Source organism: Watersipora subatra, chromosome 3 (genome assembly GCF_963576615.1).
Source record: "Watersipora subatra chromosome 3, tzWatSuba1.1, whole genome shotgun sequence".
Lineage (NCBI taxonomy): Eukaryota > Metazoa > Bryozoa > Gymnolaemata > Cheilostomatida > Watersiporidae > Watersipora > Watersipora subatra.
The window spans coordinates 21408655-21697012 of record NC_088710.1 but is presented as its reverse complement, the minus strand read 5'-3'; the positions used below and the strand labels follow the sequence as shown (position 1 = coordinate 21697012).

The window sequence follows — 288358 nt, the reverse complement described above, 5'->3', positions numbered from 1 at the left end:
CTATGTGTACTCTCCTATATGTATCCCCATGAGCACCTCCTGTAAAACCCCCTATTAGTAGAACAGGAGGCCATCAAAAAGCTGTCAAAAAAGTGATTTATTCCTTTTGAAGGTGGGCTACGTGATAAGAGTGGTAACTAGATCTAAATTTTGAGCTGATTTCAAATATCTGGTTTCTACACTTGTCAGATTGTTCATTTTTGAGCAATCTTATTAATTTATTATTTTAATTAAATAAATGGCTGTAGCTTTTTATGTGCTTCTACCCACAATGTGATAAGGAAAATGGCATATAAATACTAAATAATTAGCAATAACCTAAGTTAGAATCAATTCTGATAACACTAAAATATTTATTATTCATATATTAGAATAATATTATAATTGTGTTATATAATATTATGATAATATTATGTGTTCTCAGTTTGGTTGGTTGATATTGGGGCAGCGTTAAAGTTCGTGATTGTTATTCCGCAACTCCTATATCATTACAGATCTGCAAAACAAAATGAAAAGTAATTTAAAGACTTAGACCATGTGTATATAATATTTTAGTATACATATATTCATCATTAATGCTTATTATGTTGAACCGTATACTTTATTATGCAAGTGAAATTGCAATTAGTCAGTCTTTCATACGGTATGACACATACATATTCTAATCAAATATGAAGCACACCTCTGGCTACAATACTACTCGAATACTAACCTTCTAATTCACAGTCATCTGAGTCTTCTGCATCACTACTTTCATATCCATCCTCTTTATTTCTATTGCTACAGCAGCTGTCTGTACATTTGAGATCTGTATTGTTGTACTGACAGCGATGAGCCTGGCACCCAGTTTTGTATCGACAAAACATGTTATGAGCACATCAGGAGGTGCTGGTTGATGTGTCATCCATCTAGCTTTAAGCTCTCCACCTTCCATAAACCATCCTTGTTGCTGGGGGATGGGGCATTGATGATGATTTGCTTGGCTCTTCTCCATATCGCGGCCTGATAGGCAGCCCTAAATATATGGAGATTTAACTCATCTAGTGTGGGTGGTAGGTTTGATTGTGATGTGCGAAACGGTCAGCAGAAGATCTTATACAGTGCTTCATTGATGAAATTTGTCTCTTCACCCTATAATCTGCATATGAATGTCTCAATAGATTTTCTTATTGCACCATCAACTTCAAAATCTGTTCCTAATGATTTCAGTGTGTTACAGAATTGTTCTTTAGCAGCTTGAAGAAAGTTATCTTCCCTTTGGAATAGAATGCGTTTACACTGCCGCATCCACTTAGAGCATAGAGCCTGAACAGTGCTTTCCATCATTGGGGTGTGAGGATGGTAGACAGACAGCTTATGGTTACATATCTCAACTTCTCCTTACCACAGCAGTAAATGAGTTTCTGTGATGGCAGCTCATCCACTAGAGCTAGACAGATATATGCGTACCCCTAGTATTGATAAATCAAAAGTACAAAATTTGGCCGCTACGCTGATCAAAACTGACTGTTGACTGTGTAGTCAAGGCGAAGGACTACTGAGAGGGGAGTGAGAGGCAAAGACGGAGACTCGGTAGAGGTGAGTGGACGCATTTGCTGGCAGTGGCAATGGAGGATATAATAATATTACTGAGATGCTTGGTAATGAAGTTTCCATTAATTTCGAACACTGATTGACACTCGAGCCGCAGCGTCTAATCACATTTCGGCATTAGGCCAATTATGAAGTGGTCGGCTTGGATGACACTGATTTCAACAGGGCTGGACACTCTGTGACAGGTACTTGAGCCTGCAACATGCGTGGCTAACTATAATACTCTACAGCACTCCATACACGCCTAGCAAAGCTCAATGAGACCGGTCAGTATAATTAGAATAAATAGACGAGCGTGAAAGAGCTAGCCTTCATCCTATTGGTCGGTTGTCAGAGGGAAAGTGTGAAGAGGTAATATTAAATGGTAAGAAGGTAGTAAGCGATTTAGTTTAAGGAAAGCATGTCTAGACGAATGATTACACAGCTGAAGGAGCAATCACAACTTCAATACTAACTACGCTTCAATCACTTTTGGGATTGTAAAACAAATCAGACGAAGTCTACTTTTCCAGAAGGTGCGAGATGAAGACCGGTCAACAGATCTCGGTGACTTTCTTACTGCTGACTTGGTTGAGTTACGGACTCGCTAGAAGCAGCAGATACTCGCAGAAAACTTGTGAGGAGATTACGATTCCTATGTGCAAAGGAATTGGCTATAATATGACATATATGCCTAACCAGTTTCACCACGACAGCCAAGAGGAGGCGGGTCTGGAGGTACATCAGTTCTGGCCTCTCGTAGAGATTCAGTGCTCACCAGACCTCCAATTCTTTCTCTGCAGTATTTACACTCCGATATGCGTAGAGAACTATGATGGACCGCTACCCGCTTGCCGAAGCGTCTGCGAACGGGCCAAAGCTGGCTGCGCCCCCCTCATGGGACAGTATGGTTTTGCATGGCCCGAACGAATGAGTTGTGAACGGTTTCCGGAATACGGAGACACAAAAAATCTGTGTATGGACTTCAATACGTCTTCAGTAACTACCACAACAGCTGTGGCCAAACCTACGCACGCCGCTAAACCTGATTGGAAGCCTCCTGAAGACGTTCTAACCATAGATACAGGTATGTTAGCCAATGCTTTAGCGTTCTTAAATTTCAAAAAGATTAGAGATTCGGTGTACCTTGTAAGGGATATTTAAAATTTTTCCCAGAGTACCAGCAAAAAGCTGCAAGGCCAAAAATGGCTAAAGCATTGCATTGCATGATTTAGTTAAGCAGAGAGTGTGTCACACGTCGCTCTCTTATTCCTTCTGTAGTACATTCACTGAATTCAGGCTATTTGACCAGTCATGTTCCAGTTTTACCTAAATTCCAAAGTCCTATTTAGTCATTCCTCATCTGAGAATAAGCAGATGTTTTTGTGTGACCAGCAGTCTTGCAGAGATGGTGGTATCTAACAAGATGGGCCTAGGGTCTCGCAGGCTAGTCTGCAAAAGCAAGGGCAAAAAATAACCAGTAGATTTCATGTGATTATCAGACAAGAATTGATCCTAATCGCTAGCAAAAAATTATTTCCGATATAAACCTGTAAATAACCTTTGTATATTGAGTGTAAGAAAGAGGGCATAACTCTACATAAATAATAACCATATTTGAGTCGCTTGCCAGCAGAACTGGCAGTACGTGCAAACTATATTTTTTATTAAAAAAGAAGAAACTAATGTAATTTTATAAAAGTAAGCAACTTTGGAAAAACCAAATAAAATTAGAAATTTTTTAAAAACATCACACTTTGAAATTGTAATCTGCCTTTTGTGGTAAAATTCTAAAAATGAAATATGGTTGATTTTTACTACTCGGGTTTGAGGGATGACTAGTATCGTGTGACGTTACCTAGACTAGATACGATCAGAGATTAGTGCCAGAACAAACACTAGCTAAATGGAATGTTTTCTCACAAGCACTTAAGCCTAATGACAGCTTGACATACAGATCAGCGTGTTATTGATACAGTTTCACGCGTAACGAGACAAACAATGCGCAACGCTACCCAATATGAGGTACTGCTGATCTGACACCTTACACATCAATATTTCTCAGATTTATTTTTATTAAAAAATATTTATTTATAAATAGCAATTTAGAAATGTGACAGGAATTGTTAAAGAGAGCCGGCAAGGTTTCAAGACAACATCATTGCAACTCTGACACAAGCCTTAAAGTTTATTGGGGGATAAATACACCTTTGAATTTATGATATTTGTTTTAGAGAAAAAATCTAACTTTTTTGTGAAAAAACTAATGAAATAAAAGAGCATTTATTGTTCCTGACCAATAAATTTTATTATGGATTATGGACTGCCACTAAAAGTTTATACATTTTGACATTTCACCACAAAAAGTAAACAAAAATCGTGTAATTTTGAATGCTTAAATGTGACTCCAAAGACTTGCATCAAAACAGATTTTCATGTAATTTGTGCAGAAATTTGAAAAAACAAAAACTCAGATTTGTATGCATTTCTGGGTTGCTATTAAAAGATGAGCAAAAGGAAACTTTAGGCTAATATTTCAAAGAGTACATAACCACTAAAAATATTTTTTTAAATATAACTCAACGTTCAATGTATACAGTACATCGATTAATCCATTGATTTGCTTTGTGACGTGTCATGGTTGAAGATAGTCTTGTAATCACACTCGGCTAAGCCTACATTCAACTGTTACTATACAGGAAGTGCCTGATAAGGATGGTTTACACAAAGCGGCATGTGAACATTGTTGTTATCTTAAAGTGCCTACTAGACAAATCCTATTTGTAAACATCAAATTCTCTGGCAGAGCGCTCCATTACTGATGAGTTGAAACATTTGTTCTTTTTGTTTTCCATTCGTTTTCCACAATTAAGCATTTTTCATCTATTAGTTTCCTTTTTTGACCATTTTCAATCACATTTGTATCGGATCATTAATACATGTTTTTTTAAAGTAAAATAATAAGTCGATCATCAATTCTTTATTTTGGTCGGCTGTCTAGTGTTTAATTCTATTGGTCAATATTATAAACAAACAAATCGCTTACAGTTCTTTATTCTGATTGGCTGCCCATTGTTGAATTCTATTGGTCAATAATAAAAACAAACAAATTGCTCAATAAAAATTATTTTTGTAACTAAATAGCCATTAACAAACAAATTGCTTAATAAAAACTTTTTCTGTACTGTACTTTTATGAATAATATTTAAATTTGTGGGAAATGTCATTAAAGTATTTGATCACTAAAATCATCAAATATATACCAATTTTTAACTTGATTTGCTGGGCTAGAAAGAAACCCTGCAATTTTAACATTAGCCAGAACTCTGGGAAAACGTTTAAATGGGGTAGACAGCAGACGGTTGGAGGCTAATCAAAGTTAAGTTGACACGCCGCCGCTTAGAAGAAATGTGCAGTTGTCATATTAAGGGCCTCAGTCACGTGTATTGCATAATAGAGCTAATAGGGAGCTGAAGTGGACATGTTTCATGTATCGTGTGTACATATTGAGTGCTATTGTTGCATACAAATATTGTAACGTAAGAAAAATCCACATAAGGATAATATTGACTCGTTCGACCAGACATCCTGTCGAGAATGTCGTGAAATTCCAATTTGATCAATTAAGGTCGAATTTCTTGAAACGCCTGAGGTTGTAACGCAACTGTATAGACTAGAGGTGAGGCAAAGATGTTCGGCAAGACAAGACTTCGTGTCTGGGACAAGTCAATTACTAAATACGTTTGACATGCGGCAAAGCTAAGATGATGCGATGTCAATACAAATGTGACATATCCTAAACGCAAATAATCCCCTCCTATGTTTGCCTGAATAAGAGCATTAACATTTTTTCACATCTTCTGGCTATAAAAGAGTCAAAACCTTACAAACTTTTCACGTACATGTTAGAACATCGTGTGATGTATTAGCTTAAAGCTTTACCAGAATGATGATTATGAAAAGTTGTTTTAGATTGGGTCTCGATGAGCGTTTACCGGTTATAATATGACATATTGGATTAAAATATCAAATCCTTCACCTGGAAGTCCTGCTAGGATAGTTCTCCTGGTGATTACGAAGACTTTAAACCACTCAGTAAAAGGGTGTTGAAGATGGCTTAAAGCCTTGACTTAACTATTTCCTTTTACGGTTGCCCAAGTGCTAGATCTCAGATCACTGACCCAGCTAAATATTAGGAAAGTAAGAGCCAATATTAAATTTTAAGTTTGCCAGATAAATGACATAATGCGATTGTTATCGTAACAAATGAAAACTATGTGTTAGCCAGTTTTTATAACAAAAAAGCATAAAGTTTTTCTTTTAGTGTTCTAGAACCTTCCAATTTAAATTTTGATTATGAAAAAATATATAAAAATATTTATCACTTCAGGTGAAAATAAATTTTTTTCTGTTATTAGTCACTCATGATTGCCTGTTAGCATTTTTAGTTCAGCCATTTCTTTTGGCCCATAGACATCGAACTTCACTATCTTTAGTAATAACTATTAAGGAACAATAACAATGTTAAGATCTGCAGTTTAGCAATTAAGTTTACGCTTTGTGCTAAACTTATAAGATTAGGGGCGATACCAATAGCTAAGGATAGGGATGTCCTTGCAATTACAATAACACTATTAACGATACTGAGCATAATAAAAGTGATAACAATACTTCACACAACTACTAATACCCATATGTCTGTGGCCGGAAGTTTCATAACTGATACTCACGATTTATGTTTGTAGATATTCTGACGACTGACTGTCAGTGCTCGTGTGAGAGCCCTCTTCAGATGCTCAATGAAACCTCAAATTATTACAACAAAGCATCGACAGCGGGCATTCAGCACTGCGCCTTAGGCTGCCGAAACAGCTACTTTTCGCCCGAATCGAACAACTTTACCAAATTCTGGATCGGTTCATGGAGCATCCTCTGTTGCATCTCGACTTTATTAACAGTTATCACTTTCATCATCGACAGCAAACGCTTCGTCTACCCTGAGCGACCAATAATCATCCTTTCCGCATGCTATTTCATGGTCGGCGTTGGATATATCATCAGCATCGTAAGCGGAGAACAGATGGTTGGATGTAGTGGGTCGACCGTTCATTATGGTACGACAGGACCTCCGCTTTGCACTATCGTCTTCCTTCTCACCTACTTTTTCGGTATGGCAGCATGCATTTGGTGGGTTATTCTGAGTCTCACTTGGTTCCTTGCTGCCGGACTCAAATGGGGTCAAGAGGCAATCGCCAGCTACTCTCAGTATTTCCACATCGTATCCTGGGTCATCCCTTCCGTACAAAGCATAACTGTTTTAGCTATGTCAGCTGTAGATGGTGATCCAGTGTCGGGAATATGTTTTGTTGGAAATACTAGCAAAACCATGTTGTGGGCTTTTATTTTAATTCCTTTATTTATTTATCTTATTCTCGGCATCTCTTTCTTGCTCGCCGGTTTCATCAGTCTTGTCGGAATACGCAACACTATCAAACAGCAAGGAGAACAAAAAATCAACAAACTTGAAAAACTCATGATAAAAATCGGAATATTCTCGATAATATACACAGTTCCAGCGACAGTCGTAATAGCCTGTCATCTTTACGAACAACATCTAAAGGACGAATGGGAAGAGACAATCGCGTGCCCATGTCGATCTGAAAAGAGGAAACCAGACTATTCGGTTTTCATGCTCAAATATTTTATGTATCATATAGTAGGCATCACTTCAGGATTTTGGATCTGGTCGGGAAAAACGATTACTGCATGGAGACAATGCTGTAGCAAACTTTCACAAAACCAGCATTTCGAGAATGGTGATAAGTACGTTGGCGTTATATATCGACGCACACCTCCCGCCCCGGCTCCGAGTACAAAAAGCCTGTGTCCTAGCTAAGGCTATCTAGTAGTGTAACCTATAGTATCTATTATGTTAATTATTATATTTTTAAACAATTCTGCTCAATACACTGTAAGTGCTACGTTATATTTAACTGAGGCTTTTCAATGTCAAATGTGTTGGTATTAACATGATATTGTCCGCTTTAAAATGTATTATTATATTTGACACCCAAGTGTCAATAGGTGGTCGGGCCTGCCACAATTATAGATATTATATTACGATATGGCAATTGACCAGTAAGAGCAGGTGTCTGTTTATGCTACTAGTCTAAATGGTGGTTCTTACACATTTTCCAGTCATGTTCTAAGAATAAAGCATGAAAACCATAGGCTATTAAAAGTTGCATGTTTACTGTTTCAGAACCAGCCTCTCCATTTCAGACCAAAAAAAAAACAAAAGAAGACAACAAATCTATTTTCTATGGTATCTACCTGATGATGGAATCAAAATTAATTGGAAACCAGGAATGGTGATTTGTTGCTTCATCTATTTTCTCCCGACTCCATCAGAAAGTCACTCAGTTTAAAACACAAACAAACATTGAATTTGCTGCTAGAATGATTAGGTTCATTAGAAAATAAATTAATAACACATTGTGTAGCAGATGAGCTGAAGATGTCCTCCAATTCTCAAGAATCTATTCTAGTTGGTTGGCTAATTGTTGGGAGTCTCTCTCTCGACCACTCCGACGGTTGAGTGGAGGCGGGAGCGACAGATGGTCACTAAAAACAGCTAATTTGTATTTCATTGCTAGACTTTGGAATCATAATGAGTGATGAACAGATTGCGGTGAGCACTTCACACCAACTGCTGTAGTTTGAGAGTGTTAGGCTGGCTTAACCGCCTCACCAGGGTGAGTTAGGAATGTAGTCTAGAGGTGTTGGGCATTCAGCACCACTCCATAAGAGGGTAGGAGGACCTGCCATGACATGTCTTAGAAATAATAACAAAGGAAATGATTTGGAGAGCCCTCGACGAAACAAAAGTAATAGTGCAACGTAGGGCAGCTGGACAGCCTCAATTTGTTTAACACGCTAACGTTACAGCGCTGCGTACTCCCCTCACTGTCCATCTCTCTTGCTTCTATTTGTCTCTCATCACGCGTGCGTCATATCAGCGGAGGTCTGTCATCTAGAAACCGTAGTAAATGGTTTGGTGCTGATCTCTGGTGTGCCGTCCATCGATGACGTTAGCGCGAGGTCTAAAATGCTAGCGTTTGTTTAGAGCTTTTTGCACCACTTGTCTTATTCCCAAATTCTGTTATTAACAGTGCACTTTGTTCATTATCATCATGATAATTGACTTCATGACCACAAACTATAAACATCCTTGACCTTTTAATTCTATTGGACGTATACAGTCACCTGAGTATCCCAAAAAGCAGCTTGCGTCTCATAAAGAAAACACTGGCAGGCATGACTTGCAGAGTTACATTGGCATCATCACCATGTTTTTTCTAAACATTATTACCATAAAACATGAGAAAGTCCAGTCAGTGACTTAACTCTATTGATGTTGGCATATAATTGTATGCTTTTCAGAGAGTAATTTCCCAGAACATCATATCATAGCCTTATGTTTATTAGTCACAACAACCCCAACACCAACATTCTCTGACTGTTCATAAACAAACAGTTTTTGCATAGAATTATTTCATTCCCAGGGGCAATAATTTTGTGAAATAGATGCTGATATTAACACGAAGAGCTGGAGCTTAAACAATTATCTTATACAATATTATTATACATTATCATTTTAGAATATTATGATGGAATATTATTATAGAATTATATTATAGAATATTGTTATGTAATATTGTTATATACAACATTGTTGAGTCGGTAGCACTGCACACAAGCAGGGATATATATGTCAACTGTTTCAATTTGTTGCAATCGCATTTTACCAACTTTCATTTTTAATCATTCCAAGTTGATTGAACTATTCTATTTATCAAACATACTTGGAGTTGAACTGACTTAAGTTATGGTTTCAGCAAACATGAGTGCATCTAGTTGGTTAGATCTAGAGCAGTTCTATTACTAGTCTAAAGTTCTATATATAATATAGAACTAATAATTAATATTAATAATAATAAATAATAATTAATAAATAAATTAATATATAATCTATATATAATAGTTCTATTACTAGTCTAAAGGTTAAAAATAAAACTTCAATTGTCTGTAAATGTTAAGATATTTAAAAAAGTAGATTCATGGCCAAGAAAAGGATTAATGCTAGTAAAATGACAATCTTTACTATAATAAGAACCGTAATTGTCCATCCGTCTGTCCAAAGCCACCGTAACAGCGGTGGCAAAATGGATTGTTTTGCAGGAGACTTGGGGTTGAGCCGTATGTTTTGCAGACTCGTGCATTAACCCCTACACTACTTTGGCCCCCTTACCACATCATCAAATAGTTATGCATATACATTACTCATGACGGTCTCTCCTGGTACGCCGGACTGGCAGGGTACTAGTAAAAATAACAATAAAGATGTTGTTATTGAACCAAAATAGTCTTTAGGACCAGCTTAGCTATATAAAGCTTTTCTATTAGAAAAAGAAAATTCGGAGACACAAGCTACTGAGCATATTTTGAAATAGTTAAACAAAAACTTTCAAAAATACTGTTTGGAATTTACAGTCTAACAAATGTTTTTAAATATTGAAAAACAAATGACCTTTGGCCAGTACAAGTACTGGATTTGACACAAATTCTTTTACTAAACAACACGCAGACTATCTCCTACATTTATTCAAAGAACTATTAAAAACAAATAACATTGCAGACACTAAAGGATACCAATACTTCAAGTGACATGTGTGTGACTACTAACTACTATTTAATCGTAACAGCGTGTAGCAGATTGGTTACTATAATTATCCGTCTGCAACCCTCAATCTCACCAATTTCTTTCCGCAAAATTGCCACATATTTGGCCTCCCTTCCCATCGCTCCAAATCCATTATTGGTTAACTTTATTGACAACTAGTGTTGGCACCCTAGCCGCATTGACATTTGACACCATCTGACACCAAATATGGGAAACATTCTCTCATATAAACCAAACTAGCTAGAAGAACAACAACGTTATCATTCTCGGCTCGTTCAACAGTCAATCGGCGAACATGATTCAAGATTTCTACGCAAACAAATCATTCAGCAGCTCTGATAAGTAATGCCATCTGCAGCTCGCTGACACCGAATTGTTTTTCAACAAACTCATATCCTATCATACGTTTGGTTTACCGAAAATCGTTATCTGCATTCCATTCTATTTTTAAACATTCATAGATTGAATCTTAGGTACAGTTGAAACATCAAACAAACCATGAAACTAACTTTCTCTAGCAATAAAACAGCATTGTGAAATAATCTCATTATTGTTGCAATGTTGAAGCAACTCCAAATTGGTTGTGTCAATAGAGGAACAATATAGCAATCAGATTACGGTTAGGGAATGACAGATTTCTGATTTATTGGTTATTAATACTGATTGATGCTGCAATAAACAGAATGCATGTGTCATTAAGCTGTATGTGTCAGTGTCGAACTGCCGTTCAAAACCAGACAATTGATTTTATGGGTAGCTGGTCTAAAAATAGGCATAAGCTATTTTGTGAAATAACCAGTTTTTATTAATCTAAAGGCTTAGCTATATTAGAAGTAAATTAATGAGTTAACAAAAAGAATTTTCTCTCGCAAAGCATTAAAGGACAATTAAATAAGTTAGACTAAGAGTAGCAAAATACTTTTTTACTAGAAGTTACTTTTTTACCAGAATCGTATATGGTCTATTTTGTCTCACTCTACTCCAAACTGATCTCCCTTTTTATTGAAAACTGATAAAGAAATCAGAAGTTTTTAAAAATCCTGCTTTAGAACTATGCTACCTAATTTACACAGTTATAATCAGTGTCTAATTGCCCTTAATGCAGAGGAGCTAAATGTGTGTTTTTAGATATTTGCTATTTGAAATTATGAAATAGTATTTCCAATCTGCCTGACCATACATTATATTCCTATTTCTCTAAAATAACTACTACACCTTATACCAGACACAAGTACCCTGCTAATTTATATTATAGAACTAAGTTATGGAAAAATAGCTTTTTATTCCAGTACACATAATTTATTTTACAGTACTATTTTTTGTCTCACAGACTAATGCGCTCGGAACGGCATTGACCAGTTTAAATAAAATTAATATCTATCTAGCCTGTTGTCTTCTCTATCAGCCATCAGCCCTCTAAAAGACTATACCTTGTCACCAGGTCAACCTATCTTAAATAAACAGGATGTGGCATTTGACATTTACTGATTTTTCACTTATCAACATGACAGCCTTATCTTCATGAAGGTGTGACATGCCTGCATTGTATGCAAATACTGTCTAAAGCCTATAAATAGTAGAAAGTATTAACTTGGAGTAAATGAAAAAACTATTTTAGGATCTGTAAAAACTTGAAAAAATTTTTATGTATGCGAAAAAAATGAAAAAGTCATTGAATGTGTTAGATTGGCGAGTATCTTCTGCTCTGTAAGGTAGTCAAGTTTTATTTTTTATAGTTTCTGCCAGTATATAAGATAATATAAACAAGTATTGGCTAGCTTAATCAATATTATTTACTTGCAGTTGATTTTGGTCTCCATAAAGGTTGACTTGCAACAAAATTCACATTACAGTTATTTGGTATCATAAGATTCACCAAGTCTTACTCTGTTGTGTTGTCGGTACAAAATATATGGGAATGTGATTGCAAGCACTTGAAAGCTAAAAAACGAACAGTTAATCGCAGCCACACGAGACCGCCGTAGTTTGGATTCGCTTTCCAAAACGGCTCAAATGGGACGTAGTTGTTACGGGATGGTTTCTGTTTACACTTTCATGAGATCTCATTCGTCAAAATACATGTATTTTCACAAATATACTTCACGCATTCAATAAAACCATGTCCATTGTTCTTACGCGTCTGTTTTATCATCATTGTAATGCTGTCACTTTTAGCACTGATATCTTATAACTTACCGTAAAAAATCGTTAAACTTTTTAACCTTACTTCGAAGAAGTACATATCATTGTCTGATAATCATGACGAGCCTGTTGGTTACCTGTGATAATCGAAAAGTGCTGCAAAAATTAATTTCGAAATTTTATGTCGCATGATCAGATTACGACTTGACAATTAGTCCAAGCCGAAACAAAACTGTAAAGTAGCGAGCATCTATATTTGATAAGGGGTCTTCGGTAAAACCCGAAGTGTTTGTCATAAACTAGTGCTACGATAAGTTTTATATTGAGCTTTTTATTGGCCTTTCAATTCACGTGAGAACATCGCGTGTCAAAACAATAACAAAATGTAATGACTACATCAGAGAAATAAACTTATTCCAATCGACGGTGGTTTCGGGATGGCGGCAAATAACTGTTCGTTTTTGAGCTTTTAAGAGCTTGTAATCACATTTCCACGTATTTAGCACCTACAACACAACAGAGTAAGACATGGGGAACCTTTTGATACCAAATAACTGTAATGTGAATTTTGTTGCAAGTCAACCTTTAAGTTTGCTCTAGGGGTGCTCATAAAAAAATACAAAAACATATATAGCCTACCTATCGTAAAATGGGGTAATAATGATTTGTTTTGAGTTGTCCTGTACATGCTGCTGTTAGCCATATGTGACAAATATATTGATTACATTATCATATTGATTAATAAATATCGACATATTGATTACTTTATCATATTGATTATTGAATATTGACATATTGATTACTTTATCATATTGATTATTGAATATTGACATATTGATTACTTTATCATATTGAGTATTGAATGTTGACATACCGACAACTTTATCATATTGTTTATATATATTAATTATTATTTTATCGACAACCTCAAACAAATACAATAAAACGTTTCAGAACAGGCCACATGCAATTGTTGTAAGGCAAGCGTTCAGCTATTGTAGCCTAAAATCATACAAATACTTATAAAGACCTGAGTTGATGGTTTGTACTAATGCGTACATTTATTTACTGTCAATAGACTCCACCTGACTCAGTTATTCTGTGCCATCATGTTGTGCCTCAGCAAACACGAATACTATTGTATTTCTCCTTAAACTGTAAGAGTTACGATATTGGAATCTGAAGAATCCAGGTGTATCGAACAGCGTATCACTTACATGTAAAGAATTTGAAATTACCTTTAAAACACGCTGCAAAGCTTGTAATAACAGTTTTTTGAGTGTAGCTGCCATCTTACTCTCTAGACAATATTAGTTATCACTATGTTTTTATGACACGTATGAAGACACGCTATGGATATTCACGTGATACTGACTGACTCCGGCACCTTGTTGAAAAAAGGTAAGGAATTGCTTGATGTAAGTTAATAACCTTGCGACACAGTGTGCGACGCATGTGTTACCGGCGCAAACACGTGAAACTCGATCAAGAAAAAATGACGGAAGTATTGAAAATGTTTAAAATTGAATAGCTGGCACGGTATTTTAATGCGCATCATTCGCAAGTGCTATTTCCATAACTCGCAAACATGACGGATTTGATAAAGTTTGCGAATTGCAAAACTCGCTTAGCTCGCGAGATTTATGCAGTTTCCATGATGTTGTTAACTTATGGATTGGCTCAAATTTGCGAATTATGCGCGTCATGGAAACATAGTGTATCACTTGCGGGCATAGTACTTAAACTGCATATACGTGTATATGAAAGATATATTATTCAATATATGTATTGCTAGTGAAATGGTTGCGCAGTCATAAATACCGATTTTAATTTTGATTGTAATTTTAGATTTTTAATCATTATTTTTAAAAAAACTACATTTGGAAGTTTCAGAAATAACTGATTACTCGCCACTAATGATGTAGATTTTCTATAAATAGAAATGTCAGCGGAAACCACCCACACCTTATCATAGTATTATAAGATAAATTTAAAAGATGCGTGTCATGCTTAGATAACACTCCTAGTGTCTGGGTTACCCACTGAAAGGCACTGATTATAATAGCAGCTCTGCAAAGCTGTCAGTTGTGTTATATCAACTAAATGACAGGCAAAAATTTCATTTCTACAAACACGATTTATACCCAGACAGTGCAATGGTTTAAACATGTAGTATTAAATACAATTTTATTTTTAAAAAATGTCATATAGATATTTTGAAAGGAGAGTTATTTGTTCAATAATAGCCAGAGCCTGGCTCATGACTGAGGTGCAGCTATTCAAAGTAAAGCTAAACGTATTTAGTTAGTGTCTCAGTAGGAGAACATTGTCATAGTTATCTGGAAATATTAGGTGACCAAAGTCCAAACATGCCAGTCAACCAATGCCTTCCCTGATGGAGGAAAATTAATGACTATGTTCCCAAGTATCTGCTCTTGATGACAATATGATGACAGAATTCTATCTGTGGTCGAATAATCTACCTGCGCCGCTGAGCTGTAGCAAATATTCATCCTCTTCTGTATAGCTCTAACTATCCAGTGGCTAGCATGTCTAGTGACAACTTCTTCCTTCTCTATCATAGTCAAAGGAGAATGTACAAAAAAATTTTAACAACATCTTAGAACCATTTGGTTCATTTTGGCCTTTGAACTCTTCTGGGACTCAGGCATCAATAGTGGCCAGTTCCTGACTAACGATTGAGGTGATAGCTATTCAAACTAAAACTACATGTATGTAATCAGCTGGCACCCGCATTGTTAAACATTGTCATAGCTGTTTAGAAATATTAAGTGATCAAACTCTGTATATATTAGAGCCTGTGTAACTTTGTATTGCAAGACTTTGTTAGTATTTTTATACGTAATTAATTTGTTTAAAAACCCTTTAGTGAAAAGCTTTTATGACAAGACTCCATGATTTAAAAATGCTCAACTTTTGTCAAACTGTGAAGTCATTTGAATTTTTCAAGTGCTACAAAAACTAGTTAAAAAAATTCAGCAGGACCATATTTAATGGGCAACTATCAACCACTGACATTTATGAAAAATTCAAGGAGAAAGCAACTCCAGTAGTATGATACCTGTGTAGTATGATACTGCATACTACCAGTGTTCGCAGTATTATACATGTACTTATCATGGTAAGACATGTGTTGGGTGCTTGCTTACTGCTTTGTATGAGTTGATGACTTAGAATTTGCTTGAATAAAAGAAAGTTTTATTTAAAGGTATTATTAATGGAAGAATATAATTGTTAACCTAAAATCACCGATCTCAAAAGATTACATTAGTTTTATGTCACTTTAGTATAAAAATATTGCTATTTGAGTAGCTTGCAGTATTAAAGAATAGATCACAAGGAAGAGCGTATATTATACCGATGTTAATTGACATTCAACGTACCAATTGAAAAAATGGCGATGTGACACGCTTACTACCTTTAAAAACCATGTCAATATATTTTCGCATGTAGATACTCATTCATTGGGCAAATACCTCTATTTTTAAAATATTCATATAATGGACACTAAGAGAGTTATTTAGTTATGATGCCTAATATTTCTAGACAACTATAACACTGTTCTACTACCGAGACACCAACTAACTAAATACAGCACAAAAGGTTTTACTTTGAATAGCTATCACCTCAACCGTTAGCCAAGGTCTGGCTCCTATTGGTGCTTGAGCTTCCCGAGTGCCTGCATGGTTCTAAAGCCAAAATGAACCAAATGGTTCTACAATATTGTTAAAAGTTTTTTGTATATTTTCCTTGATAGAGAAGGAAGGATTTGTCACTAGACATGCTAACCACTGGATAGTTAGAGCTATACATAAGATGATGAATATTTATTACAGATCAGTGGCGTAGGTAAATTATTGACCGCAAATAGAATTGTCTCATCATATAGCCATCGAGAGCAGATACTTGGGAACATAACCGTTAATCTTTCTCCGTCAGTGTAGGTATTGTTGTTGCCTGCCATGTCTGTTGGCTGCTGAGTCCTTTCTATATTGTTGTTTTGGATTAAGGTTGTCCTACAGAGTGCCAGGTATCTCTGCAACAGAGAAGTTTCATGTCTCATCGTTAGTTTGTCTATTAAAAAGTGTCGATAAGTATACAAGTACAGAGGTGATCATAACTATGGGGATTGCGCGACATTAGCTGGACTACAGCGCACCTATGGCTTCATCATCATTATCTCGTGCTCAGGTTGAGTGAATTTTGCTATAGTTTTTCATTTTCTCATTAATTTGTATTTAACCTGATATATTTACTAATATGCAGTTTATTTTTCTGTATTGTTTCTGTCGATAAAAATAAATAAATAAATAAATAAACACACTCGCACACACTTAGAAACTTTTTTGGTGTTCTTTGTCATTAAACACACTTTCTTAATTACCACAGACCATACATACTATACATATTTGAGAAGGAAGTCTTGTACACACTTTGTCTGACACCGAAAGCAGTCTTAAGAAATGTAATCTACTTTTGGGCACAAATTTTAACCTATCCTATGATTGATAATAAGGGTTGTCCAACTATATATTAAGACACTGCTAATATTCTAAAGGTCAACAATTTACTTTTAAATAGTTCTATGTATCCGTATGTTCAAGAACCATGTTAAATTTGACCAATGTTTTTCGATGAATATGAATTTAGTTTTTTATTGTTTTTTTGTTGCGAAGAGATACAGCTAAACGTATGTTACACCAAAACCAGGCTAAAAAGGCAAATATTAGCTAATAGGTAATAAAATTCATGTGTAGAACACTCTTTGCTTTTCATTGATGTGCATATTGTCGTAGTTAATAAATACTTAATAGTTAATAAATATTTAATTAACTATGAATTGATAACATGTATATTTCACGCAGTCCGACAATTGCTGTCACTACTGTATCTGTTCCCATATCCAGTACGACCGTCACACTATTAATAGCCCATCCTTAACATTTTAATGTATTGAAATTTATTTTAAAACAATATTTTATTTATAATCAATTGCCATGTATAAGTCAAAATTCAAATTTAAAATTTGCTGTTGTTTGTACAGCTATGGTACTCTTTATAACATGAACTCTGGGAAACTCAAGCGAGAAATTTATCTGAAATCAAAATACAGTCAACCCCTCATTTGTTAGAGCTAATACAGACTGAGCTATACCTGGACATTGCAAATTGAATACTTTACTGTATATTAAACAGCCTATATTGTCTCTTACATATACTTTTAGGATACAATATACATATACAGTATACATGTGAGGGTAAAATATGGTTATAACTGTAATAGGGTACTTTCTACTTATGAATTGGCTGTCGGAAGAAAGTACTTTCGTAAGAAGAGGTTCCACTGTACCTAAAATAGGGTACGATATAATATTAATAGCAGTAATAACAACAAACACACATTACAGTGCACCACTGTTTGGAAACTCTTCATCAGTTGCAAGAGCAATTCATTGTTCAAAGTAGTTATTCTTTGGACAGACACAGTTGCATGGGGCAATCATCCGAATCTCAAACGTTGTCTGGACAATTGCAAGTGCGGGGAAGTGAAGTCTGAAGAAGCAGAGTTCAGTGTATAAAGCCTGGTTTCCATATGACAGCGCAAGGGCGCGCAACAAGGCGCACGATGTCGTGCGTAGGCCTGCTGGGATGTGGAAACGTCAACGCACAACGATCGCGCGACGTGCATACGCTGATCGCAAGGATCCAACAGAATGGATCCTTGCGACGGGTGCGCCCAGTGATGTATCTCACAATACACCGCTCGACCTTTTCAACCTATCCCACAATTCAAACGGAGAGCTGTTTTCCAAAGAAATCGGTCCCTCGTACGAAAGAATAAGCCTGGTTTTCCTATGACAGCGCAAGCGCAAGATCGCAACAGAGAGCTGTTTCCGAAGAAATCGGTCTCCCGTACAAAAAAGTAAGGAAATTACCCACCCTATCCAATGCAAGCATGGCGCCTACGCGTGCTATGGGAACGCTGGGTCGCAGCCCAAGAAATGCATTGCGCACGATCATTGGGCCACGCACGATTATTGCGCTATCATATGGAAACCAGGCTTTACAAACATGAGTTATAAATATTTGGTCATAATACGGCACAATATTACTAATCTCATGTAGTGAGCAGTCGGTTAAACACAATGTCCTCACCCATATGTTCCCAAGTATCTGCTCTTGATGACTATATGATGAGACAATTCTATTTGTGGTAAAATAATCTACCTACGCCGCTGATCTGTAGCAAATATCCATCATCTTCTGCATAGCTCTTACTATCCAGTGATTAGTATGTCTAGTGACAAACCCTTCCTTCTTTATCATGGTCAAAGAAAAATGTACAATAAACTTTTAACAACATTTTTCACAATGTCATTCAACTGGATCGACAAAGTGTTAGTATTTGGTATAAAGTGCTGTGGGTTTTTGGGGAAGTAGGAATATAAGGGATGGTCAGGAAGATTGGAGATTTGATCTTAGCGTTTGCTGAAGAACTTGGCATCCACCAAGTTCACTGTTGATGATGCTGAAGAGAACATTTCAGCCAAACAATTTGAGTGACAGAAGATTAACTTGTGTAGCAGGTACACAATAACTCAGTAGTTTCAGGCCAAATTTATATTGTGTTCAAATGGATCATTGCGTTACCATAGCTTTACTCCGAGTTCTGTATTTTCATAACAGGAACTATTATAAATAACAAAAAATATGAATATTTTATGAGTATTCTCAGAAAGAATACTTTAATGATGTGAGAAGAGAACATATTCATTATTTATAGATTACTAGTTGACTGGAATTCTGCAGACATAATAGCTGCTTTTTATTCCCCCTCCCTCCTTCCTCTCTCAGTCAACTCTCTTTCTCACACTCAACTCTGCCGCTAACTTCGGTATCAATTTTATATAATTATGTTCCTAGAAATTAAATACATCTATGAACGACAACAAAAGCATTTTTCTTCTGCTTCACTGGTTATTGTCACCATAAACTTGGCAAATGACATCAAGCTCACATTTAACCTCAAATTAAAAACAACGACTTTAAATTTTTCAAGCGTAACTCACATGAATACGGTGGAACCTCTAACTCACTTGAATGTATGTACAGTGGAACCTCTAACTCACATGAATGTATGTACAGTGGAACCTCTAACTCACATGAATGTATGTACGGTGGAACCTCTAACTCACATGAATGTATGTATGGTGGAACCTCTAACTCACATGAATGTATGTACGGTGGAACCTCTAACTAACATGAATGTATGTACAGTGGAATCTCTAACTCACATGAATGTATGTACGGTGGAACCTTTAACTCACATGAATGTATGTACAGTGGAACCTCTAACTCACATGAATGTATGTATGGTGGAACCTCTAACTCACATGAATGTATGTACAGTGGAATCTCTAACTCACATGAATGTATGTACAGTGGAACCTCTAACTCACATGAATGTATGTACAGTGGAACCTCTAACTCACATGAATTTATGTACAGTAGAACCTCTAACTCACATGAATGTATGTATGGTGGAACCTCTAACTCACATGAATGTATGTATGGTGGAACCTCTAACTCACATGAATGTATGTACAGTAGAACCTCCAACTACAAAATGAATTTGCTTCAGAAAACTTTTCGCCAGTCAAAGATTTTGAAAGCAAAAGCTGATTTTAGCATGTGAATGCTATAATCCATTCCAAGCCTCCACAAAACTCAATATAGCATTTGTATAAATTTAAAACACGTTTAATGGTTAAAGTTTGTGACAAAAATGTGTTAGAACTGTATTACTTCAGAATGAATAGAAAAAGTACAAATAGAAAAAAAAACGAAAAACAATGAATAAAAATTACTAACGGTACCTTTGTTTGTTTGTTTGTTTACATTTGGCATTGGCTGTCTAGACAAGGCTAAGTAAAGATCATAGAGAGAAGGACAGCAGTTGGAAGAGGGGGATGTTGTATTACTATCTTGGTTATGTTTTGCCCAAAATGTAATAGAAAGAACTATGTACATTGGCACAAACTGAACAACTATATCATCATACAGAAAACACAGAACTTGGGTTGCTAGAAACAAAAGTTGTCTTACTTTGTATGTAATACATCATAACTCCAAATTATACCGCAAGCATATACCAAGTACCTGTTGTGTACTGCCTTTTGCTAGCTAATGAAAATTAGAGAGACGTTGTACGTTGTACCAAAGGGAAGTAAATAGTCAAAAACACGAAACTAACAGGCCAAAGTATGAAAGGATGTTCAGCCTTTCGCATCTAAAAATATTTTTCATAAAAGTTGAAGCAAAGTTTCTAAAACAAGTTGTTTTGTAGCTCATAAAATCCATAGGTAGAGGCTCTACGGTACCAGGTCAAAGAGGTCAACAAGTTGAAAGCCATAGACATACTATGTTTACTAGCTTGTGACTTCCCATAAGTTACTATTTTTAAAGAATTTATAATAACCACAATTTGGAATAGTAGCATAATCAAGCACCTGCTTTTACTAGTCATTATCATATAACAATATAGCATATGTGATTGTGGTAGGCCTGCTCACCTATTGACACTTGGGTGTCAAATATAATAACAGACCTCTGCACTTCATGCAGGCCACTTTGTGAAACGATTAAATTTCCTTCTAGTAATCTAGTATGACTCAGCAAAACTTCCATCCTGTTTGAGAATATAAGTCGGCAACCCTGTCTTCACACAACAGAGTACACAGTTTTTTATAACGATATCTTAGTGGTGCCAGCATATTATCACTGTCATGACATAACCTTTGATTTATGAAGGTATTTACAGACATAAATCAGTGGGAGCCTATGAACGGTGTAAATGAGCAAGCTGTGAGTTAAAAGTGTCGATAAACCACGAGTAGGTTTAACAATTCTTTTCATTTTTGCCTAGACAAGTTACTTCTTATAGTTTACTAGAGAATTATTTTTGCATTATGCAGTAATAAGCTTTTTGACCTAAGTATTGCCAATACTGCGTGCTGTTGCAATACTTAAGGCCCGGCCATATGTCACGAATTATTCGTTCAATCTGACCGAATTCACGAATTGCACAGAATTCACAGATTTATTCGGCCAAATATCACAGAATCGTCTGAGCCATGCATGCACACCGAATTCGTCAACGAAACGCTTTTAATTGGCTAACCAATTTTTTTAGCGAGCACGATTCTAGCAGCTTTGACAATTGGTATAGTCCAAGACACGTACGACGACACACAATAAAAGTATCAGCGCGATATGACTTGATACATACAATGCAACTGCATATATGCGCTATTGTTGGTTCTCTCTCGTCGGTTCACCATGGCAAGAGCTTCTCATCGTGTATCCAGTATTTCTTTTAGATGTTTTAGAAGCTATAAATTGTTTCTTTTTCAATAATAATAATTTCTTTCTATGCAGCAAAAGCTCCGTCGCAAAAACAGTCGCTATCTCTAGCGCATACATGCAGTTGCATCGTATGTATAAAGTCATATCGCGGTGATACTTTTATTGTGTGTCGTCGTACGTGTCTTGGACTATACCAATTGTCAAAGCTGCTAGAACCGTGCTCGCTAAAAAAATTAGTTAGCCAATTAAAAGCGTTTCGTTGACGAATTCGGTGTGCATGCACAGCTCAGACGATTCTGTGATATTCCGCCAAATAAATCTGTGAATTCTGTGAAATTCGTGAATTCGGTCAGATTGAACGAATAATTTGTTACGTGTGGCCGGACCTTTAGGCTATTTTTGGCAGTACACAATCCACTTGGTTACACATATTAATATTCTCTGTATGTCATTCTTGACTTCACATAATTTTCATTTGTTGAAAAAGTTGTTACTACAAAATCATTTTAGTACAAACATTTGCTAAAAACTATTTTTTTCTCATCAAGTTTATTTTAATTAAATTAAAAGCCCCCACATTTCTAAGAACTTAGCTAGCAGGAGACTGTTAGGCACTTAATACAGATATTGTCCTAATATGAACCTATCTACTTGTGAATGATTGTCCCCCGCCACAAGTTTGAAGTAAACCCAGCATGCTAAACCGATTTCCTTCTCACCAAAGACTGGTTCACACTACATAACAGTATATCGGCTTTAATCCCACAGTGCATCAGTGATGGTTTGTGAAAACATTATTAATACTTTTACAACACCGTGCATTCACATCGGAGAGTAGTTCAAGATATGGTGTTCTCATTATACAATGCAGTTATGAAAACACTAGTCTTGCAGCAGTTATGTGAAATACTAGTCTTGCAGCAACACTCGAGAAGGGAAATATAGGTCAAGCAATCCACAACAGCCAATCACCATCACCGAAATGGTGCACAAGTTGTCATGGGTGTTTGGTGAAATATTGGTAGAGTTTGACAGCTGCAATGTCTCTCGACATATCTGTGTTGCCTCGGCGATGACATCAGTTCATGGTCCACATAGTTGATGAATAATCGCTGAGAAGACAACTTCTACAAATGGCGATACAGCATGATCCAGCCTTTAGTAAAAATGAAAACGGCTTAGTATGTTGAGGCTAGGGTTAGACATGTCTTGTTTTATTGATCACAAAACCATAACAAACATCTATTCCGTCACAGCAACATACTACATCCACTATCGTATGTTTCAGTTTATGAACTTTCTGTTACTACAATCTACAGTTCACCATCTCGACCCCTCTGTAATACTATTAGATTACTAACTTGTAAAACTTTTTTTTCAACTAACTCAATAATTTCTTTTGTTTGTCCTCTCATTTTTTGACTTTTGGCATGTAATGGAAAACATCATTTGTTGATGACTACCCATGAATGATAAGATAACTCCAACAACAGCAGACACGACTCTGCCAATTTTGATGTTGATGACTACCCATGCCAATAAACACTTAAACAGTTATACACACATGTTTCTATTTTGGATGAAAGAGCACCTTAACAAAACAATTCACTTTGAAACTGTGTTAGATATATCAATACAGTTAGAGGCCAACAGTCTGTGAATTTAATTTCTTAGTATAGGTAATGGGTGTCAGGGTGGCCTAGTGGGTAGCGTCTTTGACTGTCAACCATGGGACAGTCAAAGACACACATTCTGAGTGTTTAGAACCATGATGACAGCTCTAATTGATCATCAAAAACGGTGAGATTATCTATGTTTACTGCTAAGGAGTGTGCAGTTGGACTAGTAATGAATAATAAGATAACTCCAACAACAGCAGACACGACTCTGCCAATTTTTTAATGTAGCATTTAAAGGCAGGCTTCTAAGATATATTTTTGGGTTATCAGTAGTGGTTTGGTTATACAGACATATACACCACACTGATTAACTCTTTCGCTACCCAATTAATATTTTTACCTAGTCAATTAAATATTCCGTGAAACCTAATATTTGACAATGGCGTTTATAAGTTGTCACAAAAAGCTCTATGAAAGAAATTTTGATACCAAGTTATTCGGCATCAAATTTTACATCAGCTGATGCTATAAAATATTTCTGCAAATGTTTTTTGAACTTGAGCATTTTGTCCGTCTTTCCCTTAGTACTGGGACTAGCAACTTTAATGTGTTCTGAGTCGTAGAGGGTTATTACTATTACTATTGCTTACGCATTACTATTATTGTTGTTATTAAAAATAAAATAATCACTAGATCCTAGTTCTAGTTCCTAGAACTATTATGCAATAGTAATCAACAGAATTCAATTGAACCGCAATTGGTGAAGCTTTCGCAGCTGTAATGCTTCTGACACCAGTTGTCATTGCGGAGAAAAAAATGTGATAAGAAATTAGCCAGTTTGCAAAGATATTCTCAGCTTAGCCTGGACTGCAAATGTTTTCTATTGGCTCAGCGTGTGCAGAAAGGTCTTTCATTTTGTTCAAGTACAGATACGATAGGTTAATTAATTAACTACACCATAATCAGAAACGTTTAGTGAGCAGCCTACTAAGGCGATGCGGCTCCTGGCCAGACTACAGCACTACATAACTCATAGTACGCGGTGAGTTGAAAAGTCTAAATGCTGGCAACAGCACAACTTGTATTGTGCTGGTATTTGTTCTATATGGTTTTACGTTACGTGACCTATTTCCTCACTCTATTAAGTTCAAATGCACTTTTTCATTTTATGAATTTGCTTGCTATAATAAAACCATCAATGCTATGAGTTTTTGTACCTAATGAGAATGTAGAAAAAATTGCTACAGGTAAAAGGAACCTTGAAGGTTAACTTGGTTATACAAACACCAGCACTGTGTCATCGCAGGGTAGTACGCAGTAATTTGGAAGCGCAATGGTTGTAACCAAGTCAACTCAATATTTGATTCTGTGATGAGTGTTCACAGAAATGTGCTCTGCATATATGTACCGTGTAATGCAAGAGTTCCTACTGCATTTAGCAATGTGTAATGCGCACTAACAACACTCTTACTGCTTCTAGCACTGTGCAGTAGCTGGTACCACCACTGCAACAATGCTGCTTGCTATGCATTAGAAATAGTTGTACTGCATGTATACTGCGTACTGCACAGTAACAACATTACTCAATGCAATGATATTGCATACTGCGTGTCTGTGACACGCTACTGCTGATGCAACTACATAGACATACAGGTAAAAATTTACGGCAACTGTAATGCATTTTCATCTGAGCTTCAGTGAGTACTTATCAATGCCCTGTTACACTTTTTCGTAGCTGTCGCGATTCTGATAAATATACAGTAAGTATACTAAAAAAATGATATATACTAAAGTAAAATTTACTAAAAAATAACTTTTTTAAAGCAAAATAAGTAAGTACTGGCGAGCTAAAGGTTCAGTGAAACTGCTCAAGGTAATGTTTTTATTATTAGTGCTCCAATGCACTGGCATAACAGACAGGTTAGCCTATAATTGGCAGAGCTAGCAGGTGCTTGCAGGTTCTCAGTGCTAGTTAGTTGTCAAATGCTTTAAGTACAAAAAACTATTGCTATAAAAGAAGAAAGATTCCCAAAATATTGAAATGGTTTTTAAAAATAAGCGTGTGGAACTCTATATGCTCCAGATTTTAATAAACATTTCTGGTGCAGGTGAGACAGTTTTCATACAAGTGAGGCTCAAAAAAGCCGCACGGAACACCATCTAGATGCGAGTACCGTAATAAAGATTATCTAGTTGCTTTAAAGTGGTTTCAACAGTGGTTTAAAAATTAGTTACGACATTATTCATAGATGGCAGTAGTGAGGGACTGGAGAAAGAGGCTTTTTATCTGTTTTAGTCTATGATTTCAAATCCAGTTTGTATATGAATAATAGCTGATACAGTCAACCTCCTTTAAAGACTGGGCTCTATCTAGACGTTGAATATTGAGTGCTGTACTGTATATTAAATAGCCTACATTGTTTAGCGCACATACTCCTAGGCTGCAATATACATATACAGTGTACACGAGAGAGTAAAATATGATTATACTTGCACTGAAGTACAGTATAATATTGATAGCAGTAATAACAACATATGAAGGCTACACTTCAACACTCACTCAGGCGCATGTGTTGCTAATGTCAGATGTTGCAAGAGCCACCTGTTAGTCAGAGTTGTCATTCTTCAGACCGATACAGCCTCGTCGGACAATGTCTGCATCCGTGCATTGCTCAGACAAGTGAAAGTCTGACAAAGTCAAGTCCAAAAAAGTGGGCAGGGGTCGACTGTAATAGTCACATTATTTTGTCCTCTTTGTTGCTTTACCTGAACAAAGGTCTACACTAGTGCTAGGCACAGGCAAAAACACTTGTTGCACTCGCGAGTTTATCTTCTCTCGAGTCTCGGGTGATAGAAATGTTGAGTATTTCGATCTTGCAGGCTCGGATTTTGACTTGTGAGTTTGGGTCCTGGTACACGAATCCGTCGAGTAGAGTGGACCAAAATTTGGTCTATTGCACCACTATGCAGTCTATGAGCACTGTTTAACAACCCGCCTGTTAAAGTTGCGAGCACAAACATCGGTCGATAGAAAATAGTGAAAAATAAGAAATTGAATAGAATTATAATTGCATTGTAAATTTTAAGATACGCCGATGTGTTTCAAAATTTAAGACATGAATCGCATATCAACAAACCCAATACCCAAAAACCTGTTGGCCAAGAAGTACTCGTGCTCAGCATTAGTCTACACTATCACTTCTCTGTTCATCTTGTCGATGACAAGGCACATGCTGCCTATATCTACAGTAAAACAAAAACAGTTCTTGTGAATGATCTTCACCTATGTAGTCGCAAAGAAACGACAAGTTAGCCTGGCAATCTTAGTTTCCTACATCAAATTTTAATGTAAAAAGCTCGTAGTCCTCAACTTGAGGTATTGCTGAGGTCCTGTCAACCACCCGTGTCAAACACTGTAGAATCGAGGCTAATGATAATTTGGTTCTATGTATATAAGCTGTCTAGGCAGTTGTTTGAAGAGTTGCTATTATCAGTGTTCTCTTGCTATCTGTTTGTGTCTATTTGGTGATACCACTTTATTAATCCTGACAGAAAAAGGCCTGAGATGGCTGAGAAACAGTGTCAAACACCAACTGCCAACCACCAACTCGTTCATAAAACGACATCCTAACCCGTTTAGTGAGACGAGATGCAATGGATACATTGGGTGATATGAGTCAATACCTGGGTTAATAAAAGTATAGCGACTCTCCATTGCTCACAACTGGTCGAGTTGAGAGCATTTACCAAGACAATTATTATATTCACAACTCTACGAAGGAAAAATGAATCAGGGTAAATCAAATTGAGATACAAAGACGTAGCCAAGCGTAACATGAAGTTGCAGGAACTAGACGCAACTAGAAGGCAGAAAACAGAGTTGCTTGGAAGGGAATGATGTAGTAAAGTCTAAACCATAAGACAGTCATTGTCGAAATGATCGACTGAGAGAGAGATGATTGGTCAGGACGATTGGAGATGTCATAAATCTATGACCTTAGTTTCAATAATGTAGTATGGTCTAGCGCACCAGCCGCAGGCATTGAAAAACGACATTAGCAGTTTACGGCTTTTTGCAGTTTCGCAGTTGCCTCCTCTTTCCTGCCAAAAACTTGGACGACTTAATTCTATAACAAGGTGGTTTCTCTCTGTCTTGTCAACCAATAACAAGAAGAGACCCAAGAAAAAGAGGAGTCGACCAGGTTAGTAGCCTGTGTTCCATGTATGGAACTGACAGCCTCGCTTCACATGTTACTAGTGGCATGTTTAGCTTAACCTAATGGCCATCAATAGCCATGCTATCAGTGCCATTACTTATGTTACTTAACATAAAAAAAGAATGGCAAGAGTTACATAACAATAAAATTTGGAATTTTGTCTTCCTTAATATGGTCATTTGCTTTTACAGTCTTGAACAATTAAGAAATAGTTTTTTATGTTTAGGAGAAGACAACTTCCTTTAACCAGCTTTTGCTATTTACATGTATGTAGTGTTACAGGAACAGCATTGGATGGGTCACTGCTAGCCTGTGACTTAGTGAAAATCTAAATTTTTTTAATGCAATAAATTTTGTTATAATTTAATTAATTAATTATAATTTTATTTTATTAAATTTTATGCCATTTTGACACATGAAAGCAAAAGATTTTCTAACGTTCAACCACTGATGTCTGCATGTTTACACACTGATGTCGGCATATTTACACATTGTAAAAAGGAAAAAATTCGCACAAAGATACCATATGTTATTGTAAAACCATATTCAGCTGTAAACAGTCATAGCTGTTGGGTTTTCTCTATCTTAACTTTTACTATATAGCTTGTCACCATTCAGAGATACTCAACCACCAACTGTGTTCTTCTGCTTGAGAGAGCAACTGTAGTCTAGCAGTCTGGAACCCCTGACCTGCACATAACAAGTTGGGGTTCAATTCCCACAAAAGGCCACAAGGGGTGTCAGGGTTGACGTCCAAACTTAAATTGCTCTCCGAAACGGGGCATGTCTCTAGATAGTGAGATTCCCTTGTAACTGGACTCAGACATGTCCAGCCAAGATCACCAATGTCAGCCATTGTTTGTGTTCAACATTGCTCTTATAAAAGGTGCATAGCCTCTGCTTGCGGTAAGCTAAGCAGACACCATACTCCATCTTCGAGGACTCGTTCACACCTGCTATATTACATACAGGTGTAAACGCATCTGGCTTTTCTCCATTACGAGTCAGACTAAAGAGAAGGTAAGCATTTGCTAATTTTATACACACAGGAAGTCTGCATATCAAGCGTGCGTGTGACCCTCAGGTTTCAATTGTGCAAGAGATTTCGATTCAACCGTTAACACGTAGTTCCCGTTTTATCTTAAATGCCAAACGCATACTGTTGCAGCTACATTACATTACTCTGTAGATAATATTTACAATTGTTATAACATTAACACGAGTAGAAGATAAGGGCGGGTGAGTGATAGATAAGTGCAGCTAACGTAGACACGCAGCAGATAATCTTGAAGTCATATAACCAAATTAGACTTCGGCTAGCGAGGATGGATACATTTAATAACTCTACGGAGAAGTTTGTCTGCAAGTGTTCAGAGGATTATATGATAAAAGAGGATCTAGAGACAACTCTAAACACTTCATACTACATCATGATGATTATCATGTCTGCTCTCTCTATTATCGGGAGCATAACTCTTGTAGCTATAATACTGGCAGACAGAAAGTCTCTTGTTGCTAGGCAACTGCTTATATATCTGAGTCTGTGTGACTTTCTGGTTGCTCTTTTCAACCTTCTTGGACTTCTTTGGTAAGAAGCTAACTTTTGAGTCTGAACATATGACAATTTCTTTGTAATAATGTACTTTTAGATGCTAGCACATCTCTGAACAGTTACACCGTTAGATGCTTTAAAAGTTATATATCCCAAAATGTACATGTTTTTAGTAACGAAGTTTAGTTGTTTCCTTTTTTGCTTTTCATCTGTGCTTAATGGGTAAAGTTGAAGTTTCCTATTGCTAACAGACATACTGGAACTAATGCTATGATGAATTTATACCAAAGGATAGGAAGGCCATATATGCTACAACACTAAATATTATCAGTAGTATGTAGAGAGCAGATCTACACACGTTTGCACTTAAAGTGAGATTTTGGGTACATTTTAGCCCGAGAACCTCGGAGAATGGTGTTGTCTGATGGAAAGTTTGGGGGGGTAGGTGTGTGAGTGTTGGGAGCTAAGGTTATGAAGTTTGAGAGGAATTGTGGGAAGGATGCGGTGCTGGTCGAGAGGAATTGTGGGAAGGATGACGTGAAGAGGGCGATGGTTTCGGGTTTCGATGCGATGGGTTTGGGGTTCGGGTGTCGACGAGTTGAGCGATCGATCGTCGAATGGTTGGGGTTGGGTTGGCGACCGGTGGGGTGAACGGTGTTATGTCGTTTCGGTTGAATGAACGCTGGATTTGTGGGGGTGAATATCTGGGACATCGAGGGCTGGTTGGTTTTCCGGAGTGGATCTCGCGGATTATCGAGGAGAGCGAGAGATTACCGGATGAGTGAGGGGGTTAATATCTGGGACACCGAGGGGATGATTTTCTGGAGATTGTTATATATTTGAAACATTGAATATATATATGAGAAAGTGTTTATGTACAAAGTTATTTTTTTGAAGATTTGATGTTTTTGTAATGTTGAAGCTCTTGAATGGTTAAGAATCTTAAGGATTTTATTTTCGGGTTTTTTTTTGTATATATGTAAGATTGAAATTTGTTGGAGAAATTAATATGTTGAATGAAAGATCAGTTTTATTACAAAATTATTCACTTTAAAAGATATATTTATATGTATTATTCATTATTTTCCATCATCATTTCGTTTCAATAAAAATAAAATAGTTTATGTTTAACTTGAAATATATGAAAATGTTCAAGTAGATAGGTCACAATAAAGATAATATAGTATAAATGAAACATTGAATATATATAAGAAAATGTTCATGTACAATCTTTAAAACGAAGTTTGTATCGAGTTGTTCATCAATCACTCATCGTCATCGGAAATAGTTATGATAGCAGGATCCTTTTTGCATTGTGCCGAACTCTCGTAAAATCTGCTTGCTTCTTCATGTCCCATGACTACTACATCGTAGTATTCGCGAGTATTGTGAGATGTTACTAGCCCCTTGTATATAATGATACCCGGATAATTCTCTTTCAACGAAAGGGCATATCTCGAAGGCATCGTTATATGTATTATTCATTATTTCCATCATCATTTTGTTTCAATAAAAATAAAATAGTTTATGTTTAACTTGAAATATATGAAAATGTTCAAGTAGATAGGTCGCAATAAAGATAATATAGTATAAATGAAACATTGAATATATATATAAGAAAATGTTCATGTACAATCTTTAAAACGAAGTTTGTATCGAGTTGTTCATCAATCACTCATCGTCATCGGAAATAGTTATGATAGCAGGATCCTTTTTGCATTGTGCCGAACTCTCGTAAAATCTGCTTGCTTCTTCATGTCCCATGACTACTACATCGTAGTATTCGCGAGTATTGTGAGATGTTACTAGCCCCTTGTATATAATGATACCCGGATAATTCTCTTTCAACGAAAGGGCATATCTCGAAGGCATCATTATATGTATTATTCATTATTTCCATCATCATTTTGTTTCAATAAAAATAAAATAGTTTATGTTTAACTTGAAATATATGAAAATGTTCAAGTAGATAGGTCGCAATAAAGATAATATAGTATAAATGAAACATTGAATATATATATAAGAAAATGTTCATGTACAATCTTTAAAACGAAGTTTGTATCGAGATGTTTATCAATCACTCATCGTCATCGGAAATATCTATGATAGCAGAATCCTTTTTGCATTGTGCCGAACTCTCGTAAAATCTGCTTGCTTCTTCATGTCCCATGACTACTACATCGTAGTATTCGCGAGTATTGTGAGATGTTACTAATCCCTTGTATATAATGATACCCGGATAATTTTCCTTCAACGAAAGGGCATATCTCGAAGGCATCGTTAAAGTTCCTTGAACTTCCTCTCCATCAACTTTGGTTGAAAATGCTACAGTTGGTACCACATTCACCTTGCCTTCAGCATCTTTGTATTCACTTGTTCCAACATTGTGATAGTAGAAAATAGATGGTGCTTTGAACTCCTTGAGATGACGAGTCTCGAAAAGTTGTATTTTCTGAAAGAATATCCCAATAGGACATACAGACAGACTATGACAAAATAGGACTTATAGTAAAACTAAAACATTCAGACAAATTAGTTCATTCAGTTGAACTAAGGAAATAAATACATGTAATACTTACTGAAGAAGCAAATTCTTCCATCCTTTTCTGACTATGTTTAGGGATATATCCATTTTGCTGGTGAGATATGGGAATCTACAATAGCATTGATTACAGTCAGACTACAATATACATTCAAACCATCTCATTCAATTAACTCAGAAGAACCAAATTCATCTGTTTTAATCTGAGTAGGGATATAACATACACTTTGCTAAGATATTGGAGTTTGCAATTACAATGAATACAATCAGCCTAGAACACATAGTTACTACTCAGAAGAGAAGATACATTGTAACATTCCTACATAACATCTAGATTGAATTTGTAGTACTTACTGTAAACCGTAATCTTTCGTTGAGATTTTGATAGAACTTTTCACGTAAGAGAAATCGACAAGCTTTTCGATTCCGGTCGCTTATTTCCATTCCATGAGAGCAGTAACCCCATCGCTTCACACATTTATATGCACATTGTAATCGTTCTTGAAATATCCTTTTTCTGTTGTCTCTGGTACTCATTGTGAAGTTATGAACTGAATTGAAAAGGCATATTCGATCGAAGGTTTTATAACAAGTAGAAGTGTTGACGTGGTTCATTAATTTTGTGACCTAATGATATATATAAACAGATTTCGCGAAATTCAATTTCGCGAAATTCACTTTCGCGAAATTCAATTTCGCGAAATTCAATTTCGCGAAAGTTGACTATATAATATATATAATGTGTAATTTTTGCGAAATTCAATTTCGCGAAAGTTGACTATATAATATATAATGTGTAATTTCGCGAAATTCACTTTCGCGAATTCCAATTTCGCGAAAGTTGACTATATAATATATATAATGTGTAATTTCGCGAAATTGAATTTCGCGAAATTCACTTTCGCGAAAACTGACTATATAATGTGTAATTTCGCGAAATTGAATTTCGCGAAATTCACTTTCGCGAAATTCAATTTAGCGAAAGTTGACTATATAATATATATAATGTGTAATTTCGCGAAATCCACTTTCGCGAAATTCAATTTCGCGAAAGTTGACTATATAATATATATAATGTGTAATTTCGCGAAATCCAATTTCGCGAAATTCACTTTCGCGAAATTCAATTTCGCGAAAGTTGACTATATAATATATATAATGTGTAATTTCGCGAAATTCACTTTCGCAAAATTCAATTTCGCGAAAGTTGACTATATAATATATATATAATGTGTAATTTCGCGAAATTCACTTTCGCGAAATTCAATTTCGCGAAAATCTGTTTACTATTTTCGCTTCATTGATTCTGTTGGATACGCCACTATTCTTCAATACTCTGTATAAGAAGCTTGCTCAGTGTAATTTTCCTTTTCATCACTTAGTCCTGCTCCTGATGCCTACTTATATACAGATTGAGATTTTGGGGCAATCGAGCGTTGATACCATAAGGCTTGTATGCTTCAGCTAGAATTCTGTTAGCCGGCTACTCGCGATTAAGTTCGTTGAGTGTCGCTGTGTTCAGGCTGTCGTGTGGACAAGCGCCTTGGCAATCGACCTGAGTGTTTTCCTAGGCTTGCCTATGGAATTCTCCTGTTTGGTTTGGCTTAACCATTCCATAACAGTCTCTTGCCCAGTAAATAGAGGGATGAGCAAAAAAAAAGAAGGCCCAATGGACAGATGGAGGAATTGTACTAAGGTAGGTATAGGTAAGTATTCGTTTTGAAGAGAATATAAAGAAAATGAATATATGTATTGTTTTGAATAAATGTAGTATGTATCATTTATTCTCTCAAAGATTGATGAATGATAACAGGGTTCTCTTTACCAAAAGTATTTTGTCATGATTTTATCGAAAGATTGTGTATTATATATCACTTCACAGTCTTTTCCATATTTTGAAGATATCAGTTAGAATGTGATGCTAGCAAGTCTACTAGTTTAATTTAATTAAAGGATCCATGGGTGCTTTACCGCTTCATGGAATAATTCTCAATATACTGATTACTCATGATGATCTCTCACAGTGCAATCAGGAGTGTTAATAAAGTACTGAGAATAAGTATATGTACAATTATTATAAAGTGTAGTAAGAGATCATCAGGTGTGTTAATAAAGTACAGAGAATAAGTATGTGTACAATTATTATAAAGTGTAGTAAGAGATCATCAGGAGTGTTAATAAAGTACTGAGAATAAGTATGTGTACAATTATTATAAAGTGCTGTAAGAGATCATCAAGAGTGTTAATAAAGTACAGAGAATAAGTATATGTACAATTATTATAAAGTGCTGTAAGAGATCATCAAGAGTGTTAATAAAGTACAGAGAATAAGCATATGTACAATTATTATAAAGTACTGTAAGAGATCATCAGGAGTGTTAATAAAGTACAGAGAATAAGTATGTGTACAATTATTATAAAGTGTAGTAAGAGATCATCAGGAGTGTTAATAAAGTACTGAGAATAAGTATGTGTACAATTATTATAAAGTACTGTAAGAGATCATCAAGAGTGTTAATAAAGTACTGAGAATAAGTATATGTACAATTATTATAAAGTGTAGTAAGAGATGATCAGGAGTGTTAATAAAGTACTGAGAATAAGTATATGTACAATTATTATAAAGTGTAGTAAGAGATCATCAGGTGTGTTAATAAAGTACAGAGAATAAGTATGTGTACAATTATTATAAAGTGTAGTAAGAGATCATCAGGAGTGTTAATAAAGTACTGAGAATAAGTATGTGTACAATTATTATAAAGTACTGTAAGAGATCATCAAGAGTGTTAATAAAGTACTGAGAATAAGTATATGTACAATTATTATAAAGTGTAGTAAGAGATGATCAGGAGTGTTAATAAAGTACTGAGAATAAGTATATGTACAATTATTATAAAGTGTAGTAAGAGATCATCAGGTGTGTTAATAAAGTACAGAGAATAAGTATGTGTACAATTATTATAAAGTGTAGTAAGAGATCATCAGGAGTGTTAATAAAGTACTGAGAATAAGTATGTGTACAATTATTATAAAGTGCTGTAAGAGATCATCAAGAGTGTTAATAAAGTACAGAGAATAAGTATATGTACAATTATTATAAAGTGCTGTAAGAGATCATCAAGAGTGTTAATAAAGTACTGAGAATAAGTATATGTACAATTATTATAAAGTGCTGTAAGAGATCATCAAGAGTGTTAATAAAGTACTGAGAATAAGTATATGTACAATTATTATAAAGTGCTGTAAGAGATCATCAGGTGTGGTAAAAAAGTACAGAGAATAAGTATGTGTACAATTATTATAAAGTGTAGTAAAAGACCATCAAGAGTGTTAATAAAATACAGAGAATAAGTATGTGTACAATTATTATAAAGTGTAGTAAGAGATCATCAAGAGTGTTAATAAAGTACAGAGAATAAGTATGTGTACAATTATTCTAAAGTGCTGTAAAAGATCATCAGGAGTGTTAATAAAGTACTGAGAATAAGTATGTGTACAATTATTATAAAGTGCTGTAAGAGAACATCAGGAGTATTAATAAAGTACAGAGAATAAGTATATGTACAATTATTATAAAGTGCTGTAAGAGATCATCAAGAGTGTTAATAAAGTACAGAGAATAAGTATATGTACAATTATTATAAAGTGCTGTCAGAGATCATCAGGAGTGTTAATAAAGTACAGAGAATAAGTATATGTACAATTATTATAAAGTGTAGTAAGAGATCATCAGGAGTGTTATTAAAGTACAGATAATAAGTATATGTACAATTATTATAAAGTGCTGTAAGAGTTCATCAAGAGTGTTAATAAAGTACAGATATTAAGTATATGTACAATTATTATAAAGTGCTGTAAGAGATCATCAAGAGTGTTAATAAAGTACAGAGAATAAGTATATGTACAATTATTATAAAGTGCTGTAAGAGATCAACAGGTGTGTTAACAAAGTACAGATAATAAGTATATGTACAATTATTATAAAGTGCTGTAAGAGTTCATCAAGAGTGTTAATAAAGTACAGATATTAAGTATATGTACAATTATTATAAATTGCTGTAAGAGATCATTAGGGGTGTTAATAAAGTACAGAGAATAAGTATATGTACAATTATTATAAAGTGCTGTAAGAGATCATCAGGTGTGTTAACAAAGTACAGATAATAAGTATGTGTACAATTATTATATAGTGTAGTAAGAGATCATCAAGAGTGTTAATAAAGTACAGAGAATAAGTATGTGTACAATTATTCTAAAGTGCTGTAAGAGATCATCAGGAGTGTTAATAAAGTACAGATATTAAGTATATGTACAATTATTATAAAGTGCTGTAAGAGATCATTAGGGGTGTTAATAAAGTACAGAGAATAAGTATATGTACAATTATTATAAAGTGCTGTAAGAGATCATCAAGAGTGTTAATAAAGTACTGAGAATAAGTATATGTACAATTATTATAAAGTGCTGTAAGAGATCATCAGGAGTGTTAATAAAGTACTGAGAATAAGTATATGTACAATTATTATAAAGTGCTGTAAGAGATCATCAGGGGTGTTAATAAAGTACTGAGAATAAGTATATGTACAATTATTATAAAGTGCTGTAAGAGATCATCAGGAGTGTTAATAAAGTACAGAGAATAAGTATATGTACAATTATTATAAAGTACTGTAAGAGATCATCAAGAGTGTTAATAAAGTACTGAGAATAAGTATATGTACAATTATTATAAAGTGCTGTAAGAGATCATCAGGGGTGTTAATAAAGTACTGAGAATAAGTATATGTACAATTATTATAAAGTGCTGTAAGAGATCATCAGGAGTGTTAATAAAGTACAGAGAATAAGTATATGTACAATTATTATAAAGTACTGTAAGAGATCATCAAGAGTGTTAATAAAGTACTGAGAATAAGTATATGTACAATTATTATAAAGTGCTGTAAGAGATCATCAGGAGTGTTAATAAAGTACTGAGAATAAGTATATGTACAATTATTATAAAGTGTATTAAGAGATCATCAGGAGTGTTAATAAAGTACTGAGAATAAGTATGTGTACAATTATTATAAAGTACTGTAAGAGATCATCAAGAGTGTTAATAAAGTACTGAGAATAAGTATATGTACAATTATTATAAAGTGCTGTAAGAGATCATCAGGGGTGTTAATAAAGTACTGAGAATAAGTATATGTACAATTATTATAAAGTGCTGTAAGAGATCATCAGGAGTGTTAATAAAGTACAGAGAATAAGTATATGTACAATTATTATAAAGTACTGTAAGAGATCATCAAGAGTGTTAATAAAGTACTGAGAATAAGTATATGTACAATTATTATAAAGTGCTGTAAGAGATCATCAGGAGTGTTAATAAAGTACTGAGAATAAGTATATGTACAATTATTATAAAGTGTATTAAGAGATCATCAGGAGTGTTAATAAAGTACTGAGAATAAGTATGTGTACAATTATTATAAAGTGCTGTAAGAGATCATCAAGAGTGTTAATAAAGTACAGAGAATAAGTATATGTACAATTATTATAAAGTGCTGTAAGAGATCATTAGGAGTGTTAATAAAGTACTGAGAATAAGTATGTGTACAATTATTATAAAGTGCTGTAAGAGATCATCAAGAGTGTTAATAAAGTACTGAGAATAAGTATATGTACAATTATTATAAAGTACTGTAAGAGATCATTAGGAGTGTTAATAAAGTACTGAGAATAAGTATGTGTACAATTATTATAAAGTGCTGTAAGAGATCATCAAGAGTGTTAATAAAGTACAGAGAATAAGTATATGTACAATTATTATAAAGTGCTGTAAGAGATCATCAAGAGTGTTAATAAAGTACAGAGAATAAGTATATGTACAATTATTATAAAGTGCTGTAAGAGATCATCAAGAGTGTTAATAAAGTACAGAGAATAAGTATATGTACAATTATTATAAAGTGTTGTAAGAGATCATCAGGTGTGTTAACAAAGTACAGATAATAAGTATATGTACAATTATTATAAAGTGCTGTAAGAGATCATTAGGGGTGTTAATAAAGTACTGAGAATAAGTATATGTACAATTATTATAAAGTGCTGTAAGAGATCATCAAGAGTGTTAATAAAGTACAGAGAATAAGTATATGTACAATTATTATAAAGTGCTGTAAGAGATCATTAGGGGTGTTAATAAAGTACTGAGAATAAGTATATGTACAATTATTATAAAGTGCTGTAAGAGATCATCAAGAGTGTTAATAAAGTACAGAGAATAAGTATATGTACAATTATTATAAAGTGCTGTAAGAGATCATTAGGGGTGTTAATAAAGTACTGAGAATAAGTATATGTACAATTATTATAAAGTGCTGTAAGAGATCATCAAGAGTGTTAATAAAGTACAGAGAATAAGTATATGTACAATTATTATAAAGTGCTGTCAGAGATCATCAGGAGTGTTAATAAAGTACAGAGAATAAGTATATGTACAATTATTATAAAGTGCTGTAAGAGTTCATCAAGAGTGTTAATAAAGTACAGAGAATAAGTATATGTACAATTATTATAAAGTGCTGTCAGAGATCATCAGGAGTGTTAATAAAGTACAGAGAATAAGTATATGTACAATTATTATAAAGTGTAGTAAGAGATCATCAAGAGAGTTAATAAAGTACAGAGAATAAGTATGTGTACAATTATTCTAAATTGCTGTAAGAGATCATCAGGAGTGTTAATAAAGTACTGAGAATAAGTATGTGTACAATTATTATAAAGTGCTGTAAGAGATCATCAAGAGTGTTAATAAAGTACAGAGAATAAGTATGTGTACAATTATTCTAAATTGCTGTAAGAGATCATCAGGAGTGTTAATAAAGTACAGAGAATAAGTATGTGTACAATTATTATAAAGTGCTGTAAGAGATCATCAGGAGTGTTAATAAAGTACTGAGAATAAGTATATGTACAATTATTATAAAGTGTATTAAGAGATCATCAGGAGTGTTAATAAAGTACTGAGAATAAGTATATGTACAATTATTATAAAGTGCTGTAAGAGATCATCAGGAGTGTTAATAAAGTACAGATAATAAGTATATGTACAATTATTATAAAGTGCTGTAAGAGATCATCAGGAGTGTTAATAAAGTACTGAGAATAAGTATATGTACAATTATTATAAAGTGCTGTAAGAGATCATCAGGAGTGTTAATAAAGTACTGAGAATAAGTATATGTACAATTATTATAAAGTGCTGTAAGAGATCATCAGGAGTGTTAATAAAGTACAGAGAATAAGTATATGTACAATTATTATAAAGTGCTGTAAGAGATCATCAGGAGTGTTAATAAAGTACTGAGAATAAGTGTATGTACAATTATTATAAAGTGCTGTAAGAGATCATCAAGAGTGTTAATTCAATGTTTCAAATATATAACAATCTCCAGAAAATCAACCCCTCGGTGTCCCAGATATTAACCCCCTCACTCATCCGGTAATCTCTCGCTCTCCTCGATAATCCGCGAGATCCACTCCGGAAAACCAACCAGCCCTCGATGTCCCAGATATTCACCCCCACAAATCCAGCGTTCATTCAACCGAAACGACATAACACCGTTCACCCCACCGGTCGCCAACCCAACCCCAACCATTCGACGATCGATCGCTCGCTCAACTCGTCGACACCCGAACCCCAAACCCATCGCATCGAAACCCGAAACCATCGCCCTCTTCACGTCATCCTTCCCACAATTCCTCTCGACCAGCACCGCATCCTTCCCACAATTCCTCTCAAACTTCATAACCTTAGCTCCCAACACTCACACACCTACCCCCCCAAACTTTCCATCAGACAACACCATTCTCCGAGGTTCTCGGGCTAAAATGTACCCAAAATCTCACTTTAAGTGCAAACGTGTGTAGATCTGCTCTCTACATACTACTATTATCAACTTATGTGCTTCACTATTGCTGTTTAGTAGCAAGGAAAACTGATGAATGAAGTGTGTTTCAAGCTACTGATAAAAAAATCCTTCAAGGTCACATCAGATCAGTCGAAAGGTCCTTATGGCACATTTGAAAAGAACCTAAATGTCACAGCTCCAAAACTATTTTATATAAACCAAATTGCTTGCAGTCTGCCTAAGCAGTAACAGATTAGTAAAAGTGCCTCTACAGCTCATCACTTAGACTTATGTGTGGTTAGTTGAGTTTTTTACAATGAGTGTGAACTCTATGCCCTCTGCCACCATCAGGATTCATCAAGTCAAAGTCAAGTCAAATCAATTAATCGCATTCGCCTCATAATGGGGCATTAAAGCAATATCTTTATTAAGTAACATGAGTAGACTACTCTTAGTTTGGGTTTTTTTTCTTTTTTTTCTATTGTGATTTTTAAATTTGGTTGGGGCAATGTTGTTATTAGGGTTGAGGGTAGGAGTTAGGTGGGGGCAAAAACTTTCAATAAATATTGAAAGTTCTTGGTGGGGTGTGTGAAAAAAATCACATTAAATGTGCGAGTGGTATGAAGGTCTTTTTTTCCCTCCATTATACTACATCAATTCAAACATGCATTAGCCTAATACTGCTAGCAATAACACATACAAGAAAGTAAAAAGTGGAATCAGCGGACCAGCTGCCATCACGACCTCAAAAGAGCGTACGTAATCAATGAGAACAGGCAGGTATAGAGCGTTGTATGTCATCACCATATTGCAACATGCATTGTTAAAGTTTAGTAAATGAATTCTTATACTCTCTAAGCATGTGTGCTACTATTTGTACATTCATTAGCTCATTCATACAGTTTTTGATTATTACATGCTGACATTCATAAGCTCAAGGAGTGCTGTTATCTATTGGGTGCCTAAGGCAATACAAGCACAACAATTTAAAAAGAAAATGTTACAGTACTATGTGTATCTAATCTATATAAATAAATCTGAAAGTTTATCGTCAGTCATCGTCGTTCGATCTGTCTAGCTATAGTGATTAGGATCTAACAATTGACAAATACGTGTCGCAGAAGATTTGATCTCGGAACCTCTCGGTGGCCAGGCAATAATCTAACAAATTAAGCTACAGTACATAGGATGCAATGGATTCATTGGGTGATGTGAGTCGTTATCCAGGTGAAAATATGCTTAGCACTTTGCGTTACTTTGCACTAAAGCTTGCTTTTATGGCTCTTATGAGTAAGTTTAACAATACAGATACTAGCTTGCTCAAATTAGCCATTGGCAATGTGCCAGACTGATAGCAGGTAACTACATTACCTGCCATTGTTTATAAGCTGTTTTAACACCCGTGCAACGCCTGGCATTTGGCTAGTTATTTATATAACTATTACTTGTGTTTCACATATTTACGTCTATTTTCTAATTATTTATGAATGCACCTAGTTTAATTTATATATATACATATATATATATATATATATATATATATATATATATATATATATTAGTAAATTCCACTTTGGTTTTTAGCCGATTTCATCCAACCTTCACACGCTCCTTGCCTTCCACCAGCCTCTTAACACCCAACTGCAAGCTATCCGATAGAAAACAAATCTCGTGCATCACCAGGCGTACTGCTAGCCATATATAAATGCTATGAGATCAGATCAAAAGTTTACTAGTTTCTCGTAAACTCTCTTTAATGCAGTTAAAACCCCAAACTACTTGCTTTCGGATGTCAGACAACCTACAAGCTGATACCTCTAATGATATACAACTTGATATGATTGTTTGCACAGGTACAGCTGGCGCTGTAAATTACAAGTGGCAAGTCTCTTTGAAATTAAAATGTTTTGCAACTGAACATACTAAAATTGAAGTTGTCTGTTCACAATCCCAGTTCACGCAAAAGCGCAATGTATAGATTTATAGTTAAGAGATTGTTATTAGGTTTTGTTATTTTCTGTAGGTGTTCTCGAAAACTTCCAATTTTCATAATGAAGGAGTTATCAAATGCACGTCTCCATAAGATGACATAAATGAGTTGAGACAGGTTTTGTGTAGAACTCAGGCAGTATGTTTCCACTAGGTTATACACTGCAATTCACATCCAACTTGAAACATGCTGTAAGTGTAACAGTTAGGGTGAAGTTTTTCATGCGTGTCATTTATCCACATCAACTAACGAGTGTGGACATTGAAACTGGTTCTCCGCTATAATCAGAGTTAGTAAGTTGAGGATGTGAAACGTGGAGCTTGTCTCATCCATTTTTTTATTTTCAAACTACCAAATTGCAAGAAGGAACAACGTCTTGCAATCTATAATCCAAAACTAGTTACTCATATTCTGTGGTCTTTGAAGAGTAGTGATAGCTAATAACTAGAAGAGGAAGAGTTACAGCCGCAACAAAAGTCATACATATAGGTTGTCGCTGCCGTCAAATTCTTTTTCCAAAGTTAGCTGCAGTTCATTGCCAAACATACTTGTGGCTGAAATGGGCACAATTTGTTTCTTCAATATTTCTATGAGGAGGCATGTTGTGTCATCCTGACATGTTTGTTCACCGCAGGTACTACACAGACAAACAGTCGGATCTCTTTTGCTCCATACAGAGTGGTTTTAGCATCAGCAGCGCCATTGCAAGCTTTCTCTGGACTTTCTGTATAGCGCTTAACATTTACCTGACTGTCGTACACCAGAACAAGTGAGATTTTGGCTTTCTAGATATTCTTGTGCAACGTGTAGCAGAAATAGTGGGTGTTGAGCCTTATCTGTCTATTTACCTATCTAGTTATCTGTTGGTTTATTTGTATATATATTTCTTTATGTTTCTTCCAATCTATTTGTCTATCTATTTATCTGTTTTTATCATTTAACATCTATTTTTATAATAATCTATCTAGTTATCTATTTATTTCTCAATTTATCTATTCATCTATCTATTTCTATCTATTTATTTGTGTAGTTGTTTATCTATCTTTTTATTGATTTACCTAACCCCATGTATCTAGAGAAAAAGAGATTTAGCAGACAACTTTCAAGTTTTAAGTATCACTTCTATTTGGAGGAATTTTTGTCAAAGACTAGCCATTGTACCAAAAATGGACTTATAATGCAGTTTATTTTTATCTTCAATTTATTTTGTTTGCAAGATCGTAGAAACTTCGTAATGTCAAAAGTTTATAACTAGATAAGATGCATTATGTTCCTTAGCTCAGGATGTGTTACAGCTGAGTTGGTAATACTAAGTTAAACCACTGTAATAAATGAAAAGTTTTATTTCAAAATATTACTCATTTAGTTAACTGGCTAAACCTACTTGCCATGCCTACTATCTAAGTTGGTTTGTTCGATTTACTATCTAGAAACTTTTGTCAATTCTACTAGTAAAGTCTACTAGTAGAGTCTATTAGTAAAGTCTACTAACGAAGCCTGCCATCTGACTCCACTAGCCATACTTGGCATCTAAGTTGGTTTGTGTAAACTACATTCAAATGTATTAGTCTAATCTATTAGCCAAGCCTATTAGCTGAATCTACTAGATAAATCTACTAGATAAATCTACCAGATAAATCTAATAGATTTATCTAATAGATAAATCTATTAGTTGAGTCTACTAACTCAACCTATTAACCAAATATATAAGCCAAATGCTCTAAGCAAGTCCACAATTCAAATCTATTGGCAAAATCTATTCCTCTAGTTTGATCAGTTACTTGAATCTTCTATATCAGCTACTTGATGTTGTTCTTATCCTGAAAGTTATATAAGTAGGTCAGCACGTTAAGGCTTTCATCTAAACTAAGTTTAACATTTCAGAATAATTCAAAAGAAGTTAAAATACCTCCCTCACATCATCTGCTGGGGAATTCCGGCTATCATAGCTATAGCTTCAGCTTGTTCAGATGTTCTTGGCTATGACCCCTGTGTCGAGGTACAAAGTTTTCTTTTATTATAGAAAGGAATTCTGGGTGTTAGCTTGTTTGTATATTGATTATTCTTAAACACTTTTGTAGCATTTATTATTGATCTAAATAAACATCGATAATGAACCTAGTTGTAACTACTAGAATAGCCATAGAGTTATCCTACCAAATGCAATGAGATGGTGCTGGCATAAGTGAACTGAGCTTGATTATGGACCTTTGAAGGTATAGTTTATTGTCATCATTGAGCTACCAAATAGCCTTAGAATTATCTCCAGCAGTAGTTCTATATTTATACCATCTAAACTCATTGTATTCATAGACTTAAGTAATACTGATCATTTAGCCATAATTTCATTTTACTCACATCATTATAGTCATAGAGTGTTTTAGCAACAGTTTTATGGTGCTCTATAGAGCTACCCTAAATAATTTCCTATTAACTTTGACCTTGGCTATGTCACCTTTATTGCATCGCAGGAGTGCCATCAGTGTCTGCAGGTGTTCAAAGTATATTTATCTACTGTCACGTGTACCAATACTGGCCATAGAGCTACCAATATAGCTCACAGAACTATCAATAACGAGTTTTAATCTAGTAATACTTATCATAGAGCTATCAATACTGTTAGCAAAGTGCAGTTTACTAACAGAGGTAATTCTAGTCAATGCTGACTTTTAGGTAGTGTCGACCTGTTGGATAAACACTTGTAAACTTGGAAATGTTTACTGGAAAGTTCTTTGCTGGCAGATGTTTACAGGAAAGTTTTGGGAGATTCTGGTGTACATTGGAGTTGCTGTGCTTTATGGGCTTGTCAAATGCCATATTAGCAGGCATGTATGTATCTAAAACATAACTCATGACTCCTCTCTTATCTTTATTTATTTAAATGTTAATTTATTATATAATTATTTATTTAATTATTTAGCTGTTTAGGTTTGGCTAAATACACATACCTATTTTATCTTTTGACCATTTGATGAAAAAAGTTATATAAAGATTTGTATTAAAAAGCCTAAGTTCTTACAACGAAAGGTGCTGGAGCAGTTGTAGGGCAGGAAGAAAGACGTTAATGAGCTGTAGTTGTGGGCTTGCCATAAATTTGTCACAACAGTTTTAAAGGTCACTTATAGAGTTACTCAATGTTACACAAAGTAACCCATAGAGTTATTGAAAACTGGGTGCAAGGAATCATTTAAGAATATTAGTATAGAAAAAATCCGCCGATGGGAAATAGGCTTCATCAAGGTGCATGTGAAAATGTTTGATTATCGTCCATATTTACCTACAAAAACTTGGAATATATTTATACACAAGCAGACAATTATTTTTCAATAGTGAATAAATAATTTTATTTCCAGTAACGAGTTCTTTGAGTTAAGCAATTAAGCAATGTTTCTCATAATCACCATGAACTCGCACGTCTATTAGCATAGAAGCAAGTTGAGGTAAATGTCCAGGAAATAGACAGAACATTATAAGGTTATTTTTGTATAATATTATCTCAACTTAATAAAACACACGTTATTCACCAACTAAAACTTTAACGTGGTTATTAAGGTTTGTATTTTATATACTAAAACACACTAATTGTGAAACGCGAAAGTTTTACAGTCATAGAATTGTAAAATATGTAGTATTACATCCTGAAGTTATGTTAGATTTGCATATCGTTTAGTTTTTGTGTTCACAAACCTTTTGATCGCAGCACAATCATGATCAGCTCAGCTACAAAACACAATAACGCAATCATTCAATTTACATGAGTTGTCTTCCCAATGTATTCATAACTCCTGCAGTAATATCATAATTCGATTTGGTCTGATAATTCATGCTTATAATAGTCATTTACCAGGAATTTGTGTTTATTAATTTTTGTTTCAGCTAAAGCGTATCAAGTCTCACAGCAAAACACCCGCATCTTCACAAATGAAATCCTTAGCCTATTCATCCACCAATAAAAAACTAATATTTGTCCCTCTTGTCTTTATCATCGCAAGAATTTGGGGAACGCTAAGATTTTTTTTTAACTTTGGGCATTCTCGAGAGATTCAGATGATAGCAGCAGTTCTGGCACCAGCACAGGTAAGGGCTTATTAACCGGTAAGAACATATAAACCGTGCAACATAATGTAAGTGAACTAGGAGTTATGGAGGTTGTGTTACTTTAATAGTTGTCTTATCCTGACTCAGCAATTAGTTAAACTGCAGTAGATATCTGTGTCTATATTCATCTCTCTAGGTTTGACTAGACTTACTGTCATTGTTTATATTGTCATATCATTCTTATAGACACCACAATATTGGTCTGATACCAAAATACACTGATAAGGCAATAACAGCAAGTTTCCATTCCTTTGTTCCAAAGCTCTGACATCCATTTTTGCTGGAGTTGTTTTTTGTTGACAAATTTTCTGACCAAATTAAGTTGTGTTCACTATTTGCAGGGCCTAGGGGACAGCGCTCAGGGCTTCCTCAATTCTGTTATCTTTATATTCACAACCCCCAGTGTCAGGAACAAGCTAGGCTTCCAGAAGTGTAAAAATCTGTGTAGTTTTTCTAAATCTAAAAGCACTTTTGATCTGGTAAGAGTGCGTGTTAATGCTTTTGTGGAAATCCTTGAAATATCTTTGCTATTAATTTGAATCTGTATTGAAACAGTTCAAACAGATGTTATAACCAGATGTCAATGTATGCGCATTAGTTGTAGAGACACAAAATTTCTATAAACAAAACCTCCATTAAATGGAGGTTTTTAAACGGTAAATTTTATTTATCACCATTATAAAGACAGTAAAAATTCACTTATAAAAACGCAATTGCATCTATTGTTTACGGATCACTCTCTTGTACGGATGAAGTTATTCTCAGAAAATCACTGAGAGCAAAATATGCTGCTGTAGCTAAGTATATGAATCCATCCGTTTTTAGATGCTCTGCATAATCTTGTAATAACCAGATCATGTTTACTTTTGTATGTCTATCTAGACGTCTGATGAAAAGCAAACATCAACAGCACCTCATACATCTACAGAATCATAAAGCAAAAGGATTGCTCTATTGATAAGACAGCCATAAAAGTATGAACGAAACTTTCATGAACAGTTTCAGATCTAAACTACCATGTTGTTGGACTGTATTTTTATAATCTTCTGCCGAAACATAGTATATTCATGTTTTTTGTATACTAGTCTGTCCTGTTTATTACTGTGTATTAGTCTATCATATTTACTACTGTATACTAGTCTATCATATTTACTACTGTATACTAATCTATCATACTTACTACTGTGCACTAGTCTATCATATTTACTACTGTTTATCATGTTTACAACTGTGTACTAGTCTATCATCTTTACTACTGCATACTAGTCTATCATATTTGCTACTGTGTACTAATCTACCATATTTATTACTGTATACTAGTCTATCATACTTACTACTGTGTACTAGTCTATCATATTTACTATTGTGTACTAGTCTATCATATTTACTACTGTGTACTAGTCTATCATATTTACCACTGTGTACTAGTTTATCATGTTTACAACTGTGTACTAGTCTATTATCTTTACCACTGCATACCAGTCTATCATATTTGCTGCTGTGTACTAGTCTATCATATTTACTACTGTGTACTAGTCTATCATATTTACCACTGCATACTAGTCTATCATATTTGCTACCATGCTCTAGTCCATCCTGTTTGCTGTGACTTACCTTATTCGAGGTGTTACACAATAAACATTAAAATGTTACTGTATTGCTCTGCAACACAATCATTTAAGCATCATTCTATTTTCAACCTAATTTGATCTTACCTCGTACTGTAGTAAACAATAATTCATGCAGCACTTTTGACAATTCCATAAACAATTTTATTACGAATAAGTTTTTTTTTATTACCTTGTGCTAGTTACATTTTATACAAACCGACATCAAACATACTTGAATAATTATTAGCTAGTTGATGTTGACTTTCATACCTACAAGGTGAGTTTTTGATCTCAATTTGTAAACGAAGTTTACGAAATCTGAAACTGCTTGATCAAAGAGATCACCATAGGCCATATTTATCATATTCATTTGGGTAACTACTTGTACTATAGTGTTGTACATCACTCTAATACGAGTCTAGAATAACACGCTAAGTTGAGTGCTGTTTTAAGCTCTAATCAGAGTGTGCTGTCTCATTCTGATAAAAGCGTTATATTTTTTTCTAATTAAAGTGTGATATCTCACTCTGATACGAATGTTATACTTCACTCTAATCAACAAATGCTATCTCGATCTGATAAGAGTGTTATATATCGATCTAATGAATATTTTGGGCAATAAACTAATCAAATTGTTACATCGCATTTCTGTCATATTAAAGTAAACAATCTAGTCAAAGGGTTGTATCGCCTTTAGATTTTAAAATGCACTCTAATCCACAAAAAGAGCTCTCTGATCAGTGTTGTATCTCACTACAATCAGAGTATTGTACCTCAATCTGATTAGAGTGAAATACAACATTCTGATTGGATTGAGGTACAAACCTCTTGTTGGACTGAGGTACAACACTCTGATTAGAGTGTTGTACAGTACCCTCATTAGTGTGAGGTACAACACTCTAATTAAAGCCGAGAAAAGCGCTGGATTAGAGTGTTATTCTAGACTCGTATTAAAGTGATGTACATTACTATAGTAAAAATAGTTATCCAAATGAATAGGATGAATATGGCCTATAGTGATCTCCCATCAAGCCATTACAGACCTGCATTACAAAACTATGATTAGAGGGATGTACAACTCTCTAATTACTGTAAGATGTTACACTGTAATACAAGTGCAGGATAGTCCTCTATGTATTGCACTTCCCAATAGATCTGAGATCCAATGGATTATCAGTTGTTAGTTGTATGTGAATAGTATGTTTATTTGATATATATGCATATACCGATATATCGTGAATCTAAAATGAAATTAAATGAAGAGTAAATAATAATAAAAGAGGCGATAGCAAATTTAATAGCAAGTGAAAGTAGCATAGAAGATGTATAAAAACTCGCCATAAAATGTAGCAGATAAAACATTACTAACAAATTATGATCTGATATGAATGAGTATGTGATATAACGCAGAAACAGATATAAAGCAGAAATGCGCATATACTTGAAAAAGGCAGCTGAAAACAAAGCATTAACTATATAAATAATAACAAATAAAAAAGACACTCTGTATAATAATGATATTAAAGTAAAAAGTATTACCTTGTTACATCCTCTCAGGAAATGCAATAAGAATTGTCCTGGTTGTGATATAACGTGATAAATATTCTTGATCGTGCTTTCTGATGACTTAGTTTACTTCAGGAATGTTGACAAATATGATAAGTGTAAAACACAAGTTACCAGCTTGAGGTGCACAAGATAAATGCTTCAGGTTGTCCAAAAAATAGAAAAGTGTTGCTGCCAATTGCTAATGAATCATACTTCCGATTAAAAACCAAATACACAAATGTTGAAATAGTATTGAAAAACGCATAAAATGAGGACAAGGCTTGGTGAAATCACAACTCTGTGGTTAAAATTGACTTGTTTGCTGTCTCTTGAGGACAGCTGATAGACTAGGACAGTGAGTAAAGATGTACACATTACTACGTGTATAGTAAATAAGTTGCTGAATCTAACACTCTAACCAGAATGTCTTACAACGCTAATTTGAGCATCGTTCTATGCTTAGATTAGCGCAATTATAGTGAGTCCTTTTGCATCCGTGGTGTATTCTTAAACATGTGACATGACTTCTCTATCGATTTCTACTGTTGATAGGGCATTCTAATAGACTACTTCAGTACATTAAGTGTGTTTGACAATTATTGCTAATAGGGTGCTATTGGCATCATCTGTTGGCACTCCTCTTACTGATAAGGTGGTCGATCACCCTTATCAATTGCTATTGTTGGAAATTGTGTAGAGAAAATAACTCCAATTTTATAGACACATGTAGAACAGATGCTCAATGCATGCCTCCTAACAATGACAAATATATTCCATAAGTAATCTTGATGGAAACTTAAAAGCATGAGATGATATGGTCCTAAGAAAAATATTGAATACCTTTTATCTATTGTTGTAACTTTACCAAGACAAATGCGTGTATAATCAGCCTCATATAGGTAATGCCAAGCTATTAAAACTTGGGCTGTTATAAATTACAAAAAAACAGGCAAGTGACAAGTCATAAACATTAAATCTCTTTGAGTGTTGATTCCTTTTAGTAAATGTTTACTATTTTGTTATTTCACTATAATCGTGAGGTTTTATCAAAACTTTGAAGCTTTCTATCAGCCAATGATTGAAGCATTGGCTTTTATAGGCATTCATGTAACCTTGCTGGTCTACGGTATAACATTGCATAAGGAATTATCTTATCTTTCTAATGATGGTAGAAGTGAAAGAAAAGGCTACTTTCAGATTTGTACTTTGGAGCTATTAATGTATATTTGCTTAGTGCTGCCAACATGTAAACCAGTTTGTTTACCTAAATTTGTTAGAAAAGCCTGTAATAAACAGGTTTCCAATTTCCGTATAGTTGCATTTGAACTTTCTTTGATAAAACACGTAAATATTTACATAACAATTTTAAATTCAACCAAGATTCCATACTTTAAATTTCAATTAATGTAAGTATCAGATTTTATCACTTCTCAAATAAAAATCTCTTAAAAAACACAAAATGCATAAAAAAGCTGTCTCAAAAGTAAATGAGAATTAATTGATGGGATATTTCTTTTCATGGTTACAATGGTTAGACTAGATTGTTTATCTGACCATTTGACAGTGAATAATATGTTGACATTTTCAAAGAAGCGCAACATATTACAATAAGCAGTAGTTTAATTGCATGTGGATTAGACTAATAGCAAAATCTCTTCTACTATTATGTGGTCTCGGCAGTTTGAAGACTAATTCCTACCTAAGTCATTATAAAATAAAACTGAATGAAAGCTGATAGCAAGTAAAGACAACTTTACTTATTTATAAAAATGTGTCCACCAGATGTGACATCTAACTTTAACTTTTTGGCAGTCACAACGCATTTAACAGCTAATGATACCTTTGGTTTCATTGTGGTGAGATGGTAGACCAATAAGACCTCAAAGACAGCAAGCACTTAATTGTAGATAATTTTTTGTTGATAATTGGGTCGACAGCTTACTTTTTGTTGCATGAGTAATAGCAACAAGTGCGCTGAAGCCATAATTACACATAATTCAGCGTAACACTACAGCGCATATTATCAACTGAGGTAAAAATGGGCGATATGCAAACAGCCAAACTTGTAGTAGAAATTGCTCGCTTTTGGCGTTTTGCAAAAGTGAGATCGCAACTCCTTAATAAATAAGCTTTGGTTAGATAGTCATAGAATATCGTTTTACTTCGTGTATTTACGATACAGTGCGGATGGGCTCCCGCATTCTGGGTTTTGATTTCCTGGGGCAGAAGTTATATTTTAGGTTATTTTCTAGTACGCATCGATCGATACTGTGCATAACCTTTGACATCGAGTGATGCCAACGACAAACGTTATTATGGAAAATCTACCTTTATGCGAATAGCAACAGATGATATTCAACCTGCGCCCTATAGTCCCTATTTACTCAAAAGAGGAGCCCTTACGCGAGAGACAAACGAACGTCGGTAAATAACATGAAAAATCACGGTATTATTTACATTTATTCCCGCACGTTTTATTGTAGAATGGAATATTTAAGAAGTTATTTTATGACTACCCTGTAGATGTTTGTCGATAACCGTATGCAAATTTGTAGTCTGAAACTTGCTATGTAAAAAATAAACCGTGTAACTAGTGAATGAAACAGTCATAAACAGCCAAAGTTTCAAGTCGGAAAGCTTAAATTTAGTTTTACACGTTTGTGAGTTTGGGTTTGAATGATGGAAATCAGCTGAAAGAATCGAGAGCAGAAATCTGAACGATTTTGTATTTCTGATTGATTGTATTTTTGTGATTCGAGCTTGATTGGCTAGCTTCAACAGCTTCGAGTAGTTCTGGTCTGTTTTAATAAAATATTTTTAATAGATTTTGATAGTGCTTATTGTTGTACAGTTGTTCAAGATAGTGCTGAAATATAGAACTGGCTCTTTTCACTTGGCTTTCCAAAATTGGAAAGCAACTATAGAAATTTAAAAAATCAACTGAATATAATGATGGTTGCTTTTCACGTCAGTGATCTAGGAGTTCTACTTTGTACAAAACATAATATTTATTTAATGAGATTAGCATAGTTTTTAGTACATCATTAGTCAGTAGCATAAAAATGTCGGAAAAGATTGGATTTTCTGAAGACGTATACATCTTGTTAAATCACAGCATTGTTGAACGGTAGCACATGTGTTGATTGGGGTGTTTTTAGTTTGTGGTAGTTCAGCATCGCAATAAGCTTGAGGATGGCCTCCACCTAGTGTTACCTATTTATAAAATAACTTGGAACCCTTCAACAAAAAAACTGATAAGGAAGTGCGTTGTATGTATGGGTGATCGTAAGTAGAAGCTTAACTGTATCCAAGCCTAAGTAGAGTATTCCTCTGGCATTCTCATCTAATGAAGTGAATAACTGCTAGTATTTCTATAAATCATAAATAACATGTTTTTATAGATTCTTAACCAATGCCAAGGAGGAAACTCAGCTGCTGTGAGTATATCAACAGGAAGGGAGATGCAGCGCATGTGCTAGGCTGCTGTTGTGATTGCGAGGTCATAGATACTGCATGCGATAGGTAAAACTTGCCGATTGATTTACTTAATTCCTGCTTTTCCCAGTCGTCTTCCAATATACATGTATAAGACTTAAGCTCGGATCTTCTATCAGAGACCTGGGAGTTTGAGTGCTCCTTTCCATGTTACTCACTTTTCTGCGACTCACTTGTTTTGACTGTTGTTGGTATTTGAGCAAGCCAGATTTCTTGTGCAGGTGTTATTACACTCAATGCTCCAATGACTACGAGACATACAATTTTTTTTACATGGTAGCACTTACATGGTAGCACTTAAATGGTTGTTTTTACATGGTAGCACATACATTTCGTACATGTATATATCATATATGCAATAAAACAGTTACAACTTTAACTATTGAGGTATACAATAGATATAGGTATAAGAAAATAAAAAGATCAAATACCACTTGATCAGCTCTAACCAGCAATTGTGATACTATCTTCTATCGTGACACATTTGTCAGCGCTTTCAAATCTTACTTAAACCGGTAATTTTGCATTATGGGTTTAACATGTTGGAGCAGGTGTCTTAGATGTCAATCCCAAAAGTCTGACCTCTGCACCCAGATGAACAGTGTCATAGCTGATAGACTAAGGATCCCTTGGTATGGTGGGGCCGGTGCCATACAGGTATTGTTATTTTTTAAAATTAAACTGACATATTTTATTAATGGTCTAATTTCTTTGGCTGTGATTCTTTCAATTCATAATGTGGTTTGTTTTGTTATGATGCACGGAGGCAACAGAGAATTGCAAAGGAATATTAATTAGCATTGTATTCACCTACTGCCACTAGTATTGAACTTGAAGGCTTTTAAACTTGTTCTATTGCATGACTATGTTGGTTCTACAATGCTCTTGCTGCGCTCTCATATCTGGTGTTTGGCAAAGTTCGTTTTACCATTTCGCCGGATCAAATTTGAGAGAACCAAAATGGATACTTGCATTTTAAGTTTTGTAGCCGTGTGCAAAATATTTGTAAGATTTAGCTTTTGGTTGTATCCATACAACAAACATTATCAACAAATGTGTGCAGCAGTGCTAATGTTAACAAATGTGTACAGCAGTGCTAATGTTAACAAATGTGTATAGCAGTGTTAATGTTAACAAATTTGTACAGCAGTGCTCAAGTGTAAAACACTTGGGGTTAGGCTTTTTTGTGATGTAAGGAATCTCTTATCTTTTCAATAGTTAGCGGCATCGAAAAACAATTTTTTGCAATGGCATCCAATCACACGCTTTGTTTATGGTAATTTATGGTTTCTTTCCCATATGAGTTTGCTTGTAAAAGAAATACACAAGTTTCAAGGTATTGTGGTATAAGAGAGACTAGCCCGTGTTGTTATAGATCCAGTTGGATGCATTTGTGCCTATCCTAGTGATACCCACCCTCCTCGTCATCTCTATAACACACTACTATGTTGCCTGGTCAGTATCTCTCTTCACACCCCTCTGCCTCATCTCCTACTACAGACACTGGCGGCGTAACCCTCAGCGAAATCGCACACGCTTCTTCTTTTCTTGGGGCCTCGGTGAGTGTCAGGCGCTGCAAGTGTTTGTAGTGCGACCCATTTCTCCTGAAAAAGGTCAAAAGGTGTTAGAATTTCAACGCAAATCAAATTAATTTGAAATCAAATTCAATAAAGTACATAAAATATATTGTTGTACAAATGCTTTTTTTCGCCAGGTTTTATATGATGTAACAATAAATGCAGGGTTGGTGGTTTTTTGCTCAACTGCTGTTTAGAGTTTGTTAATGAACCATTTAAATTTAATTGTCTGCAAAAGTAAATCCATAGAGTAATTTTTTTCAAATTGATATATTCACAAACACGAGATTGTCCCATTTGTCAAAAACAACAGATATCCCGTAGATCCTAAAACAATTTCCATACTTATATTTCTTATGTAATAAACTATCTGTAATTTTAATTGAAAAATGTGATTGCGAATCAAACCTGTTTTTTTATATCGCTTATAACGTCTGTACTATTCATAAACTGCAATCCTAAGCTTTGTGGGTCCTTAATACCGGGCCAAACCATGGGTATTAACGACAAATTTTTGAAGTGAGCACAACCAGGTGAATTTTAAATATATTTGAAGCAAAGTAATTTTTTTTACTAAGCATTTGGCAGCATTTTATTTTATAAATTATATGCAGAAACATCTATTAACGTGAATTGGCATTCTCCGTGTTGTAACAGCCAGTAACAATTAGACTAGGGTTATTATTCAGTCAGTAGATGAGAGATGAAAACATTTGTCGATAAGCGATTAGTATATTCGTACTAGCCAAATTAGGAATAAAGGATATAGCATTTTTGTTGCGATTCTTTTTAGTGAGCACGTTTACTATGGGCTACGTGTTCTTCTGCACGGCCGTCACATATCGAGAGATCTATCTCGCCGAAGGAATGATTGTACTTGGCCTCTTTCTCATGATGTTATATTCACTCTACCTCACTAAACAAGACCCTGGTTCTATACGACAGGACGGGGCGCATGACTCTTACATGAGGATTCTCACCTACCCTAAAGGAAAGCTCAATCGCCGGGCTCAGGTGCCCTTTCGCCACCCCTCCCACAGTTACCCCTCTCTTAGTCGTGGTGAGCTTTTAAAGCCTTAGTGTAGACTGATGGGATGTGTCTGCCGGTGGTCCACAGTTTACAATCGGTTTGTAGGTTATGATAGTGAGTTTTTAAAAATTTATCTGTTTGTGAAATATGAATAATTTGAGTATGGTGGTAAGTCTGTAAACACAATCATTAAAAATGAACTTAAACGAAAGTTTAGTAGATTCTATCAGTATTTTTCTATCATTTGCGAGTATTTTTCTATTGTTCGCGATTGTTGTTGATGTGTCAAAAGATCTGAGTGCCAGGCCGTTTGAAGATTACAGTCTATAAAACTTGATCGCGATTAAAGCGCTCATAAGAAAAATGCATTCTGAAATGATGTCACTAGTTGTCTGGGTTCCTGTCTCTATCGCTATTGATATTGGCTATTGTGTGCAAGTTGCATCATTGCGCGTCTCTATTTTATAGGTCTCTTTAAAAAGTGCAACTATAGATGTCATAATCGCAATTTCACTTGAACCTGAGCATTTGATCTAGTTTTGTTGATTTAAATCTTGAAACATTCTGGCAGTCAGATCACCTCAAACATCAAAAACAATCGCAAGTGATAAAAATGCTGAGATCTTCCTGATAAAATCTATTAAAATTTTGTGAAAATTCATCTTTAAATGGTTCTGTATTTTTATTGGTGCACTCAAATATATTTCATTTTTACATTGATTGTTAAGGACACATTTTAGTGAGGAGTTAATTTTTGGACCAATCAGGCCATGGCGTGATTGGTGTTACAGATATTATTTTAAAAGTACAGGCTACGCTTTTCTTGCTGACAAAAATTGCTTTAAAGGATCGATTGTCACTCAGTAGTGCTCCTTCATAGTTTACTGTGACTAAGTTCTGATCTAGCGACAGTGTAGTGAGACACCCCCATATGGTAATGCAATGGCATCATAGAAACAGCCGGGTCACTCACATTCTCTCGTGATTCAGTGTTGCTGTTTGGAAGTGAAAGACCCGCGCGATGTGCTATCTTTGTGCTATGGAAACGACCTCAGCGACTAACACCTGCCTGCACATAGGTCTTGCTTTTCTCTTGCTTCATATGCTGAAACTTCTGTTGTTAAAACGCTCTAAAAACCTCGACCAAAAGCATCACACAACCATTGCTCTACTATAGCACCATATGATAACATGATCTGCTTGTCAGTCTAGCATAGCGCTTTGGCACTGGTGCACCCAGGTGTCGTGTAGCGAGACCTGAGTGTATCGTTGCATGAAAACTGGGTGCGTAAAGGCTGGTTCACACTATATCGCCGTATCTCGGCGTTGATGACAAAATACTTGAGTAATCGTCGATGATAATGATGTTCAGACTATTACACACTCATCCGCGTTTGCATCAAGAAATACTCCGTGACAAAGTGTTTTCATTATTTATCTTTTTAAATTTTCTGCGAAGAAACCTCTTTGTTCTAGCGTGTTGGAATCAAAAACTAGTTCCGCAGCGACTGTCATAAACGAATATGAGTAAATCACGCTATCTGCGACCGCAAATTACCATCGCCGAAATGGTTCACTTTTGAAAGACAGTCGTCGATGCTCGGCGAAATATCGGGAAAGTTTGACAGCTGCAAACTGTTCTGACGTGTTCACGATGGCATCGGTTCACATAATCAATTGACACTGAACGCCGAAAGGAAAACGCTGACTAATGGCGATATATGTAGTGTGAACCACACTTTTCCGCATAAGCTGAAACTGAAACCTGTTGTATAAGAAATGGGCTTTTCGTTGTTGTTCTTTGATTCCGAAACACTCCAGGTTTTTTGCAAAGATTTGGCCGCGTTTTGAAAAAGCGTAGTTTGCTATGCAATTATTTTCCATTATTACAGCCAATTCTACGCTGGATCCAGTCAGCCCATGGGAAGAGCATCAGCCGACATTCTTGAATACGTCTTTAAATGAGGCCAGAGACTTTCAAGAACTCGCAAATGGTTCACCATCTTTTGACGCTGGGGATGGTCACCCATTCTTCAACCGTATGTCTTCCATAGCTAATGCATCACAGCCTCATTTCAAGGGTGAGCACATAGCTTGATGTACTCTACTTGCCCTTATTTTCCCCTCTATGTATAAGTGTTGTTACATCTATAGTATGCTATGTATAAGTGTTGTTACATCTATGGTATGCTATGTCTAAGTGTTGTTACATCTATGGTATATAGTATGTCTAAGTGTTGTTTCATCTATGGTATGCTATGTCTAAGTGTTGTTACATCTATGGTATGCTATGTCTAAGTGTTGTTACATCTATAGTATGCTAGGTATGCGTGTTGTTATATCTGTGATTTGTTATATTTAAGTGGTGTTACATCTATGGTATGCTATGTCTAATTGCTGTTACATCTATAGTATGATATGTATAAGTGTTGTTACATCTATGGGATGTTATGTCTAAGTGTTGTTACATCTTTGGTATGCTATGTATAAGTGTTGTTACATCTATAGTATGCTAGGTATGCGTGTTGTTATATCTGTGATTTGTTATGTCTAAGTGTTGTTACATCTATGGTATGCTATGTATAAGTGTTGTTACATCTATGGTATGTTATGTTGTCTAAGTGTTGTTACATCTATAGTATGCTATGTATAAGTGTTGTTACATCTATAGTATGCTAGGTATGTGTGTTGTTATATCTGTGATTTGTTATATTTAATTGGTGTTACATCTATGGTATGCTGTGTCTAATTGCTGTTACATCTATAGTATGATATGTATAAGTGTTGTTACATCTATGGGATGTTATGTCTAAGTGTTGTTACATCTTTGGTATGCTATGTATAAGTGTTGTTACATCTATAGTATGCTAGGTATGCGTGTTGTTATATCTGTGATTTGTTATGTCTAAGTGTTGTTACATATATGGTATGCTATGTATAAGTGTTGTTACATCTATGGTATGTTATGTATAAGTGTTAATACATCTGTGGTATGCTATGTATAAGTGTTAATACATCTGTGGTATACTCTGTCTAATCACTGTTGCATCTGTGGTAGGGCTAGCCTGATACATCTCCCAGTACATGACAATTGTGTTGAGTTACCTCCAGTCTTTTGTGTTCGGTAGGTAAGATATATAACAAATGTCTTTAGACTTGTTATATCATGTATGAGTTAGCTCATGTAAAACACATTGGCGCTTGTTTGTCCACAACTGGTGTCATATGCATCGCAGGTGCCGAGGTTATAGCGAAGCCTGAACCTTCGATATGTGATAAGTGTGCCGTGAAGCTTTCTGCAAGAGCGAGTCACTGCAACGTATGCCACCAGTGTTTCTCTGTCAGAGACCACCATTGCATCTGGTAGGCCGTCTGTCTCAGTAAAGTATAGTTGATAGCATTCATCATTTTACCAGTGAGAGACAATCTCGGTTTAAGACTGCTTCTTGTCACTTCCACCTTGACCATGGTTATCGGCTTATTATAATAAAATTTAGATCAATGAAATTTAAATTTTATTTTAGTTAAATTTAATTTTAATAAAAATGAAATTTAAATTTTATTTTAGTAAAATTATAATGAAATAAATTTCATTGATTTAATTTTTCAATTTAAATCAATGAAATTTTAATTTTTAATTCAAATTTTCAACTCATAAAAAGCTAAACAGTAATCGTTTTTCAAGTATACTGTAAGTAGCCTCTAAAAAGTATAAAAATCAAAACCAATCAACAGCAATAACAATCACATAATCAATCCTTACTATAATAAGAGCCGCAGTAAAGTTTAAGAAAAAAATTTGCTTGGTACAAAATTCGAACTCATGAAGTTTGGCTTAGCAAGCCAGCACTCTTACACCTGGGCTCTTCGTCTGCCTTTCAGCACACTCACGTATGCTTAATTTCTGTGCTATGTCTGCACCTGATGGTCTCCCGCAGCACACCAGATTGCCAGGTAGTTTGTAAGTTGGTACAACTTGCTTTGAAGATTGGCACAACTTTTCTCTCACTGTTTGAAAACCTTCCCATTGTGATTGTCTCTTCTTGGGTGAGTTCATTGTTTCAAAGCATCTTTTTATGATCTAGCTTTTAGATATATCACTTAGATCTATTTTTGATTTTTTGATGCAAAAATGAGCATTTCAACTAATTGCAAATCTACATCATATTTCAGCCATCTTATACCAATGAATGACCTTTCCTATTCTTTACGTCTTCTGACTCTGTCTATGCTCAATGTTTATTTTATCGAGGTCTTTCACGCTTTGTCTCCTCGTTTCTTACGTAACAATTACAAGTTTTTGACTTATTTCAAATTATGTGATATGAACAAACTGTATACAACTTCTAACAATTATTTTAAAAATATTATTTCTAGCTCCTTTTACAATGCTCTACCTAATATCAGTTCTCATAACAGAGAAAGGTATTTTAAACACTGTATGTCTAACCATTTATTTGATTAACTAACTGATGCCTTTTTTTACGTTTTATGTATGGCGTAATTTGGAAAAACCTTTCTGTTTGAAATAAAATTATTGCTAAAAAAGTAACAAAACAAATGAAAAATTGGGATATGTAAATTTTTCATAATTGTATTTTCTCATATCAAATACAACAGTCCTCTGTCAATGACTTATTCACAGTAAAATGTACCATACATGATCCACACGTTGAAAGGCTTGTCATTCATGTCTCTAAGAGAAGCTTATACGTACATGTATGTCTTTTCATAAAAAAGACATTCTTAGCACTATCCAGTGTCTTTGGGACCAAGAGGTTATAAAATTAGTGTTTTTACACAATTTTTTGTGTAAATTAGTGTTTTTACAATTTTCATTAGTATGTGAAATTATGTAAAGGTTTTTACAAACAAATCTTTTGTACAAAACGGTCTCTTCATTAACACTGTTTCCATGCTTTGAATGGGTTTGGAGAATAAATAGATAGATTTTGCCACATAGTACTAGTTCTGTTGGTACATGAAAGCAGAATGAATAGATGGCTGTTACCACATAGTACTAGTTTTAGTTCTGTTTCAGGCTGGATCAATGCATTGGATTACGCAATCACAGAGCATTTATAGTCACTCTAGTCTTGTTCCTAACAGCGGCAGTCTACGCGCTTCACCTCACTCTCACTACAATATGCACTCCTATCATGGTCCTCGACTATTTCTTAATGCCAGTAGACTGTAGATTCGTCTATGCTGACCTCTTGTAAGTATGACATTTAATGTCAGTTATAAAATTGGATATAATATCTTTTGTTACAAAAGAGCTGATTGGTGAAATTTGTACAGCTCGCATCTCATATTTTTTCAATATATCGAGCTTGGCTTGTGATGTTAGATGTGGCTGTCTATATCTAAAATTTGTGTACATAAGGGAAACCCTAAGCAAAGCACTGATTTGATATTATTTATAGCGAGTTGATACGGCGGTACTTAAAATTCAAAAGTAATCGGACATGATTTGATCATGAGCTCATAGTAGTCTACAATTTTTACCTCCAGTCATAAAGTGTTGGTGAAGTGTTTGCTTTTATTTATTAGTAATACAATAACTTGTGGAGTAATAGACAAGTGGACTAAACGAATGGGTTGTAAATAAATTCAGTATGCAGTTTCTTGTGAATGAGTTGCTCGACTTGTCATCTGCGCGAATAGTTGTGTACAATCTTGTCTTTAAACTTGATGTTGATTAGACATATTCTGATCATCTTGAAAGATTTCATCTATTGATTACAAAAACACTCAGCAGGTCATTAAACCTAGGAAGAATAATAAACATCCTTGTTTGCTTGTTTGTGTACTGTTCTTCACGCACAAATGATTTTTTGGCTTCAACCCCCTTCTATGACTAATAATCTTGGCTTGCTTCATGCAAGGTTGGCACTGATACTCGTGATATGCCTATTCAAGACTGCTCGCTCGCAACTTTTGGCCTCTAGTTATGGATGCATGCTGTTTATGGCGGTTTTGATCACAGGTGTCCTTTAGCGGGATATTGCCGAAGCCGAGACCGGGCCGTAGTCTACACACACAAAAGACAACAAAGGTCCACGTAGTTATGAGCAAAAACAAAGGTATCCATCCAAATATCTCACCAATCCGATGAGCAGCACACACAAAAACTAAACCAATCGACAGAGCCACCCATCATGTCAGAATATTCCAAGTTTCAAGTCATGTCTTGCACAACTCACCTTATGGTTTCTCAAAACTTGTCCCAAAGTCCCTTTAATTTGAGACTGTCCAACTGCTGTTTTAGGAATGGTCGCCGCTAGCCTAGTCTAACGTCCTAATTCAACATCTCAGTAATTATCGGGGCATTGCTGAGTGCTCCCGAACTTTTTAATTCCCTCTTTTAGCAATGCCCCGATAGTTAGTGAGATGTTGAATCAGGACGTTAGGTTAGGCTAGCGGCGACCATTTCTAAAACAGCAATTGGACAGTCTCGAATTAATAGGGACTTTGGGACAAGTTTTGAGAAACTATAAGGTTAGTTGTGCAAGACATGACTTGAAACTTGGAATATTTTAAAATGATGGGTGGCTCTGTCGATTCGTTTAGTTTTCATGTGTGCTGCTCATCGGATTGGTGAGATATTTGGGTGGGTAATATTGTTTTTGCTCGTAACTATGTGGACCTTTGCTGCTTTTTTTTTGTGTGTGTAGACTACGGCCCGGCTTCGGCAATATCCCGCTAAAGGACACCTGTGGTTTTGATTATGTCAGCCAGGAATGTACCATTGTTTTGGTAGATCTATATACAGTAATCCAGCACTCTTTCGCAGTTCAACTTCAGTACTTGACAGGATAAAATATACATTAAAAAATAGATGAAAATAACTACAACTAAAGTACATAAATTTCTCTCATTCTTCTCTAGTGAGATCCCTCCGGGAAGGTCATCGTGATAGCAATCATCACGGTTCATTGTTTGGCTGTTACTTTGTGTGAATTGCATCTGTGCTTGTGAGACCCTTAATCATGCATCGTAAACACCCCTGACCCTCAAAATTGTACAATAAACTTACAAAAAGAGAGGACAATGCTTGTGATATTTTATTAGTTATGAGTGTGCTAGTTCCTGTTTTACAGATTTTTCATTTGTGTCATGGGAGGAGGAGTAGCCTGTCTTGACAAACTTGTTTTTGCGAAGCTGTCCCCTGGCAAGCGCGGCGAGCAAAACAACAGCTTGTCACAAGACACATTGCACGTGATGCATCAGCTGCACTGAAAGGGAGTTGTTCTCTTCCATCTATGCGGCTTGGCTGCCATGTTATGTCGGTCGCTCCATTGGTAATCATAACGGATTCCGTGCATAAATTTATGTAGAAAAAAATAAGACCAACACATTTAACCCAAGACCAGTCTTTGCGGTAAACTTTAATAGAACTTAGGAATAAAGTTAATTAAAAATAAAATCAATAAGAACAAATAAAACTGATACAAAAATAGAAATAAAACTGACTGAGCGCACAAATAACGACATGTTTAGTTGCTGTTGTTGCCTAAGCTCTTAAGTTCTACTAAAGTTTACCGCAGAGACTGGTCCCTGGTTAAACGTTCTTATCTTCATTTTTCTACATAAATTTTTGCGCGAAATCCGTTATGATTACCAATGGAGCGACCGACATAACATCGCAGGCAAGCTGCATCGACGGAAGAGAACAACTCCTTTTCAGTGCAGCTGATGCATCAGGTGCAGTGCGTCTTGTGACAAGCTGTTGTTTTGCTCGCCGTGCTTGCCGGGGGACAACTCTGCAAAAACAACGGTTTGTCAAGACAGGCTAGAAGGGGAGGGAAGTGCCCTTCCCGACTAACCACGAAAAATAAGGAATTACTGAAGTATAATTGCTTGAGAATAAAAACCTGTGTAATAATGTTGATTTTCATCTTTGTAAACAAATTTTCATTAACCATATAGGTTTATTGTGTTGCTGGATTAACCATATAGGTTTATTGTGTTGCTGGATTAACCGTATAGGTTTATTGTGTTGCTGGATTAACCATATAGGTTTATTGTGTTGCTGGATTAACCATATAGGTTTATTGTGTTGCTGGATTAACCATATAGGTTTATTGTGTTGCTGGATTAACCATATAGGTTTATTGTGTTGCTGGATTAACCATATAGGTTTATTGTGTTGCTGGATTAACCATTTAGGTTTATTGTGTTGCTGGATTAACCATATAGGTTTATTGTGTTACTGGATTAACCGTATAGGTTTATTGTGTTGCTGGATTAACCGTATAGGTTTATTGTGTTGCTGGATTAACCGTATAGGTTTATTGTGTTGCTGGATTAACCATATAGGTTTATTGTGTTGCTGGATTAACCGTATAGAAATTGTTTTGTTGCTGGATTAACCGTATAGAGATTGTTGTGTTGCTGGATTAACCATATAGGTTTATTGTGTTGCTGGATTAACCATATAGGTTTATTGTGTTGCTGGATTAACCGTATAGAAATTGTTTTGTTGCTGGATTAACCGTATAGAGATTGTTGTGTTGCTGGATTAACCGCGTAGAGATTGTTGTGTTGCTGGATTAACTGTATAGAGATTGTTGTGTTGCTGGATTAATCGTATAGAGGTTGTTGTGTTGCTGGATTAACCACATAGAGATTGTTGTGTTGCTGGATTAACTGTATAGAGATTGTTGTGTTGCTGGATTAATCGTACAGAGGTTGTTGTGTTGCTTGATTAACCGTACAGAGATTGTTTTTGTTGCTAGATTAGCCGTATAGAAATTGTTGTGTTGCGGGATTAACCGTATAGAGATTGTTGTGTTGCTGGATTAACCAGATAGAGATTGTTGTCTTGCTGGATTAACTGTATAGAGATTGTTGTGTTGCTTGATTAACCGTACAGAGATTGTTGTGTTGCTGGATTAATCGTATAGAGGTTGTTGTTTCTGGATTAACCGTATAGAGGATCTCGTGTTGCGGGATTAACCGTATAGAGGATCTCGTGTTGCTGAATTAACCATATACAGATTACACATCTGCGTTAAGCGGGGCATTACTCAACTCAAGTTCAGTGAATTATGAAAGGGTTATGATTGGTGACGCGTTCTATCGAAGAGCTGTACACATATTTATTCCTGTGGCATGATCAAGTAGAATGGTCGTTTGCTACTAGCGAAAGCATGTCTGCGAGATTGCATATTGTCAATGTGGAGGATTTTTCTCACGGTTTTGTTGAGCTTACGAATGATCAGTCCTTGAAACAGTTTTCCAAACCATCTGTAATATTGCTACTACTTGTATTTGTTTGAGCGCTAGACTAACTTTGTAGGCGGCCTTAGTAGGCTAGAGCGCTTGGTCTCTTGGCTCATGTATCAGAGGCAGTCATTTTTTTTGTTAAAAGCACATCTAGTGGAACATCTATGTAAGTTAGAAAAACATTTTTGTTATTTGAAAATGGTTTTTGTACTAGTTAGTTATACTATGAGGTTTTGCAGTCACTAGTAAGTCATTGCAGTTTTATTTATAGATGATTGGTAGTGTAGTTTTCTATTGTCTCAGAATAAAAAATTGCGAGGAAAAACCAAATTTCTCATGATACAAAGTTTAAAAGTTATGATGGTAAATGCCATATATGTTGAATAAAAATAAGTTTTCTGTCCAAATACCTTTTTATTCAGCTTTATTCAGGTATCCAGCTTGTTTTTAATCAACAAAATGTAATGAAAAGAAAGCTACTAAACTCACTGCCTAGAGGAGACAGAGAGCTTTCAGCTTCAAGTCTATTGCTTGAGGCAAAATAATTTGTGTCATCACCCTTGTCAAAGTGTACACTTGAGCACCATTGTATGTCACTCATTTAGTGCTTGTATTTATGCTCATGTATTGTGCTTGCCGGGGGACAACTCTGCAAAAACAACGGTTTGTCAAGACAGGCTAGAAGGGGAGGGAAGTGCCCTTCCCGACTAACCACGAAAAATAAGGAATTACTGAAGTATAATTGCTTGAGAATAAAAACCTGTGTAATAATGTTGATTTTCATCTTTGTAAACAAATTTTCATTAACCATATAGGTTTATTGTGTTGCTGGATTAACCATATAGGTTTATTGTGTTGCTGGATTAACCGTATAGGTTTATTGTGTTGCTGGATTAACCATATAGGTTTATTGTGTTGCTGGATTAACCATATAGGTTTATTGTGTTGCTGGATTAACCATATAGGTTTATTGTGTTGCTGGATTAACCATATAGGTTTATTGTGTTGCTGGATTAACCATATAGGTTTATTGTGTTGCTGGATTAACCATTTAGGTTTATTGTGTTGCTGGATTAACCATATAGGTTTATTGTGTTACTGGATTAACCGTATAGGTTTATTGTGTTGCTGGATTAACCGTATAGGTTTATTGTGTTGCTGGATTAACCGTATAGGTTTATTGTGTTGCTGGATTAACCATATAGGTTTATTGTGTTGCTGGATTAACCGTATAGAAATTGTTTTGTTGCTGGATTAACCGTATAGAGATTGTTGTGTTGCTGGATTAACCATATAGGTTTATTGTGTTGCTGGATTAACCATATAGGTTTATTGTGTTGCTGGATTAACCGTATAGAAATTGTTTTGTTGCTGGATTAACCGTATAGAGATTGTTGTGTTGCTGGATTAACCGCGTAGAGATTGTTGTGTTGCTGGATTAACTGTATAGAGATTGTTGTGTTGCTGGATTAATCGTATAGAGGTTGTTGTGTTGCTGGATTAACCACATAGAGATTGTTGTGTTGCTGGATTAACTGTATAGAGATTGTTGTGTTGCTGGATTAATCGTACAGAGGTTGTTGTGTTGCTTGATTAACCGTACAGAGATTGTTTTTGTTGCTAGATTAGCCGTATAGAAATTGTTGTGTTGCGGGATTAACCGTATAGAGATTGTTGTGTTGCTGGATTAACCAGATAGAGATTGTTGTCTTGCTGGATTAACTGTATAGAGATTGTTGTGTTGCTTGATTAACCGTACAGAGATTGTTGTGTTGCTGGATTAATCGTATAGAGGTTGTTGTTTCTGGATTAACCGTATAGAGGATCTCGTGTTGCGGGATTAACCGTATAGAGGATCTCGTGTTGCTGAATTAACCATATACAGATTACACATCTGCGTTAAGCGGGGCATTACTCAACTCAAGTTCAGTGAATTATGAAAGGGTTATGATTGGTGACGCGTTCTATCGAAGAGCTGTACACATATTTATTCCTGTGGCATGATCAAGTAGAATGGTCGTTTGCTACTAGCGAAAGCATGTCTGCGAGATTGCATATTGTCAATGTGGAGGATTTTTCTCACGGTTTTGTTGAGCTTACGAATGATCAGTCCTTGAAACAGTTTTCCAAACCATCTGTAATATTGCTACTACTTGTATTTGTTTGAGCGCTAGACTAACTTTGTAGGCGGCCTTAGTAGGCTAGAGCGCTTGGTCTCTTGGCTCATGTATCAGAGGCAGTCATTTTTTTTGTTAAAAGCACATCTAGTGGAACATCTATGTAAGTTAGAAAAACATTTTTGTTATTTGAAAATGGTTTTTGTACTAGTTAGTTATACTATGAGGTTTTGCAGTCACTAGTAAGTCATTGCAGTTTTATTTATAGATGATTGGTAGTGTAGTTTTCTATTGTCTCAGAATAAAAAATTGCGAGGAAAAACCAAATTTCTCATGATACAAAGTTTAAAAGTTATGATGGTAAATGCCATATATATTGAATAAAAATAAGTTTTCTGTCCAAATACCTTTTTATTCAGCTTTATTCAGGTATCCAGCTTGTTTTTAATCAACAAAATGTAATGAAAAGAAAGCTACTAAACTCACTGCCTAGAGGAGACAGAGAGCTTTCAGCTTCAAGTCTATTGCTTGAGGCAAAATAATTTGTGTCATCACCCTTGTCAAAGTGTACACTTGAGCACCATTGTATGTCACTCATTTAGTGCTTGTATTTATGCTCATGTATTGTAGGGGTGCCATTGCCTATGTAAGCTGCTGCTACACTGCAGTCTCCATATCTCTTATCTCTTTGCTATTTATTCAACAACTTATTCTCATCAGTCAGAATGCAACCATCCAAGAGTTCAATCAGAGCATTCGAGACGCCTCTAACGACAATCACACAAAAAGATGGTGGAAAACATTTTATTTGGCCAAAAATCCTTACAATCGGGGCCTGCGGCATAATTGGTTGACGTTTCTTAGACGGACTCGTCATGAGCCCTACCGTCCCACACAGAGTGATGAGGATATGCTTGAGTAATTTGCATAATTCCAAATATGGACATTGCTACAGCATCTAGTCAATTTTTAAGTTCTTTGTATTTTAATTGTATTTGCCTGGTTGTACATTATTAAGAAATGTAATCACAGAGAAATGTACGTTTGCTGGTCATTTAATGATCATTTGCTCAGGTTGATGAATGAGCCCTCATAAATAAAGTACTGCGCTACAACTTAGACTTATATTGAATAGGTCATGATTACAGAATTACTGTCACAACTAATAAATATCTGGTTTGAAAGTTTGCGTTTTATTAGGGGAACATAACAAACATGCTAGCCGGCATGCATATCAAGTTATCTCATCTGAAAAGCATGTGCAATGCAAACATTGAAATAATCTATGATGTAGTTCGATGAGTCGAAAGCTCTGAATGAGTGGGAAACAGGTTCATGAGTGTTTGAACTGCTCTATTTACAAGTTTCCAATTGCGATGTGAAGTATTAATTTAATTCGCAAACTTGATCTTGGAATGTTTCTAAAGTCAAGCAGATTAAAGCTATGAATGTTACTAACAAAATTCTTGGAGAAACAGAAAACCAGGTTGTGTGACAGGTAAGTACCCAGCAGTAGTTTGTTCCGGTTTGGTGAAAAATAGCTCAGCAAATATTTGGCTCGTTGGCAACTGACTAGTCTGCCTCAGCTGTGTTAGGAGCATCGAACTATTAACTATACCGCCGCATAATTAGCAACTACGTGTATATAATTAGTACGTATTGTGAATAGGTCTATGGTTACGAGTTATTGCAACCTTTTTCATTTTACATTCTTAATTTTTGATTGGCCGAACGGACATGTGTTGATTGGAAAAACTGGCTAACATGTACGATATTTAGACAAATCGTTACGATATATGAAAGTACCGACTTTCACGAAGGAAGACTAAAAGTCGCGGGAAGACGACAGCGGCAATGGAGTGCAAGCCTTGTAAAGTTGCAGGCTTGTACTCTTTAGTCGATATTCAAAAACTTTGCACGCTCTCTAATCTAAAATTATCGAGTGAGGCAAATGATGAGATACTATATAAAATATTGAAAACTCTTGGTCCTAAGTTAGCGAGCAAGGCAGTTCACAAATGTAAGTAGTGGTCACCAGTATTCATAGAAACTACGTCTTTACTATTATACCTGTTATTTTCTTTTGCATCTTGCCCATCTTTCTTGTAATAAAACTCATAGAGCAGCAATAGAGCAAGTAAAGTTTCATGTGGAAATATTTTTACCGAAACCGGCACACCTAGTGTGCAACATCGCATAGCTTGTATTCAGACCTGCCAACCAAAGAGTGAGGCAATGCGCGAGATTTGGTTTTGGGGCAGTTGATGTATCAATGATAGTATATATAAAGTTGTGGAAATTGGGGCAAAAATCTCACGCATTTTCATTTTTTCTTTGGGGTGATTGCGTGAGTCTCACGCCCAATGCGTGAGAGTTGGCAGGTATGCTTGTATTGCCATTTGGTTCTTAACGTGGCCATCGTAATCCCTGCATTATTGTCATCCAATCGATGAAGATTAAAATTGTAATTGTATAACTTTATCTTTATGGTATTGTTCAATCATTTGTTCACGCTTCAGCAGTGTTATTTCGATTTTCAATTCCGATCAGTTTTGTGCTGTTAAAACTTAGCTTGGTTACCTTGTTTTATAATCATCAGATAGGGTTCAACGTATCGCAATTGTACGTCTTGATAAGCCCTACAGTAGCTATATTTATTTTTCTGATAGTAAAATATTAGGTTTTAAAAAATTTCATGTTATCTCTTCAAACCTAGCTATTGTGATGAAATTTTGATCACTACAAACTTTGAGGAAAAATATGGCATGCGATGGGAGTGAGCTTAAATGCACATGTTGAATATGTGTGTAGTTAATGCTGTAGAACGTATATTATGAATAACGAACAATAGTACATGTGAATAAGGAATACAATACAAGAGCATTAGAAAAACGTGTAACGCATCCTCGAGGATAAAAACAGAACTGCGTGCGCATGCACTAACCGGAAACGGCAAAGCCAATGATTCAATAACGTAACATCTCTCCTTCCCCTAGGGAAGAAACATCATCACTAATTGTAATCCCCTTTTTAGGACAGTTCATAATCTGACAAATATGATGGGACAGTTTTCGCACGCACTGATCGTCTGGTTTGCGTAGGTGTTGATTGTGGTGATTGTAGTATTTCTTGTGCCATGGGGGTGCATGGAATCGAGTCAACGGTGCCTGAAGAGGGCTGCTCGTGTGGACACGTCTCCGCTTCAATATTGACACCTGTCTCCTGACCCATCGGCAAGTGATTGGGTTTTGTCACCTCGCGTTCACTGTTCATTTCATTGGATGTGTCAGCCAAGTACGGAGAGGTTTCTCTTTTGCGTAGCTGATCAACGTGACGCCTTACAATACCTGAGGTGAAAGCATCTAAAATCTCATACATGGAATTTCCCAGAAGATGCATGACTGACCCTTGCAGCCATTGAACGGCTGGTCTCTGAAACGTCTTGTACCACACTAAATCACCCTCCTGAAAGTGACGCTTCTGCGAGAAGTTTGTGAGTGGTGCAGCCTGAATTGATGGCTTCAGAAGATCTAGTCTTGTTCGCAGGCATCTGCCCATCAGTAATTCTGCTGGCGTCTTGCCTGTTACCATGCTAATCGATGTACGATATTTGAGGAGAAACTTATCAACTTTCATGTTTACTGCTTCTGTCGAAGCCTTGTAAGCTTGTTTGAATGTCTTTACAAATCGTTCGGCTTGACCATTACTTTGTGGGTGGTATGGTGCCGTTGTTAAATGTCGTATACCATTGCTCTTCATGAAGTGCATGAACTCCCCTGATGTGAAACTGAGGTCCATTGTCAGTGACCACTGTATAGGGCAACCCATGTGTAGCAAAGACTCTTCGTAGTGTTGCTATGGTGATTGCTGAAGTAGACGTCCGAATGGGAAAAACTTCCGGCCATTTGGAATAGGCATCTACTATAATTAGGAACATTGTATTATCTAGAGGACCGGCATAATCCAAATGTATTCGCTGCCATGGACTATCAGCAGGGGCCCAATGGTGGGGATCTGATGGAGGATTGTGTTTAACCGCATTGCACTGCGGACAAGACCTTGCAATGGCTTCAATGTCCTCATCAATTTGTGGCCACCATACATAATTGCGTGCTGTTGTTTTCATTTTGACCATCCCCAAGTGACTTTGGTGGAGTTCGGTGAGTATTGTGGCTCGCAAACTAGAGGGTATAACAAGGCGTATGCCTCTCATCAAGCAACCCTTTAGCGTCGAGAGCTCTTGTCGACATCTAAAGTATGGATCTATGTTTGCGGCACTCTATGGAGGCCAACCATGTATGGTTGAGTTGTAGACATTGCTCAATGTTTTGTCCTCCTGAGTTTTTATGGATACTGTCTCAAAGGTCACGGGTAGTTGGGCATATTGTTCAATGTGAAATAGTCTTGTTTGTTCACAATGAAGTCTTCTGCATGGCTGCGGAAGCCGTGACATAGCATCAGCATTCGCATGAGTGAGTGATGACTTGTATTCTATGTCGTATGTATACGCTGTTAGAATAGCGGCCCATCTTTGCATTCTCATTGCAGCAATAGGAGGAACACCGGTTTTTGGGCCTAGAATTGTAACCAATGGCTTATGGTCAGTGAGCAAGGTAAATGAGCGGCCATACAAGTAGAGGTGGAATTTTGTTACCCCAAAGATAATTGATAGTGCCTCTCGTTCAATTTGGGCATAGTTTCGCTCACTTGGGCTTAATGTTCGAGAAGCAAATGCTATGGGCTTTTCTTCACCATTTGAAAGTTTGTGCGATAAGACTGCCCCTACCCCGTATGCTGAGGCATCACAGGCCAGTATCAGAGGAGAGTTAACATCGTATGGTGTCAACACGCAGTCTGTAGACAACAGCTGCTTTAACTGAACAAAGGCTTCTTGACATTGTGAAGACCAGTTCCAGTGAGCATTTTTGCGTAACTGTTGATGCAATGGGTGCATGACTGTTGCTAAGTTTGGTAAAAACTTTTGATAGTAGTTCACTAAGCCTATGAAAGATCGAAGCTCACCAATATTTGTAGGTGTTGGAGCCTCTTTGATAGCCTTAACCTTGCTTTCCATAGGGTGCAGGCCGTGTTGATCTATGCGATGTCCTAAATAAATAATTGATGATTGTAGGAGGCAGCACTTTTCTTTATTGACCTTTAGCCCATAATTCTGTAGACGGTCTAAAACGCTATGCAAAGTAGATAGATGTGATTCATAGTTCTGACCAGTAATAAATATGTCGTCTTGATAACATAAGACATTTGGTAGGCTACCCAGTATGTCATCCATTGCTCTCTGGTGGATGGCAGGCGCTGAGGCCACCCCGTATGGGAGTCGGTTGTACTGGAACAGTCCTTTATGTGTAGTGATAGTAACTAAAGGCTTTGAAGCTGCATCTAGTTTGATCTGAGCAAAGGCCTTTGACAAATCTAATTTGGAGAATAACTTTCCGCCACTCATTTTTTCTTGAAGGTCATCTATAGATGGCATAGGATATGAGTCAACAACTAGCTGAGGATTTAGGGTAACTTTAAAGTCTCCACACAGCCTAATGGAACCATTGGGTTTTATGACGGGAACTACAGGTGTTGCCCATTCACTATGTTCTACTGGAGAGATAACGTTTTCATTTAGGAGAGATTCAAGTTCTTGTTCTACTTTTGCCCGCAATGCGAATGGTACAACTCGGTGCTTTTGCCGAATAGGAATAGCACTTGGGCGCGTACGGAGCGTTGCTTCAACCTTTTTCATTTCTCCTAAAGTTTGCTTGAATAAGGACGGGTACTTTGCAACTAGAGTGTCCATCAGTTGTGCCGTTGCCTCGACCCGATTAGCCTTGATCTCTGACCAGTTTAATTTAAAGTGGTTTAACCATTCCCTTCCAAACAATGGGACCTGCTCACCCTCGGATTTATCTAGCACAAACATCCTTGCTTTACTTTCTTGCTTGCTGAAATGCACAGTTGGGTAGATGACTCCTTTCGGCTTAATTGACTGCGTTGCGCCGTATGGTTTCAAAGTAGTAGATGTAGGTTGGAGTTCCGATGAGCCTTTAATCTTTTTGTAGATATGATATGGCATTGTGGACACTCCTGCACCTGTATCAAGTTCCATTTTCACTGGGATACCATTGATGAGTGTATCTAGCATGATTGGTGGGTGGCTGTGCTCCTTAGACAGTGTGTTTATATGAGCTATATCTTCATGCTCCTCTGTAATTGCATCTGACATTACACTGTGTGTGTTTTGTGCTCGTCTATGAGGCTTCTGGAGTTGAGGTCTTTTACTTGGAGTTTTCTGTTCACAAACAGATTGAAGATGGCCTTTCCGACCACATTTAAAACATTCAGCTTGAAGGTGTGGGCATTGCTTTCTTGGATGAAGGGTGCTCCCGCAGGAACGACAAGGCCAAGGTTTGCCACTGGTAGTAGGCGAATGCATGTTAGAGATGTGACAGACTTTAGATTCTGTTGGCTGTCGTTGTGTCATGACTTCGGCATCTTTCCCAGCCTGCTCCATACCTCGAGCAATCTCTATGGCACGTGAAAGATTTAAGTCTGCTACAGTTAACAGTTTGCGGCGAGCATTTTCGCAGTAAATTCCACAGACCAGTCTATCACGTAGTACCCGTTCACGGTACGCACCTTCAAAATTGCAATGCTCAGCAAGTAACTTGAGTTGTGCAACATACTCATGGATGCTTTCACCAGGTAGCTGGTTTCGTTGATGAAAGCAATATGTTTCCGCAATTTCGAGTGGAGGTGGTGAGATATGATTACTTAGCAGCGTGGTTAATTCTTCGAATGACTTAGCTGTTGGTCTATCTGGTGCTGTGAGACCACGTAATAGTTTATATAACTTGGGACCTATGAGGCTCAGAAAAGTTGCCTTTTTCTTGCTATCATCAATGCTATTAGCTTCCGTGTAGAAATCAAAACGCTCTAAATAACATGTGAATGACTCAATTGACTCATCAAATGGTTCCATGCGTCCAATGGAATTTTGAGCTGCCATTGCAAAATTAATGCTTGTTGAGCTTTATGAGAGAATTTCTGTTAAGAAAAAGATGCACAACAACGTGTGTCTTGCGCAAGAAAAAGGCAACAGTTCTAGTACAAAAATACAGGTAACTAATACAGTAAAACGATAGGGGACATTGAGATAATTACGAATTCCATCCTCGTCGCCATTGTTGAATATGTGTGTAGTTAATGCTGTAGAACGTATATTATGAATAACGAACAATAGTACATGTGAATAAGGAATACAATACAAGAGCATTAGAAAAACGTGTAACGCATCCTCGAGGATAAAAACAGAACTGCGTGCGCATGCACTAACCGGAAACGGCAAAGCCAATGATTCAATAACGTAACAGCACACATTTTTTCTGCGACAAGAAAATAATTTTTTTGTAATCTGAAGCATTGTGTAGTCAGAGGCATAATTGTATAGTACACAGCCTTTTTTCTTCGCTGTCATATACAGAGCAGGCTGAGATAGGCAAGTCTAATTTTGGTATTGACATTAATTGCACATGAACTCATTATCATTTCATCAATTTTGTAAAACTCTTTTGCAATCTCTCCTTCAATTAGATACACAGCTTGTAGGCATGCTTTTATTAAAGTACAGTCATGTTTTAGTACAAGAACCTTTTGACTTTTATATCAACCAATTAGTATACTCACATAGTATTTACTCGCTACCCACTTGAAAATCAAGTCTATTACATGATAGAACTGATATGTTATATATAAGTATGCATCTGTAGGTTTAGATACAAGGTTAGTTGTATTGAAGGCTGATGAAATGAGAGCATTTAATAACCTATACTTGTACCTATAGTGATGGACGATGGCTATCTGTCCAAGGAAAGTAATGAGTATGAGGTCGAAGAAATCCTGGATAAAACTTTCTGCACAAGGAGGGTGAGCTTAAGATGTGTAGTCATATGTACAATAATAGCACTTGTTACTAGCTGTCACTTACGACCGGTCTGTAGTTAATAGTCTACAGTAATGACAATACTGTAGAGGATACTATACAACAATACTACTTGTTACTGGCTGTCACTCATAACCAGTCTGCATAGCTATTAGGCTCTTGGTATTCACATGTTTGAGATTAGATTAGCCCATCAATATTTGTTTTAGCTGGTTAGTAATTCTTAATATTTGTGTTGTCATAAATCAGATACACCGGGTTATTGAACAATCAGCGATGCACTGAAGTGGCATATGATAAGTGCCAAAGTAGTAAGGAATTACTGCAAATACACAGTAATCCCTTACTACTCATAAATGTATGTAAATACCTTAGAAAATCCTTCACTACTTCGCATCTTAACGCATACCGTATCAGTACATCACAGGTTTTTCAATAGCGCTAATTCTATCGTTCATGTCTTTACTCAGCATAAGTTTGAACAAATAAGTAGCATATGTTCAAACTAATGCTGTTTGTAGAGATTTGTGAAACAAGCACCGCTTGTTGTTTATCAAAGGCTACGTAATTTAGCATTTTTCATAAGAATCATTTTTGTCACAAGATCTCCTTGCCATTGGAATGATGATAAGCAAACCAGTCCAGCTCGTTGTGTTCAGCTCAAGCAATATGGTGAAACATAATTTAATTATAAGTTATGTTTGTTTTTACACACACTCATCATATTTATATCCACGGTTGAGCTAATGAATATGAAATATTGAGGGTTGTTGCTACTTTCCAGTTTGTAATTTTCATTGTCATTGCTGGTCATCATTAGCGGCAATAATTGGCAGATGCTCTATGTTTCCATTCTTTGCTCTATGTTTCCTTTCTTTGCTCTATGTTTTCATTCTTTGCTCTATGTTCCCATCTTTTGCTCTATGTTCCCATCTTTTGCTCTATGTAATCTCTTTTGTGTTGGAGAGTTCTGCTTACTATTTTCAGCATCTGTCTTTCAATAATCCATCTCACATGTAGACCTAGTATATCATTGTCTTGTCATTAGGTACCAGCTTGTAAAGTCGTTATTCAGTGTCACCGGGATTATCTCTTCAGGCATGTGATGTCTACTTTGTGAAATGGAAGCATTGGCCAGACACATTCAACACTTGGGAACCTCTATGCAACCTTGAAGGGTGTGAGGAAGCGGTGGCAAGGTATGCTAAAAGAGCCGAGGGTGGTTCAAGTACAAGTGTCTCTCCACTGAAAAGGAAACAAAATGATCTAGAGAGTTTATTTTCAAGCGATAGTGAGGATGATTCTGACGATGCCTGCCAGGTATTATAGTACTCTGTCGCATCTGTCATCTGAGTTTCCATCCGTTTGTTTATACTAACACTCTCCGAGCTGTTATGATTTCTCACTGGTTTAATAAATGGTGTTATATGAGTTGATAATGTTGCTCTATGGATGAATTGTATATGAGATCTAGCAAAGTATTAAATTCAAGGTACCAGGTATTGCGCTGCCAAACGATCGCTAGCATAACCTAACCGTTTGTGTTGATGCTCAATTGATAAGGTTTAGATTTCTCTGTTCTAGAACCAACAAAATTTATAATTTATCGCATTAAATTAATTTGAGGTTTCCAGTTCATGATTTTGTCGATCATGTCACAGCATGGTCAGGTTACAGTTCATGATTTTGTTGATCACGTCACAGCATGGTCAGGTTACAGTTCAATATTTTGTTGATCACGTCACAGCATGGTCAGGTTACAGTTCATTATTTTGTTGATCACGTCACAGCATGGTCAGGTTACAGTTCATGATTTTGTTGCGGTGGTCTCCGTATAGTCCGAGCAAAAATCATTCGATTATTTTTACAGATCTTATCGTCTGTTTGCAATGTCATCATCTTAGAGAAATACTAACCATAAATTGAATTTCTCTGGTCCTTGATCAATGCTTGATGAATTTAGTAGACCAGTTTGGTACAAGATTCTGCTTTCAGAAACAGCTCAAGTCGCTCTATTCGAAGCTAAAGAACAGTCAAAGCAAGATAAACCCTGTCACCTTGGTTAAACTCTCCTGTATAGCTGATGAAAAGCTAGAGAGATTAACAAGGAAGATTCTGCAGCCAAAGTTGTCAAAACATGTGTCGGCCTGGGCAACCAAAAAACATACAAAGTTATACAGGTGGGTTTGCACTTATCTATATTTCGACTGGCTAGTATCTGACATGAGCTATACTGGTGTACAGTGATCAGCTGGCTTTACAGTTTAGGAGCTTCAAGTAGCTGTGAATTCCGTGTAGCGGTTCTTTATCTACATTTATGTATTTAACAAAAGGTTTGTGTATTGCTTGTGAGGATTTCCAAAAAGGTGTTATGTATGTAAATTCATTGCATTGAGACATTCCTTCGATTAGCTATCCGTTCATTTCACTGGATCTTATACATCCGTGTAGCCTGATCAGGGCACTGTTATTGCATTTGGCTAAAAGATTCCGGTATGAGAGGGAGCGGAAATCTTTACACTAATGACTCCTTTGCATTTTGATTTATTTCAAAACCAATTTTAGATTCATCTCTTTCTGTCTGTCCTTGAACAATAGTACATTCACTAGCTGCTGACTAGCATTAATTTTTACTGCGCAACACTAATTTAACTGCACTACATTAATTAACACAATTAATTTATTAAACAACATTAATTAATTAACACTGCGCAACATTAATTTTTGTCTGCGCAACACTTGATGTTAGCGTATTGTAGTGTGAAGGTAATTAGCTTTATTTATTGGTCAAAAACAAGTTGGAGCTTTTAATTGCTTAGTAGCGGGTGTAATTAAACTGGCCACCAGCACAGCATGAGGTATGCGTGCTGGTGTGCCAGTTCGTTTTCTGTTCAAAAGTATATTCATAATTTTATGGTACCTGATAAAACAATTAAAACTGTTTCGCTTCGAAAAGCTTTTATAACAGCTTGCGTTTATTGTTCTTTCTGTCGGAAAGCCTTTATAGCAGCTCGCCTTAGTACGTATACAAAAACATTGGTCACGGATGACAGCGTTAACAGGTTCACTCAGAATTTTGTCACAATACATTTAACGTATTAGGTTATCATTTTCCCAAAAACGAATCAGTTCGTTTTCTTTTTACTCCGAATTCACAACGTAATATCAAGGTTTCCAATCTTTTCGGTGTCGAGTGGATGAAAAGAAAAATTATAAACAACCTAAACAGTTTTGCTAGCGAAATTCTTCAACATTAGGCCTCATATTTCTGATAACTGTTTTTTATTAAAGAATGAGTCTGCTTTTTGGTCAAACTGTGAAAATGATGTTTTTTTTTACAGCCAGTTTCACTAAACTAAAAAAAATTAAACATGGCTTTTGTTTATTAAATGCATTCATTCTGTGCAGAATCTTCTGATTCCAAAAAAAATTAGATTAAACCTCTGCGGCAGAAACTCTAGCCTCTACAGCAAAGCTATCATTTTTTGGATTAAAAATAAAGATTTTTTGGCACGAATCAATTTTGTCAGAATATGCAAAAAGATTTGTTGTGAAAGAGTTAAATTGATCACCATTCAAATAGAGCATGGTAATGAAATAGTTTTGCGATTATGTTGATACCGTCCAATTGTATAAAAGTTGTCCGGGTATGTAAAAAGGTGAATTACCAAACTTGAGCTTGGCTACAATAACCAGACATGCTAAAGATAATGTGAAACCCATTTATTTTACTACTTTCATTTGATGTATGATTACAGGGAGCACAAGATGTCTTTGCAGGAGACACTCAAAGCGTGGGAAACTAAATTTAATGCAGTCAATAGCAAATGCCAACCGGTCACCGTAGAGAATGATGTAGATCTTGAAGCACCGCCGGAGAATTTCCAGTAAGAATGTTAACATGCAATTGTTAGAGGTTCTTGCAAGTCCCAGAATGTACTAGAGAAAGGGTAATAGGGGCACTATGATCAGCTGTAACCATGTTTTCATTGGTTGTTCGATGGGTACCCAGAAATAGATGTTTTTATATCACCAAATTTCTTAGCATAAAACACACATTTAGGACTGAATTGTACTTCAGTGTATGATGCTTCAATGTACAAAAGCCATGTACATGTACTGACTTGTTCAAAATGTTAGTTGAATTGGGTTAGTCGGATTTTTGCATTGCAATGATTATTGCGTGTAACAGTCAGGACACAAGAGTATGAAATTTATAATGGTGAGAGCTGATGTTCCAAAAACTATGATGATACGATGGTGACATCGTAAATAAATGGCTGTTTTTTTGGTCTTGAGCCAGCCAATAGATGCCGTCTGACTAGGACTTTAAGTATTTTGTCTCTCAACTACTAAACAATTGCTGTGCTGCATTTACAGGAAAAACCATAGAAAACCCATTAAACTTAACGGACTTGATTTACCTCATTGCGGAGGCATTGATTTAATCTTAAGAGGTGGTATAACTTGAATTTCGGTGTAAATCCTGGTTCCCATATACGCCGCAAAGCACCGGCGACTGCACCACAGGCTATCAGCGGTGAAATGTGAACCTACGCGCCGGGTACCCCCGGTATTAGCCTGCGGTCAGCACAAGAGTTTGGATACCCCCGGGTACCCCCGGTATTAGCCTGCGGTCAGCGCAAGAGTTTGGAGCTGTTCAAGTTTCGCTATGAGCCGCAGGCAAAACATTCTCGAAATGCACTGTACAGGTGAAGGTCAGCATTATCCAAACGGCATGGCGAGCGAACGTTTTCTATGCGGTTATTAGTGATGCAGCTTTATGTGAACAGAAGTCTCCTCTAAGAGACTTGAAGACCGATTTCTTTTAGTTCAGCAACTCTCGTGTGTAAACCGGTAATATTTTCCCTCTAAAACTAGTAGCAAAGTTGGAGTTGCATTCCTTTCAAACAGAGGGTTAGTGGCCAGACAACTTCCCTTACCTGCTAATAAAAATCCACTCCATTGTAATCCTTGTAATCCACTCCATTACAAAACAGCATCATTCAAGTTTTCTTGCCGAATTAGGTTGAAAAAGGTTTTAATGAGATCGGCTAAAATTATATTGAAAACGATGACAGAAATTGATAAGTGATAAAATTTTAGTGATAAAAAGTTGAAATTCAGTAAAATAGCTAAAAATACATAATAATGCTTGACTTAAATGTCAGTGTGTGTGTTTAGAAAGCGTAACTGATTTGAGGTGAATTGAAAGTTTATGTTATAAGTACGTATGTCTTGAAGGTAAGAACTCTATATGATGCATTATAATGTTACATTTTATTGCAGATCATAACCGCTACATACACTAAAGTTACTATAGGTAACTATAGTTACTAAGGTTAAGATATTTTTTTGTTACTAATTTTTATATGTACTGTACTTGAATAAAATTTTAAAGGTTGACTTGCAACAAAATTCACATTACAGTTATTTGATATCAAAAGATTCACCCTGTCTTACTCTGCTGTGTTGTAGGTGCAAAATATGTGCAAATGTGATTACAAGCTCTTAAAAGCTCAAAAACGAACAGTTAATTGCAGCCACCACAAGACCGCCGTAGATTAGAATCTCGTTTCAAAACAGCTCAAATGGGACGTAGTTGTACAAGATGGCTTCTGTTTACACTTTCACGCAACCTCATTCGTCGAAATATTTTGATAAATATACTTCACGCATTCAATAAAACCATTTATACTGTTCTTACGTGCATTGAGATCTTTTTCAGACAAGCAGGTCTGCACAACATGTTGACATGGGCACAGATCAGAATCTTTACACAGTAGTGTTTTGTTGCAGGTTTATATGTGACTATCTGCCAATGCCCGGGCTCTCCTTAAACACTGAAGCTATGCTTGGATGCTCGTGCGAAGTGAAATGCTGCGCAGGTAGCAAGCATTGCTGCCCCCACAACAATGATTCCGTCTTTGCTTACACTTCAGCGAAGAGAGTACGTCTCATGCCAGGTGCAACTGCTTTCCGTTGTTTTAGCAAAATTGTTCAGCTAATTGCTAAATGGCTGTGACTGGAAGTTATTAGAAAAAAGCTCATAGTTTGTTAATCTTCTGACACAGCTCGGTTGACTATGGCTAACACTACCCTAGGACACTTATATTTCGCTAGTATTTAGTTTCGTGAGTAGCACACAGAGTAAAATTTCGCTGCAACTTAATTTCGCAGTTCTGATGAGTGCGAAAATATAGTGATGTGAAAATAAATACAGTGGAACAAACAAATTAGATTCCTCAAGTCCGGTCCTCTAGTAAAAAAAGTTGTTATATTTGCGACTAGTTTGTATTTGTAACCCGCAGGTATAAATGTATGGCAGAAATCGATAATTCAACGTGATCGCTTGCTGCCATTTGTTTCTTGGACTATCAATGACATCTCGGTCCTTTCCGTCGTGACCGATACGGTACCAATATTAGATCTCAAGCATTTATAGCAAGCGATGGCCATGGCACGTTTTGAGTTCACAATATTTCAAATTTAAAAAAAATCAAATACAGTACATGTCTCATAAAAAAGAAAAGAGATAACAACCAACATCACAACCAGAACTGTATAACATGGTTGGACCTGGTGAGGGTTGTTATCGTTTTTGGTTGGCAGTAAAATTCATCACTACAATAAGTATTATTTAATTGTATGACTTCACCTACCAGACTTTCATCCTCATCAGTTACAAATTCGGTGACTAAACTGATATCATCATCTTCTTCGTTTGTCTTGGCTTTTCCAAAAAAACTTGTTATCTTAATTTGCTTTGCCATGCTGCTCATTCGGTGTATTAACGAATTTACTAGAAATTTCCCAATGAGCTCAATCACACACAAAATTATCTGCATTTCTAATATCACGATTTTGTTGTGGATATCAATGAACTACAGGGCCGTATTCCCTTGGACAGCTGGCCGGCTAAGACGCCCCAACTTTTTAGGAATTTCATAGTCCAACGGCTATAGAAAGGTTTTTATCGCTGTAGAATATCACTTTATTCGAAGCCATAGATACAAACATCAACTTTTAGTAGTTCTTAGGCGTCATTATTATCTTCATCAGCGGCAAAATATTCTTGTTAACGACTTTTATAAAGGTTTGCAAAATATCAAGTTTTAGCAAACATCTGCTTGCCCATATCCTACTTAATGAACTTGAAATAAAATCGGCAAAAATGATCTTTGTTAAAACGCTTAAAAAAAAAGATGTCTTCTTTCTGAGCTTTTTAACTGCATACAAGTTTTGCCTGTTTTAATTTTAAAACGTTTTGTCAGTCACATCAGCTAAAACAAAGCAAATCTCAAAAAATAGAAAAATGTTGATACTTGCCAATAAAATTTTTTAAAACTTCACGTGAGAGGCCCGGCTGAGGCCCTACATAAGAGAAACCTGTTGGGAGCTTACAGCACCCCCCCCCCCTTCTCCACACCCCAGATGTTCATAACTAGTCGTCTAACATTAGCCCCCCAACTTGCAACCAGTGAATACAGGCCTGCGTAGAACATAGCTATTTAATTTCGAATTTTCGCTAGTTCGTTATGATAGTTTAGTTTCGCGCATGAATTTTTCGCGTGATGATGACTCCGCGAAAACGCGAAAGTTAGATGCCGCGAATACTTAAGTGTCCTAGGGTATTAAGCCTGGCTCTGAGATCATTTGGGGAGTTGTTCTCCCACCTGTTACTCTTTGTTACCCCTGTATTTCCAATTTACCTAGGATTAAAAAATTTTGGTCGTTGTGTGCGTAACACATTTCAACCTGATTTGGAAGTTTTGAGTCCACCGGACTATTAGTTCTTGAGATATCGCTAAAATACTGAGGGCATGTCTAACTGACTGAGAAATCTAAAATGGCTGCTGACAGGACATTTAAAATTGGTTAAAATTCTTGGTAATAAAAAATAGACGAAGCTAGAAAACTTCTCAGCAACAAGAGCTTTACACTCACACTATTTGTTTTTCTATTCATAACAAATATACACACGCTGTCAGACTCAGTTCTTTGAGTGTGAAAAAAATTTACCATAATTGATTTCTTTTCTTTTTTTCATGGAGCTCTGCATGGGCTTCACTATGATAGTCAGTTAAAAAGGAGTTGTGCTATTCTAAGCGCTTTTGCAGTCGATGGCTAGCTGTTACTACAGTTTAGCATCGGGGGACACACTTGTGTATAGAGGCTTCAAATTGTTGAAGAGTATTATAGGTTGAATTTGTTTCGAGGAGCTTTAACAATGAAGAGTAACAATGTAGATGAAATGTGGAAGTCAATAACTTCAAAATTGTACTGTCACTGTTGACAACCTACTACTTGGTGGATTCTAGACTTTAGAATGAACATTCGCTCATTTTTTTTCAGTGTAGGGATCCTTTTTAGTATTTCAATTTGTAGCTCAATCGTTACGACTTGGTTGTTTGCTTGTGCTTGTAGGGTCAGCGATATACGAGTGTAACAGTAAGTGCTTATGTGATAGCACTTGCTGGAACAGAGTCGTGCAACTTGGCAGTCAAGTCAAGCTGGCTATTTTTAAAACAAGGAATGGTTGTGGTTGGGGGGTCAAGGCTAAACAGCGAATTCTCAAAGGAACCTTTGTTATGGAGTACCTTGGAGAGGTGAGACAAGTCTTTGTGATTTTTCAATCAGTAGCGGGAAATCAGTTATTTAGGATATATCTGTATCTCAACTTAGATATACTGTAAATTCATGTCCATGGATCTGCAGTCTCTCAAATCATTGTTCAAGGAAAGTCGTTTATGTTATAAATAGAAAACTGTGCCATTAATGGTTTCTCCCACATTATACCAATATTTTTCTATTCCGTTTCTCTTGCGTTAAAATTTATAAAAGCTAATAACAAGTCGGAATATATATTGCCTAAGGTGATTGTATATTGCTGGTGCTGGAGGTTTTTGAAGGGCCAACTGTTACTCATTAAGTAGCGCGTGTTTAGACTTGAGAGTGTTGATAGACATTCACTATATACCCTTTTGACAGTAAATAGCAGGTAGGAGTATCCATAGATGAGTAAGTAATTCTTGTCAAAGTCTTAGGTTTGATTCTTGTGGACTTGTTGCTAACAAACTTGGCGTGATCTTTAGCCAAACTATTTAGCCAAAGCTAGACCAAAAAAATCCAATAGGCCAAAGCTATTTAGCCAAATAGCCAAACCTCTACTGGTCATCACCTCACTATACAAATGTCTCAGTAGTCAAACCTATACTTGTCATCACCTCAACATACAAATGCCTCAGTAGTCAAACCTCCACTTGTCATCACCTCAACATACAAATGTCTCAGTAGTCAAACCTATACTTGGCATCACCTCAACATACAAATGTCTCAGTAGTCAAACCTCCACTTGTCATCACCTCAACATACAAATGTCTCAGTAGTCAAACCTCCACTTGTCATCACCTCAACATACAAATGTCTCAGTAGTCAAACCTATACTTGTCATCACCTCAACATACAAATGTCTCAGTAGTCAAACCTCCACTTGTCATCACCTCAACATACAAATGTCTCAGTAGTCAAACCTATACTTGTCATCACCTCAACATACAAATGTCTCAGTAGTCAAACCTCCACTTGTCATCACCTCAACATACAAATGTCTCAGTAGTCAAACCTCCACTTGTCATCACCTCAACATACAAATGTCTCAGTAGTCAAACCTATACTTGTCATCACCTCAACATACAAATGTCTCAGTAGTCAAACCTCCACTTGTTATCACCTCAACATACAAATTTCTCAGTAGTCAAACCTATACTTGTCATCACCTCAATATACAAATGTTTCAGTAGTCAAACTTCTACTTGTCATCACCTCAACATACAAATTTTACTACTTACGTTGCAAAGTTTAGGGAACTATTTGACTATACATCAAGAGTAGTGTAAGTGTCTGCCATAGGATTTTTGATGCTCGTAAGGAAAAGTGAAAAGGTTGAAGGTAAACTACAATAAAATTTTAAATACTTAAAAATCACGCAAAGTACCCTACATAATGAAAATATTCGATGGATTTAATAATTCGCGATTTCGCGAACAGTCTATTCCGCGAATTATTGAATTTCGCGAATAATTAGTTCTATTTTTAAACTCAAGGGAGAATAACTACTGCCTCAAATTAAACGCTAGCCGCTAGGCAGAAGTAGTAAACGTAGCTGAGTTCCAATTTTTTAAATCATTGCCGGGGCTTTGAGTCAACCCCATTGCCAATGCATCACACTTCTTTATAAAATTATTCAATGTTGTCACAAGTTATTCGGCATGGCGTCGTCATCGCAAAATTTTCTTACATTTTTTTTACATTGAAGTCGACTCCATCAACCTCTACTACCGAATTTGATGATGATAATGATTCCGATCTGGACATTATGGTATGTATTTGATTTGCAGTGCAAATACGCTTTTCCATAATTAACCAATTAATTTCCATGATCGACTCGTAGTTGTTAGCTAAATGGAAACTAAACTTGTGGTGTACGCACGTGAAGGGTTAACTCTATTGCTAGCTGCTATAGAGTTAAATCTTAATAGGAAGTAATTGTGTTTATTCGTGAATAAATTAGTCCGCAAATATGCATGAAAAATTTGCGCGAAACTCAACTCCGACTTAACTAACTTGAAATAATTAAAATCCGCTTAAATATCGCCAAGCCTAAGTTAGAGAAGTTATACGTCTTATCTCACTCACCACCTCTACTTCTGAATCTACGCACTTCCATTCCCGTGTATTTATGGTAGAGTAACAGTAAAACTTATCTTTATAGATTACCTGTTTATAATGTATTGTTTGTTATCGCTAATGTCTTATTGTCTGCTGTATCGTAAGGCGCAAATGTCGTATAGAGGAGTATAGAAACCCATAGTAATTATCTGGTGCAGACGCCCCTGATGAAAACATCAAAATTACGGAGTTCCTACCTTCGAGACAGACGTATAACATAAACGTTGAACTTAATTTAAATGAATTTAGCTTACTACACACCTAAAGCTAAGTTTTAGTATGTATTTTACTAAGTTAAATTGCAATTTTGTCTAAAATTTTATCACCAATCTTTTTTCGATTTCGTTTTTACTGTAACTAATAAACATTAACGCCAAACTGAGAGAGAGAGATAGAGAGAGAGAATCGTATCTCTTTCATTACTTCATATCGGCATCTTCAATATTCTGACGTATTCGACACACTGGCTGCCAAATTTGAATTTCAAGAGAATTTTTTGTTGATGTTGTATGGCGAAAAAATGCTGTATGGCGGGGATGAAAAAACGTCGTGGCCCACATTGTAAGACAAAAAACTGTATAACAGTAATCGTAACCCGGGAGTGCACTGTATTTAATTAAAAATATACTGTGTACATGTAAGGGTTTGACAAAAAAGGGTATAAGGGTATCTAAAAAATATTGTGTAAGGAAAAGTTGGAATGAGAACTAAAGCTACACTAACTGCTACGAGCCTACGAACAAAACATTACATATTTATGATTATTACATATTTATGATTTATCTTTTGCTGAGCTTGTCATTTAGAGTAACAAATGTCGCCTTGCCAAACTATTCTTGGCACTAAAAACTACCAAAATAATTTTGTTTGTTTTTATGCAGTTGAATGCTAACATTTTAGATCATAACAAATGAGGAGGCAGAAAAAAGAGGGAAGATTTATGACTCAGAATTGTTTACTTATCTCTTTGACCTTGACTTTGATGGAGATGATTGCCAGTTCACTATCGATGCCCGCAACTATGGAAATATTTCTCATTTTGTCAATCATTCGGTGAGTTTTATTTATGCTAATAGATTTTTCTTTGTGGCCAATAACTAGCCTTATAGTCATGAAGATACAATACGCAGCACATCATTGTGACTTGCTCAAGCCGCATGCTTTGTGTGTTATTAATAAATGGAGACAGTGGCTTTATTATCAGGGCTGTCTGGTTGACATGACGAAAGAAGCTGCATCATTAAATTTTTAATAAAATTTTCGCTGTATAATTAATATTGTTTTGAAATAAGGTTAATTCTTATTTCACTAATATTACTATTTGTTAGAGAGACTCCTAATCTTCTTATTAAGAGGCTGCTGTGGTACATGGTTTAACAACATTGTTTGTTATAGTGAATATGATCAGCTGTCGACCTTATTAAACATTAATATTGATGACTGACATCACCAAATCATGGCGTAAGGAAATATTTGCATATAGAATATGCCAATTGTAGTGAGAACTGGTTAAATCTGTGAGCCATCATAATTATGGCGCAATGCAATGGCGTAAGGAAATATCCGTAAGGAAATATTGAGTATTGAAACCATTTTCAAACCGAGCGACTTCAATTCAGTTACTGACTACTAAGTGACCTCAATACAGTTACTGACTATCAAGTGACCTCAATAAAGTTACTGACTACTAAGTGACCTCAATATAGTTACTGACTATCAAGTGACCTCAATAAAGTTAGTGACTACTAAGTGTCCTCAATACAGTTACTGACTATCAAGTGACCTCAATAAAGTTACTGACTACTAAGTGACCTCAATACAGTTACTATCAAGTGGTCTCAATACAGTTACTGACTACCAAGTGACCTCAATACAGTTACTGACTACCAAGTGACCTCAATACAGTTACTGACTACCAAGTGACCTCAATACAGTTACTGACTATCAAGTGACCTCAATAAAGTTACTGACTATCAAGTGACCTCAATACAGTTACTGACTATCAAGGGACCTCAATACAGTTACTGAGTACTCTGGTTGTATGAGACCTTTTGCCATGGGTCCCTTCCTTATACATTGTAGTGTGACCCGAACATGTCTGTGTACGGGGTGTGGATCAACTCTTTGGATGTGCGACTGCCTAGAATTGCACTCTTTGCCAATCGTGACATAGCCAAGGGAGAGGAAGTCTGCTTCGACTATAAGATGACTGGTTGGTCTCTTCATTCAATTGGCATGTTGAAATTCTATATCAATGTTGAAACAGCGATATAAAGTAGGTCTAGTCTACTGCCATGTGGAGTCATTAGCGCATTTGTGTTGTCCTTGACACAACCCTTTTGTATTATCAGTTGGGAATAGACTGAAATTTCCGAGTTTTGATTTGATTTTAAAGGTTGTTGTTGTTGTTTTAATTAAGAGTCAAAAGTATGCAACTGGTTTTAGGTCATATATATGCCCACCCATCTCCTTAACCCCTGCTCTATGCAATTGGAGTCATACATTTTGTAGGGCTAAGTCAATTTGATGATATTCAAATATCGTGGTTACAATGTGTAGCACCAGTTCTAAGGTGTAGTTGTGGTAATAATCAAAGCATAGCCAGGATTTGTAGGCATAGCTGTGGTTCTAAGACTGAGTCACAGTTTTAACTCTTTCGCTACCGTAAGCCAATGTAGCGGCTTTCGGGGTAATAGAAGTACAGACCGTAAGCCGGTGTATCAGCTTATCAATAGGGTTTCACTTTTCTTTTCATTACGAAGCCTACGCGTTAGCAGGACCAATCAAATTTTGTCTCCAACAAAACGACCTTGTAGCCAATCACGTGCAACCAATCGGAAAAAATTTTGCTAAGCAATTCCATTTCTAATCATTTTTTCAAAATGGGAAAACCCAATCGCTATCTTTATGGCAATAATAAACTCACCGCGTTCTTTCGATGGAAGTGTCAGAAATTTTGCGAGAGTGGGATCACTAAAGAACTTTATACTTGTAGAGAATTTTGCTCTGCATAAGACGAATTTTACAGTAAAACAATATCTGCATTGATTTTTGAGATATCGCTTAAATACTAGCGGTATATCGATTTTTTGAAGCTTTTTTGAATAATTTGGTCAAAATAGCGAATTTAATGCGGTAGTGAAAGAGTTAAAAGGTAGTCGCAGTACTGAGACTGCTGCAAACTCAACAAGTCAATTTTAGAAGTAAATTTACTCCTTATCTAGATTTGAATAGAACTGAGGGAACATCTGCTATAGCACAACACTTGAGGACTGTGTACTTTGTGTTAGGTTCAGTTTGCTGCATTTGGGACATTTGAACATCAAATGTTTTTCTTAAACCTTCTGAAGTAGACAGAACCAAACTAAAATTGAAGCTGGCAATTCTGTTTTGGCCAGAGGAGTCTTAAATTGTTGCCAGGTGTGGATATATCAGGCTTTTTTTACTCCAGGATTATTAATGAAATATCCATTCTGTGGTAGTAATAGAATAAAAAAAACTTTTTATCTAAAAAACCAATTTAAAAACTTGGTTTTATGTCACACTAGAAACAGGGCATGGGTAACAGAGGGTAGGAGACAGGGGGTGGTGAAACTGGGAGTAGAAAAACTTGATCACACAGATGAAGAAGACAACATACAAAATCAGTTACATGATGTACAACAAAGGGATAAAGGAGCTGAGTGGCAGTTAAATTATTCATTTGAGTTGACAAAGAGTTTATTACAAGGTCTCTAGGGGAGCAAGCAGACATTCTACTAACTCACTCGCCTTGCTAGTGGATTTCTGCTTGACCAAGCCTGCTCCATACATAAAGACTTAACATGAACCTGAAGGAAGAGGTCATTATTATGCTAGGTCTAATCGTCTACTACCTCTCTGGTATTGCTTTTACCGCTACAGAACAAATAGGGTGGCTCGCGACATCACTACAGTCCGGTTTTTTTTGTCAGCTGCCGCCTATGACAATTTAGCGACAAAAATATGGTATAGAAACTTTCACTCCAAAAACAACTGTTAATTGGAGACACATAGGTAAATTTACTTTGAATTCATTTATGTTTAGATGTTGTATGGTGGCACAGATTCTAGTTGGTAAATATTCACTATCCAGTATTTACTATTTGTAGATGAGACTGTTATTTTTAGTAGGTTAGGTACAATAGAGCAAAGATGTCTTGCAATGTTGTCATGGAATAGCTCTATCTTTCCTCTTATTAGTTTAGTGGCTCCACCCAACTCTACATACAAATGTCAAGGTCTGTGATCTAGTGGCCATGTGGCAGTAGTAAATAAAAACACAACTACAGACGGTTCCCAACCTACGAACGAGTTACGTTCCGAACGATTGTTCGTAAGGTGAATTTGTTCATAAGTTGCTTCAGTGTTATATTTTGTATTATAATTTATGTTTAAAGGCCTATATAAGTATATTGAAGGTTTATATAAGTATGTTTAAGGCTTGTATAAGTAGCCTGTATTGGTTTGTACTGAAAATTTTTTAATAAAATGGAGATAATACTTTGGTGGACGCCGGGCCATGACACTGCATTTCTTATTTATTGTATGTCTTGTCCTTTTTATTATATTGTTGTTTTAATCGTTATGCTACCATTTATTGTTGTTTTATTTTTTGTATGTGTTGTCCGTTTATTATATCGTTGTTTCACTCGTTATGCTATTGTTATATCTGATATACCGTCATAACACTATCACTTATCGTCACTTATATTGTTGTCATACCAATGGCTAGCGGTCCTATTTATTCACCTTGTTAGCCGGTGTTCTTACCATTTGCCGTTAGCCGTAACAGTTGATATTATTGTATATAAAGGAGTGCGGTCATTTAGTTGAGCAGAGCCGATAGCCGCATGCTCCTCGGCTAGTGAATTTTCCTTCGTTAATTAAAAGCTGAATGAAACTACACGCACTCTCTCTTTATTTATTAGTCTAGCCAAGTAAAGGCCGGCAAATTCCTTTACAATACGTACAGTAATAATAAAAAAGTTCTTTGCGCACTGGAGGTACGTTCATGCACCTATGCACTGCAACGAACTGGGCAGAGAAAGGTGGATGCTGGGTAGTGCTTCTGAGTAGTGCCTACGCGCAGACCTGTTCGTATGTACTTTTGTTCGTAACTCGAATGTTCGTAAGTAGGGAACCGTCTGTATACCGACCTGGCTAAAGAATGCTATGCAATTTTTTATGTGAAGTATATGAATATTGTAAGCTTCAGCCTTAGTATGGAAGAGGAGAAACAGTCAGCATTTATAATAAATACATTTCTTTATAAGAGAGATTACGACAAGCCGCATCTCATGGTCAATAAACCAGCAGTTTTACAGGTGGAAAATATGGTTGGTTCAAAGAAAAGTGTACGGTTCGTGAAATAATTGCTTCAAACTTCAAAAACCCGTGGTAATAAAGTTTTTTTGTCTCCCCATGTTTCTATGATTGGACTATCATTTGCCTCTGGTTTTATTTGAGGAAATTGCTCGTACACAGTCAACTAGGCCTTGAAATCATGTTCTGCAATTTTCATCAGCCCGGCTTATTCTGTTGGCTTCAAATTGCTAATATTTGTCATATGTCTTCCGTGAAGGTGACACTAGTGAAGATCCTAACAACATAACGGGTATTTCGGAGCGAACACCAGCGAAAATGTCCCCTTTCAAGAGCTCACCATATAAACGACGGCCAACTATCTCACCTGCATTTAGACGTCCTTCTATCGCCACTTCGACTGTCGCCTGCACAGCGTCTGTTGGGGACAAACCCTCTCTGTCCCTCTCTAACTCCACTGTACATGTGGATACACAACCTGTCTCGGCCAAGGTCAGTCTCTTTGATAAGAACCCTACAGCTGAGCCACTACCACTATCTGATGCCGATAGAGATTTCGAGGTGATGCTTTCTATTAACGATGAGCAGGGGCTGTCTAACGCTAACCAAACATCAGGTAAGGGCACTTCTCTCACTTCTCATTGTTTTATTCCTTCAAGATGTGGCAAATTTTTTAGGTAGTAGTAATGTTTGGCTTTTTTTAAGGGAATTGCTCACACAATGTCATCTAGGCACTGCGATAATGTTCTGCGATTTTCATCAGCCCCCATCGTGTATGTCGCACCTGATAGTCATGCTGTAATAGCCCTTTGGCAGAATTCTAGTATGTTTATTTACGAGGGGTAACTCCGATTAATCTACCTTGCTGTGAGTCCAACTAAAAACTGATTTCTCCCATTAAATACAATAGCCAAAGATTTTTGGTAAAGTACTGCTGCTCGCTGGAATAACTGCGGGAGATATTAACATGTATATGTACAATAGAAGACTGCTGATGGTGCTCACCTTGTCATAAGTCAGTTCCTATGTGATAGATATTGCAGAAATTGCTCTGTTCCGTTAAGTATTGCAATAACGTCTTCTGCAATTAATGTTAACTGTTAGTTTTCATAAAACAAAACTTTACAATAGTCTGGTCAGCCTCTCTATCGACAAATAAACTTTACAGCTGTTTGTTATTAGGTTAGGAAATTAGTGATATTGATAGGAATCTGTGACAACTTCTACAACTCGCACAGGAATACTGAAGCCTGTCATCATACCAGTGATGCAAACGATGAAATTTTATTCTGTAGCAAGTTGTGCTTGACTAACGCCCAAACACGAGATAGATTGCAATGTATTGAAACTTGCTCTCGCTGGTGTAAAAAAACAAAACGATAATTATGGCCAAAGTATTGTTAATAAGATGATTGTAGTACAATCACGCAGCGTAACATAAATGAGGGGTAAGTCTGGGGTACCTGTGTAACTTCACATAACATACATCAAGTGTACTAATTGAATTTCAGGTCAGGCAATGTATCTTTATTGCTTAGGCCTAAATTTATTTATTTTTTACATTGAATTGTAGTTGTGAGAATGCATGTTGTTCATGGTGGTGTTTTTTTTATAGAAATACTTCAACACGTTTGCTTGTTTGGTTCTCTAGAAGATGTGACAATATACTTCAAGTATTTTATTTTGTCATTTGTCTTTTCAGCCTACTTACTGTGTTCTGGTTCATTTGTGAGTCGTGACATTATTAGACGTGATGTTGTTACACATTTGTGAAGCGCTGAAGTATTGTTCTATATTTTCTTCATGTCCAACTGTACTTGTGGAGTAATCTCTGTGAGGGCCAGTAAGGAAAATAGCCACCTCATTCTATGAAAACTTCAATCGCCCTGCAACTAGTATCATTGTTATAATTGGTGCCGTTGTACTTGAACACTTGACCACCAAGGCCAACTCGATAGAATCTATGGTCAATTTAGCCTTAGCTCGAGCATTACTAGAGGCGCCAACACATTCCGCTGGTCTTCCTTGACGAGAGGCAAGCTCTCTTGTACTGTTTGTTTTTTATTGCAGAGGAAAGGACAAGTCTCAAGGTCAAAGATCCTAAATATGAAGCGCCCCTGGAGACAGGTCAGCAGTTCGATCTCTTCTAGACTGTTGGCTTTATTAGCCTTAGGATTATGGTCTCCATCAAGTGCTATGATGCTATATCAAGTGCTATGTTATTAATGAAGTAAAATGGGACATATGGTGAAATAGCATATAGGGATGAGCACTCGTCAACTGGCTTCACTTTACTTTCATTTAACTTTTCAAACTTTGTTTATCCATAGATGATCTGTTAATAGCATAATGATTGCATGAAAAACTATTTTATATCGAAAAGAATAGAACAAAATGTTTAAAAAAAATTTATCTAGAAATATTTATCTAAAATGTTCTTTTACTTCACTCTGATAGGAATGAAGTTAGCTCTACATATCAGATATCTAAGCTCTACATATATTGGAAATGTGTTCTTCAAGCAGAATGAATAACAAACCACTCTTCATTCCTGCTATGTGTATGCGACAAGGATGTGACAAACATGCTTTTTTAAATACTATTTGTCATACCTCTATGAAAGTTAGCAGTGGTTAGGTTAGTGCTACAGGTGACAGATATCGCTATCCGCAGGCTACAATAGAGTTTATTTGTTGTGTTTGCAAATAAACTGGCTATGGGCAAACACTCTCTATTTTATCTTTATGTATCAAAATAATATTAAACGTAGTAACAATGTTGGGTTTAGCATGTAACATAGGAGTCGTCAGCTCTCGATATGTGAGCAGATGATTCCTTGTTATAATAATTTGTCTATTTTGTCATCAACACAAAATTAATAAAAGTAAATGTATACATATATATGTGACACATTTTTTGGTCAAATGGGTTGTTCATAAGGGACCAACTTTTCTGATCCTGCAGAACCAAGCAATGTTTAACAGAGCTTTTGCAGCGCTGTTGTTTCATTTGCAGAAGGCTTCAAGATGATGTCCGACTTAGCCACATCTCTCACCTCGCCCTTGTCTCCCGAACTACCTTCTAGTTTGAAAGTGGAGGAAAACTTGCCCTTCTCTCCGTCTTCTCTATCCAAATCGGCATCCAAACCCAAGTTCAGTTGTCAGAACTACAGAATCGTATGTCATTGCGGGGCTAAGAACTGCCGAAAGTTTCTCTTCTGACCAATCAAGATGCGCTTCTGTTTAATATCATTTTAGATGTCAGTATTTCATTTGCGAACAAGTAAGAGGGTTTGTATCAGTTGTGCTATTTGGAATCGTCACCTCATGCTATTATTTATTTTTAGATTTATATAAATGACGCGCATTTATAGCGACCTTGATTCTTAACAACTGTTGTATATTACCTCTTCAGCTCTCTACCAACTACTTTATTGTTTTGGTAACATTACATGAAATAATGTACTCCAATTTTTATAGTCATTTTGTAGTATTGGCATGTTTTTCAAAACTAGTTGTACATTGAAATAGTATGTTTGCTGCCATATTAGAGTACCTGCGCGGCTTGTTTCTATATAGGTCTTTTATACCAGCGCGTGCTTCTATTATAGACTGAACCGATGTATATGTGTATGATACGTCTCCTTTGTAGCAGTCCTTGTATATTATAGGTGTATGCAACTGTCTGTCAGTACGGAGTACATACTGATGATGTAGCTCCTTTCTCCATAAGATAATACCATGCCTACCAGCTAAACATTTTATAAGTAGTGTCAATTTGTGACATACAAAACCATTTGATAATATTTAGAATGTCATGAGCATTCCTGTAGAGCAACCTCTGACTGTTCACCCTATATCAGAATAAATTAACAGCTGTAAGCAACTCTTTGTTCATGCATTTCAATCAATATATCTTTCATGGGCTACCAGTTAATGGAAAAACATTTTTGTGCCAGTTACTCATTCATGTTAAGTAAAAAAACGTTTTGCCTGAATAACTTTGTATTGGCTGATCCACTCATATTTCTATATCGTGATAGATATCGTATATATCATATATCATGGTGTGTGTCATGGTATACGGTAAAAGACGTAACCAGCTTATCAAATCAGCCTGACTAAACACACCGTGAATGCATTGTTGGCAAAATATACTTAAATAAGTTCTTGTATTTCCTGTGTTAGCAAAATTTACATAAAAGTTTGTTTTATCAGACTGGAAACAAGATGTGTGGGCATATAAATCCAACATAACGGGAGGCATTTTTGGTTTTTAAGCCTACATTCCGCGTTCTTACCTTTTCACCAAATGTTTGGCTTCCTTAGGGTGTCCAGTGAAGAGTTAAGTTAGTTACATCTGTTAGTTGTGGTATGCAAATTAAGATTACTGTCATATGAATCACTGAGGAGTCCATTTCGTCTGATTGTCAGTTGACAGATAAAAATGGACTAATGATTTTCCCCTATTTGGTTTATATTTGCTTAACACAGTATAAGTAGTTTCCAAGGCAGTTCTTAGCTTTGTTGGACGAATCTTGAACTGAACCCCACCAGATTCAAACGCTCATTCATTGAAAAATTTAATACACCTTTAATTTTCTCACATTCAAGACAGCTTTGTTTTACTGGTGGACAAAATAAACTGCATTACCGCCACTGTTTAAAGAACAAAACCAATTCAATGCACGAACTCACAACAAATCACATATCTTTTCATAAAAACACGACCTTGCAAATGAATGAGATTTTAGCTGTGCCTTTGAGAAAACAGTTCAGAAATGCGTGACTATTTTTATATCATTTTCAAAGCAATGTCTGGTCCTTTTAATTGTTTTATGTCGAACAGCCTCGAAAAGAATTGATATCGAAGGTGTATTGTAACAAATGGAATACAAATATCTTAGCAAAAAGAATATTTTACCATTTGTTACCTATCACTTGTCTTGACTTCTACCAAACTCATGAAACTGACTCACCGAACCGTAGGGTATGATCGAACCCAGGTTAAGAGCCACCGTTTTAGAAATTTAAGGTCCAACTACTTATCCAAGTGCAAGTCAGAGAGCCAGTCCAAGCGCCGGTACAACCGCCAGTGAATGTACTGTAGGTATATATATGTAGGTCTACATATATCTACCTATATACACTTATATCTATATATTTATAAACATATACGTATATTAATATCTATATATGTGTATATCCATTCATACATAGAACAACAAATAATCACAAATCTTGCCTTTTCGTGCTGTACTACACACTTCAATTTGCTGACCTTTGTCAAGATAGGGCTCAGAGCACTGCTCATGTCAACATAGGGGCCAGAGTACTACACATGTCAACATAGAGCCAGAGTATTACACACGCCAACATAGGAGCCAGAGTACTACACATGTCAACATAGGACCCAGAGCACTGCACATGTCAACATAGGGCCCCGAGTACTACACATGTCAACATAGGGCCCAGAGTACTACACATGTCAACATAGAGCCAGAGTATTACACACGCCAACATAGGAGCCAGAGTACTACACATGTCAACATAGGACCCAGAGCACTGCACATGTCAACATAGGGCCCCGAGTACTACACATGTCAACATAGGGCCCAGAGTACTAGACATGTCAACATAGAGCCAGAGTATTACACATGCCAACATTGGAGCCAGTGCACTACACATGTCAACATAGGGCCCAGAGCACTGCACATGTCAACATAGGGCACGAAGTACTGCACATGTCAACATAGGGGCCAGAGTCAACATGTCAACATAGGGGCCAGAGCATTGAACTTAAAACCCCTGGAATGGCAAGAGGTCATTTGCGAGTACGGAAATCCGGTCGACGCCATTATCAGTTAATGTTCAAGTTAATTTCATTGTGTTCAATGTGAGAAAGAAATCTAATTTCAGATTTAACAGCTATGGAAGGTCACGAATACACCGCTCAATCAAAGGAACAGACTACTGATATTGCTACTAGGTGCACAGTGCTATTGCTATTCCATGAACTGCAAAATCCGCAAGAATGGACTTTTAAAGGAAAAGGCATGACATTTCACAAGTGAGTCACTTCTACTACTAGTTCTATTACTATTGCTCAAGTCTACGACTACTAATAGTTGTGCTACTACTAGTTAGTACTGCTACTAGTTAGTTCTACTACACTAGTCACTGGGTGAGTGAGAGTCGATCAGTGTCACTACTGAGTGTACGAGTTTGACTGTATTTTGTCGGTGACTAGATAAATTTATAAGTGAAATGTTCTTCCTTCAGAACGAAGGTTTTTTATTATTTAAATTTTGAATTTTTTTTATATTAATATTTTGGAACTACAACCCATTAGGTTATTTCTAAATATTTATATTTGAAGGAAGTGTTTGTCGTGCTTATAATATTATTTATTGTTGTACCTGGATCTAGCTAGCGGTAAGGAGATAAGAGTAATAGTACTATTGTTATTACTACTGTTGCTAACTAACTACTACAGTTTCATTTTAATTTTTAGATTTCCAAACAAAGCAACTGAGAACTCTCGTTATTTACAATGGTATCGCAACCGCAGAAGAGTGAATAAGCCTGATCCTTGAGCACTTATCTGCAACGAACATTTCAATGATCCATGTTTTGACAGCAGGTTAAAACGTTCGACTGAAGCCATTTAAAGGTAATATTTTTCAATGTTGAATGATACTTTTCAATGATTGAATTTAAAACCATATTGTCAAGCACAGTGCTGCAAGGTTGCTCAACTTAAAGTAGCTATATCTAAAAAAAATTTAGAAACCTCAAACAGCACCCAAAACAGTGACAGCTGCCACAGCAAGTGCCTATGAATATGTCTGCAGCTTAGCAGTTGTGTGATCTGTTCTCTGTGATTCTTCATCTTCGTTTCTGGGATTTAATGTCCAACGCATAAATTATGCTGTCCTTTTAATCAAATGTTTACTGTGTAAATGTTTTTTTCATTTCCTAGTTGTTGTAATAAAACTACATAATACTCCTGCAAATCATAAATTCCAAATTGATAGCAATAACTTTCAATTTAGAACACAAAACATCTTTTTGGAACAAAAAAATCGATTTAAATAAAAAAAATCAAATAAAACAATAGAAATCGATTTTTTTGATTTAAAAAAAATCATCGATTTTTAACAACCCTGCCTACAACACAACAGGGTAAGACATGGTGAATCTTTTCATATCAAATAACAGTAATGTGAATTTTGTTGCAAGTCAACCATTAAGCTTTATGCCTAAGATGGGTGTGAATGACTTCCAGTGAAAATTGCTACATTTTCATTTTACATAGCGATATGGTAGCATTTTGAGCCGTTTTATTTTCATTTATTTTATTAGTTGTATTGTTGTTTATTAAGGGTACTATGTTTATGTGAAAAAGACATTCATTTTTGTTGGTTTTATGTAATTGTTATAATTGATGCTTTTGTTTAGGGGGTTGGAATAATAATCCTACTGTTACTCAGTTTAAGGCTACCTTCGCAAACTTATCATCAAATGTGGTGCAGAATCAGATGCTAGTAAGACAGGTAATGTTACTGCTCAAAACGAGATTCTCATCATACAGGCTACTCCAGAAGTTGATCAGTTTGTGGAACTCAATGATTTCAGATGTCAAATTTCTGTTATAGGTAACAGTATAGTCTATATAGCTGGCTACATTGTGCAAAAGCTAACAATGGAGGATTGGTGCGTCCATCAGACGATGTCATCAGGATCCTGCTAGTTGCAGATCAATACTTTCGTATTCATACAAAGCCAGATCCACTCCATTGTGTGGCGTATTTTATCAGTAGTGTAAGGTCTAGTGATGTGTTATGCTTTGGGAAACACCTTACGGATATGGCAGATGGCATATCCAACCACTGCGTCATTGATGAAAAACCTTATTGAGTCGTTTTATGATCTCCGAAAGCATCATTATGCTAAAATCCTACACTCAAACTGCAAGGTGCATCTTTGTGGCATACAATACTAAAGTAGTACTTTTTAAAGGCCAGTAACAATATAATCACTGTAATATTCATCTGCAGCTGTTGTTGTGCTGCTATTTCTAACCTGATTTAGTTCTAAAAACTCTGATGCACCTTGGCTCAATATCTACTTCTATACAAATCTCCTTTTACACAGTTTCTGTAACATGTATGTATAAGTTTAATCATCTGATTACATTAATTCCTGCATTTCCTTGTTTGCATTATTTTGATTATTCTCTATTACAGCGGTTTTTAATTTCCGTTTAGTTGTTGCAGTAGTTCATTCCATCTTTTACAGATACTGTATTATACATATCATACATTCATAAGCTATTATCACTTAAATCTTGAAAACAGTTTCTGTTTTGGCAGCATACCTATGTGTTGTTTTTATCGAAATACTTCATGTGCTAGGTTTTTCCATATGCATTTATGCATATGTAATATAAATTTTAATATAATGGAACAGTTGTTATTTGCCTGAATATATCATTTGCTGGGTTTATGCATTTGTAATACAACAGTTTGTATGAGTAACATGGTCCACGAAAATCTATTATTCATCTACTTATCATTTGATATATCCTACTCTATATGTTATAAGTAGGTTTTCTTCTATCAGGGCACTCTAAACGTTGTGTTGGAGTAGCTTTCATTAACACCCAGCTGGAAAATAACTATTCAACATGTATATTTCTGTCATTTTTCACCGTTTGTTTACAAACGGAAATAGCTTTCGATTAGCTCTCCAATATGGCGCACACGTTACGTATTATTATCAACGTAAAAGTTTAGTGATTGCCATTCCAGGGGTTTTAAGTTCAATGGACCAGAGCACTGCACATGTCAGCATAGGGCACGAAGTACTGCACATGTCAACATAAGGGCCAGAGTCAAAATGTCAGCGTAGGGGCCAGAGCACTGCACATGTCAACATAGGGCCCAAAGCACTGCCCTTAAGTTTAATTCATAAGGTAAGGCAGTCATCGGAACGGCTGACTGCAAGAGAGAGAGGCAGAGATGAGGAAGGAGCGAGAGAGAGGCGTTTAAACGTATGCAAAAGGAAATAATACTTGTACAAATTTAAGATTTTATGCGATGCGCTGTTCAATTTTCCTTTTCGCTCTATCAGTCCTGCCAAAAGGTCGTTATGATCCAAACAATATTAAAACTTCTGGCAATAAGTGTTTTTTTACCCTATAATAAACTATATGATGATGTCATGTAGATTAGTTTTTATACAATTACGTCCATACATGGCGACATCAATGTATAACAGCGATAAAGTTGATTAGAAGGTTGAAAGTTTACAGAAGCTGCATAGCTCATCTGCACTTGGATGAGCTTCAGCATCATCTTGTTTGTACTGGGATTTCATGGACCGCTGCAATTGTAGTTAGGATTTTCAATGATATACAGCCCCCCAAGGATAGCAGACGGCTATCATATGGGCGGGGTTTAATGATGGAGCTCTGTTGGGATGAACCCGAACACGGCACCCGAACAAACCAATATGCTGAATAAAGCCCCTTGTAAAGTTACAAATATTATGAACTATAGCGGTTATTTTACTTATCTGTTGAATTCATTTTGTTGTCAAATAAATATAGTATCCCAATATTGTCACCATTATGATCAGTCCGTTGCCATTCGCGATATTAATAGTCACAATCCTAAAATAGCTCAAATTCGGTTTTGTATTTAGATTTTGAGTATGAAAACTACACTGCACAACTTTGCCTGCTGCCCCATCTTATTTGCCAGGTAAAACAATGTAAGAACGATGAAAGACTTTGTCATTTTATATTAGGGGTGGCAAAATATTAATAAAAAACTAGGAAAAAAGGTCGTTGTTCGGGTAATTTCGGGTAAATTATATTCAACTTTAAGCATATACCACAACTTTTTCCAATTTAAAATTACTAAAAGTAGGTAATTTGACATGTTTTATTTTGCATGGATCCATTATTTTGATTAGGTATCACCCCTACATTGTAGAAATTCAAGGTTTGCTATTGTGAACTGCGGGGTCTACTGACTGAATGAGCTAATGAAACGATAACAACGAGTCGTGTTTTCCAAAACCTAACAAGGCAACGCGACCGCCCCACGAGAGTTGTGTTTGCTCCGAAACCCAGGCTAGCACAATCCTGACAGAGCTTCATCATTAAACCCCGCCCTTGTGATAGCCGTCGGCTATCCTTGGGGGCTGTATATCATTGGGATTTTTAAGATAATTCATTAGTGACTCAAAAGATCACACAGTTTGATTACGTCCCCTGTTTAAACATTCTTCTTGTGTTAGTTGTTCCTTAACAACTAAGGCTCAACATTAGTTAAGCCTAGTTCTTAACCGTGGTAAGAGTGGTTATTGCTACAGTATAGATAACTGCAGCAATGGTTCTGACTATCATCCAGATTACCGGCAGCAGTGGTGATGTTAAATCATCAGCTAAACCCTAATGGCTTGAACTGTTGACCCTAATGGGTTGCACTAGCTTAAATACTTATAGTTCACAACAATCTCACAAAGTTATTAGTGTTGAGCTCCTGTCGGCACGATCCAGACACTTCCTCCGACATTTTTATCCTAACTTGGGAAAGTAGGACTCTACAGCTTATAATCTTAGCTCTTTTTAGACACACAAATGTTTAAAGCGAAAGTGTTTGCCAAACTGTGATTTCTGTCTTATTTGTAGAACTCATAACAACAATATTCTTGTACTTTCAGCATTATGCACGTTCTTTCATACAAACAATCGCAACCTATAGATCTGAAGAATTGTTGTGATCATAAGAGATAAATGCATATTTATTAGGTTAACTTGTCTGCCAAACATTAATTGTTCTATAAGTTTAGAAGGTTTAGTTTAATATACAGGTGATGAATATGTCAGAAACAATTGTTCATCTAATCACAATATTGAAGATTGTCTTCTCTTTTATTTTACTTACCACTGAACAGAGAGCAAGCGATTCTTTGTTCACCTTTGTTTATAACTTGACCCCTTGCAGTCTTGTGTGCTGTGAGAAATCAGCATGCGCACCAATGAAGCGCAGTGAATATGTCTATGCACTATAAATATTAAATATTTAAGGTGACTGATTGGCTCAGGTATTGATGAGCTGTGTGGTAAAACTCAATATCATGGGTTCGAATCCCCTGTCATGTAATCTTTTTTCCAACCTTCAACCATGACTTCAGACAGACGAACGGACAGAAGGAACGAACACGGCTCCTATTATAGTAAAGATTAGTTGAGCCAATATTCTAACAACTATTGATCTGTTTGATGAACGAGTCTCATGCTTCTGGAGCATATATGACTTAAAGTATATTTGCCATTTAAGATGTATTTCCTTCTCATAAGTATTTAGACTTGATTGTGGTTGCTACATATATTATTTCTTTCTAACAAACAATTTGAGATCAGTCTTGATAAAATGGTTTATTGCATACAAGTTCCTGCAGTGATTCAGAAATAAATAATGAATCTTTGAAGGGTTTTCCGTGTGTGAATACTGAAATATGTGTGAAAACTTACAACGTACTTCCTTAGCAGTATGTTGTAAGTTTTCACACATTTACAGAACATTGTTATCAATCACTGCTGAAACGTTCTATAGATCTTCGATAGTGTTTTTAATGTTATTTGATTTCATTGCAAAACTGTGTTGTGATAGCTGCAAAACATCTTAGAATCTATTTTAGATCATTTGCAATGTAGTAAAAATGTTGTGGGCAGACTGAGTGTGTACATCAGGAACTTATAATCTCGGAAGAGACAAACAAGCTCTGTTTACCTTGTTTGTGAAAAGCATGAATCCATGAGCTGCAGATGAACTAGCCCAAAAGGTGAATCATCTGAGGCACATCAGAAACACTAAAAAAGCTGAGAAGTAGTGATTCCAATAAAATCTTTTTGATGTAACAGTGAAAGTTGAATAATTTTTTTGTACTATTAAATTAAGCAAAGCTAGTAAGCTTACTAAATGATATTTACTTGTTCGCTGCTAAATAGAGCAATATGTGTAGGAGGTCAAAAGATCAAAAAATGCATTTATTTATAAATTTTCTAACTGTATGTATTAACTATAATAACAAAAAAAATTTTGGAATATCTTTAAATTTATGGTGTGGCAATATCTAAATAATGTAAAGCAGATGTTATACAAAATTTTTAGCGTATGACATAAAATTCTCGCAGATATTTTAACTTACCTTCAAAATAATTTCCAACATACGGCATTCTTCAATGTATCGCAGTTTCTCATGTATGAGTGAAGAGGCTGCAGTAAAAAATAAAAATAAAGCATGAATAGACAACAATATAAAACTAATTAAAAATAGGTAGATAAGCTTAATTAGTTTAAATTTAACTTACTTTAGGAAAGAGTAAGTTATGCAGGTAAGTTATCTATCACCACCTCGTCTTCTGAACCTGCACATCACAGACTCTGAAACCTTTTCATTGATCATTTTGTTATTAACTTAGTTTTTTACATATAAGTCACTTTTTATTCTTAGTTTTTATATATTTTTATATAATACATAATTTTTTATGCCAACTGCAGTACGTAATTATAAAAGATTTGTCATGACTTTTTAAGCTTTGATGTATAATCAAATGAATTACAGGGGATTCGTACACAAACATTTCTGTTGTAACATTTAAGTTGTAGCAGATCTGGAAATTTGGGAAAAATATTGCTTTCAATGGAAGTCGAACTCAGAACTCAGTTTAATAACCCAACACACAACCAACTGCACCAATTTACCACCTCTGCACATTGAAGAATAATTGTGCAGACGGTTCTTACACTTGATGATCTCTCACTGTGCACGGGACTGCCTGGTAGTAACTAGAGATAATAGCAACTGAACTAAGAGCAAGTATCACTGCAATATCCAAGCAAGAGGTTTCCTCTGGTTTACTTTGAGCCGAGTTGGCAGATTGACAGAGTGTCTTAATATAGCCACATACAACCAGCATGTATCCTAAATGAGAAATGATTTCACCGGTGATGACATGTCCTCTAACGGGTAAATTGCCAACTATAATAAAACTGTTGACCTTCACCTTCATATTTGAATGCTATTGGGCTTTAAAAAGTCACGTTCTTTATTTTCATATGTGAAAATGAATAGCCTCATGGCCAGCTTTTTTGAGAAATTTGACAAAAACTTCACTTAAACTTTTGTTTTACGGCTGCAAAATTTTATGCCTCTAATAAAATTAAGACTATAAAGGTCTTTTGAGATTTTTAAATCCCTCTTTGCATGTCTAAGTTGAACTCACAAAACATGTAAGGAATTAGAACTTTCAACTAATTCCTAACACGCTAGGTTAGACAACTCCAAGCTGGTTGTCACGGTATATTTCCTTATAAATATGACTGGTTGTAAGCAATAGTGTACTGAACCTATCGCACGTGTGAATGCCTTTTGCTGATTATTGATTGTTCCTATAAATTTCATGAGCATTACTTCGGGGAGGAAGGCGTACGTATGGTCAGTTAGCATTCATCCGCATTGCACAGCGCTTCGCCTCTTCATATTATATTAGAGAGTACCATTTTGAAAGGCTAAGTAATTATCCACTAGTACGACTTACCTGAGATGAGAATCAGCACTCTGTCGGCAGCACTGCTGCTATGCCTGCTGTCTCTGTTTATAGGTGAGTAGTCAGACCTTGGGCTCTGTATTTTTTGGTTAGTTTGGTTCCGTCTCTAAAAACAGGAAGATCTAGTCATAGCGGACTAACACCATAATATGCAAGATCTTATTAGGGAAGAGGTGATTAATACTGGTCCTAAGGCTAAAATGAATGGCAGCGCTGAAATTATATGAGTTATAGCAACCAGCTAGAACTTTCTGTACTGAAAAAGCGGAGAATAGCAAAAGTCAAACTCAACTCAGGTAGATTCGTTTTGCGGCAGCAAACATCACTTTTGGGTTGCCACTTAATACTATAAACGGCTGCTAGAACATTGGCAGAGGTTGAAATATCGTCAGCAGTTAAACAGTGATGTTCTGAATACTGTGATTGAGTTTTGCAAAAAGTATAGCATGGAAGCAATTTAGTTTTGACAACATTATGGAGTAAAAGCATTGTTATAGGTAAAACTGCAGATTTTCCTTCTGCCACTGGCGCCAGCATACCTCATCACCGGTTCTGATTTTATACATTTCTTTCACCTATGCTTAGTTTTGTTTGTCAAAATCAATATTTAGATCTGAAGAATTGTGGACAGTTTAAAAAGCTTTTAGGCTATCTAATATAGAAAGAAGTTATCTACATGACTGTCTCCTTGACTTCTAAACTTTCCAAGCATGTTGATGAAGGACTAGCCACAGATTTGCTGCTGGTTCTTTTTAGTCACTCCGTTTACTGGAAGCGCCACAAATAAGTAATAATGACCACCATACATTGGACAGCCACTGCTGAAAATTAACAGTGTTTCTGTAGCGTCTTATAGCAAGCTTAGAGAAAAGACTTGAAAAATATTGAGCATAAACGCTGGTACACACTATATCGTCGCATGTTGCTGTTAATCACACAATTTTTTGGTGATAGTCTGCGATAACATTGTTCCCACTATCAAAAACTCACCCGCGTTCATATCAAAGCATAATCTGCTGCGTAACGTTCTCATAACACAACGCAGACAAGGAAATGATGAAATACTAGTCCCGCACCAACTGCCATAAAAGAAAATATGGATTGAGCAATTCGTGATGCCCAATCACCACTTCCAAAATAGTACACATCGCACAGGCTGTCATGGATGCTCTGCGAACTATCAGGAAAGTTTGAGAGCTGCAATCTTTTATCGACATTGCATCGACGATGCCATCGGTGTACGGTGCCCATAGTCAAACAATTATCACCGGAAAGGCAACGCTGACATAGGCGATATAATGTGAACAAGCCTTAAGAGGGTCTCGTATTGGTTAGCAAAGGTAGTTTGATAACTACGAGTAAAGCTTTAGCCAGTTTCTCTTTCATGGCTTTGGCTAATCGTGAAAGTGAACTGTAGTTATTCTATTGTGTCACCCAGTTGTTCTATCAACCTGACCTTCAGAGCATTGCTTTACTGTACGGCAGTAGAAGCGCGTGTACGGCAGTAGAAGCGCGTGTACGGCAGTAGAAGCGCGTGTACGGCAGTAGAAGCGCGTGTACGGCAGTAGAAGCGCGTGTACGGCAGTAGAAGCGCGTGTACGGCAGTAGAAGCGCGTGTACGGCAGTAGAAGCGCGTGTACGGCAGTAGAAGCGCGTGTACGGCAGTAGAAGCGCGTGTACGGCAGTAGAAGCGAGTGTACGGCAGTAGAAGCGCGTGTACGGCAGTAGAAGCGCGTGTACGGCAGTAGAAGCGAGTGTACGGCAGTAGAAGCGCGTGTACGGCAGTAGAAGCGCGTGTACGGCAGTAGAAGCGCGTGTACGGCAGTAGAAGCGCGTGTACGGCAGTAGAAGCGCGTGTACGGCAGTAGAAGCGCGTGTACGGCAGTAGAAGCGCGTGTACGGCAGTAGGAGTAGTACAGTAGTAGAAGTACTCTCAAATGCAAACAAAATTGAGACTCTAACTCAACTATCTCAGCATTAGATGAAACAGCAAAATTGAATGACTCAGACCCTAATTGTGGCTTTCTTGTCAAGCTTTACTTAACATCCCACAGTCTCTGTGAACTTGGGATTAGTTTTGTTTATATCTGCACCGATGAAGCTGTCTTGTACATAGTTATTAATGTTCTCTTCTGAATTGCAGTGGACTATGTCTCCGGGGCCCGCTCTAGTTTTCGGAGTTCATCTAGCTACCGAAGTTCTTCCAGTTACCGTAGCAGTCGAAGTTACCGAAGCAGTCGTAGTTACAGCAGTCGATCTTCGAGAAGCTATCGATCATCTCGAAGGTAAGTCGTTCAAGGTTTCCTTAGGATTTGAATTTACAGCTGACTCAATAAATTTATTTCTGCATTTCAATCCACTATGCTGGAACTGAATCACTCCAGCATTATCGCTATTCACAACTTACAAAAGACCCTTTTGATAGCTAACAATGCCGCTTGCGCAAGCAAGACGAAACTACCTACAATGATGTATTAGTGACAAGTAACTAAACTGCCTACAATGATGTTTACTTGACAAGTAGACATATTTGTTACTGGTGGTAACAGCAGGTTTATAAGCATTCAATGCTATGCTGATGTTCGTAAACATAAAAACCTCCCATCGCACATAATGAAGTCATAACAGGTTTAAAAAACTTTATGAATGACCAAAGATCTCCTCTCTTACAAAATTTTACAACCATACCATATTACGCTTCTTTACGAAAATCCAAAAATTCAAATAGTTTGTTTTGACTGTTTTTTCACGACAAAGATGTGAGTACATCAACGGTATTTCCTTGTGAAGATGACAACTCAAAGCCCATTATAACGTTCTTGTCTGCTTTTTACCAGAACTTCCTGATCATTCTGGTTGTGGGAAACATAAAAGTACCCATTTAAGAAGTTATAGAATGCACCAGTAACACTAAAGTATGTGAACATTAGATCAAGGAATGGATAGATACGCTTGGATAAATGTGGCCAACATGGAGGAGTGAGATGGGGATGCAGTCATGCAAGCATATTAGTTTAAGCTGAACAACAAACGAAGGCATGTTAAGCTGGCGCCGTGTTTTCATGTGACGACACTTCATGTACATAACACGGCTCACCTCTATTACCAGTTAAAGTGCGAAGAAAACATGGACAGCTTTACTAAGCCTTAGTTGATTCAACTCATTACTCAATCCGATAGCCGCATAGTTTTGGCAATCATCAACGACGAAAACAGATTACAAGTCTCCATTTAATTTGCCAGACATCAAGTGCTGGCAAAGCGTCACTATTTGTATTCAGATGCAGTTCCTTTTGAAACTGAACATAGGTGGTAAGAGTGGAATATGGGCTCAGCTGTTTCCTGAAACTGTATAATAAATAAGAATAAAGTGTTAGCTTTAGTTCAACATGTTTGGTCAGATAAATAAGTAATTTAGTTTTACGTTAAACATTATGGTAGAAAGTTTTTTATAAATTTTTTCAACACCAAAACATAATTAAGTGAGTAAGCACAATCATTTTCATACTGTCAACCATATAAATATTCTATGATACGTGTGGATAAGGAAATGAAATAAAACTTTCCTTTACCTTCAGTGTGGCAACATGCAAAGTGGTATGTTTCATCAACTCGCGTGCCCTTAAAATCCAAGGGATAGATTGTACATAGGTATAAAGGTTTTCAAAGGATGTTTGGCAATCTCTACACACTATAAATATTTCGACATACCCAATTTGGCTTCAGCAATTGCAATAAAATATGAATAATTTATTTTGAATATCTTTTGTTATTTTGAAACTTTGCAGTAGTGCTCAAGCATATACCCAAAGCTGTTCGTCTCTCAGTTGGTTTCACATCTTGTTCAAATCGCAAGCTTTATAGTTGAAAACACGAGAATTGACACAAGAACATTAATATAATTATGTTCAGTCTCAAAGCGAGGCTTGCAGAGAAAACTACTGTGTAGAGATTGTGGCTTGTGTATAGAAACTTCTAAAATGGGCTGTAGTAAGCAATGATTGTGGTTCTTGCAGTACGAGCTAACACTCTAGTCAATTTTGTTCTTTTGTCTAATCCAACGCACTGCAAAGAATAGCTAAGATACTGCGCATGTGGGTCCTCATTGCACTTACTTTTCTCTATTTCAACACTCTTCTGTACTTTTTTTAACGAAACAAAACAGACAAGCAATTTACTGTTTATCAATTGAGTGAAGGGAAAGTAGTCTGTGTGATTCTGGTCGCACTTGCGGTAGAGAAACTGAGCTATTTGCTGGAATACAACCTGTCAATTCTTGCCATAAATTATTACTGACGTCCTCTCTCAAATTGTTTTAATGGTCTAAAAGTATCGTGGTCACATGCTTTGAGTATAACGATTAGCAACAAACAAATATGTTTCAAGTTTGATTCATGCAGCCGCTCAATAATCAATCACCATACATGACGCTGCCAGCATACCTGATTCAGATGAACTTTGTCAAGAGGGATTGCTTAATACCGCTATATATTGCTATTATAAACTATGCGCAATCACACCCTACCTAGCTCATAAATTCATATGAAAAGCATGTTTTTGACATTTCACTAGACACTGCATTCTTTGGCTATTTTTGCTTTTCTACTTTCCTTCCTGGAGGAGGTTTTCACAACAATTATGAAACCGTAGCTATTGTTTTTCAATTTTGGATTTAGGTCAAGATAGTAATAGACCTAACCTTACACTTTATAAGAGGTTGACTTGAGAACTTACACTTTATAAGAGGTTGACTTGAGAACTTACAGTTTATAAGAGATTGACTTGAGAACTTACACTTTATAAGAGATTGACTTGAGAACTTACACTTTATAAGAGGTTGATTTGAGAACTTACACTTTATAAGAGGTTGACTTGAGAACTTACACTTTATAAAAGGTTGACTTGAGAACTTACACTTTATAAGAGGTTGACTTGAGGACTTACACTTTATAGGAGATTGACTTGAGGACTTACACTTTATAAGAGGTTGACTTGAGAACTTCCACTTTATAAGAGGTTGACTTGAGAACTTACACTTTATAAGAGGTTGACTTGAGAACTTACACTTTATAAGAGGTTGATTTGAGAACTTACACTTTATAAGAGGTTGATTTGAGAACTTACATTTTATAAGAGGTTGACTTGAGAACTTACACTTTATAAGAGGTTGACTTGAGAACTTACACTTTATAAGAGGTTGACTTGAGTACTTACACTTTATAAGAGGTTGACTTGAGAACTTACACTTTATAAGAGGTTGACTTGAGAACTTACACTTTATAAGAAGTTGACTTGAGAACTTACACACTTTATAAGAGGTTGACTTGAAAACTTACACACTTTATAAGAGGTTGACTTGAAAACTTACACACTTTATAAGAGGTTGACTTGAGAACTTGACAAACTCTCCGCTGCACAGTCAAACTTCAACATATGAAGTTGATTTGTTTCAATATTTGTTTTGTATGTCAAAACCATCGCGCTGAAAAACTGCTTGTATATATATCAGTATATTGATTAGTTAAACAGTGATGAGTGCTTGGCCGTAGGCAGGTCTCGTAGGCAGATCTCGTGTGTCATAATCTTCTCGTAATGCTTGGCTTCATGGGTTTTGTGTGAAGGGTACTGAAGTAGTTTCCTGTGGCCTGCTTCGAGTTTTCAGACAGGGTTGTCTTCCTTAATGAATTAATTGTATTTTGTTAATTCATTTCCTGGCTAAGAAAAACTTTACAATCACAGAATTATTGGGTGTTACAAACTGGGCCATTTCCGAACTTTGACAAAGTATACACATTGAAAATTGAGTACAGTACATTGAACAGCCTATATTGTCTCTTACATATACTCCTCATCTACAATATGTATATAGAGTACACATTAGAGAGGTAAATATGGTTATACCTGCAGTAGGGTACTTCTTACATATGAAACAGCTTCTGGAATGAAGTACTTTTGTAAGAAGAGGCTCTACTGTACCTACAATAGGATACAGTATAATATTAATAGCAGTAATCACAACAAACACAAGTTACAGTACAACACTCGGAGGGAAACTTACGCGTGCAAATCATCTGTCGTTAGAGCCATCAGTCACAGTGGGTCAAATCTGTCATTCCTTGTGCAGACACATTCTTTTGCTGCATCAAACAATTGTTTGAACACGATCATCCACATGGTTGGACCAGCCAATCGTTCTGATGTTGTCAGGACAATTATAAGTCATGGAAGTTAAGTTCAAAAAAGCGGGTGTCAACCGGAGTTACATGCAGTATTAAAACAAATTATTTGTATAAAACCAGATGTGAAAAACTAAAGTATACAGAACTAAAGAAAAGACATAATAATAATCAAGAAAAAGAAACTTTGATTCCCACATGACTCTTATGTGAAAGACAGGAAAATTGAGATATAGCCTTAAAAATACAGGCATGTAGGTAAAGGTTTCCAAAGGGTGTTTGGGAATCCCTACATGCTATCTTAGAAAGAACACTAGCTTTTTGGCACCAAATTTTTGTAGAATATCTTTTTGAAAAATGGTGATTCATTTTTATATAACTGTAAGAATGCTGTTCTAACCGAGTATATATATATTAAATTTTATTTGTGATCTGATTATGAACATTTATCACAAGCTGCTACTGAATGTTCAATGCATCTTGGCTGAAACCAAAAGTTGGCAAGCGAGGGCTGTTAATTTCAGCACATAGTCGCTGGTTCAACTCAATGGCAGACCAGAAACTTGGACCAGTATTACCAACTGGCTATTTTAACAACAATGAGTCTAGTAGAACACTCGCTGCTGACAGAAAATAAAATGGAAAACTTTTTTGTATAAGTTATTTGGACCTGTTCTATGAAAGATAATAATAACTCTTCAGCTATTGGTTTCAAGTTATAAATACATACTTGGTTCTGTCGCAATGGTGGCACAACAGGATCTGCAACTATTGCATCTTTGTCATTAAATATTTGGTAATGATACAGTTAATGACTAAATGCAAAGTGCGCTCATAACACTGAAATTAGTCAATGACACAAGATACACAGCGGATTTCAAAACCTATACTACAACACGTAACACAGTGACCTAGCAACCAATCTATTCAGCATATTGGTGTCTATTCCGTCGTCCCCAAACATCACCTTTATCAAACTATCATCAAGCTGGTCTGTGGCCATATTTTTGTCATGGTTCACGGCTCTGTGTAATATGTGTATGGTGTATGGATGCTACAGGCTTCTATCCAACTACACCCAGGGCTACGTTAAATGGTTCTGGCAAAGTTCTCCTTTAGAAGTCAGGCATGCATTTTTGGTAGAAGTAGATACATCTAGATGTGATTGTCAATGATTCGCTGTAGAAATATCGGACAGTTGAAAGGCGTATATTTTATTAAAATTCTAGCTTTCGCTGTTACAATTCCCTATAATCTATGTATTTATATAAAAGAGCATAAAATGGTTAACGTGTGTCTAATGAAAATTAGTAACCTATACACATAGATTCACACAAAATCGGAAATGATGGGCCAAAACTTAGATCAAAAGCTATAGATTGGTGATAGAAAGTTTTAAAAATATAATATATAAATTCCATCATATAGATTCGCTATTAAAATTCACTTTTAGACTAAGATCCATCACAGCTGACTGAAAGAGTCAAAGGGTAACAAGAGTAAAGCTCGTAAAGCTAGCACATATTTCAACCAAAGTCTGTAAGAATCAACAACATTGGTCGAAACAACCATTCGGAAAATTATCCTTGTTCCAGTTATTTCTCAATTTATGATAGTATTATTTTATTTACTTCTAAATCTCGATTGAATAGATATTTTGTGAGAAAAATTAAATACAGTAAAAGCTCCTACAACGTAAATAATCCATTCCAAGAACATTTACGTTATAGGGATTTTACGTTATACAAATTTCTGGTCACAATAATATATTTACAATGTTCAACACCTGTACAATAGATGCTCTTACAATAGAAATAATCTGTTCCAGGAATGTTTACGTTATAGGGATTTTATGTTATACAAACAGTTAAATACATGTAAAATGCCTAATCCATTCCTAGATTTTTACAAACTCACCCCTTTGGCCATTCAAATAGAAAAAAGTTAAACCTAATTCGTTAATTTAATGACTGTACAGTAACTGCGGTATTATTGGTTTGTATCGACAACTATTCCTTTTGTTTTTATCACTTTCACTTGGTCCATGTGTTCATGATTGTAGTAATTTTACTCTAAGGTCAGGGGAGATAGCGCCTTGAATAATGTCAATTTTAATCAATCATTTCACTTTTCTCGACATCAGTTTCTATGCGGCAAAAGCAATATCGTAAATGCCTAAAAAAAGTGAAGCAAAATTTAAATTTTACATTAAGAGACAAACTTGAGCAAGGTCCCCACCATTCAGATACAAACTTGAGCAAGGTCCCCACCATTCAGATACAAACTTGACAAGGTCCCCACCATTCAGAGACAAACTTGAGCAAGGTCCCCACCATTCAGATACAAACTTGAGCAAGGTCCCCACCATTCAGATACAAACTTGAGCAAGGTCCCCACCATTCAGATACAAACTTGAGCAAGGTCCCCACCATTCAGATACAGACTTGAGCAAGGTCCCCACCATTCAGATACAAACTTGAGCAAGGTCCCCACCATTCAGAGACAAACTTGAGCAAGGCCCCCACCATTCAGATACAAACTTGAGCAAGGTCCCCACCATTCAGATACAAACTTTTACTAACTAAACTGCCAATGTTAGAAGGCTTTTATGTCAGTCCACTCCTTAAAGGATTACAAATGCTTATTCAACGAGTTCATTCAACACCCATTTGCTAACTACAGTAACTAACGATTCCTAGTATTGACCTTCTTGGTTCAGAGAGTAAGGTTCTCTTGAACCTTAATCCTGTACACATTTTCTGGATATATACACTGTGGAGTTCAACTACCTGATGTTAGTATGGTAATGACTTGCTTCTTAACATTTCTATTAACATAAATTGATTCGCTTTTAGCTCTAGATATGGCAAGTATGCAGCAGCTGCTGCCGCGGGGTACACAGTCTATGGTATGACGAGATACAGAACCACATACTATGGCACCAGATACTACAGAGAAGGTATGCAAGAGTCAGCAAAATACTGAGCAGTTTGTTGCCCTAAAGTAGAAATTATTAAATGTTTTTTTAAAAAATTTAACAGCATTCTATATACATAAATATCATATGTATGTACATGCGATATTTATGTATATAGATCTCACATGTCTATACATGTATACGAGTTCATTCACACTCGTACACATGAAGTTATATACACACTCACATTGTTTGTCTGTTGTCCGTCTTTCGAGCGTCCAGTTATAGAGATTAAAATCTAGGAGCAAAACATCCACTTCGCATTGGAAATCAACTCTGAACAATCAGCTTTGTAGACAGGCGAGCTAACCACTATGCTGTTTTTGCCGAACGTTGGAATAGTTGTGCGCATACTTATGTAGCGCTTGTGAAAATACAATTGGTTACTACTAGTACACTTAGAGATCATGATTGCTTGAGAGATCATGAAGTAGTTCTAACTTCAAGTGAAAGTTTTTATTCTCACCGACTCTCATATTGCTTTGTTCCTCCCATGACTATCCCTATACTTCCCCAACATGACATGCACATCAGTTGGTCACCTCCAGCTTAATTCAAAGAAAGTGCTTGTAATGTGTTATGTTTCTGTATGAATAATAACACAAGCTATAACAAATGTCGTTTATTCACTCTCATAGTATGTAATAAAATGCTGCCTTAAAAACCTAGTTTATATAACCATTAGCTATGGCTATTTAATAAATAGCTAAACAAAGCATTTATTTATTAGAAATATAGCGCAAAGTTAGCTTGACCTAAGATTTTTTATCCTAACAATATATCATAATGAATTTAATTTTTTTTGTATAACATGTTATTTACTACTTTATTTTTATGTTTAAAAATAAACTTACACTAAGTGTCAGTAGATTTTATCGGAAAGTATTGGTATCTTGCTATCAATTGTGATTATTGCTGTTTGACGTGGTCTGACTGCCAGGATGTTTCAAAATAAAAATTGACAAAACTTGATCACAGTTAAAACCTTTAAAAATACATGCGAGTTGATGTCACTAGTTGTTATTGCTGTTATACTGTTATACTTGTTAACTGTTATACTTGTTAACTGTTATACTTGTTAACTGTTATACTTGTTAACTGTTATACTTGATATCAGTTCAAGTTGCAGCGTTACGAGTCTCTATTCTGTCGGTCCTTTTGCAACTATAGACGTCATAATCATACTTTCAATTGATGTGAGTGTTTTAACCGTTTTTTCAATAAAGTTTTTTAAATTGCAATCTTGAAACATCCTGGCAGTCAAATCATCTCAAACATCAAAAACAATCACAAATGATAAAAAAAATACTAATACTTTCTGATAAATTTAATAAAATGCTGTGCTAGTTCATCTTTAATTCCAACTAAATGTGAGGTCAGTAATCAGAAAAAGGTGTTTTATAGTTTCTTAGAATTCACTTAATTGATTCATATAACACAATTTGTTCAAACTGTGAGAAGTTCCAGGCAAGGTATAAAAATGTCAATCTTTAATGTCGAGGCTCCCTCTATTCGCTAACCTGTCAGAGTTGCTAGAGATTCAGGATATCTTGTGATGGGTCTCACAGACTGCTAGCAGCAATATAGGACAGGCAATTAGAGCCATCTCAATCACTTCCTTGTACTAGGTGAAAGAAAAATAGGTCAATCCATTCCATCATTTGCGTATCAGTTCATCTAAAGATAAGATAACTCCGAATAATTAAAGACAATTGAAGCTGGGTGATGTTGATTTATAATGTTCAGATTTGATGGTATGATAAAGGTCAAAGGTTATTTACTACAAATTCATCATTTCAATAGTACTGAAGGTATTGTATCGCTCACTAGCTGTGCGAGTGTACTATTTAGATATAAACAATTTTATTTACGTTAACAAAAATTCTAGGTGTTGTTGTATTTTGTTAAGGAAATATATAATCAGATAAAAGTTTTGATCTCAAGCAACTAACTCAAAAGAATAAATCATTCACATTGGAACCTGTCATAGCAAAAGTATCGCGAGCAATATAAGTATGTACGGTGCAGTCTGGATAATCGGGCAACTCTTAGAACCAGAACTATTTGCATCAATAACACAGAATGGCCCATTATTAAATGCTTCATTTGCTGATCTCGTAATGAAGCCTAAAATTCCTTGTGCACATAGATGCATACATACACTGCAACATATATGCAATGTTGTATATTGTGTTGCGTTTACTGAGTGGTCCGCATCCAGCTGGATTATGAACATGTAATATCAAGTGGCTGGTGACTTGAAATACTTGTATCAAGTGAGCAAGTGCTGACACATCATAAATGGCTTCACCTTTTTTGCGGAATTATCGCTCACTCAATCTGGATTTCTTATATTTGCCAAAAAACTGCAATTTTTGCTGTACAGAGAGATCTACTCATGGCATGATTAATGAGGAACACCTACACTCTTTACATGATTGGTCAGATCCTTTGTTGTTCCGCTTCCATGGCAGCACAAGATTTACCCATTCTAGCTTTTCTGGTTGAGGGTTATAAAACTTCATACATGGTTAAAAGCTTTTTGAAGCCAAATGACAACATTCCATTTGTGATTACCAAACGGAAGACATTGATTTAACTTCCGTGTTTTAATTTCTCAATAAAGTTTGACAAATTTAGATCAATTATCGAATTTGAAACAGCACTACTGGGTTTTTTGACAAATATATAAAAGTCCTTATGCTTAACCCAGTGACACAAAAGGCAAGGATTTGTTTTCTTTCTCATTTGTTGCTGTGCTGTTGACTAGTTGCTGGCGGCAACAAAATAGGTTGTTAATCATTGATGATTAACAATTGATAAACTATGGATCACATATTTTAGATAATATAGGTAGCTTGTGAAAACAAGATGGCTACATCTTTTCAATGTATATTTGATCATCTGTGCGGAGACATTTTTATTAACATGGAAGAAAAGAAAACAACTAAATTTATTGATAATAGCAGTAATTTGTAGTGTCTAGTGATATAGATTTTTTACTATAATAAAAGCCACATCTATTTGTCCATTAGTCTGCCTGTAGCTGTTAGTAGTTGAAAAAACATTTGCATCGTAAAGGATTTGAACTTGATAAGTTCACCTTGCTTCCCAACCCTCTAACACATGTACGGGTCAACCGCTCTCTAGCGTTGCGCAACAGCTGTGCAGATCGTTACTCTCTGCGATTTATCGGTACGTCTGACCATCTCACACAACGTACCGGACTGCCAGAGTAATAGTAAATATTTAATAAAGGAAGCAGCTAAAGTATAACAACATTTTTCTCAAAAACATTTAGCTTTCCAGCTCACATAACGTGGAAAATGAATATGAAACATGTGTAACAGTGCTCTACCCTGCTGTCTTCCTTAATCTGGCATCATCCTGAGACTTTCAGTTGGTCATGCAATAATTTTATTCTGATGAACACCAGTATGTTTTAATGATTTAAAAGTTTAATCTAGGTAATCTAATTTTCTCTTACATCATTTTAGCAAAACGATTACGTAGGTAGCTAGCTAGTTAAAAGTAGCTAGCTTTGCTACGCTGCCAGTTGAAATCCATAAAAACAAATCATGTAGAATCTCAAACACTGTAAACAAGTAAAGAGTTACAAAAATCACAAAAAATGACGATTGATATTGATTTAAGTGAGAACTACAACTTTAAAAAATGCCTGAAACCAAAACATCTAATAACAATATAGGCAAATTTTATCTGAATGCTTACCTGAAAATATGATATACGAAACTTTATGATCTCGTTGTTGTAAGATCATCGCTGTGAATATAATAAAGATGTCTTCGTGTCTTTCTTAGAACCAGGACGCACAGGCGCAAATTTCCTGATTTCGTTATTTCGTGTTGCACAAAGCTGTGATTATATGACATCAATCAGAGCTTTTAGCAACCTGAACCAGCCAATAAGGTGCAGCCTGGCTAAAAATTCAAGCTTATTCATTCTCAGATACGTTTAGTAAAGACTGCTAAACATTGTGCCTCCGATTCATACAACAAAACTACATTTCACAAAATGGTCAGGAAGAAAAACTCAGTATGCTGGCCTTGTGCGAAAACTCGGAACAAATGTTTACAAACTTTTTAGTATTTTTCATCCTATTTCGGGCACACGCCTTTGTACCTTTTTTGGGCATGTGCATCTGTGGTGCGTCTGAGCAGCACAAACTCAACAGTATCATTTGTATGAATTAAAGTTATATATGTAGTTATATAATCAAACACTTATAATAGATTATACAAATGATATGATACAACAGGTGTACTAAATAGCAACATTAGAACGTCTTATAAATTGAAATGATAAATAGTTTATGGCCAACAGTATTGTTACTGACCAATCACTGAACTTGAAAGCAACGCTGTGAATGCATTAGTCAAGGAAATTGAATTTATAGAAACTTACTCAAAGGTTGTTTAATTAATCTCTCACAGTCTACGAAAGTCAAAATATGTATTTCATAAATTGCATGTTTTGTTGTTTGAAAAAATACTAGCCAGTTACTACCCAAGAAGTTATCATCTCCTTATATTTGATAGCGTATGGAGTTGTGTTCTCCAATCTGAAAGTAGATTTGGTAGTATGTGAGTCTTATCGTCAGTTGAACTCTGTAGATCCTAACATCTGCACTAACCTTGGAAAGACAGTCACCTATAATAACAAGACAGAGAAGCTGCAGTACTTTGTCTGCCCCTATGACGCAGCAGATGGTGACCAAGACAGATACTGTTGTGGTGAGGCTAACGCTCAATACTGCTGCCCTTACTGGGAGAGGTAAGCCTTAGTTTTTCCTTCAAATAGAGTATGGGTTTACGTTAGAATGGCAAATATAATTACCCGATGAGTAGTACGGTCACTCGGAGATTCCCATTCTAGCGGTTTTCAGCAAATAGTGTATTAACTATAAGTTTGTCCTGTAATATATTTGTGTGTGTGTGTGCGCGCACGCCTGCGCGCGCAACATGTGCATGTATCTGAAAAACTCAAGTACTTAGTCAAAATGCTTAAAAATAACTCTTCCTTTACAGTACTTGTATAAGATGTTTTCTCTACAGTACTTGAAAAGAAGGGATCCTTTCTCTACAGTACTTTTATAAGACCCTTCCCCTACAGTACTTGCATAAATCCTTCTTTTACAGCACTTATACAAAATTCTTCTTTTACAGTACTTGCATAAGTCCTTCCTCTACAGTACTTGCATAAACACTTCCTCTACAGTACTTTTATAAAACACTTCCTCTACAGTACCTAAATAAAATCACTCCTCGACAGTACATGAATAAAACGCTTCATCATCATGGTACATAAATGTGTTTACATATGTTACTCTTAACAAATACGCCAAACTAATGCATAGCTATTTAATAGCTACCGGTAACTGCAATTTATATTCTACCATATTTGACAGTCCAAAGAAAGGAGGAGCAATCGCTGGAATTGTGGTCGGGAGTCTGGTTGCTGTGTGTTTGGCGGTTTGTGTCTGTTGCTGCTGTTGTAAGCGCTGCACAAAAAAGAAGCATGAGGATACTTCAGCAAGATACACAGCTGGAAATACTGGTACTTTGTTCCATAAAAGTGTTTTGGTGTACATTTTTGAAGTACAGATGAAATTATATGAAGGAAAAGAATTTCTTTTTTAAAATGCAAAAATTTAAAAATTTTGAAAAATCTGGTGTGTAGATTGTTAGATCCATACTCTACAGTACATAAAATTCTTGTTCCACAATACTTGATTAAAATGTCTTTCTACAATACTTGAACAACATCCTTTTTCAACAGTACTTGAATAAAATCTTTTCTCTACAATACCTGAAAAAACACTTCCTCTACAGTAATTTAATAAAATCATTTCTCTACAGTACTTAAAAAACACTTCTTCTACAGTACTTGAACAAAATAATTAACCAATGGTGGCCAAGTGGTTGACCAATGTGGAAGTGAAAAAGCTGTTAATATAAAAATAATACAATGTACAAAAGCTGAGTAAGTTTAACCTTGACCTAGCTTAAGTTAGAGCGAGTTGAACGACATATCACTATCATTGACCGTCTACCTCAAAACCTGCACAAAACTTAACCTGACAATATTTTAATTTCATATTCAATCAGATAGTCTGCAGGTGGGTGTTTGAGAGGCTGGTTCTCAGAAACTAGATGGAGTTTTGAAACTGAATATTTTTAGCGACCTCTTTTTCCGACATTTTTTATATCTTCAATAATATCACGAATGGTAAATCATTGATATCGAAGTACTGCTACTGTAACAGTACAAGCCTGAAAAATGTCTGGAGCATTATTTTAACAGGCTAGTAGTAATAATATACATTATGGATTTTCTGCGTTACAATATTAATGAATTTTTATTTTTGGTAAATGGATGAATGATTGCTACACATGGGTTTTATGGCAGCATTATAGTCAATGGCATTATGCTAGCAGCTGGGCCGTTTTATGCTTATGTTGACAAACTGGAATGGATTGCTATCTCTAATGGGCTACCCTCAGTAAACCTGTGCTCAATAACACCAATTATTTTATGCTGGTTATTACCTGTGCTCAATTATATATATATTATTTATTTATTATATATATACATATATTATATATATTATATATATAGAATGCAAATATAATGCATTTTTAGAATCCAAATGTTTGGTTTTAAAGTGTAGCAAGATGTAGCTGAAACAATATATGATTGTTAAACACTGAAGCCTAGTTTATTATACATATTTCACAAAGTTGTGTGTGTGTGTGTCTGTTCTTCGGTATGTCCTTAAGATCTTAGAAGGAAAGATCTTTATTTTAGAAGATTTGATCTAGGACCCTTCCGAGGTCGCCAGTCCAATCCTTACCGATTAAGCCACATGAGTTTGATGGATTCCTTAGGCAATATATGTCGTTGTAAAGGTGCAAATACACTACCGCTCTCCACTACGGCGCAACGACATGGAGAGCGATAGCGTAATTGTATGCATGCTTAATCATGAGAGCAAGTAGTTAGCTCTTATTAGTAAGCTTACTCAAATTAGCCATTAGCAATGTGCCAGGCAACTACAGTAACTCTCATTGTTTATAAGCTGATTTTTAATACCCTTGCAAAGTTGGAAATTCCGCTAGTCGATATATATGTCTCTCTAAGTTTGCATGTATGTGTGTGTGTATGTCTTTCGGTATGTCCAGCTATAACTATTAAAATCGTGGAATTAAAATCTCACATTGTGCTGGGCTTGAAATCATGAATGTTCGGTTTGAACAATCACAGGGTTATTGTCCAATTGTCTAACCGCAAGTCTACAAAGGCTCTTACGATTCATAGGTCTTACTATATCATAGACCTATTAACTATATTATATTACTATACTATTAACTATAATATAGTTAATAGGTTGATGTCCTATATACAGTATGTTGTATTTCCAAGTACTTATTAGATTCTATTATTTAAATCCAATTGTTGAATTGGTAGCTTTTAACTCAATATAGACAATTACCTGTTAGCATGTGTTTGAGCACCAGACGATCCTGGCGTATTATTGCGTAGTACTATCGATTAGGGACAAATATGGGCTGGCCAGCCAAAAAGGGACGGTTAGCTTTAAAAACGTGGTTCTACATTACAAGTCCATTTCTACAAGATGTCCGACTCTGCGGTGCTGTTATTCTGCGTTTCTTATTTATTAATTAAATGTCCGATGATGCTTCTAATAATATGTAGAGTAAAATGACGATCAAAGGCTACGTTGATAACTGTAATAAATGTCTAGGCTAATATCCAAAGCTATGTGAATAAATGATGTCGGCAAACAGCGACTAGCTACAATACGTAAGAACTAAGGCTATAGCGAATATTTACAAAGATACAACATCCCTCCTCTTCTAAAAGCATTAGAGTCGGCAGAGAATAAACGCAAATGCGTTAAGCCATGTCATAGTCTCGGTATCTGCCAGGCAGAATACCTCGAGTTGAGCGGGGTGCTCGCTGAGTCCGGGGACTGAAGGATGTAGGAGTTCTAGCAGCTCTGGGTGTTGGCGTAGTCGGTGTGACTGGCTCTGACGCCTTATCAATTGCTGTGTTGGGACTATCTGGGTTGTTCTCCGTGGTGGTCTCATCATGAAGATCCAGAGGTTCTCTTGGTGTGTGATTTGGTTTCAAATGAACACGGTTCCGACGTACAACACTGTTGCCATTGTCCACCCAGTATGAGCGAGGTAGGTCATGCTTGGAAACAATAGTGCCAGGTTCCCAGGTCTGGTCATGTCCTGTTCTCACTAGCACTCTCTCTCCCTCAGTCAAAGGTTTTAGGGCTCTGGCCGACCGGTCATAGTATTGCTTCTGCTTCTGTTGATACACTGTGGATGTCTCGGGAGTACTGGGTGGCTGAACCTGTAGAGTAGCACTTGTACGAGGGAGGCAGCTTCGGATACACCTGTTGAACAGCATCTCTGCAGGACTGTAACAGCTGCCAGAGAAAGGAGTCTCCCGGTAGGCTAGCAGTGAAGCATAGATGTCTTCCTTTGAGTCTTCACACTTACGTAGAAATTTTTTCATTGTCTGTACGTATCTCTCAGCCTGGCCGTTGCTCTTTGGATAGTGCGGGCTTGACGTTACCATGTCAAAACCCCAGTCTTTGGCAAAAGACTGCATCAAATAGCTGTTGAATGGCATGTTGTCAGCTAGTATTGTCTTGGGAACACCATGCACTGCAAACATTGACTTGAGTGCGGAGATCACTTCAGAGGCCGTCTTTCTGCTGACGAGCCTCAATTCGGGAAAGTGTGAGTAGCAGTCAACAACTACTAAATAACTACGAGATTTGAATTCCAGGATATCCATAGCCACACGGAGCCAGGGAAGTGTGGGCACTTCGTGTTGCTGAAGGGGTTCTTTGGTCTGCTGATTGCTAAATCTGGCACATGTTGAGCAGCTAGCTACTGTCTGGAATATATCATTAGTGAGTCCTGGCCAAAAAACACATGCCTTGGCCCTCTGAGTACACTTCGTCATCCCTAGGTGGCCACGGTGTAGCTGCTTAAGTACATGCTTACGTTGGGAAAGGGGTACTACCAGTCTTTCGCCAACATATATAAAACCGTCATGCTCATGGAGTTCATCTTTGACAGCCCAGTAAGGCTGCAAGTCTGGTGGGGCTTTCTTTCTCGACGACCAATTCCAGCCACAAGAGATAGCCTGTCTCAACAGGTGCATGGTTTGGTCATCCTGATATGCTTTGCTGAGCGTCAACTGTTCATCCTTTGTAATCTCAAGACTGTGTACCATGGCAACTGTTTCTCCCTCGAGCTCAGCACATTCGCTATCATTGTCTCTAAGGAAAGCACGGGACAGGGTGTCAGCAAGATATAAGTGCTTTCCAGGAACATATTTTACCTCGGCTATGTCATAGCGCTGAAGTCTCAACATTAGTCTCTGAAGCCTGGGAGAGGCTTTGTACAGTGGTTTATTAAGGATAGCAGTGAGAGGGTTGTGATCAGTCTGAATGATGACAGGTCTTCCATATATGTAGTGATTGAAGTGTTCACATCCAAATACTATAGCCAAGAGTTCCTTGTCAATCTGTGCATAATTGACTTCAGCAGGGGTCAGAGACCTAGAGGCGTATGCTACAGGCATCTTCTCTTGTAGAAGGACAGCACCTAAACCGTGTTGAGAAGCATCTACCTGAAGTTCCACTGATTTGTCGGCATCAAAATAGCGAAGTATAGGCTCACTGGTTAAAAGCTTCTTGATTGCAGATATAGCAGCTCTCTGCTCTGGACCCCAGCACCATGCTGATTCCTTATTCAACAGTACTCTAAGAGGCTGGGTAAGAGAGGACATGTTGGGTATGTAGCCCCTTAAGAAGTTCAGAGTACCAAGCAACCTTTGCACACCAGCGACATCTGTTGGTTCAGGCATTTCCTGAATGGCTGCTACCTTTTTAGGATCGGGCCTCATCCCTTCCTTCGTCACGGTATGCCCCAGATAGGATACCTCAGACTTGTTTAGCTGAATTTTGTCTTTATTAAACTTCACATTGGAATCACGAGCTCGAGCTAACACTCTTCTGAGGTTTTCGTCATGTTCTGCTTGATCCTTGCCAGCCACGATCAGATCATCAAAGTATATGCAGACATCCAAATCACAGAATATTTGCTCTACACGTTTCTCGAATACTTCTGCAGATGAGTGGAGGCCGAATGGGAGTCTGAGAAATCTGTAACGACCAAAAGGTGTATTGAAAGTTGTGAGATAGCTACTGTTGGCCTCCAGAGGGACATGCCAGTAGCCATGTTTCATGTCAACTATGCTAAAGTGTTTCTTGCCACTGAACTTGTGGGCTATATCTTCTAGTGTAGGTATGTGGTGATGTTCTCTTTTGATGGCCCTATTCAAATCCCTGGGATCCAAGCAGATACGAATGTCTCCATTTTTCTTCTCAACTACGACCATGCTGTTTACCCATTCAGTCGGTTTGTCAACCTTAGCTATAATATCTGCCTGTTCCATACTGGCTAATTCTGCTTTTACTTTGTCCATTACACTGAGGGGAATGCGCCTTGCTGCATGAACAATTGGTTTCACCGTAGGGTCTGTCTGAATGACGTGCTCATCTTTGAAACATCCTATACCCTCGAAGACCGACGGAAACTCATCCAGGATGGACGTAGCAGCTAGGTTGTCAATTCTACTGACAATACCTAGCGCAACACAAGACTTAAGTCCAAGTAAGGCTGGGAGATGATCATTCACTACTTCAAATTGGAGAAGGTGTTCATGGGAGTTGTGCTTCAGACTAAGCATTACTCGTCCGAGGTTTTCAATTTTGGCATTGCCGTAACCCGTTAGGCGTGCTTTAGGAGCAGATATTTTGGCTTTCAAGGATTTGACGACACTTAGGTTGACGATATTGGCCTCAGCCCCAGTATCTACTTTGAAAGTGACTTTCTTTGACCTACTTTCATGCCTAAGATTTAGCTCAACATTCCAGGAAGTCTCATCATCGCCAGTTGATGAACCAACATTCCCCAGAAACAGTGAGTGCATACAGGACTGAGTGCTGTCTTCCTGTGACTGAGCCTCGACAGCTCTAAGATCTGTAGACATACATCGGCGAGCAAAATGGTTCTTCTTGCCACACTTCTTGCAGGTCTGTCCGTAGGCTGGGCATTTGCCTCTTGCGTGATCATAGCCACAGAACCTACAATCTTTCACCTTTTTATCCGTGTGGCTGGGTTGATTACTGACAGCAGCCACAGACTTCTTTGAATCCTGCGGAGTGTCTTTCGGTTTCAAAGCTGATTGTTCCTTCATGGATGCAACATTAATAGCTTTGCTTCCCCCTGCTATCTCATTCAGCTGTGTTAGTGTAGCTTCTGCAGCTCTAATGTCATTCATAGCCCGTTCTAGTGTCATCTGATTGTCACGGAGCATACGTTCTTTAAGTTTATCTGATGAAATTCCAAATACAATTCTACACAAAAGCATTCTGTCCCTTAAATTTCCAAATTCACATTTGGTTGCCTGTGTTTTGAGCCTCTTAACAAAGCTATCTATTGGCTCACCCTCTTTCTGAATCATGGACCAAAACACATACCATTCATACAGTATGTTGCGACGAGGATTACAGTACGTTTCAAAATGGTCAATTACTATGTCTAGATCATCACGATCATCTTCATTTTCAAAATCAAATTGACTGTAAATTTCATAAGCTTCCTCCCCTGCTGTATGAAGAAATATTGCCAGTTGCCTTCTCATAATAGCTGCATTGCCTGCTGGCGGCGCTTCGTCATCCTCAACAGGCTCACGCACAATGTCCACAGCACGTAAATAGTTCTCAAAACTTCTTCTCCATCTTCTCCAGTTCTCCGACACATTGCCCTCGAATGACAGCTCACCAGGCGGTTTCAAACCTTCCATTGTCTCAGTCGTGGTGGTTTTCACAAACAACAGCCAAGCAAAACAGAAACAAATATGCGAGGAGCAGCAGCTCTAGTTGACAAATAACTCAACCAATACGTCTGTAGTTAATATTATTATAACGAGAGTCTTTCTTTCTAGGCGTAGGCACACCTCGCTGCCACCATGTTGTATTTCCAAGTACTTATTAGATTCTATTATTTAAATCCAATTGTTGAATTGGTAGCTTTTAACTCAATATAGACAATTACCTGTTAGCATGTGTTTGAGCACCAGACGATCCTGGCGTATTATTGCGTAGTACTATCGATTAGGGACAAATATGGGCTGGCCAGCCAAAAAGGGACGGTTAGCTTTAAAAACGTGGTTCTACATTACAAGTCCATTTCTACAAGATGTCCGACTCTGCGGTGCTGTTATTCTGCGTTTCTTATTTATTAATTAAATGTCCGATGATGCTTCTAATAATATGTAGAGTAAAATGACGATCAAAGGCTACGTTGATAACTGTAATAAATGTCTAGGCTAATATCCAAAGCTATGTGAATAAATGATGTCGGCAAACAGCGACTAGCTACAATACGTAAGAACTAAGGCTATAGCGAATATTTACAAAGATACAACACAGTATGCTCTTTTCCCAGTTTTAAACGCTAAATAACGCAATTATTGATACATTGTGCCTATGGGTTACGATGCCCTTGCTATAAAAATCTTTTTTACTGAACTTTAATTTTTTGCCCAAGCTGTTTTTTTCGTCCTCGCCATACTAGGGCGAATTTGTTTTCACATCATAGATATGAACAAAAATTTATCCGGAAATTAAAATTTGGCAATTTGCGTACTGATTATATACGTTATTAAGAGATATACGTTGCTTGCCATAACTGGATCAGCGTTATCCGTTATGGTAAAAAACGGATTCGCAAACAAATAAGGAATAGAATTTTAATAAAAATTTTGAAGTTTACTAGAATGCACGTTTAGTAAGCTAAATTTATTTAAGTTAAAATCAGCGTTCACGTTACACGTTTGTCTCAAAGGTAAAACCTCTCCATGGTACGCTCTAGGGTATGTAGTACATTGTAATGTTACAGTTTTTTGCAGATCATAACTACAAAATGCACTAAACTTTTTGTAGATAACTATAGTTACTCAGGTTAACATATTGTTTTGTTACTAATTTTTAATGACTATTTTTACTAGGTGTTTGCATTAGATAATTACTATGGGTTTGTATACCATTCTATACAATATTTTCGCATTATGATGTCAACACTGAAGCGAACTAAAATCATACAATTGTATAACAAATAATTTTTCATTGTATGTGTAGCAAAACAGATTATATTCAGACATTACTTGCTAATGATTTCACTCACATTTACATTTAAACATCTGTACGGTTTTATTTTTCCTCCTAATTTATGTTACCAAAACACTTGGTTTATTATATGAAATTTGAAAGCTACAGCCGTTTGAAAAAGTTTGAAAACCTTTACAATTGTTAAACTTTTCTTTTTATTTTAAAATTTTTCTTTTTAATTTGTTTCCCTATTTTTATTGAATTGCACAAAAATACTTCATTTCTCGTGATATGAATTTTAAAATTTCAAATGGTAGTTGCTGTATATATTAAATAAAGATAAATTTTCTGTCAAAAGACTTTTTATTACCTGGGCAGAGCCAAGTATTTAGCTAGTCGTGTATATACAGGCAACTGCTTTAACCCGAGACTATATTAACAACTTTCAATCGGCTGAGACAACATTTAGAATGACGCCATTTCTGTTAAACTTTTGTATCACATTAAGCTCCAAGCTTGCAGAAATCAAATTGACTAAATGATTTTTTTACAATCTTTTACAGAAGTGCTGTTTTAGAGGTAACTGAAACAGCATAATGACTTACTTCGAGTTACTTCAGCATTACTTTGAGTCTGATAGACTGTATATATTTGCTATGAATAGAAAAACAATCTAGTTTCGTTTGTCTAATTTGGACACTTTGTTACCAAAAGTTTCACCCGGTGTTAGAAACCAATGTTCTGCCAGCAGCCTTTTTTTATTTTTCGGTTGTTTAGAAGAGCCCTCGGTATTTAGACGAAATCTCAAGAAGTAATGATCTAATAAACTTGTAACTTTGGAATTATACTAAAAACAGTGTGCGGAAGTATAATTTGAAACGATGGAGCCAAGATTACTCGGTCATAGGATTAGGTAAAACAACAATTGCAGGACTAAATCTTCGAAGTGCTAACATTTAGTTAAATATTGGCAGTTGATTGTTCACTTACAAAGGTAAAAATAAACTTTATCTCTTTTGTCGTTTATTAAATATGAACAGGTTTTTGCTAATTTTTCATCAGCAATGTTTTCTGGTTTTTGCAGGGGAAGTAAGTTATCCGAACTCAGAGCCACCAGCCTACCCTCTCGCCAACCCTGGCGCTATTCCTCTACCCTACCACCCTATCTCTGATCCTTCAGCCTACCCCGAGAAAACCCCTAATCCAATTGGACTTGGTAAGATTTTAAGCTGTCTGAAAATTGTATGTTTGCATTTTCTTTGGAATTATGAGTTGTCTTCCTCCAAGAGTTGTCAGGTCAGCTAGTTTTTCATCAGGGAGGATTTCTGGTTTTTGCAGAGGGAGTAAGTTACCCGAACTCGGAGCCACCAGCGTATCCTCTTGCTAACCCTGGCGCTGCTCCAGCCTACCCTGCCTCTGCTCCTCCAGCATACCCTGAGAAAACATCCAAACCACTTGGTTTTGGTAGGTCCGAAAGTTATATTGTTGCATTTTCTTTGGAATTATGAGTTGTCTTCCTCTAAGAAATAACTACTAACCTCAAATCTTAAAATGAGTAGATGAAGCTAATTTGGGGTGTCAAAGGCTGAATATGCTTGAGATGAGCTCTAAGGCTAAGCTCATTTTAGCCAAAATATAGCCTGTGACACCCCAAATTAGCTCCATTCACTCTCAGCTTTTAGGTTAGTAATCTTCTGGGGGGAAACAACTCATAGTTTTATTGCTGTCATTACCAACTTTTCAATTATACTATATTTTATTTGTTTGCAAGATATTATGAATTTGCTTGCAGAGAGTTAAACTCAATGGCTTAACTAAGAATGGAGAGATGCTACATGTATATTAAAGATGGACTATTGACTAACATTCGATACAATGCTTCTATGTGACTGTTTACCCAAGTAACAAACCACAGATGTAGATTATACTCTCATCAGTTGTATTTCATAACTTGCTCTCTATTCTATTTTTACTGTCATGTTTTACTGTGAAGAACGATCATCTAAAGTTATGAATTCTTCTTCCAGATATTTTTAGTCTGCTGTCTTGGATGTATGCCTAATCTTCGCTCACTGCCGAGCTCATTTTTTAGCCTGTTGTCAGTGACACGGATCTGCACCCCTATTTTTGTATGAATCATATATATATATATATATATATATATATATATATACTTTTCCTCCATGTTCTTAACAATAAAAAGTTCTTTTTAAACTAACTATAAGAAGTCTTCAGCTATATTGAAGCTATCTAGTGAAGAGAAGGCAACTTCTAGCAGAAGCTACCACAATTTTCTCCTCTTCAAAGAACTGATTTGCCCAGCACTCATATTTAACAGAAGAGTACTTCATAGCCTCATTTCACCCAATCAATATTCAACTCTGCCGAATCTTGTGGCAGCCATGATTAAGCATGGCTGTCGAGTGGTGTTACAATTGTTTCTCAATTCCTCAATAAACTCAAGCGCGTGATACGAATAGACTGAGAGAACATGAGCACATGGCATATACTGCAGCTAACTGGTATGAAAATCACATGACATGTAGACACAGATGGTACGAAGGTCACATGATATATATAGCCATGAATGGTGAATGCGTAACCGAATGTTACGATTCAATCATCTGCCTCATTGTAGTTCATCTTCTTGTTGACTTTCTCCTTTATCTTTCCAAGTTTCATGTACAGATCCTTTCTCATCTTCTGACGTACCTTATTCTTGTCTGCCTCCTCTGCCCTTTTCTTCTTCCTGCAACATCAATGTTTACAGGTTACCTACATATATCAGTTGATAAGTACCTGATTGTTACAACAAAAATGACAAGACATAATTATAAGAAATGCAGTGTCATGGCCCGGCGTCTACCAAAGTATTATCTCCATTTCATTAAAAAAAATTTTCAGTACAAACCAATACAGGTTACTTATACAAGCCTTAAACATACTTATATAAACCTTCAATATACTTATATAGGCCTTAAACATAAATTATAATACAAAATATAGCACTGAAGCAACTTACGAACAAATTCACCTTACGAACAATCGCTCGGAACGTAACTCGTTCGTAGGTTGGGAACCGTCTGTATATCAGTTAATAGGTACCTGATTGTTACCTACATATATCAGTTAATAGGTACCCGATTGTTACCTACATATAACAGTTAATAGGTACCTGATTGTTACCTACATATATCAGTTAATAGGTACCTGATTGTTACCTACATATATCAGTTAATAGGTACCTGATTGTTACCTACATATATCAGTTAATAGGTACCTGATTGTTACCTACATATATCAGTTAATAGGTACCTGATAGTTACCTACATATATCAGTTAATAGGTACCTGATAGTTACCTACATATATCAGTTAATAGGTACCTGATTGTTACCTACATATACCAATGAATAGGCATCCGGGAAACCAGCATTATTGACTACGAAATGAACACATGCTAAAATTACAAAGAGCTGCAAGTGATAATACAAATAATGAAGGCTCAGAAATCTGTGTTCCACGCATCATGCTAGTTCCAAAACATTACACATGATATTCAACTAAACTAGTATTAATCTTAAAGTGATTATTTGTATGAGCGATTTTTCTTTGAATCTGTTATTAATATTGGTATTATTGGACTAAATTAATTGAAATCCGTTTTTTACTTTTACAACAGTCCTTTTCGTTAATGCAACAGGCGTGACAGGTTGCGATCGAACATGTCATCTGATTGTTTTGTGAAAATTGGTCAAACTCAAGGCATTAAGTCTCCAAGGCCCTTCGAGAGTAGAACAACCTTAGGTTCTAGTCAGATCTAGTTGGTGCCGAACATTTTCTAACATTGTGGCTCAGGTTTTTTTAACTACAGACCATTTTTATATGATGTTTACCAAGGTTGTCACCATTCAATAGCTATCTTAAAAATGAGAGTGATTGGGATTGCCACAGCACTCGTTTGCAGGCATTCCCATAGTCAACCAAAGCTCGTAAATATTATCTACAAGAACCAAAGACTGACCTAAACTGCTGTTGTCTCTGGTGCTGATCTTCTCTCGCCTTTATTTCCTTGGCAGTTTGTATAGTTCTCAACTGGTTGAGGAGTTGTTCCCTCTTTTTCTCTTGAGCATCTCTGATGACTGCTATGCGTTTACTTAGGGCGGGATCCTCCCATTTGCCTCGTACTTTTGGCTTGTAGGCGAATGGCAGCTCCTTTTGGAGTTTTCTTGGCACTGTTAGCGGCTTTAGGTGATGTTTTTTCCGCTCGGGCTCCTAACAGAGTGCATAGATTCATAACCACACGCCTGACTTTCACAGTTACCCATTATTTATTTTTTCACAGTATCGTACATTTCTGCTCCAAATAAAAAAGTTTTAAAAAAATGGCTACAAAAAGTACCATGGTGACAAATCAGACAAAAAAGTTGTATGAATGCAAGAAACTGTACAAAATGATGGTAATGTATGGAGCATGCTAGCATCCTGGTTGTCATGGTAGCAATAAAACAGCCGTTGGTAAGATCCTCTAACCAACCAAAATTAGTTACCACAATAACAAAAATCGTTAACAACAATTCACAACAGCAAGCCCTAACATACCCATACAATAATGATACAGTCAGCAAGCTATAATGCACCCATACAATAATGATACAGTCAGATAGCCATAGCATATAAATACAATGATAATACAGTCATAGAACCATAGTGTCCCCGCACAATAATGAGTCAGCAAGCCAGTGTACCCATACAATAGTGATATAACCAGCAAACCATAGTGTACACATACAATTATAGTGATACAGCCAGCAAGCAATACTGTACCCATACAATAGTTATGCAGCCAGCAAACCATAGTGTAATCGTACGATAGTGAGACATCCAGTAAGCCATAATGTACCCATACAACAGTGATACAGCCATCAAGTCATAGTGTACCCTTACAATAGTGATACATCCAGAAAGCCATAGTGTACCCATACAATAGTGATACAGCCAGCAAGCCATAGTGTACCCATACAGTAGTGATGACTGCAACCACGCTGCTAAATAATGCCTCATCCCTTGAGCCTACCTTTTGATACTGAGAGTCTTCAGAAAATGGAGCCTTGGTTCCCTTCTCCTTTCTTAACCTACCCAAAGTCTTCATACCTTGCCAGCTACTCCGACTGGCCGCAGGCAATAGCAGGTTTGTAACAGGGTTATAGAACTTAGGCAACTCTACCTGATACCACGCCTTCAGGAACACGATGTCTACAAGTTAAGGACAAATGAGTGTATCAAGGTAGTTATACAACGCATGATATACGAGTCATTGAAATTGAGTACTAACCGCTCATCAATATGCTGTCTTCAAACGTCGCTCGAAAGGCTCCCTCTGGTGAACGCAAGGCCTTCTTCACCTGGCCTCGTATGCCACTGACTGTCTTGATCTTCGCCCCTTCAAACTTGGCTACCTCCAGCTGACTGCTAAACATGTCCTGGTAGTAAAGACGCAAGCATTTGCTGTGGGGTTCACCAGGAGGTTTAATATTATTATTGCCAAAAATAGTTTTGTACATATCAACATTTACAGTAAAAATACATGAGAAAGAGAGAAATTATGTCTTACGCAGTTTTATGCCACAGACTATGTTTTAAACCTTTACACCCTGGCAGCCGGTATACCGGCCGGTCTGTTTACAAATGCTGTTTCCAAGCACCAACACAAACCAATCAAATGAATTCCGACATAGGGTGCTAGACCGAAGATTTTACTTACATTTTTTACTATTTTCGAATATCTTTACCAACTTCTTTCGTTATTATAACAATTTCAGTAGGACGGGATCATAGAGTTATCTCCCCCTGGAGTGATAACTCTATGGATGGGATCACCGAAAAATTTGATACAACTCCAATTTGTTGGTATGTCATAGATGATTGCGATGCAGAGGAAGAATTATGTGATACTAGCTATAATTTGGCCGATGATTTTGTGTAAAAAAACGATGATGAATGGGTGCTTGATGAATATGACGATACAACAAAACATTTTCAGAGGTTAAAATTGTAAGAAATTTGATGGTTTTAGTCCAGAAGAACTGTAAAAAGTTTTGGCGACATTTGTTGCGTTGTTGGGTCTGTTTTCACATGATTTATTAAATATCATTTGACCATGAGCAGATTTAGATATATTTAACAAAAGTTTCAAAATGTCCTATTTTTTGAAGAATTGCCCAGGGACACACATTGACAAGGACGGGCAGGGTTTTTAAAAAGCTTTGCAAGCGATGCATCCATTTGATTAATCTGTGCATCACGATGGTTAAAAAAGCTAGCTCTACCTTTATAAATGCTGTCTTTTTGTGTGCTTTCATAGGGTAACCTATCAGCTTCAACTTCTTCATAATAGTCATAGATTTATCCAAAGAGAGGACGACTCCAGTAGCGCAGACTCTAAATCCCTTCTGATCAGTGGAGTAGCTCTGAAGACAGAGCAGCCCTGTATTCTGAGGAGTAGATGGACCTGAGAGAGTACGGAACACTTAGTTGAGTAGCTCAGAACTTTAATGGCGACAAGAAGTGAGCTTCTTTCGAGTGTAGAAAATAAACCTTGCTACACGAAACAAAGGACTAATTTTCTTACATCTTTTACAGTTTAACTCTTGGTGAACCACGAGCCGCGTAGTATGAATTAGCATTTGCATACGGCGCGGCTTTAGTTTCTAAAAGCGCACAAGAACGATTCTGATTGGTGAGTAGTTAACTAATCAGCCTATCATATCTGTGCTTAAATAAAAGGAAACAAATATCTGCTTGAGCCGAGTCAATATGTTTAGAGCTCATCCTGAGTGTAGTTTCGCAGTGCGAAAAAACTTGATTTTTTTATCCCAGAGATTTCACTAATTATAGACCAATTGACTTTGGGCAATTTTTATTGAACACTAGTACTACTGAGAGCTAAAGGGGAAAAAAACATGAGCTCAACACCGATCCATGCAAATAAAGAAATGCGTTGATAGCCTGCGTTAAAAGCTACTTCACATCTCATTTTCGCACCCTCATTGCGTCACCGATATTTTCCCTCTCATGCGTGAAAGGATGAGAGGAGGTGAGTGAGATCAACATAATTTGACGCCGATTCAAACCAATAAAAAAGTTTATTAATAGACTGCAACAATCATAAAGTAAAATCTACATGTAGATTTAAAAAATAAACATGGCTAGATTCCTTGCTTCTCAAAGGCTACATGGGTGAAGGTTATTTGCAAAAACAGTTTCAGTCACATGATTTTGCTGCAGCGTTTTTTGGCCATCACAAAATGAACAGGCAAACTGGTTTAGACCAGCTCTCTCAAGTAAAGCAACCTGATGAACCAAAAGATTTGATTATGTGGGCATATTTTTAGCACCAACCGACTGGCAAACATAAATTACAGCTAATCTGTGTTAAGAATAAAAGGTGAATGTTCCTCATTGTGTCCACATTTTGTGGTCACTGCTGGTCCCAATAACCTTGATTAGGCAGTGACCATAAGTAGACATATTCCGTGCATGCAGAAATTTCTGGAAAACAGTGAACAGATACGAAGAAGGAGATACGAACCCCAAAAGATAGCATTGCAATGCATATGCTCCGGAGTATATTTTAGATGTCTATTACGACCGTTGTGATCCTGTATCGTGTAGAGTGGAATGGACTGAAAGCGCCTCCAACCAAGGCTAAATATGATTGGGTCCTTAGTCTTTAATATCTTACTATACCACCGATGTTTCTTGAATCGTGCCTGAAAGAGAATATATAATGCAGAAAATGAGATTGATTGACTCATGAGAGCACGACATTGAAATACTTGTGAAAGGAGAAAGTTTAAGTTTCATGAGAACTAGGAAGTACAACTCTTGAAGCATTTGGTAGGAAGCCGAACGTATGACAATGAAAAAGTCAGTCAATCACAATACACTACACGGTCACAATTTATTCTCGAGAATTATAAAACTAAGACAGGCCTACTAAAGCTATCTCGCAATTATTCTGATATGGACATCAACTGAACAAAAATCTCGATAACCACTAAATACACTAAAGTTACTGTTGGTAACTATAGTTGCTAAGGTTAACATATTGTTTGGTTAATAATTTTTAATATGTACAATACGCATATAAAGTTTTGATGATTTTTACCAGGGGTGTTTGCACTAGATAATTACTATGGGTGTCTATACCGCTTTAGGATATTTTTGCTTCACGATGCCAACACTGAAGCGAATTAAAATCATATTATTGTATACCAAATTATTTTTCATTGTAGTCGTAGCAAAACATCACTTGCTAATAATTTTACATTTACATTAAAACACCTTTATAGTTATTTTGTTTTTCTCTCAAATTATTTCAACAAAACACCTTTTTGATGATATCAAATTTCAAAGTTATTTATTTGAAAACCTTAGCAGTTGTTTTATTTTTTCTCTCAAGTTATCTGAACTGCACAAAACACTTTTCTCATGATATGAAGTTTGAAAGTTAGAACGGTAACTTTTGATATACGCTAAATAAAATAAATTTTCTGAGCAAAAACTTTTTGATTACCCGAGCAACGCTGGGCATTCATCTAGTACTATAATAAGAGCAGAGTCCGCTCGCCCGAAGCCACTCTAAGTGGCATTGGGAAAAAAGAATGCCTCGCACAAGAATCAAACCCAGGGCATCAGAATCAAAAGCAAGCACATTACAACTACACCACTAGGAGCCCTATCAATTCACTGGATAATTCTCCATATACTGATTACTCAGGACGATCTTACACAGTGCACAGGACTAGTAACTTGATCAGAGTACAAAATAAAAGATAAAAATGTTACGTAATTTCATTGGCTTACCTACACCAGTGATAGGAAAGATAGCAGAAAGACTGAACCAGTGTGATCATGCTATGCAGCAAACAGAGGCACTTCAAGGTATAAGTAGTCATTAGAAAATGATTGCATATTCTAAAACGTTAATGTAAGTTTTCGAAGATTTCTTAAGCCTACGGGAAAGACAACTCACTTGAACGCAGCCAATCACAGACTCATTGCTGGTCATTCCACCGAGAATCATGGGAACTGATGGGTCAAAGTTATTTACAAACTCGCAAGGCAAACCATGGATTTCGATTCGGACATAAAGTCCTGCTCTGTAGCCCTCGTACTGGACCCTCAGTTCATCGTCCATTCCTTCAAACTCCGACCGGTTCAGCTGAAAGTAGAGTAAAAAATGTGCGATGACATCAATCTGCCTCCTAAGGTCGACTAGCTACAGTAACAGAGCGTGCTACATGCGATTAACTATCAACTCATTGATTCTGAGAAGCCAGTCAATATTTTGCAAATTTGACAAGAGGGATTAGATTTTGATTACAAAGAAAAACAATACCAGCTTTCGCATTGACCATCTTTATATTAGCGAAAGTGAGAATAACTCCCAGACTTGCTGGGAGATGCACAGCCTTAATATCTACACATCAGTGGCTATCTTCCTTCACAAATAGAACCAGTGGCTATCTTCCTTCACAAATAAAACAACTTATACCGCATCTTGCTGGATATTAATGCATTAAAATCATTCTCCTAAACAAGGGAAACGAATAAAACACTTCTGTCTGGATGCCACAGTCGGTTATTTACAGCTGAAGATTAAGGTTTGTTGCCTCGAGGCAGCTTCCTCGCTGGCAGCACTCGTTCCTAGTTTTTATATTCAACAAACAGCATATTTCCGTTCTACGATACTTATATTTCATAACACAGATCACCACCAGCCCTCGGGTTCTTGCTACAAGCTAGCAGCAATGCTTGACTGAACATGATTTCCTTTCCAATTCTTAAAGACTTCAAAAACATACCTTAGCCTGAATCTCCAACTCAGCTTTCCTAGCATCAAATCTATTCTCAGTCCCATCACCTTGTGTAGCCTTGTCATACTCGGCATCAAACATATCCTTAACCCTCTGCTTCTTTGCCAACCTCTTGGCCTCTATCTTCTTCTTTCTGTCTTCTTTGGTGAGTTTACGACTCTTCTGGTTATTTCCTGCAGCCACAACAGGGGTATACTAGATATATATATTAGTACCTCATACTAGTACTGCAGCAGGACAGCTGCTTCAATACTTTGAAACACCAAAAGGTATGTGGAGATTTCAAAAACCTGCCATATACCGCAATACGAGAGGAGTGAAAGCAGCCAAGCCACAAAAGTTTCATAAATAAAATGCTTCTAATGAATTATTATTGGATAGCCTATATCCAACCTGCGACCAAATGATTTGTCTGTTGGTCTCAGCAACAATTTGCTATGAAGGGAAAATGTTGTCTATAAATGGACAAGCGATTGCAGTTTTAGTAAATGTCAAAACAAAGTAGTTATCTGGCTAAAGGCACAATTTTATCTCAGCTTTGTGAGAAAATGTCACAATATTTTGTTGTATAAACTCATAATCGATAGAAAAAAATTATGTTTGCTGCTTTGGGATCTATGCGAGAAAGAATAACTCTGGTAAAAGAAACCTCATTACAACTATTCAGTTCTGACCTGCGTAATGCGATATAATTGGCATTTGAAGTGACAGCAAGATTGTAACTGATAAAAAATTGACTCGCTATCCTCCGCTGTCACTCGTGAGTGACAAAAATTATGTTACTCACCGATTCAGATTTAACTTTTGGAAATTAATAGTAAAGTGAAATAAAATAAATAGAATTAGTGCACATCATAAAGTTGTCTGCACCTACCACTTTCATGAATGACAGATCACACCACTGAATTGTGCTACATCCTGTTCACTGGTTTTCATATTCATTAGAGAAGTTTGCTCAGTAAAAACTGGCCACCTTAACTCCAGTCAAGTTCACCAGAACTAGTAATCACTGGTTACTGATGATAATCTCCAATGGGTTACAACATCATGAGGAGTGTAAACTAGTGCATATACCTGCAAGTCTCCTTTGCATAGTTTGGGTCCATGTTGATTGAATAATATAAAAGAACTTCATAGCTCCCTTTTTCAGTTTTTTTCACCTTTTTCAGTTTTTTTCACCTTTTTCAGTTTTTTTCACCTTTTTCAGTTTTTTTCACCTTTTACAGTTTAATGTGAAATGACCACATTTTTAATGTGACTATTTCACATTAACAATGGTCTCTCGAGTTTAAACTTTCGTGTTCCGAAATATGCATTGTTCTCCGGAGAGCAACACAAAATGAAAGCGAGAAGACAAACTTTTCACAGAGATATGAGCTCCAATGGGAGGCACCCCATAGGGATATGATATGAGCTCCATAAAGAACTCATATGAATTCATATCCTCATATCTCATATGAGATCCTTTTAAAGTTTTACCTTCTGTAGATTCTTTCTGATCATCACCTCCTTCCTCTGCCTCGCTGCCTCCACTTCCATCATCTGATGAACCTGACTTTTGCTCGAGATCTTCAAAGTCTCCATACAGTTCATCTGTTAACCAACCGTACATACACATTGATAGATATAACCAATCAAACATACACATTGATAGATGTAACCAACCAAACATACACATTGATAGATGTAACCAACAAAACACACACATTGATAGATGTAACCAACCAAACATACACAATGATAGATGTAACCAACCAAACATACACATTGATAGATGTAACCAACCAAACATACACATTGATAGATGTAACCAACCAAACATACACATTGATAGATGTAACCAACCAAACATACACATTGATAGATGTAACCAATCAAACATACACAATGATAGATGTAACCAACAAAACACACACTCTGATAGATGTAAGCAACCAAACATACACATTGATAGATGTAACTTCATGAGATAGTAATAAACCTACATTTAATTACTCAAGGGTAACACAATTATTAACCAATCAACTTATGATTATTACATGAGAATTACTTGCAAACTGTGTTAAAGGCTTTTAAGCTTGTTATCAAACCCAAAATGAGCAAATGAAGCGCGCTCATCAAAACTCTAAATAATAAATTATAAAAACAAACAACCTTTCTAGATATCTGGACTGGGAGGACATGAAAACATTATACAGAAGTTTACAAGGTTTGAGTATGAGAAACAAGAGACGAACCATCTTCCTCCAGAAGCTTCTGTGCGTCCTTGGAAGACTCCCATTCGCCTGTAACGAAGCAGTCCTTGATCAGCGCCTTCACCTGTGCGATATGGAGAGACACAGTAATGGTTGGTGACATATATAACAGTTACGCTGCCATACAAAGCTGTCAGTTTCGCTAAAATACTTCAACTGGGCAATGATTTATAAATGATTTTTTGTCACATAAAACTATCTGAAAGATTTGAAGGTGACAAGTGGTTATTCAACAGATGGAAAACTGTAACATTCAGAAAAGGAGGTCACGCAAACGTGCCGAAAATCATATGAAGGTAGAGGAGGTCTTGTGACAGTAGACCAAGTAGTATGATGGTACAGGATGCCATGAGACAGTAGCAAAGGTCACATGATAGTACAAGAGTTCTCGTGATCATACAGCAGAATATACAACCGTTCAAGATGTAGTCATGCAATTTTTTGCTCATATTCCATAACACATGAGGCCATCAGAAGCCTTGGAGGTCATGTGGCATGGCCATGTGGCGGACAGAAAGCTATGTAGTAAACAAAAGGCTATGTGGCAGACAGAAAGCTAGGTGGCAGGCAGAAAGCCATGTGGTAGGCAGAAAATCATGTGGCTGACAGAAAGTCATATGGCAAACAGAAAATCATGTGACTGACAGAAAGTCATATGACAGATAGAAAGCCATGTGACTGAATATCAGATGCATCTGCTTAATAGCTAGTCACAGGACCATAATGTGAGAAGGTACGGCGGCACCCGCACCTCATCAGAAGACCAGTCTCTGGTGGGACTGAAGAGTGCTCTTGAGTGGTCATTGTCATCTATAGAGTTTTTTTGTGACTTAGAGATGACCTTGAACATCCCTCCGATTTCTTCCGCCCTTGAGGTCGACTCTTCACTCTCCAACACTGCAATCAAGATGTAGAATATTTTAATAATGGCTTGTGTGGTCTCGATCAGCCTGCATTGTTTTAAACTGTAAAACTGCAGTATACAACAATTTTAAACAATTTTCAATTCACTATGAAGCCTTAAAATGCTCTAGTCCTATATTCATCTCATGTGGATTGCTCTTATCTCTGGTCTGGCAGCTAATCTATAATTTGCGAAATTCTCAAACCACCATTTATATTCAAAAGTTAAACTAATTATTTATCTACCCATCAACCTTCCTTTTTTACACATTAAAGGTTGACTTGCAATAAAATTCACATTGCAGTTATTAGGTTTCAAAAGGTTCACCATATCTTACTCTGCTGTGTTGTAGGTGCAAAATATGTGGAAACGTGATTACAAGCTCTTAAAAGCGAACAGCTAATCGCAGCCATCACGAAAACGCCATAGGTAAGAATCCCCCTCCAAAACAGCTCAAATGGGATGTAATTGAACACGATGTATTTCTTTTTACACTTTCATGCAACCTCAATCGTCAAAATATTTTCACAAATATACTTCACGCATTCAATAAAACCATGTCTATTGTCCTTATGTGTCTGTTCCATCATCATTGCAATGCTGTCATTTTGAGCACTGATATCTCAAACCTAGCCTAAAAATTAGTTTAATTTTTTAACTTTAGCTCCAGGGAGTGCATGTCATCCTCTGATAAACATGTTGGCCACCTGTGATAGTCGAAAGATGCTGCAGAAATTGTTCGCGACATTTGGCAAGAAGTATGGGTCACATGATCAGAATACAACTAGATGATTAGACCAAGCTGAAACGAAACTGTAAAGTAGTGAGCATCTATATTTGATCGGGCTTTCCAGTAGAACCCGAAGTGTTGGTCATAAACTAGTGCTATGAGACGTTTTATATTGAGCCTTTTATTGGCCTTTCAATATACGTGAGAACATCACGTGTCAAAACAATAACCGCCTCGAGTTGGGTACGTCATCGAAATAAAGGAATTCCAACCTACAAAGTTTTTGTGATGGCTGCAATTAACTGTTCGTTTTTGAGCTTTTAAGAGCTTGTAATCGCATTTCCACATATTTTGCACCTAATGTAAAACACAGCAGAGAAAGACACGGTGAACCTTTTGATACCAAATAACTGTAATATTAATTTTGTTGCAAGTAGGCCTTTAAAGGTTGACTTGCAACAAAATCCACATTACAGTTATTTGGTATCAAAAGATTCACCATGTCTTACTCTGTTGTGTTGTAGGAGCAAAATATGTGGAAATGTGATTACAAGCTCTTAAAAGCTCAAAAACGAAAAGCCGCCGTAGATTGGAATCTCTTTATTTCTCTGACGTAGCCATGACAGTTTGGTCATTGTCTTGTCACGTGATGTTCTAACGTGAATTTAAAAGCCAATAAAAAGCTCAATATAAACTTATCGTAGCACAAGTTTATGACAAACACTTCAGGTTTTACCGAAGACCCTGTATCAAATATAGATGTTTGCTACTTTATAGTTTTGTTTCGGCTTGAACTTATTGTCAAGTCGTAATCTGATCATGTGACCGATTACTTCGAAAATAATTTTTGCAGCACTTTTCGATTATCACAGGTGACCAACAGGCTCGTCATGATTATTAGACAATGATATGCACTCCTTCGAGGTAAGGTTAAAAAGTTTAACGGATTTGTACGGTAAGTTATAAGATATCAGTACTAAAAGTGACAGCATTACAATGACGATGAAATAGACGTGTAAGAACAAAAGACATGGTTTTATTGAATGCGTGAAGTATATTTGTGAAAATATTTTGACGAATAAGGTTGCATGAAAGTGTAAACAGAAACCATCTACCACGACTACATCAAATTTGAGCCATTTTGGGAAGAGAATCCAAACTACGGCGGTCTCGTGTGGCTGCGATTAACTGTTCGTTTTTGAGCTTTTAAGAGCTTGTAATCACATTCCCATATATTTTGCACCTACAACACAACAGAGTACGACATGGTAAATCTTTTCATATCAAATAACTGTAATGTGAATTTTGTTGCAAGTCAACCTTTAACAAAGTAAATACTTACTTTCATTAATACATAAAAATGCATCAATGCTAATTAGCTATAAGCTGGCATCATCCAGGACGACTGTTTTTATCAAATAGCTGCCAGCGTGTTTATGTTCAACACTCCATGAACGGAACGCATCCATGAGAGCAATTACCCTTAATTCATGCAAATGCGCATTTCTTGAGTTTCTCAGGATTTATTAACAGCAAATATGATGAAATGAAAAAACCAATTCCGTAGATGTTGATCACAACTAGCCTTGCATCTCAACCAACAGTCAAATACCAGTTGATATTATGGCTGAACCGAGCTGCTCATTTGAAAAGACTTTGAAATTTATTATTGAGCTCTGTAAGGCAGTTCACACACCATGCTGCTCTGTTAGTTTATATGAACGATAGTGAAAAGATAGTGCGATGAGAAAAGCATGAGTACTTTAACCAAAACTAGCACTAGATGATAGATTTTTCCTGAATCAAAGTACTGAGTGACACTAATGACAATCTGAGCCAAATAGAAACTAATGATAAGCTGTGTAAAAGAGAAACTATTGATAAACGGAGTTAAAGAGAAACTAATAATAAGCTGTATCAAAGAGAAACTAATGACAAGCTGATTCAAAGAGAAGCTATTGGTAAGATGAGTACCAAAGAAACCAATAAGCTGAGTCAATGAGAAATGAATGTTAAACTGAGCCAAATAGAAACTAATAATAGGGCGTGTAAAAGGGAAAATAATGAAAAGCTGTGTCAAAGAGAAACTAATGGTAGCTGAGTCAAAGAGAAACTAATGGTAGCTGAGTCAAAGAGAAACTAATGATGATAAGCGGTTTAAAGAGAAACTGTTGATAAGTTGATTCAAAGAGAAACTGTTGATAAGTTGATTCAAAGAGAAACTGTTGATAAGTTGATTCAAAGAGAAACTAATGATAAGTTGATTAAAAGAGAAACTGTTGATAAGTTGATTCAAAGAGAAACTAATGATAAGTTGATTCAAAGAGAAACTAATGATAAGTTGATTCAAAGAGAAACTGTTGATAAGTTGATTCAAAGAGAAACTAGTGATAAGCTGATTCGAATAGAGAGTAGGAACGAATTGATTTGAACTAAAAGCAACATAGTGATGAGTTATCTCTTTCGCTAAGGAAAAGCCTTAATAACGGCTCACCTTAGCATCTAAACAAAAGTATATATCATGAATCACAGAGATAACAAAAACATCCAGAATTTTACCACAACAAATTTAGGATTATGAGCTCTTATCTTTGTCAACAAGTCCATCCCATTAGTTTTCTTTTTACTCAAAAATCACAGCATAATATCACAGTTTTTTTACTTCGCGGTTTAGGATGAATAAAAAACTTATAATCTGTGACCTAAAGCTGCTAGTGAAATTATTGACCGCTAGGCTCAGATATTTTTGATCGCAATATTTTTATATTAAGGAATGGGAGTCCGCATTTTGGTCAAACTGTGAAAGCGATAGCGTTTTTCTTTTGCAACCGGGGTCACTAAATTAAAAAAATATTAAACATGGCTTTTGTTTGTCAAATGCATTCATTTTTAGCAGAATTTCCTACTGATTCCAAAAATATTTTAGATTAAAGCTCTATTACAGTAATTCCAGCTTTTATAGCAAAAATACCAAGTGTACCTCACTAAAAACCTTTCGGCATTAATTAAATCCTTCAGAAGCAAAAAATTCCATAGTAAAAAAGTTAAGCCAAAAATGCACTGAAACAAAAAAAGCCAACAATGAGTTGCGTTAATGGGAAAGTAACTATTAGTTGAATCAAAGAGAAAGTAACTATTAGTTGAATCAAAGAGAAAGTAACTATTAGTTGAACCAAAGAGAAAGTAACTATTAGTTGAACCAAAGAGAAAGTAACTATTAGTTGAACCAAAGAGAAAGTAACTATTAGTTGAACCAAAGAGAAAGTAACTATTAGTTGAACCAAAGAGAAAGTAACTATTAGTTGAACCAAAGAGAAAGTAACTATTAGTTGAACCAAAGAGAAAGTAACTATTAGTTGAACCAAAGAGAAAGTAACTATTAGTTGAACCAAAGAGAAAGTAACTATTAGTTGAACCAAAGAGAAAGTAACTATTAGTTGAACCAAAGAGAAAGTAACTATTAGTTGAACCAAAGAGAAAGTAACTATTAGTTGAACCAAAGAGAAAGTAACAGTAGCCTGAGTAAAAAGGTAGCAGATAGCAGCGCTACCAAACTGGAAAAGGCAAACAGAAATTCACAACTAGCAAAATTGATTATTATTACAATTTATACACAGCGTAATAATAAAATGCATTATCTTAAAAGATATCCATTAGATCTCACCATCACCATAGACCAATTTGCGAAGGTTTGGAGTTGTTCTCTGTCTTGCTAGAAAAGCTTCTGATGCCTTTGCAACTAAGTTTTCCTTCCACCTCAGTTGCCCTGCAATAGCAAATCATTAATAATATGTAGAGAAACAGTTAGTAAGCTAACAAAGTACATACAGGGCAATATGTGAGAGTTGATATTCATTTGCCTTCTGCTACCTCTACACACTGACCCCCAAATAAGGGTTTTATTTGAGTTTTTAAATTTTACGTTTGCATTTTTATAAAAACGTGAAAAACACTAGCATGTCATATATTCACCGATAAAAAGGTGTCATGATGTGGTTACTTATGCATACAGCAACAATGTTGCAAGTTTATTAATTATCGACAATATTGATTATTTCTTCAGCTATTTCTAGTTTTTTTATCGTAAAACCTCTATTTCAACTCTATTTTTCAATCCTTCCTGTATAGTAGCATTTTATTAGAGTTGATGTTCATATGGAGGGTAGCGTTATATTGTTCGACTAATTCGACAGAATTTTAAGAAGATAAATTCCTTTCACAGACGAAACAAGGCTAATGTTGCTTATATTTTGTCCAGTGACTCTAGTCCTTCGGGCAGAGTGGCATTAATGCTATCGGCCTCAGCATCTTTGCTAAGCCATTTTTCACATATGTCGAAGTAACAGAATACATTAAACAAGGATTCACTTTGAGAGTAAATCATAAGCCAGATACAGTTATTAATTATTTCGATAGTGTCGCATTTGATGTTTTAAAGAAAAAACCGTAAAGCTTTGGAGTTAGACAACGGACTTCAATACGCCATAACAATGAAGATCTCAGATACGCCATAACAATGAAGATCTCAGATACGCCATAACAATGGCTGCTATTACGTCGTATGATGTTTTGGAGGAGTGTTCTCATCGTTCATCAAAATGCTTCAAAGTCTTTATGTAAGATTGTAAGCCACATTATGGACAACCCTGGAGACAATGTATTGAATTTAAACCTCATTGACGTCGAATTAATTGGATTTAGACCTTGGTGACTTTGAATCAAAGTGTAGTCCTGATGACTGACGATCGATCTTCTCAGGGACACCATCACTAAAACCATGGCAACCACTAAAGCAACAATGAAAAATTTAATTTTTATTGATGTAACCGAATAATTATTAGTAAAATTTTATGTACACCTTTTTACTGATCACTTTCTATTACGAGTTCGTAAAGATCAAAAAATGTCAATGCGGCGGTCAAAGAGAGGTGACATTCAATTAAAGAGTGGCACTGTAATTTTTAACCCTTTTCCTATAGTGACATTCTATTAGAGGTAGCGCTCAAATAAAGGTGACACTCAAATAGAGGTTTTACAGTAATTTAATAAAATCTTTTAATTTAAGAGTATTTACTTGAGAGTAATAAAAAATCCTGACACTATGAAACCTTTTTTAAGAAGATTTTGAAATTATAAATTCATTCTAATGATAAAAGCAGGTAGCATTGTGAAAACAACTCCATGCGTACTAAATGTTTTTGATTGGCTATGACTGTAAACGCAAGATAGAAAATGATTGTGTACATCCATTGTAATAACATAAAAAACATTTAAAAAAAGAGACAGGTGACTGCAAAAATAATTCGAGCATTAAACTACCGTAAACACTTACATGTAGATATCAATGAAACACGCTTATATCAAATAGAGGTTTTTCGGCAAATGAAGTTATGGGCAAGTTGTTAATCGTCAGCACAAAATTACTTACATAGTCTATAAAATAGACTAAACAAATCTTATAGAAGCCATGAAATAATTTCATAGCTTCTATAGTAGCTTCTGTTGCATTGAGTTTTATCTCATTTCAGATAAAAACCAAGCATATTCCCAAAGCTATGAGCTACATTCCATAAAGCTAACACTCCATAAAGCTGAAATCAAACATTCTTAAAGTGTGAGAGAGTTAAGTATAAGCATTTGACGAGAGTTTTTCATGGATAGCAGACAAAATTATTTTAATTGGGAGTAATCTTCTCATGGAAGAACTTACAATCAGTTGGTACATTTGACCACTACCGCTACCAGAGGTCAATCACACATGCGAATCATGATCGTAATAGTCACGACACCAGCTATAAACTCAACAAAAACTATAATGCTCTGAGCAAGGAATTATTATTGTATTCTAATGTCAAAGGCTTATGAACAAGTTGTTTATGATATCCTGTGATATTTGTCAAATATAATGACGGGTGCATTGCTGTATTATCTAACTTTTTGAACTACAATGATCGTTGACTTCGGTCTATTTGATATATTATTATTAAAAACAATACTTAGAAATTCAGAAAAGTTTAATATTGCATAATATAATATTTTTGTTTTATCAAGCTTATAAAAATATTACAAAAGTGCAGACCAAGCAAAATATTCAAACATTTAAAGTTACTACTGTACTAAGCCTACAAAGCTCTTATACCACACCCTCTCGAACATGTAGAGTATTTAAAAAGATATTCACTGACTTCCATAGAAATAAACGATATATTCTGTAGATACTCCAACCACAATTTCTAGGTATAAATACCTGAATCTTCAGCTTCCTCATCGCTGTCTTCTTTAAAACTTTCATTTCTAACATCACCTTCTTCAAAACCATCATCCCCATCATCAGAGTCTTCATCGAAGGACAAGTGATCGTCACCCTGAATACACAAACAACTATGGAGTTGTCATTCCACAAAAGAGAAAGCAGCTGACATTGACATACAAGCTCAGTCCCAGAACGAATTAAGCTCATATGATGAGGTTACGACTGTATGGAGTTTCTAACGTAATACGATGCAAAAACTTCATATATAAATTTTTTACGTCCAGTAAAATTGACATAAAAAGAGGTCGATCTCTCAAGGTACACTACGCTGTCATGGGACTACTATTAAATTGCTAACACCTCCACACAAACAATTTTCTAAACAAGGTTTATAACAGATAGTGGACTCTCACCTCAGCTAGCTGGAGTCGTTCTCTACTTTTGATTGGAGTTGCTTCCTCATAATCATCGTCTTCATCCGACTCTGATGGAAGTTCTTCTGGGAGAGATGTGTTAAAAATAGCCTTCCGTCTGTTCCTAGAGCCATCTTTGACTGTCTCAAATGGAGGCAATGCATCAGGTGGTCTGCAAGAGAACCTGCATATTAGCCCATGAAACATGTAACTAACAAGGGTAGACCTTTATGTCCTAGAGCTATAACCAGAAGAGATACCCAATATGAACAGATATTGTGAGCAAACCGGCAAATAGATTCCATACTTGTTGTCTAACAAAAACTGAAGAGCTGTTCCAGCACAACCACAGAAAACAGGAAGTAGGATATGTTCGTTGCAGCAATAATATCTTGATAACAATAATAACCTTTCTAACCTTAACCTCAGTTTTATTAAAATCCACTCAGTAATTTTGCAAAACAGCACCAGAAACTTGAGTCCTCTATAGCAGAAATGCGATAGAAATGCTGTCAATATTTACTTCAATTTCGATGAAAAAACCACTAGAAAAGCTACTTGCCGTTTGTACTAGAAGCGCATCTCTTCTCTGTAATAAAATAATGTTTGAGATACTAAGAAAATACTATAATAGTTTTTAGAGTTGATTAAGAGATCATTCTTTTATAATAATTTGACGTCGGTAGCTATTATTGTTTGATAAGATTTGCTATCACAGCCAAACCTCAACTTCCAATGTTACGCCGATCCTATATTCGCTTCATTTGTCAGAAGCATCGTCTGTTGGAGAAAGAAAGATGCAATATAGTTCAATTACATAGAGCATTAAAAAATTAATTATACAAAAACATGTAAAAATCAGGGGTGACATATATTATAAGCAGAAACTAAATTAACAAAGCGATAATCAGTAAAAAGGTTTTCATTGTTATCTTTTTTATCAGCACGTATACAGTAGGTTTTCTAGATTTCTAGTGTCATATTTCTAATGGCAAGTTAGGGTTTATAAGGTGTTGATTTCAAATAAGTAAACCTTTGTTTGCTGTATTCAGCGGATGTGATGGCAGCGCTGTGAGAGAATATTGATAGACTGCTCTCTACTATCTTCTTGTCAAGGCTCTTCTCTGAGCTAATCATGGCAGCTTTAAGTTTCTCTGCTCCATGCAGTTCCTCTTCATCATCTTCATCCTGTTATCATTCACCATTAAGTAACGGAAAGGTGCAAGACAATTCCTTGTAATCTAAAGAATCAATTGTATAAAATAAAATCATGTTCTGCAACTCCAAAAAATGAACGCAATTAATATATACGACAAAAGATATAAGAAGCCTACATTTACATACCTACTAGCTGTGCTACTTTTATATTACCCGGCGTTGCCCAGGTAATATAAAAGTCTTTAGACAGAAAATTGATTTGTATTTAACATATAACATCATTTACTATTCTAACTTTCAAACTACATACCATTACAGAAGTGTTTTGTGTAATTGAAATAAATTAAGAGAGAGAATAAAAACAACTGTAAAGGTTTTCAGACCTTGTCAAACAACTTTTAAACTCATATCATGAAAAAAAATGTTTCGTGCAGGCCAAATAAATTGGAAAACAATAAAATGACTATAAAAAGGTTTAGATGTAAATGTGAAATAATTAGCAAGTAATAGCTAAATTAAGTCGGTTTTGCTACGATTACAACACAAGATGATTCGGTAATGATACAATTAATACGAACTGAGAAAACAAAATAAAAATCCTGAATATATAGAATTAATAATAACAATTCTTGCATAGAAGTGTATGTATAAAAAGGCTACTGTTCCACCAGAAGCTATCCATCAAAATTTTGAATACGACCATACGGAGACGATATAATTGTCCGAGTGAGAAGAATTGGCCTTGACCCCAGACATAGTAACTGAAATTTACAAAAAATATTTCTTAACAGGAGCATCGTAACACATGGCCGCATCGCTAAAATAATTAGCGTGTGCATGGTGTATGCGGTATATGAAAACATCTTTGATCAATATGCCGTTCTAGCTCAGTGGTAGAGCGTCTGGATAAGAAACTTGTTGATGTATTCATCATGAGTTCAAATCCATCAGAGCGCGGGATTTTAAAATGAAGATTTCTATAGCCGGAATGCGGACCGACAAACTTTGAGAAATATATATACAAGTAAGCAAACTCTCAGATATGTCCTAATCCCTGATGCGCAACTACAAGAGACCCCCACTACCTAGTTGTATATAACTGAGCTCTATTTTACAGTATAAAATATGGCTTTTTATAAACTGCTTTTTATAAACTGCATTTTATAAGATGCAATAACCAGACTCTCTTGTTTAACTTTCTCTGTAACCCTCATTACAGCAATTTCCCACCATACAGCATCAACAAAATAATTATCTTCGAAATTCAAATTTGATCAACTTGGTCTTCTTGTCCATTGAGTTTGAACAATGTTTTAATAAGGTCGGTTAAAAATTGTAGTGAAAGCGAAGCAAAAAGACCGAGCCGGAAACAGACTGGTAATAAAAAATTTGGACAATGACATAATTAAAGTTAAGTGAAATATTAAATCTTAGCTTCAAGTGCGTGTCCGCGTGTGTGTTTAGTAAGCTAAATTCATTTAAGTTAAATTCAAAGGTAATGTTATATGGCATCACAAAAGTCTGTGTACCGAATGAGTAGCTTTCAAGTCTCTCTCACACCGTCATTAGCCACTACACGTGTCTTGATGGTAAGAACTCCATACAGTACTGTAGTAATATAGTAATGTTACATTTTATTGCAAATCATAACCACTGAATACGCAACTATAGTTACTAAGGTTTCCATGCTATTTTACTACTAATGTTTAATATGTACAGTACGTATATTAAATTTTGATGTTTTTACTGGTGGGTTGCATTAGATAATTACTATGCTTACTATAGGTTCCTATGCTCTTCCATACGACATTTCTACCTTACGATCAAAACCGTGCAGCATATTACTATAATCCATCATTTTTTGACGACATCAAGCCGTTTGCACATGCTCTCGTTCACGAACACGCCGCCATATTTGTAGAAAACGATCGTTATTCTTTTATTTAATAGTATTTTTTGGTGTTGTTTTGATACTAGAATACAAAATTGCAAAAAAAAGCATCATTTTCAAAAAATTTCATTGCAAAAGCTTCATGCTTTTAACGATAAAATTGTCTATAAAGATGACCGACAATGATAAAATGACGCCACGAAAAAACGAAGGATAAGAGCTGTGTTCCTCTGTCCGGAAGCAATGCTATGAGCGTTAGGAAAAAAACATTGCCTCACATAAGACTGGGATATTCCATTTTGCACACAGGCACGCTATAAACTGCATTATGGACTCAACTACCTTACTGAATTGAAGAATAATTGTACGCACAGTTATTACACATGACAAGCCCACGGAACCATGCTGCCTAGTGTATAAGAGCAGCTAAAAGAAAATACTAACCCCTAAATGAGTCTTTTGTGATTGAGAATTGCCGACATCAATATAGACAGCGTCTTTGTCGTAGACTATACCTCCTACACCAGAGAGTGGAGCGTATAGCTTACGCTCTAAATCATTAAGACTACGTCTTTTAGTCAAGTCAGGAAGTGGGCAGGGGTCAGGAATGCAAGATACATCAGCCACAAGGAAATCTCCGCATCCTGAAACAAATGTATCATTAAAGCTGATGTCCACAGCGCAGTGCTGACATCTATCACTTTTCCACAAGCAACAACGTGGCAGATAACCATCTGCCAATGCAGGTGATTTTAAAATATAATACAATGGATTAGTTACATATGAGCTTAATTTATTTAGGGGCCTTACTAGTACTTTGACATAGTAAAAGAAATATCTGGAAACCGTTAAAACCAAGCATTTCTTTCAAAATCATTTAAGTTAACCCTAAATCTTTATTATAACAAGAGCCATGTCTGAAGCCAAGCAAAGTGTCTGAAACTGCGGTTGGATGTTAGGAAACAAGATTGCTTAGCAAAGGACTCAAAAATTCAGCTTAGCAGCAAGGCACGCTACCATCTGCCTCACTCAACCGCATGGCTGCATTTTGGAATAATTGTGCATATACTTATTACACCTGAAGATCCTCATGGCGTATGAAACTGCCAGGGTATCAGTCTTTACTATAATAAGTTGTTTGTCCATCTGTTTGTACAGAGCCATGGTTGGGAGTTGGGAAAAATATTCTATCATACAAGATACCAACTAACAACTATAAAACACATCTTCCTGATTACCAACAGCCCCCTCAAGGCCTATAAATACAAAAGTAAGATAAGATGTTGTGAATCAGATATGAGTCTATTATAAAGACTTACAGTTCTGTAACGAGTGTCTACCTTGTGTCATAACTACTCAATAATGCCCTTGACCTTTGGTTAGCATGGGACCAACATGGCATCCTCCTTGGGTTCATAGCAATGTTTTACGCCCCTTCATTAGTTACACTTTCATTAATGTCTGACTCAGCCCCAAACGTGGAGTAAATTTGGAGCAGCAGACTGAACATGACCAGAAATGGATGAGTAGGGGAGATTTGACAATATATAACCATATTCACCTCAACTTAAAGTTGGCTTTGACTAAAAAACTACACCTTTAATCCATTAATTCTTCATAGTGGGAAGAGTGGCAGGCAGACAGTTTAACAATGGAATTAGACTGAACAATTTTAGCAACTAGACTAGCACTAACGCCAAATACACATTGAATAATGTTTACCACGGCAGTAGAATTTGCATATACATGTGAAAGCAGAATGATTCGTTGTTACAAATAGACTGAGGTTATAGACTTTTTTGTCATGAACATAAAACTAAGTCCAGCAGATATATATGCAAATAGTGAAAATTGTTTTTATACGAGGGCCATTCAATAAATTGGGTTAAAAAAGGTGTTTGACCATAATTTCATTGTCTTCTTGCACTGCAAATAGAATTTTTTCTTAAAAACTATTCCGTACCTCAAAATTCTTACAAGAAGAAATAATAATGCATCTAAACTCAAAACGACTGAAGTTAAAACTTGAATGCAAACCTGGTAAGTGAACGGTACTCTTGTTCTTAAGAGGGACGCCTCTCATCCACCCGTAAAAACTAATATTCCTGTTAGATTTAGGATCCAAACGAAGACGCTCTGGATTTGTCATATCTTCCATTCTAAAAACATAATCAAAAGTTGATGAGATACAGAGTCAGGCCGATACAGTGTCAGAAGCCGACACGATCGAAGTCGCCCAAATACATATAACAAGGTCTGACACAAGAGGGAGAGCGTGAGATCAGGATGGGATAGATGAAAATGGAAAAACAGAAATGCAGCGAGATATGTATACTAATATAACTATGATAATGTATGTCTTCTAGGTAGAGCTAAGGTAAACATCGTATTCATAAAAACCATGATAAATATATAGCTATATATATGTAATTATATATATAAGTATGTGTAATAAAATGGGTCAAGGTTAGCTAGAAGTCACTACAAAATCATTTTGCGCTATTGCTATTATTTTAATCCATAGATTTTGTTTTCAGTGAAGAGCTCTCATTAGTTAGCATTTTGGAACTAGTATATATTTAGTCATAGCATTTAAAATCTAGCAATGAACAATCCACACAGCATTAAATTTGATCTCGGGACCCACAACCATTAAGCTACACGGAATACATTAGATTTATTGGGAAAACAGTCATTACATTGGTTAAGATACTCAAGCTTAAAGCGCTTGCTTTGGGTTAATAGCTAGCACTGTTGACCATTACTCGTAACGATTGTTAAATTGGCCCAAAACGTGGGTATTGTTTTAGTAAAGATCAAGCTTTCCAGGTAAGTTACTCAAAATCATTAGGTAATTATTCTATTACCCGTGCAATACCGGACATTCAGCTAGTATACATATACTAAAGAGTAAAACAATAATATTAGCGGGAATATATATTTGGCTTTAAACAAATTAATTTTAAAGATTTGTCTGAGCACAACAATATTTAAAGAGACGTGTTTAAGAAAGTTACACATTTCAAGTGCTAAGAATAAACAGCATCTCTGCAATTTATGGAAACATAACAGTGTTGGTGTTAAAAACGAGTTTGTAACACCAACACTGTCTGTCAATTCTCTAAACAAACGGACACCGCTAACAAACTAAACGCATGATTTCCAATGTAATACGATCAACTCACATAACTGATGGCAACTTTGCAATCTCAAACCTGGATACATTAGTCACAAAGGTATAGATGTTACTCACCTATCAGCCAGAACATATGGATGAGAACTTCTCCATGTGAGAGGTCGGAACTTCATGACCGATATGAAACGTGCTAAGTTATGGATCTCATTCTTTAGATATTCTCCGTGAATCATTCCGCTGAGATAAAACAGTTTCGCTCCTTGATATATCTCAGTCCAAAATCTGTGCTTCAACGTCTTGCGTACCGTCTTAAGTTTCTTGTTATTCTTAAAGTAGTCGAGGTGAGTGAGGACACCCATAATTCGGGGAAATCCATGAACTTGGCAGATGTTAAGAAACTCAAATGTTTCCATCTCCATGCCAAAGCTTGCATCAATAAGTAGGAGAACAAGGTCAGCGACCTTAGCTATGTCTATCATTGAGTTCATGTCATTATTGCACTCAATAAACGTGAGCCGCCGTTTCTTACCTAGCAAACAGTTCAGTCTTCAATTAATAATAATAATAATATTATGGCTAAAACGAGTACTTGTAAATAACTACACAGAGAATTATTTAATTAAAATGGCTTTTTATTGTTATTTTGCGTTTATTTTGAAGACATGGATTGAGATTTTCTATTTCAGGAATTCTAGCCATTTGAAATATCACAGTCAAATCTAGAGTTACGATCAAATTAATATAAGCATTTATTTACATTTGGTAAATACATAACTACACGCTGATATAAATAAATATAATATGTTGATATGGTGCTTGAGCAACTATTTGACCTTTCACTTGAAGTTATTTTTAACAAATGAAGTGCATATAGCGTCTCGAAAAGTTGTATTTTTTTAAATCAGTACATATTACAGTTTTACGGTGTTTGAACACTATGAAACAGTTCCTCACGACTAAAGCAAAAAATTAACTAAAAACACCAGCAAATGTATTTGGACAATCTTTCAAAGTTTACCAAGTCATCTAATACAGTAGTAAACGAGAGGAGGAATGTTAAAGTGATGTGAAAAAAGGAAACCCGATACTGAAGTGGAAAAACTGAAGATGCTAAAATATAAAAAAACTAACTGTAAACAAAAAAAATATAAATAATTTATGCTAATTGAAAGTTTATGTGGTTCATGCACGAGTTTAGTTTCATATCTCTGTGCTGACTTCTACCTGTGCATCGCCCTCACTTGTATCGCTGAGTCAACACCCCAGTCTTCATAGTAAAGATAAAGTGACAAAAAACACTTTTGTTTAATTAAATATTACTTAAATTTAGTTTCTTACACATAATTTATAATTTCAAATATAAATTTTAGTTTAGTTTTATATAATGCATATGTTTAAATACTATATGTAATTATTTAGAATGTTGTTTGCTGTGAAACGAGTTGAATAAGCTACTGTTGGATCTCCTGGAAGCATTTGGCCCAGCAGTAGATAACATTGACATCTGAAGAGAATCTCACTAAACATTACGGAAATGAAACATTACAGTCAAACAGATCAACATCGTATCATGACATGACATCGGACATGCCCATATGATAGTCTGATGAGAGATACCGCACATAGCATTTTAAATGGGTTCTAGTAGGGTCAACAACATCTTAGACTTACTGCACTAGTACACTGAAATTGAGAGAACTAAACGGAGAGCTGAGAGTACTACCAGTAAACCAGCAGACAGTGAGCGCCTAGTTTAGAAGAACCCCGCAGCTCTGGGAAATGGTAGTTTCCCAGGGCTCCAGCAGTGAGCCCTGGGAAACTACTATTAACAATTGAACTTCCGTTTCCCAGGGCTCCAGCAGTGAGCCCTGGGAAACTACTATTAACAATTGAACTTCCGTTTCCCAGGACTCCAGCAGTGAGCCCTGGGAAACTACTATTAACAATTGAACTTCCGTTTCCCAGGGCTCCAGCAGTGAGCCCTGGGAAACTACTATTAACAATTGAACTTCCGTTTCCCAGGGCTCCAGCAGTGAGCCCTGGGAAACTACTATTAACAATTGAACTTCCGTTTCCCAGGGCTCCAGCAGTGAGCCCTGGGAAACTACTATTAACAATTGAACTAACTGCCGACGTGGAAATGTTCTTACCAGCTACAACTGTTACAGGACCTCTGACATCTGCCAGTTTTTGAGAGCTGTAGTTTTTTATCAAACCACGCATGACTGTAGATTTACCGACTTTGGGTGGTCCTACCACTGCGACAATGATAGGGGGAGGTTCCAATGGTGTTCTATCCACCACTGGATCATGAACCTTTTTCTCTTTTATGTCTAGCGTTCTAAAGAAAAAAAGAATGATGATAGATATGCGTACCCTAAAAGGTAAAATTTAAATTAACGTATGAAAAGGTAAGATTCATTCTTCATTATCAACACTCTTTGTATGGGCAACACTACAATAACAGATCAGGTTCCATGAGTGTAAATTATTCTCACCTCCGTACTCGTTTTTTCAACTTTGTCACATTCTGAACAGCGAAAGCTTTTGGATTCTTTTGTTTGGCTGTCATGCCAGCCTGACTAACAGCGCGTGTAGCTTCATGCTTCTTTGCCTTTTTCTCGGCCTTCCGACCACTTTTTCTAGGTCTGTGCGGCTTGCGTTTATCCTGGTCCCCATCCATCCTTTTCAACTATCAGATGCTGAGGAAGGGTAAAACTTCAGGCTCCCTCTTTGGAAAACAAAAAGCAGAGTGAACAGGTAATTAGACCATTGAAAAGTCTGATTGCTGATTTGAATTTTTTTATTATTATTTGTTATACCGACTCCGAAAAAGTAAAAGCTGCCATTAACAGCACAAATCTTCCTTCCATTGAAATTATCTTAAAGCACATAAATTACATAATTTTTTATTGTATATTTCAATACATCAGAGTCTTGGCTTTCGAATGAGCTATTGTTTGCCATGGTGAGACAGACATTGGTTGGTGTTTATAGGATTTCCCCAGAGCTCTACCGCGAAAACGTTTACTGGCATAGTCTCGAAAATTGTGACGTCACAATTCTCATATTCATTGTTGTGTGCTCTTACCGCTTATTTATCAACTACGAAAGTGACGATAATGACGCTAGTGGCAGGCGAAGGTAGGACAACTCTAGAGAACGAATGAAGATGACAAAGGAATCAGTGTCATTAGTTCTCCATGTACATATTATTTCTATGATAAGTACCTCAGACTCCAAGAACCATTCTATATTTTTCCGATGATATTATGCACTAGCTCTTTATTTTTAATGCCGACTGAGACTAATTAATTTCAAGCATTGCGTGATCTCGCGAAAGTGCGATTAACATTTAGTCCTAGGGCCACGCAACCGCAGGTCATAATTTAATCGATGTGATTTCATTACCTTTATCAACGACAGTACATTTATTGAAGCATAATTAATTAACCCAGAACATGTATTTGTATTGGTCGGGTGTTAGCACGATCGCGGGCATTGTTGATTATCTAGAATCTTAGTTTATTATTAGCGCTCTCCGGGTTTAACAGCACCGATTGTCACAGAAAAACGCAGCCTCAATGGCAGCGAAAGGGATCGACGACCTAAGGCTAAATGAGAATTATGACGCCACATTTTGAGTACCTGAACCAAGTGTTTTTTTTTGCAGGACGTACTTTTGACACCCCATTTTTCATAGTTTTATTATTCTTTGTGTATTGAATATAGGCTTATTCGAAAGCCAAGACTCTGATGTATTGAAATATATAATAAAAAAATTATGTAATTTACGTGCTTTAATAAGAACAACAGAGCCCTATAAACCTTCTCGGCACACAGGAAATAATATTCAGCGCAAAGTAGCAAATGCTAGGAGCTTACTGACGAATAGAACAAGAGATGAAAAACAACGTTGGGAAACGCTAGACTAGCAGTTGTATAAATAACAATACAGAAGTTAAAACCTAAGACTAGTACTTCACACAAAAATGCACACTATGATTCTAAGCACAAAAAACTTAATGTCCTAAAAATTGTGTTGGTTAAAATAACACAGTTCTATCTACCTCTTAGGCACATAAAGATAATATTTAATGTAAAACAACAGCTTAGTGTTATTAGAGCAGGATATAGACAATACTGAATTAGTATGAGTATTCAAATGGCTGTATAAATAGCAATAATGCCAATGGCTCCAAAAATTATGTCCAGTACTACATACAAAAGGCTTTCAATTAACATAATTTTCCCAGAAAAATAAAGTTTGTTGATGAAGATTCAATTAGGAATTTTACAGCTAAAATTAATTCATTTGGTAAAAATCTGGGAGTGCAGAATTTTGCATATGTTAATCTTTGAGTCAAAGATCGTGAGTAAAAAAAGCTTTACACCCTTGCTTTGTCTCAGGTGATATCTAGTAGGTTTATCTATCTGAAGGACAAAACATGGTTGTTTTCATTAATTTTATCTAGAACTTTCCATCAATCCTGTAGCAAATTGAGACAGTACATGAAAATTAGCTGGTAGGTCTATCCTAGCAATTCTAAAGAAAGCTGCTTATGCGCCAGAGCAAACTAGTATTGACAACTAGTTTAGCGATGTAAATGGTGATGTGTCGGTGCCGGGTCATGCTTAATGATGAGCCTGTCCCAGACTCCTCATTCACTCGTCATTTATTAGGTCATGCCAGAAAAATCCCGGTTCAACCAAGAAAACAGAAAGGGTTGGTGGTGAGCTTTTTCCTTAACTTACATTACTACCTGTTTAGTTTAGGGTTTAAAGCACTTATGCAAACCAAGGGACAAAGAGTCTGTTCAGCAACTACAAAGCAGTACACACTGCCTAACCTGAAAACTCTCTTCAGCAGCGACTATCATCGAGCCATAACATGATACAGCATTGTTAGTCAGGACCAATTGTGAAGCAACGTCTGTTGAAAGACCACATATGTATCGCTCATGATCTGAGCCAATCACACAGTCTCTCAATTGTGAAAACCACTATCCTCGTCAAAGACAAAAAGACTAGCTTTGTTCCGTCTGGAAAATACCAGTTTAGGAGGTCAATGTCACACTTAAAATCATTTGAAGTAATATCTCGCAGTCAGTTAGACAAGCACTGAGTTAAGCATACAGTTTTTCAATTGCGAGAATTTATGGGCTTTTTTAAAACAAGATAGACTACCTTTGATTCAGCTGGAAAACACCAGCTCAAGATGCAAACTGAGGTCAGACTTAAAACCACTTACAGTAATACCACACAGTCTGCTAGACAAGCTACAACATTTTTAAAACACTTTCTATCTTGATAGAATCTGTTGAGTATTTATCTTATCACAAACAAGTTTTAGCCATTTTTCTAACATCGTTCCAACCTTTGACACATGCATAAACGCAACAGGATAGCGGAAGAGAGCAGGAGTAGAAGGTGCCCATTTCAAGCAGTTATACGCATAAATAAAAACCATTGCCACTGACATGAGTCACAATGTGGAAAGGATCTGGTTGAAGCCCAAATGAAATCCTGCTTGATATCAAATTAAAGAGGCTAGCCAGGCTAATTTAGCTTGTCTATTGCATTTTTTGATTAAACAGTAAATGACCATCTAAGTAACTGCATTTACTATGCACTTTCTTTAAAACAACTACAAATGGAATAACCCAAGTACGTCTACTTGGTTATTGACATCCTGCATTAGTTTGTTGTGTCATGATCTACCAACTTTGTTAGAGCTATAATAACTTGATCATAATAACTAATTAATAAATATCAACTGGTTAGTTTTTGACTCATGACTACGATTGATCTAGAACCTACCTGTACATCTTTTAATTTACCTTCTCCAGCAGAGAATTTTTGCTTTAATTAATTGTTAAGTCAATACTGCCTCTCTTACAGAAAATAAAAATTTTCCTTCAATTTAAATCTAAGGATATCAAGACTGCGTAAGTCACAAGCACCTATTAAAACATGTGACGCTGCAGTTATAAAATTACTCGTTGTGTTAAGTTGACTTCTAAAAATGAATGTGACTGACGATCATAATGGAGCCATTGTTTGGAAGGTGACAATAAGCTAATGTCATCAAATAGGTTCGTAAATCAAAATGCCTGTAATTCTTAGAAAAAGCATAAATGAAGTTCTCCTGAGATCATAGCGTTAAGCTTGAGAATTTGTTATCACTTATTACCAAATGTGAATACATGTCAGAATTTCACAAGTGAAACCTTGACTAGTGATGCACATGTATTTTACATCTCTGTCACGGGAGCAACTCGGGTTATTTGCTTGATGCCTAACCTTGTAACATCTAATATAATTTGTCTTATTATTTATTGCTGATGAAAGGAGTAGTGAATATAACCTTTGCACTGAGAAAGAGCTACCTTAGTACCAGCGACCATAGCATAAAACTCTTGTTTGTTCATCAAGCAACTGTTTCAACATCAGTATTTATTAATTTGAATCTACAAGTTAAATTTAACTTTCTACGTAGTGTTATAGTAAATTCCTAAGTCTTGCTGTTTTTCTAATATGAACTTCAATCTTTACCAGGGTTTTTCTGTCATGTGTACTAAACATGTAAAATCAAGTTTATCATAGTTGGTTTCTTGCCTTAATATGTAGTTTTAGCCGTAGTTTTATACATTTAGTTTCTTGCCTGTATATAGTTTTAGCCGCTGAAATCCCAACTCGTTACATACAGTAGATGAAACTAACTTTCAAGGTTTGATATAGTGCAGTAGGCTATAGATTTTCATTAAAAGTACAGATGTGTTCATAGTTGTGTTAGTACTCGCTGTTACTGGTAAAATAGCGATTGTGTCTTTCCAAAGATAACTCAACATTTTTTGTTAAGGTGACTACGCTGAAGTTTATTATAGTTGGGGTGAATATATAGGCCTATACTGGTATTCTGTTTTGTTGTTATGCTTGGTCACTGGCAAATACATGATTTTTCTTGCACATTCAAGAACAATTATTCTACAGTTGAATTTATGGTAAAGCATTACATGTATCAACACTTGCATAGTTTCAAATAGCTTCTGCATATTTAGAAATTGATAGTTTAGTAGCCATGATAATCAGTTTCAAAGCATAAGAAACAACTCTTTTATTGCCAAATTTATTTTCAATTAACTATCTGTAAAAGGAGAAGCAAGCAAGAAAGCATGAACATAGGTGAAAAACTCATAAGGTAAATCCCCTTAAGCTTGAGTATAAACATGAGATGAACGAGTAGGCCTATAATGTATATAACTGGAGTATAATGACATGTAAACCTACAGACATGTGCTACTTAGCAATCACTGTTTTAAAAGTTGTAGTTTCCTTGTTTGAAGTAACCCAATTTTATTTGCATACTTTCTTGTGTAATACATTGTCATTGCTTTGCTTGCCTACATTGATCTGTACACCACTTGTTACTCTAGTTAATTATAGATAAGTGTCAGCATGTTTTTCATAGGGCAAATGTAAAACTGTAACTCATCAGATCTGATGATGAGTTACAGTTTTACATGCACACGGCAAACATCTCTGCTAGCTTTTAAAAATTAGTAATCATCTCTAATAGATCAGAGCAATTTGCTTTGGGTGTTTTTAATTTGTTTGCTAAAACACTTTTAAACTATGGGCTCAAATTCAAGATAAAATTTTAATGCTGAAAAGTTGTTGTTTCATAATAAACACCAATTATCATACATAAAAACCTTTATCTTCAGGTGCTGTTCTTGCCAAAATCGCAAATGCTTTTGCATTCCTTTACAAGCGTATAGGCTATTCACATTGCCTCTGTCTAATAAAACACAAAGTTAAGATATGAAACTATGTACCTCTATTGGTGAGTTTAGGAAAAATACAACATATAGCACCACAGCTTAATCTCACTAATCCGTACGCCAACCGAAATAACTATCTCAATATTTATCTCAATCCTCCATTGAAACAACAGCTCGTGCCTTCATAAATGTTCAAAATGGAGCTTGTTATTATCACGTTTATATAATAGGCCAGAATCCTAAATAACTATTTTCGCGCAAACGAGTGCCGTATATGAGAAAGTTGCGCGATCAATGCAAGCGTATATTAGAGGTTACTATTTTCCAAACAGGACGCGCCCACTACCTTTACATAATCTTCAATGAAGAGACAACAAAATCAACAAGCAAAAATAACTTCTACTCGTAGCAGCTTTGAAAATGATTGTTGTATTATACACCATTTAAAAGAACACAAAACTTGCTACAAGATGGTATAAATAATTTAACAATTCAAAGCAAGATAACCCTTTTAAAGCACAAATCTTACCTAAATTTGGACATTTCTCAAATTCTGATAGGTTTTGTATCTGCAACCAGTTTTTGGTTTGAGTTTCTCAAGAAATTATATGTTTTGATTTTTGTGTAAAAACCCTTAATGCTGCTGCTAAACAGTCAACAAATATATCAATTTAGTGTCTGGCAGCAATATTCATTTGAATACTGTGTGTGGATGCCTTTCCTTAAACTTGTTGTCTCAAAAGCGGGCAAGGTGCTTATCAGCTCCAGTAGAGCACAGCAGCAATTGCAATTAAAGGTTTATCTCATAAAGTCTTTAATATATATATAATATATATGTACTAAATGAATACCCGGCGTTGTGTGGGTGTTAAAATATTTTCAAATGATTTTGAGTAATTTACTTGGTAAGCTAGTCTAAATCTTAACTATAATAATAGCATGAAGCCAGCTTGACATTACGCGTATAATGTCAAGTTTTTTGATGTTATTTTTGTAAGCGCTGCATAAATATGTGCCTTATTATACTGCGGGATGGCAAGGACAACTTATTGTATTGGGTTAGCTCGCGATTTTGCAGACTTGAAGTTTCCAAGTTCAAATCTATTGCAAAAGGGAGTTGTTGTCCTTAAAAATTTATTGCCATAACTGGACAGACAAATGACAAACAAACAAACACTGCCTGGGGGTATATATATAAACTAGGCATTTAGATATATAAGCTAAACCCATAAACTTCACCAAAAAAGTAAAAACTCATTTAAAAAAAAAATATTCCAAAGGAAAGTAAACGGGTGACTCAATAGACTCTATGAACTTAGCAGTAGTACTTAGTACTAGTACTAAGTACTTAATAGTTGTACTAAGTACTATGTACTAAATAGTACATAATAATTTTTGTTTAGGTAGTATTTTCTGTTCAAATATAAGAAGGCGAAGACCAGCAATTTTATATACCAATTTTATGTACCAAAAGCATACATATTGAGGTGAGCAAATTTAAGACGAAATCTGTTGAGATGATAAACAGTAGGTTGCATTTAGAAGAGTAATGAGGTTAAAAACAAAATAAAACATATGTATTAACTTCCAAAGAAGGCGACTCCAAACTCCTCCCAGAGAGTCAGTCTGTGTGTGACCTTGTTTGAATCATCTTGTTTATTGTAGAAATAGAGGTTTGAGTACCGTTAGTAGAAGGCTGTGCAAAAAATGTAAGCTGATTAAATTATTTCTGCTATTTGTTGCTACCGTATGTCAATCATCAGGTTTCGGCTAGTATTAGTGGATAAATCCTAAAGTTTTTTATATTTTCAAAGCCATGAAAAGGTTGCATAGGACTGGACTTTGCAGTGAAAGTGAAGCCTGTTGAAGTTGTAATGAACAAATTAAAAAAGGAGATGATGGATGACTGTAGAATGAGAATCTCAAGCCTCATCGCCTCATGTCATGGGTACTTTCTATTAAAGAAAAATCAGAATAGTGTTTACAAACAGATTTAGTCAGTCAAACTATATTTTTGTAAAAATGACAATTGTGATAAAATACAAATTGTAAAAATGAATGTGGTATGTCAAAACAGAGAAAAATGTTGTGCACACATTTGAAGCTAAAAGTATTTACTCCAATCGTGATGTTACACAGTTTAAAGGTTTGTTTAAAAGTTGTTTCAATATTTTGATGCTATAACTGTCTAAAAAGTGGAATCCATGAAAAATGTATGTTTGTTTTGGTTACCACTCTTCAACGGAGGTAATTGGCAGCTTAGGTTAAGTGTTATGTTGTTCTATTTCATCTTAATTCATAATTTATTAATTTCTTAATTCTTTTAATTCTTAATTTATTTTTACCTGCTATAGTCTCTACTATAATCGTCATGTACAACTATACTCTTCACTCATCTTATTCCTCCTTCTTGCTCTTTGTTTCTATTATGTCAGGCTTGCCTGTCATCCATTCTAAGCTGTTTCTGTCTCCTTTGGCATTCTCTAATTGCCTTTCTCTGTTACCCGCTTTAATTGTTTATATTGAGAATAAACAACTAAGAATATATGTGTATACTCACCACAATTTATATTTTGAATCAAAAATTCAGTAAGAAAATTCTTCAAGTATTTTACAAAAGCAAAAAAATTAGAAGCCTGTTTGCAAAGAAGGTTAATTTAATTTAGAAAAATTATATAGAGCCTTTATACCTTTGGTAGCATAATTTTTCTTATTTTCTTACTAAAGAGCATGACACACAGCGTGCTAACACACTCGCTAGCACCCTGGCAGTCTAGTGTGCCGCGAGAGATCGTCAGGAGTGCCGATAAAGCACAGAGAATAAGTATATGCATTGTTATTCTAAAACACCAGAAGGTGTTAAAGTGCTGATCTGTCAAACAAAATGGTAATTATAACAAAATGATAACAATCTATTATCTCATTTTATCTGAAAAGCGTGATGAACAGCAAATAAACACACACGCTATCTTATTAATATTTAGATTATTTTAAAACATAAATTTGATTTAGGTTAAACAGCTGTACATATAATTTCTTCTTGATTTAACAGCATTTTTGAATGTCTATTAAAATGGCGTGTTAGTTGCCGCATAGCACTAGAACTAAGCTAGACTTCAAAATCTACCAGGTAAATAATAATGGTTTGTTTTAAAAATAAACCATTTGCTGCTTATTATTCATGTTTGATTGATTGAGAGATTGTCATCAACCTGATTCTATGAACATAGATAAACTGCTGACAATATTACCAGTTTTCTGTAGTTTACTTGGACCAATTTAAAATCAGCCAATCCTAGTTCTTGTTATAGAGAAAAAATTTTATTAAATTACTTTTCTTAGTTTTTCCCTAACTTTTCTAAAAATCTGCTTAAAAGTAACAGGAAAATCTAGTTGGCCACTAGCTAACTAAGCAGTAAATTAAATATCTCACCTACGTTTGGTGCCGTCTGGTTGTCTTCCAAATCTATGGTTACATATTTGGCAGTATCTGTTTCTGCACCAGGAAGGATGAATTGCTGATGAGCAATCCGAATCAGTAATTATGAATTAATGGTTTGAATTATTCTCATTCTGAATTATGGTTTGAGCAAATCCAAATTCTAAAATAAAATTGGTTGTGCTTCATGAGTTATCATCTCTTATCACAGCAATTATTAACGATGCCAAGAGTAGACTGCTTAAAATACCCTCAACAGCTCAATTCAGACAAAGATTAATTAGAAAAATTGTTAGCAAACTTGAAAAGTATTAAAATTTAACTCTCAACTTGTTACAATGCTTACATTCGAATAAGGCAGCGATCAGATGTAGGTAACTGGTAAGCGAAGCTGGAAACAGGGAAGGAAAACTCCCCAATTTTACCAAAAACGGTCACAAATGTTGATAGCCTAGATTCGTGTAATGCAGCGCCTTACGACGATTGAGCCTGAGCGCAGTTATATAAACTTCCGTAGTTATGTTGTTAAAAGCTCGGAGTAGCTTCCATCCATCAATTGGAACTGTTGGCGAACAAAAAGTAGTTGTGCTCGAATATATATATTAGTGCAGAGGTTTGTCTGATTCGCGAAAAAATGGTTACTGAAAGTAGCTTGGGGTGTTTTATATTTCACACCATTTTCATTGGATACATTTTTGTTCAAACTACTCATTGCTATTCGTCGTCCTCAGAACAGGTAAAATTATCTGTCGATAAAAGCATTGAATATATACATCAGACGGAACAGCTAGATCATCGCTTGGACAAACGGTCAACAGGCTGCAATGAACCTGGAGTGGATCTTGCTAGCCCAAGCCTTTCTATATCGGTAAGTAGTTTGATGGTTATGGCTGTCTAATTTGCATTAATATATCTTTATTTTTATAACGAAATATTGAGGCTTTTCATATTGTGGGCTTATCGCAGGTTGTTGCACGTTTAAACTGCTCAAATCTAAAACTATCGCTGGTGTTGTGACTGTATTTGTGTTTTATCTTTTTCAAAAATAATCAAATATGTAAGTGCAAAATGATATTTTCGTTCTATTCTGCAAATACGCAAACGATTGTAGACAATGGAACTGGCTGTTTTAGCTTCAGCGTTTCTATACCTTTATTATGAAAAAGTTACACATATGTGGTGAACACGTTAGCTTGTTTTCATGTAAGTATTGTTCGCTTATATTGCTTTCGCCTGACTATCTATTGGGGCAAGCAGTAAACAACCTAACTTATCTCTTTTAGCATTAAGCTCTCTAATTAAAATCTAGGAGTATCTTTTGTTAACTATATTGATTAGCTTGCACCATCTAATCTATTAGAGCTCTTATTCGATTGTTGGCCTTTCTGCAGTTCATGTAATAATGTTCATGGTAGTGATGGCATCACAGCTCACAACGTTGTTAGCCTTGCAATATAACTTTCGTTAGTAAACAGGGAGTAAACGTAGTTTATTTTTATTTATAACTCTTGTTTTCAATTTCATGTCCCTTGCAATTTTTGATTGTCAGCAAATGCTGGGCAACATCAGCCCTTAAAATTTTAGTAGGCACAGTTGTAAAGGACACTGTATGTCAATCGTTTGAAATTATTTGGTCATGCTGACATCTTAGTTTTGTTTGCTGCTGCAGAATCCATTTGAACCACCTGCAGACAAAACTTCAGATTTCGACACTATCAGTCTAGTTTGGACCGGAGAAGATAACTCTGTGAGTATTATATGAATATACTATTTTTTTCAAATGACCTTGACATCTGACATCTTTTTAGTCCTATTTTTATTGTATTTTTGTCTAAGCTGATTTGTGCTAAGCAATTAGGCTGATTGTACATGGTGCAGTTAATGAATCATATTGGGGTATGAAAGTGTGCCAACAAATACCCTCTGATGTAACTTCTAATGTAATTTAACTCTTTAAAGGTTTACTTGACTTGCATCAAAATTCGCATTACAGTTATTTGGTATCAAAGGATTCACCATGTCTTACTCTGCTGTGTTGTAGGTGCAAAATATATGGAATTGTGATTACAAGCTCTTAAAAGCTAAAAAAACGAACAGTTCATCGCAGCCACACGAGACCGCCGTAGTTTGGGTTCGCTTTCCAAAATGGCTCAAATGGGGTGTCGTTGTTACAGGATGGTTTCTGTTTACACCTTCATGCAACCTCATTCGTTGAAATATTTTCACAAATATACTTCACGCATTCAATAAAACCCTGTCTATTGTTCTTACGCGTCTATTTTATCGTCATTGTAATGCTGTCACTTTTAGCACTGATATCTTATAACTTACCATAAAAAATCGTTAAACTTTTTAACCTTAGCTCGAAGGAATACATATCATTGTGTGACAATCATGACGAGCCTGTTGGTTACCTGTGATAATTGAAAAGTGCTGCAAAAATTATTTGCGAAGTACATGTATTGGGTCACGTGATCAGATTACGACTTGACGATTGAATAATGCCGAAACAAAACTGTAAAGTAGCGAGCATCTATATTTGATATGGGGTCTTCGGTAAAACCCGAAGTGTTTGCCATAAACTAGTGCTACGATAAGTTTTACATTGAGCTTTTTATTGGCCTTTCAATTCATGTGAGAACATCACGTGACAAGACGATAACCAAACTGTAATGACTACGTCAGAGATATAAACTTTTTGTTTTTGAGCTTTTAAGAGCTTGTAATCACATTTCCACGTATTTTGAACCTACAGCACAGCAGAGTAAGACATGGTGAATCTTTTGATACCAAATAATTGTGATGTGAATTTTGTTGCACGTCAACCTTTAAAGTTGGAATAATTTTCAAAAAAGATAGTCTTATAGAATCTTTCATAACTTGACAAATAATTGCTAGTCCTTTAAACTGAAAATTGTATCTTGTTCAGCACAAAATTTCTTTTTTAAATACATAAAATAGCTAGCTTTACTAAATTCTTTCGTTCCATAATAATATGGAAAAAATGGCATAGAAAAATAATTTCTAAATTTCCCTCAAAATGCAGAAGATTATTGGCTATAAGAATAAAATAATGTTACATATGTGTTGTTACCTATCATGTTAGCCATGTACATCTTAGTGAGCACTGAAACCTTGTCATCATAGTAGTTTTATTATTTTGCACTTCAGAAGATGTTTCCATCAAGCATCATGGGTTATGAGTAAGATTGTAGAAGTTGTGTGATCAATGCTCTTTTGCATTTTTTAAAGCTTAAAGTGGGGAAATTCTTTGTAAGCTTAGACAAAATAAAAGTGTTGATTTGAGCTATAGCTACTCTATTTAAAAAATTTGTCTCTAAACCTAATACTTATTGTGAAATTTCCGAAACCAAAAGCGCTTGTAAACGACAATAGTTGGATAAGGTAACCTACCAACTTTTGGATATTCTACATATATATCAAAATTCGCATCGATTGTTTTACTCATTTCATAGCATTAAGTAAAATTAAACCGGACACTTGGCTCTGTCAATTTAGCCTTAGTTTTTTATTGATAAGTTTTGAAAATTAATAAAGCCACTTAATTTGCTGATGTAGGAGTTCAAATAGGGTGTATCTTGTTGAGAAATCTGTATCGGGAACACAGCTTAAAATATTATATAGCTACTGTTAGTGGTTGTCATGCAACAAGAAAATGAACTGCGCCGTGTCAGAAAGCCAGCTCGCCGACTTTATAGAGTTGAGATCGTGAGATATGAAAACAAAATGAACAATCCCAAATTTTGAGAAATACCTAAAACGGGTTTCTTCAATATTTTTTGTAACTACAATGAAGTAATTACAGTCAAGCATCGGTTTTCATCCATAATCTATTGCGATTATAGATAATCTAATAATCTAAGTGATTCATTTGAAATCCAGAACTATTCTTTGGTTGGAATTGGCGCAGATAATTTTAATTGGCTCGAAGTCTTGAAAACTAGTTTATAAAGCATTTTCTCACTATTTTACACCATAAACTGTATACAGATGTAAGAAGAGAGCAGGTCATGTTTAAAATTCAGTGATGGTTTTATAAAGCCAGACTAAGTTAGGGACTGTACTGTACTTTAGTATCTGTTGCAGCTCGTATTCCACTCTCACTTACTCAAAGAGGCTTGTGTGCTATATATCATAAATAAAAAGGTGTAGAAATAGGCTATGTTTAATTTTAGTAAAATACGTCCTATCTAAAATCATGAAAAAATACAAACATTGCATGCTTTCATATTTTTTCATGATTTTATTTTACCAGTTTTAAGCGCACACTATGGTAGCTATCTCAAAGTACACTATGTTAGCCACCTAGAATTTTAATGAAAGAGTACTCTATTGGATCCTCCCAAAGATTTTGTGAAATAAAAGAAAAGTACCCTAGAGAGATTTTTTGTTTTCTGTTTGTTTTCCCAATTGTAACATAAAAATATTCTTCTTTCAGTTTGGCAAAAGGCTGCATTTTTTGTTAGAATTTCATGCGAAAAAATCTCAAACTTTTGGTCAAAATCAGCATTGGTTGAGATCAGAAGAGTTTAAAAGTTTTGGTATGACTATATATTGCTAGGAATGCTAAGTTATCGCCCAAACCCGTAATGGGAGCTAAGGGTATCATTGATTAATTGTTGTTACATGTAAACTGATTCCACCAGTTGAGTCAGTTTTGATAAAATATTTTCAGACGAGGCTTGTCGCCCTGATGCATGACTATGCAAACGTCAACTCTTCTGTCTACTACAGGTTAGTTCTGCAGCTCAAATTTATTTATAGTAAAGCATGTAATTGACACGCTCTGGCAAGTGAGAACAGGTGCTATTTATGTCATTGCCATAATGACTTGTCCGGGTTGGTGACCATAGTCCATGTATCGTACATGTATGTTTACTGATGATGTGATTTAGTATACTGTTTTGTGCTCTAGGTAAATACCATTGTTTCAAGACATGACACGTAATAGCTTACTGGTTGAGTCATTAACTAGAAATCTTGCTCAACTGGAGTCACAAATATAATTTTAAGAGAGGCGTGTCAAGGACATAGACCTATTCTGATTGTACATGTTTGGTGTTACATTTTGATATGCCGCAGATCATGGTTGGAAAAAATCATGGGTTTTCGAAAATTGTTTTGTGTTCATGATTGTTTGTCAAAAACTGCGAATTTTTGCAAAATTATAAAAAAATTGGAATTTTTTCCCGAAAAAATCTTAAGGTAAACCATTTGAGTTTGTTTGAGCATCATGTATATTTGTGTGATTATAAAAATTTTCCAGTAAATGCTTCCATTCGATTGGATCTCCTCCGTGCTATTTGTGCTGTCATTTACATGAATAAAATTAGGAAAATCACAAAATGCAATTTGATACACAATACCCATGATGCAGTTAGTTTTGAACATTTTTTTGTGTTTGTGCACAGAGTGACTTTTTTAAGTTTGTTGAAAGAAAGCCATGGAAAGCCTGGTTCTGTTACAGCCTGAAGGGTGGCTCTTTTACCAAGTGTAAGGGTCTGGATGGACTCACTATAACAATAATGGACCGAAACCCAACAAATACAAAACATGTAAGCTAATTGATGTACATTGTATATTTTATATACTTCTAGTCATAACCATAGACTTAGTATTTGCACTGGTAACATACAAGTACATTGGTGAGTACTAGCAAAACATGGTATCCATCTATGTAGTTATATTGTACGTACAATAACGATGTACATGTTGGTACATACATGTATGCCTAAATACAGACAAGTTTTTAGACTAGATGTAAAAATGTAGTCTGTATATGTACTATATATATATACATTTTATATATATTTTATATCTATTACATGTATATATATTATATATATATTTTATATATACATATATATATATATTTATTATATACGTACTACAAACATGTCTGTATTTCGACACATATGTATAAACATACCTACATGTATGTATTTATAGGTCCTAACTTTAAAGGTCCTTCTGTAGCATTGTACTAAATATGCAGTCAGTTATATATATTAGAAGCGGAAAGCCTCACAATGCCTGGGATCTTTTAAATATTTAATAAGATAACTCCCAAGTGGGTGTCTAAGTGGATGGTGCTTAGGAACCAGATAGAGTTTGGATACCAAATATTTTTAGGCATGTGGGGGAAGTTTGGACGAAAACATACAAAAATGCACTGCATTTATCCAGACTAACAAACATACCATGAAAAAATGGAGTTTGTTATCTAGATATTCGTTATACGTAACATGTTACGTTGCACGTTACATGCATATGTTATATCCCATACATTGTAAGTGTATAGAGGAGTTATAACACTTTGTGTTTAGACTTGCATAGTAATGTACAACATGGAAAACTGTTGCTCAGTGAGACTGGCAGCATGACTTGTGTTCCCTTGGCCACATTTGTTATGTACAGTCAGTGTAGATCTACTTCACAGCTTGCGTGAGTCCGGATATAAACATATACTGGTTTGCTTTACACTAAGTAGCCAAGTTCCATCAACTCTTGTGAGGATTTGAGTGGGGCAGTGACTCAGCTCTCATGCGTGCGCTTTGGTCATTCGAGCAGCCAAAACTGTGTATCTGTGTAGTCATGCGTGTGCATAATTTTGTGGTTAGATTATTTTAATGTGGTACAAGGAGTTTGGAATGTCAACTCATCCACCGAGCCAAAGTGGAGTTCCTTGTGTCTTGTGGCTATAAACAGCTAAGACTAATGGCTATTTCTCTTGTTTTTATCAACTTAGGAGGAACAGAACTAGTCTATACTAAGTTATTAGGTTTCGTATGTATCTTTTGGCTGTGTGTGAGGAATCCCTTGAGGATGGAATGTGATGTCTGATTAGCTTACTACAGGTAGAGACTGTGTGTGTTTTTAAGAGAATTGTTGTACAAACAATTGCTCTGTACCCGTATGCAGATCATTTTAATCGGCCCCAAGTATAGAAAACGTGTTTATAAAGCATTTTCTCACTATGCTTAAAAATACACATTGCATTACACCATAAACTAATCTACACCATAAACTGTATACAGATGTAATAGGAGACCAGGTCATGTGTAAAATACAGTGTTTGTTTCATGAAGCTAGACTAGGTTACGGAATGTACTGTACTTAAGTATCCGTTGCAACTCGTATTCCACCCTCATTTACTCAAGAGGCTTGTGTGCTGCATATCATTAATATCATTATAAAAGGTGTAGAATATACTATGTTTAAATTTAGTAAAAGATTTCCTATCTAAAAATCATGAAAAATACAAGCATTCCATGTTTTCATATTTTTTCTTGGTTTATTTTTACCAGTTTTAAACATGGTTTTTTAGCAGTTTTAAATCATGAAAAAATACAAGCATTCTATGTTTTATTTTTACCAGTTTCAGACATACACTATGGTAGCTATCTAAACGTTATCTATCTATTGTATTAGACATGTCTGAGCCCAGTGGTGAGAGAACCTCGACAACTGGAGACATGCCCAGTTGCAGAGAGCTATTTAAGGGTGGATGTTATTACTGTTACTACTAGGGACCTTTTTGGGGAATTAAACCCTAACCTGTTGCTTGCGGGTCAGATGTTCACGAGACTATGACTCATAAATAAGTAAACAGTCACTTGTAACAGTATCGCTGTGGATTATGAAGTTTTTTTGGTGCTTTGCAAGTACTTTTTGAATATTTTTGTTTAAACTTCTTGCACTCGGCAATGTAGTCTGAATACATTGCTAGCAAATATTTCTATACAAGTATTCAGCCTACAAGATGTGTGAATATCGAAGGCATCCATGTCTGCAGGCTATATATAAGAGCTATTGTTAGTTGGGACCCTTTAGACATACTTTATGATTTGATAGAGCTGGTAGACTTTAGGTCCAACGATCTCTGAAAACAACGGGTTGAGACTCAATAACCTAAACAGCCGCTGGTGGTGACAGGAATGACATCCATCCTTAACTTGCTGCCGCTGGTGGTGACAGGAATGACATCCAACCTTAACTTGCTGCCGCTGGTGGTGACAGGAATGACATCCATCCTTAACTTGCTGCCGCTGGTGGTGACAGGAGTGACATCCAACCTTAACTTGCTGCCGCTGGTGGTGACAGGAATGACATCCATCCTTAACTTGCTGCCGCTGGTGGTGACAGGAGTGACATCCAACCTTAACTTGCTGCCGCTGGTGGTGAAAGGAATGACTTCCATCCTTAACTTGCTGCCGCTGGTGGTGACAGGAATGACATCCATCCTTAACTTGCTGCCGCTGGTGATGACAGGAATGACTTCCATCCTTAACTTGCTGCCGCTGGTGGTGACAGGAATGACTTCCATCCTTAACTTGCTCTCTACATCTGGGTATTTCTCCAGTCGTCCAGGCTCTCTTGTCACTGGACTCCGACATGTCTAACCAAGATCAGAGCCAGTATTTGTGATGCAATTCTCTTAAAAACACACACATCTTCTGCTTGCAGTAAAATAAGCAGATGTCGTACTTCATCTTTGAAAGACGGATCACACAGTCAACAGTATAGTGTGGGTTTGTGTGCGTGCATGTGTGTGTCTCAGTACAAAAAAGTTTTTTGTATATATGTTCATAAAAATAACTGATGCTGACTGAAAAATACACAAATAAAATGAAAATGTAAAACCATAAAAATAATATTACTTGGTATTACAGTATATGCCGTTAGCATGACATATCAATGACTAGGAGAGGTTTAAAAGAGTTTACACTTGTGTTGTCTCAGGTCCTAATAATCGGTGTGATAGGGGAGACCTACAGCTCGTGTATATCAGTCAATTCTGGACAGGAGTTTAACTGCTACAAAATGCCAGACAATCTCTCTCCTATCGGAAGTTTGCTTTTCAACGACGACATGGTTATGACTATCATGCGACAGGATGTAAGTTCATTGTTACTCTTATTACTATTATTCTTATTGTTACTATCTGTGATTTGTCAATAGGCTGCGCACCAGTGCATTCAGCTTGAAAGGCGTGATAATAGGCTACGCCTTACGTAAGCAAACCATTTTAGTTCCTCCTTTATTATGACATCGGGGAAGTTTCGTCCTTTTCTATATGATTTATGAGTCGTTACTAGTTGTGAATGCTAGGTCCTTCTATTCTGTTGTTTTCTCTTTGTTGACTTGTTCAAACAAATGTAAGATGGTGACAGCATTTTTGTTTGCTTCATCATGAAAGGGTTTAAATTAGCATTGAAAAATTGTATGAGTATTACACGCTGGCTTTTGAGGAGGAGACAATTTTCTAAGTTAAAAAAGAAAGGCAGCGTCTTTTTGTGTTCTTGTTCAGTCACATACAAGCTGGTCAGCTGAAGACTGCGAGGCGTCAAAATACTATATTCAGTATTGATGTATTATAGATTAATACTATAAATAATTTATATATATTAATATAATATGTGTTTAGTGTAATACTCGCAGTAAGTATGGTATTGCATGGGACTTCTTTTATTTCTAATCAGGTGGGTGTTTAAGATGCTGGTTCTCAGGAACCTGATGGAGTTTTTAAACCAAATATTTTGATGACCTGGTAAAGTGCACAGAGTATACGTGTGCGACGTTTGAGCGGAATCGACTAAACAATGTGGAGAATTTCATATAGCATTTTTCACAGAACAACAGACACACGCACTAACACATGGACTAACAGACACATGCACTAACACACACATAATGACAAAGTGGAGTATATTAATATAGATTTAGCATTTGCGAGCCAAGAGGAGACAATTTGCAAAGGTAATTTAAAAGTTGATAATGCCTAAGATTAGCTTTTATTTGCTGTTTGCTTGTACCCCCAACCTTATCATGTTAGTAGAAAATTTCAACTTCTATATATATATTTCTCAAAGTATGTCCGTGGATATGTTTGTATGCATTCCGGATATAGATCTTAAAATCTTGGAATAAAGACTCAAAGAAGATTCGAGCTCGGACTCTGCCATTCGCCAGTCTGACACCCTGCCCTCTAGACTACAGGAATCCAATTGCTAGTTTGCCAATATAAGTCATTATACGAGAGCAATTACCAAACGGCTTTGCGTACGATGCGGGTCATAGCATAACGTCATGAGAAGCTGTTCGCTCACATTGTTAAACATATTGGCTAATAGCGAGCAACTTTCACTACTTCTCATTGTTTATAAGACAAAACACTTTTCTCATGATATGCAGTTTGAAAGTTAGAATGGCAAATGTTGTTATATGTTAAATACAAATCATTTTTCTGTCTAAAGACTTTTCTATTACTTGGGCAACGCAGGGTAGCACAGCTAGTAGGTTTATAAATGACCTAAAGTAGCTCTAAAAATACTTATCGTTTTCCCTTACCTTCTTGGTAATAATTTTACATATTTTCTGGTTTTTTAAAAGCTGATCCTAAGGCTAAGATTCAAGTGAGTTAGGCCTTGTTAAATCTATATACAAATCTCAGTTTGTGTGTGTCGATTTGTCCAGCTGTAGCAAATAAAATTTAGGAATGAAACATCCATTTCATGCTGGATTTGATCTTGAAACCTCCCATTCACCAGACAAATATCTTACCAATTAAGCTATGCAAGATTGATGGATTCATTGGGCGATATATGTCGGTATGTGGGTGAAAATACACATAGCATTACATTATGGCACAACGACACTAAAGCTTACTCTCATGGCTCTTATGAGTAAGTGTCGCAACACTAGTTTACTCAAATTAGCCATTGGCGATGTGCCAGGCTAATGGCAAGTGGTAGGCAACTACATTACCTTCAACTGTTTATAAGCTGTTTTTAATGCCCGAGCGTTGCCGGGCATTCATCTAGTTTTTATATAAATAAAACTATAGGTATTTGAGTTTTCTGTAGGACCAACTCAGCAGGAAGGCGGACAATTGTTACATTGTTCTTTCGCAAGTGACTATTGAAAACTTTAGAACAAGGTGGAAAAAAATCATGATTTTTTTTAGAAGAATCAGACTTTTTTTGATTTAAATCTATATTTTGACTATTATGATTTTTTTGGTGCTCACAGTATTTACAGGTTTGTTGTAAATGCAGTAAAACATGATTGTTTATCAAGAAACACTGATTTTTGCTAAATAATGAAAAATCGAAATAATTATAAAAATCTTTTTTTCTTTAAAAAAATCATGATTTTTTTTCCAAAATAGTTTGCTTTAAATCGATGATTTAAATTTATTTATTAATAAATAACTATATATTTCTTTGATTGTTTATTTATTTTTACAGTACTCCTACAATGACCAATCGCTGGTTTTATCGGTCAACCATGGAAAGAACTGGACTGTCATTGCTCGTCAAGTGAAAGCCGCTCTATTTAAAGCTGGTAGCAGAGACACTATATTTGCTCTTACCGAAATCGGGGATTCGTCTCCCTTTGCGGGTAAGACTTCTGACAGCGAGTGATAGAAAGAGTACCTCTGATAGATATATTCCTCTGTCGATACTGTAGATGCTCCTATAATGCAATTTGCTACATGTTGGTATATACCACTGTAAATACAGTAGACACTCCTATAATGTAAATTGCTACATATTGATACATACACTGCACCTCTGTCGATACAGTAGATACTCCTATAAGGTGAATTGCTATATGTCAATATATACTAGTTGGTGTCACGTGGCTTGGTCTGCATGAACTCTTTCGTTACGAATAGCCTTTGTAAGGCCTCGCCCTAATACCTATACAAAAACATTGATCATGGATTCATGGATCACGGCGTTAACAGATTGCTTTTATATTTAATAAGTTTCAAAACATTCTACTGTTTGACAAATTGCCCAGAGATGTGTACTGACACTCATTGACAAGGGAATAGATTTTGGATTGAAATCGTCTGTGGACAAAAGTGGTACGCATTTGTTGTACAATTTCACCCTAAATTTTGCCACAACAAGTAATGGATATTGGATTATTATTTTTCCAAAAAAACGAACCAGTTAGTTTTCTTTCACTCAGAATCCACGGCATCGTAGTTTCCTAATTTTTTTATTTTCGGTTTAGGGTGGATGAAAAGAAATATTGTAAAAAGAGCCCCGAATGTATTTCTGCTGGTAAAATTCTTCAGCAGTGGGCTCAGATATTTCTGATAACTGTTTTTATATTAGCGAACTTGAGTCTGTGTTTTGGACAAACTAAGAAAACAATAGGTTTTTTCTTTTGCATTCAGTTTCACTAAACTAAAAAGGTTCAACATGGTTCTTGTTCTCAAATCTATTAGTTCGTGAGCAGAACTTTTGACCGATTCCAAAAAAATGTTAGATTAAGGCTCTATGACTAGCTCAGGCATGGGCAGCATGCGACTTTCAGGCCACTGCGGTCTTTTTTGCTGCTTCAATGCCACCTTTTTGTTGCCGATCAAAGAAAAAAATTTTGAATGTATATTTTAATCTGAATGCTGCAAAAACTGATTGTCAGTCTGGTTAAGTCTGGTTAAGTCATCATAAAGAAGTTGTTTCCTTAATTGATGGAATATTGCAACACTAATAGGTTATCACTGTGCTTGTCCTGCAAAAAATGAAATCCCTATTTGCATGGGGAATCCCCTCCAACACTTCCTTTCCACAACAAAATGTTTAGCAACTTTGTGACAGTGAGTTTTCAAGTGCAGCAATGGCAAATGCAGCAAAGAGATCAAACCGTTCAGTAGGTAAAGAGAATTGCAAGTTCATCAAAGAATGGACTGATGAATCTCTCAGGGTGGAACTACCAAACAGGAATGGAATGTCATGTTTAGACATCATAAAGGCCATGAAAAAAGCAATGCAAAGACGAATATTAACGCTGAGCATGGAGCAGTACATGGGCAGATGTCTAATGATGCTAAAAAGGCAATTGCGACACTGCTCAGCAACAGAAAGACACAGCAGTGTATGATGAGGACTTCGACTGAGAGCAGCCAAAAAGCCACTTTAGCAAGCGTGACGATAGTTTACCGGGTTAGCAGGTGTGGAAAGCCATTTATGGATAAAAGTGTATTGAAGATGCAGCAGGTGATTTATGCTCTGATGAAAAAACTAAAAAAACTTAAAGGTATACCAATCTCCCGTCGTACAGTAGCTCGTCAAATTGAAGAATTGAGTTGGGATGTGCAGCAACAGCTACAAAATAAATTGCATGGTTTTACAGCATATTCCATTGCACTTGATTAAATGACAGATGCAACAGCTACAGCCCAGTTAGCTGTGTTTATTCGGGGAATAGACAGAGTCGGCTATTACTGAAAATTTGCTTGCTCTGTGCAACACGCATGGTCGCGCAACAGGAAAAGATGTGTTGGTCAAAATATGAAAAGTGGCAGAGCAGAAAAATCTTGATCTCAGCAAATTATGTTCCATAGCAACAGGTTCCATAGAAACTCTGTTATGATTGATCGTTCCATAGAAACTCCTGCTTTGATTGGTTGTGTCAATAGTTTCAGCAGTTTCCTAATTGAGGAGCTCAAGAAAGATGGGATTTATTCAATTCCCTTACAACTCCACTGCGTACTTCATCAGCAAAACCTGTCTGCTAAGGCTATAAAACTGGATCAGACTGTAAGTGTTATCAAAGAGGATGTCATCTATCTGCAACAGAAGGGATTAAGACATCGTTAGTTTCGCGAGTTTCTCAATGATATTAGATCAGAATTTGAAGATGTTCCATATTTTGCTCAAGTACTCTGGTTTTCAAAGGGAAAGATGTTACACTGAGCCTTCAACTTGCAAACTGAGATAATATGTAAGATTCTATAGATTGCAAGAGAAACAGCTGCTTAAGTTTCGTGATGTTCAATTTTTGAATGACTTTGCCTTGTGGATATGCTGCTGCACCTTAATGAACTAAACTACAAGGTGAAAATCAGCCAATTAGTGACATGTATCATGTTATTGGCGGTTTTTATGGTCAACTTGAAATGTGGGAATCACAGTTGAGAGAGGACAACGTTGATGTACAAAGCTTTCCACCACTTTGTGATCGGCCAAGTGAACCACAATGTACAAAGCTTTTCACCACTTTGTGATCGGCCAAGTGAACCACAACTAGAAGGGTATGCTGATGTTGCGTGTGATCAAAGCAAGAATTTGAAGCCAGATTTCGTGACTTCAAGAAAATAAAAAGAGAGCTCCGTCTGTTTTCAGCGGGGCTAATTGTAGAAGACATTCTACCTCATCTTCAACTAGAAGTGATTAATCTTAGAAATGATTCCATCTACTCACCTCTGTTTAACCTTAGCTAAGATCTCACCCACGCCTATCGTATGCTTCCCTGTTTGAAATACCCACAACTAAAGGCTTTTGCAACACGAAACATGCGCATGTTTGGAAACATGTACAAGGGTGAACAACTTTTTTCTCAACTGCATTATGTCAAAAATAAATACAGAACAAAGCTCACAGATGAGCTCATCAATGACAATCTTCACCTCTCTGCTACAGACATTATGCCACTGTACACTCAAGTGATGACATTCAATGCTAAGAGTCTGATTAAAGGAGTCGTGTGTGAACATAAACTGATGTTATCATGCTAACAATATCTTATTCTTGCTTTCTATGTATACTCAATCATGTTTATTTGCATTAAAGGTGAATTATACAGTCATTGCAATAACTGGATGAAGTTGAGTTTTTTTCAATTTCCATAAGTTTCTAAATTTTTATAATGTTGAAGCAATATCTGAAAATTCATGCTACGCGCATTGACATTTCAGAGAAACGGTGATATAGGGAAGTAAACATTCTTTTGCCTGCACTGGTCGGTAAAATCTATAGGACATAGGTGATGGTGGCCTTTTACACCAAATTACCATCTGAAGGTGGCCTTATGCTCAAAAAGGTTGCCCACACATGCTCTAGGTTTTGCAGCAAAAATACCGAGAGTACGTCAGCAAAAAAACTTGGCACGAATTAATTCTGTCAGAAAGATAAAAATCGACAGTAAAAGATTTTATTCAATGTAACTAGTGAATTGAAACATTTGTATCCTTGTTCCGCTGCAGGCTCAAATCCTTTTGTATTCGCTATTCTATTTTTACTTCTGCCTCTATACTTGTGTCCTACATATTCTATGACTATTTTAGGTCTATTCGGGATGCCACTAGAAACCCAGCTAAAGGTTATCGACGTGTCAGATTTTGCGAACCCAACATCTAGAGATTTGAAAGGCCTTGGTAAAACTCCAGTAACTGGATTTCAATATGTTGGTGATATGCTACACGTTGTCACAGAGGACGATGATGTAAGTGTAATGCTCCTTTGAGAATGATCCATCACGGGACCAATTGCGTCATGCTTCTCCCTCATGTTGTGATAATAATTTGTTAGGTCGAAATGCTTGTCATCTGTCAGTGCCTGGCAGTGCTGCATAAAGCCTGGTTCTCATATACGTCGCAAAGCACCGGCGACAGCACCGCAGGCTATTAGCGGTAAAATGGTAACCTACGCGCTGGGTGCCGCCGGTAGTTGCTGGCGGCAACTCAATAGTTTAGCGCTGTTCAAATTTCACAAAAGGCCGCAGGCAAAACCTTCCTGAAATGCACTGTACAGATGAAGGTCACAATTATAGAAACGGTATGGCGAGCGAACATTTTATTTGATAATGTGATTATGTTTAGCGATGCAGCTTTATATGTGAACAGATGCCGCCTAGCGTCGCAAGCGTTTTGCTGCGCAAGTTACCGCCGGAGTCTCGCAATCGATATGGGAACCAGGCTTAACATCTGTTAGCGTGTGCTTGACATGAGCCAAGTAGGTACTTAACAGGTGTTGAGCGGATGCTTGCCAGGTGTCGCAGGAGCTCTTGGTTTGTGTTTGAGCTATTACGTTCAAATGCAATAGATTCATTTCGTATGTACGTGTATAAAGTATTTAGTCATTTGTAGAGTGAACTATATGAGATCTGTTGAATTAAAGCTTGTTTGTAAGATGAATTAGCTGGACAACAATCAACAGCAATCCTTCACTTTTCGCGGTTAATCAATCGGTCACCTCCTGCGATATATGAAAGTCTGTGAAGTAGAAACTAACTTTTATAGTAACTTTTTATTAATCATAGGCATTTTTTGAAGGTTGATTAGATGATTTTGAGAGCCATAGGCGTTTATGAAGCGTAATGAAGGGCCTTCTTAAATGCCCATCACAAGCGCTTTGCACGTTTACACTTCATGTAATGCAACAAAAATATTGAACTATTTTAAATATTTTTAATATTAGTCCGAAGAACTGTGAAACAACTTTATTTTATACCTGATGACATTTATGATATTTGCTGGTTGCTAGACTTTTTAACCAGTGTTTCACCAAATATCATTTGATGATGAGTATATTTAGATATATATTTAATAAAAGTTTCAAAACATCCTACTGTTTGACACATTGCCCAGGAATACTGACACACATTGACAGGGTCAAAAGGGTCAAATACAGGGTATAGATTTTGGACTGAAGTTGTCTGCGGCCGAAAGTGGTTACGTATTTTTTGTACATTTCTCGGATCTCACTTGAGGTCAGAGTAATCCATGACACAGTTGGTATATGAGCATTCTCAGAATATTAATTATATTTTGTATGAATATATGAACAAACAGATAGCAGTGATTAACATTAGAAATGTAATGTTTTGCATTGTAAATAAAAAAATTTTTTACATGTAGCTCATGTTTTGTCTGCATGTCTGAATTGGCTAGACTTGTAAGCCTGCTGAGAGTTATCTGGTTCTCTGTATATTCACTCGCAGGGACATAAAGTTTTGAAGATCAGCAACGATCACGGTGAGTCGTTTAATGACACTCATCTACCTACGACCCTCGCTGGACAGTACATCAACATCCTCGACACCGACAGCAAGCTCATATTTGCTCATGTAACTTCGGCTGAAGGTTAGACAACTCTTCAATTTCTCTTGACTGTTCTAAGTGTTTTCTTTCTGCGGTTTGTTACTACTAGTACGCTGGCAGTCTTGTGTGCTGTGATATCGTCGTGCGTAACTATGTGCCCAACTATTCTTAGACTTTATGTAGAAAGTTTGGTGAGTGGCGCAGTTGATAGTTGTGACTGCTAAACAGATTATCCTAGTTCGATTGCTGTACAGAGCAATCAGTTTTTCTAATGCTCTTAGTGTAGCTGCGTACAGATACGGGTCTGATTATAGTAAATGCTAGCATCCTAGCAGTTCGGTATGCTGTGAGAGATCGTTAGATGCAGATAAAGCACAGAGAATAAGCATGCGCACAATTATTCTAAAATCCTTGAAGGTGAAAGATAACCGCAGCTGGGTAGTGTGCTGGATTGCGAAAACCCCTGTCATGGGTTCGGACCCCATTCCATGTGATTCTTTCTTCCAACAGTCGGTTCGGATGGACAAATTTCCTATTATAGTACATATTGCACCACACATAACGTATTTAGTATAAACAGAAAATTCTTTATTATACGAGCAAATATAAAAGATGAATAATTTTACAGCGAAGCATGCGTTCCGCAAATGTTGATAAGTTAGTGTATTTGTCTAGGTGAAGACTATTAACTGAGCTGGTAGAACCAAAGCTACCTTTTAGGCTAGTCACCTTACTACTAGTGTTAGTAGTAACAGGAAAATAGTTCTACTCTCTAGACTGTAGCTCTCTTTTGTAGGAGGCAGTATTATTTGTTTTAGTCTAAACTATGCTGAAAATGTACAGGCAATGTTCTGTATATCTAACATGATCTAATCAAAGCTATCATCCATAGTAAAAATCTGAGAAATGTGAATAATTAGATTAATAACCAGTCTTTATAAGCTTTGGGTTTTTTTCTGTAGAAATCCTAAAGTTTGGGTTACTGTACAAACTTCACATAGAGGAATGTTACAGAATAGTTTGAGTTTTCTAAATCTTTTTAAAATGCTCTTAGGCTATATCCTAGAGTTTTAACACAATTGACTCGTCGTGTTTTAGATGGAAACTTTGGTACTCTCTACACGTCCGGGGTAGACGGTCTCTTCTACAGCAAGTCTCTTGATAGGCATGTAAGCGTTGATTTCTACAACGTAAAATCAATGGACGGAGTCTACCTCAGCACTCAGATAAAGGGGGATAAGTCATTGCTCACACTCATCACTATGGACAGAGGAGCTGAGTGGAAGCCAATTACGGTGGAAAATTGTGGTGAGGTAAGTGAGGACAACTTCAATGATATAATGGTTAGGGTGTAAATAAAATTCTCAGAGTGATTTATAGAATGAACAAAGAATCCTTACAATAATGATATACCGTACTTTTCGGACTATTAGCCGCTACTTTTTTCTGATGATTTGAGCCATGCGGCTTATATAAGGGTGCGGCTATTCTGTGGCTTTTTCTTTGACCGCTAGGGCGCATTAACCATAATCTACGGTTAATGTGCCTCTAGCGGTGAAAGAAAATACGAAACAATGCCTAACAGTACTGTTCCGTTAGACACTAGGTTAAAAAGCGTCGGTTAATACGAAACAGTGTCGTTAGACACTGTTCCGTCTTAAACAGCAAAGTTGCCGCCGTGTTAAAAACCACCGTCCTGAGTTCAGCGGCCTATACAAAGGTGCGGCCTATGTATTGTTTTATTGTCAGTTTTTGGAAAATAAAGCAGATGCGGCTTATATAGGTGTGCGGTTTATAGTCCGAAAAGTACAGTAATTTTTACTATTTTCTTGTTTCTTTGTCTTATGGTCTAATTTGCTTCAAACAGCATTGACTGGTGTAAATAAAGTTAATCTATATAGATAAATTTAAATATATATATATATATATAAATCTCAATGTTTGTCTGTCTGTCGTCTGTCCGTCGTTCGTCCGTCCGCCGTTCATCCGTCCAGTTATAGCCATAAAACTTTAATAAGGAAAAATCTGTTCGTTTCACTGAGAATTTGAACTCGCGACATTCAAGTCGTAAGTCAACCAACAAACAATTACTTCACATTTAAACACATTTACAGTTGTTTTATTTTTTCTATTTACATTCTATATATGTATATTTTTCATGTATATATATATATATACACATATATATATTTAATTTTGAATTATGAATTTTATTTTTATATATATAAGGGTAGGGATGCAATGCAAATGAAAGTGATACAAATGATCACGTGAATGGTTGTTATTTAAATGATGTCTTCAAGTCAGTGTATATAACATCAAGGAAGACAAAGTAAAGATGTCTTCAAGTCAGTGTATATAACATCAAGGAAGACAAAGTAATGATGTCTTCAAGTCAGAGTATATAACATCAAGGAAGACAAAGTGAAGATGTCTTCAAGTCAGTGTATATAACATCAAGGAAGACAAAGTGAAGATGTCTTCAAGTCAGTTTATATAACATCAAGGAAGACAAAGTAATGATGTCTTCAAGTCAGAGTATATAACATCAAGGAAGACAAAGTAATGATGTCTTCAAGTCAGTGTATATAACATCAAGGAAGACAAAGTAAAGATGTCTTCAAGTCAGTGTATATAACATCAAGGAAGACAAAGTGAAGATGTCTTCAAGTCAGTTTATATAACATCAAGGAGGACAAAGTGAAGATGTCTTCAAGTCAGTGTATATAACATCAAGGAAGACAAAGTGAAGATGTCTTCAAGTCAGAGTATATAACATCAAGGAAGACAAAGTGAAGATGTCTTCAAGTCAGAGTATATAACATCAAGGAAGACAAAGTAATGATGTCTTCAAGTCAGTGTATATAACATCAAGGAAGACAAAGTAATGATGTCTTCAAGTCAGAGTATATAACATCAAGGAAGACAAAGTAAAGATGTCTTCAAGTCAGTGTATATAACATCAAGAAAGACAAAGTAATGATGTCTTCAAGTCAGAGTATATAACATCAAGGAAGACAAAGTAATGATGTCTTCAAGTCAGAGTATATAACATCAAGAAAGACAAAGTAATGATGTCTTCAAGTCAGAGTATATAACATCAAGGAAGACAAAGTAATGATGTCTTCAAGTCAGAGTATATAACATCAAGGAAGACAAAGTAATGATGTCTTCAAGTCAGAGTATATAACATCAAGGAAGACAAAGTAATGATGTCTTCAAGTCAGAGTATATAACATCAAGGAAGACAAAGTAATGATGTCTTCAAGTCAGTGTATATAACATCAAGGAAGACAAAGTAAAGATGTCTTCAAGTCAGTGTATATAACATCAAGGAAGACAAAGTGAAGATGTCTTCAAGTCAGTTTATATAACATCAAGGAGGACAAAGTGAAGATGTCTTCAAGTCAGTGTATATAACATCAAGGAAGACAAAGTGAAGATGTCTTCAAGTCAGTTTATATAACATCAAGGAAGACAAAGTAATGATGTCTTCAAGTCAGAGTATATAACATCAAGGAAGACAAAGTAATGATGTCTTCAAGTCAGTGTATATAACATCAAGGAAGACAAAGTAAAGATGTCTTCAAGTCAGTGTATATAACATCAAGGAAGACAAAGTGAAGATGTCTTCAAGTCAGTTTATATAACATCAAGGAGGACAAAGTGAAGATGTCTTCAAGTCAGTGTATATAACATCAAGGAAGACAAAGTGAAGATGTCTTCAAGTCAGAGTATATAACATCAAGAAAGACAAAGTAATGATGTCTTCAAGTCAGTTTATATAACATCAAGGAAGACAAAGTAATGATGTCTTCAAGTCAGAGTATATAACATCAAGGAAGACAAAGTGAAGATGTCTTCAAGTCAGTGTATATAACATCAAGGAAGACAAAGTAAAGATGTCTTCAAGTCAGTGTATATAACATCAAGGAAGACAAAGTGAAGATGTCTTCAAGTCAGTTTATATAACATCAAGGAGGACAAAGTGAAGATGTCTTCAAGTCAGTGTATATAACATCAAGGAAGACAAAGTAAAGATGTCTTCAAGTCAGAGTATATAACATCAAGAAAGACAAAGTAATGATGTCTTCAAGTCAGAGTATATAACATCAAGAAAGACAAAGTAATGATGTCTTCAAGTCAGAGTATATAACATCAAGGAAGACAAAGTAATGATGTCTTCAAGTCAGTGTATATAACATCAAGGAAGACAAAGTAAAGATGTCTTCAAGTCAGTGTATATAACATCAAGGAAGACAAAGTGAAGATGTCTTCAAGTCAGTTTATATAACATCAAGGAAGACAAAGTAATGATGTCTTCAAGTCAGTGTATATAACATCAAGGAAGACAAAGTAAAGATGTCTTCAAGTCAGTGTATATAACATCAAGGAAGACAAAGTGAAGATGTCTTCAAGTCAGTTTATATAACATCAAGGAGGACAAAGTGAAGATGTCTTCAAGTCAGTGTATATAACATCAAGGAAGACAAAGTAAAGATGTCTTCAAGTCAGTTTATATAACATCAAGGAAGACAAAGTGAAGATGTCTTCAAGTCAGTGTATATAACATCAAGGAAGACAAAGTGAAGATGTCTTCAAGTCAGAGTATATAACATCAAGGAAGACAAAGTGAAGATGTCTTCAAGTCAGAGTATATAACATCAAGGAAGACAAAGTAATGATGTCTTCAAGTCAGAGTATATAACATCAAGGAAGACAAAGTAATGATGTCTTCAAGTCAGAGTATATAACATCAAGGAAGACAAAGTAAAGATGTCTTCAAGTCAGTGTATATAACATCAAGAAAGACAAAGTAATGATGTCTTCAAGTCAGAGTATATAACATCAAGGAAGACAAAGTAATGATGTCTTCAAGTCAGAGTATATAACATCAAGAAAGACAAAGTAATGATGTCTTCAAGTCAGTGTATATAACATCAAGGAAGACAAAGTAAAGATGTCTTCAAGTCAGTGTATATAACATCAAGGAAGACAAAGTGAAGATGTCTTCAAGTCAGTTTATATAACATCAAGGAGGACAAAGTGAAGATGTCTTCAAGTCAGTGTATATAACATCAAGGAAGACAAAGTAAAGATGTCTTCAAGTCAGTTTATATAACATCAAGGAAGACAAAGTGAAGATGTCTTCAAGTCAGTGTATATAACATCAAGGAAGACAAAGTGAAGATGTCTTCAAGTCAGAGTATATAACATCAAGGAAGACAAAGTAATGATGTCTTCAAGTCAGAGTATATAACATCAAGGAAGACAAAGTAATGATGTCTTCAAGTCAGAGTATATAACATCAAGGAAGACAAAGTGAAGATGTCTTCAAGTCAGTGTATATAACATCAAGAAAGACAAAGTAATGATGTCTTCAAGTCAGAGTATATAACATCAAGGAAGACAAAGTAATGATGTCTTCAAGTCAGAGTATATAACATCAAGAAAGACAAAGTAATGATGTCTTCAAGTCAGAGTATATAACATCAAGGAAGACAAAGTAATGATGTCTTCAAGTCAGTGTATATAACATCAAGGAAGACAAAGTAAAGATGTCTTCAAGTCAGTGTATATAACATCAAGGAAGACAAAGTGAAGATGTCTTCAAGTCAGTTTATATAACATCAAGGAGGACAAAGTGAAGATGTCTTCAAGTCAGTGTATATAACATCAAGGAAGACAAAGTGAAGATGTCTTCAAGTCAGAGTATATAACATCAAGAAAGACAAAGTAATGATGTCTTCAAGTCAGTTTATATAACATCAAGGAAGACAAAGTAATGATGTCTTCAAGTCAGAGTATATAACATCAAGGAAGACAAAGTGAAGATGTCTTCAAGTCAGTGTATATAACATCAAGGAAGACAAAGTAAAGATGTCTTCAAGTCAGTGTATATAACATCAAGGAAGACAAAGTGAAGATGTCTTCAAGTCAGTTTATATAACATCAAGGAGGACAAAGTGAAGATGTCTTCAAGTCAGTGTATATAACATCAAGGAAGACAAAGTAAAGATGTCTTCAAGTCAGTTTATATAACATCAAGGAGGACAAAGTGAAGATGTCTTCAAGTCAGTGTATATAACATCAAGGAAGACAAAGTAAAGATGTCTTCAAGTCAGAGTATATAACATCAAGAAAGACAAAGTAATGATGTCTTCAAGTCAGAGTATATAACATCAAGAAAGACAAAGTAATGATGTCTTCAAGTCAGAGTATATAACATCAAGGAAGACAAAGTAATGATGTCTTCAAGTCAGTGTATATAACATCAAGGAAGACAAAGTAAAGATGTCTTCAAGTCAGTGTATATAACATCAAGGAAGACAAAGTGAAGATGTCTTCAAGTCAGTTTATATAACATCAAGGAAGACAAAGTAATGATGTCTTCAAGTCAGTGTATATAACATCAAGGAAGACAAAGTAAAGATGTCTTCAAGTCAGTGTATATAACATCAAGGAAGACAAAGTGAAGATGTCTTCAAGTCAGTTTATATAACATCAAGGAGGACAAAGTGAAGATGTCTTCAAGTCAGTGTATATAACATCAAGGAAGACAAAGTAAAGATGTCTTCAAGTCAGTTTATATAACATCAAGGAAGACAAAGTGAAGATGTCTTCAAGTCAGTGTATATAACATCAAGGAAGACAAAGTGAAGATGTCTTCAAGTCAGAGTATATAACATCAAGGAAGACAAAGTAAAGATGTCTTCAAGTCAGTTTATATAACATCAAGAAAGACAAAGTAATGATGTCTTCAAGTCAGAGTATATAACATCAAGGAAGACAAAGTAATGATGTCTTCAAGTCAGAGTATATAACATCAAGAAAGACAAAGTAATGATGTCTTCAAGTCAGAGTATATAACATCAAGGAAGACAAAGTAAAGTGTGCATAAACACATCTTCATTTCAAATCATCGTTTCATACTGAAAATGTTGGAGATATCTTTTCATGCATGGTGTAAGACACATGGGCCCACTCTATCTGTTCATTTTGCAAAAGTTGTTTCACAAAGACTCTGAACAGACATAAAAAGGCTTTTCTTTATGTAGTTGAAAATTGCTTGAAAATAATCTATGTATAGTAGTAACTCGCTTCAGTTGAAGTATTAGCTGAAGCCTCCTCTGGTCAATTCAGTGAAGGTTCTAGAAGCTTGCTACACCGGTGAATATTTGCCTCACCATTCCAAGAGGTTCTTGAAAACATTGCTGTTCCTTTATTAGTACACGTTTAAACAGTTTCTCTTTGAATAGTTTCACTTTAATAATATTAAATACTGCATTGTATCTCCCTACTTCAGTTTTAACACTATGGACCTCAAGAAGTCTAGTGTGAGTGGTATTAGTGGGATATAAATGTAGAGAACAGTGCTTTCTTGAGGATCACAGTGAGAAATAATGGGAAAACATGAACAAACATCTTTGTGTCAGTTTTTACAAATGTAAGATATACAGAGGAAAGAAGTGAAATTGAAGGGATGGAGAAAAGCTTACAATTACTGAAAGTTTAGAGGCTGGCTGCGATCATAACATATGAAATGCAAAAATCTTCTATGTATAAGAAATTTAAGTCCATTTATATAGTGTAAGTTGAATCAGCTGTGCGTTTTGACTGCCACCTCTAATTACTCTCCATCACTAGTTTGTTTCATTTAAAAAGGTGCAGAAGAGTGGGAAATAAAAAAGTAGGTGCAATGAGGACCCACATAAGCAGTAGCATAGATAGTCATGGTGCTGGGCCCTAGTTAGCAGTTAGTTAATTTATTTAGATAAAAAATACACAACGACTATTCGAGTGTCAACAAGGTGTTGTTTGAGACCTGAGTCGAAGCGATATAAAATTGCTTATTTATCAGAAATTAGTTAACAAAGAGGTCCACACTGCCGACACCTGAAATATGACCCGCATATGACCCAATGCAGAGGAGGAAGGCGGAAGAGGTAGAGTCATCAGGCAATAATGTGTCTATATGTCATCAATGGATTAGTGTATTTACAAGTATGGAAGGCTAAGAGAGAAATACAAAATTTGTACCATATGGACGGATAGAATTCTAGACTTTTTAAATAACTTGCAACACCAAGGCTACACCTCTACTCACCTATCCTTAATAAGCCTCTTAATAGACCTTTTAATAGACCTTAAAAGGCCTTTTTATTAATTATTTCATGTGATTTATTGTTTTACATTAGTTAATACTCATTTTAATGTAATGCCATTGTTTTAATGCTATACAGAACTAACGGCAGTGTTCATCTTTACGTTTATGAATTGAAACAATTTAAAAATGCAATGTATTTGTTAAATAAGAAGATTTTCTCTAACATGTGACAGTTTTAGTATCAGAAATCATGTCGTATGATGAAGTTTGGCTGTCTAGTTGGAATGTTACCATGTTTTCATTATTAGCAAATAAAATATTATTGCCTGTATAAATATACTAGCTGTGCTACCCGGCGTTGCCCGGATAATAAAAAAATTATTTAAACAGAAAATTGATTTGTATTTAGCATATAACAACATTTTCCATTCTAACTTTCAAACTATATATCATGAGAGAAGTGTTTTGTGTAGTTGAAATAAATTAAGAGAAAATAAAAACATCTGTAAAGGTTTTCAAACTTTTTCAAACAACTGTAACTAAAAGTTTTGTGCAGGACAACTGAATCAAAAATAAAGAAAACAACTGTAAAGGTTTTTAAACAACTGTAAATTTAAAATTTCATAACTTTCAGCGGCGTATATCTTTTAATAATGTACAGTGGTACCTGGGTTCTCGAACATTATCCGTTCCAGAAGGTTGTTCGAGATCCGAAACAATTTTTCCCATTATAATGAATGTAAGTAAATGTTATTCCATTCCGAGGCGAAAAATCAACTTCGGTAAAGTATTTTACATTTCACACTACAAACTGTACTGTATACTATAAATAAAAACGGGTAAATATAGATCATGTTTAATTTTAATAGAAGGTTTTCTGTTTATGATGATGGGAAAAAAAACAAAAGTAATCATTTAATATGTTTTGCTCTTAAAACATCATACATGTAAACATTAAAGGTTAAGATACAACGACAAAAATTGCAGAAATTGATAATGAAACAGCAAAAAATTGCAACAGATCAGTTACATCAAAAACTATGTGAAAACAAAAATATAAACAGCATTGGCATGTTTACTTCACATCTTTGAAGGAGAATCCTCCTCCAAAACAATTTAGAGTAACTCGACTGGAGGGGTTATCTCTCTAGCAAATCTATTCGATAAATCTCTTTGTCCCAGATGGTTCCTCCCTTTTTGTAAAGAATTTATGAAGCGTAAATTGCTTCTCTGCTTGTTAGCGAATTTTTCCATGCTGTTTCCGGAGCTATTTCAATGCGCATGCTCCGGTTTGCTCCGAATTTATGTTTGAGATCCGAGACGAACAATTTTCAAAATCTACGGTTGAAAACCGAGTTGCTCGAGAACCGAAGTGTTCAAGATCCAAAGTTCCACTGTATATAATCAGTACACAAATCGCCAAATTTTAAGTTCGAGATAAATTATTGTCGATATCGTGGGGCCGAATAAAATAGCTCTAAAAAAACGAAGAAGCATCGCGTTGCATATACTTAGGTCCCAAAAATATTTCTGCATTGTGACTCGTGGACGCAATCCTAAAATAATTAGCACATGCATGATGTATACAGTATATGAAAATGCCAATATCACTATGCTGTTCTAGCTCAGTGGTAGAGTATCTGGATAAGAAACTTGTTGATGCGATTGCGGTAATTGTCGCGAGTTCAAATCCATCAGAATGTGGAATTTCATTATCAAGATTTTAATAGCTATAGCTGGAGGGACACACATACACACATATCCACATACATTGAGAAATATATATAGATGGCAAATAGAGTTTGTATATTTATATTGCCGGATAAAATATTATTGCCAATATGAATATAGGTTCGCTTGTCTAGAACGGTCTGTTGTCAATATTTGTTCAAGTTCAGATCTGACTCATCTTTTACACTACTGCAGGCTGACTGCATGCTACAAATCTACGGGGCATTCCTGATTGATGAGTACAAAAAGTCTAATAGCTCGGCGCTCGCCCAAGGCCCTCATAGTAGCGAAAGTGCCAAAGGTTTAATCATTGTGCAAGGTGAGTCTAGGGGTGTATCAATTTAGAGCATATAAAGAGTGATTTAAGATAGCGTATTGAGTTTCTTGATATTGTGCAAGGAGTGTTGCTATAGGGTATATAGAGTACTACCAAAGAGTGTATAAAAAACCACCTGAGAGGATACAGAGTTCTACCAGAAAGTATATAGAGTACTACCAGATAGTGTATAGAGTACTACCAGAGAGTATATAGGGTACTACCAGAGAGTACATAGAGTACTACCAGAGAAAATATAGAGTACTACCAAAGAATATATAGGGTATTACCCTAGGACACTTAAGTATTCGCGGCATCTAACTTACGCGTTTTCGCGGAGTCATCATCACGCGAAAAATTCATGCGCGAAACTAAACTATCATAACGAACTAGCGAAAATTCGAAATTAAATAGCTATGTTCTACACAGGCCTGTATTCACTGGTTGCAAGTTGGGGGGCTAATGTTAGACGACTAGTTATGAACATCTGGGGTGTGGAGAAGGAGGGGGGGTGCTGTAAGCTCCCAACAGGTTTCTCTTATGTAGGGCCTCAGCCGGGCCTCTCACGTGAAGTTTTAAAAAATTTTATTGGCAAGTATCAACATTTTCTATTTTTTGAGATTCGCTTTGTTTTAGCTGATGTGACTGACAAAACGTTTTAAAATTAAAACAGGCAAAACTTGTATGCAGTTAAAAAGCTCAGAAAGAAGACATCTTTTTCTTTTAAGCGTTTTAACAAAGATCATTTTTGCCGATTTTATTTCAAGTTCATTAAGTAGGATATGGGCAAGCAGATGTTTGCTAAAACTTGATATTTTGAAAACCTTTATAAAAGTCGTTAACAAGAATATTTTGCCGCTGATGAAGATAATAATGACGCCTAAGAACTACTAAAAGTTGATGCTTGTATCTATGGCTTCGAATAGAGTGATATTCTACAGCGATAAAAACCTTTCTATAGCCGTTGGACTATGAAATTCCTAAAAAGTTGGGGCGTCTTAGCCGGCCAGCTGTCCAAGGGAATACGGCCCTGTAGTTCATTGATATCCACAACAAAATCGTGATATTAGAAATGCAGATAATTTTGTGTGTGATTGAGCTCATTGGGAAATTTCTAGTAAATTCGTTAATACACCGAATGAGCAGCATGGCAAAGCAAATTAAGATAACAAGTTTTTTTGGAAAAGCCAAGACAAACGAAGAAGATGATGATATCAGTTTAGTCACCGAATTTGTAACTGATGAGGATGAAAGTCTGGTAGGTGAAGTCATACAATTAAATAATACTTATTGTAGTGATGAATTTTACTGCCAACCAAAAACGATAACAACCCTCACCAGGTCCAACCATGTTATACCGTTCTGGTTGTGATGTTGGTTGTTATCTATTTTCTTTTTTATGAGACATGTACTGTATTTGATTTTTTTTAAATTTGAAATATTGTGAACTCAAAACGTGCCATGGCCATCGCTTGCTATAAATACTTGAGATCTAATATTGGTACCATATCGCTCACGAAGGAAAGGACCGAGACGTCATTGATAGTCCAAGAAACAAATGGCAGCAAGCGATCACGTTGAATTATCGATTTCTGCCATACATTTATACCTGCGGGTTACAAATACAAACTAGTCGCAAATATAAAAACTTTTTTTACTAGAGGACCGGACCTGAGGAATCTAATTTGTTTGTTCCACTGTATTTATTTTCACATCACTATATTTTCGCACTCATCAGAGCTGCGAAATTAAGTTGCAGCGAAATTTTACTCTGTGTGCTACTCACGAAACTAAATACTAGCGAAATATAAGTGTCCTAGGGTACCAGAGAGTATATAGAGTACTATCAGAGAGTATATAGAGTATTACCAGAGAGTATATAGAGTACTACCAGAGAGTATATAGAGTACTACCAGAGAGTATATAGGGTACTACCAGAGAGTATATAGAGTACTACCAGAGAGTATATAGAGTACTACCAGAGAGTATATAGAGTACTACCAGAGAGTATATAGAGTACTACTAGAGAGTTTATAGAGTACTACTAGAGAGTTTATAGAGTACTACCAGAGAGTATATGGAGTACTAACAGAGTGTACATAGACTACCACCAGAGTGTACACAGACTATTGCCAGAGTGTATGATAAGTACTTATACTGAGTTTGTGGAGTAGTATCGGAAAGTATTTGTAATGATGTATTTTTTAGGTGTACTGGGTCCAAGCATACCCTATAACTCTGGCAAACTTAGCTATACCTATAAGACACCTGGAGTATTTATCAGCGGTGATGGTGGATACACGTGGAAAAAGGTAAGTTACTTAGGTACAACTTCAATTAGATACAAATGTTATCAGCTTGTAAGCTTTCCAACACTTTTATACGTAATAAAGTTGCGGCTGTAAAAGAGACAGCCATGTGTATACAGAGGATTGTAACACTGATGTGTAGAGCAGTATAATAGTGGTGATGTAGCTTCATTGCTAATAAGAGCCAATGGAGACCAAGTCAGAAGTTACATCGTTGTCAATGAGAACAAACCAACAGAATATAGGTAGTTGTACAGTAGTTCCTCATTATTACAATAAAGACTAGCTAGGTAGTTGTACAGTAGTTCCTTGTTATTAGAATAAAGACTTGTTAGGTAGTTGTACAGTAGTTCCTCATTATTAGAATGAAGACTTGTTAGGTAGTTGTACAGTAGTTCCTCGTTATTAGAATAAAGACTTGTTAGGTAGTTGTACAGTAGTTCCTCATTATTACAATAAAGACTTGTTAGGTAGTTGTACAGTAGTTCCTCATTATTAGAATGAAGACTTGTTAGGTAGTTGTACAGTAGTTCCTCGTTATTAGAATAAAGACTTGTTAGGTAGTTGTCAGTAGTTCCTCGTTATTAGAATAAAGACTTGTTAGGTAGTTGTACAGTAGTCCCTCGTTATTAGAATAAAAGCTTGTTAGGTAGTTGTACAGTAGTCCCTTGTTATTGGAATAAAGACTTGTTAGGTAGTTGTACAGGGGTCCCTCGTTATTAGAATAAAGACTTGTTAGGTAGCTGTACAGTAGTCCCTCATTATTTTATAGTGCAGCTTTAGTGGCTTCAGTTCTTTGTGGGGCACAAATATTAATTAAAAATTACGGAAAATAAATAAAAAGTAAACCAAAAGACATAAATGACTCTCATATTCTGGGCCAGTGAGATCCCTCTTCAAGCATTATTATGCCAGCAGTCATGGCTGTTCGCTATGTTAAATTTCCTGAAGTGCTGTCTTTGTGACACCCTTCATCGTGCTTCTTAAACGTCGTCAAGTTTTAAAATTGTCTTAAGACCTTAAAAAGAGGACAATTCTTACAATTAATGACGAAGTGAGTTTATTAGATACCATAGTTCCTATTTAAGTTAGTAGTTCTTATATTGTGGATCCTGAGTTTTGGCAGGGAGGGTGCTGATCCTGAGTTTTGGCAGGTAGGGTGCTGATCCTGAGTTTTGGCAGGGAGGGTGCTGTTCCTTAGTAACTGAGAAAAACTCTGTTCTGCTTTACGACTCGCGTTGTGTTGTATGCGTGTACACTCACTTAAATAGTAACTTATCACAGCGCACTAATCTAGCATATCATTTCTTTCCGCTCTATCTCTTACATTTTTGCAGATCAGTGATTTGTCTGGAGCTTATCACATTCGGGTGGAAGACAGCGGCGCTGTCTTGCAGGCTCTGCCTATGAATCGCCCTCTCGAGGATATACGTTTCTCAGTGGATGAGGGCACCTGCTGGTACTCTGTGCATCTAACCGCTGTTCTTAAAGACTTTAACGTGAAGGGTTTGTCCCGAGTTGCATTTTAGTAAAATAAATCTTTTTATTTTTTTAATTTATCGAGGTAACGTCTTGCATCATCTTTATCCTTCATTTTTAGCTCTTGTCACGCAACCTGGGCAGAAGTCTCTACAGCTTGGCATTGTTGGACATGGCCTGCGTAACAATTCGCAGACAACCTGGGAAATTTTAGATGTCGACTTTAAGAAAATACTGCAGAATTCGTGCAGTAAGTAATCTCTAGTAGATGGTGATGGTGAGGTAGCCAGTCACTCGTGAATACACTTTGCTGTGATTTACCTCTATTTGATGCGTTGATATTGATTGATCTACCATTGACAGCATCAGCGGACATGGAAAACTGGGATGCCAATGCTAGGTGTTACCTCGGACAAAAACGCTCTTATCAACGCATCAAAAAGACATCATGGTAAGATTGAATAGCTTTAAAATTTCATACAAAAAATAATTATATGTATTTAGGGATGTTATATTTTATTGCAGATCATAGCAACTAAACGGCTATTTGTTACTTTATTTGTGTAGGTACTGAATTATAACAATTAAAACACGTTTTCCATGGCAATATTCTCTTTAGGTGGTTTTTCATAATATGGTAACGGATTAATTTCTACTTATTCGTTTTATATAGGAAATAGCGCTTTAAGACACAAGTAAATTGACATAGGAGTCCCAGAACGCATTAAGCTCTTATGTCGAGGTATGACTGTACTGCATGTACTAATATTACAGGTGTTACCTCGACTCTGACTTCAATGTTGAACCCACTGTTGAGTACTGCACATGCGAGAGAGATGACTATCAATGGTAGGTTGACCTTACCTGTATTTTTTCAAGTTGACCTTTTCTACTATCATTGTTGTAGTATTGCTGCTTGTACAGAGATATGAATAGATGTCAGTCTGTCTGTTTTACCGTATTCAATATACCGTAGTTTCTAACTGAGCATCATGTGCTTAATTTTTTAACCTTATTATATACTGGTGATCAATGGGAGGCAGCATGAAAATTTAAGCTGACGTTGTGTTTTCAAATGGCTCGTCAGATTTTTGGAAGATAAATTCAACCCTTTTACAGGTGAAGGGTATGTCGCCTATATGATTTTTGCTCTCTTTTTCCGGTGGAACGATATTAAACCTGTTAGATGCATTAAATCTGCTAACCTACCTCCAACTTCTCAAACATCTAATAAATATGCATTGAGAAGTCGAAAAATATCTCTACCAGTTAATATCTATTTCTTGCAATTGACCTGCGTTGATATTATAGCCTGAGTCTTTTTTGCAATTTGTTGGCACTTGCAATTTTTGATTCATTCTAAATTTGAAGGCATATTTTTATTTTATAACTATATCTAACAATGTTGCATAAAAGCTCATTGCACTTATTGATATGTTTGCTACAGTTGGCAGCTAAAACTAGCTTTTTATGTGCAATAGAAGAGGAGTTACAAGCGTCGATCAATTGTATGATCAGATTACTGCAATGATGCTATCAAATGATATTCTATAAGTTTGCAAATTTATAAATTATATAATGATAATCTACCAAATGCTACGAATATATACTCATGAACAAGTGATATAACGAACCACACTTATGTTATATGCAGAAACAAAAATTAACGTTTCTAAAACCAAAATATTTCCATCGTTTGTTCGGATAGCTGCGTTCTGATTGTTGCTTTTGATATAACAAAACATCTTCTAGTTGTCCAGTATCTTCCACAGTGTCTTCTGACCTCAACTCTTATTCTGCACTGCTGAACTTGTCGGTATTTGTGTCCGAACAATTTTTCGGCAGAGCAAAACTTTCACACGCTGCATTTAGCCCAAATGCAACGCGTAAAAGTCTTGCTCGCTAAGCATAACCTTTGGCCCAAAACTTGCAAACTGTTTTTTATATATGTACATCGAAGTGTTAAGACCGCGTTAAACAATGAACTACTATTAGCCTGAGACCGTTATTTATTAATTCTTTGGTGTGGCTTTCAAAGTTTTAACGAAAATTGCGAAAAGTTTTGGAGTTGGACAACGACATAATTGATTGTTATTAATGTGAACGGTTCATTGTTAATACGATTTTGTCAACGCTTTTTTACTGATCACTTGATATTATGGGTTCATAAAGATCAAAGATAGTCAAATGGAGGTGGTGTTCAAATAGAGGTTTTGACGTTTAAAGATTCGAATATGTGAGACGCTCCTTCTTGTTTTTCTTGGTTCAGGCACAGGCTGCCTAGACTTGCTGCTTTTTGGTTCCAAGTGCGATAATAAAAATACATTATTATTTTTAAGCTATTGAGTTACATATGTGTAAATTATTAATTTTTTACAGTAAAAATAGAAAAATGTACTTTGCTTGATTCTCTTTTGAATTTCAAAATTTCAAATAGGTTCATAAGTAAATTTTGTGTATTTTGGTTTACTTTTATTAGCATCAGTTGTTATGGAGTTTTTTTGCAACCTTAAAGTCTCAATATTCATATAGACTGGATTCTAAAGTAATGGGTAGTATTAGTAATAATAGTAATGATGATGAAAATACACTTGATATAGTTATCTGTTTATGCAAGACTATTTGTATAGTAACTTTTAAATCTTTATGTAATATTCTTTATGGAATAATCTCTATGGAATAATTTTTTATGGAATACTGCTAATTTAAGACAAGTTGTTTCATCAATCTAGAAACTCAACTGGAGGTGCAATCATTAGACAGAAATTTTGGTATGAGAGAGCAAACTTGTTGATATGCTGTGGAGACGCCAATAATTAATTGAAACATAGCATTACTGGTTGGAGCCACAGAATCTCTTGTAGCAGACAGCACAGCAGAATCACTGCGCTGTCTAAGTAGTAGGAACAAATGTATTTTATCATACAAGTAATTTTCATTTCAAGTAAAACACAGCGGTGCACTGATTAGTTGGAAGTGTTCAAAATTCGATATGTCATTGGAAATAAATTTATGTAACTTCTAAATTGGTCAGTTTATACATATGGTTATTTCTTTATTGTCAATAAGTTCAAGCAGAAAATATTTTCCACATTACGCCGTACATGAATCATAAAACACAACAAGGCATTCCACATTGCGCCGTACATGAATCATAAAACACAACAAGGCATTCCACATTACGCCGTACATGAATCATAAAACACAACAAGGCATTCCACATTACGCCGTACATGAATCATAAAACACAACAAGGCATTCCACATTACGCCGTACATGAATCATAAAACACAACAAGGCATTCCACATTACGCCGTACATGAATCATAAAACACAACAAGGCATTCCACATTACGCCGTACATGAATCATAAAACACAACAAGGCATTCCACATTACGCCGTACATGAATCATAAAACACAACAAGGCATTCCACATTACGCCGTACATGAATCATAAAACACAACAAGGCATTCCACATTACGCCGTACATGAATCATAAAACACAACAAGGCATTCCACATTACGCCGTACATGAATCATAAAACACAACAAGGCATTCCACATTACGCCGTACATGAATCATAAAACACAACAAGGCAGAGATTAGCCACTAAAATCAAATAAAAGGTTTAACGTATATTCAAACCATTCTCTGTTAAGTGGTACTGAAAGTAAAAAACTACCTTTCTCTGCTAAGAGAACTGATATTAGGTGGAAGATTGTCAAAGCAGCTAACAATGATATTTTCAAAATAGTTTTGGCAGGGAGGGGGCTGATCCTGAGTTTTGGCAGGGAAGGCGCTGATCCTGAGTTTTGGCAGGGAGGGTGCTGATTCTGAGTTTTGGCAGGGAAGGCGCTGATTCTGAGTTTTGGCAGGATGGGTGCTGATACTGAGTTTTGGCAGGGAGGGCGCTGATCCTGAGTTTTGGTAGGGAGGGCGCTGATCCTAAGTTTTGGTAGGGAGGGCGCTGATCCTGAGTTTTGGCAGGGAGGGCGCTGATTCTGAGTTTTGGTAGGGAGGGCGCTGATCCTGAGTTTTGGTAGGGAGGGCGCTGATCCTGAGTTTTGGTAGGGAGGGCGCTGATTCTGAGTTTTGGTAGGGAGGGCGCTGATCCTGAGTTTTGGTAGGGAGGGCGCTGATCATAAGTTTTGGTAGGGAGGGCGCTGATCCTGAGTTTTGGTAGGGAGGGCGCTGATTCTGAGTTTTGGTAGGGAGGGTGCTGATCCTGCGTTTTGGTAGGGAGGGCGCTGATCCTGAGTTTTGGTAGGGAGGGCGCTGATTCTGAGTTTTGGCAGGGAGGGCGCTGATTCTGAGTTTTGGTAGGGAGGGCGCTGATTCTGAGTTTTGGTAGGGAGGGCGCTGATCCTGAGTTTTGGTAGGGAGAGCGCTGATCCTGAGTTTTGGTAGGGAGGGCGCTGATCCTAAGTTTTGGTAGGGAGGGCGCTGATCCTGAGTTTTGGTAGGGAGGGCGCTGATTCTGAGTTTTGGTAGGGAGGGCGCTGATTCTGAGTTTTTGTAGGGAGGGCGCTGATCCTGAGTTTTGGTAGGGAGGGTGATGATCCTGAGTTTTGGTAGGGAGGGCGCTAATTCTGAGTTTTGGTAGGGAGGGCGCTGATTCTGAACAACTGAGAAAAACTCTGTTCTGCCTTATGACTCTCTGCATGTATGCTCTTTGTTCATAAGTAAGTAAATTGAAATGAGTCGAGCTGTAGAAATGAGGACACAAACATGAGAGATCTTGAAACCTTTAATTGAAGTAAAATAAACATTTACCCCAGCATCTGGTGAAGTAGGAAGATGCAAAATATTTGGGTAGATCATTCGTTAGAATATGATGTAGATTTGCATTTAGTCGGAATGTCCTTTTTTGCAACAAAAACAAATCATTTGTGACATATCTTGGAGCTAGATTATAATAAATGTGGATACTATAAATAATATGGCAAAAGATAAACTAATAATATAATGCAATGGCAGATTTAGAGTTTATTGTAAAAGGGCTTGTCCGCCATCTGTCAAAATCTGTCAATTGCTAAAATGTTATTTAGTGTAAAACACATTTACACTAAATAAATTATTTACTGTGAAATTTGAAAAGTTATTTTCAAACTGCATTAAATGTCAAAGCTAGCAAAAGCAACAAATATTTAATAAAAATTTGTCACATCGACACATTTGTCATTTTCAGCACATGGGTAGACAACTACAGGTAATCTTTGGCATGCTTGTATTCTCAGTAAAATTGCCTTACAGTATAGCTTAACAATACATATATTTTGACTTGACTGTAATAATTTAACAAGTTCGTTGCTTTATGCTATAATTCTGTAAAAATCTCTCTTTCTCGCCTTCACCCTTTTAGATTGAAGCATATCAGATTCGTTGGCTGTGTTGTTTTACAGTGACTATGGCTATGTCAAGGATGCTCAAAATAACTGTATTAAAGACAAGAAGTTTAATAATACTGTCACGTACTGCTTGGATGGAAATGCCTTCTCATTGGATTCATCAGGGTTGGTATTCTTAACTGACTGAGGATGCAGCTAAGATGCTTAGACTCAGTTTCTGTACTGCATGTACCGGTCTTCAGGCTATTCACTGCCTTTAAAACTTCAAGCCTACATATTGTCATTGTTAAAGTCTTTCATTCTTTACTTCCGGTTTTAAATAGTTGGGCTGTGTTTGTTATATGCTAATTATGATGTCATAGCCAACCAAAGGGAGAGAGGGGGGAGACTTTTACCAGTTTGTCAATATATTGGAATACAATCAATAGATTAGCTGTTTTCAATCATAACATCGATGAATATTTGAGCAATAAAAATCAGAAAATTTTTTCTCTGTACTTATATTTGTTTTTATACCTTGCACTTGACCGTTTCCAACCTCAGTGCAATATGGACTTTCCTTCCTCAGTGCATCATGGATTTTCCAACTTCAGTGCATCATGGAGTTGCCAACCTCAGTGCATCATAGATTTTTCAATGAACTCAAACCTTGATATCAGCTTTGATATTTTATTTGTATTCTGAAGCGGTTGTATTTTGAAGCAGATATGCTCATGCAAATACAGGGTACATGTATTTGATTTAATTTGTTCCACAATATCTAAAAAATCAATCACCAATAGTTCATATACTTGCAGGTATAAATTCTTAAAGTCGGGACACATGGCAATAAAATTAATGCATTACATATCATAAATTAGAGGTAAAGCACTAAATTATATGTAAGACGTCAATTAACGTAATAAATAGTAAAATTATGTTTTTATTGTCACTTTGTTTTCACACCAAAGACAAGAATTGAGGTGTAATTGTGGCTACAGAGGAGATGTCTAATTCAGGAACTGATTAATAAATTAATTAGGAATGGAATTAATTAAATTGTTAAATTAATTTAACTAATTTTTATGTTTTTTTTTGTCTTTTATATGTAATAATTTTTCTAATTTTATTATCATGGCTGACTTATCTGTTTTCACTCATCTTAGACTTTCATTTCTTCACCTCACTTTCACTTTCTTTTCTGTGATTTTTAGGAAGTTGATTTGAAAATGTTTGCTCTTAGTTTTAATTATCTATCTATTTATACGGAAAGCATGCACAGCTGTGTTGAGATCTGGGATTTTGAGACTGAAAAAGAAGACATGAAGCACTGTTTAATGTAATATTATTTAACAAAGCGATGTACAGGAGAACTGCATACATATGTACCAGTTTATAAAACAATTTTGACAAGCTTTGGATCTTGTATGTCCAGAATTACTTATGTTGAAAAGCTGTCTGAAAATTTCCGTTGTTTGTCATAAAATTTGTATGTAGATATGATCAAGAAGTTTAGTTATGACTGTAGTTGCAGTTGTATAATCTCTAACACACTGAGAGGTTGACACCGGTAAACACAAATTCAACTAAAGCTTGAGCAGATAACAAGCTATTATTCTTGGATTAAATACTAGAAAAAATTGCTGGTCAGAACAAAGGTAGTTGTTTCTCAAAAGTTTCATGTCTGGGGCTTATTCACAAAAATTGTCTCAGTCACATGATTTCTTTGCCGCACTTTCCTTACTATTGCAAAGATAAATAAGCGAGACGATTTCGGCCATGGTTTAAGGTGCATCAACGCGGTGAACCAAATACTTTAATTATAGGCGGTTTTTTTACATTATCTGACTCACAACTTGCAAAAACAGCGGAGCTAATGGGTTAAACAATTGAGAGTTGAAATTATTTCAGGATTTTTTAATTTTCGGACTCGATTTTGATCTCTATTAGCCATAATAATTATAGGATCACAGTAAAGCCGTGGTCACACGATGGCCGAACTGACTTAGGTTTGTTACGGTTTGGAAGTTGGTTCGGTTCGGCTAAGCCACATGTCACACGGCATCCGAAGTTACTTCACTTCCTAGATACCATATGCATGGATACAGAACACTGTTTCATTGGTAGATTTTATGTATTTGAGCTAAATAATTCTATTGTAAACAAAAAACTTTGAGGAACAATTATTAATTATAATTACGCAGCAGATTTATCAGAAGATCGTTCAGCTGCTCAAAATAAATCACTCGATACAAAGATTTTGCCAACCCTTCCCATCAACAAAATTATATTTTTTGTTAACATATGAATGTTTTTCTATGCTGAGTACATAACAAACAAAAACAGCTTTTATCATAGTACTGTGGTTTTACATAAATAAATCAGTCACCGATACTTCATCAGGATGAATATGACACATTAATTTTATTCTACACGAAAGAAAACCTTATTCATTCTCATGCATTTATGCAAAACTTAACTGCAACATCTTACATTTATGCAACACAATCACAAGCTACATTGTGCCTGAGTAAAGCCCGACAAAATACTTTTACAATATATCTTCATGTGGCAATGGATGACGTCTTTTAATTATTTTACTAATTTACTAACGAATTCTATATAGTTATGTGCTCCCATTTCATTCGAAATGAAGGACCAAATATTGTAAATGACGCCATATTTTTGATGTAGTCCGGGTGAGCCTGGTTGTAAGTTCCTTCATGTGGTTCCATTATCAAAATAAAAAGATCGTCCCATTTCTTTTTTAACTTTGCTCTCACATGTAAGGAAAAATGTGACGCGTGCTCGCTAGAATTTCAACCAGCCAATAAGAGCAGGGGTTCGGCCACAAAGTTTCGAGCAGGACCAAAATGGTTCGTTTCTGCCAGAAATGTCTTCGGCCGAACAGTTTACAACTGACACCAACGTAGTTTTGCGTCGTTTAGTTCGTTTCGGCTCTTGTGCGACCACCCCTTATGTTTGACCTATTTTGTTTTACATCTGTATCTTTTTATATCCATAGCCTTTGTGTTGTAGGTATCGCAAGCTGCCTGGAGACGAGTGTACGCCCGACCTGAGTGATTCGATGAGCAAGTATGAGGGTGGTTACACGACTAAATCTCTTAACAAGTCTTGTGACCAGGACGATCTCTCCACTTACGTAGACATACATACTGTTATACCGGTGAGTGATTCATTACATACATGCTGTTATACCAGTGAGGGATTCATTATCGAGTTATCATTAGTAGTCAGTAGGTAGACTATCATTGAGTAGATGGACTATCAATGAGTCGTTTATAGTAGTCAGTAGGTGGACTATCATTAGGTTGTTCATAGTAGTCAGTAGGTGGACTATCAATGAGTTGTTCATAGTAGTCAGTAGGGGGACTAACATTGAGTTGTTCACAGTAGTCAGTAGGTGGACTATCATCAAGTTGTTCATAGTAGTCAGTAGGTGGACTATCATTAAGTTCTCCCTAGCAGTCAGATATCACGTACCAGATATCACATACCGGATATCACTTACCGGATATCACTTACCAGATATCACTTACTAGAGTTGCCCCGATTTCAATATCGGAATCGGTATCGGTGCCGATATGGGTGTTAATTATCTGAATCAGTGTCGGCCGATCTTTTCTTAAAAAATCGGAAACTTCAGATACTTTTTGCAGATCAACTTTTTAGCAGAAAACCATATTTTAGCCTGCTACACTAATAATAAATCATCAGCTGCAAGTTCCTTACTTTTACCTAATGAATTCCAGGCCTGTCACACAATCTATTTCATGTCTATAGCACGATAAACATCAACACAGCTGAGGAATCTTTTGGCTTTAGTCAGGACGTAATCACCAAGTGCGGTATTTCCAAATTACAGCGATATGATTTATTGCAGCCAATCACGAACAAGAGACCCAATGATGGGAAACAAGAATGAGTTGTAATATTTCAATGTACTAGCATTACGAAAGTAATTTGAGTAGTCGAGGCGTAAAGTTATCTATCTCTATTGATCCTGGTGAAATGATGTATCGTTTGCATCGCATAAAATAACCTCAGTGGCTTATCGGTATTTACCCTGTCCTCCATCATTTGTGGCTAGTGAATCCTTCTTCAGTACGACTGGCTACATCGCTAGTGATGGAAGATAAGGACGTCTCACTGAGATAATTGAATCACTAACGGTAATTTAGAGAAACATTTATTTGCTCTAAACTTGTACAGGTGCATCAGTTCATTCAGCAGTAGGAGACAGACTTCATTATCACAGATAAAGCTGTACTACTAACAGTAATTACCATTATTAATAGCAGATTACAAGAAACATGGGCTGTTTTGTTACTAGATGCACGGTATGTCAGTATGTGAATATATATACATGTATATCTTTTTTCCATAAATACAAACAAGTAAATACATCAATATTTATATTTTCTTTGCATTATATTTGTATAGTAAAATTAACAACTATCTATGCATCACAAAAGATCTGAATCGGATTATTTTTCAATAAGAATCGGTATATCGGATCAGTATCTGAATCGGCTGGTAAAATTAGAATTGGAGCATCTCTATCACCTACCAGATATCACTTACCAGACATCACATACCAGATATCACTTACCAGACATCACATACCAGATATCACTTACAACAATTACAACTCAATCTATTCTTTGAAGATCTATTCTATTCTCTCAGTCATTCTTTGAAAACCGAAAGAAAAACATCCTTCACAGTTTTCCAAGTATTTTGTCATCAATGACCGATTTTCAAATGGAGTGATGTTCAGTTTTAGATATATGTTGGCGTAACCACCAGCGTTATTTTTACATAAGATCTCAACATTCACCAGTTAAGTTCTTGATTCGAGGATCGGTGAAATTTCATGTATGGAACTTTCCAGAACTTGTACAATTCAGTCAATCATTTGGATAAGCCTATCACTAGTTTTTATTTCTAACCGTTGCACTGAGGAGGGCTTGTTAATTGGCAGTCTATTTAGCAACTCTTTCAGATTATGTAAATGTAACACAAGATCTGTAGATGTCAGTCATTTTTGTGGCCTTGACCTTGCCTCGATCAGTGAATCAAATTCTGCTAATGATAAGTTTTAATCATGTTACAGTAAATGCAGAATTATGAATTATTACAATTATGCAATATTACAATTATGCAATTATGCAATATTACAATTATGCAATATTACAATTATGCAATTATGCAATATTACAATTATGAAATATTACAATTATGAAATATAACAGTTATGCAATATTACAATTATGCAATATTACATTTATGCAATATTACAATTATGCAATATTACAATTATGCAATATTACAATTATGCAATATTACAATTATGCAATATTACAATTATGCAATATTACAATTATGCAATATTACAATTATGCACTATTACAATTATGCAATATTACAATTATGCAATATTACAATTATGCAATATTGCAATTATGCAATATTGCAATTATGCAATACGATTTTTACAATATGCAGGACCATGTGCTTGTATTTGATCTAAGATATACATGCAGCTGACCAAATCACAAAGGGTTATTAAATAGCATCAGTTGGAAAACATTACACATGAAAAAGGTGCCGTCGATATCTTATTATATATCTATAAGGACCATGAAGCAGTTACTTGAAATACTTTTTATGACAAATACAGTGTATATATAGAATACAATTTAAAATATAAAAATGACTTAAATAGATGGCAAAGCCTTAGCTTTGAACCAGTTTATCCACCCATAACCTGGGACCCATCTTATTGCAGACAACCTTCTATCAGCCAATCAAATTGCATATCATTGGTTTTTGACCAATCACTTGATAGCATTTGTGAGTATGGTTTAACGGATGTTGCTTACTCTTTACCGATGCATGGCACTTTAGGTAATTTATTAAAAACATTTTCATTGCTTACTGGTTGAGGACGAGGGGTGAACCCCCCTTCGTCGTAATCGTCTTCACTGAAGGAAAAGCTAAGGTTAGGTGTAGCCTGCAGTTTACTAATGAGTGTCGTATTAGCAGGCGTTCTCGCTGCCTCACCGCTCTGTTGAAAGTAGCTGACTGACCTTGACTCCGCTGTCGGTATGTTGATGGTTGGAGAACTTACGGACATATTCTCTTTTATAGGCATCAAGTAATTCCTCTTCTGTTCTTTAGGGTTTGACAGTGTTGTACTCCTTAAAGTCGCCGGGTTTTTCATTATAGCAGAGTTTCTTTCGCATAGAGCAACGCTTTCAGCCAACGACCCTTTGCTTAATTTTTCGAGCCGCCTTTTCTTCAATTTCTGTGGGGATAGTTCCTTCTCTATGTCTGCTACGACCTTCGTCCTGAATCCGCTGTGTTGGAATTGGTTGAGAGACAGGAAGCCCTGTTTCAAGGAGTTTTGCAAAGCCTAAAGAAATAAGAGCCAGTAATGAGACTTACAATATGAAAGCATTGAACAGGAAATGACATTTTCATTTGGCAGTGCTAGCCAGTCATTACTAAACATTTAATAATTTTCATTATAGGAGCCTCTTGGTTTTTAGGCTCTATGGAAGTGCCACAACTCTTGATTTAATTACCGTCTACGGTTACTTGTCTTGGGTTATTACCAGTAAATCCTAATCAAAGGTAATCAATATTGGATCCGCCCAAGCGCCTTAGTTCCATGAATTTCATTATTTTGTTTATGGCTATACCATAACCACCCATGTAAATATTGAAATCATGTCTAATAATCTTGTTTCCATATGATTTAGTACAAAAGCTCTTTCAGTCCCTGCCTCATGCTTTAAAATCTCTCGGCACTAACGATTGAGCTCGAGGTTGAGCTGTCTGCTGTCGTTACATCTGTTCTATTCTACCATCGAAACACCTATTAATTCATTGATGTTTCATCATAAGGAGGTCTTGTGGGTGTTACTACATTCAGAGATGGTCACTATTATAATTGTGGGATAATCCTGGCTATGTAGACAACTTCTCATATAGGAAGTCTAGAGTTGAGGCCTTGATCAAGGCCGAGGTAGAGTTTAGCCACAATTGTTTCTGTGCTAAGGCTAAAAATCATTGACATGAAGACATCTTAGCTAATACAGAGCCGTGACAGCAATAGTTTTACAATAAACTGAGAAATACGCAGTCAACACTTTGATTCCTTATAACCTCTAGTCAAACTCTCTTCTCTGAACTGTTAAAGGAAGTCAGAGGTTTTCAAGCTCGTAGTGTCTAATGCAAACTATCTGTCTCTTACCTTGCCATAACTGATCCTATACGGGTCATGTCTCTCAGCAGTAGTCCCTTTTATCTCCATTACTATAGCATTACTCTCAGCGGTATCTCTTAGCTATCAGCTTTCCGTGCTTATGAAAACTAATTTGTGCCCATGCCATGTTTGAGTTTCACGTGTTTAAACAGCAAACAATCACAGGACTAGGTTTTCAAAAGCAAAACACTGGATAACCCTGTATAATAGCTTTTATTGTAATGTGAAACAAACCTCAATGCTTTTAAATTGATTTTAGACATGGACATTGAGGGCGATTAACCCTGCCAGTTAGTTTCTCCGTTTGTTCCCTTAATATCTTATGTAATTTTATCGCTAATCACATGCAGGATTGATCATTAAAATAAAGGAGACTCATTGGCGTGTTTCGCTGACTCCTAATAAGAAACTCATTACTGCGGTCGCTGCCCTGTGTATTGCGAGTCAAAATGGAGGCTACCAAATGTACTTACATTTGTCAATATGGATTATTAAGTCAGTCAAGTTCATTTCTCATTCAATGTATAATTGATAAATTTGTATCAATATTGTATGAGGTGATGTGTGCCTTTTTCACATTTTGAACGAGCAAGCAGCGAACTAATATGAAGTCAGCATGAATATCCTTAACTATTACACCTGGAACGAGTTTTTAAAAATTTTACTTAATAAAAAGTCTTTCTATTCGTCTGTTATTATATTATATTATATTTAGCAAATTCCTGCCCTTTTTTAGTTTTAATCTATATAAACATGAATGGTAACTACCTTGTGAGCTATCTGCCTCTGTCGGTCTTCCAGAATTACCTTCTGCCTCTTCACGGCCATGACCCCTGCCCACGCCTCTTCTTCCGCCCTCAGTGACTCCAAGACCACCTGCAGTATTCTTGTTTCGCGCTTGTTTAAGTTGGTCGCCCCTTTGATGCTCTTGTCAGAAGCCTACAATACATCTGCCAGCGATATGGTCAGCAGTCCGATCTTATCACTCTGTTTGCTAGACATTAAGTATTTACAAATACTCAATCTCGAGATATTTGCTTCTATCAAACACTCAAACTATAGCAATTTTTTGTATTACGAGGGCTTGGAACTTTTCTAGTCTACCTCGTGTACTCTCGCAGCAGCATTGCTGCCGATTGCTGGCTTTTGTCTGCCAAAACATCTTATCTTAGAATCAGTGCTCAGCCTTGACACGACACAAAATATTGTTGCTTTTGACAGTGTCACAACGTTTACTATTTGCATTATGTTATAATAGTTCATGTTTTTGAGTTATTTTGTTTGTCAAAACTTCATAACTTGTATATACAGGCAGGTACCCTCATCCTGGACCACATTAACAACATTCCATCAGCTGTGAAAGCACTTGGATATAGCATAATTCCTTTGGCACGCAAAAACTCCAAACTTGTAGAACTTGATGATAAAAACAGAAATCAAAGAGAGTAAATAGTTTTTTCACAATCTCTTAAAGGTTTACTTGCAACAAAATTCCCATTACAGTTATTTGGTATGAAAAGATTCACCATGTCTTACTCTGCTGGGTTGTAGGTGCAAAATATGTGGAAATGTGATTACAAGCTCTTAAAAGCTAAAAAACAAACAGTTAATCGCCGTCATCGCAAAACCGCCGTAGATTAGAATCTCTTTCCAAAACGGCTTGCAAGTTGCAAGTAAACCTTTAAAGAAGTGATTGTTTTAGAGGTAACCAAAGAAGCATTAATGATTGCAGTACACGGAGCCTGATAGAGTGTATATATTTGTTATTAGAAAAATAAATGGTTTTAGCGTAAAGCTTTTGTTGCCAAAGCAAAGGGGCTTTCTAGTTTTGTCTATTCTGATGCTTCATTACTAAAAATGTTAATAAGTGTGTCATCAGAAACTAATGTTCTGTTGGCAGCCATTTTTCACTTCTCAGTAAAAAACCAAGCGAAACTACACAGCCAAGGTCTGAAATTTGATTGCCTTAATCATCTTTCATCCAGGCTCAGCAGTGTTAAAACGTTTTGTACAGAAAAAGCTAAGCATTAGTTCCCATTAACATCCAAGTTTTACAGATCATTGGGATTAGCAGGTGAAGCGCAGGCTAATTTTGATGGCTTCCTTTACCAAAAGATTAGCCAGTGTTGTGTAAGCCTGCTTTCTAAGCCTCAGTTCAGTGATATCTTTAACTTGCAGTAAGATTTTACTTTTGAGTATTCTACCTATTTTATTCTGATGGCTTGTCTCTGAGTTTGGTGTATTATAGTGCTTCTAAGGCTCTTCATGGAATAATCTATATATATATATATATATATATATATATATTTCTCAAAGTATGTCCGTGTGTATGTCGTATGTCTGTCTGCATTCTGGCTATAGCTATTATTAAAATAACTGTAGCTGGACAACAATGCTGACGCAATGTCATAAAATACCGTCATTAGAAGCCTAGCAGCTTACTTCAATTTTCCATTCGCAATATGCCAGGCTAACAGCTTAAAAGTTATAGTTGTTTGGCAAAGTTTGAAAACCTTTACAGTTATTTTCGTTTTTCTCTTATTTTATTTAAACTACACAAAACACTTCTCTCATGATATGCAGTTTGAAAGTTAGAATAGTAAATGTTGTTATATGTTAAATACAAATCAATTTTCTGTCTGGACTTTTTTATTACCTGGGCAATGCCGGGTAGTGCAGCTAGTCAAACAACAATTGTGAAACAGGAATGCATTGGTAAGGTATTGCCTAAAGGTTGGTTCTCCCTAATCTCACGGTATGTCAGCGTTAAGTGCACTATGCATTGGTGATCGTCTGTGATAAAATTTTTACATTATCACAAACCCATCTGCATTTACATCGGCAAATAGTCTGTGATATAGCATTCTCATTACACAATGACGTCGCTGAAATGATGAAATACTAAGGCCGCAGCAACTATTGTGGATTAAATTATAGATCAGGCAATCCGCGACAACCAATCACCATTGCCGAAGTGGTGCACATTATACAGACTAATGGATGAACAGCAAATTATCGGAAATATTGGCAATGTTTCCCGAGATATCTGCATTGCTTCAGTGATGCCATCGATCTGTGGTACATATAGTCGATGAATAGTCGCTGAGGGGACAACCCCTAAATACTGCAATACAGAGTGAACCAGGCCTAGTTTGACGTGGTACCAGATCTAGCTTTATTGCTCCTTTTCAGTTCTAGCTACAGTTCCTTTGACAATGTTTGTCGAAAGAAGATTTTAGACATTTTTGGATTGATATTACCAGGTTCTTCCAGACAATGAAATGATCTTTTAAAGTTGTCGGCCTCTAAGGTTTCTCTAGATATGATAGTTCACCCAGTTAATAGTAGTAAAAGATGGCAGACTTATTTTACAAAAGCAATGATATCTTTATAGTGTAGCTAATATCTCACTACCTATACAGCACACGCAAGCACGCGCACACACACCCACGCGCACACACACCATCATGATTGTGTGTAAATATGCCTTGCAAAACCTATATTCTGGTTCATGTTTTTGTTCCAGTCTGATCATTTTATAGAAAGGGTTTTACGTAAATCCTGCTAGTTATTTTATAATTTTAGAGGGAATGTTTTTTTCAAGAAAACCAGTGAAATTTATTTTTTGAGCTTGTCGAAGACTATTGTGTGAAATGAGCTCCCTGTAAATGTTTGTCTGTAACACTGAGAAAGGATAACTCTAAAGTCGGGTTTGTTCAGTAGCGATCATACATGTATGTACTGTTTGACTCTGGCAGTATTTTCCTTGAAATTCAATTTAGATGAAGAGACCAGACTTATGTTAAAGTCAGTCCTTGACATCACATTGTTGTCTTATCTTGTATCTTGAATTCTTCTCGTCCTAAAAAATCTGGTTCTGCTACAAACCTATACCGAGGGATGCAACTCTGTTTGTATGTTACTGTGAATACTTGATAACACTTTATAGGTCGATTGTCAATATACTAAACTTCATTTTTACTATACTTTGTGTAGCACAACGTTTCTAGTCATCTATAACTCAAAAGAATGGTTAGAACAATTTTACAAACCTTTTCAAGTTTGACCAATCGGGAGTTGCTTCCCTTGATATTGTATCGGTAGCTCCTTGGTTTGGGGTAATAGAGTCTCATGAGTGGAGTCTCTATGACAAAGTCGTCTCCGTTAGTAGGTGGCATGGCTGCTGCTGTCTGCTGACCTCCGGTCGATTATGCACATCTGGATGAAAAAGTGTAGTCAGATGATTTGTTATATTGTGTTCTATGAGTTGTTCGGAGTAATTAACTTTCAAAAGATAAGATGAAGTTCATCACTGTCATACACATGGTATTGTTGACATATGATAACATGACATATGTTATAATATGGCAGTATGATAACACAGACACATGGCATCCCATATCATTTCATAACTAGTCGCAAATGCGATTTATAGCCTTATAACATTTTTAGCATCTAGATTTTAGCTACTTGTATTCTAGCATTATAGTATCTATTAATTCTAATTATTTTAATTAATTAAATTAATTAATTTGCTCTCGTAAAGTTTCTGTAGTTAAAAAGGAATTGCGTCATTTTTAATGAAAAAATTTGGAAAAATTACAATATACAGTCAAACATGGATAACTCGCCCACAGATAGCTCGAACACATGGTTAACTCGAACGGTTTCTTTGGTCCGTTCCCACGTAGTGATAAATTGCTATAGATAACTCGAACTCAACACTGTTAACTCGAACTGTTTTTTGCCCAACGGCTACCGAAACGGTTGTTATCGCTTTAGAAAATCACTTTATTCCAAGCCATAGAGGTAAACCTCATCTTTTCGTAATTCATAAGCGTCGTTATTACCACCATCGGCAAAATATTTTTGTCAACGACTTTTCTAAAGGTTTGGTGAAATTTGATTTATACCAAACATCCGCTTAGCGATCGCCCTTCGGAAGCAAGGTAAAGTGAGGTAATCTTTGCATAAACTTCAAGAAGAATTGGCAAAATTGATCGTGGGTAAATCGCTCAAAAGAAAAAGATGTCTTTTTTTTAGAATTTCAACAACGATCAAGTTTTGCCAATGTCAATTTAAAAAACGTCCTGGCAATAACATCACCTCAAACAACAAACCAATCTCAAGTGATAGAAAAATCTCTATACTTTTTGATAAAAACGTTTTAAACTTTACATTAGAAGCATTTAATTTGAAACAAGCCATTTGTGCTTTTGATTTATATTATAATTTGTATATGTACATGTATATACTAATAAATAAGTAAATACATGGACTTGTGACAGTGCTCTGATAACTTGAACGCTCTGATAATTCGAACAGTTTTGCTCGGTCCCGTGAAGTTCGAGTTATCCATGTTTGACTGTACACTGTTTTTGCTATTTTCATGCTAGGAAGTATAAACCAACAAAGGAACATGTAAGAACATGCAGCAAATGCTCTCTCATGTACTTGCAGTCTTATGTCTTCATTACTGCGCTACATGCCATGTAGGGTGCAGCAGCATAGCAATAACATAGAATTCGGGACAGTTGTGGCAGCCTCTCAACGTAGAGTGACACTTAGATCACTGCTTCATATTCCTAAGTTATAATCACAAATAATATGATAAATAAAAATAATGCATTATAAATTTGTCACCTCAAGTTAATATTTGAAGAGATCCATCAGGTTTTTACTCATACCCGATTAGTATCCAACAGTTCAACCCTTATTCTGATGAGCACACGGAACCTACTTCTGCATGTTTCTGAATATGTTCACATTGTCTGCATTGTGTTTATATACTCTGACCAAGCACCATAATGATAGTCAAATTTGAACATCGCTCCATTTACACGTGTTTTACATTGCATCTGCTAAAAGTTCTGTAAAATTTTACATTTCTTTGAATTGGCAAGTTTTGAAGGATTGCGTATTATACCTTCAGATTAGCATTTCTACTATCGAGATTTATCTTACCATGTAAATATTTCCACGGTTTCGGTCTTGACCTGATTGTTATTCTTTTTATTTTTAACATTTTTTATTTATCATGAAGTGCAAGTATGTTTGCATGACCTATTTTATAGAAACTGTGCCACATGCAAACTCCAACACCGACTGATAATAAGAAGGGGTTGGTCGCTGCTGTCGTCATACTGGCATTGATTTCTACAGCGCTATGCATTGCTTCCTCTATCCTTTACTGCAAATACACAGCTCTCAGTCGAAATAGGTAATCATAGATTTATCTGCCTTGTGTTGCCATGAGAAATTCTTGATTTATCTCCCTTGTAGACTCTGGCGACATAGTATCTAGTGGGTTATCTCTCCAGTACCTTCGATTTTTTGATTTTATACGATGCGTTCACCTGTCGCTAGAAAGAATTTTACCGCAGATTATAATCATAATAATAATATTATGATTAATTATTTTCATCATAGTAGTCTAGTATATCCTTTCCTACTGCGAGTACATGAGTTGATCTCCTGTTTATTTTTAGCTTGTTCGGACAGTTTGATGACTCCGCATGGAGCATCACTTCAGAAAGCTCTAGTAGATCTGTTTCTCAGCCACATACTGAGGTAAGTTATGGATTCGTTTGAGCTATTGACTGAGGCCTAGTAAGCCGAGTCTTGTACATACAAGTAGGTGCCCTGATCCTAGATCATAGTACAGACTCTCCATCGACTGTGAAAGCGCTTAGAAGGGAACCAAGTTCTTTTGAATTAAATATCACTTTGATGCTCTAAGCTTGTGGAAAACAATGAAAAAACAGAAATTAAATATAGTGAATAGTTCTTATTTCACTCTCAAAACGTGGAGTTTTTGTAGCAAATGTAACTAAAGAAACATAATTGTTGCTGTACACCGAAGATAATAGCTGCTGGGTTTTTATGAATCAAAAAACTAATAGTTTTTTGTAAAACTCTTGTTGCCGATGAGAATTTTTCTAGCTTTATTTCTAAACTTTCATCACCAAGAACTTCGATCAGTTCCTAAAAAGTTGGGGCGGCTCAGCCGGCCAGCCGCCCCAGGGAATACGGGAAATATCTCATTAAAAACTAATATAGTGTCAGCAGCCATTCTTCATTTCTCAGCTAATCAGAAATGCCTCTAGTATTCTGGCGATATCTCAATAACTAATTGTCTGATCGACTTGAATTGTCGGAAATGTACTGAAAACGTATCACGTGCAAACTACCCTAATTATTGTAATTCTATCTAAACCAGAAGTGTGAGCAAACAAAGCGAAACTACGCAATTAAAAAACTATTCTACGAAAAAACTTTCTTTTGCTTAGGATTTGATGAGAAAACAACTCTCTAAATTATCTCTTGCCTTGGCTCTAAAGTTTTCAAACCCTCAGTCTATCTCTGCTCGGTTATTAACCCGGTATACATAGAAGAAAGCGAGTCAAAGATCTTGTAGTAAAACATGGTTTTATAAACGCCAAGATGATGGCTATGAACCAATAGCTAAGCACTTCTGTTTCCTTTTGATCAAGTTTTCATCTAGTCATAATAAATAGTCTGGTTGCATACAAGCTACGTGTAAACACGTAGTAACACATGTGAATCCGGAATCAGTTTTCAGAGCTTCAAGACTACTCGACACAAATGTCAAATAGTCGTTATGGAAACAATAAGAAAATGGCCAACTATATGACTAACATATACTTTCACCATATATTCTTCTAATAAATAGGTATTTTTATTAATCGAGAACTTTAGTAACTCTAGTAACAGTGTCAGAAGAAGTCAAGATTAAAGCTGCCTTGATGTAAAACAAGTATAAGTAAATGGTGACAGCGGTACTTATAAGAATATGATTTTTGACCGTTACAATTTAGCCTCTAATTTATAGATCTACATTGACTACGTCTACGTGTACTTGTTATGACTTGATTTATACTAAAACTAACTCTATGATTACACCTTTTTATAATATGGCAGCTGTCTGCCATACTATTCATCTTAGCAAAAATATTCAATTGCTCGTACCTACCTTCCACTGTTATCTACCAAGTCTCTACGAAGTGAAATGTACCGTCCTTTCATGCTGAGGAGCTGCATGAAAATGTTAACGATCATTTTCCATGGTGAAATATAAAGCGGTACACATATTCAAAGAGAATTTATACTTATAGAGTTTTGTGACCCTTTTCTTAATCTCTCGCTGCCAGCGTTCTGCGCTAGCTTTGAAACACGGCTATTGCTGATTTTAGGCTTTGAGAATAAACGTAGGGGAGGGTAGAGGACGGTCCTACTCAAGACTGAAGGAAACTGGAGCTGAGTCAGATGTGGTGAGTCATTGAACTAGAATCTTATGAGTCATTGTCCTTGAGATTATGGGTCAGCCGTGTTTAATACGGGGTTTAGTTTTGGTTAGTAATGAATATGTATTTCTATAAGTGTGAATTGTAACATTTGTGCTCATTCTGTTCTAGATATTCTAGTTTATTCTATTCTAATGCGCATAGACTTTTGTATGTTTTTTCAATAGTTTCCATCAGCTGGTGTGGTTCAGATTTGCAGATCTATAAATTTATATTTATAGATTTATATTTTTTGAGAATTCGATTGCAAGCATGCAGGACGCTACATACGCGTCATGCGCAAGATACAAGAAAAATGTTGTGAATATTTCATAAAAATAAAATCATCAGTTTCAATCTACTTTTAAGAAGCCTTTCGATTTTCTGCATGTAAGAGACGCTCAATGATGTACACAGATAGTGTTTAGGTTCTTATCGCAGTACCTTCACTACTGTTGAAGTGTTATGGTAGCATTTGCTTTGATTTGGGTGCATGTTGGTTATTGGTAACCGAGTCAGTTAGGTTTCATCGACTGTCGATAAGCGCGTGTGTGGCGATGCATCGTTAACATTTGTAGGTTATGATACCCAAACACTAGCCTTATAGCGAATGCATTTGGTATATGCTAAAGGTGTTTTTGTTGGATTTATCTACCGGTTATCTATAGAGTAATTACCATATGAGTCACATATGCTGTAGTGGAAAGAGTATGGAGAGAATAACTCCAAGTTTATGGATACGCAATGGGCTTAGATGAATGTTTATCATGTAACCAATTCAAAGAATAATTTCTGGCATTTTATTTGTTTCCCTTAAAAGTGATTATTTAGCTAACTTTTTACATTCAAATAGAATTTATATTTGTTGGATATTGTGTTAAATATTTTATTTTTATTATTATTATATTTTATTAAGATCGAATTTAGCTCACAGCATTTTATAATATCTATATACTATAAGCTATGAAAAAAGGTATAAATAGCAGGGTTATGTCATTAAATATCTCCATTCTTTTAGCAGCCTGCGTTCTTTCACAAATAAAAATAGAGAAAGTATATTATTACGTTTTGACGTTTTTATTATTACGTTTTTACTAGTAGAAGAGGAGATTCGTGCGCCTTCTTTGTGTTCCTTATAACGTCTAAAGAAACTTATGGGACAACTTAAAAATCATGTTTATTATACATGTAGCTTTTCTCAAGCTACAATATACCTACGTTTACCGCATGTAAAAAGTTAATGTCGTTTAGTTAGTCAACTATAATCTGCAATTAGTTTATTATTGGATTGTGAAGTTTCTATTGCTTCTTTATTTGTAGGACCTTCTAAACATGTAATGCTCACTACAATTGGACCGTTCAAAGATGCACATACTGTGATTGGATTACTCTTTACTCCTGCCTGTCTAATCTCTCATGTTCTATAATCTCTGCTGTTTCTAAACCACTAGGAAGCAACTGATATTTTTTATATTTGTGTCTATTGTCATTATAAGCATTTTATCTCTAACAGTTTCGAACATGGCTTTCACATTCCTTGTCTTTGCATAATTTACTCACCTGCTGTGAAACAATTTTGATGCATAATTTTGTTCCCTCTTGAACTCAAAAATGTACAACTACTCAAATATATGTTTGTTTATTAACATGATCTTTGTATGTGCTTCTAGGAAATATTACAGCAACGTTTATTGTTATCTCTCAATCTTATTGAACTAATTTATTTTAGCTGGCAAGCCTTGCTAATAAAAATAATGTTACGGAAAAGAAAATAAAACATTTTAACAGAAAAGTTAAAAAAAGGCATCGCTAATAGTAGAGGTATCAATTTAAAAGATGTCAACTCATATTTTCATCACAAGAGCAATAAAGCTTAGGATTTCTGTAAGTTACAGTAAGTTATAATTATGTATTCTAAATTGGATCATGTAATACTCCACTAGGCTATTTTCTGTCAAACATTATGAGGTCTCAACATCCATATTTTAAAAAGCATTTTAATTAAACCAAGTTTAGATGTTATAAGTGTGAAATCATTTCAGCTGAGTGTCAGATCGAAGACTCATCAAATTTCCTGGAGCTGCATACCGCCTGCAATGTACAAGAGTTGTCCTCTAACGTTGTGCTGGCGACGTCTTGAGAGCAGTCTACTGTCAGAAATGTCTTAAAAGCTTGTCGTACAATGCTATACGAGTAACGGCACTTTCAAAGTCCAATACAACTGCTAAATAAAATGCTATTGTTGGACGCTACGTTACGCGACGCTGTAGATTTGAATATTCTCGTTTGCTGACAAGTGAACAAGTGTTGCATCAACCAGTATTTACTCATTGTTTTACCAGACTTTTTCAGTCATGTCAATGGTAAGTAATATTATACTTTTCAATTCATTTTCCTATTACAATAATTCAAAGCTGAATAACGTTCCTTCGGATTTGTAATTCGAGGTAGCGCTATTCAGTTTATATTTTGGCGTTCAATTTTATTTATTATTTCGAGTAAAACGTATGTTTATTGCAGAAGCTTAAATGTTAATGTTTTTGCGAGCTGCTACTGATGAATAGCTGATTTGAACAGTTTAAAGTATGATATCACGTGTTGTTCAAAAGGCCTCTGTCTATAATTATTCCACTAACACTTCTTGCGGCGTGGCGTCACATTGGTAATACAGACTATGCATAATTGTTTATGATTCTGAACATAAATAAGTAATAAATTTTAAAACTGGCGTGGTGATCATATCGAAAAGGTTATATTGGAACCTTATTGTTATAATCGTCCTTTACTGGAGTATGCTTCAGAGGTGTGGAATCCACATTTTATGTACATCATTAGGGATTTAGAAGCCATAAACAGAAGAGCGTTCAGATGGGCAAACGGTTTTAGAAAGTATGACAGTATTACATCTTCAATGGAAAACATGTCTTGGCACACTCTTGAAGAGAGAAGATGCACTAAGGATAAAAACACTTTACTGAAAATTTTAAATCAAGACCTTATGGTCGATTTTAAAAAGTTTACACTGTGCAACTCCGCCTATTTTACTCGTGGGTCTAATATTAGGCACACTATTAATACAGATGCCATGAAGTTCTCATTTTTTAACCGAGTCATGAAGTTTTGATATATATATGGAACAAGCTCAATAGCAGATTTTATTTAACTCTCGATTTTACAAGAATATCTGATCTCTTTTATCGTTATAGTCGCATCTTATCTCTAAAGGCTTATGGGGCCACAAGAGATATTTTATCGAGATAGATAGATAGATAATAGGATCAACAGCGACGTTTGACTGCCCAAACATACGTCATTAAGTTTCTACGTCGATATTCGGACTGGTTTATAATACTGTTTGAAAAATAATTTGAAATCAGATAAACAAATTTATGTACTCATTTGCCTTACGTTGAACATACTCTTATCAAGAATTGTAAGGCATTGCAAGCATTTCAGCGTATGATCTAACTTCTAATCATATGTAAATCGATTTATAATTTTTTAAAATATTTAGTGATGGCTGAGGTTAGATATTTATTTACAACAATTATATTGCCTATTTATAGTAAAGGAAATGATGGACGAATAAACTCATACTTTAGCCTAACCATCAGAAGGGAATGAAGTTTTGCATACTTGATCGTATGCCTGTCAGGAGAATTGAACAGTTGTTTACCTGACTGATGGAAAGCAAGCCACAACAACGCTGTGCTGGGAAAGGCATACTAGAGTGTTACGCTGTCATGGCTAAGAATCACAAACTAAGGTGTAGATATAGTGCAATGACCATCAGATTGTAGTTGTTTAGGCAAGCATTGAGTTGCCTCCCACAAATCATCTTGGTTTAGAGAAAGTGTCCGAGTATTTATATGTAGTAGCTAAAATTTATGGATTTTCTAAATGTAAAAATGTTACATAGCTTATATTGTAATCATTGTTTTATAGAATGCTACAAAATCTAGAAGTCTTACTGATCAGACTCATAGTAGAGCGTCTCATAAAGTTACTATGGTAAGTAAGGTCATTGTACAAGAAACCTATCGTTAATGATATAGCAATGTTTAAACATAAAATGTTTTATCACTATCTGCAATCAATCAAGGGATAACATTGAGCTCTACAATATTTTAATAGGAATGTAATGGTTATGATTAGCTGAATATCTTTATGCCATTGATGATAGCACTCATAGGATAAAGTCAAGGGTTTGAGGTAATCAGTAAGTTCAACATACAATGATTAGCCCTTGCACGACTGAGCACACACAGAAACTGTGACATTTCTAAAATGTTTAAAGTTTTGTTACATCGAACATGATGGCATTATGATTGTATTATATCAAACTATTAAAGTATTTTCAACTGAAATGGTTTACAGAGATGTTCAAAGAGTGAGACAAGTGTTGCTGATGGCTCTCTCAGTATGAACTCTGTGTCTCAGCTGCTCATGGAGTCGGTCATTCCTTCTAAAGTTCGTGCTGCCATGGTATGGTTATTTGTATATTGTACAATTACATGTAATACAGACATGTGAATCTAACAATCTATAATAGACCAAACAGTGTTTCATTGAGTCAACATGTGAGCTAGAGGACATGTGAACTATTTGAGACATTACTATGTAATTTTCTATTTTAATAGATGATTAAATTTGTGTTTTCGTCTACTCTAGTATCTTTCTGAATTTCTCGAGTAATAAATGAAATGCTTTGTCAGTAGTGGCTGATAGCTGTAGTTTTCTTTAACCCCTGAATGTTTTATATCAAGGTACATAGTCAGCACGTCTTGATTACATAATAATGATGAAACAGCATCTTTGTTGTCAGTTCCTATGTGTGTCAGACATTTTATTCGAAGTTATAATATCATGTGGTCTGCACTGTTTTATAACTTAACATTCACTCCAACTAACAGTTTGGTGGTTCTTGGAAATAAACTGATTTACTGACCATAATTTATGTTCATAGAAAGAGGCTATTGAAGTGGGTACTTTTGGATACGAGTATGAACATCTGGTTAGAGTCAAGAACTTCTCTCACCTCTCTAACTACAGAGTGTATGTGTTGATGATGAGCATGATGGCCAGTCAGAGGTTTATAAAGGTTTGTGCTGTCTATTTTATTATCATTGGAATCCTTTATATTCCAACTATTGTAGCCTGAGAGTCTAGTCCAAGATGTTAAATTATAAAGTTCTGTTAATTTTTTAATGCACGTATTTCTCTAGAAAGTTATCACTTGAGTATCTATAATACAGCATAATTAGTTTTATATTATGGCATAGTTTAGTTGTCAATTGACTCAAGTAAAGCTTGCGTTCTGTTGATATCTGTACAATCACTCAATATGATTAAATAATAAGGTTTTTATTTATTCCTGTGTATGTTTTAAAGCAACTCTAATTCTCTGTATATTTCCTGTGTTACAGGCTGCTCTGAGATGTAATAGGGCTAAGATATCTGATAGAGGGTTTATTCGTCTAATGAACAACACAACAAGGCTTGCGCTTGATAGGATGGCAGAGAGAAAGCCTCGAAACAAGTTTAATGAACATGTTCATGATACCATTAGTGAAGTGTCTCGGAAACAGTGGCTAGAACTGTTGGTAAAGACTCGAGCAAAGTGAGTAAGAAATCTTCTCTCCTCTGTTTCTTTATTAACTCTATGAGACTATATCTTGTTTATAATAATAAAGTTTATATTGTTCAGAACTACAAAAATCAACTTGCAGTATGACTAGGGATTTGCATGTGGCCAAGTTCAAATTGTGTAGTATGTTTTGTACAAAACATTACTGATTAATAAGAAGTTAATGAACTGGACTATCTGTACTTGAATAAAAGAAATATCTGCTTGCATCGAGCCAATAGAAAATATGTTTACAACTCATCCTGAGCGTTGTTTCACTCTGTGAAAGCTTTATTTTTTACCGCACATTATTTTTAACAATGACCAGTCATGTCTGACGCATTGCGCAAATATTAGGTTTCAAATACGCAATTATGCCCTGGTAAAGAAATATATTTGGTAGCGAAAGAGTTAACTTTTTTGCTACCGCATTACATTCTGACCGAACGATTATTCTGACCAAATTAATTCTAGAGGATTTTCGAAAAACCGATTTACTTCTAGTATTTAAGCAATATCTTGAGAATTAAAGCTGATATTGTTTTACTGTAAAATACATCGTGTTCAGAAAAAGATTCTCTACAAGATAGGTGTAAAATTATTTAGTGAATCTCACTCTTGCAATTTGTTTTTGCGTTGAACGAACGCGGCGTGTTTCTTATTGCCATGACGATAACGATCTGGTTTGGCCGTTTTGAAAAATAATTAGAAATAGAATTGTTGTTGAGCCAAATTTTTTTTATTGGTTGCACGTGATTGGTAACAAGGTTGTTTCGTGGGAAACCAAATTTGATTAGTCCAGCTAATGCATGGGCTTCGTAATAAAAAGAAAAGTGAAACCCTATTGATAAGCCGATACTTCGGCTTATGGTCTGTGCTTATATTACCGCGAATTGTTGGAATTGTTGAACTAAAAAATTTTTTATTGGTTGCACGTGCTTGGCAAAAAGGTTGTTTCAGTGGAGACAAAATTTGATGAGTCTGGCTAACGTGTGGGCTTCGTAATAAAAACAAAAGTGAAGTCCTATTGATAAGCCGATACATCAGCTTGCGGTAGCGAAAGAGTTAAGGAACTAATAAAAAGATTTTATGGCATAAATTACAAACCTCAATACAGTAGCCACTCCTCCAACAAGGGATTTTACGTTATAAGAACAATAAGGTACATGTAAATTGTCTAATCCATTCTAAGATCATTCCAAACTCACCCCTTTGGCCACGCAAAAAGGAAAAACCTGACAATTTTTTTAACCCTTTGGCTGTGTGAAAGCCCTGCAAAACAACTGAAAATCGTGTAATTTATTTTTTCAAATTCAATAAAATCGGTATTCTATGAACATACACAGCTCAAACTGAAATTTATTTCTATTAACAAAATCTTTTGTACATTATCATTCATTTACATATGTACTACTACAAAAAGCTACGACTGTCTACAATTTTCTATGTATGAAATGCTTGGAAGCGTTCCTTTCGGCAGAGTCCAACGCCACAGCAAAGACAACGCCAGTTGCAATGTCATTGTCCGAGCTACCATAACCATCGCTTTTCTCTTTATATTCAAAGTCTTAAAAGTTTACATCACTACCAGCATTCTAATGTTTATCATACTGAGCAGACAAAAGATCACATAAATCAATATCAAGTAAATTTTTATTTTTTCGTGTTGAACGTCGAGCCGTATGTTGGCTGGTTTTTCCAACTTCCTTTTTTTTAAAAGAGTCACCATTTCTTTAGCTTTTAGCACAAAGCAACGCATCTCAGATGATCCTATCATATTGTGATTCATCGACCAATATCTTGTCGATACTATTTAAGATTTACTAGCGTTTATATCCTTTGTTTATTGTTACTAGGCCACAGATTTATAAAAGTGTACCGAAAGCAACAAAAAAAGTTGTTTCTCCGTGGAACTAATAGACTACATTTTGGTCGTTTCCCTAGCCAAAGGGTTAATTTGTGGGATGTACCGTAACTGCCGTATTATTGGTTTGCATTGACAACTTTTTTTCCTTTTTCTGATCAATCGCAATGGTTTTATAGACTACACTTGCAGTAATTTTACTATAAGTTGATGGGGAACGCACATCTTCGAAGTTCATTTTCAATGATTTGTTTATTTTTTTAAACAGCAAAGTCTATTCTACAAAGTAAAACTAATAACAAATATTTTATGATTCTACAATAAAACAATATTTTAACTTAACAAAAAATATTTTCATTATAAAAATAGAGGTACTTCCTGTTCGTCGTCGATCGGCACCCAGCGGTTAAGATAAATGATAACTGTTGGCGATAATCCAACTTGTGATACTCAATATGATAAACTGACGCTGTAATACCTGCACCAATTGATCACTTTTTTATTTAGGAACCATTGCGCAGCTACCTATTCTCTGTTTTGTCGACACATCGGACGATCTATCATGACAAACGAGAATGTCGCGAAAGTTGTATATATAATAGATATAATGATATAGGTGGGTCGTTTTTCTTGCACAAGTGCGCCGTGATAGATTAACATTCAAATCGAATTTAAGCACACGCATGACTTGACACTATGTGTTATATGGGATTTTTTACGTAGTGTGAAACAAACTTGACATAAATTGTTTGCATTATCTGGAACTTACGTCATAGGAGGTATATGTCATAGGAACTTCTCTTGTATAGAGATGTTTCGTTCTATTTGTGAAAGGCTATCATTTTTGTTAGTGATTTTAAAGAAACTGTTTTTATGTGAATGTAAAAACTGCAGGAAAATATTTTGTTTTGAATCATCTGTTACTCTCACAGCAGTTTATACCTATCAGCAAGTGTGTACATATTGTATAGATATATGGCTTTATTATTTCTACTATGTTCAGTGAAGTAAGGCTATATCTTTCATATTTATGGAGACATAAACAGCATCTGGACTGTGTTCCCGTTTTCATGAGATTTCCTTTTATTTAGCGCAACAGCCAGGGCACCTCATTCCTCTGGAACATCCTCATCTTCACCTCGTGTCTCTGAGAATGAGGCTAGGGGCTCTAGTCCTACTTTCTATTGGCCCCATTCTGACAGCTCATCTACTTCTGACTCTGGTCTCACCGATAGCAGCTCAGTTTCTGAGGAGAGCTTACCACCAGGTGAGTGTTGACACTATTCAATACTGTTTGGTTTACTTTCAAGGTAGCGTAACTGTATGAGGCACTTTGTTTAATGTTGTTGGTTTGTTAGTCATGACATGTTCCGTCTGTTAGTCTCTCTATCGCTCAACTTGCTCTCTGGTTTCTTTTACATTGATTAGGTGAGCTCAGAGCCGTATAGTTTCACAGAGTCCCGCGACCAACAGAAGCGTATACGGGAGCTCGCTCGATTCCAAACAAACAGGCCACGCCTACTATTTTTATATAAGTTATAATGGAGAGGCCGCAACATTAATCAACAAAAACTACTCCCATTAGCAGTCACTTTGAAATTGATTGTTGTATCATGAACCATTTGAAAGAAAACAAAATTTCCTACAAAAAGGTGCTAATAACGTTTTTGTAAAAACGTAAAGTAAATGCAAAAAAGAGCGGTATTGAGAGCGAGGTATGAATATTCCATTATAGATCAGTATGTCGATCGGGTTTGTTTGGAATCGGACGTTTTTGTTTCCGGTTTTGGTCGCGAGACTTTTTAAAGCTATATGACTCTGACAGTACAGAGCTATATAACTTCACAGAGTTTTGCTGCTAACGGATGCGCATATCGAAGCTCGCACGGCTCCAAGCAAACAAGCCGCGCCCACTATTGTTTTATATAAGTTATAATGGAGAGGCCGCAACACTAACCAACAAAAATTACTCCCATTGGCAGTCCCTTTGAAATTGATTATTGTATTATACACCATTTGAAAAAGGACAAATTTTTCTACAAGAAACGATCAATGATTTTTTGTAATAAAATAAAGTAAATGCAAAAGAGTGAGATGTTGAGAGCGAGGTAAGAATATTCCATTAGAGATCAGTATGTCGATCGGGTTTGTTTGGAATCGGACGTTTTTGTTTCCGGCTTTTGGTCACGGGACTCTGTGAAACTATACGACACTGGGTGAGCTCAGCTGGTTGGTCTCTCAAACTTTGACCTTCTCTCACTTGACTTTGTTTCAGCTCCTGAAGATCCGCGTGTCATTACGTTAGAGCTGGAAAGCGATGCTGTATATGGGACCTCATGTAATGATATAGTCGGTGTAGGCATCAATGACCCATCCATGTTTCACCATGAAGAGATCGTAGCTGATGCTGGTGAATGCATTGAGAATGTCACAGAAGCACCCATAGCTTCTCCTACCTCTCCCTTGCCATCTCACCAAGAGTCAGGCAGTGCTGTGAGAGCAGAGGGTGAGTGAGGATTCTATCAAACCTTGATTTACGATCATCTCGAAATTCTTTGATGTGCAAGTAAAATTATAGTAAATGTTTATTTTAACAGACCAAGTGGTTTTTAAATTTCAGCTTTCAAATTTTTCGAAGTACTGTTGATAGTGTGGTAGTTCACGACATATAAATGCAGTTATTTACATTCATGTACATTATTGGTTTTGTATGGGATACCTTTTGCATTTAATTTTTACCTTGTCGATCTACCCTAGGACACTTATGTATTCGCGGCATCTAACTTTCGCGTTTTCGCGGTGTAATCCTCTCGCGAAAATTTAATGAGCGAAACTGAACTATCATAACGAACGAGCGAAAACGCGAAGTTAAATAGCTTTGTTCGTTGATATCCACAATAAAATCGTAATATTAGAAATGCAGGCAACTTTCGTCTGTGGTTAGGATAAATGGGAAATTTCTGGTAAACTCATTATAGCTAATACACCGACTGAGCAGCATGGCAAAGCAATATCAGTTTAGTCACCGAATTTGTAACTGATGAGGATGAAAGTCTGGTAGGTGAAGTCGTAAAATTGAAGAATAATTATTGCAGTGATGAATTTTATTACTATCCAAAAACAATATCAACCCTCATCAGGTCCAACCACATTATCTCTTTCACTGCCAATCATGTACAAATTCGTTACCGGCCTAGTGCCAGCCATTTTACCAAAATTGCCGATATTGCTTCATGATATGTATATAGTATTTCTCAAGTTCTACTTTAATTATCTGTATAATCACGAAAATCTAAATTGTCTGTTATGTCATCAACAACTAATTACCTGTTTTATGACTCGCGCGGGGTAGTTAATGAACTCACAGAAAAATGTTCGTTTTTAGATTAGAAATTCTCAAACAAAAGTTTAAAACTGCTTCGTTGTTTTAGGCTGATTTTATAGAGAAATCTTCGGACAACACAGTCAATTTCATAAAACACTTAAAGACCGTGGGTTATGTGGTCAACAAATAATAAAATCAGGTTACCAGACAATTGCTGAGAAAGTCAGAAACTGCGTTTATGTCAGTTGTCCCTAGAAAACGCATAAATGCGTTTATGACGGCTTAAGGGTTGTACAGTTTTGGTTGTGGAGTTGGTTGTTACCTATCTATTTTCTTCTTCTTGGGATTCGAGTGTGAAAGTCACGGCGGGAGGGACCTAGACGTCATTGATAGTCTTAGAAACAAATGGCAGCAAGCGATCAAATTGAATTGTCGATCTCACCCACACATTTCAACCTGTGGTTTACAAATACGAACTATTCCCAAAATTGAATTTTTTTCTTATTAGTGAACTGGACCTGAGGAATGTAATGTTTTTTCCACTGCATTTATTTTCACACCACTATATTTTCGCACTCATCAGAGCCGCGAAATTAAGTTGCAGCGAAATTTTACTCTGTGTGCTACTCACAAAACTAAATACTAGCGAAATATAAGTGTCCTAGGGTATCTGAAAAAGAAGTTTTGGGGACTTAAATTTCAGATGGCTAAGTTAGGCTAGCTTTGTATCTCTGCCCTGACCTCTACCTATGAACCATTTGTTTCTTGTGTAGCCAAGGCTGCACTTTAGTTCACCTTTGCTTAACATGAAAACCACAATTGTAATTGTTTTTTTTCAAAATGAGTTTAAGTAACACAAGCTAGTCGAAATTTGTACTAAAATAAGACCCGTTATTATAGAGCCAGCGTTAGGAAAAAATATTGCATAATGATCTCTCACTCACTCATGATCTTCAAGTGTGCTGGCTGCAATGTGCTATTTTAACCAGTCAGCATTAAAGATTAGCAGGTGCATAAGTATGCGTACAATTATTTATTAGTATTGTCAGTTGGAGGCGTAGTGTAATTGATAGTGCGCCTCTCCGCGATGTGAAAGTTTCAAGTTCAATCCTAGTGCGAAGGGGATTCTTTGGTTTCCTAAGACGTTATCGTTGTAACTGGGCACAATAATGAAAGACAAAGAAACACCAAGATTTATATATATATGTGACCCCGGCGGTCAGAATGTACAATCGTGTGGTAAATGCATTGTTCACAATAGCGCGCTAAGCGTGCTTTACGCTGTTATATGACTTACCGTCACTATTTTAGTAAACAGTGGTTTATAGAGCATTCAACCCTGCTCTTTCACATGGTCTTGTTTATTTTTGCGTCTGACCAATCATAAAGCCAGAATTGCCATTTAATTATAGCCATATCAGTGGTTGCTATGGAATTTTTCATAACCCAAGATCTTAGATTTAGGCTCTAACTGCGGGTGCGCGCATGTATGTGGCTATTTCCTGTTTTAATGCTTCAGGCTATAACAAAATAAAACAATCGGAAAAATTACGGCTAGTTGATGCTAGATGAGTATTTCCACTTAGAATCTGAGTCAGCTGCCTCAGATCATAGTGAAAGCGATGATGAGGATTGTGAAAATAGGGCAATTTTAGAAATACAGCTGCTTACGCAATATGTGGCTGCTAACGAAAATGCGAATGAATTAATTCAAATTACAGAGAATAACGATCAGCCTATCGCTGCTGATAACATTCCCATTCTAGCTGTTGACATCAAACTAATGAGCGGATGCAAATGTTGGGAATTATGCGTTAGTTTTATGTCATTTGAACAATTAAGCCTCATTAGAACTGTGTATCAAGGATTACCGAATGAAACATTGGATATGGTTGTGTTGGGACAAATTGTCACTAGCATAACAAACAAACCCTTCTAATGTGCTACAATAATTGTCTGCAGCGTACTAGTGGTACACTGTGGAAGTGTTAAACTGCATAAAAAGAGCTCTAGATTGAATGGTCACTTGATGAGTTGAGTTGATATTTCCGCATCCTGATGCCCTATGTTGTCACTTTTTGTTGACCTTACCACGACCTTCTGTATAGGTGGAAAATTCTGAATACACTTCCAACGTTTTGTTAAGTTGTTGGACTGTCATTATATGCAGTCATAGCAATGTAGCTTGGTGAGAAGTGCCCAGTTTGAAGCATACCCTTTTAATGAATATCTCCAGGACGGCGAGCTTTTAGCCACATATATTGTTAACCTTACCATGACCTTTGGGAGGTCAACCATCAATCGAATCGGATTAAAAATGCAACAATCATCTTTTTCAGGGTTTTATTGTAGAGAATGCCAGGTTTCATCAATATACATGTAGGTTGAGATTTAGTGGTTGGTTGCTATGGCATTTTGATTTGTAAACAAATACCATGATTTACAGTTAATGAATCATCAACTTTATCCTCCTTAAACTCAAAACAACAGATTTAGTTCATCACGAGACCTTTTCTACTAAATCTTGCATAACCTGGGCATAAATAACCCGATTTAATAAATTTAAAATGCATTAAAATCCTCAGAATTTGCTGATTTTAAATCTTTAATTAGACCCAAAAATGTGGTTTTAGCACGATTGTACATTCTGACTGCCTGGGTCACATATACACAAACGGAATGCTCGGCGTTGCACGGATATTAAAAATCAGCTTATAAACAAATGCTTGGCATATTGCCAATGGCTAATTTGAGTAAGCGTACTAATAAGAGCTAAATGCTTGCTTTAACGGGAGAGCAAGCACAAAATTATGTGCGCTGTAACGGAGAGCGGCATCATATTTTCACCCATATATAACGACATATATCGATAAAGAATCCATCAATCGCGCGTAGCTAAATTGCTAAGGCATTTGCCTGGCGAACGGGAAGTTCCCATTGCACATCTTCTACGATACAAAGTCTTCATTCTAATATTGTAATAGCTATAACTGGACAAACTGAACTACACACATACTTTGAGATTTATATCTATAAATAGTTCAACTTATTCCCTCTTTCAGGCTTTAATTTATGAATCTAGTTATGCGATTTTTATTCCATGTGTTTCATTTTATTGTTATTAATAATTGTTTGAGTATTTATCTTTAAAGGTTGACCTTTAAAGATAAATACTCAAGATAACTTTGAATTTTGTTGTGAAAGCAACAAAATTCACGTTACAGTTATTTGATATGAAAAGATTCACCATGTCTTACTCTGTTGTGTTGTAGGCGCAAAATATGTGGGAATGTGATTACAAGCTCTTAAAAGCTCAAAAACGAACAGTTAATCGCTGCCACACGAGACCGCCGTAGTTTGGATTCTCTTTTCAAAATGGCTCAAATGTTTACATTTTCATGCAACCTCATTCGTCGAAATATTTCACAAATATACTTCATGCGTTCAATAAAACCATGTCTATTGTTCTTACGCGTCTGTTTTATCGTCATTTTAATTCTGTCACTAGTAGCAGTGATATCTTATAGCTTACCGTAAAAATTTGTTTAATTTTTTAGCCTTAGCTTGAAGGAGTACATATCATTGTCTGATAATCATGACGAGCCTGTTGGTCATTTGTGATAATCGAAAAGTGCTGCAGAAATTATTTGCGAAGTATTGGGTCACATGATCAGATTACGACTTGCCGTTTAGACCGAACCGAAACAAGTGTAAAGTAGCGAGCATCTATATTTGATACGGGGTCTTCGGTAAAACCCGAAGTGTTTGTCATAAACTAGTGCTACGATAAGTTTTATATTGAGATTTTTATTGCCCATTCAATTCACGTGAGAACATCCAAGACAATAACCAAATTTCATGACTACGTCAGAGAAATAAAGAGATTCCAATCTACAGCGGCTTTTTGTTTTTGAGCTTTTAAGAGCTTGTAATCACATTTCCACATATGTGGCACCTACAACACAGCAGAGTAAGACATGGTGAATCTTTTGGTACCAAATAACTGTAATGTGAATTTTGTCGCAAGTCAACCTTTAAGTTTTTTGACTGGAAGCTCTTTCATCATTCATCATGTGTCTGCATTTCTTAGGTGCTGGGAGAAAGAGAAAGTTGTGCTCTCCTGTTACCAATGAAGATGTAAAGCGCATTAAAGATGCTTAAGACCCTCTTATTGTCATTTATCTGTGGGGCCTCCACAAGCTCCCTGGATAAACTTTGGGTGCCCCAATTACTAGCAATACTTTTCTAGGTGATATATCTGTAAGGTTTATTTGTGATGTGTACGTTACATTTTCTTCTATATATTACATATTTAATTAGATATTATTTTTATCATAAATAATTATTAAATAAATTATATATTCAACTATTATAGCCATCCTTTGATTCACATGGTAAAAAAGATTTAACTTGCATATAACTCACATTTTCATAGTTCCAGCTTAGCAAATTTGTTAAGTTCTCTAGCTAAAATCGCTTTTGAAGTTGAACTTTTCAGAGGTCAACTTTGCAGCAGCAAAGTCAAGCCGCAATTACTAGCTATTGACTTTCTTGGAATTTCAACTGTACCAACACAACTTTACCTTACCTTGTATCTATCAGTGTATTCCAGCATTCGTACTGTTTCTGGTTTTCATGGTGGTCATGGTACTTGTGGTGATCATTTTGTTATAATGGTACATCAAGCTGCCATTTAAGAATATCCACAGATGGGCACTCGGTGTAACATGCTCGCTAAAGCAAGCCTCAACTCACAAACAAATTAAACTGAATTGATTGTCTGGTATCTTTCACTGACAGTAGAATTGAATTGGCTCAGCCCATTCTACCAGCAAATATTGAATTCAATCGGCTCTTTACTGTCACCATAGACAAAATGATTCGATTCTCTATTTACAATAAGCAAAACACCTCGAGTCCAAATGCATCAATGCTACCCTTTATTATTTCTACCTCTACGATTATTACTGCACTGATGGATGGTGATATCCTAAGTAAACCAATCCGTTATATGTGTGCTAAAGTGAAGATGTCAGTGCAGTCCAATGATGCCAACCGCACACATCTCCACAAGATATCACTACATGTATCTTATCAGTCGATCGCATGTACCATGCACTAGTGTAGTAGTTCTATGATTTGCCTCCAGATTGACAATGAACTTAGTTGTTCCATTTTTACTTCGATACAGATAAATGTAATATTGTTAAGCATATATGCGCTAGTCATCCAGAAAGGTATGTTTATTTTTGTTCTTATATTGCCATGCTTATATCGTTTTATATTTTATGAATATTAGCCCTAGCTCCTTTATGCAAAGCCTTTATAATGGCCCGCCTGCTTCCTTTATTCTGTCAGAAAGCCTTCATAACGGCTTTCCTTGGTACTTTTACAAAACATCGATCACAACATCAAACTGTAGAGATAATTGTGTAAATACCGAATTCAATCGGTTCTCACTCGTTATATGATGCAAAATAATTGGGAATTCAAGTTCTTGAAGAGACTTTAATTGAATCGAAGTCATTTTTAGGGCTTTGCAACATCTAACAGTATTTTACACCATTCGGAATTTAAGGAATTTATCAGTAATAATAACATGTTAAGCCATTCATCTGAGTTTATCACCAGTTATGTAGAAAAACAGTGTTAGTGTATGGAAAAACAGCTAATATTATACATGCTCTGACCCTATTTACCCCTAATTGATTGTGATACCTAGCAAACCTTTGAGAGTTGTTAAAAATATATCAAGAATGTTTCTGAAAGTAGGTTTTATTGATGCTGACTTACGCTGATTAGTAAAACTATCATAAAGAGTGAACAGTTTTTCTGCTGAGTACAAAACAAGTAGAAGAATACCATTTCCAAAGAAACACAAAAATGATACCTCATGCTAGAATGGTTATAGTTACAAGCTGTTGTAATATAGACAAGAATAACTATAAACCCAATTCCTCTAAACTTGTTTTGTGTGATGGATCTACATAGAATGGGTTGGTCATAGGGTCAGTCCACTGTTATTGTCAGAGTTGTCTACTTATGGCAGGAGTTAGTTGCTCCCACTATTGCTAGAAAAGCAACTCCAGATTGACCAGCCTCAAAACCTGAACTACGATATGTTCTTGCTAACATCATGACAATTTGTTTGTTTGTGACAATTACATCTCATCTTCACCCCTTCTATATTCTTAAGTTGCCTACCTGACCTTGGCTGACATTAGTCACAGCCCGAGTGTAAAGGACACTCTGGCTGGACAACATAAAAGAGAGAATTATTCATATATAATTAGTCTATGTAAGGTCTAATCTCTTTTACTAGCGCATGGTGATTACGATGAAAAACATAATGCCTCTCTATTCATAATCAACCTTCATCTAGGGAACAGAGACAGATATAAAACACACATAGGCTTACTGTTACCTTTTTACATATGTAATCTCATTAGTTCTACAAATACTCCGCTGTACAAACAGAATCCATCAGCTCAGTAAATGCTAACCAATGAGCTGCTTACAGTTTGTTAGCCAATTGACACTTAAGTAACAAATTGTGACAAACATAAATTAAGAGTTGCAAAATATAAAATGAGAGTTGTCTTCTCTTGTTACCACTTGCTTTGTAATGGTTAGTCGAATGTATGCACTTGTTCAAACATGAAAACTTAGGATCACTTGTAGCACTGATAGGGAAATCTGGACAAGATCACTAAAATGAATCTTGCTAACATACTCTGAGGCTTGTAACTCCAAACAGATGAACATGTCAGCGAACCAGACAATCCTGGTTATTAATAACAAAGATCGATGTACTGAAATAATCAACATTCTCAAATGATACAATAGAATAGGCAAAGAAGGAAGTATTAAAAGATCAGCCACTTAGAAAAAAGATATAAACTATAAACGTACTGAAATATAAAAACACCATATATATCAGTAGCCATAGAAGTATTGGCTCCAGTAAAACTTACCTATCAGATATGGTTTAGTTCACTTCCTCTAACACTGGATAGTAATCAGTTACTGAAGAGTCTACTACATGGAATAGTAAAGATGATATGATTTATATAAATTATATAATTTTAAAATAATCAACAGTATTAAATTCTGCTGACTTTCAACATATTAGATATTGAAAGTAGGATAGTTTGAGTACTTGTCAGAGGAGGACTCTGTTTATTAACAACTTAAATGTAGAACACAGGCTATTTTAAGAGCATGCTTGTCAGCAGGGCAAAAACATATTATTATGATTTCCAAAACTTTGAATCCTGCAACTCACTCTAAAAGCAGAGATGAATTAATCCCCAGCTCAATAGTCTTTCAAGGCAGATGCTGATAATCGGAGTCTCTCAGGATTTACATCTGGCTTATTTCCATATTTAGATACAATAGGATAGTCTAAGCTGCCTTACTGATTTCAGTTGGTGAGTGCTCAAGGAATAAGGCCATTGATAAAGGAGATAGCTCCAGTTTGAAGTATAGGAATCAATAAACTACTACAAAAAACCCTAATTGAACGCCATAGCGCTTTATTTTTCAACCTTTTCTCAATAGTGGCAGTCTATTAAAGGGGGTGTTTAAATAGAGGCTGGCAGTGTATTTTTCAACTGGCTCATCAGAATTTTCGGAAGATAAATTTAGCCCTATTATGGGCGACGCAGATGTCACCTATATTTTGTTCTCTTTTTTTGGTGGAGCGATATTAAGCCTTTTGGATGCATTAAATCTGCCAACTTACATCCAACTTGTCAAAGATCTCTTAATAAATGTGCATGGAAAAACAGAGAAATATATCTACCAGTTGATATCTATTGCTTGCAGTTGACCTGCGATGATATTATAGCCTGTGTTATTCTTAGCAATTTGTTGTCATTTTCAACTTTTATTTCATTCTAAATTTAAAGACATATTTTTATTTCATATTTATATTTACCAACGCTGCATAAAAGCTCATTGCAATCATTGATATGTTTGCTACAGTTTGCAGCCAAAACTAGCTTTTTATGAGCAATAGAAGAGGAGTTATGAGCATCGATCCATTGTAAGCCATGTTTAGATTACTGCAAGGATGTTATTAAATAACATGCTCTAAATCTGCATATTTAAAAGTTATATAATGATAATCTATCAAATGATACAAATATATATTCATGAACAAGTAACATAAACGAACCATACTTATGTTACATGCAGAAACAAAAATTAACGTATTTAAAACAAAAATTTCTTCATCGTTTGCTTGGATAGCTGCGTTCTGATTGTTGCTTTCGATTTAACGAACATCTTTTAGTTGTCCAATACCTTCCACAATATCGTCTGGCCTTAACTTTTTTTCTGCACTGCTGAGCTAGTCAATATTAGCGTCTAAACGAATTTATGGAAAAGCAAAACTTTTAAGCGCTGCTTTTAGCACAAATGTAATGCGTAAATGTTTGCTCGCTTAATGTAGCCTTCGGTCAAAAACTTGTAAACTGTTTTTTTATGTGCGTGTTCTTCAAATTATTAAAACCGCGTAAAACAAGGAACTACTATTAGCCTGAGACGGTTAGTAATTATTTCTATGGAGTTGCTTTGAAAGTTCATCTACCGTTACAAATTTAAACCATTTTTTTATATATGTACGTGTACTTCAAAGTATAAAGACCACGTTAAACGAAAAACTACTACATGTATTAGCCTGAGACCGTTATTGATTATTTTTATGGTGTTGCTTTCAAAGTTTTAACAAAAAACGCGAAAAGCTTTAGAGATGGACAATGGGAGAATTGACTGTTATCAATGTAAACGATTCATTATTAATACGATTTTGTAGACACTTTTCTATTGATCACTTGATATTATGGGTTCATAAAAATCAAAGAAACTCAAAGCGGCGGTCAAATGGAGGTGGCGGTCAAATAAATGTGGCGTTCAATTACAGGTTTTACGGTAAATTTATTGCATGACTAGTATCACTGCTACAACTAAACGATTCCCTATGCTCAACAAAGGCATCCTAGATTTAAACTTTACCTGCAATTGTCTTTCCTTATCAATAATATTTACTATTTTGAAGTTTTTAAGGATAAATATTTAGGTCTTTGCAATATATACAAGTTGAAGCCACAATTTGGTTGAGATTTTGGCTTTGGTGTCTATCTGATGTGCAAAGAAAGTATTTTCTATTATGTGTGACATGGCAAATTTTAAACAAGGCTGGCATCTGTTCCGCCCCCACCTGTGATATAACTGATCAAGATTGGTAGGCTCAATCAGCTCTGTAGTACAATATAGACTGATTTATATCAAACTAGCAGGCAGCACTAACGTTAAACTACATGTATATCTTCCTGCAAGCTGTAATGGTCCTCAGGCTATGGCTTTAAGACTCCAGCACTAACAATTTATTCTATATTATTGGTTACTGAGTAACTCTATGATAGATTTAAATTAGTTTATGGCTTTTAGTAAACTAATTAGTATGGCTTCTCCAGTAAACCTGGTCTGTTAAGCAGATACTTCAAGCAGTTTATGGTGTGTACAAAATGACTCTCTCATTCTTTGCACACCATAGACTTTATCAACATGTTATATCTACTAGTATCCTGGCATTCCCGTATTCGGATAGAAATTGATTGTCGAGAATGAAGAGGAGAGATTGTTAGGTGGGTCAGTACAGCACAGTAGACAAGTAGTCAGTCATTTCTTAGACTCGGGTGTTGTTTACCAGTGGAGAGTTATCTACTCATTGTTACTATTAGAAGTAAATCCATTTTTCCCTATCCTTAATTCTCTCAACTTATAGAGCAGCTCTATTATTGATTATTGAAAGATAAAATTGATTTGGTAGACAAGCTTAGGCTATTAACAAAACACATGTTTAAAGATCTGTTCTAATTTATAGCAACCAGTACGAGAAACAATACAACAAAAATTCAAAACAAACAATTCATTTAAAACAACCGAACAACAATTTTCTGATACCAGAATGTTCTTTTGGTTTTACACAAATATCAGCAATGGCTGAAATGTTTATATCAGTTCTGCATTCTGTTTCTACAAGTTCAGTGCCTGGAAAATGAGCGACTTTTGCCTGTCCTTGGTCTCTTTGTTCAATGCATAAAGAATGAGCGACCTCTGTCGGTCCTTGTTCTCTTTGTTCAGTGCCTGGAGAATGAGCGACCTCTGTCTGTCCTTGTTCTCTTTGTTCACTGCCTGGAGAATGAGCGACCTCAGTCTGTCCTTGTTCTCTTTGTTCAGTACCTGGAGAATGAGCGACCTCTGTCTGTCCTTGTTCTCTTTGTTCAGTACCTGGAGAATGAGCAACCTCTGTCTGTCCTTGTTCTCTTTGTTCAACCTGCGCTCTTGAATAATCTAGATCTTCTTTATCTGAACATGCTGGTAGGGTTGATTTACTCTTTAGGTAAGCTTGGTTGGAAAACACTTTTCTGCTCTGATCAACACTATAAGGACCAGTGAGTACATTGAGGTCTTTTAGGAGTTGTTTGTCCTCTCGTGTGAAGGCAGGACTTCCCTGATTGGTAGCTGTAATATGTGTAAACTGTATTAACTATATATTGTATTTCAATTACTATATGTAAGATGTTTTATGTCAGCTAGAATCTATGGTCATTTCTTGGATTTGAGAAGCTGCCAAGGAGTAGCATTTCATTTGTAGCTAACAGCCGACAGCCTGCCAATATATTGGAATTTACCAAATATGTTTTCACCCTATGAGCAAGTTGCAGTGGCTTCGCTAATGACTTCTTCATGATAAAAAAGTTAATTTTGTTTCTTAAAAGTTAAAATAAAACTAACGCTTTCGCCAACACTTCCCCCTGATATAAGGTCCATACCTTGAGTAATACTTATATGAGCGTGATTAGGAATAGCCTGTCTTGACAAACTGTTGTTTTTGCGGAGTTGTTCCCCCGTCGAGCGGGCGAGCAATACAACAGCTTGTCACAAGACGTACTGCACCTGATGCATCAGCTGCGCTTATAGGGAGTTGTTCTCTTCCGTCTATGCGGCTTGGTTGCGATGTTATGTCGGTCGTTCCATTGGTAATCATAACGAATTTTGCGCAAAAATTTATGCAGAAAAAATAAGATTATAACGTTTAACCAGCGACCAGTCTCTGCGGTAAACTTTAGTAGAACTTGAGAACTTAGGCAACAACAGCGACTAAACATGTCATTATTTGTTCGCTCAGTCAGTTTTATTTCTATTTTTGTATCAGTCAGTTTTATTTGTTCTTATAGATTTTATTTTCAATTTATTTTATTCTTAAATTCTAGTAACGTTCACAACAGAGACTGGTCTTTGGTTAAACGTTGTAATCTTTTTTTTCTACATAAATTTCTGTGCGAAATCCGTTATGATTACCAATGGAGCGACCGCCATAACATCGCAGCCAAGCCGCATAGACGGAAGAGAACAACTCCCTTTCAGTGCAGCTGATGCATCAGGTGCAGTACGTCTTGTGACAAGCTGTTGTGTTGCTCGCTCGCTCGACCGGGTGACACCTCCGCAAAACAACAGTTTGTCAAAATAGGCTAGATTAGGAACAGACATGAAAATATCTGGAGTTATCTACTCTTTATCACTCACCCAAAGCAATTTTTAGCTGGCTCAACTCTATCGGCTTGTCTTTAGCAATTGGTCCAAATGGTAGCACCCTTCGTTTACAAGAAATTATTCTCCTAACTCTTTTCTGAATGACCCTTTTGTTTGGAAGTACAACTGTTGGGCCTGTTGATGCCTCCTTGACATTAGTCGTTGTACCATAGATTTCATAGAACCTGTGAGTACATGTCAATTATAACTAAATGTACTTCCTTCAACTGGTCATTATAATTATAAATTTATAATTATAAAGTAGCTCTATTTTTGTCACCTCCACTTCATTGCCAACATTAATAACGAAACCACTCTGACATATTTGAGTAACACTTCACTTGTGATTCTGAGACTAACATAGACTATTCCTTGTATTTGACTTCTTTATTGACACAATCAGTTTCTGTATCAATGAACACTTTGATAAAGTATTTCTCAGTACACAAGCATGTCCTTTTACTGTATGAACCTATTTATACAACTCTTTGCTAACAATTTTTCTGTGAGCATATTATAAAAGGTGGAGAGCACTATAAGATTTGTAGTCATGTTTTACACAAAGAGCTAGTAGGTTACCTTATTATTGTTTTTCTAACTATTAAGGTTAGTAGATGAGTTACTACTAGTACATTACAGTCATCAGTTGATACTCAGTCTTTAGAAGTACCGATTCAATAACTAAAACACTAGTTTATACAAATCAACATACATTGTGTACTCACACTGTCACAAAGGTTAATGGAGTGAAGATGAGTACAGCTATGATAATATCCCTGATCAGCTGTGATATAAAATCACATATTACTGGCACAGCGACAGCAAACAGGAAGTATATGCAGATGAGAGTAACTAGAGTAGAAGAAGAAGGTAAATAAAGCATCTTGACAGCTCAGTTTCTCTTCAGCAGATGATTTTTGATTGTTTAACGTAACGCTGCCTGACCTTGTTGATTGTTGGAGTAGGTGATTTAAAAATGTGTGCTGCCAGTCTATCATAATGTACACACCCATAAATAAGTAAATTTATCCTTTATCCTTGCTAATAGGCAATATAGCTGACAATATCAAATGAGTGTGATACCGATGAGAACAGTAACTAGAGTTTGTGAGAGACAATTCTACTCTGACAAGCTATGGTAGGCAGAGCTCCTCTTACAATAGAACAACATAAAAGAGAGAATTATTCACATGTACTTAGTCTATGTAAGGTCTAATCTTCTTTTACTAACTCAAGGGGAGTAGAGACAGTAAAAACTAGTAAAAACAAGTAACGTGTAAAAACTAGTCGTTAGGCTGGTTTTTAATATAAATACTAAATGTAGTTGAATTCCAAAACATTTTTAAAGTTATACCCTGGGCTTTGAGCTAACACCATTGCCAATGCATCACATTTAGTTACAAAATTATCCAAGGTTGTCACAAGATATGCAGAATGGCGTCATCGCGAAAATAGCCGCTTGGCAGAAGTACTATACGAAGCCGAGTTCCAAAACTTCTTTAAAATAATTGCCGAGCTTCGAGTTTTATTGCCATTGCATCAAACTTTACAAAATTATTCAAGGTTTTCACAAGTTATTCGGCATAGCTTCGTCATCGCAAAAAGTCTCTCCTAGTCTTTTTACATTGAAATCAACTCCATCATTTTCTAATACCTAAGTTGAGAACGATCATGATTATGATCTGGACATTATGGTATGTATTTGATTTGCAGTGCAGATACGTTTTTCCATAATTAACTGCATTAGTTAATTCTTTTGTTTAAAAATTGATTGCTTTCATTAAAAACTTCAGCTATTGTTTTTGTACTTCCGTAACACTTATTAATATTTTTTCTTTTTTTGTGTTTACTGCAGATTGAGAATGAAACAACCTATTCCGATTACACAAACTAGAGGTGACCTAGACACGAAATTCATGACCTAGACACGAAATTTGGTTATCGTCTTGTCACGTATGTTCTCACGGGAATTGAAAGGCCAATACAAAGCTCAATATAAAACTTATCGTAGCACTAGTTTATGACAAACACTTCGGGTTTTACCGAAGACCCCGTATCAAATATAGATGCTCACTACTTTACAGTTTTGTTTCGGCCTGGTGTAATCGGCAAGTCGTAATCTGATCATGTGACCCAATACTTCGCAAATAATTTATGCAGCAGTTTTCGATTATCACAAGTGACCAACAGGCTCGTCATGATTATCAGACAATGATATGTACTTCTTCAAGCTAAGGCTAAAAAATTAAACAAATTTCTATGGTAAGTTATTAGATATCACCGCTAAAAGTGACAGCATTCTAATGACGATAAAACAGACGCGTAAGAACAATAGACATAGTTTTATTGAATGCGTGAAGCATATTAGTGAAAATATTTCGACGAATAAGGTTGCAAGAAAGTGTAAACAGAAACGATCTCTCACAACTACATCACATTTGAGCCGTTTTGGAAACGGAATCCAAACTACGGCGGTCTCGTGTGGCTGCGATTTTCTGTTCGTTTTTGAGCTTTTAAGAGCTTGTAATCACCTTTCCACATATTTTGCACCTACAACACAACAGATTAAAAGATGGCGAATCTTTTCGTATCAAATAACGGTAATGTGAATTTTGTTGCAAGTCAACCTTTAAGGTTACTGTAAAAGCATATCACTAGGTTTAAATGAAAGCCATAGTGTTCGTAACAGCATTCTTTTTTTCTGAACGCTTTTAGCCTATTAATTTTAAACTCATTCATGCCAATATGAAAAGTTGTCATTGTCGCAAAATAAAAATGCTAGTTTTTTATTATTACTAAAGTTTTAGCAGTACTACTGCTGAAGTAGTACTGCTGTTCAATATGTGCCCTATTTATAGTTTTGGAAATGGAAGAATGTGCTCATTTGTAAGCCTGGCCATCAGAAGGGAATGAGCTTATAATTGTTGATCGTATGCCTGAGGATTGAACAGTTGATTATCTGACTGATGAGAAGCAAGCCATAAGAACGCTGTGCTGGGAAAGGCATACGAGAGTGTTACTCTGCCATGTTTAGCAACCACCAGCTACAGTGTAGATGTATTGTAATGCCTTTCATTTCGTGGTTGTTAAGGCAAACATGGAATTGTATTCCACACGTCATCTGAGTGTTATACTTTTGAAACAATTGTATTACTCATGCCACTTTTCACATACTGATATCTGATAGAGGATTTAATCGTCTATTGAACAACACAACAAGGCTTGCGCTTGATAGGATGGCAGAGAGAAAGCCTCGAAACAAGTTTAATAAACATGTTCATGATACCATTAGTGAGGTGTCTCAAAAGCAGTGGCTAGAACTGTTGGTAAAGACTCGAGCTAAGAGAGTTAGAAATCTTTACCCCTCTGTTTCTATATTAACTTTATGACACCATATCTTGTTTATAATAAAGTTTATATCGTTCAGAACTACAAAAATCAACTTGTAGTACGACTAGGGATTTGCATATGGCCAAGTTCAAATTGTGTAGTATGTTTTGTACAAAACATTACTGATTAATAAGAAGTTAATGAAATGGACTATTGTATCTGTACTTAAATGAAAAAAATATCTGCTTGTGTTGAGCCAATAAAAAATATGTTTGCAACTCACAAATATAGCTTTCGCTTTGCAAAGCTATATTTTTTATCGCAGTTTCTTTTTAACAATGATCAGTCATGTCTGACGCATTACGCAAATATTAGGTTTTATCAAATACGTAATTATGTTCTGGTAAAGAAATATATTTGGTAGCGAAAGAGTTAAGGAACTGATAAAAATATTCTATGGCATAAATTACAAACCTCAATACAGTATAGCCGCTCCTACTGTAAATATATATTATAAATATATATATATACACTCTATATATATTATATATGTAAATATTAGTGTTTTTTTGTCTGTCATTAGTGTGCCCAGTTACAGCGATAACGTTTTAAAAAACAAAACATCTCCTTCGCACTGGATTTAAACTTGAAACTTTCATATCTGCAGACAGGCATACTATCCATTACACTGCACCATCCAACTGGGAATGCTAATAAATATTTGTAAGCTTACTTATGCACCTGCCAATCTTTAATGTTGATTGGTTAAAATAGCACACTGCCCGCTTCCGCTAGCACACTTGAAGATCATGAGTGAGTGAGAGATCATGATACAATGTTGTATATATACAATATATAACATTGTATCATGATCTCTAACTCACTACATATAAATATATATAGGTAAATATAAATATATATTTAGCTATAAATATATATATATATATACATATATATATACATGTATATATATTTATATATATATTTATATATATATATAGCTAAATTGCTATGGCATTTGCCTGGCGAATGGGAAGTTCCCATTGCACATCTTCTACAATACGAAGTCTTCATTCTAATATTTTAATAGCTATAATTGGACAAACTGAACTACACACAGACTTTGAGATTTATATATATAAATAGCTTAATTTAGTCCATCTTTCAGGATTTAATTTATGCATTTAGTAATGCAATTTTGGTTCCATGCCTTTTATTTTATTATTATTCGTAATTGTTTGCGTATTTATCTTTAAGTGTTTTGGCTGGGGATGGGAAGATAGGAAGCTCTTTTATCATTCATCATGTGCCTGCATTTCTTAGGTGCTGGGAGAAAGAGAAAGTTGTGCTCTCCTGTTACCAATGAAGATGTAAAGCGCATTAAAGATGCATAAGACTCTCTCATTGTCATTTATCTATGGTGCCCTCCACAAGCTCTATGAATAAACTTTGGGTGCCCTTATTACTAGCAATACCTTTTTAGGTAATATATCTGTAATATTTATTTGCGATGTGTAAGTTACATTTTTCTTCTATATATTACATATTTAACTAAATATTATTTTTATTGTAAATAATTATTAAATAACTTATATATTTAACTACTATAGCCATCTTTTGATTCACATTATAAAAAAATTCAACTTTTATATAACTCAGAGAGGACATTTTCGGAGTTCCAGCCATAAACCTATTAACTATACTTAATATAGTTAATAGGTCTAGGGTTCCAGCTTAGCAAATTTGTAAAGTTCTCTAGCAAAATATAACTTTTGGCTGAACTTTTCAGAGGTCAGCATTGCGGCAGCAAGGTCAAACAATACTTACTAACAATCGACTTCTAATTTTGACAGTACCAACACAACAGATTACCTTAACTTTTATCTCTCAGTGTATTCCACTGTTCACACTGTTTCTGGTTTTCATGGTGGTCATGGTACTCATGGTGATCATGTTGTTATAATGGTACATCAAGCTGCCAATCAAGAACGCCTTTTAAAACATCTACAATTGTAATTATATTTCACACCATTTGGAACTTGAGGAATTTATCAGTAATAATAACATGTTAAGCCAGTCATCTGAGTCTATGACCAGTTATAATTTTAGGAAGTTAGTGTATTGAGAAACGGCTAATATTATACATACTCTCACCCTATTTACACCTATCAGTTTGTGATACGTAGCAAGTCTTTGTGAATTGTAAAGAATTTATCAAGAATATTTCTGTAAGTAGTTTTTATTGATGCTGACTTATGCCGATTAGTAAAAATACCACCAAAAGTTAACAATTTTTCTGATGAGTACAAAACCAGCAGCAGAATATTATTTCCCAGGATACACAAAAATGATAACTAATGGTGTAACGGTTATAGTTACAAGTTTCTGTGATACATGTGATATAGGCAAAGACAACTATCACACCAGTCCCCAACAACTTGATTTGCATGATGGATCAACATAGAATGTGCTGGTCATGTGGTCAATCCAGTTTTATCTTCAAAGGTGTCTGCTTATGCAGGAGTTAGCTGCTCCCACTATTTCTGAAAAACAACTCCAGATTGACTAGCCTTAAACCTAAACTGCATTAGTTCTTGTTTCTTGCTTACTGTTTTGTGGCAGCTACATCTCTTCTTCGCCCCTCCTATATTCTTGCGTTGCCTACCTGACCATGGCTGACATTAGCCATAGTCCAAATGTAAAGGACAAATACTTTGTTTTCATTACTGTCCTCCTTTATTCTTGCTAACAGGCAATATAGCTGACAATATCAAATGAGTGTGATACCGATGAGAACAGTAACTAGAGTTTGTGAGAGACAATTCTACTCTGACAAGCTATGGTAGGCAGAGCTCCTCTTACAATAGAACAACATAAAAGAGAGATTTATTCACATGTACTTAGTCTATGTAAGGTCTAATCTTCTTTTACTAACTCAAGGGGAGTACGATGAAAAACATAATGCCTCTCTATTCATAATCAACTCTTATTTAGGGGACAGAGACAGATATAAAACACACATAGGCTTACTGTTACCTTTTTACATATGTAATCTCATTAGTTCTACAAATACTCCCCTGTACAAACAGAATCCATCAGTTCATTAAATACTAACCAACGAGCTGCTTACAGTTTGTTAGCCATTTGACATTTGAGTAGCAAATTGTGACAAACATTATAAATTAAAAGTATTAAAATATAAAATGTGAGTTGTCTTCTCTTGTTACCATTTGCTTTTTATAATGGTTAGTTGAATGTATACACTGGTTCAAACTTAAAAACTTAGGATCACCTGTAGCACTGATAGGGAAATCTGGACAAGATCACTAAAATGAATCTTGCTAACATACTTTGAGATTTCTAACCCCAAACAGATAAACATGTCAGCCGTCCAGACAATCCTGGTTATTGATAGAAAAGACCGATGCAATAAAATAATCGACATCGTATTCCCAAATGATACAATATAACAGGAAAAGAAGGTGTTAAAATACCAGCCACTTAGAGAGGAGATATAAACTAGCTGGAATATAAGAACACCAGATATACCAGTAGCCATAAAAGTATTGGCTACAGTAACACTTACCTATCAGATATGGTTTAATTCACTTCCTCTAACACTGGATGGTAATCAGTTACTGAAGAGTCTACTACATGGAATAGTAAAGATTATATGATTTATATCAATCATATAATTTTAAAATAATCAACAGTATTAAATTCTGCTATCAACATATTAGATATTGAAAGTAGGATAGTTTGAGTACTTGTCAGAGGAGGACTCTGTTTATTAACAACTTATATGTAGAACACAGGCTATTTTAAAAACATGCTTATCAGCAGGGCAAAAACATGTTATTATTATTTCCAAAACTTTGAATCCTGCATTTCACTCTAACAGCAGAGATGAGTTGATCTCCAGCTCAATAGTCTTTCAAGGCAGATGTTGATAATCGGAGTCTCTCAGGATTTACATCTGGCTTATTTCCATATTCAGATACAATAGGATAGTCTAGGCCCCCTTACTGATTTCAGTTGGTGAGTGCTCAAGGAAGTAAGCTATTGATCAAGTGGATAACTCCAATTTGAAGTATAGGAATTGATAAACTACCACAAAAAACCATAAATGAACGCTATAGCGCTTCATTATTTCAACCTTTCCTCAATAGTGGCAGTCTATTAAAGGGGGTGTTTAAATAGAAACTGGCAGTGTATTTTTCAAATGGCTCGTCAGAATTTCCGGTAAATAGATCTAGCCCTATTATGGGTGACGCAGATGTCGCTTATATTTTGTCCTCTTTTTTCGGTGGAGCGATAATTTAAGCCTTTTAGATGCATTAAATCTGCTAACTTACATGTACCTCCAACTTGTCAAAGATCTCTTAATAGATGTGCATGGAAAAACCGAGAAATATATCTACCAGTTGATATCTATTACTTGCAATTGACCAGCGATGATATTATAGCCTGTGTTATTTTTAGCAATTTGTTGTCATTTTCGAATTTTATTTCATTCTAAATTTAAAGACATATTTTTATTTCATATCTATATTTAACATTGCTGCATAAAAGCTAATTGCACTCACTGATATGTTCACTACAGTTTGCAGCCAAAACTAGCTTTTTATGTGCAATAAAAGAGGATTATAAGCATCAATCCATTGTAAGCCATGTTAAGATAACTGCAAGGATGTTATTAAATAACATGCTATAAATCTGCATATTTAAAAGTTATGTAAAGATAATTTATTATATGATACAAAATGTATTCATGAACAAGTGACATAAACGAACCATACTTATAGTACATGCAAAAACAAAAATTAACGTATTTAAAACAAAAATATCTTCATCGTTTGCTCGGATAGCTGCGTTCTGTTGTTACTTTTGATTTAACGAACATCTTTTAGTTGTCCAATACCTTCCACAATATTGTCTGGCCTTAACTTTTCTTCTGCAGTGCTGAGCTAGTCGATATTAGCGTCTAAACGAATTTATGGAAAAGCAAAACTTTTAAGCGCTGCTTTTAGCACAAATGTAATGCGTAAATGTTTGCTCGCTAAATGTAGCCTTCGGTCAAAAACTTGTAAACTGTTTTTTTATGAGCATGTTCTTCAAATTATTAAAACCGCGTAAAACAAGGAACTACTATTAGCCTGAGACGGTTAGTAATTATTTCTATGGAGTTGCTTTGAAAGTTCATCTACCGTTAAAAATTTAAACCATTTTTTTATATATGTACGTGTACTTCAAAGTATAAAGACCACGTTAAACAAAGAACTACTACATGTATTAGCCTGAGACCGTTATTGATTATTTTTATGGTGTTGCTTTCAAAGTTTTAACAAAAAACGCAAAAAGCTTTAGAGATGGACAATGGGAGAATTGACTGTTATCAATGTAAACGATTCATTATTAATATGATTTTGTAGACACTTTTCTATTGATCACTTGATATTATGGGTTCATAAAAATCAAAGAAACTCAAAGCGGCGGTCAAATGGAGGTGGCGGTCAAATAGATGTGGCGTTCAATTACAGGTTTTACGGTAAATTTATTGCATGACTAGTATCACTGCTACAACTAAACGATTCCCTATGCTGAACAAAGGCATCCTAGATTTAAACTTTACCTGCAATTGTCTTCCCTTATCAATAATATTTACTATTTTGAAGTTTTTAAGAATAAATATTTAGGTCTTTGCAATGTATACAAGTTGAAGCCACAATTTGGTTGAGATTTTGGCTTTGGTGTTTATCTGATGCGCAGAGAAAGTACTTTCTATTATGTGCGACATGGCAAATTTCAAACAAGGCTGGCATCTGTTCCGCCCCCACCTGTGATATAACTGATCAAGATTGGTAGGCTCTACCAATCTTGTTAGGAGTGTCAGTACAGCACTGTAGACAAGTAGTCAGTCATTTCTTAGACTTGGGTGTTATTTACCAGTGGAGAGTTATCTACTCATTGTTACTATTAGAACTAAATCCATTTTTCCCTATCCTTAATTCTCTCAACTTATGGAGTAGCTCTATTATTGATTATTGAAAGATAAAATTGATTTGGTAGACAAGCTTAGGCTATTAACAAAACACATGTTTAGAGATCTGTTCTATTTTATAGCAACCAGTTCAAAAAACACAACAAAAATTCAAAACAAACAATTCATTTAAAACAACCGAACAATAATTTTCTGATACCAGAATGTTCTTTTGGTTTTACACAAATATCAGCAATGGCTGAAATGTTTATATCAGTTCTGCATTTTATTCCTACAAGTTCAGTGCCTGGAGAATGAGCGACTTTTGCCTGTCCTTGGTCTCTTTGTTCAATGCATAAAGAATGAGCGACCTCTGTCTGTCCTTGTTCTCTTTGTTCAGTGCCTGGAGAATAAGCGACCTCTGCCTGTCCTTGTTCTCTTTGTTTAGTACCTGGAGAATGAGCGACCTCTGTCTGTCCTTGTTCTCTTTGTTCAGTACCTGGAGAATGAGCGACCTCTGTCTGTCCTTGTTCTCTTTGTTCAGTACCTGGAGAATGAGCGACCTCTGTCTGTCCTTGTTCTCTTTGTTCAACCTGCGCTCTTGAATAATCTAGGTCTCCTTTATCTGAACATGCTGGTAGGGTTGATTTACTCTTTAGGTAAGCTTGGTTGGAAAATACTTTTCTGCTCTGATCAACACTATAAGGACCAGTGAGTACATTGAGGTCTTTTAGGAGTTGTTTGTCCTCTCGTGTGAAGGCAGGACTTCCCTGATTGGTAGCTGTAATATGTGTAAACTGTATTAACTATATATTGTATTTCAATTACTACATGTACAAGATGTTTTATGTCAGCTAGAATCTATGGTCATTTCTTGGATTTGAGAAGCTGCCAAGGAGTAGCATTTCATTTGTAGCTAACAGCCGACAGCCTGCCAATATATTGGAATTTACCAAATATGTTTTCACCCTATGAGCAAGTTGCAGTGGCTTCGCTAATGACTTCTTCATGATAAAAAAGTTAATTTTGTTTCTTAAAAGTTAAAATAAAACTAACGCTTTCGCCAACACTTCCCCCTGATATAAGGTCCATACCTTGAGTAATACTTATATGAGTGTGATTAGGAATAGCCTGTCCTGTCCTTAAATTCTAGTAACGTTCACAACAAAGACTGGTCTTTGGTTAAACGTTGCCCTCTTTTTTTTCTACATAAATTTCTGTGCGAAATCCGTTATGATTACCAATGGAGCGACCGCCATAACATCGCAGCCAAGCCGCATAGACGGAAGAGAACAACTCCCTTTCAGTGCAGCTGATGCATCAGGTGCAGTACGTCTTGTGACAAGCTGTTGTGTTGCTCGCCCGCTCGGCCGGGTGACAACTCCGCAAAAACAACAGTTTGTCAAGATAGGCTAGATTAGGAACAGACATGAAAACATCTGGAGTTATCTACTCTTTATCACTCACCCAAAACAATTTTTAGCTGGCTCAACTCTATCGGCTTGTCTTTAGCAATTGGTCCAAATGGTAGCACCCTTCGTTTACAAGAAATTATTCTCCTAACTCTTTTCTGAATGACCCTTTTGTTTGGAAGTACAACTGTTGGGTCTGTTGATGCCTCCTTGACATTAGTCGTTGTACCATAGATTTCATAGAACCTGTGAGTACATGTCAATTATAACTAAATGTACTTCCTTCAACTGGTCATTATAATTATATATTTATAATTATAAAGTAGCTCAATTTTTGTCACCTCCACTTCATTGCCAACATTAATAATGAAACCACTCTGACATATTTGAGTAACACTTCACTTGGTGTTTCTGAGACTAACATAAACTATTCCTTGTAGTTGACTTCTTTATTGACACAATCAGTTTCTGCATCAATGTACACTTTGATAAAGTATTTCTCAGTACACAAGCATGTTCTTCTACTGTATGAACCTATTTATACAACTCTTTGCTAACAATTTTCCTGTGAGCATATTATAAAAGGTGGAGAGCACTATAAGATTTGTAGTCATGTTTTACACAAAGAGCTAGTAGGTTACCTTATTATTGTTCTTCTAACTATTAAGGTTAGTAGATGAGTTACTACTAGTACATTACAGTCATCAGTTGATACTCAGTCATTAGAAGTACCGATTCAACAACTCAAACATCAGTTTAAACAAATCAACATAAATTATACTCACACTGTCACAAAGGTTAATGGAGTGAAGATGAGTACAGCTATGATAATATCCCTGATCAGCTGTGATATAAGATCACATATTACTGGCACAGCGACAGCAAACAGGAAGTATATGCAGATGAGAGTAATTAGAGTAGAAGGAGAAGGTAAATAAAGCATCTTGACAGCTCAGTTTCTCTTCAGCAGATGATTTTTGATTGTTTAACGTAACGCTGCCTGACCTTGTTGATTGTTGGAGTAGGGGATTTAAAAATGTGTGCTGCCAGTCTATCATAATGTACACACCCATAAATAAGTAAATTTATCCTTTATTCTTGCTAACAGGCAATATTGCTGACAATATCAAATGAGTGTGATACCGATGAGAACAGTAACTAGAGTTTGTGAGAGACAATTCTACTCTGACAAGCTATGGTAGGCAGAGCTCCTCTTACAATAGAACAACATAAAAGAGAGATTTATTCACATGTACTTAGTCTATGTAAGGTCTAATCTTCTTTTACTAACTCAGGGGGAGAAGAGACAGTAAAAACTAGTCGTTAGGCTAGTTTTTAATATAAATACTAAACGTAGTTGAGTTCCAAAACATTTTTAAAATCATACCCTAGGCTTTGAGCTAATACCTTTACCAATGCATCACATTTATTTACAAAATTATCCAAGGTTGTCACGAGATATGCAGAATGGCGTCATCGCAAAAATAGCCGCTAGACAGAAGTACTAAACGAAGCCGAGTTCCAAAACTTCTTTAAAATAATTGCCGAGCTTCGAGTTTTATTGCCATCGCATCCAACTTTACAAAATTCTTCAAGGTTCTCACAAGTTATTCGGCATAGCTTCGTCATCGCAAAAAATCTCTCCTAGTCTTTTTACATTGAAATCAACTCCATCATTTTCTAATACCGAAGTTGAGAACGATCATGATTATGATCTGGACATTATGGTATGTATTTGATTTGCAGTGCAGATACGTTTTTCCATAATTAACTGCATTAGTCAATTCTTTTGTTTAAAAATTGATTGCTTTCCTTAAAAACTTCAACTATTGTTTTTGTACTTCCGTAACACTTATTAATATTTCTTCTTTTTTTGTGTTTACTGCAGATTGAGAATGAAACAACCTATTCCGATTACAAAAACTAGAGGTGACCTAGACACAAAATTCATGACCTAGACACGAAATTTGGTTATCGTCTTGTCACGTATGTTCTCACGGGAATTGAAAGGCCAATACAAAGCTCAATATAAAACTTATCGTAGCACTAGTTTATGACAAACACTTCGGGTTTTACCGAAGACCCCGTATCAAATATAGATGCTCACTACTTTACAGTTTTGTTTCGGCCTGGTGTAATCGGCAAGTCGTAATCTGATCATGTGACCCAATACTTCGCAAATAATTTATGCAGCAGTTTTCGATTATCACAAGTGACCAACAGGCTCGTCATGATTATCAGACAATGATATGTACTTCTTCAAGCTAAGGCTAAAAGATTAAACAAATTTCTATGGTAAGTTATTAGATATCACCGCTAAAAGTGACAGCATTCGAATGGCGATAAAACAGACGCGTAAGAACAATAGACATAGTTTTATTGAATGCGTGAAGCATATTAGTGAAAATATTTCGACGAATAAAGTTGCAAGAAAGTGTAAACAGAAACCATCTCTCACAACTACATCACATTTGAGCCGTTTTGGAAACGGAATCCAAACTACGGCGGTCTCGTGTGGCTGCGATTTTCTGTTCGTTTTTGAGCTTTTAAGAGCTTGTAATCACCTTTCCACATATTTTGCACCTACAACACAACAGATTAAAAGATGGCGAATCTTTTCATATCAAATAACGGTAATGTGAATTTTGTTGCAAGTCAACCTTTAAGGTTACTGTAAAAGCATATCACTAGGTTTAAATGAAAGCCATAGTGTTCGTAACAGCATTCTTTTTTTCTGAACGCTTTTAGCCTATTAATTTTAAACTCATTCATGCCAATATAAAAAGTTGTCATTGTCGCAAAATAAAAATGCTAGTTTTTTATTATTACTAAAGTTTTAGCAGTACTACTGCTGAAGTAGTACTGCTGTTCAATATGTGCCCTATTTATAGTTTTGGAAATGGAAGAATGTGCTCATTTGTAAGCCTGGCCATCAGAAGGGAATGAGCTTATAATTGTTGATCGTATGCCTGAGGATTGAACAGTTGATTATCTGACTGATGAGAAGCAAGCCATAAGAACGCTGTGCTGGGAAAGACATACGAGAGTGTTACTCTGCCATGTTTAGCAACCACCAGCTAAAGTGTAGATGTATTGTAATGCCTTTCATTTTGTGGTTGTTAAGGCAAACATGGAATTGTATTCCACACGTCATCTGAGTGTTATACTTTTGAAACAATTGTATTACTCATGCCACTTTTCACATACTAATATCTGATAGAGGATTTAATCGTCTATTGAACAACACAACAAGGCTTGCGCTTGATAGGATGGCAGAGAGAAAGCCTCGAAACAAGTTTAATGAACATGTTCATGATACCATTAGTGAGGTGTCTCGGAAACATTGGCTAGAACTGTTGGTAAAGACTCGAGCTAAGAGAGTTAGAAATCTTTACCCCTCTGTTTCTATATTAACTTTATGACACCATATCTTGTTTATAATAAAGTTTATATCGTTCAGAACTACAAAAATCAAGTTGTAGTACGTCTAGACATTTGCATATGGCCAAGTTCAAATTGTGTAGTATGCTTTTTACAAAAAATTACTGATTAATAAGAAGTTAATGAAATGGACTATTGTATCCGTACTTGAATGAAAAAAATATCTGCTTGTGTTGAGCCAATAAAAAATATGTTTGCAACTCACAAATATAGCTTTCGCTTTGCAAAGCTATATTTTTTATCGCAATTTCTTTTTAACAATGATCAGTCATGTCTGACGCATTACACAAATATTAGGTTTTATCAAATACGTAATTATGTTCTGGTAAAGAAATATATTTGGTAGCGAAAGAGTTAAGGAATTGATAAAAATATTCTATGGCATAAATTACAAACCTCAATACAGTATAGCCGCTCCTACTGTAAATATATATTATAAATATATATATATATACACTCTATATATATTATAAATGTAAATATTAGTGTTTTTTTGTCTGTCATTAGTGTGCCCAGTTACAGCAATAACGTTTTAAAAAACAAAACATCTCCTTCGCACTGGATTTAAACTTGAAACTTTCATATCTGCAGACAGGCATACTATCCATTACACTGCACCATCCAACTGGGAATGCTAATAAATATTTGTAAGCTTACTTATGCACCTGCCAATCTTTAATGTTGATTGGTTAAAATAGCACACTGCCCGCTTCCGCTAGCACACTTGAAGATCATGAGTGAGTGAGAGATCATGATACAATGTTGTATATATACAATATATAACATTGTATCATGATCTCTAACTCACTACATATAAATATATATAGGTAAATATAAATATATATTTAGCTATAAATATATATATATACATATATATATATACATGTATATATATTTATATATATATTTATATATATAGCTAAATTGCTAAGGCATTTGCCTGGCGAATGGGAAGTTCCCATTGCACATCTTCTACGATACGAAGTCTTCATTCTAATATTTTAATAGCTATAATTGGACAAACTGAACTACACACAGACTTTGAGATTTATATATATAAATTGCTTAATTTAGTCCATCTTTCAGGATTTAATTTATGCATTTAGTAATGCAGTTTTGGTTCCATGCCTTTTATTTTATTATTATTCGTAATTGTTAGAGTATTTATCTTTAAGTGTTTTGTCTGGGGGTGGGAAGATAGGAAGCTCTTTTATCATTCATCATGTGCCTGCATTTCTTAGGTGCTGGGAGAAAGAGAAAGTTGTGCTCTCCTGTTACCAATGAAGATGTAAAGCGCATTAAAGATGCATAAGACTCTCTCATTGTCATTTATCTATGGTGCCCTCCACAAGCTCTATGAATAAACTTTGGGTGCCCTTATTACTAGCAATACCTTTTTAGGTAATATATCTGTAATATTTATTTGCGATGTGTAAGTTACATTTTTCTTCTATATATTACATATTTAACTAAATATTATTTTTATTGTAAATAATTATTAAATAACTTATATATTTAACTACTATAGCCATCTTTTGATTCACATTATAAAAAAATTCAACTTTTATATAACTCAGAGAGAACATTTTCGGAGTTCCAGCCATAGACCTATTAACTATACTTAATATAGTTAGTAGGTCTAGGGTTCCAGCTTAGCAAATTTGTAAAGTTCTCTAGCAAAATATAACTTTTGGCTGAACTTTTCAGAGGTCAGCATTGCGGCAGCAAGGTCAAACATTACTTACTAACAATCGACTTCTAATTTTGACAGTACCAACACAACAGATTACCTTAACTTTTATCTCTCAGTGTATTCCACTGTTCACACTGTTTCTGGTTTTCATGGTGGTCATGGTACTCATGGTGATCATGTTGTTACAATGGTACATCAAGCTGCCAATCAAGAACGCCTTTTAAAACATCTACAATTGTAATTATATTTCACACCATTTGGAACTTGAGGAATTTATCAGTAATAATAACATGTTAAGCCAGTCATCTGAGTCTATGACCAGTTATAATTTTAGGAAGTTAGTGTATTGAGAAACGGCTAATATTATACATACTCTCACCCTATTTACACCTATTGGTTTGTGATACGTAGCAAGTCTTCTTATCAAGAATATTTCTGTAAGTAGCTTTTATTGATGCTGACTTATGCCGATTAGTAAAAATACCACCAAAAGTTAACAATTTTTTCTGATGAGTACAAAACCAGCAGCAGAATATTATTTCCCAGGATACACAAAAATGATAACTAATGGTGTAACGGTTATAGTTACAAGTTTCTGTGATACATGTGATATAAGCAAAGACAACTATCACACCAGTCCCCAACAACTTGATTTGCATGATGGATCAACATAGAATGTGCTGGTCATGTGGTCAATCCAGTTTTATCTTAAAAGGTGTCTGCTTATGCAGGAGTTAGCTGCTCCCACTATTTCTGAAAAACAACTCCAAATTGACTAGCCTTAAACCTAAACTGCATTAGTTCTTGTTTCTTGCTTACTGTTTTGTGGCAGCTACATCTCTTCTTCGCCCCTCTTATATTCTTGCGTTGCCTACCTGACCATGGCTGACATTAGCCATAGTCCGAGTGTAAAGGACAAATACTTTGTTTTCATAACTGTCCTCCTTTATTCTTGCTAACAGGCAATATAGCTGACAATATCAAATGAGTGTGATACCGATGAGAACAGTAATTAGAGTTTGTGAGAGAAAATTCTACTCTGACAAGCTATGGTAGGCAGAGCTCCTCTTACAATAGAACAACATAAAAGAGAGATTTATTCACATGTACTTAGTCTATGTAAGGTCTAATCTTCTTTTACTAACTCAAGGGGAGTATGATGAAAAACATAATGCCTCTCTATTCATAATCAACTCTTATTTAGGGGACAGAGACAGATATAAAACACACATAGGCTTACTGTTACCTTTTTACATATGTAATCTCATTAGTTCTACAAATACTCCAATGTTCAAACAGAATCCATCAGTTCATTAAATACTAACCAACGAGCTGCTTACAGTTTGTTAGCCATTTGACATTTGAGTAGCAAATTGTGACAAACATTATAAATTAAAAGTATTAAAATATAAAATGTGAGTTGTCTTCTCTTGTTACCACTTGCTTTTTATAATGGTTAGTTGAATGTATACACTGGTTCAAACTTAAAAACTCAGGACCACCTGTAGCACTGATAGGAAAATCTGGACAAGATCACTAAAATGAATCTTGCTAACATACTTTGAGATTTCTAACCCCAAACAGATAAACATGTCAGCCGTCCAGACAATCCTGGTTATTGATAGAAAAGATCGATGCAATAAAATAATCGACATCGTATTCCCAAATGATACAATATAACAGGAAAAGAAAAGGAGAAGGTGTTAAAATATCAGCCACTTAGAGAGGAGATATAAACATACTGAAATATAAAAACACCAGATATACCAGTAGCCATAGAAGTATTGGCTACAGTAACACTTACCTATCAGATATGGTTTTGTTCACTTCCTCTAACACTAGATAATAATCAGTTACTGAAGAGTCTACTACATGGAATAGTAAAGATTATATGATTTATATCAATTATATAATTTTAAAATAATCATTAGTATTAAATTCTGCTGACTTTCAACATATTAGATATTGAAAGTAGGATAGTTTGAGTACTTGTCAGAGGAGGACTCTGTTTATTAACAACTTATATGTAGAACACAGGCTATTTTAGAAACATGCTTGTCAGCAGGGCAAAAACATGTTATTATTATTTCCAAAACTTTGAATCCTGCATTTCACTCTAACAGCAGAGATGAGTTGATCTCCAGCTCAATAGTCTTTCAAGGCAGATGGTGATAATCAGAGTCTCTCAGGATTTACATCTGGCTTATTTCCATATTCAGATACAATAGGATAGTCTAGGCCCCCTTACTGATTTCAGTTGGTGAGTGCTCAAGGAAGTAAGCTATTGATCAAGTGGATAACTCTAATTTGAAGTATAGGAATTAATAAACTACCACAAAAAACCATAAATGAACGCTATAGCGCTTTATTTTTCAACCTTTTCTCAATAGTGGCAGTCTATTAAAGGGGGTGTTTAAATAGAAACTGACAGTGTATTTTTCAAATGGCTCGTCAGAATTTCCGGTAAATAGATCTAGCCCTATTATGGGTGACGCAGATGTCGCTTATATTTTATCCTCTTTTTTCGGTGGAGCGATATTTTAAGCCTTTTAGATGCATTAAATCTGCTAACTTACATGTACCTCCAACTTGTCAGAGATCTTTTAATAGATGTGCATGGAAAAACCGAGAAATATATCTACCAGTTGATATCTATTACTTGCAATTGACCAGCGATGATATTATAGCCTGTGTTATTTTTAGCAATTTGTTGTCATATTGAAATTTTATTTCATTCTGAACTTAAAGACATATTTTTATTTCATATCTATATTTAACATTGCTGCATAAAAGCTAATTGCACTCACTGATATGTTCACTACAGTTTGCAGCCAAAACTAGCTTTTTATGTGCAATAGAAGAGGATTATGAGCATCGACCCATTGTAAGCCATGTTAAGATAACTGCAAGAATGTTATTAAATAACATGCTATAAATCTGCCTATTTAAAAGTTATGTAAAGATAATTTATTATATGATACAAAATGTATTCATGAACAAGTGACATAAACGAACCATACTTATAGTACATACAAAAACAGCTATTAATGTATTTAAAACAAAAATATTTTCATCGTTTGCTTGGATAGCTGCGTTCTGATTGTTACTTTTGATTTAACGAACATCTTTTAGTCGTCCAATACCTTCCACAATATCGTCTGGCCTTAACTTTTCTTCTGCACTGCTGAGCTAGTCGATATTAGCGTCTAAACGAATTTATGGAAAAGCCAAACTTTTAAGCGCTGCTGCTTTTAGCACAAATGTAATGCGTAAATGTTTGCTCGCTAAATGTAGCCTTCGGTCAAAAACTTGTAAACTGTTTTTTTATGTGCATGTTCTTCAAATTATTAAAACCGCGTAAAACAAGAAACTACTATTAGCCTGAGACGGTTAGTAATTATTTCTATGGAGTTGCTTTGAAAGTTCATCTACCGTTACAAATTTAAACCATTTTTTTATATATGCACGTGTACTTCAAAGTATAAAGACCACGTTAAACGAAGAACTATTACATGTATTAGCCTGAGACCGTTATTGATTATTTTTATGGTGTTGCTTTCAAAGTTTTAACAAAAAACGCGAAAAGCTTTAGAGATGGACAATGGGAGAATTGACTGTTATCAATGTAAACGATTCATTATTAATACGATTTTGTAGACACTTTTCTATTGATCACTTGATATTATGGGTTCATAAAAATCAAAGAAACTCAAAGCGGCGGTCAAATGGAGGTGGCGGTCAAATAAATGTGGCTTTCAATTACAGGTTTTACGGTAAATTTATTGCATGACTAGTATCACTGCTACAACTAAACGATTCCCTATGCTCAACAAAGGCATCCTAGATTTAATCTTTACCTGCAATTGTCTTCCCTTATCAATAATATTTACTATTTTGAAGTTTTTAAGGATAAATATTTAGGTCTTTGCAATATATACAAGTTGAAGCCACAATTTGGTTGAGATTTTGGCTTTGGTGTTTATCTGATGCGCAGAGAAAGTATTTTCTATTATGTGCGACATGGCAAATTTCAAACAAGGCTGGCATCTGTTCCGCCCCCACCTGTGATATAACTGATCAAAATTGGTAGGCTCTACCAATCTTGTTAGGAGTGTCAGTACAGCACAGTAGACAAGTAGTCAGTCATTTCTTAGACTTGGGTGTTATTTACCAGTGGAGAGTTATCTACTCATTGTTACTATTAGAACTAAATCCATTTTTCCCTATTCTTAATTCTCTCAACTTATGGAGTAGCTCTATTATTGATTATTGAAAGATAAAATTGATTTGATAGACAACCATAGGCTATTAACCAAACACATGTTTAAAGATCTGTTCTATTTTATAGCAACCAGTACAAAAAACAATACAACAAAAATTCAAAACAAACAATTCATTTAAAACAACCGAACAACAATTTTCTGATACCAGATTGTTCTTTTGGTTTTACACAAATATCAGCAATGGCTGAAATGTTTATATCAGTTCTGCATTCTGTTTCTACAAGTTCAGTGCCTGGAGAATGAGCGACTTTTGCCTGTCCTTGTTCCCTTTGTTCAGTGCCTGGAGAATGAGCGACCTCTGTCTGTCCTTGTTCTCTTTGTTCACTGCCTGGAGAATGAGCGACCTCTGTCTGTCCTTGTTCTCTTTGTTCAGCACCTGGAGAATGAGCGACCTCTGTCTGTCCTTGTTCTCTTTGTTCAGTGCCTGGAGAATGAGCGACCTCTGTCTGTCCTTGTTCCCTTTGTTCAACCTGCGCTCTTGAATAATCTAGATCTTCTTTATCTGAACATGCTGGTAGGGTTGATTTACTCTTTAGGTAAGCTTGGTTGGAAAACACTTTTCTGCTCTGATCAACACTATAAGGACCAGTGAGTACATTGAGGTCTTTTAGGAGTTGTTTGTCCTCTCGTGTGAAGGCAGGACTTCCCTGATTGGTAGCTGTAATATGTGTAAACTGTATTAACTATATAATGTATTTCAATTACTATATATAAGATGTTTTATGTCAGCTAGAATCTATGGTCATTTCTGGGACTTGAGAAGCTGCCAAGAAGTAGCATTTCATTTGTAGCTAACAGCCGACAGCCTGCCAATATATTGGAATTTACCAAATATGTTTTCACCCTATGAGCAAGTTGCGGTAGCTTTGCTAATGACTTCTTCATGATAAAAAAGTTAATTTTGTTTCTTAAAAGTTAAAATAAAACTAACGCCTTCTAGTAACGTTCACAACAGAGACTGGTCTTTGGTTAAACGTTGTCATCTTGTTTCTTCTACATAAAATTTTGTGCGAAATCCGTTATGATTACCAATGGAGCGACCGCCATAACATCGCAGCCAAGCCGCATAGACGGAAGAGAACAACTCCCTTTCAGTGCAGCTGATGCATCAGGTGCAGTACGTCTTGTGACAAGCTGTTGTGTTGCTCGCTCGCTCGACCGGGTGACACCTCCGCAAAAACAACAGTTTGTCAAGACAGGCTAGATTAGGAACAGACATGAAAATATCTAGAGTTATCTACTCTTTATCACTCACCCAAAACAATTTTTAGCTGGCTCAACTCTATCGGCTTGTCTTTAGCAATTGGTCCAAATGGTAGCACCCTTCGTTTACAAGAAATCATTCTTCTGACTCTTTTCTGAATGACCCTTTTGTTTGGAAGTACAACTGTTGGGCCTGTTGATGCCTCCTTGACATTAGTCGTTGTACCATAGATTTCATAGAACCTGTGAGTACATGTCAATTATAACTAAATGTACTTCCTTCAACTGGTCATTATAATTATAAATTTATAATTATAAAGTAGCTCTATTTTTGTCACCTCCACTTCATTGCCAACATTAATAATGAAACCACTCTGACATATTTGAGTAACACTTCACTTGGTGATTCTGAGACTAACGTAAACTATTCCTAGTACTTGACTTCTTTATTGACACAATCAGTTTCTGTATCAATGTACACTTTGATAAAGTATTTCTCAGTACACAAGCATGTCCTTCTACTGTATGAACCTATTTATACAACTCTTTGCTAACAATTTTCCTGTGAGCATATTATAAAAGGTGGAGAGTACTATAAGATTTGTAGTCATGTTTTACGCAAAGAGCTAGTAGGTTACCTTATTATTGTTCTTCTAACTATTAAGGTTAGTAGATGAGTTACTACCAGTACATTACAGTCATCAGTTGATACTCAGTTATTAGAAGTACCGATTCAACAACTCAAACATCAGTTTAAACAAATCAACATATACTCACACTGTCACAAAGGTTAATGGAGTGAAGATGAGTACAGCTATGATAATATCCCTGATCAGCTGTGATATAAGATCACATATTACTGGCACAGCGACAGCAAACAGGAAGTATATGCAGATGAGAGTAATTAGAGTAGAAGGAGAAGGTAAATAAAGCATCTTGACAGCTCAGTTTCTCTTCAGCAGATGATTTTTGATTGTTCAACGTAACGCTGCCTGACCTTGTTGATTGTTGGAGTAGGTGATTTAAAAATGTGTGCTGCCAGTCTATTACAATGTACACACCCATAAATAAGTAAATTTATCCTTTATCCTTGCTAACAGGCAATATAGCTGACAATATCAAATGAGTGTGATACCGATGAGAACAGTAACTAGAGTTTGTGAGAGACAATTCTACTCTGACAAGCTATGGTAGGCAGAGCTCCTCTTACAATAGAACAACATAAAAGAGAGAATTATTCACATGTACTTAGTCTATGAAAGGTCTAATCTTCTTTTACTAACTCAAGGGGAGTAGAGACAGTAAAAACTAGTCGTTAGGCTAGTTTTTAATATAAATATTAAACGTAGTTGAGTTCCAAAACATTTTTAAAATCATACCCTAGGCTTTGAGCTAACACCATTACCAATGCATCACATTTATTTACAAAACTATCCAAGGTTGTCACAAGATATGCAGAATGGCGTCATCGCGAAAATAGCCGCTAGGCAGAAGTACTAAACGAAGCCGAGTTCCAAAACTTCTTTAAAATAATTGCCGAGCTTCGAGTTTTATTGCCATTGCATCCAACTTTACAAAATTCTTCAAGGTTTTCACAAGTTATTCGGCATAGCTTTGTCATCGCAAAAATTCTCTCCTAGTCTTTTTACATTGAAATCAACTCCATCATTTTTTAATACCGATGTTGAGAACGATCATGATTATGATCTGGACATTATGGTATGTATTTGATTAGCAGTGAAGATACGTTTTTCCATAATTAACTGCATTAGTTAATTCTTTTGTTTAAAAATTGATTGCTTTCATTAAAAACTTCAGCTATTGTTTTTGTACTTCCTTAGCACTTATTAATATTTTTTCTTTTTTTGTGTTTACTGCAGATTGAGAATGAAACAACCTACTCCGATTACGAAAACTAGAGACAAGTAGTAATATTCATCAAGGCAGGAATATTGGCAGAGAAGCAACCAGTCAACCTAAACTCTTCATCAACAACAACTCTTTGATATCGCTGCAGCAAACATGATTAAATTATATATTTTATTTCATGTATAGATATACTATAATTTATTACAAACTTGAGTGTACGTACAAATAAAATATTTCAAATACAAATAAAATTTTATAAACGATGAATGGAGTAAATATATACAGTTTAGTCCATATGGCGGTTTTCTAGCAATAAAATTAAACTGGTACTCTTGATAAGTGAATACTAGCGTGTAATGGTGCTTTCTGACTAGTTATTTTGGTAATAGCAGCTCTGTCGCTGTCACTGTCACTGTCTTAGGTAGATGTTAAAGGCGATTCGCTCGCTACTACATGACTAGTAAAAAGTTATCATCAGAACTCTCCTCGTGGTGTACTATTGTAAAGTTCTGCCGGTTGGCCAAAGATTTGTGTTCGTAAAGGCGTTTTTGTTCCTTTTTTAAAACAGATATATTCTCCTCGTTAGCAGCTGCGATCACTTCTACCTCCCTGAATGATTGATGATCTTCTAAGAATGACATCTACCACCCTTGCAATCATTGTGCTTCCATGTATGATGAAAAATCTCTCTCACACTAAAACAAATAATGAAGCGATAGGATGGAAAAAATAAATATTGCATTTTACCGAAGAACCAAAGCAAAATTCAACTAATTTAGTAAAAGTGAAAAACTCATTACTTACCACAAATTGTTGGTTCATTTATTCCAAATCAACAAATCTATGAATATTCTTGAAAACCTCTGAATGCAGCAAAAAATTTATAGTTTAGCACGATCGACCCGCATGTGTAGTTGTAAGCTAAATAGAAAACGAAACACGCAATGTGCGCACGCGTAAGGTTAACTTTATTGCTAGACGCAATAGAGCTAACTCTTCATAGAGAGTGACGGTTCTCAGCCGCGAATAAATTAATCCGCGAATATGCATGAAATGGATTTTCGCGAAATATAACTCCGCGAATAATTTCATCCTGTAAGTTACAATGGTTAGTTGAATGTATACACTTGTTTAAACTGACCACCGAGCTGCTTACAGTTTGTTAGCCACTTGACACTTGAGTAACAAACTGTGACAAACATAAATTGAAAATTGCAAAATATAAAATGAGAGTTGTCTTCTCTTGTTACCACTTGCTTTATAATGGGTAGTTGAATGTATGCACTTGTTTAAACATGAAAACTTAGGATCATCTGTAGCAATGATAAGGAAATCTGGACAAGATCACTAAAATGAACCTCATGAATCAATTACAGGTTTTACGGTAAATTTATTGCATGACTTGTCTCATTGCTACAACTAAACGGTTCCCTGTGCTCAACAAAGGCGTCCTAGATTTAAACTTTACCTGCAATTGTCTTCCCTTATCCATAATATTTGCTATTTTGAAGTTTTCAAGGAGAAATATTTAAGCCTTGGCAATATATACAAGCTGAAGCCACAATTTGGTTGAGGTTTTGGCTTTGGTGTCTATCTGATGCGCTTAGAAAGTATTAAATTTTTCTATTATGTGTGACATGGCAAATTTTAAACAAGGCTGGCATCTGTTCCGCCCCCACCTGTGATATAACTGATCAAGATTGGTAGGCTCAATCACCTCTGTAGTACAATATTGACTGATTTATATCAAACTAGCGGGCAGCACTAACATTAAACTATCTTCCTGCAAGCTGTAATGGTCCTCAGGCTATGGCTTTAAGACTCCAGCACTAACAATTTATTTTATATTGTTGGTTACTGAGTAACTCTATGATAGATTTAAATTAGTTTATGGCTTTTAGTAAACTAATTAGTATGGCTTCTCCAGTAAACCTGGTCTGTTAAGCAGATACTTCAAGCAGATTATGGTGTGTACAAAATGACTCTCTCATTCTTTGCACACCATAGACTTTATCAACATGCTATATCTACTAGTATCCTGGCATTCCCGTATTCGGATAGAAATTGATTGTCGAGAATGAAGAGAAGAGATTGTTAAGTGTGTCAGTACAGCACAGTAGACAAATAGTCAGTCATTTCTTAGACTTGCGTGTTAGTTACCAGTAGAAAGTTATCTACTCATTGTTACTATTAGAACTCTAAATCTATTTTTCACTATCCTTAATTCTCTCAACTTATAGAGTAGCTTTATTATTTACTATTAAAAATGAAAATTGATTTAGTAGACAAACATAGGCTATTAACAAGACACATGTTTAGAGATCTGTTCTATTTTATAGCAACCAGTACGAGAAACAATACAACAAAAATTCAAAACAAACAATTAATTTAAAACAACAATTTTCTGATACCAGATTGTTTTTTTGGTTTTACACAAATATCAGCAATGGCTGAATTGTTTATACGGTATCAGTTCTGCATTCTGTTTTTACAAGTTCAGTGCTTGGAGAATGAGCGACTTTTGCCTGTTCTTGTTCTCTTTGTTCAATGTATAAAGAATGAGCGACCTCTGTCTGTCCTTGTTCTCTTTGTTCACTGCCTGGAGAATGAGCGACCTCTGTCTGTCCTTGTTCTCTTTGTTCAATGTATAAAGAATGAGCGACCTCTGTCTGTCCTTGTTCTCTTTGTTCACTGCCTGGAGAATGAGCGACCTCTGTCTGTCCTTGTTCTCTTTGTTCAATGTATAAAGAATGAGCGACCTCTGTCTGTCCTTGTTCTTTTTGTTCAATGTATAAAGAATGAGCGACCTCTGACTGTCCTTGTTCTCTTTGTTCAATGTATAAAGAATGAGCGACCTCTGTCTGTCCTTGTTCTCTTTGTTCACTGCCTGGAGAATGAGCGACCTCTGTCTGTCCTTGTTCTCTTTGTTCAATGTATAAAGAATGAGCGACCTCTGTCTGTCCTTGTTCTTTTTGTTCAATGTATAAAGAATGAGCGACCTCTGACTGTCCTTGTTCTCTTTGTTCAATGTATAAAGAATGAGCGACCTCTGACTGTCCTTGTTCCCTTTGTTCAATGTATAAAGAATGAGCGACCTTTGTCTGTCCTTGTTCTTTTTGTTCAATGTATAAAGAATGAGCGACCTCTGACTGTCCTTGTTCTCTTTGTTCAATGTATAAAGAATGAGCGACCTCTGTCTGTCCTTGTTCTCTTTGTTCACTGCCTGGAGAATGAGCGACCTCTGTCTGTCCTTGTTCTCTTTGTTCACTGCCTGGAGAATGAGCGACCTCTGTCTGTCCTTGTTCTCTTTGTTCAATGTATAAAGAATGAGCGACCTCTGACTGTCCTTGTTCTCTTTGTTCAATGTATAAAGAATGAGCGACCTCTGACTGTCCTTGTTCTCTTTGTTCAATGTATAAAGAATGAGCGACCTCTGACTGTCCTTGTTCTCTTTGTTCAATGTATAAAGAATGAGCGACCTCTGACTGTCCTTGTTCTCTTTGTTCAATGTATAAAGAATGAGCGACCTCTGACTGTCCTTGTTCTCTTTGTTCAATGTATAAAGAATGAGCGACCTCTGTCTGTCCTTGTTCTCTTTGTTCACTGCCTGGAGAATGAGCGACCTCTGTCTGTCCTTGTTCTCTTTGTTCAATGTATAAAGAATGAGCGACCTCTGACTGTCCTTGTTCTTTTTGTTCAATGTATAAAGAATGAGCGACCTCTGACTGTCCTTGTTCTCTTTGTTCAATGTATAAAGAATGAGCGACCTCTGTTTGTCCTTGTTCTTTTTGTTCAATGTATAAAGAATGAGCGACCTCTGACTGTCCTTGTTCTCTTTGTTCACTGCCTGGAGAATGAGCGACCTCTGTTTGTCCTTGTTCTTTTTGTTCAACCTGCACTCTTGAATATTCTAGATCTTCTTTATCTGAACATGCTGGTAGGTTTGATTTACTCTTTAGGTTAGCTTGGTTGGTAAACACCTCTCCGCTCTGATCAATAACTAGTGAGTACATTGAGGTCTTTTAGGAGTTGTTTGTCCTCTCGTGTAAAGGCAGGACTGCCCTGATCGGTAGCTGTAATAGTGTAAACTGTATCAAATATTATATCTCAATTACTATATACAAGATGTTTTATGTCAGCTAGATTCTAGGGTCAATTCTGGGACTTGAGAAACTACCAAGGAGTAGCATCTCTCATTTGTAGCTAAACAGATAGCCTGCCAAAATATTGGGATATATCAAATATCCTTTCACCCTATGAGCAAATTGCAGCGGCTTTGCTAATGACTTCCTCATCATAACAAGTTAATTTTGTTTCTTCAAGGTTAAGATAGAACTCACAACGACTTCACTAACACTATCACCTGATATAAGGTCCATACCTTAATGCACATAAATTACATAACTTTTTTATCATATATTTCAATACATCAGTTTTGGATTTCGAATGAGCCATTGTTTGACATGGTGAGACAGACATTGGTTGGTGTTTATAGGATTTCCCCAGAGCTCTACCTCAAAAATCTTCCATGGTATAGGCTCGAAAATGGTGACGTCAAAATTTTCATATTCGGTGTTGTGTGCTCTTACTGCTTATTTTATTGCTTACCGCTTATCTTTCGACTTTTAGTGATGTAATTGTATCGTTGTTGGCAAGATTTATAGACAATTTTATCGTTAAAAACACAAAACTTTTGCAATGAATTTTTGAAAACGATGCTTTGCAATTTTTTTATTATAATATCAAAACAACACCGAAAAGTAATGTTAAATAAAAGAAAAACGATCGTTTTCTACAAATATGGCGGCTTTTTCGTGAACGAGCGCATGTGCAAACGACTTGATGACATAAAAAAAAACGATGGATATTTATCAACTACGATAATGACGCTAGTGGCAGGCGAAGGTAGGACAACTCCAGCGAACCAATAAAGATGATAAAGGACTGAGTCATTAGCTCTCCATGTACAGATTATTTCTATGATAAATAACTCAGATTCCAAGCGCCATACTATGTTTTCCCGATGATATTATGCACTAGCCCTCTCATTTTATTGTGATGTTGAGGGGCACGATTGAGCCTAATTAATCTCAAGCATTGCGCGATCTCGCAACAGTGCGATTGACATATAGTCCTAGGGCCGCGCAACTGCAGGTCACAATTTAATCGATGTGATTTAATTACCTTTATCATCGAAAGTATATTTATTGAAGCATAATCAATTAACCCAGAACATGTGTTTGTATTAGTCTGGCGGGAGTTACCTCAATCCCCGGCATTGTTGATTATCTAGAATCCTAGTTTATTACTAGCGCTCTCTGGGTTTAGCAGCACCGATTGTCACAGAAAAGCGCAGCTTTAATGACAGCGAAAGGGATCGACTATCTAAGGCTAAATAATTATTATGACATCACATTGTGAGAACCGCAACCAAGTGTTTTTTTATTGCAGGACATATTTTTGACACCCTGTTTTTCACAGTTTTATTATTCTTTGTGTATTGAATATCGGCTCATTCGAAAGCCAAGACTCTGATGTATTGAACTATATAATAAAGAAATTACGTGATTTATGTGCTTCAAGTAATGTTTATATGAGTGTGATTAGGAGCAGACGTGATAATATATGGAGTTATGTACTCTTTATCACTTACCCAAAATGGTTTTTAGCTGGATGAACTTTATTGGCCTGTCTTTAGCAATCGGTCCAAATGGCAGCACCCTTCATTTCCAAGAAATGATTCTCTTAACTCTTTTCTGAATGACTCTTTTGTTTGGAAGTACAACTGTTGGGTCTGTCGACAGTTCCTTGACATTAGTCGCTGTACGATAGAATTCATAGAACCTGTCAGTACATGTCAATTATAACTAAATGTCCTTCCTTCAACTGGTCATTATAATTGCTTCCCTAATTTTAGCAGTATTATAAAGTAGCTCAATTTTTGTCACCTCCACTTCATTGCCAACATTAATAACGAAACCACTCTGACATATTTGAGTAACACTTCACTTGGTGATTCTGAGACTAACATAAACTATTCCTTGTATTTGACTTCTTTATTGACACAATCAGTTTCTGTATCAATGTACACTTTGATAAAGTATTTCTCAGTACACAAGCATGTTCTTCTACTGTATGAACCTATTTATACAACTCTTTGCTAACAATTTTCCTGTGAGCATATAATAAAAGGTAGAGAGTACTATAAGATTTGTAGTCATGTTTTACACAAAGAGCTAGTAGGTTACCTTATTATTGTTCTTCTAACTATTAAGGTTAGTAGATGAGTTACTACTAGTACATTACAGTCATCAGTTGATACTCAGTCATTAGATGTACTGATTTAATAACTAGAAAAAATGCTACGCCGAGAAAAATAGCTCAAAAAAGTGCGATAACAACGCTATTTTGTGATAAAACCGCTCTTCTTTGAGCTCAGTTTTCTCAGTGTTCAGCCTATATCTTGTAACAAGCTACGAGCAGTTTTTAATAATTTAACTACCTAAAATAAAAGACTGAAATTATTTTGAAGGCTGAATTTAGATAATAATGGGTTTCAAGACACCCATCTCTATTATTCTAAATCGGACTAACCATCCCTAACTTCCGTTCCTGAAAAGCTAGCATACGTCACATATTTATGGGCGGAGCTTGTTGTGCCGATTGTGTTGTTTTCGAGACCGATATTGAACTGCTGTAAAAAGCCTTCATGACTTTGAAAGTTAGTGAACCAATCTATATTCTGAGTACAAAATCGGAATCAGCGTGTTTGATTTAGCTAGAAAAGAATATAAAAGTTGTACGTGGCTGTTATGGTTTAAGGTGAGATGCGACTCAACTACCCTATAAAATAATTATTATGTAATTTCATTACATGATTAAAATTATTATTAACATGAAAGGAAGGCTGATATGACAATTTGTACAAAACAGTAGTGGTGGCTAATGATCAAGGCACTTGTGTTTAGTTTAAAAAGTAACTAAATCCTAATCCAGCCAGACATTAACCATTACAACCTGTGCACACTATCACTCAAATCAGCGATTCGCTGTGCGATAGACCACAACGACAGGCTACTACGATGTCATTTTCCGATGAACAGCCAACGTAATCATTACTAGCGTCGATGGGGTAGACTTTTAGCATTTTGAACTTTGACACCGATGATCCCCACTGTGAGCATATTGATTGGCTGTTTGTGGATTGCATCGGATCTAATGTCAACAGTTGTGAAGATCGATGTCAACGCCATTTGGCAAGCATGGTGAAGAACCACGCTCATAATGAATTACATAATCAGATAATTAAAAGATAACAGAAGGGCCCACAATATCAGGAATGCAATTTTGTAATTTCTATGGATTGTTGTTTGGTGATCCCCAACAGTTAATCCCTCATAGTGTGTACACCTTACGTTAGTGATGACATCAACAACTAATCATTGCTGTCTATCGTACAGGTAAACCCTGATTTGAGCGATAGTGTGCATAAGCCTTCAGTCTTGCCATAGTTTGTCAAATGGAAAAACCATCATGTATTCATTCTGGTTGATTGGTCTTAAGCGACTATCTGATAGTGATTTTCCCAGTCAATCTTGTCCTGTCATTTATTTAGCCACACGAAGATAGTCAGAAACCTGCTACTCACGATACGCCTTGTTGTTATCACCATGGTGTAATGGCGTGTATATCTGCATCATGTTAGATACACGACTGCGTACGTAGTGAAAATATTGATTAGTCTTGCTTCAACACAATCAATTAAGAAGATTGTTCAACCTTTACCTATGGTACCTTGGAACTTTTTATGTAAAGGGACAAGCAGAGAGCTGCGCCTCTAACTGTAGTTTTTCGATATTTCCGCCCAGGTCACCTGAGAACAACTGAGTAAGAAACCTGTTCAGAGGACCAGCTCAAATCTATGGCAGACAGGATCGAACTACCTTAAATCCAGTGGCTCCAAGCTATTGAGGATGTGGGACCATTATTGTGGATGCTATGGCACATATCCAAGCTCTGCCTACCAGCGTTAATCCTTCATCATTCAGACAATTTGCTGATACAATTATTGATGTGTTTATTGCTCGTGCTAAGAAGTAAAAGGCTGCTTGTGTGGATTTTGTGATCGACAACTATTACAAGAAGAAAATCAAAATCTATGTGGGGCCAAAATCCAGCTGCCGAGGGAACAGATGTGCTGGTATCACAGCAAAGCTGCGTTAAAGAAAGCTTTGCACATGCTCACTGCAAGAAAGCTGCATCAGTAGCAGCAGAAAATGCTGATGGCGAGAACTATGAGTAAGAACTCAACATTTTGAGCAAATAGTTATGATGTGCGATATTTGGATATAATATATTATATATAATATATTACAAATATATAATATATATTTGGATACTTGAATACCCATATATTGTGTAAGACTGATGATATTAGCGTCAGTACTATTAATCACCATGTTTACCACGCTTGCAGCTTGCTTGTTATTTTCTATGATTCTGAAGTGTCAAGTTATAGACCATAACTACAGTATTTCGATTATTTTTGCAGAAATAGGCTATTAATTAAACCATATAATGATTTATATGGTTTAATAACTATAAAGCAAAACTTAAATATAAACCATGTATTTAGTTAACAATTTATTGTCGGCTCGGTAATATATTCTATAACTTGGACCATAAAGGTAATAATATGTATACAATTTGTGCTTCGTGATGTGGTGATCCAACTGCTTAGCAGCGATTCTCAAGGTAGATGATTTAAGAATCGCTGCTATTTAAGCGATATCGCCGATTGGATAGACGATATATCAAAGCTTTTTCAAAGCTCATTCATGAAATAAATGTTTTTAATTATCACGAAAACAAAACATTTTCTTTTTAAGTTAAAATATACAAAAATATTAACAAATATTTACAAGTTTTTTTACATAATATTTTGAATGCATAGCGGAAGCCATGGCTGAGAATGCGTGTAGATTATATTTACAATGAGCAGAACTACCAAACACAAAACCAGATTAAGGACCAGATTACAAATAATTAGTTTATTATTATTGGAACATTAAGAGTTGCTTTCTCAATGGTAAAGCAGAACAAAGGGAACATAACTCACAATTAGCATTTATATATCCAGAATACCGTAAAATCTTTATTTGAACGCCAGGGCTCTCTAGTTTTTAAACCTTACTCTATAGGGGCAGTAAACTAGAGGTGGCATTCAATTAGAAGCTGGGATTGTTTTTTTCAAATGGCTCCTCAGAATTTTGGGAAGATCAATTTAGGTAACCCTTTCACGGCGAAGCGAATGTTGCCTATATTTTGCACTCTTTTTCGGGCGGAACACCATTAAACGTTTTGGATGTAATAAATCTGCCGTGTACCTCAAACTTGTTAAAGATCTCTGAATAAACATGCAATAGGAAACCATGAAATATCTCTACTAGTTAATAGCTATATCTTGCAATTAACCTGTTACATGGTGTTATAGCGTCTCCCTTACTATACAATGTGTTAGAGCTTTCAAATTTTTACTTCATTTTCAATTTGAAGGCATATTTCTATTTTATAACTATATTTAACAGTGTTACATAAAAGCTAATTGTAGTCATGTTGTTACCATTTGCTTTTCCTCCTACACTCCTAGTCTAGCTTCAGGTAACCACCTAGATTACACATAATGCAAGTTTTTTGTATCACTATGTTTTCATGATGCGCAGTGCTTCGGAGTTGCGCCCTCTCAAAATCATGGAAACGGCGTCTTCGCACTGAAATCACTGCGCACTGGTCAGCGCAAAGCCAGTGCAAATTCGCAGCAAGGAAACAGCAATTGCGGAGTGGCTGCGCATAGCTCTCATGCCGTGCAAACAGATTCTTCGAGCGCCATAGACTAGTACAAAAGTTATCCTGCTTATCTTTGTTTTTGCTATTCTTCAGATACTTTTCCACTTAAATTTAATTATGGTCTGCTCCTACGAGGATGATGAAGTGATTACTTTCCTGGACTCTGTTATCGGTACCAATACTTTTCGAAAAATAGGTGGCAAGCCTAAAGTAACATTTCAATAATCTATTACTTTTATAAATATCTATTAAAAATAAATTATTTGTAAAAATTGTGTTGAGGTTTGTAAAACATTGTGAATGTGTATTGTAAATAAAAGTATAATGATGACAAAAGCATAAAAAGACCTTTTCTGACGTTCGGTACGCATGATCGATTCCATGTATCCATCCAGCGATTCGATTTATACAATTTCTCGTTTCTGGCTAATTTGCTGAAAACTACTGTGCAGCATGGAAATGTACAATCCCCTCGACTTCGGAGGGGGCTGCTTCGCAGTACTGCGCACCATGAAAACATAGTGTATGAGGAAAGCGCAACAAAAATGATCATGCGCCACTAAGTTATTATAGAATGAGGTCATGTGTCACCTAGTTAGTTATTATGGACTGAGGTGATGTATCACCTAGTTAGTTATTATAGACTGAGGTCATGTATCACCTAGTTAGTTATTATAGAATGAGGTCATGTATCACCTAGTTAGTTATTATAGACTGAGGTCATGCATCACCTAGTTAGTTATTATAGACTGAGGTCATGTGTCACCTAGTTAGTTATTATAGACTGAGGCCATGTATCACCTAGTTAGTTATTATAGACTGAGGTCATGTATCACCTAGTTAGTTATAATAGACTGAGGTCATGTATCACCTAGTTAGTTATAATAGACTGAGGTCATGTATCACCTAGTTAGTTATTATAGACTGAGGCCATGTATCACCTAGTTAGTTATTATAGACTGAGGTCATGCATCACCTAGTGAGTTATTATAGACTGAGGTCATGTATTATCTAGTCATTATAGACTGAGGTCATGTATCACCTAGTTAGTTATTATAGACTGAGGCCATGTATCACTTAGTTACTATAGACTGAGCTCATGCATCACCTAGTTAGTTATTATAGACTGAGGTGATGTATCACCTAGTTAGTTATTATAGACTGAGGTCATGTATCACATAGTTATTATAGACTGAGGTCATATATCACCTAGTTAGTTATTATAGACTGAGGTGATGTATCACGTAGTTAGTTATTAAAGACTGAGGTCATGTATCACCTAGTTAGTTATTATAGACTGAGGTCATGTATCACCTAGTTAGTTATTATAGACTGAGGTCATGCATCACCTAGTTAGTTATTATAGACTGAGGTCATGTGTCACCTAGTTAGTTATTATAGACTGAGGCCATGTATCACCTAGTTAGTTATTATAGACTGAGGTCATGTATCACCTAGTTAGTTATAATAGACTGAGGTCATGTATCACCTAGTTAGTTATAATAGACTGAGGTTATGTATCACCTAGTTAGTTATTATAGACTGAGGCCATGTATCACCTAGTTAGTTATTATAGACTGAGGTCATGCATCACCTAGTGAGTTATTATAGACTGAGGTCATGTATTATCTAGTCATTATAGACTGAGGTCATGTGTCACCTAGTTAGTTATTATAGACTGAGGCCATGTATCACTTAGTTACTATAGACTGAGCTCATGCATCACCTAGTTAGTTATTATAGACTGAGGTGATGTATCACGTAGTTAGTTATCATAGACTGAGGTCATATATCACCTAGTTAGTCATTATAGACTGAGGTCATGTATCACCTAGTTAGTTATTATAGACTGAGGTGATGTATCACGTAGTTAGTTATTAAAGACTGAGGTCATGTATCACCTAGTTAGTTATTATAGACTGAGGTCATGTATCACCTAGTTAGTTATTATAGACTGAGGTCATGTATCACCTAGTTAGTTATTAAAGACTGAGGTCATGTATCACCTAGTTAGTTATTATAGACTGAGGCCATGTATCACTTAGTTACTATAGACTGAGGTCATGTATCACCTAGTTAGTTATTATAGACTGAGGTGATGTATCACCTAGTTAGTTATTATAGACTGAGGTCATGTATCACGTAGTTAGTTATTATAGACTGAGCTCATGTATCACCTACCCTAGGACACTTATGTATTCGCGGCATCTAACTTTCGCGTTTTCGCAGCAACAGGCTCTCGCGAAAATTTCATGAGCGAAACTAAACTATCACAACGAACGAGCGAAACCGCGAAAATAAATGGCTTTCTTCATTGATATTCACAATAAAATCGTCATATTAGAAATGCAGGCAATTTTCGTGTGTGGTGGGCTTATTGGGCAAGTTTTGCTAAACTCATTATAGCTAATACACCGACTGAGCAGCTTGGCAAAACAAATTAAGATAATAAGTTTTTTTTGGAAAAGCCTAGACAAATGAAGAAGATGATGATATTAGTTTAGTCATTGAATTTGTAACTGCTGAGGATGACAGTCTGGTAGGGAAAGTCATAAAATTGAATAAGAATTATTGTGGTGATGAATTTTATTACCAACCAAAAGCAATAACAACCCGGGGCCATGGCCACCGCGGCACGGCGTGCTATAAATACTTGAATTCTAATATTGGTACAACATCAGTCACTGTGGCAGGGACCTAGACGTCATTGATAGTCCAGGAGACAAACTGCAGCAAGCGATCAAATTGCATTATTGATCTCGCCTACACATTTCTACCTGTGGTTCACAAATACAAACTACCGTACTTTTCGGACGATTAGCCGCTACTTTTTTCTGATGATTTGAGCCATGCTGCTTATATGTAGGCCTACAAGGGTGCAGCTAATCACTGTGGCTTATTCTGTGGCTTTTTCTTTCACCGCTAGGGCGCACTAACGGGAATCTCCAATTAGTGCACTTCTAGCTGTGAAAGAAAATACGAAACAGTGCCTCACGGTACTGTCCCGTTAGGCACTAAGTTTAAAAGCGTCGGATAATACGAAACTGTGCCGTTCTGCACTGTTCTGTTTTAAATGGCGTTAAAAAGCACAGTCCTTAGTTCTGCGGCCTATAGTAAGGTGCGGCTTATGTATTGTTTTATTATCGTTTTTGGAAAATAAAGCACATGTAGCTTATATAGAGGTGCAGTTTATAGTCCAAACAGTACGGTAGTCCCAAATTGAAAAATATTTCGTACCAGCGAACTGGACCTGAGTAATCTAATGTTTGTTCCACTGCATTTATTTTCACATCACTATATTTTCGCACTCATCAGAGCTGCGAAATTAAGTTCCAGCGAAATTTTACTCCGTGTGCTACTCACGAAACTAAATACTAGCAAAATATAAGTGTCCTAGGGTAGTCGCTAGCCTAGTTTTTAATGTAAATACTAAACGTAATTGAGTTTCAAAACATTTTTAAAATCATTGCCTGAGCTTTGAGCTAACACCATTGGCAATGCATCACATTTATTTACAAAGATTATTCGGGGTTGTCACAAGATATGCAGAATGGCGTCATCACAAAAATAGCCGCGAGGCAGAAGTACTAAACGTAGCCGAATTCCTAAACTTCTTTTAAATCATCGCCAGGCTTCGAGCTTTATTGTCATTGCGTCAAACTTTACAAAATTATTCAAGGTTTTTACAAGTTATTCGGCATGGCTTCAGCATAGCAAAAAAGCTCTCCTAGTCTTTTTACATTAGAATCAACTCCATCAATCTCTCTAATACCGAAGTCAAGGACGATCATGATTCTGATCAGGACATTATGGTATGTATTTGATTTGCAGTGCAGATACGTTTTTCCATAATCAACTGCATTAGTTAATTCTTTTGTTCAAAAACTGATCGCTTTCATCAAATACTTCAGCTATTGTTTTTGTACTTCCTCAACACTCGCTAATATTTTTTCTTTTTGTGTTTACTGCAGATTGAGAATGAAACAACCTACTCCGATTACGAAAACTAGAGACAAGTAGTAATATTCATCAAGGCAGGAATATTGGCAGAGAGGCAACCAGTCAACTTAGACCCCTTCATCGACAACAACTCCTTGATATCGCTGTAGCAAACATGATCAAATCATATATTTTATTTCATGTATAGATGTATTATAATTTATTACAAACTTGAGTGTACAAATAAAATATTTCAAATACAAATAAAATTTTATAAACGATGAATGGAGTGAATATAAACAGTTTAGTCCATATGGCGGTTGTCTAGCAATAAAATTAAACTGGTACTCTTGATATGTGAATACTAGCGTGTAATGGTGCTTTCTGACTAGTTATTTTGGTAATAGCAGCTCTGTCGCTGTCACCGTCTTGGGTAGGTGTTGGAAGCAATTCTCTCGCTACTACATGGCTGGTAAGGAAGTTATCATCAGAACTCTCCTCGTGGCTTACTATTGCAAAGTTCTGCCGGCTGGCCAAAGATTTGTGCTCGTAAAGGCGTTTTTGTTCCTTTTTTATAAACAGATATATTCTTCTCGCAAGTAGCTGCGGTCACTTCAACCTCAATTTCCAGACCTCTCTGAATGATTGATGATCTTCTAAGAATGGCATCTACCACCCATGCAATCATTGTTCTTCGGTGTATGATGAAAAATCTCTCTCACACTAAAACAAATAATGAAGCAGCAGGGATGGAAAAAAATTAATATTGCGTTTTACCGAAGAACCAAAGTAAAATTCAACTAATTTAGTAAATGTAAAAAACTAATTACTTACCACAAGTTGTTGGCTTATCAAAGGCCTCCAAAGCGATGAATATTCGTGAAAACCTCTGGACGCAACAAAAATTGTTTACCGTAGAAAAGCATAATCGCTTCGCATTTGGAAGCATGATCGCCTCGCATTTGAAAGCTAAATATAAACCGGAACACGCGGTGTGCGCATGCGTAGGAATATCTATTACTAGCCGCAATAGAGTTAACTTTTCCTAGAGAGTGGCAGTTTTCAGCCGCGAATAAATTCATCCGCGAATATGCATGAAAAGACAATTTTCGCGAAATATAACTCCGCGAATAAATTCATCCTGTAGGGTAAGACTTAAATAAGCTACCCAAGAATGCGTTGTCCGTTTATGAGTTGCCAGTCTCACTAATGCTATTTTACAGTAGAACATGTATTTAAAAAAAGACAACAAAAACTGTACAACAAGGTCATGGTAACCAAGGGGCACTGTACATACCTTGGTTACAGTTTCAGCGAGGGTTGAGACAATCTGATGTATCACGTGTCTAGTTGAAAGGGTGTGCGCGCTGAGGATAGTCCACAACTACGATATTTCATGATATTCCACGGAAAATGTTCTTATTTGACAAGCCACCAGCGTTTCACTCCTGATTCAGCCTCTAAACATTTGCGCAATACATCAGAGGCGTCAGAATACGTCAGAGGCGTGGCTGAAGATAGTAATCATTCTAACTACAGACGTCGTCAGGTACAGGTGCTGGCCTTCAGCATTGCCTTGTGCGCTGGTAACAAGAATGAGTAAAACTCATTCTTGGAATATTCCCCAAGGCAAGAATACAGCTTCAGAGCTCTTGATTAGTCAGTAGGCGGAGCCAATGCTTTTTGGCAATTCACCAATTAATTTGCAGCTGGACAATAAGGATAAGGAGAACATCTTTGATGGCGTTTGCTCTGCTTATGATCCTAAAACAGACAAGAGGGTGGAAGAGAAACTGGTCAAAGTAGTTGGGATTTGTCAAGTTAGTGGGTTGAAAACATCCTACTAGCCTATCAAATGCTAACTGTTAAGTCCGAAAAACGACTTTTACTAACCCCTCAATCTATTTACCACGGCACCTTCAAGTCTGTCTATAAGTCATTCTATAGACAAAAGTGAACAACACTCTTGTATTGAGAAGTTTTCACAATTTTTATGTATTTCGCAGCTCATCACTCCCTCCATTGTTATAGAGGTGTACTGCTAGTGTTTAGTGATATAATCACAGCTTTTACCTTTAGGGTACTTTCCCTTAGGCAAGGAAACTCTGAGTTTTATATCAATTATTTCCTAGGATTTTATTTCCGAAGGTAACAGTTGAAGATACACGTATTCATCATTACCATCACTCAGTACAGGAGTTATAATATTTCAATCAAGTCTGTTAAAGATGTCACTATGAAGTTATAAATATACCGTTCACCAACTCACAAACATGACGTGATAGAAAACGTGTTTAAAACATTTGTCATGTCAGATTCACCTCAGTCAAAAAATCCTTTTTTAAGATGTTGATTACATGGATGATATAAATTAATACGTAAAAATTACTAATATATAATACTAGTATACCATATTAATGGTTATTAATGTATTATATACAATCTTATATGAATATGATGATCTCAACCTGAAGTTATTATATTACGTAATAATTAGATAGTCTGTTATTTCAAATAAATATCACAAGCAATCAATAACTAATTAGTAAGAACCACATTATTAAGCAATATTATGTAATAAAACTGTCCTTAGTGTCTCCTAGTGAAAGCAAAGCTGATAATTAGATAGTCTGTTATATGGCTGAATAAGTACAAGTAAATATCAATAAAGTAAGAAGACCCAAGTAGCAGTCTATTTTTAGATAATTCACAGAAACAACAAGCAATGGAACCTCAGTCCTATCTTCCTCCTTATTCCACAAATTACAGTCATTTAGTGAAACTGTAGCATGTGTACTTACAATAGTTATTGCTAAAGTGAATTAGATTGAATATATTAACAGAAAACTCAATAAAATAGGTAATTCTAAAATATGCACCAGGGTATAGCTCAAGTTGGTAAAAATCGAAGGCGCAAAAACTACCAAAAGTCCTGAGTCACCAATTTACTAAAATATAAATATTTGGCATACAAAAACACTGTGTGAGAAAACTGACAGTTGGTAGCCTTCTCATCTGTATTAGTTGACAACCAGCAACAGGTAGACACTCACAAATCAATAATAACAACTTCATAGCTGTGAATCAAATAACTAATTAATTTTAAGTAGCTTGTGCTATCAACAGAACCTTCTAAAATATGGTTGGATCAATATGCCTAGGACTTATGAATCTGATCTGTTCGTCTCTTCCCTAACATATTTTAGTACCATTCTCGATAAATGTTCTATTATATGTTTTATTAGTAACAATAATATACTAAACTGCGGGCTATAAGTTATTTCATAAACTTGAGAAAATAGTTTATCAACATCACAGCCTCCCTTATTAATAAATATTCCACAAAACATTAAAAAAGCGCTAGATTCTTACAATTATGTGGCATTTGTAATTATAGCTTCGCGATTGCTTGGTAACGAAGCTAACAAACAATCTCGAAGGTAGACCATTTGAAAATCACCAATCGTATAAACGACATGATCCTGCAATGGTGTATTATCTCACACCTGATGATTTTCAGAGTGAGCGATACTGGAACTAAAACACACTTGCCTTCTAGTCTTATAATAAACTCATATTCCATGGCCTTCCACGCACACGTGTATTCATGCAATAAATGCTTCTAATTATTACGAACAGAAAACAGTTTCTTTTATCTTAAAAATATGCAAAAATATCAACAAAACAATATTAATTTTGTCATCATCTAAAATTTTATCACCTGTGTTTTCGGTTTAGTTTCCGCCATAACTAATAACGAATAGCATTGAACTCAGACAGAACGAGCAATCTATCTCTTTTAAGCATTGTGGGTAAAAATTATTGGCAAATAGAATATTAGCATATTAATTCTTTCGATGTATTCAGCATACCAATTTTCAAATTTTAATTTCAAGAAAAGGTTTTTGTTGATATCGTATGGCGAATAAACAGTTATATGGCAGGGCAGAAAAAACATCGGGTTTCAACTTGTAAGGCAAAAAACCGTATAACAGGGTAACCATAACGGAGGGGGGGGGGGGTGTTCTGTAACTAGTACATATAGCTGCTAACGTGACCGTCTTCCGGTTACTAACTCTCAGTAAGTATGAAATAGTAAGTCTGTTTGCTGCACGATTGCATATCTTCACAATATTTTTTGCATCGCATAGCCTGAGGACCTAAAACTTGGTGTTTATATATAAATGACTGCTTGAGGTTTTAACAGATTGTTTCAACTGAATATTATCAAACAGAACCCTCGAAGTACCACTAAATGAGAAACATATATAACAATGCTTGTCAACAGTTATAAACACTGTTGTAGTACAGCATCATATATCTACTATCTTTGGTAATGTGAGTAGTTTTATCTATTAGAACTACACCATGTGTGTTGACAAAAATTGTCTGCTCTTGAAAGAAGCAAATTTCAAAGAATTATAATTTCACCAGTGTGTTGACAAAACTGTCTGCTCTGGAAAGAAGCACATTGCAAAAAATTATAAGTTCACTATGTGTGTTGACAAAATTGCCTGCTCTTGAAAGAAGGATAGTTCAAAAAACGCGACTAGGCAAAAAACTCGGTGCTGGTGCAGCACTAACTAGATCTAACCTTCAGGTTAGTACAGAGAGCCCAGCAACAGCTGTTCATCTTCCTAGCAACGGGGTCAATAACCCTGCCTACGTGAGAATAAGCTCAGCCATTTGATTGAGGCTGGCTCGGCTAGGTAACATAGTGTATGCACACTAGAGGTGGAACGATACAGGTTTTTTAAGTTCGAGACCAGACTCGAGACAGTCTTGTAAAAATTCGAGACTTGATACACGACACAGTAAAATAATGAGCATTTGGTGATGATTTCACTACACAAGTACTAGCGTACTTGGTATATTTAAAATTGAAAAACCTCTTTTTAGATGGAAATTTCACCTGGTGTAAACAATTTAATTACAACATTTTAATAGTGGTATGCATGTAGTTTTTGTAAACAAAAGTGACACAAACAGCTCTAAAATACCGAAGTTATATATTTCTAAGAATTTTGAGCTTGATTGATCATAATTATTATAAACATATTGCTTTGTACATGTATATTTTTACCATCTATTAAATAGGTCTTACTTCTTAATGTAATGTGTAATGAAACCGATAGCCGTCGCTCTACAAAGAAATACCGCAACTAAAAGAATGCACGATAACACTTTCATTCTTATCGTTTCATTAATGTTAAGTTTTGTTTGTGTATTAACTGTAGTATGTGAATTATATATAAATTGTACTCATGAAATTATATGAATTACTATATACATGTACATGTATATTCTTATATTGAACTAACAATAACGTCATTGTTAACCGAACACGGACCATGGTCGACACGGCCTTTCGTTCGTTTCCCTGTGTCAGGGCAAGTTTTACCCGCATTTGGTAGTATATAGAGGAGGCCCGAATTCTATGAAGGGCAGTTGGTGTTTAGACACGATACGATAAAATACAGACATTGTACCCGCAATAGTCTTATTTATTAAATTGGATTATCCGGAGGGTGATCCCGGTATAATCCAATATCGGATACGACCCGGTATCTGTTTTAAGGACACAGAACTACAATATATTAACAGGGCCGTTGTCCGGACTACATGATTAGACTCGGTGGCCAACATAATCAATAGCAACAGGTAGTAATGGACTGGGTACAACTTTAAAGGCAGTTGCCTGCAATCCATTACAACATATGGAGTTGTTGCTACATCAAGAAGCCATGTTTTAACAACCGTGCGCAGGCGCTTTAGTTCTATTTCCTGTCTCGAGTTTGGCAATAGTAAAGTCGAGACGAGACCGATACGAGGCAGGTCGATACTCGAGACGTCTCGTGTCTCGTTCCACCTCCAATGCACACCTATCATAAAACCTGTATTTGAACGCCACTTCTATTTGGCTGATACTATTTGACATTCTTAATCTTCACGAGCCCATAATTGCAAATGATCAGTAAAAATGTGTCTACAAAATCGTACTGATAATCACTCGATTCTACCAACAATTAATTCGTTCGCTGTTTCTATGCGTATTGGAGTCCATTTTTCAACTCCAAGTCTTTGACGATTTTATTACAAACTTTGGTTGCAGCACCACAAAAATAATTAGTAACTGTATCAGGCTAATAGTAGGTCTTTTTTCAATATGGTAGTTATACTTCGATATATGTTAGAAAAAGTTCGCATTTACAATGGAAAATGTGGTACCACATACTTTGAGGCTATTTTTATTACACGTGGTTTCTCTTTATTTGCGCTAGAAGTCTCTATTCAAAATGGCATCGTGTAAAAAGTTTTGCTCTGCTAAAAATTGTTTGTACATTATCGACTAGCTTAACTGTGCATAAGGAGTTAAGGTCAGAAAACACTGTGGAAGGTACTGAACAGCCAGAAGAAAATGAAATGGTTTTAAATGAAAGCAACAATCAACGCAATTGGTCGAGCAAAGGATGCTAATATTTTTCTTTTAAAAATGTTAATATTTGTTTTTAAATTAAAGTTTTTTTGCTGCATGTATTATAATTACGGTTTGTTCACGTCACTTGTTTGCGGATATATATTTGCAGCATTTGTGAGATTATTGTTGTTATTAAACTTATAAATTTGCATATTTATAGCATATTATTTGATAGCATGATCGTAGTGATCTGAACTCAGCTTAAATAGATTAATGTTCGTAACTACTGTAACTTGCATATAAAAATCCAGTTTTGACCGCGGACTGTAAAAAACTTATCGATGAGTGCAATGAGCTTTTCTACAACCTTGTTACATATAATTGTAAAATAAAAATATACCTTCAAATTTAAATTTAATTTAAATTGAAATAAAAGAATTGGAAGCTCCAACAATTGGCAACGCAGGCTATAAGATCCTCTCTGGTTAATTGCAAGCAATAGATATCAACTGGTAGAGACATGTATCAGTTTCCTCGTGCATATGTATTCCAAAATCTATGTCAAGTTGGAGGTAAATTAATCAATGTTTTGCCTCCAAAATAGTGTATGTCACATGGCCCTGAAGAGCGTGCAAGATAGAGGTGACATTCAACTTGCCTGTGAAAGGGTAAAATTTATCTTCTCAACATACTGACTAAGTGTTTGAAAAATACAACGTTGCCCATTAGCCTGTTTGAATGTCACCTTAATAAAGCACTATTCTAAGGGAAGGGTTGAAATACAAACAACCATGACGTTCAAATAAAGGTTTTATGGTAGCCTCAGCATGTCGAGAATATTTTTATGTTAGACAGTTCCGTCTGCTCAAAATTTATCATTATATGTATTTTTAAATTTGAAGTATTGGTTGAACTATTAAAAAGAATTATTTAAATTAACATAGTAAAATTTGAGCATAACTGAGTTTAGGCATCAAATTGAATTTATTGTACAATATCAACTAGTGTGAAAAACCTTGTTTAGAAATCAATATGAACCTTCATACAAACGGTCATAAGACCAAGCAGCCAACCTGGCAATAGAACTGTTACATACCTCAGATAGAGTTTGGAATATCATTTGCTGATGTGTCACGTGTCCATTTGTGACGTTTTTAAGAGCCATGTTAGTCCAGTGCAGTTGTATCCACAACAAATGTCCATATTTGATAAGCACCGCCCTATCCCATCTGGCCACTAGGTAACGCCTTACTCCGAGTTCCGGAACTTGCCATTTGCACAACATCTTCCGGCATGCAGAGCCGCTAGTCTTATATTTATATGGCCCCCACATGAAGAGCCACAAAGTAGGACTACTAACTGCTTTCTGTATTTAGAAACGTCTGGAACATGAGATCCGGAACTGTTGATTGGCCGGCCTGAGTTTTTTCTGGCAGTTCTCCAATAAATTGGGCCACTCAGGTTTGACAGAGAGAAAAGACAACTCATCAAGGATTCTATTCGTTCCGTTCTTTCTCAAGGAGCTAAGAAACCATGGAAGTAGAAATGGGTCTAAATAGTTGGGATTTGTCAAGATAGTAAGCTGGAGATTTCTTACTGGCTTGTCAAGTCCTTGCTCTCAAGTCCTAACCACTAATAATAAGACGATGAAAATGATGTATTTGTAAAACCCATCAACTTTATGATGGAACAACCGTTTGATGTCAGAACTTAGAAATGGAGCCTTGTGACAGCGATGAGATGGGACATTCTCCATCACCTTCAAAGTTTACAAAACTTGATAAAACACTCATTTCCTGTCGAGACAGAGTGATTAACAAGTTGATCATTTATTTTATACCAGCTGATAAGCTGGCTGCGAGGTTTCATGCAAAATTTCAAGTTAGAAAAGCTGCAATGTTCATTGGATTTAAAATGTCTAAAAAATTTTAAGAGCACACTGTACGCTGTAAAGTGGTTTGAAACTTAAAATTTGTCACAACTCATGAATTTTGCTAGGCAAACTAACTCCTTTACACCCTTACTATGACTGTCTCTATTTGATAACAACTGTTATCTGGATAAATTAATAGTGCATTATCTAAATAAAAGAGATGCTAGTAATTAGTGTTCTATTACTAGTTATACAACTACTAATTATGGAAGAAAAACCAACCCATAAGATTAATCAAAATAATATAATTGTTGATAATTGTTATTTATTAATAAAGTTATGCATACAGATGACAAAATACAAAAAGAGAAAGAATTATGAAATTTTTGTTATCGCTATTATCATAGAATCAATACGACAACATCATTAGTAAAATTATTCTACAATGATCTATAAAAGCCACACTTTCCAAAAACGGGAGATTATGACATTTGGTTTGTGTCACAATTTGTAGTGCTTATGTATTTGTTGAATACAATAGAACCATTTCCAACTTCAGACAACGCGAATAGTAATATTGATTAGCCAGAGCAGGTGCTCTTCTCTCCAGTGCCATCTGTCACACAGTACTGTCCACTACAACATACAATAGTAATTACTATTTACTACTGCTTGACCTGCTAGTTATTATAGAGTCAAGCCAGCCTCTACTTCCTTTTCTGAGAAAAAGATTGCATCGTTTAGGATTTGAACTACCGACATTCTGTTTAGTAGCTTTGCTAATTAATATAATATAATAATAATTTATCAATATAAACTGATATAAAATCTTATAATAAAAGCCATGTCTGTCCATCTGACTGATGCCACGGATGAACATATGAAAATACTACCAACTGCTGCTATAAAGTAATAAAAGGAATCAGTTCATAACACTGGAATATGTACTCAGCAACTACTTTGACCTTGAACTTTACACATCTTCAGTACAGCTAGCATTTCAATGATATGGAATGGGATTTGTGTATATAATAACCTTTTACTGTCATTGTAGTGCTGCTGGGAAATATAAGTAAGAAAAAGTTTACAGAAACAAATTACTGATATAAACATATTCACCATTTGACTACTACTAAGACTTGGTTAAGAGATTTTACTAAAAGAGTTACATCAACATGCCTATTATCGCTATTGATAGTCTCCAATCTTCCTTGGCAGATTTTCAAGTGCTTAAATAAGCTGCCAAAAAAGGTGCTGTCTGTATACAAATTATCAGAGTCACTAATGAATGCTATTTTACAGTAAAACATGTACATACCTTGGTTACAGGTTCAACAAGGGTTGTGAGAACCCCATGTGTCATTGTCTAGTTGAGCGGGTTTGCGCGCTGAGGATAGTCCACAACTGTACGATATTCCACAGGAAAGGTTCTTATTTGACAAGCGCAGCCTATTACGTCTGTGCGCTAAGCAGCGTTTCACTCCTGATTCCAGTGTCTAAACATTTGCGCATCACAGTTCGTCAGAGACGGTTGCTCACAACACCCTACACACTTCGTCAGATAGAGCCGCTTGTCTTCTGTAGTACCGTTCGCTGGTGACAAGAATGACGTAATACTAATTCGCCTCAAATACTATACACACTAGAATAGAAGATCCCAGAGCTGTTGATCAGTCAGTAGGCGGAGCCAATCCAATGTTCTTTTTTGGCAATTTACCAATTACTAAGGTTTTACACAGTATAGAAAAGCAGACAACTCAAACATCTATGATTACTATCCGATCTGTTCTTGATATTTCAAACAAGTGAACGAAAGAGAACTTGTTCTGAGTAGCTGGGATTTGTGAGGTTGGTAGGTTGACAACATCTAACTAGCCGGTCAAATCCTAACTGTCAAGTCCTAACCACTACTTTTACTAGGCACTCCATCTATTTACTACAACACCTTCAAGTCTGTCCATCTCTCTGTCTATAAACAGAAGTAAACTGTACTGCTCTGTTGTCAAGACTTGATTGAAGTATTATGTCTGTGAGACAGGCAAAGGGCTGTGAGATGCAAACACTCATTATGTGTCTCACAGCCATAACTCCTCCATCACTGCTAAGTGTTACAGTCGGTGTCACAACTATCACAGTCGACCCCTTCATACTACCTCCTTTCAGGAGAGGTAACATGTTGATGGTGTGAATTGTGTTACAGGATTCCATTTCGAGAGTTAACAAATGAAGATGCTTGTTTATTACTGCAGGCTGCACTGCGTCATTGCAGTGTAATAAGGCAGTGCATTACAACTTTCTAATGCGCATATTGCTGCTACTGTAACTGCGTTCCTGAATTGCCTGCTGAGCTCGACTGAGCATTTACTTCCATGACACATTACCTTAAACCCAGCAAATCATGCATACTGGGAAGGAGTATTTTTCTTAATTTGAAACTGCATGTGTAGTGCGACTACGCATCAGTATCAAGTTGGTACTGCTGATAAATTGACACTGCTGGGTTTACAAATGTCTCTACTAAATTGTACTAAACTTTCAAATGCTGTTTACTAAGCTCATGAACTTCCTTTTCAACTCTCATATCATTCCAGATTAGTGAGTCAAGAATTGTCATCACTTGTATGTTCAGCAGTCTTGTGCAGTGTGAGAGATTGTCATGAGTAATAATTAAGTAAACGGCAATTAGATCTTTCGCTACCAAATAAATTTCTTTATCGGAGTATAATTACATATTCGGTAAAACCTGGTATTTGACAGGGCCCAGTATAAGCCGTCATAACTCGTGAACCACACGGTCTATAAAAATATTTTGATACCAAATTAATCATCATATAATTTTATATCAACTAATGACATGAAAAATACCACAAATGCATTGCAAAAGGAGAACGAACGCTTTTTTGGCCCCTTTTTAAAAGATGGTGAACATGTCCGAGTCGGACAGTTTATCAATATTAATACAGTTTACTGCATTATTATTGCTGATAAAATATGACTAATAACTCTCAGTAGTATTATCGTTCAATAACAATCATCCAAAGTCTATAGATCTAAAATTGGTATAAATTCACAGTTGTAATGCATCTAGCACGACTGGTCATTGCTAACAATAAACTTCTATAACATCCAGCACTACACACTGTACAGTAGGTACCAGTAGGTATCACCATTTCCTTAATACTACGGATTCTGCATTAGAAACTATAATAGTTGTACTGCATGTGTACTAACTACTGCCCACTAGTAAAAGTATGCAATTGAATTATACTGCATACCACATGACTATGGCTCACTACTGATACTGCACTACTAATACGAATACAGAGATATCAAAGCAAAATTATTTTTCGTAATGGTCGCAACTCTGTTACCCACAATCCTATATGATCATAATGATCTCAACTTAAACATTCCTAGAATGGATTAGGGTATATATGTTGTAGGAATACCTACTGTATCAATAAGATAGGAAACCAAGTAGCGGTCTATTTTTAGAACTAAAACCACTCAAACCTGAAGAACGCTGTAAATTCCTTTTTGTAGTCTTTGTAGTAATGGTCACAACTCTGTTAAACACAATCCTATATGACCATGATGATTTAAACCTGAGGTTGTTATTTCTAATGATAATTGGAAGGTCTGCCGCAATAATATTTACAATAGGCGCTATTACAACGTAAATAATCCATTCCAGGAATGTTTACGTTGTAGGGATTTTACGTTAAAAGAACAATAGAATACATGTAAATTGCCTAATCCATTCGAAGCTTTTTTCAAACTCGTTTCTTTGGCCATACAAAACGAGAAACTTGACTTACTTTTTTTAATTTGTACAGTAGGTTGTACAACTATTTGTAGGCTGTACAGTAACAACAGATTCATTAGTTTGTATCAACTATTCTAATTTTTGCTAATCAAGTACACTAGTTTATAGACCTATTGATTAGATTGACTATATTGATTATCTATGGTAATCTTACAGTAAATTGATGGAAAGCACCCACCTTCAAAACTTACCAACACTTGTTCATTTTTCTAAACAGCAAAGTCTATTCTGGATGACGGAACTAATAACAAATATTTTATTTGTCAACAATAAAGCAAAAAAACAAAACATTTTCACTATGAAATGGTACTACCTGTCGTCTATCTGTACTAAGGTGTACATCTTTAGCTGGACTAACAGTTATAGAGTCAACGACATCGAATATCCACCCTCTGTAGTGCTGAAAAGATTCTATTATAAAAACTTGACTACTTATGATGCAAAATTGAGTACTATTGCAAAAAGCCATTGTGAAATGTAGTTTTGGGAGGCTTTTTTTGATGAACCGGTTCAGCACTACCTAAATCATACTTCCATGTTAGTACAGAGCTAGTCACAGTCTGAGTGGAAGAGTGAGAGTGTATGCGACTGGTCCAAGGCTATTTGCGTTGAGCTTCTAGAAATGGCGGCGAAAAATAGCGTATTTTATTGAGTTCACCATGGCACTGAAATTGTTTTTTCCAATAAACTATGCTACTCATAGGCTAATCATAATTTGAGATATATTGAGCAAAAACTCAATACCTGTAGAGTCTATTGAAAGTACAATAGTCAATATAACGGGTAAATCTTATGCCTAATGCCTTAATTGAAAATCCAAATGTGCGTTGGCATTAA

At 35.9% G+C, this 288358-nt stretch overlaps 8 protein-coding genes across 11 annotated transcripts; 7 read left to right on the top strand and 1 right to left on the bottom strand.

Moving 5' to 3' along the window:
• The first annotated feature begins 1838 nt into the window (after positions 1-1838).
• LOC137389640 (frizzled-8-like) lies at positions 1839-7800 on the top strand. Its single transcript, XM_068075702.1, has 2 exons — positions 1839-2659; positions 6318-7800. Exons 1-2 carry the CDS (start codon positions 2116-2118, stop codon positions 7466-7468), a joined length of 1695 nt encoding a protein of 564 aa, XP_067931803.1. The 5' UTR covers positions 1839-2115; the 3' UTR covers positions 7469-7800.
• A 21205-nt stretch (positions 7801-29005) lies between these two features.
• Positions 29006-46699, top strand: LOC137390422 (G-protein coupled receptor 157-like). The gene is made up of 7 exons (XM_068076754.1): positions 29006-29268; positions 42300-42434; positions 43550-43664; positions 44339-44494; positions 45542-45742; positions 46105-46242; positions 46646-46699. The coding sequence occupies exons 1-7, from the start codon at positions 29006-29008 to the stop codon at positions 46697-46699; spliced, it is 1062 nt and encodes a 353-aa protein (XP_067932855.1).
• A 4621-nt stretch (positions 46700-51320) lies between these two features.
• On the top strand, positions 51321-67481 carry LOC137390573 (palmitoyltransferase ZDHHC23-like). Of its 2 annotated transcripts, none has more exons than XM_068076903.1 (9): positions 51321-51367; positions 52323-52358; positions 52968-53073; positions 53792-53975; positions 54787-55053; positions 56916-57104; positions 58260-58386; positions 60065-60241; positions 67002-67481. In XM_068076903.1, exons 3-9 carry the CDS (start codon positions 53011-53013, stop codon positions 67291-67293), a joined length of 1299 nt encoding a protein of 432 aa, XP_067933004.1. In that variant the 5' UTR covers positions 51321-51367; positions 52323-52358; positions 52968-53010; the 3' UTR covers positions 67294-67481. The 2 variants fall into 2 exon arrangements, with proteins under 2 accessions (XP_067933004.1, XP_067933003.1); XM_068076902.1 differs by having other exon boundaries at positions 51333-51367; positions 52323-52443.
• A 736-nt stretch (positions 67482-68217) lies between these two features.
• LOC137390127 (histone-lysine N-methyltransferase SUV39H2-like) lies at positions 68218-94261 on the top strand. The gene is made up of 12 exons (XM_068076393.1): positions 68218-68391; positions 74221-74303; positions 75418-75639; positions 76315-76499; positions 78078-78206; positions 80119-80285; positions 82747-82928; positions 85951-86103; positions 87133-87262; positions 90653-91009; positions 92464-92520; positions 93409-94261. Exons 1-12 carry the CDS (start codon positions 68226-68228, stop codon positions 93612-93614), a joined length of 2037 nt encoding a protein of 678 aa, XP_067932494.1. The 5' UTR covers positions 68218-68225; the 3' UTR covers positions 93615-94261.
• A 9610-nt stretch (positions 94262-103871) lies between these two features.
• LOC137389819 (uncharacterized) lies at positions 103872-128636 on the top strand. Its single transcript, XM_068075936.1, has 8 exons — positions 103872-104073; positions 106163-106304; positions 113051-113154; positions 117807-117966; positions 118601-118749; positions 127503-127634; positions 127757-127882; positions 128211-128636. Exons 1-8 carry the CDS (start codon positions 104016-104018, stop codon positions 128216-128218), a joined length of 879 nt encoding a protein of 292 aa, XP_067932037.1. The 5' UTR covers positions 103872-104015; the 3' UTR covers positions 128219-128636.
• A 1-nt stretch (position 128637) lies between these two features.
• Positions 128638-160999, bottom strand: LOC137389818 (ribosome biogenesis protein BMS1 homolog). Of its 2 annotated transcripts, none has more exons than XM_068075934.1 (21): positions 160877-160999; positions 155537-155769; positions 155189-155379; positions 153156-153567; positions 151940-152061; positions 150347-150546; positions 147887-148041; positions 146854-147025; positions 146435-146552; positions 143852-143953; positions 139305-139450; positions 138536-138617; positions 137778-137891; positions 136287-136471; positions 135455-135643; positions 134009-134189; positions 132747-132928; positions 131753-131900; positions 131495-131673; positions 130442-130692; positions 128638-129167 (listed from the first exon to the last, which is right to left on the bottom strand). In XM_068075934.1, the coding sequence occupies exons 2-21, from the start codon at positions 155719-155721 to the stop codon at positions 129035-129037; spliced, it is 3447 nt and encodes a 1148-aa protein (XP_067932035.1). In that variant the 5' UTR covers positions 155722-155769; positions 160877-160999; the 3' UTR covers positions 128638-129034. The 2 variants fall into 2 exon arrangements, with proteins under 2 accessions (XP_067932035.1, XP_067932036.1); XM_068075935.1 differs by lacking the exon at positions 160877-160999 and adding an exon at positions 157889-157960.
• Positions 161000-164788: 3789 nt separating this feature from the next.
• On the top strand, positions 164789-217638 carry LOC137391012 (sortilin-like). The gene is made up of 21 exons (XM_068077344.1): positions 164789-165129; positions 165931-166008; positions 168958-169016; positions 169750-169837; positions 173025-173180; positions 175532-175685; positions 179368-179525; positions 181023-181164; positions 182221-182435; positions 191156-191279; positions 193485-193588; positions 194923-195091; positions 195186-195314; positions 195428-195515; positions 195839-195913; positions 200471-200581; positions 203435-203582; positions 213764-213909; positions 214178-214259; positions 215903-215980; positions 217313-217638. The coding sequence occupies exons 1-21, from the start codon at positions 164896-164898 to the stop codon at positions 217328-217330; spliced, it is 2556 nt and encodes an 851-aa protein (XP_067933445.1). The 5' UTR covers positions 164789-164895; the 3' UTR covers positions 217331-217638.
• A 146-nt stretch (positions 217639-217784) lies between these two features.
• LOC137391493 (uncharacterized) lies at positions 217785-231127 on the top strand. Of its 2 annotated transcripts, XM_068077987.1 has the most exons (9): positions 217785-218355; positions 219559-219758; positions 219938-220003; positions 220370-220477; positions 220959-221093; positions 221419-221612; positions 224574-224749; positions 225758-225988; positions 230898-231127. In XM_068077987.1, the coding sequence occupies exons 3-9, from the start codon at positions 220001-220003 to the stop codon at positions 230966-230968; spliced, it is 918 nt and encodes a 305-aa protein (XP_067934088.1). In that variant the 5' UTR covers positions 217785-218355; positions 219559-219758; positions 219938-220000; the 3' UTR covers positions 230969-231127. The 2 variants fall into 2 exon arrangements, with proteins under 2 accessions (XP_067934088.1, XP_067934089.1); XM_068077988.1 differs by lacking the exon at positions 217785-218355 and having other exon boundaries at positions 219474-219758.
• Positions 231128-288358: the final 57231 nt, after the last annotated feature.

Excerpts from the sequence above, each read along its gene's own strand:
- LOC137389640 (XM_068075702.1), top strand. The coding sequence starts at position 2,116 with ATGAAGACCGGTCAACAGATCTCGGTGACTTTCTTACTGCTGACTTGG. Across the intron at positions 2,660-6,317 it reads CGTTCTAACCATAGATACAG|ATATTCTGACGACTGACTGT; the intron begins GTATGTTAGCCA and ends TTATGTTTGTAG.
- LOC137390422 (XM_068076754.1), top strand. The coding sequence starts at position 29,006 with ATGGATACATTTAATAACTCTACGGAGAAGTTTGTCTGCAAGTGTTCA. Across the intron at positions 29,269-42,299 it reads AACCTTCTTGGACTTCTTTG|GTACTACACAGACAAACAGT; the intron begins GTAAGAAGCTAA and ends TGTTCACCGCAG. Across the intron at positions 43,665-44,338 it reads GCTATGACCCCTGTGTCGAG|GTAGTGTCGACCTGTTGGAT; the intron begins GTACAAAGTTTT and ends GCTGACTTTTAG.
- LOC137390573 (XM_068076902.1), top strand. The coding sequence starts at position 52,334 with ATGCCAAGGAGGAAACTCAGCTGCTGTGAGTATATCAACAGGAAGGGA. Across the intron at positions 53,976-54,786 it reads CTTCTTTTCTTGGGGCCTCG|TGAGCACGTTTACTATGGGC; the intron begins GTGAGTGTCAGG and ends GATTCTTTTTAG. Across the intron at positions 58,387-60,064 it reads AGAGACCACCATTGCATCTG|GCTGGATCAATGCATTGGAT; the intron begins GTAGGCCGTCTG and ends GTTCTGTTTCAG.
- LOC137390127 (XM_068076393.1), top strand. The coding sequence starts at position 68,226 with ATGGAGTGCAAGCCTTGTAAAGTTGCAGGCTTGTACTCTTTAGTCGAT. Across the intron at positions 75,640-76,314 it reads ATTCTGACGATGCCTGCCAG|AAACAGCTCAAGTCGCTCTA; the intron begins GTATTATAGTAC and ends TTCTGCTTTCAG. Across the intron at positions 86,104-87,132 it reads CTCATTTTGTCAATCATTCG|TGTGACCCGAACATGTCTGT; the intron begins GTGAGTTTTATT and ends TATACATTGTAG.
- LOC137389819 (XM_068075936.1), top strand. The coding sequence starts at position 104,016 with ATGAGAATCAGCACTCTGTCGGCAGCACTGCTGCTATGCCTGCTGTCT. Across the intron at positions 106,305-113,050 it reads AGCTATCGATCATCTCGAAG|CTCTAGATATGGCAAGTATG; the intron begins GTAAGTCGTTCA and ends ATTCGCTTTTAG. Across the intron at positions 113,155-117,806 it reads CACCAGATACTACAGAGAAG|ATCCTAACATCTGCACTAAC; the intron begins GTATGCAAGAGT and ends TGAACTCTGTAG.
- LOC137389818 (XM_068075934.1), bottom strand. The coding sequence starts at position 155,721 with ATGGATGGGGACCAGGATAAACGCAAGCCGCACAGACCTAGAAAAAGT. Across the intron at positions 148,042-150,346 it reads CACAAAAGACTCATTTAGGG|GATGAAGATGATGAAGAGGA; the intron begins GTTAGTATTTTC and ends GAATGATAACAG. Across the intron at positions 147,026-147,886 it reads GCTGAATACAGCAAACAAAG|ACCACCTGATGCATTGCCTC; the intron begins GTTTACTTATTT and ends GTTCTCTTGCAG.
- LOC137391012 (XM_068077344.1), top strand. The coding sequence starts at position 164,896 with ATGGTTACTGAAAGTAGCTTGGGGTGTTTTATATTTCACACCATTTTC. Across the intron at positions 191,280-193,484 it reads AGGTTTAATCATTGTGCAAG|GTGTACTGGGTCCAAGCATA; the intron begins GTGAGTCTAGGG and ends TGTATTTTTTAG. Across the intron at positions 195,092-195,185 it reads TAAAGACTTTAACGTGAAGG|CTCTTGTCACGCAACCTGGG; the intron begins GTTTGTCCCGAG and ends CTTCATTTTTAG.
- LOC137391493 (XM_068077987.1), top strand. Across the intron at positions 220,478-220,958 it reads CTAAAGTTCGTGCTGCCATG|AAAGAGGCTATTGAAGTGGG; the intron begins GTATGGTTATTT and ends TTATGTTCATAG. Across the intron at positions 221,094-221,418 it reads CCAGTCAGAGGTTTATAAAG|GCTGCTCTGAGATGTAATAG; the intron begins GTTTGTGCTGTC and ends CCTGTGTTACAG.